Consider the following 227,002-nt stretch of genomic DNA (forward strand, 5'->3'; position numbering starts at 1 on the left):
CCGCAATTTTTTATTTTCCCAAGGGTAACAGGAGAAATTTGACCCCAAAAGTTGTTGTCCAGTTTCTCCTGAGTACGCTGATACCCAATATGTGGGGGTAAACCACTGTTTAGGCACATGCTGGGGCTCGGAAGTGAAGTAGTGACGTTTTGAAATGCAGACTTTGATGGAATGCTCTGCGGGCATCACGTTGCGTTTGCAGAGCCCCTGATGTGGCTAAACAGTAGAAACCCCCCACAAGTGACCCCATTTTGGAAACTAGACCCCGAAAGGAACTTATCTAGATGTGAGGTGAGCACTTTGAACCCCCAAGTGCTTCACAGAAGTTCATAACACAGAGCAGTGAAAATAATAAATACGTTTTCTTTCCTGAAAAATAATTTTTTAGCCCAGAATTTTTTATTTTCCCAAGGGTTACAGGAGAAATTGGACCCCAAAAGTTGTTGTTCAGTTTCTCCTGAGTACGCTGATACCCCATGTGTGGGGGTAAACCACTGTTTGGGCACACGTGGGGGCTCAGAAGGGAAGTAGTGACTTTTGAAATGCAGACTTTGATGGAATGGTCTGCGGGCGTCACGTTGCGTTTGCAGAGCCCCTGGTGTGCCTAAACAGTAGAAACCCCACACAAGTGACCCCATTTTGGAAACTAGACCCCCAAAGGAACTTATCTAGATATGTGGTGAGCACTTTCAACCCCCAAGTGCTTTACAGAAGTTTATAACACAGAGCCGTGAAAATAATAAATACGTTTTCTTTCCTCAAAAATAATTTTTTAGCCCAGAATTTTTTATTTTACCAAGGGTTACAGGAGAAATTGGACCCCAAAAGTTGTTGTCCAGTTTCTCCTGAGTACGCTGATACCCCATGTGTGGGGGTAAACCACTGTTTGGGCACACGTCGGGGCTCAGAAGGGAAGTAGTGACTTTTGAAATGCAGACTTTGATGGAATGGTCTGCGGGCGTCACGTTGCGTTTGCAGAGCCCCTGGTGTGCCTAAACAGTAGAAACCCCACACAAGTGACCCCATTTTGGAAACTAGACACCCAAAGGAACTTATCTAGATATGTGGTGAGCACTTTCAACCCCCAAGTGCTTTACAGAAGTTTATAATACAGAGCCGTGAAAATAATAAATACGTTTTCTTTCCTCAAAAATAATTTTTAGCCCAGAATTTTTTATTTTCCCAAGGGTTACAGGAGAAATTGGACCCCAATAGTTGTTGTCCAGTTTCTCCTGAGTACGCTGATACCCCATGTGTGGAGGTAAACCACTGTTTGGGCACACGTCGGTGCTCAGAAGGGAAGTAGTGACTTTTGAAATGCAGACTTTGATGGAATGGTCTGCGGACGTCATGTTGCGTTTGCAGAGCCCCTGGTGTGCCTAAACAGTAGAAACCCCCCACAAGTGACCCCATTTTGGAAACTAGACCCCCCAAGGAACTTATCTAGATATGTGGTGAGCACTTTGAACCCCCAAGTGCTTCACAGACGTTTACAACGCAGAGCCATGAAAATAAAAAATCATTTTTCTTTCCTCAAAAATGATGTTTTAGCAAGCAATTTTTTATTTTCTCAAGGGTAACAGGAGAAATTGGACCCCAGTAATTGTTGCGCAGTTTGTCCTGAGTATGCTGGTACCCCATATGTGGGGGTAAACCACTGTTTGGGCACACGTCGGGGCTCGGAAGTGAGGCAGCACCATTTGACTTTTTGAATACAAGATTGGCTGGAATCAATGGTGGCGCCATGTTGCGTTTGGAGACCCCCTGATGTGCCTAAACAGTGGAAACCCCTCAATTCTAACTCCAACACTAACCCCAACACACCCCTAACTCTAATCCCAACTGTAGCCATAACCCTAATCACAACCCTAACCCCAACACACCCGTAACCCCAACACACCCCTAACCCTAACCACAACCCTAATTCCAACCCAACCCTAGCCCTAAGGCTATGTGCCCACGTTGCGGATTCGTATGAGATTTTTCAGCACCATTTTTGAAAAATCCACGGGTAAAAGGCACTGCGTTTTACCTGCGGATTTACCGCAGATTTCCAGTGTTTTTTGTCCGGATTTCACCTGCGGATTCCTATTGAGGAACAGGTGTAAAACGCTGCGGAATCCGCACAAAGAATTGACATGCTGCAGAAAATACAACGCAGCGTTCCCGCGCGGTATTTTCCGCACCATGGGCACAGCGGATTTGGCTTTCCATATGTTTACATGGTACTGTAAACCTGATGGAACTCTGCTGCGGATCCGCAGCGGCCAATCCGCACCGTGTGCACATAGCCTAATTCTAAAGGTATGTGCACACGCTGCGGAAAACGCTGCGGATCCGCAGCAGTTTCCCATGAGTTTACAGTTCAATGCAAACCTATGGGAAACAAAAATCGCTGTACACATGCTGCAGAAAAACTGCACGGAAACGCAGCGGTTTACATTCCGCAGCATGTCACTTCTTTCTGCGGATTCCGCAGCGGTTTTACAACTGCTCAAATAGAAAATCGCTGTTGTAAAACCGCATTGAAATGCGCAGAAAAAACGCGGTAAATCCGCCATAATTCCGCAGCGGTTTAGCACTGCGGATTTATCAAATCCGCAGCGGAAATATCCGCAGAGGATCAGAATACGTGTGCACATACCGAAACCCTAACCCTAACACTACCCCTACCCCTAACCCTACCCCTAACCCTACCCCTACCCCTACCCCTAACCCTACCCCTAACCCTAACCCTACCCCTAACCCTAACCCTACCCCTAACCCTACCCCTAACCCTAACCCTACCCCTAACCCTAACCCTACCCCTAACCCTAACCCTAACCCTAACCCTAGTTCTTACCCCAACCTTAGTGGAAAAAAAAAATTATTTTTTTTATTGTCCCTACCTATGGGGGTGACAAAGGGGGGGGGGTCATTTACTTTTTTTTTTATTTTGATCACTGAGATATAACCTATCTCAGTGATCAAAATTCACTCTGGAACGAATCTGCCGGCCGGCAGATTCGGCGGGCGCACTGCACATGCGCCCGCCATTTTGGAAGATGGCGGCGCCCAGGAAAGAAGACGGACGGTCCCCGGGAGGCCAGGTAAGTATAAGGGGGGGAGATCAGGGCACGGGGGGGGGGCGTCGGAGCACGGGGGGGGGGTGGATCGGAACACGGGGGGGTGGATTGGAGCACGGAGTGGGGGATCGCTGTGCGGGTGGATTGGAGCACGGGGGGGGGATCGCTGTGCGGGGGGGGATCGCTGTGCAGGGGGTGGGATCGGAGTGCGGGGGGGTTTGTTTGGAGCACGGGGGGTGTGATTGGAGCACGGGGGGAGCGGGCAGGAGGACGGGGGAGCGGAGCACAGGACCGAGGGGAGCGGACCACAGATCGGGGGGCTGGGGGGGCGATCGGAGGGGTGGGGTGGGTGCACATTAGTGTGTCCAGCCATGGCCGATGATATTGCAGCATCGGCCATGGCTGGATTGTAATATTTCACCATTTTTTTAGGTGAAATATTACAAATCGCTCTGATTGGCAGTTTCACTTTCAACAGCCAATCAGAGCGATCGTAGCCACGAGGGGGTGAAGCCACCCCCCCTGGGCTAAAGTACAACTCCTCCTGTCCCTGCAGATCAGGTGAAATGGGAGTTAACCCTTTCACCCGATCTGCAGGGACGCGATCTTTCCATGACGCATATGCTGCGTCATGGGTCGGAATGGCACCGACTTTCATGACGCAGCGTATGCGTCAAAGGTCGGGAAGGGGTTAATAATAAATCTCTGACTTTTTTTCCTTAAACCTTCCTAATTATGTATGTGATGTAGTGAAAGTGTATTAAAGGGGCTGTCTACTACTTGGACAACTCTTTTTCAATCTCAATGTTTGCTCCCATTAAAATAAAAACAGCTATAATCACCTTCTGTGCCGTCACCATTCCAGGGGTGTCGGCATTCGCATTCTTGGGGCTCACATAAGGTTGTTACGTCACATGAGCCCCGTGCCCAATCAGTTCTGGTGTCACTATCCCCGCCTTTGGATGTATTGAACATCAACAGGCGCTCGCGCTGATGTCAGAAAGGTGAAGTGAGTTCATTGGCTGTGAACTCCCAGGACCTGTCTGACGGCACCGCGAGCAGGAGAACTTTCTCACGGTTCTTAGTGCTTCCATTGTCTTGAATAGACAAGTCTCAAACAAAAAATGGAAGAGACAAGGACATGCTGCGATATTATTTTCTCACGGACGCTTGGTTTTTGTGAAAAAAGTCATTTGAACAGCATATTCAATGACATTAAACAGTGAGCTAGCTGATTTTAACTTGGACAACACAGATCCATATACAGTAAGACGGTAGTCTGAACAAGCCATAAAACTAAAATAATACATTGCCAAATAGAAGGATTGTAATTTATCAGAGACACTTGTCAAATCCCGCGCTGGCTGAGCCATTGAGCGGTTTCGCGCAAGATTTGAATCCCCCGCCAAAGCCGCACAGCCAGGGACGGCTAAGCCAATGAGCGGTGCCGCGCAGCTTTGTGCGGCGCGGGATTCAAATCCCCCGCCGGTTGAGCCAATGAACGGTGCCGCCCGGGATTTGATTGTCCTGCCAATCCTCAGCCGGCGGGCGGCTCAGCCAATGAGTGGAGCCACGCGGCTTTGGTGGGGGATTTGAATCCTGCGCAGTTCATTGTTGTATGTACTGTATGTTGTATGTACTGTATGTAGTATGTACTGTATGTACAGTACATGTACTGTATGTAAAGTCTTGTCTAAAGTCCACTTAAAGGGAGGATATTAGCGAAGGGAATGAGGATGTCGAGTCCATATGGGTCAATATTCATGGAGGGAAAAATGGTAACAAAATTCTCATTGGGGTCTGTTACAAACCCCCAAATATAACAGAAACCATGGAAAGTCTACTTCTAAAGCAGATAGATGAAGCTGCAACACATAATGAGGTCCTGATTATGGGGAACTTTAACTACCCGGATATTAACTGGGAAACAGAAACCTGTGAAACCCATAAAGGCAACAGGTTTCTGCTAATAACCGAGAAAAATTATCTTTCACAATTGGTGCAGAATCCAACCAGAGGAGCAGCACTTTTAGACCTAATACTATCTAATAGACCTGACAGAATAACAAATCTGCAGGTGGTCGGGCATCTAGGAAATAGCGACCACAATATTGTACAGTTTCACCTGTCTTTCACTAGGGGGACTTGTCAGGGAGTCACAAAAATACTGAACTTTAGGAAGGCAAAGTTTGACCAGCTTAGAGATGCCCTTAATCTGGTAGACTGGGACAATATCCTCAGAAATAAGAATACAGATAACAAATGGAAAATGTTTAAGAACATCCTAAATAGGCACTGTAAGCGGTTTATACCTTGTGGGAATAAAAGGACTAGAAATAGGAAAAACCCAATGTGGCTAAACAAAGAAGTAAGACAGGATATTAACAGTAAAAAAAAAGCATTTGCACTACTAAAGCAGGATGGCACCATTGAAGCTCTAAAAAACTATAGGGAGAAAAATACTTTATCTAAAAAACTAATTAAAGCTGCCAAAAAGGAAACAGAGAAGCACATTGCTAAGGAGAGTAAAACTAATCCCAAACTGTTCTTCAACTATATCAATAGTAAAAGAATAAAAACTGAAAATGTAGGCCCCTTAAAAAATAGTGAGGAAAGAATGGTTGTAGATGACGAGGAAAAAGCTAACATATTAAACACCTTCTTCTCCACGGTATTCACGGTGGAAAATGAAATGCTAGGTGAAATCCCAAGAAACAATGAAAACCCTATATTAAGGGTCACCAATCTAACCCAAGAAGAGGTGCGAAACCGGCTAAATAAGATTAAAATAGATAAATCTCCGGGTCCGGATGGCATACACCCACGAGTACTAAGAGAACTAAGTAATATAATAGATAAACCATTATTTCTTATTTTTAGGGACTCTATAGCAACGGGGTCTGTTCCGCAGGACTGGCGCATAGCAAATGTGGTGCCAATATTAAAAAAGGGCTCTAAAAGTGAACCTGGAAATTATAGGCCAGTAAGTCTAACCTCTATTGTTGGTAAAATATTTGAAGGGTTTCTGAGGGATGTTATTCTGGATTATCTCAATGAGAATAACTGTTTAACTCCATATCAGCATGGGTTTATGAGAAATCGCTCCTGTCAAACCAATCTAATCAGTTTTTATGAAGAGGTAAGCTATAGGCTGGACCACGGTGAGTCATTGGACGTGGTATATCTCGATTTTTCCAAAGCGTTTGATACCGTGCCGCACAAGAGGTTGGTACACAAAATGAGAATGCTTGGTCTGGGGGAAAATGTGTGTAAATGGGTTAGTAACTGGCTTAGTGATAGAAAGCAGAGGGTGGTTATAAATGGTATAGTCTCTAACTGGGTCGCTGTGACCAGTGGGGTACCGCAGGGGTCGGTATTGGGACCTGTTCTCTTCAACATATTCATTAATGATCTGGTAGAGGGTTTACACAGTAAAATATCAATATTTGCAGATGATACAAAACTATGTAAAGCAGTTAATACAAGAGAAGATAGTATTCTGCTACAGATGGATCTGGATAAGTTGGAAACTTGGGCTGAAAGGTGGCAGATGAGGTTTAACAATGATAAATGTAAGGTTATACACATGGGGAGAAGGAATCAATATCACCATTACACACTGAACGGGAAACCACTGGGTAAATCTGACAGGGAGAAGGACTTGGGGATCCTAGTTAATGATAAACTTACCTGGAGCAGCCAGTGCCAGGCAGCAGCTGCCAAGGCAAACAGGATCATGGGGTGCATTAAAAGAGGTCTGGATACACATGATGAGAGCATTATACTGCCTCTGTACAAATCCCTAGTTAGACCGCACATGGAGTACTGTGTCCAGTTTTGGGCACCGGTGCTCAGGAACAGGGCCGCCATCAGGGCATGACGGCCGTGACTGGCGTATGGGGCCCGGTGGGCAGAGGGGGCCCGCATCGGGCCCCGTCTCCTCTGCTCACCGGGCCCCTATTGGCAGCCGCAGGCTAACCGAGCCCTTAGCGCCGACGCTGCAGCTGTTTAAAGCTATTGACGTGCGGCCGCCAGCCAATCTGAGGCTGGCAGCTGACGCAGTAGTGTAGCTACTGGGGGGGCAGAGGGGGCCATTGCCCCAGGCCCAGTCACCTGAAGGGGCCCACCAGGAGATCCACTGCGGAGTCTGAGGTGTCAGGGAGAGAGCAGCACAATGCCGGCTGCAGAGCCTCCCCCGTGCAGAGTGCGATGTGGTCTCACCCAAGGAGTCTCTTCCTGGCTGGCAGCAGCAGATGCAGTTACTTTCTGGCTGTGCAGCTTGGTTTGGCTGAGGCACGCTGGGTCCTAGTGCACTAAAGCAATTATCTGGACACTTCCTGGTTCTCCTCACTGCCTGAAAACTTCATCAGTAAGTGGGGATGGAGTTTATTAGAGTAATTCGGTTTAGGCATATCATGGTCACTGTGGGGGTGAATGTGAGAGGATTGTGGTATTGTAGGGGCTGAAGTGGGAGAGGAGGACAGGGCACTGTGGGGTAAATGTGAAACGATGGGGGTTATTGTGTGTGTGTGCAGGGGGACAGGGCACTGTGGGTGTGAATGAGAGAGGGTGGTGGTATTGTGGGAGGGAGACAGGGCACTGTGGGGGTGAATGGGAGAGTTTGAGGGTATTGTGAGGGCTGACGTGGGTGAGGGGGGACTGGGGGGCTGATTATTATTATACTGTTTAATGTTATGAGATATTCACTCCATCATATGTGAGGGTACGTGTCCTCGAGGTGTATTGGCAGCGCTTTGGATGCAGCAGATACCCCGCTCCGCCCATAGCGCTGCCCCCTGTTGTACGCGCGGTGATTCTGCATATATTCATTGAACACAGGTGGAATCATTGCATCCTATTCATAGACTGTTTTATTTATCTTGTGGAGACGCAGCATCTCCACAAGATAAATAGACATGCTGCTGTTTAGAAAAACGCGCCACATGTCCGGTTACGCAGGTCTGCCACCTGCGTCTATGTACGCATAGTGGAGATGGGATTTCATAAAATCCCCTCCACTATACTGTAACATCTGGAAGCTGCGGTTTCGACGCTGCGGATGTACACAGCGTCCAATCCCCAGCAAAACCCCAAGCAATACGCCCCTTGGCAACATACCCTAATAGTTGCTGTCTTGGGGGCTGGAGATGGGGAGGTCGGGGGTTTTTTATTATTCCGAGCTGGGTCTTTTATAAGTATTAGTAAAACAAGCATCGCAAAGAAGGTTAATATTACTATAACAAGGATAAGTATTAACATAAGGGCGCAGACAGACACTGTATAACTCATGCGATGATCGCATTGCAAGCCTCGGACTGGCCCTGACACCTCTCCTGACATAAGCTTGACAGCGTGATAAATTACTATGCAACTGTCAGCCTCAGGTCAGGAGAGCCGACAGTCAGTCCGAGGATTGCGATGCGATCCTCACATGAGAAATACGTCCATCTGTCTGCCCCCTAACAAGTATAACAATACAGTAACCACGGGCTGCATTCTATGTTATAAGAATAAATTGCTTATAATTAAATTAAGGGAACTTGTCCCCCCCCCCCCCAGGCATATTAAGGTAATACAGCCAGCCCCCTTCAGCAGCACTAAGGCTGCATTCTGTGAAGGTGGCTCTTATGTTTTTGCTCCCTAATAACGCTGAAATATTCACTTTTATAAATTGCGTGCCATACCTGTATTGAATCTGGGGGGTACGTCTTTTGTCCCCGGACACAACCGCCTCCCAGCCGTCCATCATCCCACCGGGCGCCGATTCCTGGGCTCTCATTTTTCGGGCATGCACCGTGTGCGCTGCCCTGGAACTCCCATCAGCTGATGTACTGATATCGCGCCTGCGTGTAGCGGAGGCCTGAGATCCCGCCCCGCAGTGTGTTATGATTTATTCACACTGCAGGGCTGGGAATCTGGTGCTGTGCGCAGGTGCGATCTACTTACATCACTTGATGTAAGTTCCAGGGCAGCACGCATTGCGCATGACCAAGAAATAATTGCAGAGCGCCGGTGACGGCACAAGACAGAAAGGAAGCGGTGCTCAGTGGGATGATGAACGGCTGAGTCAGGGGGAGAAAACGTACCCCCTGGACTCAATACAGGTATGACGCACAATTTATAAAAGTGAATATTTCAGCGTTATTAGGGATCAAAAACATAAGAGCCACCTTCACAGAATGCAGCCTTAGTGCTGAAGAAGGTGGCTCTTTTACCTTAATAGGCCCTGGGGGGGTGACAGGTTCCCTTTAAGTTATTAAAGGCTTGGGATAATTGTCTGCAGTCACTCTACAGACTGCCAAATCATGATGGGGTGCACCTGACGTCATGAGACCCCAAGACCACTGGTGTGATCAGGCAGTCATGTGACCACGTTTGCTATTTGCATGTGTCGACTAGATAAGTTTGACTTCTCTCAATAGAAGAAAATCGTCACATGACCTCCTGCTCTCATCAGCGATGCTGGGGCCATTATTACTGTACATAGGGGGACTCCTAAATATTAAGTAGGCACTTACGAAGCATTGAAGCCTAACTACTGGGTGGCAGATAGTGCTGTACCGGCTGTCAGTCAGTCCCGGGGCATCAGTTACAGCCGCCGCTCTCTATGCACAGAGCGGTGACTGAAAAATGTTGAAGTAATAGTATACACAGTTTGTCAGGGAAAAGTGAATGGCTCCACCGGAAAGAACGTCCTCTGTAAGTCACCATCTACAACTGTACTGTGATCTCTCTATGTCATGCAGGACTGGTCTCTACCACTATATGGTATTACCGTATGGCGGTAATATCAGTACTGGTTATTGTATAGAGATTTATTTTGTCTGTGGACACAGACAGAAAAGGGCCTATGTGCAAGAACAATATATGGGCCCTTTGCAGCCCAAGAACTTCTAAAAATACAAAATTGCACCTTATTTAGAGGTAGAAAAGGCCCCCCTTAACTCTTGGGCCCATGTGCTGCCGCATAGTTTGCACTAATGATATGTCCGCCTGAGATGACGTCAGCCGCAGAGTGCGTGCATGTCGCCGGCGTCTGACATCATTGTCAGTCGCCGGCGAGTGCACGCTGCAGCTGCGTGGAGACAGAGAACTTCACCCACCGCAGGAGCACGGCCAGGTAAGAAGAACTTTTTTTTTTTTTCTCCTTGAGAGCGGCGATCATGGGGGCCCAGGGAAGAACGCTGGACACAGATGGGGCAGAGTGCTGGACACAGATGGGGCAGAGTGCTGGACACAGATGGGGCAGAGTGCTGGACACAGATGAGGCAGAATAAGAAACAGATGGGGCAGAGTGTTGGAAAAAGATGGGGCAGGATTGGACACAGATGGGGCAGAGTGCTGGACAGAGATGGGGCAGGATTGGACACAGATGGGGCAGAGTGCTGGACACAGATGGGGCAGAGTGCTGGACACAGATGGGGCAGGATTGGAAACAGATGGGGCAGAGTGCTGGAAACAGATGGGGCAGAGTGCTGGACACAGATGGGGCAGAGTGCTGGACACAGAAGGGGCAGAGTGCTGGACACAGATGAGGCAGAATTAGAAACAGATGGGGCAGAGTGCTGGAAACAGATGGGGCAGGATTGGACACAGATGGGGCAGAGTGCTGGACAGAGATGGGGCAGGATTGGACACAGATGGGGCAGAGTGCTGGACACAGATGGGGCAGAGTGCTGCACACAGATGGGGCAGGATTGGAAACAGATGGGGCAGAGTGCTGGAAACAGATGGGGCAGAGTGCTGGACACAGATGGGGCAGGATTGGACACAGATGGGGCAGAGTGCTGGACACAGATGGGGCAGGATTGGAAACAGATGTGGCAGAGTGCGGGACACAGTTGGGGCAGAGTGCTGGACACAGATGGGGCAGGATTAGAAACAGAAGGGGCAGAGTGCTGGACACAGATGGGGCAGACTGCTGGACACAGATGGGTGTTATGACCTGGTGGTTAGGACAATAATGGACCTGGTGGTTAAGAGCACACGGAAAGACCTGATAGTTACAAATAATACAGGACGAGCTCTGAGACGTGGGAACTCTGCTGACCGCAATCCCTAATCCTATCACAAACACTAGAAATAGCCGTGGATTGCTCCTAACGCTCCCTATGCAACTCAACACAGCCTAAGGAACTAGCTAGCCCTGAAGATAGAAAAATAAAGCCTACCTTGCCTCAGAGAAATTCCCCAAAGGAAAAGGCAGCCCCCCACATATAATGACTGTGAGTAAAGATGAAAATACAAACACAGAGATGAAGTAGATTTAGCAAAGTGAGGCCCGACTTACTGAACAGACTGAGGATAGGAAAGGTAACTTTGCGGTCAGCACAAAAAACTACAAAAAGACCACGCAGAGGGCGCAAAAGACCCTCCGCACCGACTCACGGTGCGGAGGCGCTCCCTCTGCGTCCCAGAGCTTCCAGCAAGCAAGACAAAAATCAAAATAGCAAGCTGGACAGAAAAATAGCAAACTACAGAAAAACAAGCAGGAACTTAGCTTCTGCTGGGAAGACAGGTCATAAGAACGATCCAGGAGTGAACTAGACCAATACTGGAACATTGACAGGTGGCATGGAGCAATGATCTAAGTGGAGTTAAATAGAGCAGCCAGCTAACGAATTAACCTCGTCACCTGTGGAAGGAAACTCAGAAGCCGCAGCCCCACTCACAACCAATAGAGGAAGCCCATGGACAGAACCAGCCGAAGTACCATTCATGACCACAGGAGGAAGCTTGACAACAGAATTCACAACAGTACCCCCCCCTTGAGGAGGGGTCACCGAACCCTCACCAGAGCCCCCAGGCCGACCAGGACGAGCCAAATGAAAGGCACGAACCAGATCAGCAGCATGAACATCAGAGGCAAAGACCCAGGAATTATCTTCCTGACCATAACCCTTCCACTTGACCAGGTACTGGAGTTTCCGTCTCGAAATATGAGAATCCAAAATCTTCTCCACCACATACTCCAACTCCCCCTCAACCAACACCGGGGCAGGAGGATCAACGGATGGAACCACAGGCGCCACGTATCTCCGCAACAACGACCTATGGAATACATTATGGATGGCAAAAGAAGCTGGAAGGGTCAAACGAAACGACACAGGATTGAGAACCTCAGAAATCTTATACGGACCAATGAAACGAGGCTTAAACTTAGGAGAGGAAACCTTCATAGGAACATAACGAGACGACAACCAAACCAAATCCCCAACACGAAGTCGGGGACCCACACAGTGCCGGCGGTTAGCGAAACGTTGAGCCTTCTCCTGGGACAATGTTAAATTGTCCACCACATGAGTCCAAATCTGCTGCAACCTATCCACCACAGTATCTACACCAGGACAGTCCGAAGACTCAACCTGCCCTGAAGAGTAACGAGGATGGAAACCAGAATTGCAGAAAAACGGCGAAACCAAAGTAGCCGAGCTGGCCCGATTATTAAGGGCGAACTCAGCCAAAGGCAAAAAGGACACCCAATCATCCTGATCAGCAGAAACAAAGCATCTCAGATATGTTTCCAAAGTCTGATTAGTTCGTTCGGTTTGGCCATTAGTCTGAGGATGGAAAGCCGAGGAAAAAGACAAATCAATGCCCATTCTAGCACAAAAGGCTCGCCAAAACCTCGAAACAAACTGGGAACCTCTGTCCGAAACGATGTTCTCCGGAATGCCATGTAAACGAACCACATGCTGGAAAAACAATGGCACCAAATCAGAGGAGGAAGGCAATTTAGACAAGGGTACCAAATGGACCATCTTAGAGAAGCGATCACAAACCACCCAAATGACCGAGATCTTTTGAGAGACAGGGAGATCCGAAATAAAATCCATAGAGATATGCGTCCAGGGCCTCTTCGGGACCGGCAAGGGCAAAAGCAACCCACTGGCACGAGAACAGCAGTGCTTAGCCCGAGCACAAGTCCCACAGGACTGCACAAAAGAACGCACATCCCGCGACAAAGACGGCCACCAAAAGGATCTAGCCACTAAATCTCTGGTACCAAAGATTCCAGGATGACCAGCCAACACCGAACAATGAACCTCAGAGATAACTCTACTAGTCCATTTATCAGGGACAAACAGTTTTTTCGCTGGGCAACGGTCAGGTCTATCAGCCTGAAATTTTTGCAGCACCCGCCGCAAATCAGGGGAGATGGCAGACAAAATTACCCCCTCTTTGAGAATACCCGCCGGCTCAGGAACACCCGGAGAGTCGGGCACAAAACTCCTTGACAGGGCATCAGCCTTCACATTCTTAGAGCCTGGAAGGTACGAAACCACAAAATCAAAGCGGGAGAAAAATAGCGACCAACGAGCCTGTCTAGGATTCAACCGTTTGGCAGACTCGAGATAAGTCAAATTCTTGTGATCCGTCAAGACCACCACGCGATGCTTGGCTCCTTCAAGCCAATGACGCCACTCCTTGAATGCCCACTTCATGGCCAACAGCTCTCGATTTCCAACATCATAATTGCGCTCAGCAGGCGAAAACTTTCTAGAAAAGAAGGCACATGGTTTCATCACCGAGCCATCAGAACTTCTTTGCGACAAAACAGCCCCTGCTCCAATCTCAGAAGCATCAACCTCGACCTGAAACGGGAGCGAAACATCTGGCTGGCACAACACAAGGGCAGAAGAAAAACGACGCTTCAACTCCTGAAAAGCTTCCACAGCCGCAGAAGACCAATTGACCACATCAGCACCCTTCTTGGTCAAATCAGTCAACGATTTAGCAACACTAGAAAAATTACTGATGAAGTGACGATAAAAATTAGCAAAGCCCAGGAACTTTTGCAGACTCTTCACAGATGTCGGCTGAGTCCAATCATAAATGGCCTAAACTTTAACAGGGTCCATCTCGATAGTAGAAGGGGAAAAAATGAAACCCAAAAATGAAACCTTCTGAGCTCCAAAGAGACACTTTGACCCCTTCACAAACAAAGAATTCGCACGAAGGACCTGGAACACCATTCTGACCTGCTTCACATGAGACTCCCAATCATCCGAAAAGACCAAAATGTTATCCAAATATACAATCAGGAATTTATCCAGGTACTCTCGGAAGATGTCATGCATAAAGTATTGAAATACTGATGGAGCATTGGAAAGCCCGAATGGCATAACCAGGTACTCAAAATGGCCCTCGGGCGTATTAAATGCTATTTTCCATTCATCGCCCTGTTTAATACGCACAAGATTATACGCACCACGAAGATCTATCTTGGTGAACCAACAAGCCCCCTTAATCCGAGCAAATAAATCAGACAGCAGCGGCAAAGGATACTGAAATTTGACTGTGATCTTATTAAGAAGGCGGTAATCAATACAAGGTCTCAAAGAACCATCCTTCTTGGCCACAAAAAAAAACCCTGCTCCCAATGGTGACGACGACGGGCGAATATGACCCTTCTCCAAGGATTCCTTTACATAACTCCGCATAGCGGCGTGCTCTGGCACAGATAAATTGAACAGTCGGCCCTTAGGAAACTTACTACCAGGAATCAAATTGATAGCACAATCGCAATCCCTATGAGGAGGTAGGGCACTGGATTTGGGCTCATCAAATACATCCCGGTAATCCGACAAAAACTCCGGGACTTCAGAAGGGGTGGATGATGAAATAGACAAAAATGGAACATCACTATGTACCCCCTGACAACCCCAGCTGGACACAGACATTGATTTCCAATCCAATACTGGATTATGGACCTGTAGCCATGGCAACCCCAAAACGACCACATCATGCAGATTATGCAACACCAAAAAGCGAATATCCTCCTGATGTGCAGGAGCCATGCACATGGTCAATTGGGTCCAGTACTGAGGCTTATTCTTGGCCAAAGGCGTAGCATCAATTCCTCTCAATGGAATAGGATACTGCAAGGGCTCCAAGAAAAAACCACAGCGCCTAGCAAACTCCAAGTCCATCAAATTCAGGGCAGCGCCTGAATCCACAAATGCCATAACAGAATAGGATGACAAAGAGCAAATCAGAGTAACGGACAAAAGAAATTTTGACTGTACTGTACCAATGGTGGCAGACCTAGCGAAACGCTTAGTGCGCTTAGGACAATCGGAGATAGCATGAGTGGAATCACCACAGTAAAAACACAGCCCATTCCGACGTCTGTGTTCTTGCCGTTCAGCTCTGGTCAAAGTCCTATCACATTGCATAGGTTCAGGTCTATGCTCAGATAATACCGCCAAATGGTGCACAGCTTTACGCTCACGCAAGCGTCGATCGATCTGAATGGCCAAAGACATAGACTCATTCAGACCAGCAGGCATGGGAAATCCCACCATGACATCCTTAAGGGCTTCAGAGAGACCCTTTCTGAAAATTGCTGCCAGGGCACATTCATTCCACTGAGTAAGTACAGACCACTTCCTAAACTTCTGACAATATATCTCTACCTCATCCTGACCCTGACACAGAGCCAGCAAGATTTTCTCTGCCTGATCCACTGAATTTGGTTCATCATAAAGCAATCCGAGCGCCAGAAAAAACGCATCAACATCACGCAATGCCGGATCTCCTGGCGCAAGGGAAAATGCCCAGTCTTGAGGGTCGCCACGTAACAAAGAAATAATGATTTTCACTTGTTGAACAGGGTCACCTGAGGAGCGAGGTTTCAAAGCAAGAAACAATTTACAATTATTTTTGAAATTCAGAAACTTAGATCTATCCCCAAAAAACAAATCAGGAATTGGAATCCTAGGCTCTAACATCGGATTCTGAACCACAAAATCTTGAATGTTTTGTACCCTAACAGTGAGATTATTCATACAAGAGGACAGACCTTGAATGTCCATATCTACACCTGTATCCTGAACCACCCAGAGGTAAAGGGGAAAAGAGAGACAAAACAAACTGCAAAGAAAAAAAAATGGTCTCAGAACTTCTCTTATCCCTCTATTGAGATGCATTAATACTTTGGGCCACCTGTACTGTTATGACCTGATGGTTAGGACAATAATGGACCTGGTGGTTAAGAGCACACGGAAAGACCTGATAGTTACAAATAATACAGGACCAGCTCTGAGACGTGGGAACTGTGCTGACCGCAATCCCTAATCCTATCACAAACACTAGAAATAGCCGTGGATTGCTCCTAACGCTCCCTATGCAACTTGACACAGCCTAAGGAACTAGCTAGCCCTGAAGATAGAAAAATAAGGCCTACCTTGCCTCAGAGAAATTCCCCAAAGGAAAAGGCAGCCCCCCACATATAATGACTGTGAGTAAAGATGAAAATACAAACACAGAGATGAAGTAGATTTAGCAAAGTGAGGCCCGACTTACTGAACAGACTGAGGATAGGAAAGGTAACTTTGCGGTCAGCACAAAAAACTACAAAAAGACCACGCAGAGGGCGCAAAAGACCCTCCGCACCGACTCACGGTGCGGAGGCGCTCCCTCTGCGTCCCAGAGCTTCCAGCAAGCAAGACAAAAATCAAAATAGCAAGCTGGACAGAAAAATAGCAAACTACAGAAAAACAAGCAGGAACTTAGCTTCTGCTGGGAAGACAGGTCACAAGAACGATCCAGGAGTGAACTAGACCAATACTGGAACATTGACAGGTGGCATGGAGCAATGATCTAAGTGGAGTTAAATAGAGCAGCCAGCTAACGAATTAACCTCGTCACCTGTGGAAGGAAACTCAGAAGCCGCAGCCCAACTCATAAACAACAGAGGAAGCCCATGGACAGAACCAGCCGAAGTACCATTCATGACCACAGGAGGGAGCTTGACAACAGAATTCACAACAGATGGGGCAGAGTGCTGGACACAGATGGGGCAGGATTGGAAACAGATGGGGCAGAGTGCTGGACACAGATGGGGCAGAGTGCTGGAAACAGATGGGGCAGAGTGCTGGACACAGATGGGGCAGGATTGGAAACAGATGGGGCAGAGTGCTGGACACAGATGGGGCAGGATTGGAAACAGATGGGGCAGAGTGCTGGACACAGATGGGGCAGGATTGGAAACAGATGGGGCAGAGTGCTGGACACAGATGGGGCAGGATTAGAAACAGATGGGGCAGAGTGCTGGACACAGATGGGGCAGGATTGGACACAGATGGGGCAGAGTGCTGGACACAGATGGGGCAGAGTGCTGGACACAGATGGGGCAGGATTGGACACAGATGGGGCAGAGTGCTGGACACAGATGGGGCAGAGTGCTGGACACAGATGGGGCAGGATTGGAAACAGACTGTATGTAGTGTATGTAGTATGTATTGTATGTTGTATGTACTGCATGTTGTATGTACTGTATGTTGTATGTACTGTATGTACTGTTTCTTGTATGCTGAAATGGATGTATTCTGCACTTACTTGAAGGATGACATCAACAATCAGATATGATGGCGGTTTATTGTCAAGACGTTTCAGAGTCACACCAACTCCTTCTTCAGGACAACCATAGATCATCATATGTATGGTTGTCCTGAAGAAGTAGTTGGTGTGACTCTGTCATCCCTCCAGTAAGTGCAGAATGCTTCCATTTCCCTGGCAATCTTATCCATGACACTTTCATATGGAAGCTGCAGCATGCGGTTTTTAGACTTTTCAGCGGTTGCATCTCACTCAATCCCACAAGGTTAAGCGTATTTACTCATTTTCTTTCTCTTGAGTATTAGAATAAGACCCTATTGCACTCTTGTATTTTTTATGCTTTAAATAAAGCTGCTTTGTTTTTGATACGTCCTGGTATTTGGCTTTGACAGTTCACATAGCGTGCATCAGATCTCAATAAATCCCATCCACCTTGCTGGAACGGTAAGACGTTGTGCTTTTGACTCACCAAAAGCACATTGTGGGAATATAGCTTTAGGGGCTAAAAGCAAGACAAAATGGCAAAAAAAAATACAGCTTCTTTCACTTAGGGTGGATTTACACCTCCTTGTGTCACTGTCCTACTACAGTCTGTGATGCATAGATATATAAAAGCACCCTTATGTCAAAGTCAGGCTGCCGTCACACTAGCAGTATTTGGTCAGTATTTTACATCAGTATTTGTAAGCCAAAGCACATGTATAGATCAAAAATAAAGGCCGACAGAGGTCCTGTAAGTCTAGTCAGGTAACTAGTATGTGAAAAAACATTCCATTATATATTACATATTACCAGATCAGATGCAGGGTAACCAGGCGTCCACCACACCCGACGCGCGTTTCGCATTGAAATGCTTCGTCCAGGGGTGGATAGACGCTGGTTTGATCCCTTTTTATATTGCAATAGGCCATTAGAACGAGATACCCGGAAGAAGATTAGGGCGCATGCGCAGATGAAACAAAAGGTCAAATTTATATCGCTAAAAAACATTACAAATTAGCTGCACAATATATATATATACCGCCCGAAGACTCCGGAAACCCCCGCCGCCGCATGATATTCTGAAAAGCGGCGATAAGAAAAAGGCGCCGTATCGTAGCTGGGTCCAGTCGTCATGGATACCAAGACACGCGATACATAACGTGAACATCGCCGCAGGAGCCAGGTGTCACGTGATACAGCCATATGATAAAGTCACATGCCGAGGAAGAAGAATCGTCAGGGGTATCATAGCAACGGAGCCGCAAACCGGAAAAGTGCCGCCGAGGTGAGAAGGGAAAATGAACGGGAACAGGGGAAAAAAAGGAAAGAATGCATATGATTACTACTCCAAAAACACAGATGGCGTAATATTATAATAAATAGACAACAATTAAATATATAAATGTGCAGATAAATACATATAATTAATACAATTAAATAACTTTATAAGCATAATAAATATATACATGTGATTAATAACCAATAATATTATACCCAATATATATGAACAAAATAAACTAGTGCTGAAGACAATACATATAAGTGTATCAGCTGTATAATTAGTAAGATAAAAAATATATAAATATATATACAGTGGGGCAAAAAAGTATTTAGTCAGTCAGCAATAGTGCAAGTTCCACCACTTAAAAAGATGAGAGGCGTCTGTAATTTACATCATAGGTAGACCTCAACTATGGGAGACAAACTGAGAAAAAAAAATCCAGAAAATCACATTGTCTGTTTTTTTATCATTTTTTTTGCATATTATGGTGGAAAATAAGTATTTGGTCAGAAACAAACAATCAAGATTTCTGGCTCTCACAGACCTGTAACTTCTTCTTTAAGAGTCTCCTCTTTCCTCCACTCATTACCTGTAGTAATGGCACCTGTTTAAACTTGTTATCAGTATAAAAAGACACCTGTGCACACCCTCAAACAGTCTGACTCAAAACTCCACTATGGTGAAGACCAAAGAGCTGTCAAAGGACACCAGAAACAAAATTGTAGCCCTGCACCAGGCTGGGAAGACTGAATCTGCAATAGCCAACCAGCTTGGAGTGAAGAAATCAACAGTGGGAGCAATAATTAGAAAATGGAAGACATACAAGACCACTGATAATCTCCCTCGATCTGGGGCTCCACGCAAAATCCCACCCCGTGGGGTCAGAATGATCACAAGAACGGTAAGCAAAAATCCCAGAACCACGTTGGGGGGACCTAGTGAATGAACTGCAGAGAGCTGGGACCAATGTAACAAGGCCTACCATAAGTAACACACTACGCCACCATGGACTCAGATCCTGCAGTGCCAGACGTGTCCCACTGCTTAAGCCAGTACATGTCCGGGCCCGTCTGAAGTTTGCTAGAGAGCATTTGGATGATCCAGAGGAGTTTTGGGAGAATGTCCTATGGTCTGATGAAACCAAACTGGAACTGTTTGGTAGAAACACAACTTGTCGTGTTTGGAGGAAAAAGAATACTGAGTTGCATCCATCAAACACCATACCTACTGTAAAGCATGGTGGTGGAAACATCATGCTTTGGGGCTGTTTCTCTGCAAAGGGGCCAGGACGACTGATCCGGGTATATGAAAGAATGAATGGGGCCATGTATCGTGAGATTTTGAGTGCAAACCTCCTTCCATCAGCAAGGGCATTGAAGATGAAACGTGGCTGGGTCTTTCAACATGACAATGATCCAAAGCACACCGCCAGGGCAACGAAGGAGTGGCTTCGTAAGAAGCATTTCAAGGTCCTGGAGTGGCCTAGCCAGTCTCCAGATCTCAACCCTATAGAAAACCTTTGGAGGGAGTTGAAAGTCCGTGTTGCCAAGCGAAAAGCCAAAAACATCACTGCTCTAGAGGAGATCTGCATGGAGGAATGGGCCAACATACCAACAACAGTGTGTGGCAACCTTGTGAAGACTTACAGAAAACGTTTGACCTCTGTCATTGCCAACAAAGGATATATTACAAAGTATTGAGATGAAATTTTGTTTCTGACCAAATACTTATTTTCCACCATAATATGCAAATAAAATGTTAAAAAAACAGACAATGTGATTTTCTGGATTTTTTTTTCTCAGTTTGTCTCCCATAGTTGAGGTCTACCTATGATGTAAATTACAGACGCCTCTCATCTTTTTAAGTGGTGGAACTTGCACTATTGCTGACTGACTAAATACTTTTTTGCCCCACTGTATACACCTCATATTAAATACATATATATGTATATAAATATAAATATGTGCAGATAAAAAAGTGCCAAGTGCTTGAAAGATGCCATTCTGGATAGAAGATGGAGGGAAAACGCCACCAGAGTTAGTATCTGAATGGAAACGTAGAAGAAAAAAATATGCATTAAGTATATAGAAAGATACAACCAACATCAGAAATACGACAGCTCAAAATTAGTTAAAAACAAGTTTAATTAATTAAAAATAATAAAAAATCTTGATAAAAAACACAGAACATAATGAGGAACCAACAAGCGGATTAATTACAAGAACTGTAGTATGTATTCTTTAGAGGAATGGTTGAAAACTGTTATGATCATTCAATCCGTAAGGTGAGTTTGTATTTAATCTGAAAATCCATTTAGTCTCTTTTTGGGCCAGTAGGCGTTTCCAGTTGCCACCACGTGGCCCAATAAAAACCCTATCGATGCCCCTAAACAAAAGTCCGGTAGGATCACACTGATGTTTGTCTTTAAAGTGTCGTGGAATTGGTTTTAGAATTGACAAATCATCACTGTTCTTGGCGCCTTCAATATCCAATATATGCTCCCGGATTCGTCTCCTAAATTCCCTTGTCGTCATGCCGATGTAAACCAGACCACACGCACAAGTGGCACGATAGATAACTGCTTTCGTAGTACAGTTGATGTTATGAGTGATGGTATATTGTCTAGTTGCATCCGCATTCGTGAAGTCCTTAGCTTTGACCACATTTTTACAAGCAACACATTTCCCACAAGGGGAACAGCCCCAAGTCGGGCCTTTAGATCCAAAAATAAATTTAGTAGTGTCACCCTTGTGGTAGCTATGGACTAAATGGTCACGTAAATTGCGTGCTCTTCTATAGGTCACAGCAGGAGTTTCGCCAATTATGTCAGACAAGGTTTTGTCAAGTGACAAAATTGACCAATGTTTCTGGAGGATCCTATATTCTTCATCGCTACGCGAATTGAAATCCAGAATGCATCTTACCTTGGTGTCAAAGGTCTTGGTCTTCTTGGGTTTATTTCTCAGCAGATAACATCGATTGCTTAAGCGTGCTCTTGTATATGCTTGACATAAATTTTTCTTGCCGTATCCACGTTCTATGAATCTGTGATGGAGGTCACCGGCCTGTCTTTCAAAAGAGGAATCATTAGAGCATATTCTTCTGGCTCTCAGAAACTGTCCAGTAGGAATGTTTCTCAGCAAATGCCTTGGGTGTTGAGAGGTGGCATGTAATAAAGTGTTTGCTGCAGTTCTTTTCCGAAACAAATCAGTCTGGATATTCCCCATATGATCAACTTGGATAGAAACATCTAGGAATTCAATGCGAAACGCGCGTCGGGTGTGGTGGACGCCTGGTTACCCTGCATCTGATCTGGTAATATGTAATATATAATGGAATGTTTTTTCACATACTAGTTACCTGACTAGACTTACAGGACCTCTGTCGGCCTTTATTTTTGATCTATACATGTGCTTTGGCTCAATTTTTCCATGCACTGGCTTACTAGATGAAGGTTTCTTCCTGTTTTTCCATTTATAACATTTTATCCATAGCCTTGTTGCCATTGTTTTGTATGTGAATTAGTTACTTTGCATTACTGATCAGTTGTGGATGGTACATGCTTTTCCAGGCGTTTCCACCTTTTCTTTTCTTGTTCATGTGATCCTCACCTGTATTTTATTACTAAGTCTTTTGTTTTAATCTACCTTAATAAAATTATACCTTTTATGATCTTCTTTTCTGTGTGTTGCCATCATTCATAGGTGTTTATGATTAATACTATGGCTCTTATTTAGGACATATATATAGGTGTTTTGTTTCACAGTTTTGCAGGGGACACAGCTGTTCGTGATGCAAAATCAAATCATTGTTTGACCCCTTTACAATATCAGAAGAGGGTATATGGAGCGGGCTCAAGCAGCGAGCCCGACCCATACCTGGCAGGCGATGGCTGTGTATTACAGCCAGGACCTGTCACTAACAATTACAGGTGGACTGGTGCTCCACCTGTGAATGTTAGCCTGACAGCTGCATTAAACACGCGTCGGCATGCACGCGCGTTATTCTCTCCGCCTATCGGAGTGTCCGAGACGTGATCGTGGGTCGCCAATGGGTTGTCATGACAGCTGGGGGTCAGCTGATGTCCCCCATGCCTGTCAATAAGGAGTTCGTTTGAAACCCTGCCTGTGGCCGGTCTTCAAAGAAGACCATGATCCCTGCATATAGCTATTGGATGATCGCAACTTCAAGTTCCTTAAGGGAGCTAACAATAATAATGGAAAGTAAAATTTTTTAAAAATATATATGAAAAAAAGAACCCTAAAAGTTCAAATCGCACCCTTTCCGCATTGAAAATGAAGACATTAAAAAATAAAAACATTTGTTGTATTTCCGCATTCAGAAAAGTCCAATCTATAAAAATATGAAAACAATTAACCTGATCGGTAAACGCCGCACAAAAAAAATATCAAGAATGCCAAAACTCCTTTTTCTTTTAGTCGCTGAAATTCCACAAAAAATACTATAACAAGCAGTTAAAAAGGCACAACTATACAAAAATAGTGTCAATAAAAGCATAATTTCACCCATTGGCGGAAAAATTTAAATGTTACGTGTCTCCAAAATTAGTGACACAAGTGAAATTTTTTTTTCTGCAAACTTCTGATTTTTTTTCACTACTAAAACAATAATAAAACTGGACATGTTTGGTGGAAACAAAAATTGGCCAAGGTGTGAAAGTTTAATCGGCAACTTAAAAACTACCGCGACACCTGGCCACCAAGGTTCTCAGCCGCATCTTGTAAGTCTGGCCATACACTTAAAGGGGTTATCCACTGACTAGGTTGATAACGTGTTGATTGCGGAGGTCTGTCCGACCACTTGTACCTGCTCTGATAGGCAGAACAGGGCACTTTTATCCCTGTTAGAATGTAGCGGCAGTAATCATGGATGGCCTGCGCTCCATTAATTCCCCATGGGGCTGCTGAGCGCTGCGTTCTGCTTTTTCCCTAGAGAACGCATGGAACTATGGTCGGGTGTTCGACCTGCCGCACCTTTGTGTAATGGGAATAAAAGTTTCCCATCAGTGATAAAATTCCCAAATTCACTAATCGGTGAGGGCCCCAGTGGTGGGACATCCACCGATCATCAAGTTATCACCTAAACAGTGGATAGTTGATAATTTGTTTTAAATGCACAACACCTTTAAGTGTAAATGGTTCGTACACTTTAAGAGCTGAACATGTGTAAGAGGTGTGCGTCTCTGGTCCGAGTACTGTACAATGTATTCCCTTTGGGCAAGTTATAAGCCGAAGATTCCTTTTCTATCACGCTGTCGATAGAAATGTTCTGTGCACTCCGGCTGTCTATGGAGCAGGCTGTCCCTTCCCTGTGATGTGCAGACTCATTGATGTGACTGGTGGAGTTCTTGATGTCACCTTGTCCTTGAAGCATGTGCTGTCACACTGGATGTTACTGTGCAAATGTGAGGACAAGTGGAAAGTAGGACAATAGCATTACAACATCGGCAGAATCATGGGGTGATGACTCTTGAAACTATTCCTTCCCTAGTCTTTTTTTTCTACTGTGATCATAGAATCATATTTAATCTTTCCATCAAAATGGCCATACAAGGGCTTGTTCTTTATGCGTGAGGAGTATCATTATTTTTTTGTTGTTGTTTCTTTGATTATGACATGACATCTTCACTTCATTCCGTGGGTCAGTACAAATATAGCGAGGCCAAAGTTACATAGATTTTTTGTTTTGCTGCTTTTACACAATAAAAACCCTTTAAGGGCTCATATTCATTTGCGTGAAATACGGCCGAGTCTCGCATGGCAACACCCGGCTCTGCCGCCGGCACTTGGGAGCGGAGCGTGCAGCTCCATGTATTGCTATACGGCCCCACGCTCTGCTCTGGAGTGCCGATGCCAGAGCCGGGTTTTAACCTGCGAGACTCGGCCGTATTTCACGCAAGTGAGTATGAGCCCTAAAAGTAATTGTCTTTTTGGCCACGTTCTCAGAAACATAACTTGTATATTTTTCATGAAGCAATGAAGCTGTTTTTTTTAAATTAAAGTTTGCGATACATTTTTATTTTTCTTTTAATACCCTTTTGGGAGGTGGATGAATAAAAACGCCATTTTTATGGTGTACACTGCAGGGGTTAAAGGGAGTCTATCATATAAATAACACTATAAGTGCTCTTTCAGACTTCAGTGTGAGTTTCCACATGTAACGGAGACAATTGCACACGTAGACACATTCAAAAAATTATGTGGGCTTCCCCTGTATTTTTGATAACCAGCCAGGCAAAGCTGACAGCTGCGGGACACAACCCCCAACTGTCTGCTTTAGCATGATTTGGTTATCAAGAAGTGGGGGGTCATCACATCGTATTTTTAAATTACTGTATTTATTTAAGTAATTAAAAAATACAGTGTGGGCACCCCTCTATTCTTGGTAGCCAACCTTGTTAAAGCTGAGAGCTGAGAGTCTAAAGCTGACAGCTAAGGGTTGCAGCCCACAGCTGTCAGTTTTGCCTGGCTGGTTATCACAAATACAGGGGAACCCCACGTCATTTACAAAAAATATATATTTATTTATAGCACAGGTGGCAGCTGATGCATACTCCCATCATCTGCTGCCTTCTCTCGCTGTTATCAGTTGATTACAACTTTCAACATTCTCCCCTGCTTGTGCTGATCGCAGCACAAGCAGGGGTGAATGGTGTGATCCGTCTTCAGCACCTGGCATCGGGGAACAGTGCAAACAGTACAGCTGATTCCAAGGCACCGGTCCGTGTGATACTGATGCAGCACACGGTTGCCACAAGTATTACACACACGGACACTGATATCTTCGGTACTGTTTTTTCCTGTACCAGAAATATCAGGACGTCTGACAGAGCCCTTAACCTGCTGATATGGCAGATCAGTGCACAGCCAGCTGTCAGTCAGTGCTGGGGCGCGGTTACAACGCCGCTCACTATGTACTGAGTGGTGACTAAAACCGTGCCGGCCGCTCATTTATTTATTCAAAGCCCAAGGCTGCCAGGAGAAATAAAGTTCATTTCCTCCCCGTAGCAGGGCTCTCAGTGCGACTTTCAGCAACCTGCAGATTAACCACATATGTCCAGGTTATTAATGTTTGGGGACATAATAGGTTCCCTTTAAATAAAATGATATTTTTATAGACCATCCCACCACGACAAGGTGTACCGATTCGGGACAGACCCTAACTTTTGTAGTTCACCTTACTAGGCATCAGCAGATGTCAAAACAGATGGGGTCGGAGACCTGACTGTTTAGACACCTGCCCGTAGAAAGCTGTATAAACAAGAGGCACAGCCGAAAAAGGGGGATCCTCACCCCTGTTTATACAAAGTACAAAAAAACTAAAGCAAAACCATAGAAATAAGCCAGAATATAGCTTGGTATAAGTGCAATGTGACCATTTAATAGATAAAACAAAATAAATAAGCAAATACTGTGTAGTAAGTAAACAGTAATAGTGCAGCTAAATAACAGAGGGTACTGAGTTAACAGTAGAGAGAGAACAAGAGTTATGTGCCTGTACCATCTCGATTGGGTACACCTTGTTGAGGTTGGATGGCTTTTATGCTTTTTGTACCCTATGTTATCTACATGTACTATTACTATTTACTTACTACAGAGTATTTGCTCATTTTGTTATTATCCTAGGTTTTGTCTGTTAAATGGCCACGGTGTGCATGTGCACTTATACCAACATATATTCCGACTCATTTCTTTTGATTCTCTTTATTTTTTTTTTTAGTTTATACAAACAGGGTGTAAGGATTTCACTCACTCAGCTGCGACGGCTGACACTCAGGAGACGTGTTCCTTTAAAGTTCACTGGGTTTATTGCTTCATAAACCATGTTGCAAACAACAGAAAACAAATAGCCTTTGGTTCAGGTAAAGAAAAAACAAGTATCCAGTTCATCCGGCTCAGTCCTGAAGCCGTAACACACTCAGGAGGGTTTCACCTCCACACATCTCTGCTGTGTAAAGGATTAGCCAGTCTTATAAAGAGCTAACCCCACCCAGTAACCCATCACATGATTAGCCATGTGGTCTGACATTACCACAGGTCCTGAAACACATATACAAGATTATGTGCAAGAAAGGAATACTCCGGGCTACATTACAGCAACCAGGCACTTATGTGGCACATACCTCCCATCGACTACAAACCCTTTAGCCATGCTACATACCTCCCCCCTCTGCCTAAAGCCGTGGGGCTTGGCACTTTCCCCCACTAAACAAGGGATTCTCGATAGGGCATCCGCATTACCGTGCAGCTTTCCGGCCCTATGTTCCACATGGAAACTGAAGTCCTGCAGGGCTAAGAACCAACGGGTGACTCTAGCATTTCTTCCTTTCGTTTCACTCATCCACCTAAGCGGGGCATGGTCAGATACCAGTCTAAATTTACGTCCCAGCAGATAGTACCGCAATGTGTCCACTGCCCATTTTATGGCCAAGCACTCTTTCTCAACGACTGAGTAGTTCTTTTCAGATGAGGACAGCTTCCTACTCAGATAGAGAACAGGATGCTCCTCCCCATGTAGTTCTTGGGAAAGGACTGCTCCCACCCCAACATCTGAGGCATCTGTCTGAAGAATAAACTCTTTCTTGAAGTTTGGGGCCATCAGAACGGGTTGCTTACATAAAGCCTCTTTCATTTCTTGGAAGGCTGAATCTGTTTCTTCGGACCACTTAACCATTACTGATTTTGTCCCTTTTAGCAGGTCAGTCAGAGGCGCCGCCATTGTGGCGAAGTTTGGGATGAACCTCCTGTAATATCCCACGATTCCCAGGAAGGCTTTAACTTGCTTCTTGGAAACTGGTTTTGGCCATGTTTGAATTGCCTCCACTTTACTGATTTGGGGTTTTATTTCTCCATGACCCACTATGTATCCAAGGTACTTAGCTTCTTCTTTACCCAATGCACACTTCTTCGGGTATATTGTAAATCCGGCCTCTCTTATAGCATCAAACACCGCTTGGACTTTCTCCAGATGACTCCCAGTCCGGGCTAAAGATGACGATATCATCTAGGTACGCAGCAGCGTATGCCTTGTGGGGTGCAAGGACTCTATCCATAGCCCTTTGGAAGGTGGCCGGAGCTCCCTGTAGGCCAAATGGCATCCGGACATACTGGAAGCATCCATCTGGTGTAGAAAATGCCGTCTTCTCCTTGGCTTCCTGTGCCATGGGGATCTGCCAATACCCCTTCGTCAAATCCAAGGTGGTTATGTACCTGGCGGGCCCAAGCCTTTCGATGAGCTCATCAACTCGGGGCATGGGATATGCGTCGAACTTGGAGACCTCATTCAACTTCCTATAGTCGTTGCAAAATCTCCACTCCCCATCAGGTTTTGGGACCAGGACAATTGGGCTCGACCAACCGCTCTTGGATTCCTCAATGACTCCAAGCTTCAACATACGCTCCACTTCCTTGGAGACTATTTCTCGACGGGCCTCAGGAATTCTATAGGGCTTCACGTTCACGCGCACATGGGGCTCTGTCAGGACCTCATGCTCTATGACCTTCGTGTACCCAGGCAACTCGGAAAACAGGTCCCTGTTTTTCTGGAGTAACTCCCGGCATTGCTGTTTCTGGGACTCCGATAGCATCTCCGCTATAGTAACCGCTCCAACCTCATCTTCTGGGTTGCTTAACAACGATGGAGTTACTGTCGGCTCTCTATCTTGCCACGGCTTGATAAGGTTGACATGGTATACTTGGAATGGTTTCCGTCTTCCTGGTTGGCGAATTTTATAGTTTACTTCACCAAGTTTCTCGACAACCTCATATGGCCCTTGCCATTTGGCCAAGAACTTGCTTTCCACTGTCGGAACTAACACAAGAACTCGGTCTCCCGGATTGAATTGCCTCACTCTTGCAGACCGGTTGTAGACCCTGGCCTGAGCTTCTTGTGCTTGGAGAAGGTGTTCTTTCACGATAGGCATCACCTTTGCAATCCTCTGCTGCATCAGGGCCACATGCTCAATGACGCTTCTGTGGGGCGTGACTTCGGCTTCCCAGGTTTCCTTGGCTATATCCAGGAGTCCTCGTGGATGTCGGCCATACAGAAGCTCAAACGGTGAGAAACCTGTGGAGGCCTGTGGAACTTCACGAATGGAAAACATCAAATAGGGTAAGAGACAATCCCAGTCTCTACCGTCTTTCTCTATAGCTTTTCTCAGCATGCTCTTCAGTGTCTTGTTAAATCTCTCAACAAGGCCATCTGACTGGGGATGGTACACCGAGGTCCTCAACTGGTAGATTTTCAGGGCTTTGCATAGTTCCCTCATCACCTTGCTCATGAAAGGTGTCCCCTGGTCAGTCAGGATCTCCTTCGGCAGACCTGTCCGGGAAAAGACATGGACCAACTCGCGAGCTATACTCTTTGAAGAAGAATTTCTCAAGGGAATTGCCTCAGGATAGCGTGTGGCGTAGTCCAGGATGACTAATATATACTGATGGCCCCGGGCTGATTTAACTAAGGGACCGACCAAGTCCATGGCAATTCTCTCGAATGGCACCTCAATAATGGGCAGTGGCACAAGGGGGTTCCGGAAATGAGGAGTGGGAGCAGTTAGCTGACATGTAGGGCAGGACCTGCAATAGTTCACTATTTCCCGGTGGCACCCAGGCCAATAGAACCTCTGCACAACCCATTCCTGCGTTTTTTCCACCCCTAGGTGTCCACCCAAGATGTGTGAATGGGCCATGTCCAACACCTTCCGTCTATATGGACCCGGCACTACCAACTGCTCTACCAACTCCTCCCTTATTTTCATGACCCGGTACAACAACTCCCTGCTCATTAGAAAATGGGGAAATCTTGTGTCTGCCCCCGGCTCCTGTACCACCCCGTCAATAACTGTGACATTATTAAAGGCTTCCCTCAGAGTGGGGTCCCTATGTTGGGCAGTCCCAAAATTTTCACCGGATACCTCTAACTCCAGAATGTCAGATGCAGGGGACACTTCCTCCTCATCTCCAGCCAGGACACAAAAAGGAAATCTGTCTGACTCGGGGTGTGGCACCACCCTTCCCGGGTTCACTGGTTCCCTACTCTTGCTAGGGAGCTCAGAACCTTTCCCCCACAAATCCCAAAACAAACAGAAATCCCGGCCAATAATTATAGGGTGCAACAAGTCCTGAACGACGCCGACTATGTGGGACTCCATGCCACATGTCGTTTCAATGTTCACACTGGCCACAGGGTAGTCCTTTGCATCACCATGTATGCACCGCACTCCGACCTTCTTTCCCGGGAGCAGGTGGAGAGGAAAAGTGGCCCTCACCAGGGTCACTAGGCTCCCCGAGTCTAACAGTGCCGTTACTGCTTGACCGTTCACCTTCACGGGACATGCTTGAGGTCCCTCGTTGGGCGGAGAGTTCACACTGCAAGCTGGATACGCATAGTATGAACAACGGCGTCCCATGCTGCAGTCCATCTGCTCAGTGGTTTGGGAACAACGAGCAGCTATATGTCCTGGCTTGTGGCACCTCCAACAAATAATATCACCCGTGGGGACCTTGGGCACCACCTCCCCCGCCCTTTGTGACCTTGGACGCACCACCCCTTTTTGGGACTCAGCTGCCTTCTGGGATCCCCAGTACGGCATGGGCTGCCTCCCGAAGGAGCCTTCCAACCCTTGGTACCTCTCAACCAGTCCGATCAGCTCGTCGGCATTCTGGGGATCACCCTGGGCAACCCAAGACTGTATAGGCCTCGGGAGGGAATGGACAAACCGATCCATCATCACCCGTTCTACCATCTGTGCAGGCGCAGAGGATTCTGGCTGCAGCCATTTCTGGACCAGGTGCAACAGATCAAACATTTGGGAACGAGGTGGTTTGTCCCGGTGATAGCCCCAGGAGTGAACTCGCTGTGCCCTGACAGTCAGTGTCACCCCCAAACGTGCGAGAATTTCGGCTTTCAATTTGTGATACTCTTTGGCATCCTGCAAGGTCAAATCATAGTACGCCTTCTGGGGTTCTCCCGTCAGGTATGGCGCAAGTACCTCTGCCCACTGCTCTGGCGGAAGTTTTTCCCTCTCAGCGACCCTCTCAAACACCGTCAGGAAGGCCTCAACATCATCCCCGGGAGTCATTTTCTGCAACGCGCGTCTTACCGTTTTCCGGACGTGGGTGTCATCAGCCAAACCTGGGGTTGGGGCGCTCGCCTTGCCCTGGATGGCGGTTGCCAGAAGCTGCATCTGCTGCTGATGCTCCTGCTGGCTCTGCTGCATCTGCTGCCGTTGCTCCTGCTGGCTCTGCTGCATCTGCTGCTGGCTCTGTTGTAACTGCTGCCGTTGCTCCTGCTGGCTTTGTTGCATCTGCTGCCGTTGCTCCTGCTGGCTTTGTTGCATCTGCTGCCGTTGCTCCTGCTGGCTCTGTTGTATCTGCTGCATCAACAGCCTGTTGGTCTCTTGCTGCCTTTGCTCCTGCTGGCTCTGCCTTTTCTCCTGCTGTGACTGCATCTGGACCAATTGTTTCAGCAGGTCCTCCATTTTCTCCGGCAATGCTTGCTGGCTTGCAACAGCCTTGACCCAGGACATTCAAAATAAACTCACGTCTCCGCTGGGAACGCTGCTCGCACGTCTCCACCAATTGTAAGGATTTCACTCACTCAGCTGCGACGGCTGACACTCAGGAGACGTGTTCCATTAAAGTTCACTGGGTTTATTGCTTCATAAACCATGTTGCAAACAACAGAAAACAAATAGCCTTTGGTTCAGGTAAAGAAAAAACAAGTATCCAGTTCATCCGGCTCAGTCCTGAAGCCGTAACACACTCAGGAGGGTTTCACCTCCACACATCTCTGCTGTGTAAAGGATTAGCCAGTCTTATAAAGAGCTAACCCCACCCAGTAACCCATCACATGATTAGCCATGTGGTCTGACATTACCACAGGTCCTGAAACACATATACAAGATTATGTGCAAGAAAGGAATACTCCGGGCTACATTACAGCAACCAGGCACTTATGTGGCACATACCTCCCATCGACTACAAACCCTTTAGCCATGCTACAAGGGGTATGGCAGAGCAAAGTACTGTAATGCGCATGAGGCGCCTTTACGTCCATGTCTTCGGCGCTCTTTGGCCTCTCCCGGTGCACACCCCAAGGGAGCACAGCAAAGTACATCTGTGCAGGAGCAGGATTGGGGGACACTGTGTGGATGATGTAGGACGCGTCATCCACATGAAGCAAGCATGAGGATGGCGACTGCAGCGAGGGAGGAGGCGCCAAAGTAAAACCAGAGATGCCCATAGGACAGGACTGCACCGTATGGGGGTATAATAAGATATGTTGTTGAATCTGCAGAGAAGATTGGAGACTTAAATACAGTTTACTAAAATACTGTAAAAGAGGCCTTAAAGGTGGTGGCCGTACTTTATATTGGGAAAACCTGGTGACAGGTTCCGTTTAATGACCTTTAATATTAATGGTCTTTACATCCTGTGATACCTGACCAGTTGCTGTATCTTGGTGGTGACTCCAGATGGCTGCAGATACATTTATTTAACAGGTTTGACAACTTCAGTGATATAATAGTTTAAGATCCAATCTTCATTTCAATAACTCAGCTTACATTTATATTTCAAGATAGAATTATCACTTATTCATTATTTTCTCAAACGGTCACTGTCATTCCAACAAAGTTTGAATGAATCAGTAGTACAAGCAAATATGAGAAACTTTGTAACCTCAATTATTAGACATTTGCTTCTTTCTTTACTTTTGAATCTACTACTGCTTCTTAAACTCATAATTTATTCCGGAAAACGGCTACAGTCCTTGCTCAAGACAGACCGTCAATTAACAGAGCAATCAGATTACAGCTGCCAATTGAAGTCTATGGAGAGGTGAGGAATATGGAGAAGCAGAGTAAGGGAGAGATGCACACACATGTCACTGTTGCTTTCTAGTACGTGTTTTATCTCACCCAGTGCTGGATTCACAGGTACACTCCTCTACTTTTGCTTCTAAGCATGTGCTACAGAGATGCAGAAGAGTAGGAATCCGTCATGTTTGTATGTCCTGCGTATCCCCTTAGTGACCACTAATATGTCTTTTTACTGACCTAAGGATATAGCATCCCTATACTGATGACAATCCAGGAGCTGTCAGCTGTACACTATGGCTTACAACAGCCATTATCAGTGTTGGCACCGACCATAGCTGTTTAACCCCTTAAATGATGCTGTCTATAGTGACTACAGCATATAAGTGGTTACGAGAGCGTGGGGGTTCCCTACTTAACCCCATCGGCACCCTACGATCTTGATTGTGTGGTCCTGATGTGTGCCATGGCAGTTCATGGCCAAATAACGGCCTTACAGTCTGAGAGCTATAGCGGCCTGTTCAGACGTTATCAAAATTTAGGTGATAAAAATACACTTTTTCATTCCTATCATGCCATTTTGCATTAATTCCTGAAAAGCACCTGAAGGGATAATGAAATACCTTAACCCCTTAGTGACAGAGCCAATTTGGTACTTAATGACCGAGCCAATTTTTGCAATTCTGACCACTGTCACTTTATGAGGTTATAACTCTGGAACGCTTCAATGGATCCCGCTGATTCTGAGACTGTTTTTTCGTGACATATTGTACTTCATGTTAGTGGTAACATTTCTTCGATATTACTTGCGATTATTTATGAAAAAAACAAATATGGCGAAAATTTTTAAAATTTTGCAATTTTCAAACTTTGTATTTTTATGCCCTTAAATCAGAGAGATATGTCATGAAAAATAGTTAATAAATAACATTTCCCACATGTCTACTTTACATCAGCACAATTTTGGAAACAAAATTTTTTTTTGTTAGGGAGTTATAAGGGTTAAAAGTTGACCAGCAATTTCTCATTTTTAGGCCGGCGTCACACACAGCGTAAAACAATACGGTCCGTATATTACGGCCGTAATACGCTGAAAAGTCCCGAAAAAAGTGGTCCGTAGCTCCTCCGTAGGCAGGGTGTGTCAGCGTTTTTTGCGCATGGCATCCTCCGTATGTAATCCGTATGGCATCCGTACTGCGTGGTTTTCTCGCAGGCTAGCAAAACCAACATACCGCTATAGAAGTGATCCATGTGTCCCAAAAAGAAAAGAAAATATATATATACTGTCTATACATACATATATATATATATATATATATATATATATATATGTCAGTAGACACATATATTAGAGAGAAAAGCCGGTAATTCAGTGCGGTGTACAGTAAAATCACACTGACAGCTTACAGTAGAATAGGTAGAATAAATGTGTACACATAGAATAGGTATATATATATATATATATATATATATGTCAGTGAGACACATATATGTATATATATTAATATTTATTCCAGCGCTATACAGCTTGAAAGCCGGTAATTCAATTACCGGCTTTTTCTTTCTCCTTCCTAAAACCCGACATGATTTGAGACATGGTTTACATACAGTAAACCATGTCTTCTCTCCATTTTTTTTGCAGATTCCACACTACTAATGTTAGTAGTGTGTATCTGCAAAATTTGGCCGTTCTAGCTCTTAAAATAAAGGGTTAAATGGCGGAAAAAATTGGCGTGGGCTCCCGCGCAATTTTCTCCGCCAGAGTAGTAAAGCCAGTGACTGAGGGCAGATATTAATAGCCTGGAGAGGGTCCACGGTTATTGGCCCCCCCTGGCTAAAAATATCTGCCCCCAGCCACCCCAGAAAAGGCACATCTGGAAGATGCGCCTATTCTGGCACTTGGCCACTCTCTTCCCATTCCCGTGTAGCGGTGGGATATGGGGTAATGAAGGGTTAATGCCACCTTGCTATTGTAAGGTGACATTAAGCCTAATTAATAATGGAGAGGCGTCAATTATGACACCTATCCATTATTAATCCAATTGTAGTGAAGGGTTAAATAAAACACAAACACATTATTTAAAATTATTTTAATGAAATAAAAACAATGGGTGTTGCAGTATTTTATTCAACGCCCAATCCAATCACTGAAGACCCTCGTTCTGTGAGTAAAAAAACATAATAAACCAACAATATACTTACCCTCCGCAGATCTGTAACGTCCAACGATGTAAATCCTTCTGAAGGGGTTAAAACATTTTGTAGCAAGGAGCTGTGCTAATGCAGGCTGCTCCTCGCTGCAAAACCCCAGGGAATGAGGCTAAAAATAGAACAATGATCTATATTTAGCTTCATTTGCGGTGAGGCGCCCTCTGCTGGCTGTTCATAGATCGTGGGAAATTACCTAGAAAGCCAGGGAGCTCAGTCACTGGCTTTACTACTCTGGCGGAGAAAATTGCGCGGGAGCCCACGCCAATTTTTTCCGCCATTTAACCCTTTATTTTAAGAGCTAGAACGGCCAAATTTTGCAGATACACACTACTAACATTAGTAGTGTGGAATCTCCAAAAAAAATGGAGAGAAGACATGGTTTACTGTATGTAAACCATGTCTCAAATCATGTCGGGTTTTAGGAAGGAGAAAGAAAAAGCCGGTAATTGAATTACCGGCTTTCAAGCTGTATAGCGCTGGAATAAATATTAATATATATACATATATGTGTCTCACTGACATATATATATATATATATATATATATATACCTATTCTATGTGTACACATTTATTCTACCTATTGGACTGTAAGCTGTCAGTGTGATTTTACTGTACACCGCACTGAATTACCGGCTTTTCTCTCTAACACCGCTGCGTATTTCTCGCAAGTCACACTGCTTGTCCGTGTGTAATCCGTATTTTTCACGCTTCCATAGACTTTCATTGGCGTATTTCTTGCGCAGTACGGTGACAAACGCAGCATGCTGCGATTTTGTACGGCCGTAGAAAGCCGTATAATACTGATCAGTAAAATACGGCAAATAGGAGCAGGGGCATAGAGAATAATTGTGCCGTATTTTTTGCGAGTTTTACGGACGTAGATTCTGCGCTCTTACGTCCGTAAAACTCGCAAGTGTGACGCCGGCCTGACAACACCATTTTTTTTTAGGGACCACATCACATTTGAAGTCATTTTGAGGGGTCTATATGATAGAAAATAATGAAGTGTGACACCATTCTAAAAACTACACCCCTCAAGGTTCTCAAAACCACATTCAAGAAGTTTATTAACCCTTTACGTGCTTCACAGGAACTGAAACAATGTGGAAGGAAAAAATGAACATTTAACTTTTTTTTGCAAACATCTTAATTCAGAACCATTTTTTTATTTTCACAAGTGTAAAAACAGAAATGTAACCATAAATTTTGTTATGCAATTTCTCCTGAATACGCCAATACCCCATATGTGGGGGTAAACCACTGTTTGGGCGCACCGCAGAGCTTGGAAGTGAAGGAGCGCCGTTTTACTTTTTCAATGTAGAATTGGCTGGAATTGAGATTGGACGCCATGTCGCGTTTGGAGAGCCCCTGATGTGCCTAAACAGTAGAAACCCCCCACAAGTGACCCCATTTTGGAAACTAGACCCCTTAAGGAACTTATCTAGATGTGTGGTGAGCACTTTGAACCCCCATGTGCTGCACAGAAGTTTATAATGTAGAGCCGTGAAAAAAAAAATCGCATTCTTTCTACAAAAATGATCTTTTTGCCCACAAATTTTGATTTTCACAAGGGTAACAGGAGAAATTAGACCACAAAAGTTGTTGTGCAATTTCTCCTGAGTACGTCGATACCCAATGTGTGGGGGTAAACTACTGTTAGGGCGCACCGCAGAGCTTGGAAGAGAAGGAGTGCCGTTTTACTTTTTCAATGTAGAATTGGCTGGAATTGAGATTGGACGCCATGTCGCGTTTGGAGAGCCCCTGATGTGCCTTAACAGTGGAAACCCCCCACAAGTGACACTATTTTGGAAACTAGACCCCTTAAGGAACTTATCTAGATGTGTGGTGAGCACTTTGAACCCCCATGTGCTTCACAGAAGTTTATAACGTAGAGCCGTGAAAAAAAAATTGCATTTTTTCTACAAAAATGATCTTTTTGCCCACAAATTTTTATTTTCACAAGGGTAACAGGAGAAATTAGACCACTAAAGTTGTTGTGCAATTTCTCCTGAGTACGTCGATACCCAATATGTGGGGGTAAACCACTGTTTGGGCGCACCGCAGAGCTTGGAAGAGAAAGAGTGCCGTTTTACTTTTTCAATGTAGAATTGGCTGGAATTGAGATCGGACGCCATGTCGCGTTTGGAGAGCCCCTGATGTGCCTAAACAGTAGAAATCCCCCACAAGTGACCCCATTTTGGAAACTAGACCCCCCATGGAACTTATCTAGATGTGTGGTGAGAACTTTGAATGCCCAAGTGCTTCACAGAAGTTTATAATGCAGAGTCGTGAAAATACAAAATATTTTTTTTTCACAAAAAAGATTTTTTAGCCCCCAAGTTTTTATTTTCACAAGGGTAACAAGAGAAATTGGACACCAAAAGTTGTTTTCCAATTTGTCCTGAGTATGCTGGTACCCCATATGTGGGGGTAAACCACTGTTTGGGCGCACGGCAGAGCTCGGAAGGAAGGAGCGCCGTTTTGGAATGCAGACTTTGATAGAATGGTGTGCGGGCATTATGTTGCGTTTGCAGAGCCCCTGATGTACCTAACCAGTAGAAACCCTCCACAAGTGACCCCATTTTGGAAACTAGACCCCCCAAGGAACTTATCTAGATGTGTGGTGAGAACTTTGAATGCCCAAGTGCTTCACAGAAGTTTAGAATGCAGAGTCGTGAAAATAAAAAATATTTTTTTTTTCCACATAAAAGATATTGTAGCCCCCAAGTTTTTATTTTCACAAGGGTAACAGGAGAAATTGGACTGCAATAGTTGTTGTCCAATTTATCCCGAGTACGCTGATGCGCCATATGTGGGGGTAAACCACTGTTTGGGCGCACGGCAGAGCTCGGAAGGGAAGGAGTGCCTTTTTGGAATGCAGACTTTGATAGAATGGTCTGTGGGCATTATGTTGCGATTGCAGAGCCCCTGATGTACCTAAACTGTAGTAACCCCCCACAAGTGACCCCATTTTGGAAACTAGACCCCCCAATGAACTTATCTAGATGTGTGGTGAGAACTTTGAATGCCCAAGTGCTTCACAGAAGTTTAGAATGCAGAGTCGTGAAAATAAAATTTATTTATTTTTTTCACAAAAAATATATTGTAGCCCCCAAGTTTTTATTTTCACAAGGGTAACAGGAGAAATTGGACCACTAAAGTTGTTGTCCAATTTATCCTGAGTATGCTGATGCCCCATATGTGGGGGTAAACCACTGTTTGGGCGCACGGCAGAGCTCGGAAGGAAGGAGCGCCGTTTTGGAATGCAGACTTAGATAGAATGGTCTGTGGGCGTTATGTTGCGTTTGCAGAGCCCCTGATGTACCTAAACAGTAGTAACCCCCCACAAGTGACCCCGTTTTGGAAACTAGACCCCACAAGGAACTTATCTAGATGTGTGGTGAGAACTTTGAATGCCCAAGTGCTTCACAGAAGTTTATAATGCAGAGTCATAAAAAAATATATATATATTTTTCCACAAAAAGGATTTTGTAGCCCCCAAGTTTTTATTTTCACAAGGGTAACAAGAGAAATTGGACCCCAGAAGTTGTTGTCCAATTTATCCCGAGTATGCTGATGCCCCATATGTGGGGGTAACCCACTGTTTGGGCGCACGGCAGAGCTCAGAAGGGAGGGAGCACCATTTGACTTTTTGAGCGCAAAATTGGCTATCGTGTTTGGAGACCCCCTGATGTACCTAAACAGTGGAAACCCCCCAATTCTAGCTCCAACCCTAACCCCAACACACCCCTAACCCTAATCCCAACCTGATCCATAATCCTAATCACTAACCCTAACCATAATCACAACCCTTACCCCAAAACAACCCTAATGTCAACCCTAATCAAAACCCTAAATCAAACACACCCCTAATCCTAATCTCAACCCTAACCCTAATCCCAATACACCCCTAATCACAACCCTAACCTTAACCCTAATCCCAAACCTAACCCTAATCCCAAGCGTAACCCTAATCCAAACCCTAACCCTAATCCCAACTCTAACCCTAACTTTAGCCCCAACTCTAGCCCTAACTTTAGCCCCAACCCTAACCCTAGCCCTAAGGCTACTTTCACACTTGCGTTGTTTGGCATCCGTCACAATCCGTCGTTTTGGACAAGAAACGGATCCTGCAAATGTGCCCGCAGGATGCGTTTTTTGCCCATAGACTTGTATTGCCGACGGATCGTGACGGATGGCCACACGTCGCGTCCGTCGTGCACTGGATCAGTGTTTTGGCGGACCGTCAGCACAAAAAAAGTTCAATGTAATGTTTTTTTGTACGTTGCATCCGCCATTTCTGACCGCGCATGCGTGGCCGTAACTCCGCCCCCTCCTCCCCAGGACATAGATTGGGCAGCGGATGCGTTGAAAAACTTCATCTGCTGCCCACGTTGTGCACAATTTTCACAACGTGCGTCGGTATGTCGGGCCGATGCATTGCGACGGCCCCGTACCGACGTAAGTGTGAAAGAAGCCTAACCCTAAATTTAGCGCCAACCCTAACTCTAAATTTAGCCCCAACCCTAACCCTAAATTTAGCCCTAACCCTAACCCTAATCCTAGCCCTAACCCTAGCCCTAACCCTACCCCTAGCCCTAACCCTAACCCTAGCCCTAACCCTAGCCCTAACCCTAGCCCTAACCCTACCCCTAACCCTACCCCTAACCCTACCCCTAGCCCTAACCCTACCCCTACCCCTAACCCCAACCCTACCCCTAACCCTAACCCTACCCCTAACCCTACCCCTAACCCTAGCCCTAACCCTACCCCTAACCCTACCCCTAACCCTACCCCTAACCCTAGCCCTAACCCTAACCCTAATTTTAGCCCCAACTGCTCTTCTCCTGCCGGCCAGCAGATGGAGACAGATGGCGGGCGCACTGCGCATGCGCCCGCCATTTTCTTTTGCCGGCGGCCAGGAGGAGCAGCAGGAGGACCCAGGGACACAGGTGAGTATGGCAGGGTCCCCGAATCCCCCTATTTCTCTGTCCTCTGATGTGCGATCACATCAGAGGACAGAGAATTACACTTTGACTTTTTTTTTTTTTGCGGTCGCCGGTAAACAGTTAATTACTGGCGATCGCAAAACAGGGGTCGGTAAAACCGACCCCGATCATGCTCTTTGGGGTCTCGGCTACCCCCGGCAGCCGAGACCCCAAAGATTCTCGCGGGGCCGGCCGGCGGGCGCACTGCGCATGCGCCCGCCATTTTGAAGATGGCGGCGCCCACCGGGAGACACGAGGAGCATCGGGGGAGCTAGGTGAGTATTGGGGGGCCACCTGGGACCCCTTTTCTCTGTCCTCCGATGTGCGATCACATCGGAGGACAGAGAAATTAAAAAGAGATCGCGTTTTTTTTTTTTTTGCGATCGCCGGTAAATGGTTAATTACCGGCGATCGCAAATGCGGGGTGGGTTAAAAAAACCCCGAATCATGTTCTCTGGGGTCTCGGCTACCCTCGGCAGCCGAGACCCCGGAGAAAATCCGACTCTGGGGGGCGCTATTTACTTTTTCCACAGCGCCGTTAATTAACGGCGCTGTGGTTTAAGTACCCTTAGCGGCCGCCGTTAAAAGGCGTATCGGCGGTCGCTAAGGGGTTAAAGCAATTTGGAATATGACGAGGGGCACTGTTTTTCAAATGGTATCACATTTGGGAGATTCCAATATGTAGGAACCCCAAAGTCACTTCAAAACTGAACAGGTTCCTAAAAAATAAACTAAGTTTTGTAAATTTCCTCGAAAAAATTAAAAGTTACTGTTTTAAACCTTCTAAAATGCTAACAAAATAAAATAACATTTTACAAATGGTGCTGATGCAAAGCAGACACGAGGGAAATGTTGTTTATAAATGTTTTTTTGGGTGGTGTGACTATCTGGATTAATGGGATAATCATTCAAAAGTTGAAAATTGATATTTGTTTTTAATTTTTGTCACATTTCTGAAGTTTTTATAAATGAAAGCAAACATATCAACTTAAATTCGCCATTATCATAAAGTATAAGTTGAAGCATTTCAAAGTTATTGCTACACACAGTGACACTGGTCAGATTTAAAAGAAAAAATTAGCCCGGTCACTAAGGGGTTAAAGGAGACATCATAACATCTAGTCTCCAGCCACAAGCTCCGAGACCACTGAAAAGTAAAGTTGGAGCAGGCAGAGGATGAACAATACAAGATGAAAAATGGCCTAAAAGCTAGGAATTGTGTTATTCCTCATGTGCAGGCAGATAAGTGACAGCTCATTCTGAACATTCACCTGAAATGACAGATGCATTTTATCAGTGACTCAACATTCTCAAACACGATCTGTACCGCATTGTTCGATTTATGAAAAAAATGAGATGATGGTATTGTACAGCTTATATTTAGCCTCAAACTATGTTCACTGTTTTTTAAAGAGCTCGTCTCAGCTTCATAAAAGGGCAAAATCGTAAGGTGCTGGTAGACGCAAAAAGGATCAGCGCAGGTTGGTGTCCTAGAGAAGGAGCGCCGTGCTTACAAGCACTTTTCTATACAGCTTGTAAGTGCTGCCTTGCATGTGGTCAGATTGCTGGATTCAACCAGCTACAGTTCCCCCTGCTACTCCCCTGAGGCTGCAGAGGCAGAACTGGTTATATAGCAGTTTGGAGATCGCACAGCTAGGGCCAGCTGCGCAAACATACCGCCGATCTGTCAGTCAGTCAGGAGAGCACCCTGTCGGGAGGATTAAGCAGAGAACTTGGGAACAATCCTTTAATGCATTTAGTAAGCCAATGAAAAGTTAAAGGTATTGTCGCTTTTTCTGGAACAAGGTCGATTTTGTTTTTTCTAACTTATACAACCCTTTTAACACATATTCCTAATAAGATATTGAGCTGGTGTAGACTTCACATTCACCACGCATCCATTATGATGCAGTTTTTATAAGTAAAAACTGGGAATGGATCCAAAAAAAGGAGACGTATATATACAGCTTTTAATTACTTATCCTCCACTATTGATTATGGCTTAAAAATAATAGAAAAATATGTAGTGTGAGCTGTCTCCCATCGTCACTGCTGGAGTCGGGCCATATTTACATGTATGGGCATATTACCTGAGAGATCTGTGCAATACAAGAAGCCACAAGTGCCACATCAGGGGTGAACATACCACCGGAGCAACCTATGCGGCCGCACAGGGGCCCAAGTGGTATGTTTCGCTGGTTCCTCCTCCTCTCACCTTCCCCTTACTGTTGGGGTTCCTCAAGGATCAGTCCTAGGCCCCCTCCTCTTCTCTTTGTATACTGCCCCTATTGGACAAACAATCAGTAGATTTGGCTTCCAGTACCATCTCTATGCTGACGACACCCAACTATACACTTCTTCTCCTGATCTCACGCCTGCCTTATTAGAAAACACCAGTGATTGTCTTACCGCTGTCTCTAGCATCATGTCCTCCCTCTATCTGAAACTAAACCTGTCAAAAACTGAACTCCTCGTGTTTTCTCCCTCTACTAACCTACCTTTGCCTGACATTGCCATCTCCGTTTGCGGTTCCACCATTACTCCAAAGCAACATGCCCGCTGCCTTGGGGTCATCCTTGATTCTGACCTTTCATTCACCCCCCACATCCGATCACTGGCTCGCTCTTCTTACCTGCATCTCAAAAACATTTCTAGAATTCGCCCTTTTCTTACTTTCGACTCTGCAAAAACTCTTACTGTTTCACTTATTCATTCTCGTCTGGACTATTGTAACTCTCTACTAATCGGCCTCCCTCTTACCAAACTCTCCCCGCTCCAATCTGTCCTGAATGCTGCTGCCAGGATCATATTCCTCACCAACCGTTACACCGATGCCTCTACCTTGTGCCAGTCATTACACTGGTTACCCATCCACTCAAGAATCCAGTACAAAACTACTACCCTCATCCACAAAGCACTCCATGGCTCAGCACCACCCTACATCTCCTCTCTGGTCTCAGTCTACCACCCTACCCGTGCCCTCCGCTCCGCTGATGACCTCAGGTTAGCATCCTCAATAATCAGAACCTCCCACTCCCGTCTCCAAGACTTTACACGTGCTGCGCCGATTCTTTGGAATGCACTACCTAGGATAATACGATTAATCCCCAATCCCCACAGTTTTAAGCGTGCCCTAAAAACTCATTTGTTCAGACTGGCCTACCGCCTCAATGCATTAACCTAACGATCCCTGTGTGGCCTATATTAAAAAAAAAAAAAAAATTAATTAACTGGTTCATGCAGCTTTACATGAACACCCAAGCCTTACACTATGGCTGGTCCGAATAACTATAGCAATTGTTACCATCCACCTCTCGTGTCTCCCCTTTTCCTCATAGTTTGTAAGCTTACGAGCAGGGCCCTCACTCCTCTTGGTATCTGTTTTGAACTGTATTTCTGTTATGCTGTAATGTCTATTGTATGTACAAGTCCCCTCTATAATTTGTAAAGCGCTGCGGAATATGTTGGCGCTATATAAATAAAAATTATTATTATTATTATTATTATTATTATAAGGGGGCCCGCTTCTTGTATCTTGTATCTGTCGGCAATACAAATTCAAATTTCTGCCAATTTTTGTGGGTCCAGCAGTTGGACCCCCACCAATCAGCAAGTTATCACCTATCCTATGGAGAGTGCTAAATTGTTTTTTTTCACTGGCCAACCCTTAAACTTTGTCCCAGACACGTCTACCCCCGAACACTGGAGGACATACTCTGGGCAGAAGTGATCTGTAATAGATTACTACTAAAGCAAGAGATAAATGCCAGCTGTGCAGCACACTCAGTTCTGTACGATCTGCACAGGACACACTTATATTCTTCTATATACAATAGAGATTGGAGAGATTTGTATTGCGCGGCCCCACGCGTTCTATGCAGGTGCTGGCGGTTTTGCACAGCAGGCACCTACCTGTTTGTAACTGCTGAGAACGGAGCCTGCTCCGCTTGTGGATGTTTAGTCCTTTAGGTGTCGTCCGGGTCGGATTTACACATTTCTAGGCCAAAGCAAGTAATTCTACGCCCCCTCCCCAACCCTCAAAAAATTGATTTAAAAATGTATTGATTCAAAAGTTGTCACACCCGCTGAAATGAACTTCACCATTACGTGTCTCATCAGAATTAATGATTTTTATCACGCTCACATATTTTCTTTTCAGAAATGTTTAGCACTTTTTCCTTATATAAATCAAACTGAACTTTCCTAGTGATTGGTGAACTTTGGCAACATCCAAAACATCAATGCCCACATTTTGCAACATGTGCCATGAACAGGGCCGCCATCAGGGCATTACTGCCCTTACTGGCGTATAGGGCCCAGTGAGGCATCAGGACCCCCTCTTCTGCTCACCGGGCCCCAGCGGCAAGATTCTGCTGGTGCTGAAACTGAGCCTGTGTCCGAGTTGCAGGTTCAGTTAAAAGCCGCCAGCCAATCGGAGGCTGACATCAGCACACACGTCGCCGGAGTATGACATCATTGTCATTCGCCGGCTACTCTGTGCTTGAAATGGATGGAGGGGACGTCACCGCTGGACCGCGGTTAGGTAAGGAGAAAGTGTTTTTTTATTGAAAGCGGCAAGCCACAATATGTTTTGACAGCAGGATGAAGACACAGTCCCATCTGTCTCCATCCTGCAGGATCATTGGGCAGGATGGAGACAGATGGGACAGGATGGATATAGATGGATAGATGGGGCAGGAACATAGGGCAGGATGATGGGACAGAAGGGGCAGGATGGGACATCACATGGGGGCAGAATGGATGCTCATGAGGGCAGGATGGGAGAACATATGGCTGGAGCCAGGAAGGAGACACATGGGGGTCAGGATTGGGGGATATTATTACTGTAGGGGCTAATTTAAGGATATTATTCCTGCAGTGATGTATTTTATTTTTCGAGGATACTGTTTGCAATGGGGGGGGGGGAATCCTGTTACTGTGCAGAGCGACATTATGTTGCGTTTTTTTCTTCATCTGGTGTAGTGTAGAAGTTGGGAATAAATTAAGTAATGTGCTCTGCAAGCGGTGCTCTAGATAACTGTGTTATTTCCTGCAGAGACAAGCCCTGGCTGGAAGAAGTCATGGTGGTGTACGCTGGATGAAGATGAAAAGCGTAAATGAAGGACTTCACCTAGAGACATCACCGGTGAGTCAGTGTATTGCATGTACACGCACACTTTACACTGTATATTATATACAGAGCTCCTGTGTATAATGTCATTGGCGATCACTGTATTACCTGTATACTATACACTATATACAGAGCTCCTGTGTATAATGTCACCAGTTATCACTGTATATTAACTGTACACTGACACTATATACAGAGCTCCTGTGTACAACATCACCAGTAATCACTGTATTACCTGTACACTGACACTATATGCAGAGCTCCGGTGTATAACGTCACCAGTGATCCCTGTATTATCTGTACACTGACACTATATACAGAGCTCTGTTCTGAACTGGTGATTCAGAAACACAATGGACCTGGTGGTTAAGAGCACACAAGAGACCTGATAGTTACTAATAACATAGGACAAGCTCTGAGACGTGGGAACTCTGCTGACCGCAATCCCTAATCCTATCACACCACACTAGAGGTAGCCGTGGAGCGCTCCTGACCAGACCTAGGCGCCTCGGGCACAGCCTGAGAAACTAGCTAGCCCTGAAGATAGAAAAATAAGCCTACCTTGCCTCAGAGAAATTCCCCAAAGGAAAAGGCAGCCCCCCACATATAATGACTGTGAGTAAAGATGAAAACACAAACACAGAGATTAAATAGGTTTTAGCAAAGTGAGGCCCGACTTACTGAATAGACCGAGGATAGGAAAGATAGCTTTGCGGTCAGCACAAAAACCTACAAACAACCACTCAGAGGGCGCAAAAAGACCCTCCGTACCGACTAACGGCACGGAGGTGCTCCCTCTGCGTCCCAGAGCTTCCAGCAAGCAAGAAAAACCAATATAGCAAGCTGGACAGAAAAAATAGCAAACAAAAGTAACACAAGCAGAACTTAGCTTATGCAGGGCAGACAGGCCACAAGAACGATCCAGGAGAGAGCAAGATCAATACTGGAACATTGACTGGAGGCCACGAACAAAGAACTAGGTGGAGTTAAATAGAGCAGCACCTAACGACTTAACCTCGTTACCTGAGGAAGGAAACTCAGAAGCCGCAGCTCCACTCACATCCACCAGAGGAAGCTCATAGACAGAACCAGCCAATGTACCACTCATGACCGCAGGAGGGAGCTTGACCACAGAATTCACAACAGTACCCCCCCTTGAGAAGGGGTCACCGAACCCTCACCAGAGCCCCCAGGCCGACCAGGATGAGCCAAATGAAAGGCACGAACCAGATCGGCAGCATGAACATCAGAGGCAAAGACCCAGGAATTATCTTCCTGACCATAACCCTTCCACTTGACCAGGTACTGGAGTTTCCGTCTCGAAATACGAGAATCCAAAATCTTCTCCACTATATACTCCAACTCCCCCTCAACCAAAACCGGGGCAGGAGGATCAACGAATGGAACCACAGGTGCCACGTATCTCCGCAACAATGACCTATGGAATACATTATGGATGGAAAAAGAAGCTGGAAGGGTCAAACGAAAAGACACAGGATTAAGAACCTCAGAAATCCTATACGGACCAATGAAACGAGGCTTAAACTTAGGAGAGGAAACTTTCATAGGAATATAACGAGACGACAACCAAACCAAATCCCCAACACGAAGTCGGGGACCACACAGCGTCTGCGGTTAGCGAAACGTTGAGCCTTCTCCTGGGACAATGTCAAATTGTCCACTACATGAGTCCAAATCTGCTGCAACCTATCCACCACAGTATCCACACCAGGACAGTCTGAAGACTCAACCTGCCCTGAAGAGAAACGAGGATGGAAACCAGAATTTGCAGAAAAACCAGAGTAGCCGAGCTGGCCCGATTATTAAGGGCGAACTCAGCCAAAGGCAAAAAGGACACCCAATCATCCTGATCAGCAGAAACAAAACATCTCAGATATGTTTCCAAGGTCTGATTGGTTCGTTCAGTTTGACCATTTGTCTGAGGATGGAAAGCCGAGGAAAAAGACAAATCGATGCCCATCCTAGCACAAAAGGCTCGCCAAAACCTCGAAACAAACTGGGAACCTCTGTCAGAAACAATGTTCTCCGGAATGCCATGTAAACGAATCACATGCTGGAAAAACAATGGCACCAAATCAGAGGAGGAAGGCAATTTAGACAAGGGTACCAAATGGACCATCTTAGAGAAGCGATCACAAACCACCCAAATGACCGACATTTTTTGAGAGACGGGGAGATCCGAAATAAAATCCATAGAGATATGTGTCCAGGGCCTCTTCGGGACCGGCAAGGGCAAAAGCAACCCACTGGCACGAGAACAGCAGGGCTTAGCCCGAGCACAAATCCCACAGGACTGCACAAATGAACGCACATCCCGCGACAGAGACGGCCACCAAAAGGATCTAGCCACCAAATCTCTGGTACCAAAGATTCCAGGATGACCAGCCAACACTGAACAATGAACCTCAGAGATAACTCTACTCGTCCATTTAGAAGGGACAAACAGTTTCTCCGTTGGGCAACGGTCAGGTCTATTAGCCTGAAACTTTTGCAGCACCCGCCGCAAATCAGGGGAGATGGCAGACAAAATTACCCCCTCTTTGAGAATACCCGCCGGCTCAGGCAAACCCGGAGAGTTGGGCACAAAACTCCTAGACAGGGCATCCGCCTTCACATTTTTAGAGCCCGGAAGGTACGAAACCACAAAATCAAAACGGGAGAAAAACAGCGACCAACGAGCCTGTCTAGGATTCAACCGTTTGGCAGACTCGAGATAAGTCAAGTTCTTGTGATCAGTCAAGACCACCACGCGATGCTTAGCTCCTTCAAGCCAATGACGCCACTCCTCGAATGCCCACTTCATGGCCAGCAACTCTCGATTGCCAACATCATAATTACGCTCAGCAGGCGAAAACTTCCTGGAAAAGAAGGCACATGGTTTCATCACCGAGCCATCAGAACTTCTTTGCGACAAAACAGCCCCTGCTCCAATCTCAGAAGAATCAACCTCGACCTGGAACGGGAGCGAAACATCTGGTTGGCACAACACCGGGGCAGAAGAAAAACGACGCTTCAACTCCTGAAAAGCTTCCACAGCAGCAGAAGACCAATTGACCACATCAGCACCCTTCTTGGTTAAATCAGTCAACGGTTTGGCAATACTAGAAAAATTATTTATGAAGCGACGATAAAAATTAGCAAAGCCCAGGAACTTTTGCAGACTCTTCAGAGATGTCGGCTGAGTCCAATCATAAATGGCCTGGACTTTAACAGGGTCCATCTCGATAGTAGAAGGCGAAAAAATTAAACCCAAAAATGAAACCTTCTGAACACCAAAGAGACACTTTGACCCCTTCACACAGGGCTGCCACTAGAAATTTCGGGGCCCCATACTGGCAAAATTTTCGGGGCCCCCTTGAAACTCCGCCCAGGCTCCACCCCAGCCCCGCCTCCAGGCTCCACCCCACGAACTGTCCACAGTCCCACCACTCTCTCTTGGAAAATCTCCACTTCTCACCTATCACACATTGACAGTTCCCATCACCAGATCACACATATAGCTGGCAGCTTTTGTTTTGGCCAAAAGATTTTTTAAGCCGCCACCACAACAAGGTAGACACTTTTGGCCGGGCCCTACTCTACTGTAACCTACTAAATATTTGTTAAAATATGCAATACAATTTAGGTATATTTTTATTTATTTTTCAATTTTTAAAATGACCTATAATACTACATACAAGGAACAAATACCACAACACTATGACCAGATGACATATTACCACCACAGTGATCGAATAATATAAAATACAAGGAACAAATACCGCTACACCATGACCAGACCACATATTACCTCCACATCATGACCAGACCACATATTACCAACAATGACTGAATACTACAATCCTGATCAGTAATACAAAAAAAACCCACAATACTATCACCATCAGTGCCATTATGCACAGGAGATCTGTAATTAGTAAGCAGTGTCTGTGTACAGGTAATACAGTGATCACTGGTGACATTACACACAGGAGCTCTGTATATAATGTATAGATAATACAGTGATCACTGGTGACATTGTACACAGGACCTCTGTATATAGTATACAGTGTATAGTGTAAGTGTATAGGTAACACTGACTCACCAGTGACGTCTCTAGGTGAAGTCCTTCATCTTTCATCCAGCACAGACCGCCATCACTTTATCCAGCCAGGACTCGTCTCTGCAGGAAATAAAACAGTTATCTCGAGTTCCGCTTGTAGAACACATTACTTAATTTTCCCAACTTCTACATTACACCACATGAAGAAGGCGACATAGTATCACTCTACACAGTAACAGGACCGCCCCCCCCATTTAAAACAGTATACTCAAAAAATTAAATAAATACATCACTGCAATAATAATATCCCTTAATTAGCCCCTATGGTAATATTCGCCATCCTGGCCACCGTGTGTCTCATTTCAGGCTCCAGCCATATGTTCTCTCATCCTGCCCTCATGAGTATCCATTCTACCCCATATGATCTCCCCATCCTGCCCCATCTGTCTCCATCGTATCCATCCTTCCCCATCTGTTTCCAATCCTGCACCATCTCTGTCCAGCACTCTGCCCCATCTCTGTCCAGCACTCTGCCCCATCTCTGTCCAGCACTCTGCCCCATCTCTGTCCAGCACTCTGCCCCATCTCTGTCCAGCACTCTGCCCCATCTCTGTCCAGCACTCTGCCCCATCTCTGTCCAGCACTCTGCCCAGCACTCTGCCCCATCTCTGTCCAGCACTCTGCCCCATCTCTGTCCAGCACTCTGCCCCATCTCTGTCCTGCATTCTGCCCCATCTCTGTCCAGCACTCTGCCCCATCTCTGTCCAGCACTCTGCCCCATCTCTGTCCAGCACTCTGCCCCATCTCTGTCCAGCACTCTGCCCCGTGTCCAGCTTTCTGCCCCACATGTGTCCAGCTTTCTGCCCCCCATGTGTCCAGCTTTCTGCCCCCCATGTGTCCAGCTTTCTGCCCCCCATGTGTCCAGCTTTCTACCCCCCCCGTGTCCAGCTTTCTGCCCCGCCCCCCCCTGTCCAGCTTTCTGCCCCCCCCGTGTCCAGCTTTCTGCCCCCCCCTGTGTCCAGCTTTCTGCCCCCCCCCGTGTCCGGCTTTCTGCCCCCCCGTGTCCAGCTTTCTGCCCCCCCCGTGTCCAGCTTTCTGCCCCCCCCCGTGTCCAGCTTTACTGCCCCCTCTGTGTCCAGCTTTACTGCCCCCTGTGTCCAGATTTACTGCCCCGTGTCCAGATTTACTGCCCCCTCTGTGTCCAGATTTACTGCCCCCTCTGTGTCCAGCTTTACTGCCCCCTCTGTGTCCAGCTTTACTGCTCCCTGTGTCCAGCTTTACTGCCCCCTCTGTGTCCAGCCTTCTGCCCCCCCTGTGTCCAGCTTTACTGCCCCCCTGTGTCCAGCCTTCTGCCCCCCGTGTCCAGCCTTCTGCCCCCCGTGTCCAGCTTTACTGCCCTTCTGTGTCCAGCGGCCTTCTGCCCCCCCCCCCCCCCCGTGTCCAGCTTTACTGCCCCCGTGTCCAGCGGCCTTCTGCCCCCTCTGTGTCCAGCTGCCTTCTGCCCCCTCTGTGTCCAGCTGCCTTCTGCCCCCTCTGTGTCCAGCTGCCTTCTGCCCCCCTGTGTCCAGCTGCCTTCTGCCCCCTCTGTGTCCAGCTGCCTTCTGCCCCCCTGTGTCCAGCTTTACTGCCCCCCTGTGTCCAGCTGCCTTCTGCCCCCTCTGTGTCCAGCTGCCTTCTGCCCCCCTGTGTCCAGCTGCCTTCTGCCCCCGTGTCCAGCTGCCTTCTGCCCCCTCTGTGTCCAGCTGCCTTCTGCCCCATCTGTGTCCAGCTGCCTTCTGCCCCCCTGTGTCCAGCTGCCTTCTGCCCCCTCTGTGTCCAGCTGCCTTCTGCCCCCCTGTGTCCAGCTGCCTTCTGCCCCCTCTGTGTCCAGCTGCCTTCTGCCCCCCTGTGTCCAGCTTTACTGCCCCCCTGTGTCCAGCTGCCTTCTGCCCCCTCTGTGTCCAGCTGCCTTCTGCCCCCCTGTGTCCAGCTGCCTTCTGCCCCCGTGTCCAGCTGCCTTCTGCCCCCTCTGTGTCCAGCTGCCTTCTGCCCCCCTGTGTCCAGCTGCCTTCTGCCCCCTCTGTGTCCAGCTGCCTTCTGCCCCCCTGTGTCCAGCTGCCTTCTGCCCCCTCTGTGTCCAGCTGCCTTCTGCCCCCCTGTGTCCAGCTTTACTGCCCCCCTGTGTCCAGCTGCCTTCTGCCCCCTCTGTGTCCAGCTGCCTTCTGCCCCCCTGTGTCCAGCTGCCTTCTGCCCCCGTGTCCAGCTGCCTTCTGCCCCCTCTGTGTCCAGCTGCCTTCTGCCCCCCTGTGTCCAGCTGCCTTCTGCCCCCTCTGTGTCCAGCTGCCTTCTGCCCCCCTGTGTCCAGCTGCCTTCTGCCCCCTCTGTGTCCAGCTGCCTTCTGCCCCCCTGTGTCCAGCTTTACTGCCCCCCTGTGTCCAGCTGCCTTCTGCCCCCGTGTCCAGCTGCCTTCTGCCCCCGTGTCCAGCTGCCTTCTGCCCCCTCTGTGTCCAGCTGCCTTCTGCCCCCCTGTGTCCAGCTGCCTTCTGCCCCCTCTGTGTCCAGCTTTACTGCCCCCCTGTGTCCAGCTGCCTTCTGCCCCCTCTGTGTCCAGCTGCCTTCTGCCCCCCTGTGTCCAGCTGCCTTCTGCCCCCCTGTGTCCAGCTGCCTTCTGCCCCCTCTGTGTCCAGCGGCCTTCTGCCCTCTCTGTGTCCAGCTGCCTTCTGCCCCCCTGTGTCCAGCTGCCTTCAGCCCCCTCTGTGTCCAGCTGCCTTCTGCCCCCCTGTGTCCAGCTGCCTTCTGCCCCCTCTGTGTCCAGCTGCCTTCTGCCCCCCTGTGTCCAGCTGCCTTCTGCCCCCCTGTGTCCAGCTGCCTTCTGCCCCCTCTGTGTCCAGCGGCCTTCTGCCCTCTCTGTGTCCAGCTGCCTTCTGCCCCCCTGTGTCCAGCTGCCTTCTGCCCCCTCTGTGTCCAGCTGCCTTCTGCCCCCCTGTGTCCAGCTGCCTTCTGCCCCCTCTGTGTCCAGCTGCCTTCTGCCCCCCTGTGTCCAGCTGCCTTCTGCCCCCTCTGTGTCCAGCTGCCTTCTGCCCCCCTGTGTCCAGCTTTACTGCCCCCCTGTGTCCAGCTGCCTTCTGCCCCCGTGTCCAGCTGCCTTCTGCCCCCTCTGTGTCCAGCTGCCTTCTGCCCCCCTGTGTCCAGCTGCCTTCTGCCCCCCTGTGTCCAGCGGCCTTCTGCCCCCTCTGTGTCCAGCGGCCTTCTGCCCCCCTGTGTCCAGCTGCCTTCTGCCCCCCTGTGTCCAGCGGCCTTCTGCCCCCCTGTGTCCAGCGGCCTTCTGCCCCCTCTGTGTCCAGCGGCCTTCTGCCCCCTCTGTGTCCAGCCTTCTGCCCAAACCCCCCCCCCCCCGATCGCCGCTCTCCGCTCTTAATAGAAAAAAAAAAAAGTTCTACTTACCTGCCGCGCTCCTCTCTCCACGCAGCTGCACTGTGCACTCGCCGGCGACTGACAATGACGTCAGACGCCGGCGACCTGCACGCTGCGGCTGGCGGCTGTTAACTATTGACGTGCGGGCGCGGGCCCGCATGTCAATAGCGTACAGCTGCAGCGCCGGCCGCCGCTAAGGGCCCGGTTCAGCCTGCGGCTGCCGGTAGGGGCCCGGTGAGCAGGTAAGAGGGGGCCCGATGCGGGCCCCCTCTGCTCACCGGGCCCCTTACGCCAGTCACGGCTGTAATGCCCTGATGGCGGCCCTGCCTTCACAAACAAAGAATTCGCACGCAGGACCTGGAACACCATTCTAACCTGCTTCACGTGAGACTCCCAATCATCCGAGAAGACCAAAATATCATCCAAGTATACAATCAGGAATTTATTCAGGTACTTTCGGAAGATGTCATGCATAAAAGACTGAAATACTGATGGAGCATTGGAAAGCCCGAATGGCATAACCAGGTATTCAAAATGGCCCTCGGGCGTATTAAATGCTGTTTTCCATTCATCGCCCTGTTTAATACGCACAAGATTATACGCACCACGAAGATCTATCTTGGTGAACCAACTAGCCCCCTTAATCCGAGCAAACAAATCAGACAGCAGCGGCAAGGGGTACTGAAATTTGATTGTGATTTTATTTAGAAGGCGGTAATCAATACAAGGTCTCAACGAACCATCCTTCTTGGCCACAAAAAAGAACCCTGCTCCCAATGGCGACGACGACGGGCGAATATGACCCTTCTCCAAGGATTCCTTTATATAACTCCGCATAGCGGCGTGCTCAGGCACAGACAAATTAAACAGTCGACCTTTAGGAAACTTACTACCAGGAATCAAATCGATAGCACAATCGCAATCCCTATGCGGAGGTAGGGCACTGGACTTGGGCTCATCAAATACATCCCGGTAATCCGACAAGAACTCTGGAACCTCAGAAGGGGTGGATGATGAAATAGACAGAAATGGAACATCACCATGTACCCCCTGACAACCCCAGCTGGACACAGACATAGACTTCCAATCCAATACTGGGTTATGGACTTGTAGCCATGGCAACCCCAACACGACCACATCATGCAGATTCTGCAACACCAGAAAGCGAATATCCTCCTGATGCGCAGGAGCCATGCACATGGTCAGTTGGGTCCAATACTGAGGCTTATTCTTGGCCAAAGGCGTAGCATCAATTCCTCTCAATGGAATAGGATACTGCAAGGGCTCCAAGAAAAACCCACAGCGCCTAGCAAACTCCAAGTCCATCAAATTCAGGGCAGCGCCTGAATCCACAAATGCCATGACAGAATAGGATGACAAAGAGAAGATCAAAGTAACGGACAAAAGAAATTTCGACTGTACCGTACCAATGATGGCAGACCTAGCGAACCGCTTAGTGCGCTTAGGACAATCGGAAATAGCATGAGAGGAATCACCACAGTAAAAACACAGCTCATTCCGAAGTCTGTGTTCTTGCCGTTCAGCTCTGGTCAAAGTCCTATCACATTGCATAGGTTCAGGTTTATCCTCAGATAATACCGCCAAATGGTGCACAGTCTTACGCTCACGTAAGCGTCGATCGATCTGAATGGCCAAAGACATAGACTCATTCAGACCAGCAGGCATAGGAAATCCCACCATGACATCCTTAAGGGCTTCAGAGAGACCCTTTCTGAAAATTGCTGCCAGTGCACATTCATTCCATTGAGTGAGCACAGACGACTTCCTAAACTTCTGACAATATATCTCTACCTCATCCTGACCCTGACACAGAGCCAGCAAATTTTTCTCTGCCTGATCGACTGAATTAGGTTCATCATAAAGCAATCCGAGCGCCAGAAAAAACGCATCAATATTACATAATGCAGGATCTCCTGGCGCAAGGGAAAATGCCCAGTCTTGAGGGTAGCCACGTAATAAAGAAATAATGATCTTAACTTGTTGTACTGGGTCACCAGAGGAGCGGGGTTTCAAAGCCAGAAACAGTTTGCAATTATTTTTGAAATTCAAAATCTTAGCTCTATCTCCAGAAAATAACTCAGGAATAGGAATTCTAGTTTCTAACATAGATTTCTGAACCATAATGTCTTGAATTTTTTGTACTCTTGCAGTGAGATTATCCACACAAGAAGACAGACCTTTAATGTCCATCACTACACCTGTGTCCTGAACCACCCAAATGTCTAGGGGAAAAGAAAGACAAAACACAGTGCAGAGAAAAAAAAATGGTCTCAGAACTTCTCTTTTCCCTCTATTGAGAAGCATTAGTACTTTGGGCCTCCAGTACTGTTCTGAACTGGTGATTCAGAAACACAATGGACCTGGTGGTTAAGAGCACACAAGTGACCTGATAGTTACTAATAACATAGGACAAGCTCTGAGACGTGGGAACTCTGCTGACCGCAATCCCTAATCCTATCACACCACACTAGAGGTAGCCGTGGAGCGCTCCTGACCAGACCTAGGCGCCTCGGGCACAGCCTGAGAAACTAGCTAGCCCTGAAGATAGAAAAATAAGCCTACCTTGCCTCAGAGAAATTCCCCAAAGGAAAAGGCAGCCCCCCACATATAATGACTGTGAGTAAAGACGAAAACACAAACACAGAGATTAAATAGGTTTTAGCAAAGTGAGGCCCGACTTACTGAATAGACCGAGGATAGGAAAGATAGCTTTGCGGTCAGCACAAAAACCTACAAACAACCACACAGAGGGCGCAAAAAGACCCTCCGTACCGACTAACGGCACGGAGGTGCTCCCTCTGCGTCCCAGAGCTTCCAGCAAGCAAGAAAAACCAATATAGCAAGCTGGACAGAAAAAATAGCAAACAAAAGTAACACAAGCAGAACTTAGCTTATGCAGGGCAGACAGGCCACAAGAACGATCCAGGAGAGAGCAAGATCAATACTGGAACATTGACTGGAGGCCAGGAACAAAGAACTAGGTGGAGTTAAATAGAGCAGCACCTAATGACTTAACCTCGTCACCTGAGGAAGGAAACTCAGAAGCCGCAGCTCCACTCACATCCACCAGAGGAAGCTCATAGACAGAACCAGCCAAAGTACCACTCATGACCACAGGAGGGAGCTTGACCACAGGATTCACAACAGAGCTCCTGTGTATAATGTCACCAGTGATCACTGTATTACCTGTACACTGACACTATATACAGAGCTCCTGTGTATATTGTCACTGGTGATCCCTGTATTACCTGTACACTGACACTATATACAGAGCTCCTGTGTATAATGTCACTCGTGATCACTGTATTACCTGTACACTGACGCTATATACAGAGCTCCTATGTATAATGTCACTGGTGATCACTGTATTACCTGTACACTGACACTATATACAGAGCTCCTGTGTATAATGTCACTGGTGATCACTGTATTACCTGTACACTGACACTATATACAGAGCTCCTGTGTATAATGTCACTGGTGATCACTGTATTACCTGTACACTGACACTATATACAGAGCTCCTGTGTATAATGTCACTGGTGATCACTGTATTACCTGTACACTGACACTATATGCAGAGCTCCTGTGTATAATGTTACTGGTGATCACTGTATTACCTGTACACTGACACTATATACAGAGCTCCTGTGTATAATTCACCAGTGATCACTGTATTACCTGTACACTGACACTATATACAGAGCTCCTGTGTATAATTTCACTGGTGATCACTGTATTACCTGTACACTGACACTATATACAGAGCTCCTGTGTATAATTCACCAGTGATCACTGTATTACCTGTACACTGACACTATATACAGAGCTCCTGTATATAATTTCACTGGTGATCACTGTATTACCTGTACACTGACACTATATACAAAGCTCCTATGTATAATGTCACTGGTGATCACTGTATTACCTGTACACTGACACTATACACAGAGCTCCTGTGTATAATGTCACTGGTGATCACTGTATTACCTGTACACTGATACTATATACAGAGCTCCTGTGTATAATGTCACTGGTGATCACTGTATTACCTGTACACTGACACTATATGCAGAGATCCTGTGTATAACGTCACTTAGGCCGGGATCACACTACAGCGTAATAATGATGAGTGCTAAGCAATAACAAATCGCATAGCACTCGGACCAATGTTAATCTATGGGGCAGCTCCCATCATCTGTTTTTTATTGTCCGTATTATACTTGCAAGTGAAATTGCAGCATGCTGCGATTGTCCGCGTATCTCAGCTGAGAAACGCCAATGCAAGTCTATGGGTGGGAGAAAAAAATCGCACAGCACACGGACCATGTGTGTGACTTGCGGGAAATTCTCAGGCATTGGGCAGGTGACAGGAAAGGCTCAGCCATTATTTGCTTAATTTGCAAGTGTGTGAGAAAATCTCACCATACGGATGACACACGGATACTTTTTTGAGAAAAAACGCATCCTGGCATTGCACGCAGATGAGATGCGGATCACCATATGGAGAACATTTGTGCGAATCTCAACAGATAAAATTGGACAGATTTTTTATACATTGTGTGTGACCCCAGCCTTATGGTGATATCAGTGTTGTGTGTTTTTATTAACCATCAGTATTGTAGTATTCGGTCACTATGTGGTGGTAATATGTGGCCCGGCCATGGTGTGGTCGTATTTGTCCCCTGTATGTGATATTATTGGTCATTTTAAAAATTGCAAAATAAATAATAATGTACCTAAAATTGTATTGGATATGTTAACAAATATTTTATAAGTTACAGTATTGTAGGGCCCTACCAAAAGAGTCTAACTTGTCGTGGTGGTGGATTAAAAAATCTTTTGGCCAAAACAAAAGCTGCTGGCTATGCATGTGATCTTGTGATGGGAGTTGGCAATGTGTGATTGGTGAGGATGTGGTGCAGAAGTGGAGTGAGGCTAGGGTGGAGCCTGGGCAGAGTCTTAAGGGGGCCCCGAAAATGTTGTCAGTACGGGGCCCCAAAATTCCTAGTGGCAGCCCTGGCCATGAACACTGCTTCTTGTCTTGCCAGCTTGGTGCTTATACTTCTAGCCGCTGCTCGAGCTCCTGCTTTTGGATTTCGTCACTTTGGAGGTATTTTAGAGCATCTATTATGGCAGTAGATATGTAGAACGGAACCTATATGAGCGCAATCAATCACTGGCAATCACTATTGTAACGCCAAGTCTGGAATTTTCCATTAACATGTGGTTTTCGCTGAGTGTGTGAAACAGATACAGCCCATGCTTTTTGCCTGTGGCTGAGCAAGACAGCGCCGCTGTACAGATGGGCGACGTAAATGTACCGCTCAGTTTATTTAATGTGCATGGATGTAAATATGAAAAAAATCATTTTACTTGGACTTTTCAAAATAATACTGAAAAATGTGTAAATATTTGGTTGTTGTTTTGTCTGTACAGTACATACGTCCCCCTGACTGCTGCGCCCTAGGCCGTGGCCTAGTTTGGCTTTGTAGGAAATCCCACCCTGGGTGCTGTGGGGCCTCAGGCCAGTGAGCCGATTCCCGGGGACCGCAGTGCCGGCCCATTAGTATCTTCTAGCTCTGTGAGCACGTGCACGCAGTGTCCGCTCCTGAGCGCAGAGGCGCGTGCAATGGAATATTACGTCTTGACACCAGTGCCGATGTCGGGACGTACTCTGTGGGCGGAGTTAGTGAGCAATTTATACGGCCCCCGAAGGATGGTGTAAATGTCCAAATGGCCCTTGGCAGAAAAAAGGTCCGCCCCCCAGGTTAGATGGTCGCCCCCACTGGGAGCCTACGATGTGTGTACCCCATGGGCTGATGGCCGTCGGATCGTGTGGGCTACGGTGCCCCTGGTCTCCATGTCCTCCCCTACCTCAGGGATGACTTATACAGGGGGACACGTTTCCCTCCACCCCTGCTTTTTGCCATCCCCCCAGTTTGGGGATGGGGGGGGGGCACCATTTAAAGCTGTGAAGGCGTGGGGCAGCATGGCAATAGGGCTGCCTTGGTGGAGGTCTCAATGCCAAAACGCAGACCCACATACATAGCGTTTTACTGTGTAGCTGCAAACACAATGAGACGTGAGGTAACACGGGTGACTCCTGGTGTACAGACTGAACACGATGCCTGGCCCGGCCTGGCCGCGCACCGCGCTCCACCAGCGGCTCCATCAGTGTCACCGTCCTCTCTGGGTACCAGCAATTATTGTAGTGATGATGGGGATGCTGCGACACGCCCCCTGACCGCCCCCTTCACCAATTAGCGGAGAGTGCTTCTTTCTTAGGAGATTCTCTACTCCTATTGGCTACTTAGCCATCATTCACTTAGTCTGCGGTTATGATTGGTTGGCCAAATTATAGGGGGCGGGCTGTGTCTGCAGCACAGCCCGGCGGGCGCACTGTGACCCGGAGCGGGTGTGTGCCCGTTGTGTGCCCGGTTTCGGGATGATGTTAAGTCGCTTAATGAGCGGAAGCAACCGCAGTCTGGATCTCCCGTGTGTGTGCACCGTGAGGCTGCTGGACGACTCGGAGTATACGTGTAACGTGCAGGTGACAGGAGGGAGCAGGGGGACTGGATGGTGGCGAGGGGGACACGAAGGACAGGCAGGGCACGGGTGGGCCTGTGTGTGGCCGGCAGATGGCATGTCCGGGCACACGGTGCTGTGGGGCACACATGTGCCTGTGCTCCCCATAATGTATTCCTGTCTGTTACACTCCATTGCCTGTAATGCTGTATCTGTGCACTTACTAGCAGGGGGCGCCCTCCAGAACTTCACAGTGCAGTACCCAGCCCTGACTGCAGGGGGCAGAGTAACACCTAGCACCAGGTCATGAGGAGGTGGGGGGCCGCACTTGTCTCACCTCATGTTTCAAAATGTCTTTTAAGTGTCGCTGCTGCTTTGTAATGATGTAAACCTTGGGCGCAACTCCTGTCTGCAGCCGTCAGGGTGGTGGTGCGCAACACTGTACTTAGGGGCTCTAACCCCCGCAGCTCGTGTACCCTCTGTACCCCCGCAGCTCGTGTACGCTCTGTACCCCCGCAGCTCGTGTACGCTCTGTACCCCCACAGCTCTTGTACGCTCTGTACCCCCACAGCTCTTGTACGCTCTGTACCCCCACAGCTCTTGTACGCTCTGTACCCCCGCAGCTCGTGTACGCTCTGTACCCCCACAGCTCTTGTACGCTCTGTACCCCCACAGCTCTTGTACGCTCTGTACCCCCGCAGCTCGTGTACGCTCTGTACCCCCACAGCTTGTGTACGCTCTGTACCCCCGCAGCTTGTGTACGCTCTGTACCCCCGCAGCTCGTGTACGCTCTGTACCCCCGCAGCTTGTGTACGCTCTGTACCCCCGCAGCTTGTGTACGCTCTGTACCCCCGCAGCTTGTGTACCCTCTGTACCCCCGCAGCTCGTGTACGCTCTGTATCCCAGCAGCTCGTGTACCCTCTGTACCCCCGCAGCTCTTGTACGCTCTGTACCCCCGCAGCTCGTGTACGCTCTGTACCCCCGCAGCTCGTGTACCCTCTGTACCCCCGCAGCTCGTGTACGCTCTGTACCCCCGCAGCTTGTGTACCCTCTGTACCCCCGCAGCTCGTGTACGCTCTGTACCCCCGCAGCTCGTGTACGCTCTGTTCCCCCGCAGCTCGTGTACGCTCTGTACCCCCGCAGCTCGTGTACACTCTGTATCCCAGCAGCTTGTGTACGCTCTGTACCCCCGCATCTCGTGTACGCTCTGTACCCCCTCAGCTCGTGTACGCTCTGTACCCCCGCAGCTCGTGTACGCTCTGTACCCCCGCAGCTTGTGTACGCTCTGTACCCCCGCAGCTTGTGTACGCTCTGTACCCCCGCAGCTTGTGTACCCTCTGTACCCCCGCAGCTCGTGTACGCTCTGTATCCCAGCAGCTCGTGTACCCTCTGTACCCCCGCAGCTCTTGTACGCTCTATACCCCCGCAGCTCGTGTACGCTCTGTACCCCCGCAGCTTGTGTACCCTCTGTACCCCCGCAGCTCGTGTACGCTCTGTACCCCCGCAGCTCGTGTACGCTCTGTTCCCCCGCAGCTCGTGTACGCTCTGTACCCCCGCAGCTCGTGTACACTCTGTATCCCAGCAGCTTGTGTACGCTCTGTACCCCCGCAGCTTGTGTACGCTCTGTACCCCCGCAGCTCTTGTACGCTCTATACCCCCTCAGCTCGTGTGCCCTCTGTACCCCCGCAGCTTGTGTACGCTCTGTACCCCCGCGGCTTGTGTACCCTCTGTATCCCCGCAGCTCGTGTACCCTCTGTACCCCCGCAGCTCGTGTACCCTCTGTACCCCCTCAGCTCATGTACCCTCTGTACCCCCGCAGCTCGTGTACGCTCTGTACCCCCGCAGCTCGTGTACGCTCTGTACCCCCGCAGCTTGTGTACCCTCTGTACCCCCGCAGCTTGTGTACGCTCTGTACCCCCGCAGCTCGTGTACGCTCTGTACCCCCGCAGCTCGTGTACCCTCTGTACCCCCGCAGCTCGTGTACGCTCTGTACCCCCACAGCTCGTGTACGCTCTGTATCCCCGCAGCTCGTGTACGCTCTGTATCCCCGCAGCTTGGGCTCAGGGAGCCATCTGCCCAAGACTCAGACTTGCCTGCACTCTCACTGCAGACAGTGATGGACACTCTGGACAAGTCATCACTGACAGACGCCAGTCAGGTAGGCGGTGCATGCAGAATCAGGGGACAGAGTGATAAACTGAGTCTCTTGGCCACTCCAGTTCGCACCCTAATTAGCATGTTTGATTAAACTTCAATTTCTGCTGAACGGTGGCAGCGATGAGAACACTAAGGGATCACACTGGGGCATAACTCGACAAGCACTAGCCCATGTTTTATTGGGTCAGTGTTGTGCTATGGGACAGTGCAGATCAGCGGTTATTTGCTCATGTCGGTTCGTCATGCTGCGAGTGTCTCTCCTATTCGGCTCATGCACCCCTTACAAGTCTGTGGGTGTGTGTGGAACATCGGACTGCACTCGGATGTCATTAGAGTGCAGTCCCAATGGAGAAGATGGGGAAATCAAGTTCTCCATCTTCTCCGCACCTGTGCTGCGATCCTCTCTTGTGAGAGAACTGGATCATACTCAGATGAGACTCAGTACAAACTCTGACCGAGTGTCATTAGCATAATCGTCCCCATTGTCTCTCATGAGAGAACATACTCCAGTGTGACCGAGCCCTAGAGATGTGCTTTGTGTACCTGCTGTGTCCCTACTGACAGATTCCCTTTACAAGTTGGATAATCCGCTTTACTCGCCCTCCTCTGCTCCAGTGCTGGCTTTCTGCCGCTGCTCAGACTGCAGCCATGACATCATAACTACAGCGCACGGGAGCGCTGCAGCCAATCATTTGGCTTAGCAGCTTGTTGCATCTACATCAGTCTAGCTGAGTAACACGGTCACACGCGCTTTGGTCGGGATGTCGCCAGTGCAGTCTGTAGACAGTCACCGGGACCAATGGCGTTGAGCCAGCGCTTGGGCTTGGGAGGGTAAGTAACATTGATTTTATTATTTTTAGCTACCGCAAGCCAAGGGGTTAAAGAAATTTATAGATGAAAAACCTCTTTAGCGGGTTATTCCAAAAATATTCATTGGATAGGGGTTAAACTTTTTATTGCTTGGTATCTGTCCACAGGAACCCCCAGCAATATTGAGATCAGGGCTCCTGCCTTGTATGAAGCAGAGGTACGCATGCATGATCTTCCCTCCATTCATTGTCTATGAGACTGCTGGAAATAGACGAGCGATGTAATCAGCTTTATCTGGCAGTCCCATAGACAATGAATGGAGGGAAAATTATGCATGCGCACGGCACCTCTGCTTCCTTCAATACAGGGCTCTGCAGAGCCCTGATATCAGTATTGCTGGGGGTCCTAGCAGTCAGACCTACAGCAATCAGTAAGTTCTCCCCTATCTGCTGAAGTGAGGATAATTCAAAGGGAATCTGTCAGTAGGATCAACCCTCCTAAGCCATCTATATTACTATGTAGGTCCTAGAAAACTGAATAACAGTATTCCTTGATATCTGCAATCGGATTCTTATTCCAGACAAACCCACATTTTTCTTAATATGTAAATTTGCTGTTCAGGACTATGGGCCGGACCTAGGTCTGTCTCTCTGAGACTCTGCCTGCAGAGATGATTTAAAATGAAAGGAGAGTTACCAGTGTGAGTCATGTAATGACTGACAGTCTGCTCTCATGATCTACGTGTCTCATACTGGTAATGCCCCCAAATCTCTGGCAGCAGATTCTCTTGGAGATCTATGTCCGGCCCATAGATCTTAACAGCTTATTTACATATTCAGAAAAATGTGGATTTTTCTGGCATTAGACATCGGATTACAGATATCAAGGTATCAGCTACGTATGACCTACATCCCATATTGATAGTCTAGGCGGGGGTAGATTCCCTTTAGGGCTCACTGGTACGAGAGAATCGGATGCAATATGCAAATGACCCTCAGCTCCAGCTCTGCTGAGAGTGTAATCCAGTGTCATTTTGCTGTGATCCCATTGTTTTGCACGCACCTATAGACGTGTACGGGTGCGCACCGTCCGATATATGCTGCCAATCACAGCATGGAGTGATTTTTTTTTTTTTTTTTCTCATGCCGACTCGACATGGAAAAATAAACGCCAGTTGTCACTGCTCCATAGTGTAACACTGAAGCGAGGGCTATCCGAGGAAACATCCGATAGCACTCAACTGACTTATACGCTGCCTACTCGCCAGTGTGAGCGAGCCCTGAAAGAAAACTCTGCTGTCACTCTATTTGCCTGCAATCTGCTGAATCGTGACAGTGTGCGGTCAGTGCACATAGTATCAAGATTCCCCTTGTATTAGGTGACAATATGGATGCGATTTGCATTCTTGCAGTCACCTGCCGACAGTCTCATCTAGTGTCTCTCATTTTGGAAATAACCCTTTATTCATTTTATCAGTTTACACCTATAATAAAGACAACGCTGATTTACCCAATTGTATTTGTCAGTGGCGGTCCCTCACTGCATTCATAGTGGTGCCCCCATTGTCTGTGAATGGGCTTTAGATCAGGGGGCGGCGGATGTGAGCTCCGTGCTCAGTCGCTCCGTAGACTCTACATGAGAACAGTCGTGGGGCTCATATGGTGCATGCTCCACAGTTATATGAGACCCCTCTGCTTCGGTCACAGGTAGGGACCCCAGACTGTCAGGAGAGTTGAACTCTGCTGCATATAGAGAATGTTATTTTGCTTGTATTGGAGCAGTGCATATGCAATGATTGCCACAAGTGAGTGTTAGAAAAACTAGTATTTTTGTTATTCTCTCTTTTTTTCCTTTCCTATTGCTTCAGTGCACATGACTTGTGTAGCCCGCCAGAGTGATAAAGCCATAGCCTGCTCCTTGTTCCAGGATCAGCTGGGTCTTCTCCTTATACACTGTACTTGTGGTTAGTTATCAGACAAAGGGCCTCTATTCCTGCGATCTGTAAGGTCACGCACAGCCGAGTCCGTGATGCTCATGGTACATGAGCTGCGGCGCTTATTTAGCCCCCCGTCCCCTTTAGTCTTCCCGTGCACAGCAGCCCCCGGGCACCAGCTGTACAGGGGTCTCCAGCACCTTTCTATTCCAGTGAATGAGGCAGCGTGGCAGCTTCTTCCTGTACCACATGCTAATTTGATCTCCTCAGTAAGGAAGAAAGCTCATATCTATCAAATCCGAGACCCCTCTATAAGGAAAAGAAGAGCATTATCTACAGACAACTGTCTCAGGCGTCTTGTCCCTCTTTGGAATTTGAAGCCTGAGATGTCTCAGGGGAGTCACTTCCTTCATTAGTTATTCCCAGAATTGTTATCCTCTATTTATAGGAGATATATATATATATATATATATATATATATATATATATATATATATATATATATATATATATATATATACAGTTAGGTCCATATATATTTGGACAGAGACAACATTTTTCTAATTTTGGTTATAGACATTACCACAATGAATTTTAAACAAAACAATTCAGATACAGTTGAAGTTCAGACTTTTAGCTTTCATTTGTGGGTATCCACATTAAAATTGGATGAAGGGTTTAGGAGTTTCAGCTCCTTAACATGTGCCACCCTGTTTTTAAAGGGACCAAAAGTAATTGGACAATTGACTCCAAGGCTATTTCATGGACAGGTGTGGGCAATCCCTTCGTTATGTCATTCTCAATTAAGCAGATAAAAGGCCTGGAGTTGATTTGAGGTGTGGTGATTGCATTTGGAAGGTTTTGCTGTGAAGTAAACATGCAGTCAGAGGAGCTCTCCATGCAGGTGAAACAAGCCATCCTTAAGCTGCGAAAACAGAAAAAACCCATCCGAGAAATTGCTACAATATTAGGAGTGGCAAAATCTACAGTTTGGTACATCCTGAGAAAGAAAGAAAGCACTGGTGAACTCATCAATGCAAAAAGACCTGGGCACCCACGGAAGACAACAGTGGTGGATGATCGCAAAATAATCTCCATGGTGAAGAGAAATCCCTTCACAACAGCCAACCAAGTGATCAACACTCTCCAGGAGGTCGGCGTATCAATATCCAAATCTACCATAAAGAGAAGACTGCATGAAAGTAAATACAGAGGGTTCACTGCACGGTGCAAGCCACTCATAAGCATCAAGATTAGAAAGGCTAGACTGGACTTTGCTAAAAAAACATCTAAAAATGCCAGCACAGTTCTGGAAGAACATTCTTTGGACAGATGAAACCAAGATCAACCTCTACCAGAATGATGGAAAGAGAAAAGTATGGCGAAGGCGTGGTACAGCTCAGTCATGATCCAAAGCATACCACATCATCTGTAAAACACGGCGGAGGCAGTGTGATGGCTTGGGCATGCATGGCTGCCAGTGGCACTGGGTCACTAGTGTTTATTGATGATGTGACACAGGACAGAAGCAGCCAAATGAATTCTGAGGTATTCAGAGCCATACTGTGTGCTCAGATCCAGCCAAATGCAGCCAAACTGATTGGTCGCCGTTTCATACTACAGATGGACCATGACCCAAAACATAAAGCCAAAGCAACCCAGGAGTTTATTAAAGCAAAGAAGTGGAATATTCTTGAATGGCCAAGTCAGTCACCTGATCTCAACCCAATTGAGCATGCATTTCACTTGTTAAAGACTAAACTTCAGACAGAAAGGCCCACAAACAAACAGCAACTGAAAACCATGGCAGTGAAGGCCTGGCAGAACATCAAAAAGGAGGAAACACAGCGTCTGGTGATGTCCATGAGTTCAAGACTTCAGGCAGTCATTGCCAACAAAGGGTTTTCAACCAAGTACTAAAAATGAATATTTTATTTAACCCCTTCCCGACCCATGACGCCACGTAGGCGTCATGAAAGTCGGTACCAATCCGACCCATGACGCCTATGCGGCGTCATGGAAAGATCGCGTCCCTGCAGGCCGGGTGAAAGGGTTAACTCCCATTTCACCCGATCTGCAGGGACAGGGGGAGTGGTAGTTTAGCCCAGGGGGGGTGGCTTCACCCCCTCGTGGCTACGATCGCTCTGATTGGCTGTTGAAAGTGAAACTGCCAATCAGAGCGATTTGTAATATTTCACCTATTATAACTGGTGAAATATTACAATCCAGCCATGGCCGATGCTGAAATATCATCGGCCATAGCTGGAAATACTAATGTGCCCCCACCCCACCCCACCGATCGCCCCCCCAGCCCCCCGATCTGGCCGGTACACTGCTCCGGCTCCCCTCCGTCCAGTGCTCCGCTCCCCCCGTGCTCTTGTCCGCTCCCCCCGTGCTCCAATCACCCCCCCGTGCTCCAATCACCCCCCCTGCACTCCGATCCACCCCCCCCCGGTGCTCCGTTCCACCCCCCCGTGCTCCATTCCAGCCACCCGTGCTCCGTTCCACCCCTCCCGCGCTCCGATTCCCCCCCCCCGTGGTCCCCCCCCACCCCATCATACTTACCGATCCAGCCGGGGTCCCGTCCGTCTTCTCCCTGGGCGCCACCATCTTCCAAAATGGCGGGCGCATGCGCAGTGCGCCCGCCGAATCTGCCGGCCGGCAGATTCGTTCCAAAGTGCATTTTGATCACTGAGATATAATCTATCTCAGTGATCAAAATAAAAAAAATAATAAATGACCCCCCCCCTTTGTCACCCCCATTAGGTAGGGACAATAAAAAAATAAAGAAATTTTTTTTTTCCACTAATGTTAGAATAGGGTTAGGGTTAGGGGTAGGGTTAGGGTTAGGGGTAGGGTTAGGGTTAGGGTTAGGGTTAGGGCTAGGGTTAGGGCTAGGGGTAGGGTTAGGGTTAGGGCTAGGGTTAGGGTTTCGGTATGTGCACACGTATTCTGGTCCTCTGCGGATTTTTCCGCTGCGGATTTGATAAATCCGCAGTGCTAAACCTCTGCGGGTTTATGGCGGATTTACCGCGTTTTTTTCTGCGCATTTCACTGCAGTTTTACAACTGCGATTTTCTATTGGAGCAGTTGTAAAACCGCTGCGGAATCCGCACAAAGAAGTGACATGCTGCGGAATGTAAACCGCTGCGTTTCCGTGCAGTTTTTCCGCAGCATGTGTACAGCGATTTTTGTTTCCCATAGGTTTACATTGAACTGTAAACTCATGGGAAACTGCTGCGGATCCGCAGCGTTTTCCGCAGCGTGTGCACATACCTTTAGAATTAGGCTATGTGCACACGGTGCGGATTTGGCTGCGGATTCGCAGCAGTGTTCCATCAGGTTTACAGTACCATGTAAACATATGAAAAACCAAATCCGCTGTGCCCATGGTGCGGAAAATACCGCGCGGAAACGCTGCGTTGTATTTTCCGCAGCATGTCAATTCTTTGTGCGGATTCCGCAGCGTTTTACACCTGTTCCTCAATAGGAATCCGCAGGTGAAATCCGCACAAAAAACACTGGAAATCCGCGGAAAATCCGCAGGTAAAACGCAGTGCCTTTTACCCGCGGATTTTTCAAAAATGGTGCGGAAATATCTCACACGAATCCGCAACGTGGGCACATAGCCTTAGGGTTAGGGTTGGAATTAGGGTTGCGGTTAGGGTTAGGGGTGTGTTGGGGTTAGGGTTGTGGTTAGGGGTGTGTTGCGGTTAGGGTTGTGATTAGGGTTATGGCTACAGTTGGGATTAGAGTTAGGGGTGTGTTGGGGTTAGTGTTGGAGGTAGAATTGAGGGGTTACCACTGTTTAGGCACATCAGGGGTCTCCAAACGCAACATGGCGCCACCATTGATTCCAGCCAATCTCGTATTCAAAAAGTCAAATGGTGCTCCCTCACTTCCGAGCCCTGAAGTGTGCCCAAACAGTGGTTTACCCCCACATATGGGGTACCAGCATACTCAGGACAAACTGCGCAACAATTACTGGGGTCCAATTTCTCCTGTTACCCTTGTGAATCTAAAAAAATGCTTGCTAAAACATAATTTTTGAGGAAAGAAAAATGATTTTTTATTTTCACGGCTCTGCGTTGTAAACGTCTGTGAAGCACTTGGGGGTTCAAAGTGCTCACCACATATCTAGATAAGTTCCTTGGGGGGTCTAGTTTCTAAAATGGGGTCACTTGTGGGGGTTTCTACTGTTTAGGCACACCAGGGGCTCTGCAAACGCAACGTGACACCCGTAGACCATTCCATCAAAGTCTGCATTTCAAAAGTCACTACTTCCCTTCTGAGCCCCGACGTGTGCCCAAACAGTGGTTTACCCCCACTCATGGGGTATCAGCGTATTCAGGAGAAAAAGGACAACAACTTTTGGGGTCCAATTTCTCCTGTAACCCTTGGGAAAATAAAAAATTCTGGGCTAAATAATTATTTTTGAGGAAAGAAAACGTATTTATTATTTTCACGGCTCTGCATTATAAACTTCTATGAAGCGCTTGGGGGTTCAAAGTGCTCACCACACATCTAGATAAGTTCCTTTCGGGGTCTAGTTTCCAAAATGGGGTCACTTGTGGGGGGTTTCTACTGTTTAGGCACATCAGGGGCTCTGCAAACGCAACGTGACGCCCGCAGAGCATTCCATCAAAGTCTGCATTTCAAAACGTCACTACTTCAATTCCAAGCCCCGGCATGTGCCCAAACAGTAGTTTACCTCCACATATGGGGTATCACCGTACTCAGGAGAAACTGGACAACAAATATTGGGGTCAAATTTCTCCTGTTACCCTTGGGAAAATTAAAAAATTCTGGGCTAAATAATTATTTTTGAGGAAAGAAAACGTATTTATTATTTTCACGGCTCTGCATTATAAACTTCTATGAAGAGCTTGGGGGTCCAAAGTGCTCACCACACATCTAGATAAGTTCCTTTCGGGGTCTAGTTTCCAAAATGGGGTCACTTGTGGGGGGTTTCTACTGTTAAGCCACATCAGGGGCTCTGCAAACGCAACGTGACGCCCACAGAGCATTCCATCAAAGTCTGCATTTCAAAACGTCACTACTTCACTTCCGAGCCTCGGCATGTGCCCAAACAGTGGTTTACTCCCACATATGGGGTATCAGCGTACTCAGGAGAAACTGGACAACAACTTTTGGGGTCCAATTTCTTCTGTAACCCTTGGGAAAATAAAAAATTCTGGGCTAAATAATTATTTTTGAGGAAAGAAAACGTATTTATTATTTTCACGGCTCTGCATTATAAACTTCTATGAAGCACTTGGGGGTTCAAAGTGCTCACCACACATCTAGATAAGTTCCTTTGGGGGTCTAGTTTCCAAAATGGGGTCACTTGTGGGGGGTTTCTACTGTTAAGCGACATCAGGGGCTCTGCAAACGCAACGTGACGACCACAGAGCATTCCATCAAAGTCTGCATTTCAAAATGTCACTACTTCACTTCCGAGCCCCGGCATGTGCCCAAACAGTGATTTACCCCCACATATGGGGTATCAGCGTACTCAGGAGAAACTGGACAACAACTTTTGGGGTCAAATTTCTCCTGTTACCCTTGGGAAAATAAAAAATTGCAGGCTAAAAGATCATTTTTGAGAAAATATTTTTATTTTTTTATTTTCATGGCTCTGCGTTATAAACTTCTGTGAAGCACTTGGGGGTTCAAAGTCCTCACCACACATCTAGATTAGTTCCTTTGGGGGTCTAGTTTCCAAAATGGTGTCATTTCTGGGGGATCTCCAATGTTTAGGCACACAGGGGCTCTCCAAACGTGACATGGTGTCCACTAATGACTGGAGCTAATTTTCCATTTAAAATGCCAAATGGCGTGCCATCCCTTCCGAGCCCTGCCGTGTGCCCAAACAGTGGTTTACCCCCACATATGGGGTATCAGCATACTCAGGACAAACTGGACAACAATATTTGGGGTCCAATTTCTCCTATTATCCTTGGCAAAATAGGAAATTCCAGGCTAAAAAATCATTTTTGAGGAAAGAAAAATTATTTTTTATTTTCATGGCTCTGCGTTATAAACTTCTGTGAAGCACCTGGGGGTTTAAAGTGCTCAATATGCATCTAGATAAGTTCCTTGGGGGGTCTAGTTTCCAAAATGGGGTCACTTGTGGGGGAGCTCCAATGTTTAGGCACACAGGGGCTCTCCAAACGCGACATGGTGTCCGCTAACAATTGGAGCTAATTTTCCATTCAAAAAGTCAAATGGCGCGCCTTCCCTTCCGAGCCCTGCCGAGTGCCCAAACAGTGGTTTACCCCCACATATGAGGTATCGGCGTACTCGGGAGAAATTGCCCAACAAATTTTATGATCCATTTTATCCTACTGCCCATGTGAAAATGAAAAAATTGAGGCGAAAATAATTTTTTTGTGAAAAAAAAGTACTTTTTCATTTTTACAGATCAATTTGTGAAGCACCTGAGGGTTTAAAGTGCTCACTAGGCATCTAAATAAGTTCCTTGGGGGGTCTAGTTTCCAAAATGGGGTCACTTGTGGGGGAGCGCCAATGTTTAGGCACACAGGAGCTATCCAAACGCGACATTGTGTCCGCTAACGATGGAAATAATTTTTCATTCAAAAAGTCAAATGGCGCTCCTTCCCTTCCGAGCCTTACCATGTGCCCAAACAGTGGTTTACCCCCACATGTGAGGTATTGGTGTACTCAGGAGAAATTGCCCAACACATTTTAGGATCCATTTTATCCTGTTGCCCATGTGAAAATGAAAAAAATTGAGGCTAAAAGAATTTTTTTGTGAAAAAAAAGTACTTTTTCATTTTTACGGATCAATTTGTGAAGCACCTGGGGGTTCAAAGTGCTCACTATGCATCTAGATAAGTTCCTTGGGATGTCTAGTTTCCAAAATGGGGTCACTTGTGGGGGAGCTCCAATTTTTAGGCACACGGGGGCTTTCCAAACGTGACATGGTGTCTGCTAAAGAGTGGAGCCAATTTTTGATTCAAAAAGTCAAATGGCGCTCCTTCCCTTCCAAGCCCTGCCGTGCGCCCAAACAGTGGTTTACCCCCACATATGAGGTATCAGCGTACTCAGGACAAATTGGACAACAACTTTCGTGGTTCAGTTTCTCCTTTTACCATTGGGAAAATAAAAAAATTGTTGCTAAAAGATAATTTTTGTGACTAAAAAGTTAAATGTTCATTTTTTCCTTCCATGTTGCTTCTGCTGCTGTGAAGCACCTGAAGGGTTAATAAACTTCTTGAATGTGGTTTTGAGTACCTTGAGGGGTGCAGTTTTTAGAATGGTGTCACTTTTGGGGATTTTCAGCCATATAGACCCCTCAAACTGACTTCAAATGTGAGGTGGTCCCTAAAAAAAATGGTTTTGTAAATTTCGTTGTAAAAATGACAAATCGCTGGTCAAATTTTAACCCTTATAACTTCCTAACAAAAAAAAATGTTGTTTCCAAAATTGTGCTGATGTAAAGTAAACATGTGGGAAATGTTATTTATTAACTATTTTGTGTCACATATCTCTCTGGTTTAACAGAATAAAAATTCAAAATGTGAAAATTGCAAAATTTTCAAAATTTTCGCCAAATTTCCGTTTTTATCACAAATAAACGCAGAATTTATTGACCTAAATTTACCACTAACATGAAGCCCAATATGTCACGAAAAAACAATCTCAGAACCGCTAGGATCCGTTGAAGCGTTCCTGAGTTATTACCTCATAAAGGGACACTGGTCAGAATTGCAAAAAACGGCAAGGTCTTTAAGGTCAAAATAGGCTGGGTCATGAAGGGGTTAAAATTATTGAATCTGTCCAATTACTTTTGGTCCCTTTTAAAACAGGGTGGCACATGTTAAGGAGCTGAAATTCCTAAACCCTTCATCCAATTTTAATGTGGATACCCTCAAAAGAAAGCTGAAAGTCTGAACTTCAACTGCACCAGAATTGTTTTGTTTAAAATTCATTGTGGTAATGTCTATAACCAAAATTAGAAAAATGTTGTCTCTGTCCAAAAATATATGGACCTAACTGTATATATACATATATATATATATATATATATAACCGCGCTTCGTCTTAATGGAGATACACATACTCGCCCTCTGCTCCATTCATTGTCTACTTGACTGCCAGAAAAGTACAGCACTCAGCTTTTTCTGACAGTCCCATAGACAATGAAGCTGGGGTCAAGCATGTGCATCTCCATTCTATAGGGCCTCAAATAGTGCAATGCCTTGGTCAAGGGATGAAATCATTAGATATCAAAGTACTGCAGTGCGCAGGCGCCGAAAAGGTCAGAGAGGCCCGGCGCCTGCGCACTGCAGTACTTTGCTCTGCCCTCAACAGGGCAGACAAAGTACGCCTGCGCCGGAGCCGTGGCTGAAGATCAGAAGAGGATGTCTTGGAATGAAGATGGGAGGTGCCGCAGCGGACCGGAGACACCCATCCAACCGGACAGCAGCGGGACCGCCCCAGGGTGAGTATAATCTAACGTCTTTTTCTCCTCTTTCAGGTAACATCGGGGGCTTATCTACAGCATTACAGAATGCTGTAGATAAGCCCCTGATGCCGGTGGGCTTACCTCACCCGCGATTTTCAGGGTGACAGGTTCCCTTTAAATAGCTTTTTTGTTCAGTGAATGTGGCCTCATGCAGCAAATTCAGCAAATGAGCATTTTCAGTTCTTTAAGGGTATGTGCACACAATGCGGAAAACGCTGCAGATCTACAGCGTTTCCGCAGCTGCGGGTCCGCAGCAGTTTCCCATGAGTTTACATTACAATGTAAACCTATGGGAAACAATAAACGCTGTGCACATGCTGCGGAAAAAAACGCGCGGAAACGCAGCGGATTACATTCCGCAGCATGTCACTTCTTTCTGTGGATTCCGCAGCGGTTTTACAGCTGCTCCTATGGAAAACCGCAGTTGTAAAACCGCGGTAAATCCGCGATAAATCTGCAGCAAAAGCGCAGCATTTTTGCCCTGCAGATTTATCAAATCCGCTGCGGAAAAATCCGCAGTGGACCAGAATACGTGTGCACATAGCCTAAGGCTTTGTGCCCACGTTGCAGAAATGCTGCGGAAATGTACGCAGCATTTCTGCAATTCCCTGACACGGGTAAAATGCATGCGGAATTCACATTCGTTTTTCCGCAAAACACAAGAGTTTTTAGCTTGCAGAATGCTTGCGTTTTACAAGCGATTTGAAGCATCGCTTGGAAAAGTGATTGACAGGTTGGTCAGACTTGTCAAGCATAATGCTTGACAAGTGTTACCAACTTATTACTATTGATGCTGCCTATGCAGCATCAATACTAAAATGTAGAATTTTAATAATAAAAAAAAAAAATATGGTTATTCTCACCTTCCAACGGCCCCTGATCTCCTCAGCGGCCCTCCCGGTACGTTCCGTTCCCAGAGATGCTTTGCATGAAGGACCTTTGTGACATCACAGTCGCGTGACCGCGACGTCATCCCAGGTCCTCGCAATGCATCCATGGGAACAGAAGCCGCCGTGTGCACCGCTGAGAGTCGTGAGGACTCCGGGGGCCATCAGAAGGTAAGTATATCCCTATTTTGTATTTGAATTATTTTTTTTTTTACAAAAATATGGTTCCCAAGGGCCTGGAGGAGAGTCTCCTCTCCTCCAGACCCGGGTACCATCCGCACATGAAGCGCTCACTTTATGCATGGTGGGCATAGCCACATGCAAAAAGTGAGCGTTTCAATGCAATCCTATGGCTGCGGAATTGCCGCGATTCCGCAGAAATAATGAACATGCTGTGGATTTTACCGCTATGAGATTCCGCAGCGGGAAAATCCGCAGCATTGGCACAGCAATTTCGGAATCCCATAGGATTGCATGGGAATGCAGATTTTAAGCGTTTTTATGCGTTTCCGCTGCGGCAGAAATGCATAAAAAACGCAACATGGGCACACAGCCTAACACATATCAAATGTTTAGAAATTGTACTGGGCCTAATAATTTGGAACACTGCATTTTGATTTTTTATTCATTTTGGAGATTATACTGTTATCATTGGGAGGTTTCTTCAATAAAATTCGATGTATACTCTAACGGGTGATGACTTTTATTAGACTGACTGTCATTTGCACCGACCATTTAGGAAAATCCAAGAAAAATATCATTTGCATAATAATTTGGAACATGGTGTAATCCTTAGGGTGGTGTAAGGGCTCCTATGCACTTGCTCAAGACTCGGATGAGTCTCGCACGGCAATACCCGTCACTGCACCTGGCACAGAGGAGCGGAGTGTGCGGCTGCATGTATTCCTATGCGGCTGCACGCTCCGATCTGAGTACCGGGTGCAGAGCTGGGTTTTAAACAAGCGAGACTCATCCGAGTTGCTCGCAAGTGAGTAGGAGCCATTATGAATAAAGGCATCCTTAGTATAAGGCTGCCGTCACACTAGCAGTATTTGGTCGGTATTTTACCTCAGTATGTGTAAGCCAAAACCAGGAGTGGGACAAATAGAGGAAAAGTATAATAGAAACATATGCACCACTTCTGCATTTATCATCCACTCCTGGTTTTGGCTTACAAATACTGAGGTAAAATACTGACCAAATACTGCTAGTGTGATGGCAGCCTAGAGGTGATGTGACGCAACACAGACTTCTTCTTAGGGTACCGTCACACAGTGGCACTTTGGTCGCTACGACGGCACGATCCGTGACGTTCCAGCGATATACTTACGATCTCGCTGAGTCTGACACGCTACTGCGATCAGGGACCCCGCTGAGAAACATATGTGACGCAACACAGACTTCTTCTTAGTTAATCTTTCTTAGGCCACATTCACATGTTCAGTATTTGGTGAGTTTTTTACATCAGTATTTGTAAGCCACAACCAGTAGTGGGACAATCAGAGTAAAAGTATAATAGAAACACATCACCACTTCTGTATTTATCACCCACTCCTGGTTTTGGCTTACAAATACTGAGGTAGAAAACCCACCAAATACTGAATTTGTGACGATGTCCTTAGTCTAGGATCGCGAGACCATGTTTTCTCTCATCCGAAAAAATCGGTCAGATTATGTTAATCATACTTTGATTAGAGTATGATAACAGTGTGATCTGATTTTCTTCGATGTGGAGAAGATGTAAAATCAAAATTTCTCCATATTCTCCAGACTGTGAAGCCCTGGGTGTCGTAACCAGTGACTTCTCCTCCCTCCTAAGACTCTTGTAATGAAACACAAACAGTCCTAGGTGGGTTGAACAGGGCGGTCACAGTTTATTAATTAAATAAGCAGAGAAAGGCAATTACATATCGTAACGGGCGGCTCGCGCCGAGCTCCTGTCCGTGATCGACAGGGGAATTGGCCCAACGAGCGGTTACGACCTTTGCCCTCCTCCGCTTCTTCCGCTGTGACTTAATAAAGATTACTAAGGTTAGTTATATCAATATACGTATATACATTTTTTTTTTGTATATTGCAATAGAATTTACAAATTTACATTATCACGCCGCTTAGTATCGCCATTAGCTCTTAAAAGGGAGGGAGGGTGGGACAAAAGCTTTCAGGTGTCCGCCGGGAGGAAAAGAGGAAGTTCCCGGCCGGACACCTGGATTTAACCCCTGTAGGAGTGGCTGTAGGACCCCTCCCCTCTAGTGACCACTGGCCGGCTGGGGGGTCTCCTAATTAGTGCATCACTAAGGGGGGTGAGTGATGCTAGGGGGGAACTGGCACTGACACCATTTTACTGATGCTCTCTCTGTGTGCTCCCCAGTCAGAGGTGCGCACCTTATTCAGTACCTCGCCTGCCAGACTGTGGAGACCTCGGTGTCGTAACCAGTGCCTTCCCCCCTCCCAACACTCCCGTAATGAAACACACACAGTCCTAGGTGGGTTGAACAGGTCGGTCACAGTTTATTAATTAAATAAGCAGAGAAAGGCAATTACATATCGTAACGGGCGGCTCGCGCCGAGCTCCTGTCCATGATCGACAGGGGAATTGGCCCAAAGAGCGGTTACGACCTTTGCCCTCCTCCGCTTCTTCCGCCACGGAGGATCCCGTGTATTACCTACGCGGGACTCCAACCCCACCCATCAATGTTAGGGCCTGTTCAACCCCATCCTGTAAACCAGACAGAAAAATATCGAGGCCAATGTCCGTTAGGTGAACTCCGTCCGGTCTTAATTGTGGCGTGTTATCCCCTTGTAGCTGGTGGTGACGAATCACGATACCGCCTCTTCCTCTCACATGTTTTCCAATCCGAGCATTGCATTTACTCCTTGTCCGCTCTATGGCTTTTTTATCTGTTGCTCCTCGCCAAACGGCCCGTGGTGTTATATCCGACCACACCAGTACTATGTTTCTGAATAGACAGCTGAACCGTTACATGTCCGTTGTCATCCATTTGTACAATTCGGCCACCTTTTGTTTGCCTAGGTCATTGCCACCCGCGTGTAACACCATTATCACCGGGTGTTCCGCCATCCTTGCTATGCCAGCCATCTCCCTGAACACCTGTTTCCACTGGAGGCCTCTGATACCCCTCCAGTTAACTTTTATGTCCGGGAGGTAAAGATTTGTTCCTCCTGGCCGCAGTTTGGCCCTCTTTTTGGCTCAGTATACATAGGAATCTCCTACAACCCAAACTTCAACCCCTGTAAAGGTACCGTCACACTAAGCGACGCTGCAGCGATACCGACAACGATGTCGATCGCTGCAGCGTCGCTGTTTGGCCGCTGGAGAGCTGTCACACAGACAGCTCTCCAGCGACCAACGATGCCGAGGTCCCCGGTAACCAGGGTAAACATCGGGTTACTAAGCGCAGGGCCGCGCTTAGTAACCCGATGTTTACCCTGGTTACGAGCGTAAACGTTAAAAAAACAAACACTACATACTTACCTTCAGCTGTCTGTCCTCCGGCGCTCTGCTTTCCTCTGCACTGTCAGCGCCGGTCAGCCGGAAAGCAGAGCGGTGACGTCACCGCTGTGCTTTCCGGCTGGCCGGTGCTGACACAGGATGCAGGAGGAGTGCAGAGAAGCAGAGCGCCGGGGACAGACAGCTGAAGGTAAGTATGTAGTGTTTGTTTTTTTAACGTTTACGCTCGTAACCAGGGTAAACATCGGGTTACTAAGCGTGGCCCTGCGCTTAGTAACCCGATGTTTACCCTGGTTACCAGTGAAGACATCGCTGAATCGGCGTCACACACGCCGATTCAGCGATGTCAGCGGGAAGTCCAGCGACGAAATAAAGTTCTGGACTTTCCTCAGCGACCAACGATCTCCCAGCAGGGGCCTGATCGTTGGTCGCTGTCACACATAACGATTTCCTTAACGATATCGTTGCTACGTCACAAAAAGCAACGATATCGTTAACGATATCGTTATGTGTGACGGTACCTTAAGAGACAACATATGTTAATTAAGCAAGTCAGGTCTTATGTATCTGGCGAAGCATGCGGACTTCCAACGACCCATTCTCTGCACTTCGGCCTCTGGCACTCCTGCCCTAGCTGCTTCTGTGGCCGCCCCTATCCGGAACGAATGTGTTCCGTACTCCTTTGGATTTGCGTCGTTTTTTTCCAAGCATAGCTTGAACATTGCCTGGAATTGGCACTTGGTCAGAGGAGAGGGACCCGTCTGTATGAGTGAAGAAAAATCTATCTGCGTGTCTTATTACGGCGTATCTTTTAACAATTTTTAGCGGGCAAGCTGGGCCATCTGTAGAGTTAACCAGGACCCATGCGCCCCTACCGGTGGGATCACATTTGGATTTTCTAACCCTGATGCGCAGGGCGTCACTGCATATAACTATGTCCTCGTTAATTAGGCCTCCTTCCGACACGTTTTTGACCGCAGTAGTAATTCACTAATAAGCAGTGCTCCGAAAAAGGCGGTCGCAAAAGCTGCCGATATGAGGGCCGCCTCATATTGCGATGAGCAGACTGACAAGGATATCGAAATCAGGTCATGCAATAGTCTCATTGAAATGGGGCGGCGACATTCTTGGCTTGGCTGAAGCCTTTTCCAACCTTTAATGGCTTGTTTTATGCAGAAGGACTTAGTTACGTCTACCCATCCCATTAATTGAAAGAAAAATGCTAGCCCCGATAATTTCCGTTGTGCCGAGGTGCCCGACACCCCGCCTTCCCTCATCCGTAATAGAAATTCAGTCGTCACCGCGCTTCGTGCTCGGTCACATTTATCAACTGGCCTACCCTGAATTATTGAGCACCACTCCTCCCAAGCCTTACCATACACCTGCCAGGTAGCTGGCGAAACGGAGGCCCGGATTATGGGCATCAATGAGTGTCCACTGTGTCCCACAGGGACAGTGGACACAAAATACCCCGGGGTTGCGCGTTGGGCTGCTGGATTCTGAAAGCCTGCCAATTGGAAAATAACAGTGGGTTAATGATATTATCGTCTACTTCCGCCACCACGGTGGCTCTACACCAAATATTGTTCTCTAGGCATATCAGCGCTAGCCGGTGCAAGAGAGCGAGTATGGGCAAGGATGAAGAAGACATGTGATTTAGACTCCTCGCTGTTTAAGTATTTTTTGTTTGGAAGCGAATGTTCATGTTTCTCAACTGATTGGCCCATATCTCCAGCGCTGCTACTACCGCAAACAATTCGCATAGGGCTGGGTCTTGCCCCCACTTTGCTGTCGTCCATTGCTCCGGCCAATCAGATTTGCACCATTGGTTTTTATAAATTGCTGCAAAACCCACTTTTTTGTTCCACCCTATTGTCAGCCCTAATTCCTTGCTTGCGATCTCTCTAGCCATGACGCACGTGTGACCGTTGTACGATTGTAGGAACGGCTGCCATACTAGCAGGTCTGCTTTTAGCGAACGAGTGAGCCTAATTGTATGGCCGGGCAGAGAAGCGCCTTTTGTTGCCAGAGATAGTCTGCTCGAGAATGCTCTTCCGAACGGCATTACGCGGCAGGCGAACGTCAGTAGGCCCAATAATGCCTGCATTTGCTGTAGGGTTACCTTGTTAACTTTGCGAAAGCCTTCCAACATTTGCTGGGTTTTTAGTATTTTATCCTTTGGTAAGCGGAAAACCATCGAATTGGTATCTATTTCGATGCCCAAGAAAGGCAATACATTACATGGTCCCTCCGTTTTCTCCGGTGACAATGGTACGCTGAATTTGTGTGAGATAGATTTGAATTTTTCTAGTAGATCGGAGCAGAGTTTAGAATTTCTGGGACCGACGAACAGGAAATCGTCGAGGTAGTGAATTAGGGATTTGCTGCCCGTCTCGTACCGAACTACCCAATCTAGGAAGGTGCTGAATAGCTCGAAATAGTGACATGAGATGGAACATCCCATCGGAAGGCACATATCGAAGTAATAGAGCTGGTCCACTTTGCAGCCCAGAAGGTGGAAACATTCGGGGTGCACGGGTAGTAAACGGAATGCCGATTCTATGTCAGATTTGGCTAGCAGGGCGCCGGGTCCCGGGTGCCCGGACTAATTCTACCGCCTTATCGAAAGAAGCGTATGTGACGGACGGAAGCTTCTTCTGGGGAAATTGCGTCGTTAACTGAATCGCCCCTTGGGTGAGATAAGTGATGGATCAGACGGTATTTACCGGATTCCTTTTTTGGTATAATTCCTAACGGTGATACTTTGATGTTTTTGAAGGGAAGCGAATGAAAGGGGCCTGCTACTCTACCCAATTCCACCTCCTTTTCTATTTTTTATTTAAGTATTTCAGGGAATTCGCGAGCAGATTTTAGGTTATCCGATAGGGTTGGCGTTCTTGTAAAAGCTTCCAGGTTTCCGCCGGGAGGAAAAGAGGAAGTTCCCGGCCGGACACATGGATTTAACCCCTGTAGGAGTGGCCGTAGGACCCCTCCCCTCAAGTGACCACTGGCCGGCTGGGGGTCTTCTAATTAGTGCATCACTAAGGGGGGGAGTGATGCTAGGGGGGAACTGGCACTGACATCATTTTACTGATGCTCTCTCTGTGTGCTCCCCAGTCAGAGGCGCGCACCTTATTCAGTACCGCGCCTGCCATTCTGTCAGTCCGTGAAAATTGGACTGCAATCAGATGTCATCCGAGTGCCATGTGATTTTTTTTTGATGGGCTCATTGACTTGCATGGTCGAGTGCAACCTGATCTACAGATGCAAATCGAGCTTGCTGCATTTTTTTTTCCACGGAGAGACTCGGTTCCAGGAAAAAAAATCAGACATGTGCATGGCGTCATAAAATAACATTGGTTTGAGTGCGATCTTGTTTTTGTCGTCTGCACAAACTAAGACTAAACACTTCAGGTCTAAGAACCTGCCTTTTATGAAGTTCTCGGAGACTTTACACCTGTTTTCCAGCACTTCTCACTTCGGCATCTGACCCCATTGTGTCCTTCGGCTGTTTGCCTACTCTTGTGCACAGCCAGCAAGTATTGTGCACCTGTCCTATATATAAGCATAGACGCCTGCTGTGTATCGCTTGTTAAGCACAGTGATGTTGGTCGTGGCTGCTGAAAATCACAGCACAAAATGATCCGTTTATAGCATTTCTGTTTCCCCTTTGTTTTTCAAAGTGCCTGCATACGCCACGGTGCTGTACATGGATTGTCGTTAGGTAATAAAAACAACCCAAAAAACTGTAGCAATAATGTTTTAGATGCGTTGATTCCCTAACTTCTGTGATTTCTCACTCCTTGAATCGCTTACATCAGTTCGTATCCCCCATAGAGCTCACAATCTAATTTCACTGCTGTATGTTATGCTCATGTACACACTCAGGTTTTTTTGAGTGTTCATGCCTCGCATGAAATAAAATTATGCATGAAAGAAATTTGACGATACTGTACGTCTGTCCCGCTGCTGGAAGAAACTGAAATACTCCTCTAAATTGACTTCCTAAATGCGTCTACTAGGGGAGTTGACTACATATGAGCGGCCACGTGGAAGTTCGGGTTCATCGAGTTTGACCAAACTTTAGTTCAAAATTTGGTTTGGGTACTAGAATTGTACCCAAACTTGAACCTGAACCCCATCCCTGAAATTTAGAGCTGGAAAATTCTCTCTCCTGACTGTAAAATGGACTTCCAGGAAAAGTCCGTTCTCAGAGTGTCCGGTACGAACCCCGAACGTTGACCCATGATCAGTGGAATTAGTCAGTAATTTCCTCCGCTCTACAGTCTGGATGCTGCCAGATAGTGACATGAGACCATCTAAGGCCGGTTTCACACGTCTGTGGCTCCGGTACGTGAGGTGACAGTTTCCTCACGTACCAGAGACACTGACTCACGTAGACACATTGAAATCAATGTGTCTCTGCACATGTTAGCATGTTTTCATGGACCGTGTGTCCGTGTGCAAAACACGGAGACATGTCAGTGTTCGTGGGAGCGCATGGATTACACGGACCCATTAAAGTCAATGGGTCACGTAAAACACGTATCGCACACGGTACAATAGCAAGGTGGCATTAACCCTTCATTACCCCATATCCCACCGCTACACGGGAATGGGAAGAGAGTGGCCAAGTGCCAGAATAGGCGCATCTTCCAGATGTGCCTTTTCTGGGGTGGCTGGGGGCAGATGTTTTTAGCCGGGGGGGGGGCCAATAACCGTGGACCCTCTCCAGGCTATTAATATCTGCCCTCAGTCACTGGCTTTACTACTCTGGCGGAGAAAATTGCGCGGGAGCACACGCCAATTTTTTCCGCCATTTAACCCTTTAATTTAATAGCTAGAACGGCCAAATTTTGCATATACACACTACTAATATTAGTAGTGTGGAATATGCAAAAAAAATGGTGATATGAGATGGTTTACTGTATGTAAACCATGTCTCATATCATGTCGGGTTTAGGAAGGAGATAGCAAAAGCCGGCAATTGAATTACCGGCTTTAAAGCTATCTAGCGCTGTATGAAATATTAATATATATACATATATGTGTCTACTGACATATATATATATATATATCTATTCTATGTGTCCACATTTATTCCACCTATTCTACTGTAAGCTGTCAGTGTGATTTTACTGTACACCGCACTGAATTGCCGGCTTTTCTCTCTAACACCGCTGCGTATTTCTCGCAAGTCACACTGCTGGTCCGTGTGTAATCCGTATTTTTGGGGCTTCCATAGACTTTCATTGGCGTTTTTTTTGCGCAATACGGTGACAAACGCAGCATGCTGCGATTTTCTACGGCCGTAGAAAGCCGTATAATACTGATCAGTAAAATACGGCAGATAGGAGCAGGGGCATAGAGAATAATTGGGACGTTTGTTAGGCGAGTTTTACGGACGTATTTTATGCGCTCATACGTCCGTAAAACTTGCTAGTGTGACGCCGGCCTAAGCCAAAACCAGGAGTATGTGATATATACAGAAGTGGTGCATATGTTTCTATTATACTTTTCCTCTAATTGTTCCACTCCTGGTTTTGGCTTACAAATACTGATGTAAAATACTGACAAAATACTGCTAGTGTGATGGCAGCCTTATGGTTGCCAACTCTTAGTTAGTTTTGGTCTTAACAAAATTTCCCACGTGTACGTGACTTTTTATTTGGTTTTATATATTTTTTTTAGATTATTTTAACCCCCAGCTTGCCTAGATGTTAGGCAAAGTTTTCACCATCAGATGCGTCTTTTCTAGAGGTAGGGAAAAAGTGAAAGGCCACCTAAATTCTGCTCTAAGACCCCTTACAACACGGAGGACCAGAAAAGAAGGATCTTCACTCTTAATTATTGTCTTTTAGCCTTATTTTGGATTTGCTTTCTTTACCTTTTAGTGAGTTCCTTATCTTTGTCCATGTCTATAATTCTATCAGAACTATCGCCATCTCTCGGCATTGACGGCTCGCGACTATGATCACTTTGTCTTCCGCACAAAACCCTTTTCTCCTTGTGGCGTCTCCAGTGACTGAATGGCGCTTTGTGACTGGTGAATGCTCGGTATTATATCCGCTATGACATGATAACGAGGACAATGAGCTCTATGAGAGGGTTTTTTTAGCAAAATTTGGCTCAACTTCAAAAATATATAATGTCTTGAGTGACTAGTCTGTGTGATCCACAGTTCATTCCACATATGTATCCTTGATCTTCCTGAGCAGTAGGGTGGAAGTCCTGAGCCTGAAGGATACTCTTCCAGCAATGATTTTTCCAAAAATGCTGGAACATTGCTGTGTGATAGACAACAATTCACCACAAGAGCATTACTGGGGTTGGCGCTGGGATGGTGGCGGATGTGTTGCGCCTCACAACCAATTTCAAAGGTACTTAATGTGTTGAGGAGAATGCTGTTTTGTAGGACACTTTATTGTTCTTTCATACCAATCTAGATTTTTTTGCTTCAAGCTGTATATCAATAGTGAACTATCAATTATCTCCATCCAGTGGATCTACCTCAACAACAAATACAAGGGAAAGGAAGGATTAGGCCGGCGTCACACACAGCGTATGAAAATACGGTCCGTATATCACGGCCGTAATACGCTGAAAAGTCCCCAAAATAGTGGTCCGTAGCTCCTCCGTAGGCAGGGTGTGTCACCGTTTTTTGCGCATGGCATCCTCCGTATGTAATCCGTATGGCAGCCGTACTGCGTGTTTTTATCGCAGGCTTGCAAAACCGACATACGGCTATACAAGGGATCCATGTGTAAAAAAAAAACAAAAAACATATATACTGTCTATATATATATATATATATATATATATATCAGTAGACACATATATGTATATATATTATTACTTCATACAGCCGCGATATAGCAGAAAGCTGGTAATTCAATTACCGGCTTTTGCTTTCTCCTTCCTAAACCCGACATGATATGAGACCTGGTTTACATACAGTAAACCATCTCATATCACCATTTTTTTTGCATAATCCACACTACTAATGTTAGTAGTGTGTCTATGCAAAATTTGGCCGTTCTAGCTCTTAAAATAAAGGGTTAAATGGCGGAAAAAATTGGCGTGGGCTCCCGCGCAATTTTCTCCGCCAGAGTAGTAAAGCCAGTGACTGAGGGCAGATATTAATAGCTTGGAGAGGGTCCATGGTTATTGGCCCCCCCCTGGCTAAAAACACCTGCCCCCAGCCACCCCAGAAAAGGCACATCTGGAAGATGCGCCTATTCTGGCACTTGGCCACTCTCTTCCCATTCCCGTGTAGCGGTGGGATATGGGGTAATGAAGGGTTAATGCCACCTTGCTATTGTAAGGTGACATTAAGCCTAATTAATAATGGAGAGGCGTCAATTATGACACCTATCCATTATTAATCCAATTGAATGAAAGGGTTAAAAAATCACACACATTATTAAAAATTATTTTAATGAAATAAAAACAAAGGTTGTTGTAATATTTTATTTAACACCCAATCCAATCACTGAAGACCCTCGTTCTGTAACAAAAAAACATAATAAACCAACAATATACATACCTTCCGCAGATCTGTAAAGTCCAACGATGTAAATCCTTCTGAAGGGGTTAAAACATTTTGCAGCCAGGAGTTCTGCTAATGCAACGCTACTCCTCGCTGCAAAACCTGTTATGGCTGGCAATCAGGCAACACAGCGTGCAGTAATCAGCGCACATACAGAGATCTGGCAATAACCCAAAACAATAGGACGAGCTCTGAGACGTGGAATCTCTGTAGACTGCAGTACCTGATCTATCCTCACACAACTGGAAGCAGCAGTGGATTGCGCCTATCAACTACCTATGCAACTCGGCACTGCCTGAGGAGCTGACTAGCCTGAAGATAGAAATACAAGCCTGACTTACCTCAGAGAAATACCCCAAAGGAATAGGCAGCCCCCACATATAATGACTGTTAGCAAGATGAAAAGACAAACGTAGGAATGAAATAGATTCAGCAAAGTGAGGCCCGATATTCTAGACAGAGCGAGGATAGCAAAGAGAACTATGCAGTCTACAAAAAACCCTAAAACGAAAACCACGCAAAGGGGCAAAAAGACCCAAAGTGCCGAACTAACAGCACGGCGGTGCACCCCTTTGCTTCTCAGAGCTTCCAGCAAAAGATAATAACAAGCTGGACAGAAAAAAACAGAAAACAAACTAGAAGCACTTATCTAGCAGAGCAGCAGGCCCAAGGAAAGATGCAGTAGCTCAGATCCAACACTGGAACATTGACAAGGAGCAAGGAAGACAGACTCAGGTGGAGCTAAATAGCAAGGCAGCCAACGAGCTCACCAAAACACCTGAGGGAGGAAGCCCAGAGACTGCAATACCACTTGTGACCACAGAAGTGAACTCAGCCACAGAATTCACAACAGTACCCCCCCCTTGAGGAGGGGTCACCGAACCCTCACCAGAACCCCCAGGCCGACCAGGATGAGCCACATGAAAGGCACGAACAAGATCTGGGGCATGGACATCAGAGGCAAAAACCCAGGAATTATCTTCCTGAGCATAACCCTTCCATTTGACCAGATACTGGAGTTTCCGTCTAGAGACACGAGAATCCAAAATCTTCTCCACAATATACTCCAATTCCCCCTCCACCAAAACAGGGGCAGGAGGCTCCACAGATGGAACCATAGGTGCCACGTATCTCCTCAACAACGACCTATGGAATACATTATGTATGGAAAAGGAGTCTGGGAGGGTCAGACGAAAAGACACCGGATTGAGAATCTCAGAAATCCTATACGGACCAATAAAACGAGGTTTAAATTTAGGAGAGGAAACCTTCATAGGTATATGACGAGAAGATAACCAAACCAGATCCCCAACACGAAGTCGGGGTCCCACACGGCGTCTGCGATTAGCGAAAAGCTGAGCCTTCTCCTGGGACAAGGTCAAATTGTCCACTACCTGAGTCCAGATCTGCTGCAACCTGTCCACCACATAATCCACACCAGGACAGTCCGAAGACTCAACCTGTCCTGAAGAGAAACGAGGATGGAACCCAGAATTGCAGAAAAATGGAGAGACCAAGGTAGCCGAGCTGGCCCGATTATTAAGGGCGAACTCAGCCAACGGCAAAAATGACACCCAATCATCCTGGTCAGCGGAAACAAAACATCTCAGATATGTTTCCAAGGTCTGATTGGTTCGTTCGGTCTGGCCATTAGTCTGAGGATGGAAGGCCGAGGAAAAAGATAGGTCAATGCCCATCCTACCACAAAAGGCTCGCCAGAACCTCGAGACAAACTGGGAACCTCTGTCAGAAACAATATTCTCAGGAATGCCATGTAAACGAAGCACATGCTGGAAGAACAAAGGCACCAAATCAGAGGAGGAAGGCAATTTAACCAAGGGCACCAGATGGACCATTTTAGAAAAGCGATCACAGACCACCCAAATGACAGACATCTTTTGAGAAACGGGAAGGTCAGAAATGAAATCCATCGAAATATGTGTCCAAGGCCTCTTCGGGACCGGCAAGGGCAAAAGCAACCCACTGGCACGTGAACAGCAGGGCTTAGCCCTAGCACAAATTCCACAGGACTGCACAAAAGCACGCACATCCCGTGACAGAGATGGCCACCAGAAGGATCTAGCAACCAACTCCCTGGTACCAAAGATTCCTGGATGACCGGCCAGCACCGAACAATGAAGTTCAGAGATAACTTTACTAGTCCACCTATCAGGGACGAACAGTTTCTCGGCCGGACAACGATCAGGTTTATTAGCCTGAAATTTCTGCAACACTCTCCGCAAATCAGGGGAGATGGCAGACACAATGACTCCTTCCTTGAGGATACTCGCCGGCTCAGATAACCCCGGAGAGTCGGGCACAAAACTCCTAGACAGAGCATCCGCCTTCACATTTTTAGAGCCCGGAAGGTATGAAATCACAAAATCAAAACGAGCAAAAAATAACGACCAACGGGCCTGTCTAGGATTCAAGCGCTTGGCAGACTCAAGATAAGTAAGGTTCTTATGATCAGTCAAAACCACCACGCGATGCTTAGCACCCTCAAGCCAATGACGCCACTCCTCGAATGCCCACTTCATGGCCAGCAACTCTCGGTTGCCCACATCATAATTACGCTCAGCAGCAGAAAATTTCCTGGAAAAGAAAGCACATGGTTTGAACACTGAGCAACCAGAACCTCTCTGTGACAAAACCGCCCCTGCACCAATCTCAGAAGCATCAACCTCGACCTGGAACGGAAGAGAAACATCAGGTTGACACAACACAGGGGCACAGCAAAAACGACGCTTCAACTCCTGAAAAGCTTCCACGGCAGCAGAAGACCAATTAACCAAATCAGCACCCTTCTTGGTCAAATCGGTCAATGGTCTGGCAATGCTAGAAAAATTACAGATGAAGCGACGATAAAAATTAGCAAAGCCCAGGAATTTCTGCAAACTTTTTAGAGATGTCGGCTGAGTCCAATCCTGGATGGCCTGAACCTTAACCGGATCCATCTCGATAGTAGAAGGGGAAAAGATGAACCCCAAAAATGAAACTTTCTGCACACCGAAGAGACACTTTGATCCCTTCACGAACAAGGAATTAGCACGTAGTACCTGGAAAACCATTCTGACTTGCTTCACATGAGACTCCCAATCATCTGAGAAGATCAAAATGTCATCCAAGTAAACAATCAAGAATTTATCCAGATACTCACGGAAAATGTCATGCATAAAAGACTGAAAAACAGATGGAGCATTGGCAAGTCCGAACGGCATCACCAGATACTCAAAATGACCCTCGGGCGTATTAAATGCCGTTTTCCATTCATCTCCCTGCCTGATTCTCACCAGATTATACGCACCACGAAGATCAATCTTAGTAAACCAACTAGCCCCCTTAATCCGAGCAAACAAGTCAGAAATCAATGGCAAGGGATACTGAAACTTAACAGTGATCTTATTAAGAAGGCGGTAATCAATACACGGTCTTAGCGAACCATCCTTCTTGGCTACAAAAAAGAACCCTGCTCCCAATGGTGACGACGATGGGCGAATATGTCCCTTCTCCAGGGACTCCTTCACATAACTGCGCATAGCGGTGTGTTCAGGTACGGACAAATTAAATAAACGACCCTTAGGGAATTTACTACCAGGAATCAAATCGATAGCACAATCACAATTCCTATGCGGAGGAAGGGCATCAGACTTGGACTCTTCAAATACATCCTGAAAGTCCGACAAGAACTCTGGGATGTCAGAAGGAATGGATGACGAAATAGACAAAAATGGAACATCACCATGTACTCCCTGACAACCCCAGCTGGTTACCGACATAGAGTTCCAATCTAATACTGGATTATGGGTTTGTAGCCATGGCAACCCCAACACGACCACATCATGCAAATTATGCAGTACCAAAAAGCGAATAACTTCCTGATGTGCAGGAGCCATGCACATGGTCAGCTGGGCCCAGTACTGAGGCTTATTCTTGGCCAGAGGTGTAGCATCAATTCCTCTCAACGGAATAGGACACCGCAAAGGCTCCAAGAAAAATCCACAACGTTTAGCATAATCCAAATCCATCAGATTCAGGGCAGCGCCTGAATCCACAAACGCCATGACAGAATATGATGACAAAGAGCACATTAAGGTAATGGACAAAAGGAATTTGGACTGTACAGTACCAATAACGGCAGAGCTATCGAACCGCCTAGTGCGTTTAGGACAATTAGAAATAGCATGAGTAGAATCACCACAATAGAAACACAGTCTGTTCAGACGTCTGTGTTCGTGCCGTTCTACTTTAGTCATAGTCCTGTCGCACTGCATAGGCTCAGGCTTACTCTCAGACAATACCGCCAGATGGTGCACAGATTTACGCTCGCGCAAGCGACGACCGATCTGAATGGCCAAGGACATAGACTCATTCAAACCAGCAGGCATAGGAAATCCCACCATTACATCCTTAAGAGCTTCAGAGAGACCCTTTCTGAACAAAGCCGCTAGTGCAGATTCATTCCACAGAGTGAGTACTGACCATTTTCTAAATTTCTGACAATATACTTCTACATCATCCTGACCCTGGCATAAAGCCAGCAGATTTTTCTCAGCTTGATCCACTGAATTAGGCTCATCGTAAAGCAATCCCAGCGCCTGGAAAAATGCATCAACATTACTCAATGCAGAATCTCCTGGTGCAAGAGAAAACGCCCAGTCCTGTGGGTCGCCGCGCAAAAAAGAAATAATAATCAAAACCTGTTGAATAGGATTACCAGAAGAATGAGGTTTCAAGGCCAAAAATAGCTTACAATTATTTCTGAAGCTCAGGAACTTAGTTCTGTCACCAAAAAACAAATCAGGAATCGGAATTCTTGGTTCTAGCATCGATTTCTGATCAATAGTATCTTGAATCTTTTGTACATTTACAACGAGATTATCCATTGAGGAGCACAGAGCCTGAATATCCATGTCCACAGCTGTGTCCTGAAGCACTCTAATGTCTAGGGGAAAAAAAAGACTGAAGACAGAGCTAAGAAAAAAAAATGATGTCAGGATTTCTTTTTTCCCTCTATTGGAAATCATTGAAAGGCTCCTTGTACTGTTATGGCTGGCAATCAGGCAACACAGCGTGCAGTAATCAGCGCACATACAGAGATCTGGCAATAACCCAAAACAATAGGACGAGCTCTGAGACGTGGAATCTCTGTAGACTGCAGTACCTGATCTATCCTCACACAACTGGAAGCAGCAGTGGATTGCGCCTATCAACTACCTATGCAACTCGGCACTGCCTGAGGAGCTGACTAGCCTGAAGATAGAAATACAAGCCTGACTTACCTCAGAGAAATACCCCAAAGGAATAGGCAGCCCCCACATATAATGACTGTTAGCAAGATGAAAAGACAAACGTAGGAATGAAATAGATTCAGCAAAGTGAGGCCCGATATTCTAGACAGAGCGAGGATAGCAAAGAGAACTATGCAGTCTACAAAAAACCCTAAAACGAAAACCACGCAAAGGGGCAAAAAGACCCACCGTGCCGAACTAACAGCACGGCGGTGCACCCCTTTGCTTCTCAGAGCTTCCAGCAAAAGATAATAACAAGCTGGACAGAAAAAACAGAAAACAAACTAGAAGCACTTATCTAGCAGAGCAGCAGGCCCAAGGAAAGATGCAGTAGCTCAGATCCAACACTGGAACATTGACAAGGAGCAAGGAAGACAGACTCAGGTGGAGCTAAATAGCAAGGCAGCCAACGAGCTCACCAAAACACCTGAGGGAGGAAGCCCAGAGACTGCAATACCACTTGTGACCACAGAAGTGAACTCAGCCACAGAATTCACAACAAAAACCCCAGGGAATGAAGGTAAAGTAGGTCAATGACCTATATTTACCTGCATTTGCGGTGAGGCGCCCTCTGCTGGCTGTTCATAGATCGTGGGAACTTTCCTAGAAAGCCTGGGAGCATACAAACAGGACAGCAAGGGATTACAGCTGATTCTTTCTGTGAGGTAAAACATTGCTTAAAAACAGGCAGTGAAATGTTTTACCTCACAAAAAGGATCAGCAGTGATCATATGCTGTAATGTCTGCATACAATTTTGTTTTCTCCTGTGCCCAGGAGCTGTGGTACTTTGTGGGAAAACCCCTTTAAGGCTATCCAAAAGAAGAAAAGTAGAAGTGGCACTCACCCTGATGTTGCTGTAAAAAAAATGTCCTTTATTCAGAAAACGAATGAACAGACATAATGTGGAGAGGCGGCTGGTAGGAGTTTAAGGTGCGGAAAGGAGGAAAAGGACGACGGCCGTTTCGCGCTGGTGCGCTTCTACGGGTCCTGGATCCACAGTGATATCCACAGTCATATTTACTGCTGTCAATATTATTGCTAAGATGTGGGGGAGCTGCGGCCTGTGCAATGCAAAGAGTGAAAGTCGCACTTGGTCGCTGCAGATCACAAACCTGCTGCTCTTGTCATTTTAGAATGCTCCATACAGTATAATTGGCACCACATAGTCCTCTATACAGAATAATGAGCCCCATATATTGCTCCAAACAGAATAATGAGCCCAATATTATGTTCCATACAGAATAATGAGCCTCATATAATGCTCCATACAGTATAATGGGCACCACAGAGTGCTCAATACAGAATGAGCCGCATATATTGGCCCTGGTCTCACCTCAATACCCGGCACTGCCGCCAGCACTCAGGACCGGAGCGTTCAGCTGCATAGAAATACATGCAGCCGCACGCTCCGGTCCCGAATGCCGGCGGCAGTGCCGGGTATTGAGGCGCATTGCACTTGCTAGTTTGACCCCAGCCTAAGTTTGTGTATGAGGTTACTAAGGCTATGTTTACCTGTGTTTTGGCTACTTTTATTTGCTGCTTATTTTATGCAAATTTTAAGCTGTTACAGTACCAGCAAAGTTTATGAGATTTCAGATATCTCAGGCACACACATTGCTTTATTTTCCTGACTGATTTGGAAAACTGCTGCATTTTTGCAAACTGTAGTATGTCACTACTTTCAGCCTTTTTTCAACCATAGGAAACAATGGGTAATGGCAAAAACACAGCAAAAAATACAGATATCAGTTTTTGTTGCGCTTTTGGTGCAAAAACCTAAGGAAGTTAAATCATGCCTTTTTGGGGGGTGGGGTACTAAACTTTATCAACATGCACAAGAGGCAGCAAAAACGCAGCAAAAACTCAGCAAAACCTGCTTTTTGTAAGCAGCTTCTACCAAGAGAGCAGGTTTTGTCTGTAGAAAAAAAATGCAGCAAAAATGCAACTTGTGAAAATAGCCTTAAAATTTCATGTAGTACCCTGGTAAAAATGTAGCAGATTTTCTGCAAGTGAATACCCAGCGGGAAGTCTGCTGGATCTTCAATATATAGGAATATAACCTATGACATAAGCCTCTTCCTATTGAGAACACAAGGAGTGGAAGGAGTAGCCTTTTACAAATGAGTGTTTGACCAATGGCTATTTAAACTGTGTTGCCAGTCTTAAGCTGGCCATGCACATTAGATGGTTGTTGGCCGAACAGTACTTCGTTTGGTTGACAGTCATCTTTTTCGGCCGAGTGCTCCTGTCTTGTGCATGAGAGCCACTAGTTGACACGTCAGCCTGCAGCTTATCTCCCGGAGAACAATGCCATTTTCCATGATCCCCAATACACATTAGACCAGAGGCCTCCTATATACAGCATGAGCCTCAACGTAGCCTTCCATATACAGCTTGAGCCCCCACATAGCCTTCCATATACAGCTTGAGCCCCCACATAGGACGTAGATCTGGGTATTTATTATGATGGAATATAGGCTGAACTGGATGGACAAATGTCTTTTTTCGGCCTTACTAACTATGTTACTATGTTACTATGTTACATAGCCTTCCATATACAGCTTGAGCCCCCTCGTAGCCCCCCATAAACAGTTTGAACCCCTACAGCCTCCCATATGCAGCATGAGCTCCACATAGCCTCCATATACTGCTTGAGCACCCACATAGCCTCCCATATACAGCTTGAGCCCCCTCGTAGCCCCCATAAACAGTTTGAACCCCTACAGCCTCCCATATGCAGCATGAGCTCCACATAGCCTCCCTTGTACTGCTTGAGCACCCACATAGCCTCCCATATACAGCTTGAGCACCCACATAGCCTCCCATATACAGCTTGAGCATCCACATAGCTTTCCATATACAGTTTGAACCCCCACAGCCTCTCATATACAGCATGATCTCCACAGCCTCCCATATATACACTGTGATCCCCACATAGCCTCCAGATATACAGGGTGAGCCCCATATAGCGTCCCATATATACAGTGTGAGTTACACATAGCCTTCCGTATATACAGTATGAGCCCATATAGCCTCCCATACAGTGTGAGTCACACATAGCCTTCCATATATACAGTGTGAGCCCCATATAGCCTCCCATATATACAGTGTGAGTCACACATAGTCTCCCATTCCATATACACAGTGTGAGCCCCACATAACCTCCCATATATACAGTATGAGCACCACATAGCCTCCTTATATAGATTACTAGATGTTGGCCCGATTCTAACGCATCGGGTATTCTAGAATATGCATGTCCACATAGTATATTGCCCAGCCACGTAGTATATTGCCCAGCCACGTAGTATATTGCCCAGTCACGTACTATATTGCCCAGCTACGTAGTATATTGCCCAGCCACGTAGTATATTGCCCAGCCACGTAGTATATTGCCCAGCCACATAGTATATTGCCCAGCCACATAGTATATTGCCCAGCCACGTAGTATATTGCCCAGCCACGTAGTATATTGCACAGCGACGTAGTATACAGCATAGACACGTAGTATACTGCACAGTCACGTAGTATATTGGCCAGTCACGTAGTATATTGCCCAGCCATGTATTATATTGCCCAGCCACGTATGTAACAGGTTAAAAAGACTTAAAATAAAAAATAAACATACTCACCTTCTGAAGGGCTCTTGTAGTCTTGGCGCCAGTGTGTGGTGAACGTGGCAGCTTCCGGTCCCAGGGTTGGTATGAGCGCAGGACCTGTAGTGACGTCATGGTCACGTGACCGTGACGTCATGGCAGGTCCTTCTCGCATAGCATCCTTACCATCGGAACCTGCTGCTTGCACTGCCGAGGACAGCGTCATGTCGGAGGGTGAGAATAACGTGTTTTTTTTATTATTATTATTTGTAACAGATCTTTTTACTATTGATGCTGCATAAGCAGCATCAATAGTAAAAAGTTGGTCACACAGGGTTAATAGCTGCGTTAATGGAGTGCGTTACACCGCGGTCCATTAACGCTGGCATTAACCCTGTGTGAGGGCTGACTGGAGGGGAGTAAGGAACGGGAACTGACTGCGGGAAGGAAAGAACGTCCATTTTGCCCGCCGGACTGTGCCCGTCGCTGATTGGTCATGGCAATGGTCGTGGGCTTTTTGCCACGACCAATCAGTGACTTGGATTTCCATGACAGACAGGCCACGATCAATGAATATCTGCGACAGAAAGAAGGACAGACGGAAGTGACCCTTAGACAATTATATAGTAGATGAGCCCCACATAGCCTCCCATATATACAGCATGAGACCCACTCAGCCTTCCATATATAGAGTGTGAGCCCCACATAGCCTCCATATACACAGTATGAGCCCCACATAGCCTCCATATATATAGTGTGAGCCCCACATAGCCTCCATATACACAGTATGAGCCCCACATAGCCTCCATATATATAGTGTGAGCCCCACATAGCCTCCATATACACAGTATGAGCCCCACCTAGATTCCATATATATAGTGTGAGCCCTACATAGCCTCCATATACACAGTATGAGCCCCACATAGCCTCCATATATATAGTGTGAGCCCCACATAGCCTCCATATACACAGTATGAGCCCCACATAGCCTCCATATATATAGTGTGAGCCCCACATAGCCTCCATATACACAGTATGAGCCCCACATAGCCTCCATATATATAGTGTGAGCCCCACATAGCCTCCATATACACAGTATGAGCCCCACCTAGATTCCATATATATAGTGTGAGCCCTACATAGCCTCCATATACACAGTATGAGCCCCACATAGCCTCCATATATATAGTGTGAGCCCCACATAGCCTCCATATACACAGTATGAGCCTCACCTAGATTCCATATATATAGTGTGAGCCCTACATAGCCTCCATATACACAGTATGAGCCCCACATAGCCTCCATATATATAGTGTGAGCCCCACATAGCCTCCATATACACAGTATGAGCCCCACATAGCCTCCATATACACAGTATGAGCCCCACATAGCCTCCATATATATAGTGTGAGCCCCACATAGCCTCCATATACACAGTATGAGCCCCACCTAGATTCCATATATATAGTGTGAGCCCTGCATAGCCTCCATATACACAGTATGAGCCCCACATAGCCTCCATATATATAGTGTGAGCCCCACATAGCCTCCATATACACAGTATGAGCCCCACATAGCCTCCATATATATAGTGTGAGCCCCACATAGCCTCCATATATACAGTGTCAGCCCCACATTGCCTCTGTATATACAATGTAAGCCCACATAGCCTCCCATGCGCAGCATGAGCCCCCTATATACAGTGTGAGCCCCAAAAAGCCCCCTATATACATAAAAACATCCCATATACATGAAAAAACACATACCGTACCTCGCTCCCGTTCCTCAGGCGCTCTGCCTGTGCTCCTGTCTCTATTGGCCCATATAAGAAGACCAATACTGTAAGAAAGCCATGATAATTGGGGGATTCTGTTGGAGATGTTGCATTGGGGTACGCAAACTTCAAATGACGCCACGACATAGGCAGTGCATGTACAGTAGAAGCAATCAGTAGATGCTTTCATCCTCGTCTATTGGAGCACACGGAGGCAAAACTTGGTGAATTTGTACCACCCTCCGCTCTTAAAGCAATGACTCCTTTTCACTTCAGTGGGGGCTCTTGTAAGGTGTGGGGCTGCCTGATCCAGTAATACAACCAGACATAGTGGGATCTATTAGAGGCCAGGGATTCACTGCTGATCCTCAATTTTTCAGCCAATCAGAACTGTACATAGAGCTTACAAAGATCCTGATTGGATGAGAGTTGGAGGACACGCAGGGATTCCCTCCCAGGGTGCTGTATAAAATGTGATTGTTAATGAGATCCAGTGTATAGTTATAGTCTTGGCGAAGTGGGTCACAATGAGCTAACAATGCCGCACACAGCCCCGGGGATATCCTGAGCTTGTTTCTGGTACCTCTGATCAAAACAAGTCCATGTAGTAAATCTGAGGATCCGTTCACCTGGGACTGGTAAGACATCAAATACTTGTGAGCGACCGGTTACCTGAGCGAAGATAATACATTCTGAATGAGGAACCGATGAATTTCTTATGACTTGCATCGCATAGCTCCTGCTTAAGGGGCTCTTGTATCTAGTCATCATATTTAACATTTCAGGCTCACTTTTTCATAGATTCGGCCCCATGTGCAGTTGTGATTCCCATCACTCAGATCCTGGCAGCTATAGAGGCACCATACGGAAATGCAATGTTAAAGGACTTTTTCAATTCTTAAAAATGGATGGCTTTTCCTAAGGATAAGACCGTCTATTAAATTGGGGTCCCACTCTTGGCACCTGCTACATTGAAGAGGCTGCAGCTGCTAAGGCCACCGTTCCATTTTCATTGTGTACATCGGTCAGTACAGCACACTGCCATCATTTTATTAGAACTATGCTTAGTTTTGCAGTTTTTTTCTATGCACTTAATGTAATATTGATGTCCCATGTTGAGGATAGGCTAGCATTTTTTAAGAACTGGGTGACTCTTTTATGAGTCTATTTATACTCAGAAGCTTCTGTGAATCCCATGCCACTGAATTTAGCTTGCAGAAAACCATCTCCGGTACTTTTTGCCAAAACAGCCCCATTCAGATGCAGAAATTTCTGCATTTCATGCAAGTAAATAAAAAAAAAAAGCTGTTATAAACCACAAAAAATGGCACCAAAAACTTGCATTCGTCTGATGTTGTTAGGTTGGGCCATAGTACAGGCACAGAAATTCCTCTACCTTACACATGTGTAAGGTGTGCAGGGAGGTACTCATGGATGAGTGTTCCCACGCCCTGGCCCCCCACAGGTAAACAGGGTCCCTGCCCACCAATGTTGTGATGGGTACAGGGACAGCGGCACAAAAATCGGGACACTCACTTCTTAGGCTGCCGTCACACTAGCAGTATTTGGTCAGTATTTTACATCAGTATTTGTAAGCCAAAACCAGGAGAGGAACAATTAGAGGAAAAGTATAATAGAAACATATGCACCACTTCTGCATTTATCACCCACTCCTGGATTTGGCTTACAAATACTGATGTACAATACTGACCAAATACTGCTAGTGTGACGGCAGCCTCACACGTCCAGATATTTCCAGTACCGGAGAACACGGTACCAGAGTTATCCGTGTCCTTGTGCTCACGTAGTACATCCGTGTGGGATCCGTGTGATGTCCGTGTGTCCGTGTTTAGCGTCCGTGTGCTGTCCGTGTCCATGTATTGAAACAATTTGTTTCCATTTTAACCCTATAACTTAAAAAAAGCACATGGACAGCACACGGACGGCATCGGTGTGCAGTACGAGTTTACACGCACCCATTGACTTTAATGTGTCAGTGTGATCCGTGCGCTCCCACGAACAATGACATGTCTCCGTGTTTTGCATGCGGACACACAGTCCATGAAAACATGCTGACATGTGCAGAGACACATTCATTTTAATGTGTCTACGTGAGTCAGTGTCTCCGGTACGTGAGGAAACTGTCACCACACGTACCGGAGCCACTGACGTCTGGAACCGGCCTTAAAGAGAGTATCCGAAACTTTACACAAAAAAAAAAAGTTTAGGTACACGCCCTAAAAGGCAGGTAATTTCAACTTACCTGCCTGTTGTGCCTGGTGCTGTTGTTCCCCGGTATAGAGCGGTCACATATTCAGCTGTTTGTGCTGACGCAATGGAGCAGGACGTCCTAGGTCATTTTGATTGACAGACGGCTTCCCCAGTTAGGCAGCAGGGATCTGACTGTCAATCAGAATGACCTTGGAAGTCCCGCCCTATCGAAAGAACAGAGCAGAAAAGAAGCTTCCTCTATGTAGACGTGACGTCAGCATAATCTTCTGAATCCCTGGCAGGAAGGTCTGTGACTGCTCTGTGCCGGGGAAGAACAACACCGTGCACAACAGGCAGTTAGGTTGCAATGACCTGCCTGTTAGTCAGTGGACATCACACAGCTGACATCAACTCCAAAACCATTACGCCAATTACCACTGCACCAGGGCACTCGGGAAGAGCCGAGGCTAAGCGCCAATATTGGTGCATCTGATTCACCATTTCTGGGGGGCTGAGGTCTGGTCTTATTAGGCTAAGAAGGTGCCAATATCCTTGGCCATTTCCAGCCTATTAATATCAGCCCCAAGCTGTCTACTTTCCCTTAGCTGATTATTAAAAATAGGAGGGACCTAGCATCATTTTTTTGGGGTTCCCCCTTCTAATAACCAGTAAAGGCTAAGCAGACAGCTGTGAGCTGATATTAATAGGCTGTGAAGCGCCATGTTTATTGGCCCCTTCTCAGACTAATAAGACCAGCTGTCTGCTTTCCCTTAGCTGGTTATTAAAAATAAGGGGAACCATCCTGTTTCTTCTTATTTTTTTTTGTATTTTTGTAATTGAAAATAACATAATCTTTCAATAAAAATTTTAATTTTGCAAAAAATAAGGGGAGCCCCATGCCATTTTTTTCTTTTCTTTATTTATTAGCTAAAAACAAGTACACTAAACAGGACATGCAAAGCACTGATGAAATATTTCACTGACATCTTTCTATCTATTCAATTATGACTGTTTTGTCTGTGAATTTACTGCACTGGGCTGATATAATGTCTGGTTTCCTTTCAGATGTGTGCTTAAAAATCGGACGGCATACGCATGGTCCGTGTGCCATGCGATATTTTTCTTGCACTCGTTGACGAGTCTTGTCCGATTTACGCTGCCACTCAAAGCATGCTGTGATTTTTTTTTTCTCATCCAGGTTCCAGCTGAGAAATAAAATCGCAGATGAACACTGCATCATTGAATAACATTGGTACAAGTGCGATCCGATTTTTTTATCGGATTGCACTCTTTCGATTTATACGCAGATGAGAGTGAGCTCTTATACATAAAATTCTCTTGGGCCGGAGGCCATAGCCTTTTCTCTTGTGAACTTAGGTGTTGGCGGGTGTAAAGATAGAGAAGTTATTCTGTGATATTAGGAGCGCGGCTGGCATGTGCTTGTGCGTTATCACAGGAATTAGTCAGGGTGAATTCTATTACGGGCTGTGCGAGGCAAGGAGGGGAATCTGGAGCTGGAACAGGCCGAGAGAGACTCCAGTAAACCAGAGCTCAGGGAATACAGAAATTAAATGGCTTGATGAGAAATCTGCGTTCTTTCATCAGACACTTTCTTTTTGTGCAACGTCTCTGGGGGTATGTGCTAAAGCAAATGCTATTTTAAAGGGTAAATATGCTAGAAAAAGGAAGATATAGCCGGCTTACTTCTGCCGAGGCTCAGAGTCGCTGCAATCGCTATCATCTCATTACATGTGTTAGCTAATATTATGCTGCGCATAATACAGCACAGAGATCTAGCACATAAGGAAATTAGTTACAGAGTTTAGACATTGTCCTATATCTGGGATGATGGTACTATGTGGATTTCTTCTATGTATAGTGCTAGATACAGTATGGTAGATTGAGGGCTGACCCATATAGCCTTATAGCCTAGTTAAAATCTGTGTTGTGCTGATCCATACGGTGCCCATAGTGTTGTGCTGATCCATACGGTGCCCATAGTGTTGTGCTGATCCATACGGTGCCCATAGTGTTGTGATGATCCATATAGTGCCCGTAGTGTTGTGCTGATCCATACTACACCCGTAGTGTTGTGCTGATCCATACGGTGCCCTTAGTGTTGTGATGATCCATATAGTGCCCGTAGTGTTGTGCTGATCCATACTGCACCCGTAGTGTTGTGATGATCCATACGATGCACGTAGTGTTGTGCTGATCCATACGGCGCCCGTAGTGTTGTGCTGATTCATATGGTGCCCGTAGTGTTGTGCTGATCCATGCGGTGCCCGTAGTGTTGTGCTGATCCATACTGCACCCGTAGTGTTGTGCTGATCCATACTGCACCCGTAGTGTTGTACTGATCCATACGGCGCCCGTAGTGCTGTGATGACCCATATGGCGCTCGTAGTGTTGTGCTGATCCATTCGGTGCCCGTAGTGTTGTGATGATCCATAAGGTGCCTGTAGTGTTGTGATGATCCATACCGTGCCTGTAGTGTTGTGATGATCGATATGGTGCCCGTAGTGTTGTGATGATCCATACGGTGCCCGTAGTGTTGTGCTGATCCATACGGTGCCCGTAGTGTTGTGCTTATCCATACGGTGCCCGTAGTGTTGTGCTGATCCATACGGTGTCCATAGTGTTGTGATAATCCATATGGTGCCCGTAGTGTTGTGCTGATCCATACGGTGCCCGCAGTGTTGTGCTGATCCATACGGTGCCCGCAGTGTTGTGCTGATCCATACGGTGCCCATAGTGTTGTGCTGATCCATACGGTGCCCATAGTGTTGTGATGATCCATATGGTGCCCGTAGTGTTGTGCTGATCCATACGGTGCCCATAGTGTTGTGCTGATCCATACGGTGCCCATAGTGTTGTGATGATCCATATGGTGCCCGTAGTGTTGTGCTGATCCATACGGTGCCCGCAGTGTTTTGATGATCCATATTGTGTCCGTAGTGTTGTGCTGGTCCATACGGTGCACGTAGTGTTGTGCTGATCCATACGGCGCCCGTAGTGTTGTGCTGATTCATATGGTGCCCGTAGTGTTGTGCTGATCCATGCGGTGCCCGTAGTGTTCTGCTGAACCATTCGGCGCCCGTAGTGTTGTGATGATCCATAAGGTGCCTGTAGTGTTGTGATGATCGATATGGTGACTGTAGTGTTGTGATGATCCATACGGTGCCCGTAGTGTTGTGCTTATCCATACGGTGCCCGTAGTGTTGTGATGATCGATATGGTGCCCGTAGTGTTGTGATGATCCATACGGTGCCCGTAGTGTTGTGCTTATCCATACGGTGCCCGTAGTGTTGTGCTGATCCATACGGTGCCCGCAGTGTTGTGCTGATCCATACGGTGCCCGCAGTGTTGTGCTGATCCATACGGTGCCCACAGTGTTGTGCTGATTCATATGGTGTGCGTAGTGTTGTGCTGATCCATGCGGTGCCCGTAGTGTTGTGCTGATCCATACGGTGCCCGCAGTGTTGTGCTGATCCATACGGTGCCCGCAGTGTTGTGCTGATTCATATGGTGTGCGTAGTGTTGTGCTGATCCATGCGGTGCCCGTAGTGTTGTGCTGATCCATACGGCGCCCGTAGTGTTGTGCTGATTCATATGGTGTGCGTAGTGTTGTGCTGATCCATACGGTGCCCGTAGTGTTGTGCTGATCCATGCGGTGCCCGTAGTGTTCTGCTGAACCATTCGGCGCCCGTAGTGTTGTGATGATCCATAAGGTGCCTGTAGTGTTGTGATGATCGATATGGTGCCCGTAGTGTTGTGATGATCCATACGGTGCCCGTAGTGTTGTGCTTATCCATACGGTGCCCGTAGTGTTGTGCTGATCCATACGGTGCCCGCAGTGTTGTGCTGATCCATACGGTGCCCGCAGTGTTGTGCTGATCCATACGGTGCCCGCAGTGTTGTGCTGATTCATATGGTGTGCGTAGTGTTGTGCTGATCCATGCGGTGCCCGTAGTGTTGTGCTGATCCATACGGCGCCCGTAGTGTTGTGCTGATCCATACGGTGCCCGCAGTGTTGTGATGATCCATATAGTGCCCGTAGTGTTGTGCTGGTCCATACGGTGCACGTAGTGTTGAGCTGATCCATACTGCGCCCGTAGTGTTGTGCTGATTCATATGGTGCCCGTAGTGTTGTGCTGATCCATGCGGTGCCCGTAGTGTTGTGCTGATCCATACTGCGCCCGTAGTGTTGTGCTGAACCATTCGGCGCCCGTAGTGTTGTGATGATCCATACGGTGCCCGCAGTGTTGTGATGATCCATATAGTGCCCGTAGTGTTGTGCTGGTCCATACGGTGCACGTAGTGTTGTGCTGATCCATACGGCGCCCGTAGTGTTGTGCTGATTCATATGGTGCCCGTAGTGTTGTGCTGATCCATACTGCGCCCGTAGTGTTGTGCTGAACCATTCGGCGCCCGTAGTGTTGTGATGATCCATACCGTGCCTGTAGTGTTGTGATGATCGATATGGTCCCGGAGTGTTTTGATGATCCATACGGTGCCCGTAGTGTTGTGCTGATCCATGTGATGCCCGTAGTGATGTGCTTATCCATATAGTGCCCTTAGTGTTGTGCTGATCCATACGGTGCCCGCAGTGTTGTGCTGATCCATACGGTGCCCGCAGTGTTGTGCTGATCCATACGGTGCCCGCAGTGTTGTGCTGATCCATACGGCGCCAGTAGTGTTGTGCTGATTCATATGGTGCCCGTAGTGTTGTGCTGATCCATGCGGTGCCCGTAGTGTTGTGCTGATCCATACTGCGCCCGTAGTGTTGTGCTGTACCATTCGGCGCCCGTAGTGTTGTGATGATCCATATGGTGCCCATAGTGTTGTGATGATCCATATGGTGCCCGTAGTGTTGTGCTGATCCATACGGTGCCCGCAGTGTTGGGATGATCCATATAGTGCCTGTAGTGTTGTGCTGGTCCATACGGTGCCCATAGTGTTGTGATGATCCATATGGTGCCCGTAGTGTTGTGCTGATCCATACGGTGCCCGCAGTGTTGGGATGATCCATATAGTGCCTGTAGTGTTGTGCTGGTCCATACGGTGCACGTAGTGTTGTGATGATCCATATGGTGCCCGTAGTGTTGGGATGATCCATATAGTGCCTGTAGTGTTGTGCTGATCCATACGGTGCCCGCAGTGTTGGGATGATCCATATAGTGCCTGTAGTGTTGTGCTGGTCCATACGGTGCCCATAGTGTTGTGATGATCCATATGGTGCCCGTAGTGTTGTGCTGATCCATACGGTGCCCGCAGTGTTGGGATGATCCATATAGTGCCTGTAGTGTTGTGCTGATCCATACGGTGCCCATAGTGTTGTGATGATCCATATGGTGCCCGTAGTGTTGTGCTGATCCATACGGTGCCCGCAGTGTTGGGATGATCCATATAGTGCCTGTAGTGTTGTGCTGGTCCATACGGTGCACGTAGTGTTGTGCTGATCCATACGGCGCCCGTAGTGTTGTGATGATCCATACGGTGCCCGTAGTGTTGTGCTGATCCATGTGATGCCCGTAGTGTTGTGCTTATCCATATAGTGCCCTTAGTGTTGTGCTGATCCATACTGCGCCCGTAGTGTTGTGATGATCCATACGGTGCCCGTAGTGTTGTGCTGATCCATACGGTGCCCGTAGTGTTGTGCTTATCCATACGGTGCCCGTAGTGTTGTGCTGATCCATACGGTGCCCGTAGTGTTATGATGATCCATATGGTGCCCGTAGTGTTGTGCTGATCCATACGGTGCCCGTAGTGTTGTGATGATCCATATGGTGCCCGTAGTGTTGTGCTTATCCATACGGTGCCCGTAGTGTTGTGCTGATCCATACGGTGCCCGTAGTGTTGTGCTTATCCATATAGTGCCCTTAGTGTTGTGATGATCCATTCGGTGCCCGTAGTGTTGTGCAGATCCATACGGTGCCCGTAGTGTTGTGCTTATCCATATAGTGCCCTTAGTGTTGTGATGATCCATACGGTGCCCATAGTCTTGTGCTGATCCATACGGTGCCCTTAGTGTTGTGCTGATCTATACTGCACCCATAGTGTTGTGATCCATACGGTGCCCTTAGTGTTGTGCTGATCCATACTGCACCCGTAGTGTTGTGATCCATACGGTGCCCTTAGTGTTGTGCTGATCCATAGTCTGCTCTGGCCGCCACAGATTGTACCGCCATGAATGATTTTATATGTAAAAAACTTTAAAAAAACAACCATGTAAGTTCCCACGATGAGTTTTTGATACTGTGTAGTTTCGCTGTTTAATAAACTCAATGTATTACAGTTCCAGCCAATGGATGGGATTTATAGAGATCTTATGCCCACTCTGCTCTTTTTTTTTACTCAGCATAAACTGACCTGCGGTGCGTGTTTCGAATTCACAACATGTGAATTTCTCTTGCAAGTATGCTGAGTATTATGTGCAGATTTTCCCAATAGAAATGCATAAGATGTGGAAAGTCCCCAGGCAAAAAATACAGAAACACAGTAAAAACACATAAAGTCACAAACAGATTATACTGTATCAATAAAGTTTTTTAAAAACCAAATACCAGGAAGTATCGAAAACAATGCAACTTTATTTAAAACATGGCATACCAAAAAGAGACAAATACAGCAGTTTCACAAATGTGATAAAACTGCATGTAAAAAAAAAAACGCAGTCAAAAATCAATGAACAAATCCAAGTTACCTAACAGATGCAGAAATGGTGCAGGAAATCTGCATCATCAAAAACTCTTCAAATACTCATCATGGGAAATAGAAATTAATTGAATTTTCTGATATTCCATAACTTTGGAACTGAAATCAGTATTCAAATTAATCACCCCCTGTTAGGCTACAGTTGCACCACTGTATTTTCTCTTATCCGAGAGAATTGGGCCAGGTATGCTAATCACACTCTGATTAGAGTTTGATCACAATGTCATCCGATTTTCTTAGATTGGGACATGATGGAAAAAAATGTTTCCATCTTCTCCATTCTGTCAGTCGGTGGAAATTGGCCCTATATAATAACATTGGTCGTACTACAATCCGACGTTTTGTCGGATCACACTCAGAGCGAAAATGCTGTTCGAGTGCTTTCTGTTAAAATTCCCCCTCAGATTGCACTGGGACCAATGTTATTGAATGGGGCAGTGCAGATGAACAATTTTTTTCACTGACTGAATCTGTATGTAAAAAAATCGCAACATGCACAACTTTCCTCTGAAAATCAAATGAGACCTCTGCAAATTTATGGGATGCTATACAGAGCCATAGTATAACATCCACTTTTTACGGATTCAGTGCAGTTCTGAAAAATAGGGAACCTTGACTGGTCCTGTAATCGATTAATAGCTGATGGGTTAAAAATTGGATTGCATATGGACTGCACACGACCCATGGGGTCTCGACACCTTCACTATCACCTTTGCCTCTGACACATTCAGAGAACACCCCCTTTGCCTTTGCTGTTGGTGACAAGCATGAAGGAGGCTGTCTGTGAGGCTGAGTTCATTTGCTAAGCCAGCATCCTTCTTTACAGTAAGTAACAGCCATAAAGGAGAAGGAGCATGGCTTAGTTAATGAACTGAGCCAGCCAGCCATTATCTTCTTCAGATGGTGACACACTGGGGGTTGGGAGAAGGGCCGGGACAAGGTATTTTGGTGCCCTAGGCAGATGAAGATGACAGCACCTTCCCCAATGAACCCTCAGCACCTAAGTAAAGGAATGGGTTAGACACTAAAGTAAAAGGACCCCTAAAGTGCCCCCCGTTTCTATCAAAGAATACCAGCAAAAGTAAAAAAAGTGGTGGACTTTAGGGGTGAGGCTCAACAGGGAGTGGGGCCGGTTGGTTTCAATTAAAGTGTCCATCATTTGGCAGATGCCCTAATGGAAACTAAACAAATAAATTGATACGGATAAGTATGACTTTTTAAATGACCAATCATCCTCCTCCCATCAAAATTTTTACTCTCTCTATATTGCAATCATCATTATATCATCATCATTATATAGCACTGTGTACTTACATTGCTAATTTTGCCTTTCTACACCTCTATTTCTTCCCTTTTCCATTAGGTCTATGACATCACAGGATTAATAAGTGACAAGCAGAATCCTTCTACGTCAGGCCCATATACATTTGTATCTCGTGAATCTATAACTCCCAGTATGTCCTTAACAATGGTAAGGAGATGCTGGGAGTTGTTGTTATCAGTCTTCATCAGACTGCGGAGCATACAGGAACCACAGTACTGATGAGACTAGTCGGTGTCAACAAGTAAACATTTACATACAGGTACCTGGATTACGGTACATCTTCTCTGATGGAGTCTTTTCTTTCTTTTCGTCTCCATCTTGTCCAGACCCCGTGATGACTTTTCACATCCACAGTTCATCTCTCAAGATTTCCTTCTTCTCTGTTCTTTTGCAGCACATCCTGACATTTTGCCCTTTAAAAATAAGATTGTTATTTAAATTCCCTCTGCATTAAAATATCTGTCCATATCATGACCTAAATGACCCATCTGCCCTATGAACCACGGCCTATACCATGGCTGCCCCTCTCTAGTTTTCCCTTACACTCTCTATATCTCCACACTGTCCCCTCGTCATGCTAACCTCTCTCCATACTGTGCGCCCATTTCCCTCTGTCCCCTCTCCATATCCATTCTTTATCCCTTTTCACACTATGCCCTCATACTGTCCACCATGTTGTCCTCTCCAAACTATATGCCCTCTCACACTGTTCTCCTACATGAACGGATGGTCACCACGGCAATCCATATAGTGTAATATCCACAACATCCCCCTAATATAACTATGATGCCCACCACAGCCCCCCTATATACAATATGATGTCCCCCACAACCCCTAATACAGTATGATTCCCCCCACAGCCCCCTATACACCACATATTCTATATAGTATGATGTCCTCACAGCCCAGGTATAACGTCCCCCCCTGTTCCCAGTATAATGTTCCCCACAGTCTCTGCTATAATATGATGTCCCCCACTGCTCCTCTTGTGATAGCTCCCACAGCCAGATCCTGTATGTCTCTGCAGCCAGACCGACATATGTGCCCCCACAGCCAGCCCCTGATGTCCCACGCAGCCAGCCCCTCATATGTCACCCACAGCCAGCCCCTTATGTGCCCCACAGCCAGCCCCTTATGTGCCCCACAACCAGCCACTCATGTTCCCCACAGCCAGCCCCTCATATGTCCCCAACCGCCATCCCCTTATGTGCCCCACGGCCAGCTCCTCATATGTCCCCCACAGCCAGCCCCACATGTCCCCCAAAGCCAGCCCCTCATATATCCCCCACAACCGGCCCCCTATACCCCCCCCCACAGACAGCCCCTTATGGTGCCCATAGCCGCCCCACATATGTTCCCCATGGCCCACCCTCTTATGTGGGGCTGGCTATGGGGGACATAAGAGGGGCTGGTAATGGGCAACATAAGAAGGGGATATATTATTATTATTTATTATTATTATAGCGCCATTTATTTCATGGCGCTTTACATGTGAGGAGGGGTATACATAATAAAACAGTACAATAATCTTGAACAATACAAGTCACAACTGGTACAGGAGGAGAGAGGACCCTGCCCGCGAGGGCTCACAATCTACAAGGGATGGGTGAGGATACAGTAGGTGAGGGTAGAGCTGGCCGTGCAGCGGTTTGGTCAATCGGTGGTTACTGCAGGTTGTAGGCTTGTCGGAAGAGGTGGGTCTTCAGGTTCTTTTTGAAGGTTTCGATGGTAGGCGAGAGTCTGATGTGTTGTGGTAGAGAATTTCAGAGTAGGGGGGATGCACGAGAGAAATCTTGTATGCGATTGGGGGAAGAGGAGATAATAGGGGAGTAGAGAAGGAGATCTTGTGAGGATCGGAGGTTGCGTGCAGGAAAGTACCGGGAAACGAGGTCACAGATGTATGGAGGAGACAGGTTGTGGATGGCTTTGTATGTCATGGTTAGGCTTTTGTACTGGAGTCTCTGGGTCATGGGGAGCCAGTGCAAGGATTGACAGAGGGGAGAGGCCGGGGAATAGCGGGGGGACAGGTGGATTAGTCGGGCAGCAGAGTTTAGAATAGATTGGAGGGGTGCAAGAGTGTTAGAGGGGAGGCCACAGAGCAGGAGGTTACAGTAGTCAAGGCGGGAGATGATGAGGGCATGGACTAGGGTCTTTGCAGATTCTTGGTTTAGGAATGTGCGGATCCGTGAAATATTTTTGAGTTGGAGGCAGCAGGAAGTGGAAAGGGCTTGGATATGTGATTTAAAGGAGAGATCAGTGTCAAGGATTACCCCAAGACAGCGGGCTTGTGGGACTGGGGAGAGTGGGCAGCCGTTTACTGTAATGGATAGGTTCTTTGGGGAGGTCGTGTGAGATGGGGGAAAGATGATGAATTCTGTTTTGTCCATGTTAAGTTTTAGAAATCTAGTGGAGAAGAAGGATGAAATAGCAGACAGACATTGAGGGATTCTGGTTAGTAGGGAGGTGATATCTGGTCCAGAGATGTAGATCTGTGTGTCGTCAGCATAGAGATGATACTGAAAGCCGTGAGATTCTATGAGCTGTCCCAGGCCAAAGGTGTAAATGGAGAAGAGCAGGGGTCCTAGAACTGAACCTTGCGGAACTCCGACAGATAGGGGGCGAGGTGAGGAGGTGGTGTGTGAGTGGGAGACGCTGAATGTACGGTCAGTTAGGTATGACGAGATCCAGGATAGGGCCAATTCTGTGATTCCAAGGGATGAGAGGGTCTGCAGCAGCAGGGAATGGTCCACTGTGTCAAAGGCAGAGGACAGGTCCAGGAGGAGGAGGACAGAGTAGTGTCTCTTGCTCTTGGCGGTTAATAGGTCATTGGTGACCTTAGTTAGGGCAGTTTCAGTGGAGTGGTGTGACCGGAAGCCTGATTGAAAGCGGTCGAAGAAGGAGCAGGAAAATAGATGGGAGGACAGTTCAAGATGGACATGTTGTTCCAGTAGTTTTGAGGCAAAGGGGAGAAGTGATATAGGGCGATAGCTAGATACAGAGGATGGGTCAAGAGAGGGCTTTTTGAGGATAGGTGTGATTGAGGCATGTTTAAAGCTTGAGGGGAAAATGCCAGTTGTTAGTGATAGGTTGAAGAGATGGGTTAGGGTTGGGATGAAGACTGTGGTGAGGTTTGGGATGAAGTGGGATGGAAGTGGGTCAAGTGCACAGGTGGTGAGATGCGATCTTGAGAGTAGAGTGGAGAGTCCGTCTTCTGTAATGGTGGAGAAGTTGGTTTTGGAGGTGGAGGGCTGGGTAGTTGGGAGGAAGGGTTCTGGGGGTTGTTTACTAAAACTGTCTCTGATGTTCTCAATTTTCTGCTTGAAAAATGATGCAAAGTCTACAGCTGAGATGAGTGGGGAGGGAGGAGGTGCTGGGGGACGGAGGAGAGAGTTGAAGGTGTTGAATAACTGTTTGGGGTTGTGAGACAGGGAGGATATGAGAGATGAGAAGTAGGTTTGTTTTGCTGTGGCGAGCGTGGTTTTGAAAGTAGTGAGGGACTGTTTGAATGCGATGAAGTGCTCGATGGAGTGGGATCTTTTCCATCTGCGCTCAGCAGCTCTGGAAGCTCGCCTCAGTTCTTTGGTCATGCTGGTGTGCCAGGGTTGTCTGTTGATTTTGCGAGCTTTGGTATGTGTGAGAGGGGCAAGAGATTCCAAAGCTGCAGCTATTGTGGTGTTATATAGAGCGGCAGCATCATCCGCATTGTGTAGGGAGCTTATGTCTGTGAGAGGGAGGAGGGATTCAGAGAGTGAGTGAAGATCAAGGTGTTTAAGATTTCTGCGAGGGTGTGAGAGTTTGTGGGGTGGGGGCTGTAGACAAGGAGTGGAAAGGGAAGAGAATGTAAGTAGGTTGTGGTCAGAAAGAGGAAGAGGTGAGTTTGAGAGGTTAGATAGGGAGCAGAGGCGGGTGAAAATGAGGTCCAGTGTGTGACCATCTTTGTGGGTGGCTGTAGAAGACCATTGAGTGAGGCCAAAGGAGGAAGTGAGGGATAGAAGTTTAGTGGCAGCTGAGAGGGAAGTGTCAATGGGGATGTTGAAGTCGCCCATGATGATAGTGGGGATGTCAGCAGCGAGGAAAGTAGCCAGGTGGTGAAGTGGTCAAAGAAGGTGGTGGCTGGCCCTGGGGGACGGTAGATGACAGCCAGTTGGAGGTTGGAGGGGGAGTAGATGCGCACAGAGTGCACCTCAAAGGAAGGGAGGGTAACAGAGCGTGGCAGTGGGATTGGGGTGAAGGAGCAGTTATCTGACAGGAGAAAACCAACTCCTCCGCCATGCTTGCTGCTGGGGCGGGGTCTGTGAGAAAGGTGGAAGCCACCGTAAGAGAGTGCCGCAGGGGAGGCTGTGTCAGAAGGGGTGAGCCAGGTTTCAGTGATGCCGAGGAAGGAGAGTTTGTTATTGATAAAGAGGTCATGGATAAATGAAAGTTTATTGCAGACAGAGCGTGCGTTCCATAGTGCTCCAGATAGGGAAATTGGGGGAGTGTGGGCTGGATGAATGGGTATGAGGTTACTGTGGTTGCGAGGACGTGTAGAGGATCGTGGCAGGGGATTAGAAATGAGTGTGGGGATGTGATGAGGAGGGCCAGGATTTTGGGATATGTCGCCAGCAATGAGGAGCAGCAGACTGAGCGTTAGAAGGTGTGAGCTGGATAGGTCATGATGTGGCCGTGTGTGCCTGGCGAGAAAGGATTGTATGTGGAGGAATAGTTCTGTGGAGGAGGTGAGATGACTGGGGAGGATGGAGGGAGAAATGACTAGTTCCTTACTGGGTGGAGGGACTACAGGAGATAGGAAGATAAAGTAATAAAGTAGTATGGGGGTGAATGTTAAAAGAAACCGAAACATTATAGTGGTTTTCTATTCCTTTACCTTCCAGTCAATTCCAGTCGAATTCTAGTCTAATTCATAGCAATTTAAAAATGCAATTTCTAAGATGGTCAGACACGTCTGGTCAGACTCATGGCTATGAATTTATGTGCACCTAAGGGCTCACAGCTGAGAGGGAGGATGTGGGCGTGTGTGTCCAGAGCACATGTTCACAGTTAAGCCAGGTCATAAAGGGGGGGTGGGGTAGATGGCCACTCAGGTATGCAAGCAAGAGGCAAGAGAAGTGAAGTACGAATGGATAGAAAATAATGGGTAAGCAAAGAATGCCATGTGGCAATTACATGCACTTCATATAGACAGACAGAGCAGGAAAGCTGAGTGAATCATACCAGGTGGGAATTATATGCACTTCATATAGACGGACAGAGCAGGAAAGCTGAGTGAATCATACCAGGTGGGAATTATATGCACTTCATATAGACAGACAGAGCAGGAAAGCTGAGTGAATCATACCAGGAGGGAATTATATGCACTTCATATAGACAGACAGAGCAGGAAAGCTGAGTGAATCATACCAGGTGGGAATTATATGCACTTCATATAGACAGACAGAGCAGGAAAGCTGAGTGAATCATACCAGGTGGGAATTATATGCACTTCATATAGACAGAGCAGGAAAGCTGAGTGAATCATACCAGGAGGGAATTATATGCACTTCATATAGACAGACAGAGCAGGAAAGCTGAGTGAATCATACCAGGTGGGAATTATATGCACTTCATATAGACAGACAGAGCAGGAAAGCTGAGTGAATCATACCAGGTGGGAATTATATGCACTTCATATAGACAGACAGAGCAGGAAAGCTGAGTGAATCATACCTGTGGGTAGACAAAACAAATGGATTAGATGATACAGGTGGTGATGAGGATGATGAAAGTACAGCAGTGATGAATGGTCAAATGCCCCATGGAATTCTAGTCTAATTCATAGTAATTAAAAAACTGCAATTTAAAAATGCAATTTCTAAGATGGTCAGACACGTCTGGTCAGACTCATGGCTATGAATTTATGTGCACAAGAAATATCCGCAGGAAGGGTGAACTGTCTGTTAGGTGTACATTGACTCTGTGCCACTTTCACATTATTATACCATGGCTGAAAAGCTTGTATCTCCCGCGGTTCTTCTGAGCCGAATTCAGATCATCAAAGGACTCTATATTGATCTAAGTCAGGAGGTCCTTTAACTACGGCCATAAACCGACACTAAAATGCTTTTTACACTTGTGAAAAAGGAAAACGTTAATGTAAGAATTACATTAAATCAAACACAAAAGTCTCTAATGGCCATTGTGTAAAGAAAAAAAATTAAAATAAAACTCATAAAATTTAAAACAATAATAAAAAATGTTTAAAATTAACAAAAGAGATGACCATACATCAAAGTGACCACAGCTGAAAGGGGAATCCCTATAAAGCTTTACTTTAGTAAATATTTTTTTAACCTTTTTATCCCTTAAAACACAAAGGAGAGAAAGACATGCATAAGAAAGTACAATAATAAAGCTTTTGGCTTCATGGGAAAGACATAACATCTAGGTGGTTTTCCGAACAAAAGTTAAATGTCAATTTATTCTCAGAGGATTCATGTCACTAACAAGGGAAGATGTTCTCTTACTGAAGTGGTTAGTCTAAATATATAACTTAGATTTTTATCTTCTTAAATGGTGAAAAATCCTCCAAATGTCATGTTGAGAGCTTGATGGTATTATGACGAGTGTTCTAAAGTCACCGCGAAAAGAGCAATGAATGTCAATGCCTTACCTTGTATATTTATCAGTGGCAGTAAATGACCTCAGAAGTGGGATCAGTACACACCCCTAGTGTGTGGCCCCTATGGAGAGCCGGCCCCTGACCTAGGAGCCCTGGTAGGGAACGCTGTAGGTGAGGTGAATACTGTCAAGCCACCGACGGCACATCAGCTCTCTCCACGCTCCCATTTCCCCGCTAAGAGATTATAGTCCACTCAAGCACACAATAAGATCAGAGCCGCTCAATTAACCCGGGGCCTGCGAGCCCCATGCCTGGAAATGATAGGGAGAGCGAGGCAATGCCGAGAAAGAAAGCAGTTTTTTCACCATTTTCCACAATCAGGGATTTTGTTTCTTAAAATTGACTCACCAGCATGTTGTGCAATCGGCTGTGAACAACCATTGCTTTATCGAGATGCTACATAGTAATGCTGCCTTACCGCCATCTGCTTTGAGATTGCAGTCTATGGGGGGGATACACCAGTCTAGAACAAACCTTGCTTTATTGAAATGTTCCACACTTTTAACCGATGCCTGCCTTTTAAAGAAGTGTCGACAAACAGAAAAAAAGTCTCAAATTATCGTACAAAAATACCGTGCCCCAAAAGATATGAATATACAGGGTGGGCCATTATATGGATATACCTGGGTGAGCCATTTTTATGGATACACATAAATAAAATGGGAATGGTTGGCGATATCAAATTCCTGTTTGTGGCACATTAGTATATGGGAGGGGGGAAAACTTTCCAAGATCGGTGGTGACCATGGCGGCCATTTTGAAGTTGGCCATTTTTGAATGCAACTTTATAAATGGCCTACCCAGGTGTATCCATATAAATGGCCCACCCTGTACAGTAAGTACAGATCCTATTAAATGTTCTTTTATAGGCTGGCTACACACATTAGCTTGAAGTTAGACAAACCTGTGCATCAGCAAAATCATTTCTCCATTCCCTCCATGTCTGAAATTGGGGGAAGCAATGACATGTTGGGTTTCACCATGCCTGCTCCCGCGACCACAACCAAGGTTGTCCGGCAGCAACTTATTCCCCTCTTCTCAATAAAATATACATCGATCAGTGATAACTTTATGACTACATGGCTAATATTCTGTATATTTACATAATCAAAGACAAGAGTCCAAAAGACCACCCTATGTGGCCCCAAGACATTACCAGCAGGTCCTTTACTAACAATTGCGACGTGCAGCCTCCATGGATCCCACTTGTTCCAGTACATCCCTAGATGCTCCATCCATTTGAGATTTGGGAAATGTGAAGGTCAGGTCATCACTGTGAACTTTGTCATGTCCCTCAAACCATTTCTGATTGTGACGGGGCATCACTTGCTGATAAAGCCACTGCCATATTATTACAATGAAGAGAGGATGCACATGGTATGCGTCAATCTTTAGGTAACTGGTATGTGTAAAAGTACCATGCACATGTCAGGAGTCAGGGTTTCCCAGCAGAACATTGCCCAAAGCGTTACACTACCTCCGCTGGATGATCTTCTTCTTTCCATCGTGCATCCTTCATCATGCAAGAAATGCAGACACTCACATATACGGCCATCCACATGATGAAAAAGAAAACTCAAGACCATGGCCAGCTTCTGTGGCTCCATGGTCCATTTCTAATGTTCAGGTGCCCATTGTAGGTGCTGTCTGCGGTGGACAGGGTTCAGTCTACAGCTACGTAGCCCCATCATTTTCATTCATCTGTGCTACAATAGTTGTCATAAATTCACGGAATGATTATAAAGTAAATATCACCAAGAAATATAACCAGTAATTTTATCCATTTTAAAATTAAATATTAAAAGTTAGGTTTTATAATTCTATATTTTACATGAATGAGACTGGGCTTGATGGGGATAGTAATACATGCCTTACCGCATCAATGAAAAGCTTACTGGTAATCCTTATAGGACTGTAAGGTCGCCTATTAGTGGCATCTGGTGGCTCATTTAGGAGATCGCTATGTATGTATGTATATATATATATATATATATATATATATATATATATATATATCAGAGAGAAATGCTATTTAAGGATTATTTTAATGCTCAGTTATGGCCTTTGTAGCTGATAGGGGGCTCCACCGATGATTCTGGGGTCCCAGTTTTGTAATCCCGCTATTAGCCTTGTTGGTCCCGGGTTGTGTTTGCAGAGATACTTAGCTTTCTTGTATTTCTGGAAGCAATTCATTAGCTGCGGCTCCTGAGTATATATAAAGGCCACAAGATGAATCACAAGTCACAGTTTACACATAACAAGCAATAAATGAGGAGCTCCCCGGATGTGAGTGATCTCCAGTAATGGAGTCCTCTCCTGGGGTGAGATACTTGTGTCCTGCCTCATATTTTCCTCTTGCATTATTTTTCATTACTGGCATAATCCTCCAGTGCTTTAGAAGATGTGTTTTAGCAGGAGCGTACTTAGTATTAGCCACAGTAGGGCTTTTCCTGGGGGAGATAAAGGCTTCCCCTGCACAGAACATTTGTCAGGGTGGATTTATCTTTTTTTTTTCCCCGCAGAAACAAAAATATAAAGCGTGATAAAAATCAGCTAATGTGTACGGGATGTAGCCTATCCTGATATAAAAGACAGAAATGCATATATCTGTAGTATATACACATGCATACAAGTGACGGCGGTATACTCATAGACACACATACATACATACTGTGAGGCAGTGACTGGTGTTACATGTGAGGGTCACTGTATGTTCCCCCCAGGTTTGTGCACGGAGGTGTATTGAGGCGATGAGAGTGCATTGCAGTCACAAGCGTAGCTGTGGTTGCAATGCAGACTAAAATGAGTATAGGTCTTGGACATGCTGGTTGTTCAAAGCAGTTTAAGAAAACCTTCTCTGGGCTTTTGTGTTTTGAAACCGACTATAGGATGGTAATATTGCAGTCCCTTTAATTCCGGGCTGGGTTTTCCATGTGGCTGAAGGCCACAGATTCAAGTTAAAAACCCTGCAGTATAGGGTTTGGGTGTGTCAGGGTCAGAGTCAGTGGCAGTCTGGTGTATGCTAGAGGGCAGAGCAGTCAGCTTTGCAGAGCTCCTGTGTGAGGCAACACAGATAAGCGGAGCCAAGCAGACAGTGGAGCTGAGACGCCTGGCACCCACAGCATGCACAGTGGTGCAGTCACCCACGGTAATTGGTCAGAGGAGGACTGGCGTGTTTAGTGACTGTAAACTGGAGGATATGGTGCCCGGGTACGATCTGGAGGATATCGTGTACTGTGTAATGTTGTGAGTAGAACATTAACACGGTGGTGCAGTTGCTCATCAAAACTGGTCTCAAGAGGAGGAATGGTGTGTTTAGTGAATGTAAACTGAAAGATATTGTGTACTGTATAAAGCTGTGAGTAGCACACGGCAACAAGTCAGAGGTGGACTGGCATGTTTAGTGACTGTAATCCAGAGGATATGTGCCCGGCTGCGATCTGGAGGATATCGTGTGCTGTGTTTTGCGGAGTTGAACATTAAAGAGATGTTTTGCTTTGAACTTTGCTGGGTCACTGCCTCATCACTGCATAAGTGTGCTACCACTGCACTATAATACATACATTCCCACATACTGTACATACACATAGTAGCAGTATAGACGTACACACATAACAGTATATACATGCACTCACATCACATAAATAGAAGCATCCACACAAATACATATACATACAAATACATATATGTAGCAATGTGCATCCACATATACATGTAGCAGCATTATTTTCGTACACATAAGTATGCATTATAAACAGGAGAACCAGGAGTATAATAGGTATATAAATTTATTACAAATACAGGGTATAAATATACATACAGTAAGTGACGTAAGATGATAATATATAAGCAGAGAACACAATATAAAGTGCAAGAAAGGATGGAAACACGGGAAACCAGTATCCACCCAGTGTGCGGGAGCACACAAAAAAAAATCCAAAACAGTCTGATACAACAGACTGAAAATACATAGCGCTGCAGGAAGCCAGTAGTACATATAATAAAGTGACAAATCGTCACTAATAGTGAAATATTGGGGCTTACCGCAGATAAGAAGGGCTACACCGCACACCGGACCGGAACTGGCATAAAAAGACCCCCGATGTACGTTTCGCTTATTCCATATAACCGCTTTATCAAGGGAATAAGGGTATATGGAATAAGCAAAACGTACGTCGGGGGTCTTTTTATCCTGGTTCCGGTCCGGTGTGCGGAGTAGCCCTTCTTATCTGCGGTGTAGCCCTTCTTATCTGCGGTAAGCCCCAACATTTCACTATTAGTGACGATTTGTCACTTTATTATATGTACTACTGGCTTCCTGCAGCGCTGTGTATTTTCAGTCTGTTGTATCAGACTGTTTTGGATTTTATTTTTTTTTTGTGCTCCCGCACACTGGGTGGATACTGGTTTCCCGTGTTTCCATCCTTTCTTGCACTTTATATTGTGTTCTCTGCTTATATACTATCATCTTACGTCACTTACTGTATGCATATTTATACCCTGTATTTGTAATAAATTTATATACCTATTATACTCCTGGTTCTCCTGTTTATAGTGTTAATATGGAGTGGATTGCCTCTTGTGTAGGCGTTGTGGCTTTTTTCTACTATTTAGTGTAAAATTGTCCTTTTTTCTTTGTTTAAGTATGTGCTCTGGAGTCGTTATAAAGTATGCATTTATATGCGGCGCCCCAGGGTCCTGGTTGTCGCAGTAGTGTCGCTTTCCTCCCGGGGAGAGTGATATTACGTTTGGAGGCAAAGAAGGCTTAACTGCATCCAGGTACCACAAACATGCAACACATTTCACACTCCAGACCACCAGGGGGAGCTTCTGCTCCTATTAATTAGGTCACTCCCCATATATATATAACTGGTAGTCTGCAGGGAATGGTAGAAAGTTCCAGACCAGAGTCTGAGGAGGACGGAAGGTTAAAGGAACTGTGCATGCCCTCAGAGCTGCAGCTCCCAGAATGAGACACACAGAAGGCAGAACTGCATTGCAGCGAGCGTGAAGGAAGTCTGAGCAAAGGTGAGGATACCAGAAGGGGATCATCCCTGCACAGGCTGCCTCCTTCTGAGGCGCAGAATCCCGGTAGCTGGAACACCGAGGGAGTAAGTATCTTTATGCTTTGCTCCAGAGACCGGCAGGACAGCTAATTGCAAGTTACCTGTCCGCCCCTACACCCAGGTGGCATGGTGGCAACCTTTGGAGGCTGGGGCGTGCTAGAGTCCCTATAAACAGCCTCAAGTCACCAGTCATATGGGTATTGTCCTATCCGACTACGGGGGACAGAGAGAGAAACACCACATCTGTGAGGACCTTATGTGAAGCCTTAGGCAGTAAGGAACTACACCACTGCAGCGCAAGGGAAGGCTACTGATTTCCACCTGGATAAGGGGACTCTGGACTTGCCTCCAAAGCGGCCGGACTCTGCCTGCCCTGTGATCTGGTGCCCTGGAATGTGGATGCTGAAGTCTTCAGTAAAGGTAAAGAGACTGCAACCTTGTGTCCTCGTTATTCCCTGCGCCATTCACCATATCACCATCTACACATCGGGAAGCCCTGGGGAAATACTTCACCTGTGGGAAGGTATACCAACTAGCTGCCATAACATCACCCCAGCGGACCCCTTAAAGCAGCGTCGGTCACCCTGACCGAATACACAGGTGGCGTCACGAACACAAACTTTATCCCTTTACGGACCTTTCCCTTTTACATGGACGTCCCAGGGCCACGGACCGGGTCAGCCACCGTAACATCCCCTGTGAACCGCAGGACCCGGTACCGAGTACCCCATGGGGGCGCTCCATATACATAACAGCAATATGTGCAAGTACAGCATACATGTAGCAGGAGTACTGTATGTACATACAAATACCAGAAGGATATAGATAGACAGATATATACAGATATAACCAATATATACATGCACATATGTGTAGAGCTATATAAATATACACCTAGCTGCAATTTATACATACACACAGTAACAGTTTATATACCATGAATACGGTGTGTGTGTGTGTATATATATATATATATATATATATATATATTGTAGGGGTTCCACTCACTCAGCTGCGACGGCTGACACTCAGGAGGCAGGTTCCTTTAAAGTTCACTGGGTTTATTACTCCATAAACCATATGACAAAACAACAGAAAGCAAATAGCCTTTGGTTCAGGCAAAGAAAAAACAAGTGTCCAGTTCATCCGGCTCAGTCCTGAAGCCGTAACACACTCAGGAGGGTTTCACCTCCACACATATCTACCTGTGTTAAGCATTAGACTTTCTTTTATATGTCTAACCACACCCAGAACCCATCACATGACCAGACATGTGGTTGTGACATCACCACAGGTCCTGAAACACATATAGGTAGCTATGGTTACATCACAGTAGCAAGCCATCTATAAGGGACATATCTCCCATCGATTAGACATCCTTTAGCCACGCTACATACCTCCCCCCTCTGCCTAAAGCCGTGGGGCTTGGCACTTTCTCCCACTAGACAAGGGATTCTTGACAGGGCATCAGCATTACCGTGCAGCTTTCCGGCCCTATGTTCCACATGGAAACAGAAGTCCTGCAGGGCTAAGAACCAACGGGTGACCCTAGCATTTCTACCCTTCGTTTCCCTCATCCACCTAAGTGGGGCATGGTCGGATATCAGTCTAAATTTACGTCCCAGCAAATAGTACCGTAATGTGTCGACTGCCCATTTTATGGCCATGCACTCCTTTTCAACGACTGAGTAGTTCTTTTCAGACGAGGACAGCTTCCTACTCAGATAGAGAACAGGATGCTCCTCTCCATGTAGTTCTTGGGAAAGGACTGCTCCCACCCCAACATCTGAGGCATCTGTTTGAAGAATAAACTCTTTCTTGAAGTTTGGGGCCATCAGAACGGGTTGCTTACATAAAGCCCCTTTCATTTCTTGGAAGGCTGAATCTGTTTCTTCGGACCACTTAACCATTACTGATTTTGTCCCTTTTAGCAGGTCAGTCAGAGGCGCCGCCATTGTGGCGAAGTTTGGGATGAACCTCCTGTAATATCCCACGATTCCCAGGAAGGCTTTAACTTGCTTCTTGGAAACTGGTTTTGGCCATGTTTGAATTGCCTCCACTTTACTGATTTGGGGTTTTATTTCTCCATGACCCACTATGTATCCAAGGTACTTAGCTTCTTCTTTACCCAATGCACACTTCTTCGGGTTTATTGTAAATCCGGCCTCTCTTATAGCATCAAACACCGCTTGGACTTTCTCCAGATGACTCTCCCAGTCCGGGCTAAAGATGACGATATCATCTAGGTACGCAGCAGCGTATGCCTTGTGGGGTGCAAGGACTCTATCCATAGCCCTTTGGAAGGTGGCCGGAGCTCCCTGTAGGCCAAATGGCATCCGGACATACTGGAAGCACCCATCTGGTGTAGAAAACGCCGTCTTCTCCTTGGCTTCCTGTGCCATGGGGATCTGCCAATACCCCTTCGTCAAATCCAAGGTGGTTATGTACCTGGCGGGCCCAAGCCTTTCGATGAGCTCATCAACGCGGGGCATGGGATATGCGTCGAACTTAGAGACCTCATTCAACTTCCTATAGTCGTTGCAAAATCTCCACTCCCCATCAGGTTTTGGGACCAGGACAATTGGGCTCGACCAACCGCTCTTGGATTCCTCAATGACTCCAAGCTTCAACATACGCTCCACTTCCTTGGAGACTATTTCTCGACGGGCCTCAGGAATTCTATAGGGCTTCACGTTCACGCGCACATGGGGCTCTGTCAGGACCTCATGCTCTATGACCTTCGTGTACCCAGGCAACTCGGAAAACAGGTCCCTGTTTTTCTGGAGTAACTCCCGGCATTGCTGTTTCTGGGACTCCGATAGCGTCTCCGCTATAGTAACCGCTCCAACCTCATCTTCTGGGTTGCTTAACAACGATGGAGTTACTGTCGGCTCTCTATCTTGCCACGGCTTGATAAGGTTGACATGGTATATTTGGAATGGTTTCCGTCTTCCTGGTTGGTGAATTTTATAGTTTACTTCACCAAGTTTCTCGACAACCTCATATGGCCCTTGCCATTTGGCCAAGAACTTGCTTTCCACTGTCGGAACTAACACAAGAACTCGGTCTCCCGGATTGAATTGCCTCACTCTTGCAGACCGGTTGTAGACCCTGGCCTGAGCTTCTTGTGCTTGGAGAAGGTGTTCTTTCACGATAGGCATCACCTTTGCAATCCTCTGCTGCATCAGGGCCACATGCTCAATGACGCTTCTGTGGGGCGTGACTTCGGCTTCCCAGGTTTCCTTGGCTATATCCAGGAGTCCTCGTGGATGTCGGCCATACAGAAGCTCAAACGGTGAGAAACCTGTGGAGGCCTGTGGAACTTCACGAATGGAAAACATCAAATAGGGTAAGAGACAATCCCAGTCTCTACCGTCTTTTTCTATAGCTTTTCTCAGCATGCTCTTCAGTGTCTTGTTAAATCTCTCAACAAGGCCATCTGACTGGGGATGGTACACCGAGGTCCTCAACTGGGAGATTTTCAGGGCTTTGCATAGTTCCCTCATCACCTTGCTCATGAAAGGTGTCCCCTGGTCAGTCAGGATCTCCTTCGGCAGACCTGTCCGGGAAAAGACATGGACCAACTCACGAGCTATACTCTTTGAAGAAGAATTTCTCAAGGGAATTGCCTCAGGATAGCGTGTGGCATAGTCCAGGATGACTAATATATACTGATGGCCCCGGGCTGATTTAACTAAGGGACCGACCAAGTCCATGGCAATTCTCTCGAATGGCACCTCAATAATGGGCAGTGACACAAGGGGGTTTCGGAAATGAGGAGTGGGAGCAGTTAGCTGACATGTAGGGCAGGACCTGCAATAGTTCACTATTTCCCGGTGGCACCCAGGCCAATAGAACCTCTGCACAACCCGTTCCTGCGTTTTTTCCACCCCTAGGTGTCCACCCAAGATGTGTGAATGGGCCATGTCCAACACCTTCCGTCTATATGGACCCGGCACTACCAACTGCTCTACCAACTCCTCCCTTATTTTCGTGACCCGGTACAACAACTCCCTGCTCATTAGAAAATGGGGAAATCTTGTGTCTGCCCCCGGCTCCTGTACCACCCCGTCAATAACTGTGACATTATTAAAGGCTTCCCTCAGAGTGGGGTCCCTATGTTGGGCGGTCCTAAAATTTTCACCGGATACCTCTAACTCCAGAATGTCAGATGCAGGGGACACTTCCTCCTCATCTCCAGCCAGGACACAAAAAGGAAACCTGTCTGACTCTGGGTGTGGCACCACCCTTCCAGGGTTCACTGGTTCCCTACTCTTGCTAGGGAGCTCAGAACCTTTCCCCCACAAATCCCAAAACAAACAGAAATCCCGGCCAATAATTATAGGGTGCAACAAGTCCTGAACGACGCCGACTATGTGGGACTCCGTGCCACATGTCGTTTCAATGTTCACACTGGCCACAGGGTAGTCCTTTGCATCACCATGTATGCACCGCACACCGACCTTCTTTCCCGGGAGCAGGTGGAGAGGAAAAGTGGCCCTCACCAGGGTCACTAGGCTCCCCGAGTCTAACAGTGCCGTTACTGCTCGACCGTTCACCTTTACGGGACACGCTTGAGGTCCCTCGTTGGGCGGAGAGTTCACACTGCAGGCTGGATACGCATAGTATGAACAACGGCGTCCCATGCTACAGTCCATCTGCTCAGTGGTCTGGGAACATCGGGCAGCTATATGTCCTGGCTTGTGGCACCTCCAACAAACAATATCACCCGTAGGGACCTTGGGCACCACCTCCCCCGCCCTTGGTGACCTTGGACGCGCCACCCCTTTTTGGGGCTCAGCTTCCTTCTGGGACCCCCAGTATGGCATGGGCTGCCTCCTGAAGGAGCCTTCCAACCCTTGGTATCTCTCAACCAGTCCGATCAGCTCGTCGGCATTCTGGGGATCACCCTGGGCAACCCAAGTCTGTATAGGCCTCGGGAGGGAATGGACAAACCGATCCATCATCACCCGTTCTACCATTTGAGCAGGCGTAGATGACTCTGGCTGCAGCCATTTCTGGACCAGGTGCAACAGATCAAACATTTGGGAACGAGGTGGTTTGTCCCGGTGATAGCCCCAGGAGTGAACTCGCTGTGCCCTGACAGTCAGTGTCACCCCCAAACGTGCGAGAATCTCGGCTTTCAATTTGTGATACTCTTTGGCATCCTGCAAGGTCAAATCATAGTACGCCTTCTGGGGTACTCCTGTCAGGTATGGCGCAAGTACCTCTGCCCACTGCTCTGGTGGAAGTTTTTCCCTCTCAGCGACCCTCTCAAACACCGTCAGGAAGGCCTCAACATCATCCCCGGGAGTCATTTTCTGCAATGCGCGTCTTACCGTCTTTCGGACGTGGGTGTCATCAGCCAAACCTGGGGTTGGGGCGCTCGCCTTGCCCTGGATGGCGGTTGCCAGAAGCTGCATCTGCTGCTGGCTCTGTTGTAACTGCTGCCGTTGCTCCTGCTGGCTCTGTTGTATCTGCTGCATCAACAGCCTGTTGGTCTCTTGCTGCCTTTGCTCCTGCTGGACCAAGTGTTTCAGCAAGTCCTCCATTTTCTCCGGCAATGCTTGCTGGCTTGAAACAGCCTTGACCCAGGACATTCAAAAATAAACTCACTTCTCCGCTGGGAACGCTGCTCGCACGTCTACCACCAATTGTAGGGGTTCCACTCACTCAGCTGCGACGGCTGACACTCAGGAGGCAGGTTCCTTTAAAGTTCACTGGGTTTATTACTCCATAAACCATATGACAAAACAACAGAAAGCAAATAGCCTTTGGTTCAGGCAAAGAAAAAACAAGTGTCCAGTTCATCCGGCTCAGTCCTGAAGCCGTAACACACTCAGGAGGGTTTCACCTCCACACATATCTACCTGTGTTAAGCATTAGACTTTCTTTTATATGTCTAACCACACCCAGAACCCATCACATGACCAGACATGTGGTTGTGACATCACCACAGGTCCTGAAACACATATAGGTAGCTATGGTTACATCACAGTAGCAAGCCATCTATAAGGGACATATCTCCCATCGATTAGACATCCTTTAGCCACGCTACAATATATATATATATAAATATATATTTATATATATACATATACACACAGTACTGACAAAAAGTTTGGACACACCTTCTCATCTAAAGATTTTTCTTTATTTTCATGACTATGAAAATTGTACATTCACACTGAAGGCATCAAAACTATGAATTAACACATGTGGAATTATATACGTAACAAAAAAGTGTGAAACAACTGAAATTATGTCTTATATTCTAGGTTCTTCAAAGTAGCCACCTTTTGCTTTCATGACTGCTTTGCACACCCTTGGCATTCTCAAGAGATAATATATGAATTACAGCAGTATATACATACACACAGTAACAGTATGTGTATATATATATATATACATATATATATTATATGAATTATAGCTGTATATACATACACACAGTAACAGTATGTGTATATATATATATATATATATATATATTATATGAATTATAGCTGTATATACATACACACAGTAGCACAATATTTAGGATATATGTATCACAGCAGGATATCCATACACTATGTAAATTATCTATAGAAAATGACGTATTCTGAAAACGGCTATGCAATGATCCATGCACCTGGCAGAGCATGGTGACTGTGATGAATTCACGTCCCCCTTTCTCAGCTGTCCTTTTAGCACCGTCAGCAAAATACAGGCGCCCAGTGGCTGTCACTATTTGCAATAGCCGAGGCTGTAAATGCTACCAGAATGTAAAATAGTGGAATGATAACTACTGACAATGTGAATTCTCTACTGCTGCAAGAATCTAAATCCCCCTTGACCATATCAGGGTTTAGCTCTGCGGGACGTCTTGCTGCTGAGACCCCCAAGAGAGAAGCTACAGTTTCTAGGGGATCTCAGTAACCAGTGCATTGTACAGCTCACATTGGATTAAAAAAACATGCTTTTTTGTAACCCTGTCTGGATGTATTGAATTTGTGACCCCCCCACAATTTGAATCCAAATTGCAGTATAAGGGTGTCTGTAAATATATACAGTACAGACCAAAAGTTTGGACACACCTTCTCATTTAAAGATTTTTCTGTATTTTCATAACTATGAAAATTGTACATTCACACTGAAGGCATCAAAACTATGAACTGATACATGTGGAATTATATACTTAACAAAAAAGTGTGAAACAACTGAAATTATGTCTTATATTCTAGGTTCTTCAAAGTAGCCACCTTTTGCTTTGATGACTGCTTTGCACACTCTTGGCATTCTCTTGATGAGCTTCAAGTGGTAGTCACCGGGAATGGTTTTCACTTCACAGGTGTGCCCTGTCAGGTTTAATAAGTGGGATTTCTTGCCTTATAAATGGGGTTGGGACCATGAGTTGTGTTGTGCAGAAGTCTGGTGGATACACAGCTGATAGTCCTACTGAATAGACTTAGAATTTGAATTATGGCAAGAAAAAAGCAGCCAAGTAAAGAAAAATAAGTAGCCATCATTACTTTAAGAAATGAAGGTCAGTCAGTCCGAAAAATTGGGCAAACTTTGAAAGTGTCCCCAAGTGCAGTTGTAAAAACCATCAAGCGCTACAAAGAAACTGGCTCACATGAGGACCACCCCAGGAAAGGAAGACCAAGAGTCACCCCTGCTTCTGAGGATAAGTTTATCCGAGTCACCAGCCTCAGAAATCGCAGGTTATCAGCAGCTCAGATTAGAGACCAGGTCAATGCCACACAGAGTTCTAGCAGCAGACACATCTCTACAACAACTGTTAAGAACGATTAACAGATTGCGAAGGAGGCTCACGATAAAATATAGCAATAGAGACTCACGTATAAAGAGATAAAAATCCAAGTATTATAAGTGATCAGTACCCGTGAGATTGGACAGTAATAAAATAAAATGGACAATCGGAAAACGAATCCATCAAACACCAAAAAAAAAAAAAGATCATAAAATATGCTTTTATTATGTAAAAAATGTTACTTAAAGTACCGCAGTACAGGGAAAAAATGTACAGTATAAAAACAATATAGGACGCATGTACAGGAATTTAAGCGTATATATTCCAATGAAGGCGCAGCAAGTCATGTAAAAAGCCTGTCGTGCTGAAAAACAGAAAGGACGGCTGTGTGCAACATGTAATAAAACTGTGCACAAATATGTGAAAAAAGTCAATAAGCAATTAGGTAAATGAGTGTGCCCAAAAAAATAATGTGGCATATAAGGGTAATGTACCGCTAAAAAAGTGAAAAAATTCAAACTGCAAAGAGATTAAAGTGGCACATGCGCGTAACACTTGCAGAGATATACGAGAATAGTAGCAATCAAAGGGTCAAAAGAGAATAATAACAAATAGGTATTAGTAGTACAAAGCTACTTACAAAGTGTATAAGGGACCCCCTGACGAAGGCAATAGTGCCGAAACGCGCGTTGGGGAGGACGCTACCCAGGAGCCAGGGTCCCTTATACACTTTGTAAGTAGCTTTGTACATTTGCCACATTATTTTTTTGGGGCACACTCATTTACCTAATTGTTTATTGACTTTTTCACATATTTGCGCACAGTTTTGTTACATGTTGCACACAGCCGTCCTTTCTGTTTTTTTCAGCACATGACAGGCTTTTTACATGACTTGCTGGCTCCTTCATTGGGATATATACGTTTAAATTCCTGTACATGCGTCCTATATTGTTTTTTTCCTGTACGTTTTTTCCCTGTACTGCGGTACTTTAAGTAACATTTTTACATAATAAAAGCATATTTTAGTGGACTTTATGATCGTTTTTTTCCTTTGGTGTTTGATGAACAACTGTTAAGAGGAGACTTTGTGCAGCAGGCCTTCATGGTAAAATAGCTGCTAGGAAACCACTGCTAAGGACAGGCAACAAGCAGAAGAGACTTGTTTGAGCTAAAGAACACAAGGAATGGACATTAGACCAGTGGAAATCTGTGCTTTGGTCTGATGAGTCCAAATTTTAGATCTTTGGTTCCAACCACCGTGTCTTTGTGCGACGCAGAAAAGGTGAACGGATGGACTCTACATGCCTGGTTCCCACCGTGAAGCATGGAGGAGGAGGTGTAATGGTGTGGGGGTGCTTTGCTGGTGACACTGTTGGGGATTTATTAAAAATTAAAGGCATACTGAACCAGCATGGCTACCACAGCATCTTGCAGCGGATTTCCATCCGATTTGCGTTTAGTTGGACCATCCAGAGGCGTAGCTAGAGCTTTTGCCGCCCGGGGCTGTTCCCGAGTTTGGCGCCCCCCCCCCCCGGCTCAATACACACAAAGGTTACCAAAAACGGTTTTCCTGTTTTGTAGAACTTAAACTGGGCCTAATGGTGTCACCCCCACATGCCACACCTGTGACTTAATACCACCACACCATGACCAGACCACATAGTGACCGAATAATACTACATACAAGGGACAAATACCACAACACCATTTCCAGACCACATATTACCACCACATAGTGACTGAATACTACAATACTGATCAGTAATAAAAAAAAACCGCAATACTATCACCATAAGTGCCAGTATTCACAGGAGATCTGTACTTAGTATGCAGTATCTGTGTAGAGGTAATACAGAGATCACTGGTGACATTATACACAGGACCTCTATATAGTATACAGTGTATAGTGTCAGTGTATAGGTAACACTGACTCACCAGTGACGTCTCTAGGTGAAGTCCTTCATCTTTCATCCAGCACAGACCGCCATCATTCCTTCCAGCCAGGACTCGTTTCTGCAGGAAATAACACAGTTATCTCGAGCTCCGCTTGCAGAACACATTACTTAATTTTTCACAACTTCTACATTACATCACATGAAGAAAAAAAGGTGATATAGTGTCACTCTGCACAGTAACAGGACCGCCGCCCCATTTAAAACAGTATACTCAAAAAATAAAATAAATACATCACTGCAGTAATAATATCCCTTAATTAGCCCCTATGGTAATAATATTCCCCACCCTGGCCCCGTTTCTCATTCCTGGCTCCAGCCATATGTTCTCGCATCCTGCCCTCATGAGTATCCATTCTACCCCATATGATCTCCACATCCTGCCCCACCAGCCTCCATCGTATCCGTCCTGCCCCATGATCCAATCCTGCCCCGTGTCTCCAATCATGCCCCGTATCTACATTCTGCCCATGCCTCAAGTCCTGCCCCCAGTGTGTCCAGCATATTACCCCCATGTTGTCCAGCAATCTGCCCCAGTGTGTCCAGCATATTACCCCCATGTTGTCCAGCAATCTGCCCCAGTGTGTCCAGCATATTACCCCCAGTGTGTCCAGCAATCTGCCCCAGTATGTCCAGCACTGCCCCCAGTGTGTCCAGCAATCTGCCCCAGTGTCCAGCCTTTCCCCAGTGTGTCCAGCAGTCTGCCCCAGTGTGTCCAGCATATTACCCCCAGTGTCCAGCATTGCCCCAGTGTGTCCAGCATATTACCCCCAGTGTGTCCAGCAATCTGCCCCAGTGTCCAGCATTGCCCCAGTGTGTCCAGAAGTCTGCCCCAGGGTCTCCAGCATTGCCTCAATGTGTCCAGAAATCTGCCCCAGGGTCTCCAGTATTGCCCCAGTGTGTCCAGCAATCTGCCCCATGGTCTCCTGTATTGCCCCAGTGTGTCCAGCATTCTGCCCCATGGTCTCCAGTATTGCCCCGGTGTATCCAGCAATCTGCCCCATGGTCTCCTGTATTGCCCCAGTGTGTCCAGCATTCTGCCCCATGGTCTCCAGTATTGCCCAAGTGTGTCCAGCAATCTGCCCCATGGTCTCCTGTATTGCCCCAGTGTGTCCAGCATTCTGCCACATGGTCTCCTGTATTGCCCCAGTGTGTCCAGCATTCTGCCCCATGGTCTCCAGTATTGCCCCAGTGTGTCCAGCAATCTGCCCCATGGTCTCCTGTATTGCCCCAGTGTGTCCAGCAATCTGCCCCATGGTCTCCTGTATTGCCCCAGTGTGTCCAGCATTCTGCCACATGGTCTCCTGTATTGCCCCAGTGTGTCCAGCAATCTGCCCCATGGTCTCCTGTATTGCCCCAGTGTGTCCAGCATTCTGCCACATGGTCTCCTGTATTGCCCCAGTGTGTCCAGCATTCTGCCCCATGGTCTCCAGTATTGCCCCAGTGTGTCCAGCAATCTGCCCCATGGTCTCCTGTATTGCCCCAGTGTGTCCAGCAATCTGCCCCATGGTCTCCTGTATTGCCCCAGTGTGTCCAGCATTCTGCCACATGGTCTCCTGTATTGCCCCAGTGTGTCCAGCAATCTGCCCCATGGTCTCCAGTATTGCCCCAGTGTGTCCAGCAATCTGCCCCATAGTCTCCCGTATTGCCCCAGTGTGTCCAGCAATCTGCCCCATGGTCTCATGTATTGCCCCAGTGTGTCCAGCAATCTGCCCCATGGTCTCATGTATTGCCCCAGTGTGTCCAGCAATCTGCCCCATGGTCTCATGTATTGCCCCAGTGTGTCCAGCAATCTGCCCCATGGTCTCCAGTATTGCCCCAGTGTGTCCAGCATTGCCCCAGCCCCAGACAGTCAGACATAAAGAAAAAAAAAAAAAAGTAAAATCCTCACCTCTCCCGTTCCTAGCGCAGGTCCAGTGCAGTCAGCGTCTCTCCGGCTCTGCGACGCTCAGGACAGAGAGGCAGAGCGGCGCGCACAGTAGTGACGTCATCGCGCCCTCTGCTCTGAGACGTCGCAGAGTCAGAGGACGCTGCAGCTGCCGGCGCCGCAGGAACCAGGAGAGGTGAGTATAGAGCGGGGGGCGGGGTCCGGTGGTGGGGGGAGCTGGCCCTGGTCGTGGCGGCGGACGGCGCCGCCCGAAGATTTAAAGGGGCGTCTTTTTTTTTTTTTTTCTTCTCCTGCAGCGCCGGCCGCCCCCCGCATTGTGCCGCCCGGGGCGGACCGCCCCCCCCCACACCCCCCTTCCTACGCCACTGGGACCATCATTTATTTTTCAACAGGACAATGACTCCAAACACACCTCCAGGCTGTGTAAGAGCTGTTTGACCAAGAAAGAGAGTGATGGGGTGCTACGCCAGATGACCTGGCCTCCACAGTCACCAGACCTGAACCCAATGGAGATGGTTTGGGGTGAGCTGGACCGCAGAGTGAAGGCAAAAGGGCCAACACGTGCTAAGCATCTCTGGGAACTCTTTCAAGATTGTTGGAAGACCATTCCCGGTGACTACCTCTTGAAGATCATCAAGAGAATGCCAAGAGTGCAAAGCAGTCATCAAAGCAAAATGTGGCTACTTTGAAGAACCTAGAATATAAGACATATTTTCAGTTGTTTCACACTTTTTTGTTAAGTATATAATTCCACATGTTTTAATTCATGGTTTTGATGCGTTCAGTGTGAATGTACAATTTTCAGTCATGAAAATACCGAAAAATCTTTAAATGAGAAGGTGTGTCCAAACTTTTGGTCTGTACTGTATGTATGTGTATATATATATATATATATATATATATAGATATATATATATCTATATATATATATATATATATATATATATATATATATATATATATATATATATATATATATAATTATTATATATATATATATATATAATTATTTTATTTTTTTCACCCAGACTCCCATTTCTAGACAGATGTTGCGGTCTCTTGCCCCTCATGAGTGCAGACCAGGATACTGGTTTGCAGGAGATGACACAGCTCTGGTGGGGGACCTGTTCTCATTGAAGACATTTTTATCTCGTACTTAGTATTTTATCTTGTTTTACAGAGAGATGCAAAGGGCCAGCAGCTTTTCGATCTCCTCTGTCACCACCTGAATCTGCTGGAGAAAGACTACTTTGGAATCCGATATGTAGATCCCGACAAGCAGAGAGTAAGTGAAAGAACAGCTGAAAATAGTGAAAAAGAAACATTTATTATCAATAATCCAATTATGACTCTTATCAATTGTCCAATTATTTCCAGATAAATACTGTAGTGATTAGGCATAATTACAGAATATACCATTCACCTGACCTGTAGCTGATATCTTCTCTGACTGTAGTCTTCCATATCAACCACAATGCTCACCATGACAGCGACAGTTCCCCCCGTCACAGCTTGGTTACCCTTCTCTGTCATTAGTGCTCCCCATGATGGCCACAGTGCCCCCCATAGCAGCCACTATGCCCTTTATGCCAGCACAATGCCACTCTGGCTTGCCATAGTGTCCGCATGCCAGCCTTAGTCCCCTTTTTTTCCCATTAGCCCAGTCCGTGCTTGCCTCTGTCAGGGGGAATTCTTTCAAGTGGACGACGCGCACACCTGCTCTGTTCTCAGGGAAACATTTGTTTCCTAGCTAGTTTTTAATTATAGTCACATTTCAAGGACAAACTGAAAAGGTGAAAATCATCATCCCAGAACATGGCACCGGGCAAAAGACCGTACTCACATGCCCCTAGTGCTAAGGCCTAGCGATGCTATAAATCCAGAAAGAGGGGACACAACTATTGAAGAGAACCTGTCAGTCGATTCATGCTGCCCAAACCGCGAGCAGCATAAAGCAGAGCCTGGCTGCACGATTGCCCCAAGGTATGTTTTTTCTGAAATGGGGACACAACATTATTTAGAGATCAGCATCGGTCCAGTTGATTGACAGGTCTCTCCTGTGTGTGTACATTGAGAGAGAAACATGTCAATCAAATAGAGCAGTGCGAGGAATAGCTGGATGGGAAGGCAGTGTGCTAGTGTCGTCTATTTCGATAGACCCAGGATGGATCTTCAAACTATGTTTCCTGTAAAAGGCCAGAGCGCGTCAGAAATATACATACTTGGTTGCAATTGCGCAGCCAGGCTCTGATTCATGCTGCCATGGCTTGGACAACATGAATCGACTGGTAGATTCCCTTTAAGCAAACAATCACTGGTTCCATAAGACTACGTTCCCACAATGAGTATTTGGTGAGCTTTCGATGTTACAGAGTTTCTGCTGCATTTCTAAGCTAAGTTCCTTGGGTTTTTTTAGTGCCTTTTTTTTAACCTTTAATTCCATTTTTGACGCTGCGGTTCCTGTTGACATGTCATGCTTTAAATAAAGCTGCCTTGTTTTTGATACTTCCTGGTCTTTGGCTTTGACCAAACTTTATTAATACAGTCATATTTGTATTACACGCATTTAGTGCGTTTCCGCAGTCGAAATGGACTAAAAATTTGCACGCCAAAAACAATTTTTTGGACAGAAAATGCTGTGCGTGTCACAGTAGCAGCTTTCTGCTTAAGATCTGTTGGCATTTTAAGCTCGGGTTTTGCTCTTTGCAATGCAGAGGATAAAATATGCGGTTTTCCTCTACAAAATAGTCAGCGGTTAAATTCACAGCTCTGCGTGAAAATCTTATCTTCCCATGGTCTTACTGCCCATACACTACAGAAAACTCTGCTGAAGCTTCTTTCTTACACGTAGGTGATGCCGCCTTGTTGTAGTTACAGTCCGGGATATTAAAGGATCATTAGACAGAGCTCTCTGTTGACCTTTGGTATAGTTATACTGGTAATCAGGTCACCCCTAATCCACCCTGTCTAAATCATTACAATTGCGCTAATCTTTCCTGCTGCTGACATCCGCACATTCCTTTAATTACTGCAGTCGTCTGCCTGTAAACCCTCTCTAGCTCTGCCATGTCCTCCTTACGTAATAAAGACCAAAACTATGTGTAATATTCCATGTGTGGCCAGACGAGTGAAATCATAAGACGCTGTTCACATGTACATCCCGACCTCAGCCGTTGCATGGCATGATCTGACTTCTTTCACGCTATGACTAGGCGGATGTGGCATAGCCGCGTGCCGCTCTGGGCATGAGCTGCCTGCAATTACACCTAGCATTACGTATCTCTTCAACAAAACAGAAAAAGGCAAGTGCCTGCTGCCATTCTTCCCATATAGATGGTGCTCTCAGTGACATTTTTGCCATTTTTTTTTTTTTTTACAAAAACATTGTGGCCAGATATTTTCTGATAGTAGAGGTATATTCTAAAATGTGAGGCAGAATCACAATGGCTGGGTGTTGTCACCAGCAGTGGTCCTTGGGGCAGATCAAAGCTTGTGCTTTTGGCATTGAGACGTCTGTGTTTCACCGATAGAGCATGTGCCCATTATAGCCTAACGGGCTGGTCTCATGTCCTTGGACTTTTACGTACCTGTTAGGCTAGGTTCACACTTGCGTTGTGCAGTCCGTTCAACAAATCCGTTAAACGGACTGCACTAACGCAAGTGCCAACTTTGGCACTGCGCTAGCGCAGATGGAGCATCTGCTAGCTCCATCTGCACTAGCAGTGCGCTAGCAGTGACGGACCCGGAAACGCTGCAGCCCGCATCTCGGGTCCGTCACTCAATGACGGCACATCGCTAGCGCACGCCCATTGTGGGCGTGCGCTAGCGATGCGTTCGCCTTTGCCAGTAATGGCGGCGTTAACGGACTACGTTACACGCGTTATGCCGCGGTGTAACGTAGTCCGTTAAAGGGGTTCACACAACGCAGTGTGAACCCAGCCTTAACAAAAAACATGTACTGTATGTTTGAGATCTGAGTCGGGGATCAAACTCGCCAATTCAGGTCAGTGAAAAAAAAAACAGCACACAGATTAAATAGGATGGGTCATTTATGTGGAAGAAAAAAATGGTTGTCTGAATAAGGCCCTATTCATGGCCTGGTCCTAGGTATTTGCAAGCAGGTAAACTTCCTCAACATGTTTGTATTTGTCGACCAGGCCTCCTACTGATGTCTCCCAGTAGGTCAAAGGATTGATCACTACTAGTGATGAATGAGTGTGCTTGTTACTCGAGTTTTCCGAGCATGCTCGGGTGTTCTCCGAGTATTTTGGGCGTGTTCGTAGATTATGTTTGTGCATGATTTGCGGCTGCTAGACAGCCTGAATACATGTGGGGATTCCCTAACAAACAGGCAATCCCTGCAAGTGTTCAGGTTGTCTAGTAGCCGCAAATCATTCAGCTGCAGTGACACAGACATAATCTCCGAGCAAGCCCAAAATACTCGGAGAACACCTGAGCATGCTCGGAAATCTTGAGCAACTAATACACTCGCTGATCACTAATCACTATCCCCAAAATGTGCCTTAATTGACAATCAAGCTGCCCTCACACTTTAGACCATTGTTACAAATCTGGAGGTTTTGGACAGTTTTTTGTGCTGCAATGAGATCAGGCTGTGACTGGCCCACAGGAGAGCAGGAGAATCCTCTGGTGGGACGCACCCTCTTATAGGAGCAGGACTTGGCACTATATACATGAATCACTGTGTACAGACAAACAATGGTGGCATCTTACTCATTTACCAATCTACCAAGTTTACTTTGTGATTGAGGATAATGTCACTTTTGCATGTAGCTGAAAAGTGTGGCCCTGGAGCTGGTTACTGGAGGGCACTTGGCCCCACAGTCCGACACTGAGTGAGACCCATGCTGTGCGTTATCCTGTGCGGACACCAGGCTCCAAATGTGGTCACTATGGTGGTGTCTAGACAGCCAGGGATATTATCATTAATCTCTGTCTTCCCTAGACGGCCATGGATACTATTTTTACCCATCAACCAACCTAAATCACCAGTGATATTAAAAGCAAACACTAAAAACCACTCTTCACCAGCAGGACTATTATTTATCATACCCCTAAATGACCCATCAGGGATATTATGTGCTGACCTATTGATCGCCAGGAATACCACTGATATTAAAGTTGCCTCCACACATCACCACACTTATTATAGTGACTGTTCAGTATTGTAGCCCCTGGCTGCAGAGCCACAGTAAGCATTGAGCCCCCCAGGGATGCAGAAAGCCGCTGTTACACAGGGTCATATTTTCTTAAAAATGTTCATGAGATTGTATGACGAATATCTTCACATTCGCTTCAGCTAAAAGGGAGAAATGAAATAATGCTTTGTGTAATGGTGAATTTCATTTTATTAGGTAGTCAGGCAATTTGTTGAGAATGCCATGCTTTGGCCACTAGGGGGCATTGCAGCATTTGAGGTCATTCTGGATGCTGTGTGCAGCAGGGGGGCATTTGCAGTGGCCGCGGCCATTCCTGGCCATCTTTGCTTACATTCCAGTGATTTCTGCGGTGCTTCTCCCATGTTACTGACAACAGCACACAATAAATGGAATCACAGTGCCCTCATCCTCTCAATGAGAAGAATTTCTTAATTTTACAGGATATTAAAAAATATTTCTTTTTGGAAAGACTGGGTTAGATCTCTACATTAAATATACTTTGTGCGAACCTAAATTTTCACCTTGTCATAAGTTATCTTTAAAGGCTTAAAGGAGTTATTCAGGATTTTGATATTGATGATCTACCCTAAGGGTAAGTTCCCATCATCAGTGTTTGCTGAGTTTTTAGCGTACAGAAACGTCTGCAACTATTTCTCACCTTAGCTTACTTGCATTTTTTCCTTGTATTTTTCATGCGTTTTTGTCTCAATAAACTTGGTTGAAACATGGGCAGCAGATCAAACAGGATGTTGCCCAAAACAAAGAGTTCAGCACTTAAATACATATACAGACATAAAACAGTATAAAGATATAGCAAGATAGATGATAGAAATATATCAGATAGGATAGAAAGATATCCTGCCGCTATCTAATTTCCCAACCTCCCTACATATTATAAACGTACCCCTTTTAGTGCCTTTTATATGGCACCAAAGGGTTTTTAGCTTTGTTTAACCTTCTAAGTAAATAAATAAAACACTGGTTCCCGCTTATTTTTGATAACCAGCCAAGGTAAAGCAGACAACTGCCGGCTTATATTAACAGCCTGGGAAGGTCCATAGGTAGTGGGCCCTTCCCAGCCTAAAAATACAAGCCCGCAGCCAGTTCTGGCACTTGGCCTCTGCTCTTCTTGATCGCCCTTGTACGGTAGCAAATGGAGGAATGGATTTTGGGGTTGATGTTACCTGTGAATTGTCCAAAAAAACGAGTAGCCATCATTCTTGGTGTTAGTAATGAAGAAGTGTCTATCAGAAATCCAAATGACTAACCCAGTAAGTATAAAGATATAAAAAAAAACCACAAAAAATATTTTATAAAAAAAAAATAAATTCCCTGACTTTTTTCCCCTGGTTCACCAAGAAAAAAGCCGTGCAGGTCCGCCGTAGTCCAAATATGCTGTGTCCAGAACACTAGTAACACTGATTGTGGGAATGTACCCTAAGGGTAGGGCTACACGACACTATAAAAAAAAAAAAAAAAAAAAAAATCCGATTTTCATCCAGAAAATTGGGACGATTTTTCATCACTTGTCACCCGTCTGCTGTCCATATACAATTTTTTTTTTACAGCAGCTATTAATCATTTACGGTTTCCTTTGTTACAGAATTGCAGTGTATCTGTAAAAATCGGATGCTGTAATGTGGCCCCGTGTGGAGTCCTATTTTGTTTTATCACTATGGACTTGAATAGGCGAGTCTAATTCAATTTTCAGAGGAAAGTCGTGCATGCTGTGGTTTTTTTCACATGCAGATTTAGTGAGTGAGAAAAATTGCTCATCTGCATTCTCCTATTGAATTACATTGGTCCGAGTGCAATCTGTTTTTTTTTAACGGATAGCAGTCAGACCGAAAATACGATCTTGTTCACGAGCCCCTAGGATAAGGCTGGGTTCACATTGCGTTCAGTGTCTCCGTTTAACGGACTACGTTACACCGCGGCATAACGCGGTGTAACGTAGTCCGTTAACGGCGCCATTGATTGCAATGTCGGACGCATCGCTAGCGCACGCCCACTATGGGCGTGCACTAGCGATGTGTCCGACATTGAGTGACTGACCCGAGACGCGGGCTGCAGCATTTCCGGGTCCGTCACCGCTAGCGCAGATGGAGCTAGCAGATGCTCCGTCTGCGCTAGCGCTGTGCAAGGTCGGCACTTGCGTCAGCGCAGTCCATTTAACGTATGCGTTGAACGGACTGCACTAATGCAATGTGAACCTAGCCTAAGTCATCAATATAAGGTCTGATCCCTGTTTGCAGCTCAGGTAACAGCCAGCATGGAGCTGGAACACTGTAGACATGGTTGATTCTGTTTTTGGGTACGGCCAGTACTGTGGTGCGGCAGCGACTGAATGTTTGCACTTGCAATCATTTAGTAGCATTCAAAATAATAGCAGTCCAATATGACTGACCAGATTAATCAGTGGTTTTGGTATAAACTTTATTACCACATGTCAAACAATTTACCAGTTGGTGCCATAGATTCTAAGAAACCACCAGACTCCACATTTATGATCTGCAAGTTTTTGAGTCTGTGTATTGGGGCTTGTTTCCATTTGCGAGAAACACGTCCGTGTCTCGCATGTGAAAACCAAGCTTTGGCGCCGGCACTTGGGAGCGGAGCGTGCGGCTCCATGTGTTGCTGTGCGGCTGCACGCTCCGCTCTGGAGTGACGGCGCCACAGCTTGGTTTTCACATGCGAGACACGGAAGTGTTTCTCGCAAATGGAAACGAGCCCTTAGAATACCGTAATTAATTGAAAGGAGGTGTGCTCAATATAATAGCAGTGTGGAGTTCAGTTAGTGAGTAGTGATGAGCGAGTATACTCGTTGCTCAGGTTTTCCCCAGCATGCTCGGGTGGTCTCTGAGTATTTGTAACTGCTTGGAGATTTAGTTTTCATCGCGGCAGCTGAATGATTTACAGCTACTAGCCAGGCTGAGTACATGTGGGGGTTGCCTGGTTGCTAGGGAATCCCCACATGTAATCAAGACTGCTACTAGCTGTAAATCATGCTGCTGAGGCGATGAAAACGTAATCTCCGAGCAGTCATAAATACTTGGAGACCACCCGAGCGTGCTCGAGAAAACCTGAGCAACGAGTACACTCGCTCATCAATATTAGTGAGGTCAATCATTCTGTGAAGAAACAGGCGTGAATCAGGTGGCCCCTAAGGGTGAAACCAGGACATGTTGTGCATGCATTTCTCCTTGAAAGCCTGAGAAATATGGGCCGTTTGAGACATTGTTCAGAAGAACAGCGTACTTTGATTAAAAAAGTTGATTGGGGGGGGTAAAACTTATAAAGAACTGCAGACAATGATCGGCTGTTCAGCTAAAATGATCTCCAATGCTTTAAAAAGGCAAACCAGAGAGACATGGAAGAAAATGGAAGACTACCATTCCAATGGATGGAAGAAGAGCCAGAATGGCGAAGGCTCAGCCAATGATCAGCTCCAGGATGATCAAAGACAGTCTGAAGTTACCTGTGAGGACAGTGACAGCTAGAAGACGCCTGTGTGACGCTAATCTATGCTGAAGAGGATATGCCCTTGAAATGGGTGTTTGAACAAGACATTGACCCTAAGCGCACGAGTAAATGAGCAAAATCTTGGCTCCAGTCCAACAAAATTGAGGTTATGGAGTGGCCAGCCCAATCCCTGGACCTTAATCCGACAAAACACTTGTGGGGGGGAAATCAAAAATTCAGTTTCTGGAAGGGGGCGTGTCCTAGCTGGCCATGTGAGCGGACACAGGGAAGAGCGCTCCCGCTGCCAGAAGGACAAAGAATTCTGTTTTAACCCCGATTTTCGGGGATACTTACTAGCCTCTGGCTGGCTGAAGGTCCGGAGAGTGCAGCGGTGTGGAGCGGCGGGTCCGGAGTCGGCAGCGATGACCAGGAGGCAGCAGAAAGACGCTGGTACCGGCGATGCAGGAGCCAGCCAAGATGGCGCCGATGCCAGAGAGGACACTGAGAAGGAGAACGCCGCATGTCAGCGGCGCATGGAGGTGGCCGCAAAGCTGCAGCAGTATGCCAGAGTGGAGGCTGCTGAGGAGGCAGAACCAGGATCCGGAGCTGACCAGGAGGTGGAGGAAGCAGGCACAGCTGAGCAGCACGAGGTACAGAAGGGGACAGAAGGAGGCAGTATGGCGGGGGCTAGTGGGGGACCTGGAGGCATACCGCAGGGAGAGGAGCCGACTCTTAGGGATGTTATTACCCTGATCTCCTCGTGCCAGCAATCCCTGAATTCCCTAGCCCAGCAGATGCAGGAAGTCAAAGGGGACACGGCACAGATTAATGCGGCCCTGCAGAAAATGGACAAACGTATAGGAGTGGTGGAGGAGAGGGTGAGCACGGCAGAAGATCACATAGTTAAACTACAAAAAGCTGAAAAGAAATTCACCCAAGCAATAGCCGAGCTCGCTGCCAAAAATGAGGATCTGGAAAATAGATCCAGAAGGAATAATATACGTACAGTGGGGCTGCCTGAAAAGACTGAGGGGAGAAATCCCACTGAGTTTGTTGAGAACTGGCTGCTGGAGAAGATTGGGAGCACAGTGTTGACAAAAGTCTTTGCTGTTGAACGGGCTCATAGGGTCCCGCCGCAGCCCCCTGCCCCAGGAGCGAATCCCCGTACCATGCTTGCTAAAATACTCAATTACAGGGACAGAGACATTATCCTCAGGAAGGCTAGGGAGATGGAGGATCTGACGGCTGGAGGTCAAAAAATCGCCATTTATCCGGATTATTCCGCTGCGTTTCAGAAGCAGCGGATGAAGTTTACTGGAGTCAAGCGGCGACTGAGGGACCTGGGAGTGCAGTATTCAGTGATGTTTCCCGCCAAGCTGAGACTGGTGGCTTTTAATAAGACCCACTTTTTCCTGACACCGGAGGACGCTACAAGTGGCTTGGCACCAATGAGAAAAAGCTGAAAGGAGTGGGCGACTGACATGTCGACGAGATCTGGCTGGAAATTGTTTTCTCTGTTGTTGGCGGAGAGTTTTGCGCTTGTTAGCGTCGGTTAAAAAGTTAAGCAACTGCTGAGGGTTTTGCTGGGCCATGTTGAGGACTGGCCGGGAAGGGACAGTACCGTCTACTAAATGTGGGGGAGGAGGGCTATGGCGGGTACTGTAAATTGGTTTGGTACTTTTCTTATATGTACATATAAGTGCAATGTTAAGATATAATAAAGTGAAAAGTTGGGGGAAATTATGTCTGTTATGGCAGCGGGACGCGAATGGAGAGGGTTAAGTAAGGGAGAGTGTTCGCAGTGGGCAGTGGAGCCCCACTCTTGCTGAGAGGAAGAATGCGTTATACTGGGGAGCAAGTTGGGAGGGGGTAGGGGGTGCGGGAGGGGTGGGGCAGCTCATACTCGGGAAATTGGATACTATGAGAAATGATGAGCCACATGAGGGGAGAGTATATTAAAATATTGTGTTGGAATGTGAGAGGACTGGCGGATAAAACACGGCGGGCGGCAAGTCTACAGTATGTTCGAGAGCAGAAGGTCTCAATGATATGTCTGTTGGAGACACATTTAGTGCGGGAGAGGGTGAACGTATTGAATAGGCGCTGGATACAGAGGGCGTGTCATTCTACTTTCTCGACGTACTCTAGGGGTGTGTCTGTGTTGATTCCTGCGGGGGTGCAGTATGAGGAGGTAGCGGTAAAGGAAGATGTGGATGGTCAGTATGTGGTGGTGAAATGTAAAATGAATGGAGTATTGATGTGTATAGCGGCAATGCATATTCCGCCCCCATACTCAAGCAAGAAGATAAGAGAGGTGCTGGAGAGGGTAGAGCGTTGGGGACCGTTACCATTACTAATTATTGGCAACCTAAATAATATATGTGATGACTTTTGGGATAAGAACAAAAACCCCCAGAATAGGACAGTGGGACATATCACTACGTTTGGGACCTATGTCGGGGAAGTGGGCATGATTGATTTATGGAGAGTTAGGCATATCGGGGAGAGGGGTTACTCATGCTACACGCCAGCTCATGGTACTTTGTCTAGGCTTGATCTGGCACTGGGTAACCATTTACTGGATACGATGGTAAGGGACGTGAGATATTTGCCTAGGGCTCTCTCAGACCATAGTCCAGTTGAAGTGGAATTTCGGCCGGTGGGGACACAGACCGGGAGCAGGAGGGAGTGGAAAATTCACCCTAATTGGCTACACAGTATAGACTTGGAGAAGATTAAGAAGGAGTTGGTGGAATTTTTTGAGATAAATGAGGGAAGTGTAGACATGCTTACTGTGTGGGAAGCCATGAAAGCGTACTTGAGAGGGCTGTTGTTCAGGGATATTAGTAGGTGTAAGCGGAAATCGAGAGAGGCAGAGAGGTTGGCGATTGATGGGCTGAGGGTGGCGGAGGATGAGATGGTAAAAACGGGTACTCTGGAGGCTGGGAGGAGGTTAAAGGCAGCTCAGAGTCAGTTAGAGGTGGTTTTGCTGAGTAAGGCTGAAAGGAAGAGGGAATTCATGAATCTGGCCTATTACCAGGAGGGTGAATCGGTGGGTCATTTGCTATCGCTTGTGGCGTCTGCCCAGAGAAATACTTCCTTTGTTCATTCTCTGGTGTCTGGGAGCGGTATTGCTGTCTCTGAGACTTCAGAGATTTTGGAGATTTTTGCAGATTTTTATGCAGACTTATACTCCTCTCGGGTAGATGGGTCGATGGAGGACACGGTGGCGTTCCTTGAGGAGTTGGAGCTCCCAAGGCTGAGTGACATGGATAGGGAGGATTTGGAGGCTCCCATTACAGAGGAGGAATTGGGACGGGCATTGCAGTCGATGGCTAATGGGAAGGTGCCTGGCGTGGACGGATTTCCTGCCGAGATTTATAAATACTTGGGGGAAGTGTTGATCCCTAAATTGAAGGCGGTCCTGGAGGAGGCTAGGAATGGTGGAAGGCTACCGGCATCTATGCGGGAGGCCACAATAGTGGTGATTCCTAAGGAGGGGAAAGACCCCACACAGCCGGACTCATATCGGCCAATTTCTTTGCTTACTATAGACGTTAAACTCCTGGCTAAGGTGTTGGCGATGAGGTTGACAAGTGTTATTTCCGGCCTGGTACACTCAGATCAATCTGGCTTTATGCCTGATAGATCAACTGCGATCAACTTACGAAGGCTGTATATGAACTTGCAACTCAGATCTTATAACTGTGGCCAGAGAGTTATTGCATCTTTAGATGCTCACAAGGCGTTCAATAGTGTGGAGTGGGGGTATCTCTGGCAGGTGTTGCGAAGAATGGGGTTTGGACCGCAGTTCATATCCTGGATTCAACTAATGTACTCGATGCCGATGGCCAGGGTTAGGGTGAATGGGGAGTTGTCACGGACCATACAATTGGCTAGAGGGACGAGACAGGGGTGTCCGCTCTCCCCCCTTTTGTTTGCTCTGGCTGTGGAACCACTGGCTGCTACGCTTCGACGGTCTGATGAGATAACGGGGTTTAAATATGGGATGATTGAAGAAAGGGTGGCGCTGTATGTGGATGACATTTTGTTATTTCTGGCTGATCCAGTTGCATCCTTGGAGGGAGCCATTGGGATTATTGAACGATTCGGATCAGTGTCGGGACTTAGGATAAATTGGAGTAAGTCTTATCAAAATGATTCTGATGCCGAAAATACTGTATATTCTCCACAATGCGCCAGTTTGGATACCACGCGGGAAATTTAGACAGATCAACTCTCTGTTTAGGAATTTGATATGGGGGAGACAGCATCCGCGTATCAGACTGGAGACACTTCAGCGACCCAAGGATGATGGGGGTCTGGCATTGCCTTACCCTGAATTGTATTTTCTTGCAGCCCAGAGTCAACATTTAAAGAGCTGGGCGCATGAAGGGTCATCTGGAGCGGTACAGCGGTTGATGGAAGTGGTGACAAAAAGAAGGCCAGTGGTACAATGTTTGGAGGATGGATCCCTGGAGATTCTGGAGAAGTTACATCCGACTGTCCTGTTGATGCGCAAGCTGTGGAGTAGATTGAGGCATATACGTGGGATCACGGACTTGACTAGATACTCGCCGCTATGGCATAACAACAATCTCTAGGAATTTGAGGCACTGGGGGTACTGATAGAGTGGCTGGGCAAAGGGATTCAGTATGTGTATCAAATAATTGAGCAAGGTGAACTGAAATCATTTTCCCAATTGCAGGCGGAATTTGGTCTTGGGACTGCACGGGAGTATCAGTATTTGCGGATGAGGCATGCCTTTGGAGCTCAGAGTAGGGACGGAGGTATTAGGATTCAAAGGGATATAGTACTGGAATATGTGTGTAATGATGGGACGACTGAAGGGGTCATATCCACTCTGTATAAAGATTTGTTGCACACTTTCCTATTGGGGTTTCCAATAATGGCGAGAGCTAAATGGGAAAGGGATCTGGGTCCATTGGATAACGAGACTTGAGAGTCGGTGTTAGAATGGGTCCCAAGACTGTCGCTGAGTGAACCGTATAGAATGTCACAGCTTTATGTGATACACAGAGTTTATAAGTCTCCGATGGTGCTATATAAGGCAGAATTGCGTAATGACTCTGAATGTCCGAGGTGTAAATCTACGGATGCTGATATTTTCCATATGATGTGGACATGTCCGAGGTTGGTTGCCTTCTGGGTGGTAGTTTTGAGTCGTATGGAAGGTGCGTGTGGATGCACGGTGCCAAGGGATCCAGTTGTCTGTTTGTTGGGATGCGTGGATGAGATTGGAGTAGATAAACACCTAAAGATAGCTATTGCCAGATTGTTATACATGGCTAGGAAGGTAATAGCTCGAAATTGGATTAGGGAAGAGCCGCCGTCAAGAGGAGAGTTCCTCCAGTATGTGAAACAGGGCCTGACACTGGAAAAGGGGATTTATAAGAAGAGAGGGAAAATTGAAACGTTCAATAAATTATGGTCTTCATGGATTGCTATGGGATAGTAATGTAAAGTGTGGCTTATATGATCGGTTGAGGGATTGGATATTCTATTGTTTAATGATGGAAGTAACTAGCAAGGTGAGCTGCTTTGTTAGGTGGGGGCGGGGGGTCTTGGGATTGAAGGGGGTTGTTTGAAGGGGGAGGGGGGGAAACTTTGTATTGAAAATGTGAATGTAACATGTTAATTGCCTTGTTATTCTTAATAAAAATCTATTTGAACAAAAAAAAAAATTCAGTTTCTGAGGCAAAGCCGACAAATGGTAAAAAATTGTGGGATGTAGTCCAAGCATCCTGGGCTGGAATAACAGGTGACGGGGCCAGAAGTTGGTGACTCTATGGCTATGTGCACACGATGTGGATTTAGTGCGGATCCGCAGCGGATTTTTCTGTGCAGAAACGCTGCTGATCCGCACTGTGATTTACAGTACAATGTAAATCAATAGTGAAAAAAAAAGCTGTGCTAATGGTGCGGAAAAATCGGCGCGGAAACGCTGTGGATTTAAAAGAAGTGCATGTCACTTCTTTTGTGCGGATCTGCAGCGTTTCTGCACCCCTCCATTAATAGAAATCCGCAGTGGTAAAAACTGCAGAAAATCCCCACAAAATCCGCATCAATTCCGCATAAAAAATTCTGCACCTCATTCCACAACGTGTGCACATAGCCTATGCAACATAGATGTGAAGCAGTTCTAAAAAAAACTGTAACCACTAAATATTAGGTTAGTGACTCACAGGAATGCTAAATCCTCATAAAAAATAGTACAAATTGTGAGTTTGTAAAGACAAATGCAGACACTGCTATTATTTTGAACACTACTGTACATGTTGGATCACATTGAAAATTCTTTGTTATAGTCACGATTAGGGCTGGACTGTCCGTCGGGCTTTTCTGGCAAATGCCAGAAGAGCCGATGGCAGTCGTGGGCCGCTCGCCAGCGCCGACTCCCCCCTCCCCCCCCCCGCTGCCGACTCACCCCCCCGGCCAGCGCCGCCGCATTCAACTATACGCCGCTACAGTTGAATGCAATGATGGAGGAGAGCGCTGTCTGCTGTCGCTCATTCTCCCATCATTCCCCGCTTTGCCTCTGACACTGTGGGTGCGTGATGACGTCATATCATCGCGCACTTGCTGTGTGTCAGGCAGACTGCAGCTGCTGAGACCGGAGCCAGGAGCAGCGCGGGCACGAGGAGAGGTGAGGAGAGTGTTTTTTTTTTTTTTTTTTAAATATATCAATGAGTAATAACTGGATTGTGCGGCTATTAGGGGGGCTGTATTACATTCTATGGGGGCTGTGCTGCTATTACATTCTATGAGGGCTGGCTGCATTACATTCTATGGGGGCTGGCTGTATTACATTCTATGGGGGCTGTGCTGCATTACATTTTATGGGGGCTGTGCTGCATTACATTTTATGGGGGCTGTGCTGTATTACATTCTATGGGAGCTGTGCTGCATTACATTCTATGGGGGCTGGCTGCATTACATTCTATGGGGGCTGGCTGCATTACATTCTATGGGGGCTGGCTGCATTACATTCTATGGGGGCTGGCTGCGTTACATTCTATGGGGGCTGGCTGCGTTACATTCTATGTGGGCTGTGCTGCATTACATTTTATGGGGGCTGTGCTGTATTACATTCTATGGGACTCGTGCTGCATTACATTCTATGGGGGCTGTGCTGCATTACATTCTATGGGGGCTGGCTGCATTACATTCTATGGGGGCTGTGCTGCATTACATTTTATGGGGGCTGTGCTGAATTACATTCTATGGGAGCTGTGCTGCATTACATTCTATGGGGGCTGGCTGAATTACATTCTATGGGGGCTGTGCTGCATTACATTTTATGGGGGCTGTGCTGCATTAAATTCTATGGGGGCTGTGCTGCATTACATTCTGGGGGGGGGGGTGGCTGCATTACATTCTATGGGGGGGCTGGCTGCATTACATTCTATGGGGGTCTGGCTGCATTTCATTCTATGGGGGCTGGCTGCATTACATTCTATGGGGGCTGGATGCAATACATTCTATGGGGGCTGGCTGCATTACATTCTATGGGGGCTGGCTGCATTACATTCTATGGGGGCTGTGCTGCATTACATTCTATGGGGGCTGTGCTGCATTACATTCTATGGGGGCTGTGCTGCATTACAGTCTATGGGGGCTGTGCTGTATTACATTCTATGGGGGCTGTGCTGCATTACATTCTATGGGGGCTGTGCTGCATTACATTCTATGAGGGCTGTGCTGCATTACATTCTATGGGGGCTGTGCTGCATTACATTCTATGGGGGCTGTGCTGCATTACATTCTATGGGGGCTGTGCTGCATTACATTCTATGGGGGAGGGCTGTATTACATTCTATGGGGGGGCTGTATTACATTCTGTGGGGGCTACATTATATTCTATGGGGGCTGTATTATATTCTATGGGAAGGTGGGCTGTATTACATTCTGTGGGGGACTGTATTACATTCTGTGGGGTGCTGTATTATCTATGGAGGGGCTACATTATATTCTATGGGGGGCTGTATTATGCTCTATGAGGGGGCTACCATATATTATGTATGCAGGGGCTGCATTATACTATATGAGGGGGCTGCATTATATTCTCTGGGGGGTTACATTATACTCAGGGGGCTACAATATATTCTGTGGGGTGGCTGCATTATACTCTGGGGTGGCATTATTATACTATATGTGGGCTGCATTATACTGTATCAAGGACTATGGGGAATACATTATACTATATGAAGAACTATGGGGTGCATTATACTATGGGAAGTGAATTGTACTACATGGATGACAATGGCGGGGCATTATACTATATGGAGCACTATGAGGAATGTATTATACTATTTGGAGGACTGAGGAGTGTATTATACTATATGGAGGACTGAGCAGTGTATTTTAATATATGGAGGACTATGAGGAGTGTATTATACTATATGGAGGACTGAGGAGTGTATTATACTATATGGAGGACTGATGAGTGTATTATACTTTATGGAGAACTGAGGAGTGTATTATACTATATGGAGGACTGAGGAGTGTATTATACTATATGGAGGACTGAGGTGCACATTATAATATATGGAGGACTATGGGGTGTATTATACTAAACAAGCAAAACTCTGCCTATTCATCGAGTGATTGGATTGTTTATGTGGGAACAGAAATTCTTGTTCTCAGCAGCAGCACTTCGCCGGTGTAAACTGTAGTTGTGCTGCTGATAACATGATACTGTATGGGGACAGATTCATCTAATTGTGATTGTTCTGTTCCCTTCATTCTTTCTCAGTTGGTGTAAAGAGGCCGGGAAACAAGCGAACGACTTCAGTATTGTCGATCACACTCGTTTAGCGGCCTGAGATTAGTGCATGTAGATACAACAGAAATTCTTCGCAGGGAGACCAGGCAAGGATGATGACAGTTGTAGTTAGTACCCGACGCCTGGGAATAGCGCTAACTCTACTGCTTTTCCCAGCCACCAGAGCATTTAATTCTGGTATGTGTAATGATTTTTAGGGTTGATGTCAACTGTGGAATGTCAGCTGCTATCAATCCCTGGTGTAAGTAATGGAGAGGTGTCTATCAGACACCCCCACTACTAGCCCAGACCTGGCGAGACCCAGCGACTCTGAAGAGCGGTGACGGTAGTCAGGGCTGCCACTAGAAATTTTGGGGCCCCATACTGGCAAAATTTTCGGGGCCCCCTTGAAACTCCGCCCAGGCTCCACCCCAGCCCCGCCTCCAGGCTCCACCCCACGAACTGCCCACAGTCCCACCACTCTCTCTTGGAAAATCTCCACTTCTCACCAATCACACATTGACAGTTCCCATCACCAGATCACACATATAGCTGCAGCTTTTGTTTTGGCCAAAAGATTTTTTAAGTCGCCACCATAACACGGTAGACACTTTTGCCGGGCCCTACTCTACTGTAACCTATTAAATATTTGTTAAAATATGCAATACAATTTAGGTATATTTTATTTATCTTTCAATTTTTAAAATGACCTATAATACTACATACAAGGAACAAATACCACAGCACTATGACCAGATGACATATTACCACCACAGTGATCGAATAATATCACATACAAAGAACAAATACCGCTACACCATGACCAGACCGCATATTACCACCACAGTGATCGAATAATATCAAATACAAGGAACAAATACCACCACATCATGACCAGACCGCATATTACCATCAATGACTGAATACTACAATACTGATCAGTAATAAAAAAAAAAAAACACAATACTATCACCATCAGTGCCATTATGCACAGGAGATCTGTATTTAGTATGCAGTGTCTGTGTACAGGTAATACAGTGATCACCGGTGACATTACACACAGGAGCTCTGTATATAATGTATAGGTAATACAGTGATCACTGGTGACATTGTACACAGGACCTCTGTATATAGTATACAGTGTATAGTGTCAGTGTATAGGTAACACTGACTCACCAGTGACGTCTCTAGGTGAAGTCCTTCATCTTTCATCCAGCACAGACCGCCATCACTTCATCCAGCCAGGACTCGTCTCTGCAGGAAATAAAACAGTTATCTCGAGTTCCGCTTGTAGAACACATTACTTAATTTTCCCAACTTCTACATTACACCACATGAAGAAGGCGACATAGTATCACTCTACACAGTAACAGGACCGCCCCCCCCATTTAAAACAGTATACTCAAAAAATTAAATAAATACATCACTGCAATAATAATATCCCTTAATTAGCCCCTATGGTAATATTCGCCATCCTAGCCCCTGTGTGTCTCATTCCAGGCTCCAGCCATATGTTCTCCCATCCTGCCCTCATGAGTATCCATTCTGCCCCATATGATCTCCCCATCCTGCCCCATCTGTCTCCATCGTATCCATCTTGCCCCATCTGTCTCCAATCTTGCCCCATCTGTCTCCATTCTGCCCCATCTGTTTCCAATCCTGCCCCATCTGTGTCCAGCACTCTGCCCCATCTCTGTCCAGCACTCTGCCCCATCTCTGTCCAGCACTCTGCCCCATCTCCGTCCAGCACTCTGCCCCATCTCCGTCCAGCACTCTGCCCCATCTCTGTCCAGCACTCTGCCCCATCTCCGTCCAGCACTCTGCCCCATCTCCGTCCAGCACTCTGCCCCATCTCTGTCCAGCACTCTGCCCCATCTCTGTCCAGCACTCTGCCCCATCTCTGTCCAGCACTCTGCCCCATCTCTGTCCAGCACTCTGCCCCATCTCTGCCCCATCTCTGTCCAGCACTCTGCCCCATCTCTGTCCAGCACTCTGCCCCATCTGTGTCCAGCACTCTGCCCCATCTCTGTCCAGCACTCTGCCCCATCTCTGTCCAGCACTCTGCCCCATCTCTTTCCAGCACTCTGCCCCATCTCTGTCCAGCACTTTGCCCCATCTCTGTCCAGCACTCTGCCCCATCTGTGTCCAGCACTCTGCCCCATCTGTGTCCAGCACTCTGCCTCATCTGTGTCCAGCACTCTGCCCCATCTGTGTCCAATCCTGCCCCATCTGTGTCCAGCACTCTGCCCCATCTGTTTCCAATCCTGCCCCATCTGTGTCCAGCACTCTGCCCCATCTGTGTCCAGCACTCTGCCCCATCTGTGTCCAGCACTCTGCCCCATCTGTGTCCAGCACTCTGCCCCATCTGTGTCCAGCACTCTGCCCCATCTGTATCCAGCACTCTGCCTCATCTGTGTCCAGCACTCTGCCCCATCTGTGTCCAATCCTGCCCCATCTGTGTCCAGCACTCTGCCCCATCTGTTTCCAATCCTGCCCATCTGTGTCCAGCACTCTGCCCCATCTGTGTCCAGCACTCTGCCCCATCTGTGTCCAGCACTCTGCCCCATCTGTGTCCAGCACTCTGCCCCATCTGTGTCCAGCACTCTGCCCCATCTGTGTCCAGCACTCTGCCCCATCTGTGTCCAGCACTCTGCCCCATCTGTTTCCAATCCTGCCCCATCTGTGTCCAGCACTCTGCACCATCTCTGTCCAGCACTCTGCCCCATCTCTGTCCAGCACTCTGCCCCATCTCTGTCCAGCACTCTGCTCCATCTCTGTCCAGCACTCTGCCCCATCTCTGTCCAGCACTCTGCCCCATCTCTGTCCAGCACTCTGCCCCATCTCTGTCCAGCACTCTGCCCCATCTCTGTCCAGCACTCTGCCCCATCTCTGTCCAGCACTCTGCCCCATCTCTGTCCAGCACTCTGCCCCATCTCTGTCCAGCACTCTGCCCCATCTGTGTCCAGCACTCTGCGCCATCTGTGTCCAATCCTGCCCCATCTGTGTCCAGCACTCTGCCCCATCTGTGTCCAATCCTGCCCCATCTGTGTCCAGCACTCTGCCCCATCTGTGTCCAATCCTGCCCCATCTGTGTCCAGCACTCTGCCCCATCTGTGTCCAGCACTCTGCCCCATCTGTGTCCAGCACTCTGCCCCGTCTGTGTCCAGCACTCTGCCCCATCTGTGTCCAGCACTCTGCCCCATCTGTGTCCAGCACTCTGCCTCATCTGTGTCCAGCACTCTGCCCCATCTGTGTCCAGCACTCTGCCCCATCTGTGTCCAATCCTGACCCATCTGTGTCCAGCACTCTGCCCCATCTGTGTCCAATCCTGCCCCATCTGTGTCCAGCACTCTGCCCCGTCTGTGTCCAGCACTCTGCCCCGTCTGTTTCCAAACCTGCCTCTTCTGTGTCCAGCACTCTGCCCCATCGCTGTCCAGCACTCTGCCCCATCTCTGTCCAGCACTCTGCCCCATCTCTGTCCAGCACTCTGCCCCATCTCTGTCCAGCACTCTGCCCCATCTCTGTCCAGCACTCTGCCCCATCTCTGTCCAGCACTCTGCCCCATCTCTGTCCAGCACTCTGCCCCATCTCTGTCCAGCACTCTGCCTCATCTGTGTCCAGCACTCTGCCCCATCTGTGTCCAGCTTTCTGGCCTCCTTCTGTCCAGCTTTCCGCCCCCCCTGTGTCCACATGTGTCCAGCTTTCTGCCCTCCCTGTGTCCAGCTTTCTGCCCCCCCCCTGTGTCCAGCTTTCTGCCCCCCCCTGTGTCCAGCTTTCTGCCCCCCCCGTGTCCAGCTTTCTGCCCCCCTGTGTCCAGCTTTGTGCCCCCCCCGTGTCCAGCTTTCTGCCCCCCCCCTGTGTCCAGCTTTCGGCCCCCTCCTGTGTCCAGCTTTCTGCCCCCCCCCTGTGTCCAGCTTTCTGCCCTTCCCCTGTGTCCAGCTTTCTGCCCCCCCCTGTGTCCAGCTTTCTGCCCCCCCCGTGTCCAGCTTCCTGCCCCCCCCTGTGTCCAGCCTTCTGCCCCCCCCCTGTGTCCAGCTTTCTGCCCCCCCCCTGTGTCCAGATTCCTGGCCCCCCCCCCGTGTCCAGCTTTACTGCCCTGGGCCCCCCCCCCCTGTCCAGTTTCCTGCTCCCCCCCCCCGTGTCCAGCTTCCTGCCCCCCCCTATGTCCAGCTTTCTGCCCCCCCCCCCCCCCCCCTGTGTCCAGCTTTACTGCCCTGGGCCCCCCCGGATCGCCGCTCTCAATAATAAAAAAAAAAAAAAGTTCTGCTTACCTGCCGCGCTCAGCCGCTCCTGCTCTCTCCATGCAGCTGCAGCGTGCACTCGCCGGCGACTGACAATGACGTCAGACGCCGGCGACCTGCACGCTGCGGCTGGCGGCTGTTAACTATTGACGTGCGGGCGCGGGCCCGCACGTCAATAGTGTTAAACAGCTGTAGCGCCGGCCGCCGCTAAGGGCCCGGTTGAGCCTGCAGCTGCCGGTAGGGGCCCGGTGAGCAGGTAAGAGGGTCCCCTCTGCTCACCAGGCCCCATACGCCAGTCACGGCTGTAATGCCCTGATGGCGGCCCTGATGGTAGTTACAATACCGCTCTTCACAGTCGCTGAGCTCAGCGCAAGACCAGGAATATCTGATGAGTGGTGACGTTACCGATGTCACCGCTCTTCAGAGTCACCGGGTCTCGTGCTGCGCAGCGGAACTAAAAGTGGCTGTAGGCAAAGTTTATGGAGCATCAGAATGAAGTTACATAGCCTTTGGTCGTCTCATCCCTTCATTATCTACGAGATCCAGTTATGTAGGTAAAGTAGCGGCTTTTCTTGGTACTGCAACTAAAAGCAATAAATAGGACCGAGCTCTAATGCTGGATACAGCAGTAATTATATGTTCTATAGTCGTGTTACACTCCCTTCACTTCTTGTAACCTACAAGTGTACAAAGATATTATACAGTCACCATGTGACAAGTGGGCCTGTGTACCTTCATATGCCAGGGCTGAATTTTAGTCCCAGTCAAGCCCTGGTCACGATCTAATCTTGGCCTGAATGTTGGCGAGTTGTTTCTGTTGCATCATTGTGACCCTGGATGTTATGATGGAATAGTTAAGCTGAAATCAATACATGACTGTGTTCTCTCTTCTTTTTTAGCATTGGTTGGAGTTTTCTAAAGGGCTTGCCAAACAAATGAGAGGTAAAGTAGTACGTGCTCAACAGTTCACATGAGTCTGTGTCCGGTGTATAAGGTGAGAATACAATATATTCAGTGTCATCCAGGGGCCCGGAGGAAGGAGGCTACATAGGATGAATTGCCTTCCCCAGGTAGACTATCATGGAAACAGCACCGTATATACATGAATATATTACACGAGTGGTGTATGGACCGCTGTGCCCAACCCGACTACATGTCTCCTGACTCTAACAGCCACGTAGATATAGAATAGGTATGTATGATGCTGTTAGTGTGAGTCCGGAGACCATCGGTCTTTCTGGTCACTGCAGTCCACAGTCGGAGCATATAATACACTCATATGGACGTAGCCTAACACTGAATTCCTGCCTAACTATAAAGAGCAGAGAAGCTCCATTAGCCAGTTTTGTATTTTTTTTAGCTGCCAAACAATAAGACCCCAGGCAGACATCAATTGAACTGGAAAAAATAAAGTGCTGGAGGCATTGGCTTGCTGAGATTTATCTTTCCTGAGGGCTTGGAAGGTTAAGGGAACACTTACACATCACAGTATAACCTTAAGTCAAAGTAACCTTCATGGCCATCAACCTGTCCCGGTAAGACGCCTAAGACTACATCCTCATGTGAATGCAGTCTGAGCAATTGTGAATCTGAGTCACCTAATTTTCTGCAAATGACAATGATAACAAATGCAGAAAGCGAGACAATCCCCAAAAAAGGAATGATCCTGAGGGTGGTGGCCACAGACAATTGTTCTGACCTCGTCCTTCTTGCCTGATTCTTCTCTACTTTTGCTTTATGCTAGTGTCCTTGCAGAATGGCATCAGCCCAGAGCCGGTATCTCCTCCTTTTTGGGAGGCGGAACAGGAGTAGCACTGCTAAACGACCTCCAGTGGGCTACTGGTGTGCACGCTTCTGCCAAACTGTCAGAAAGAGACTCCAGAGGGCACCACTGCAGATGGACCTGTGCTCAAAGCCGAGCATTGCGCACCTCAACACCAGAATTATCAGGTCCTCCATTAGCAACCCGGATTCTTCACAGATGAGAGCAGGTTCCACTTGAGCACATGCAACAGAAATGAAAGAGTCTGAAGACGCAATGGGGATCATTATGCTGCCGCAGCATCATTTAATGTGACTGGTTTGGTGGAAGCTCCATCATGGTCTGGGGAAACAAATCCTTGGAGAATGCATGATAGTCTATGGTCCCCAGACTACTGTTAGGTGCCAGGATGAAATCCTCTGAGCCATGACAACACAAGAGCCATCCATACTTAATATTGAAAACACCAAACAATAATTGGAGGAAATGGCCGTGATGTTTATTCAGGGTTACTTTAAAATAATTACATATGATAAATAATTAAGTAAATTCGCAGAATATCTAAAAACTAACCACCAACAAACCAATCCTCCTATAGACTGGGCGATTTTCCCACAAATAACACTGGTCAACAAAAAAAAACAAAAAAATTTTCTGGCATGGACTTTAAGAACAGTTTTAGACTAACTTGAGGGTGCTGAATTCAAATCTGATCTTATAATTTCTCTATCACATCACGTTTTTGCGCTATAGGTATATAGCCCATTTTCATGAATTCCATGATAAATATAAGTAGTGTATGAAAAGTGCCGGTTTATACTGTTCACTAAGGTAAATTTAGTTTTCATTTAGTCTCCCAATAAATGTGAGAATATCTTTGTTTTCTTTGAACATGCATAATTCCCATTTGTTATAACACCCTTGTTTTCTGCGCTACTGGGACAGTAGAGCTACAGCAGAGCATTGGGTGAAAACTGAATGACCTCCGCGACAGAATTTGGCATCTGGCGATAAGAATGTCATCCATGATCCTCTAGTGGATAGGAAGGACATTGTCTTTCCTCCCTTACACATAAAACTTGGATTGATGAAGCAGTTCATCAAAGCTCTCAATCACAGTGGAGAATGCTTTAACTATATATGTTCAACTTTTCCTGGTCTTAGTGAAGAGAAGAAAAAGGCTGGAATATTTGATGGACCACAAATAAGAACACTTATGAGAGTCCCAAATTTTATCACATCAATGAATGAGACAGAAGAAAGAGCTTGGAATGCGTATTGGAATGTGGTGCAGAATTTTCTAGGGAATAAGAAAGCAGACAACTATGAAGAGATTATGTAAGAGCTACTAATGAGTCTGCGAAATCTTGGATGTAGAATGAGTATCAAGATTCACTATTTACACATCCATTTGGACTTTTTTCCAGAGAACCTTGGGAATGTGTCACGGGGAGCCTAGGTAGGCTAAAGCTAATAACCCGGGCCCCTGTGATATCCCTCAGACTAGGGAAATCCTGTCTGTCCCTCTCCCAGAGATTACACTGAAGGTGTGCTTGTCTGGGCCGCCAGACCTGACCCTGACTCCTGTTTCAGTACTAATCTGAAACCTCCACCCTCCACCCAGTGATAATTCCTCACACCAACCCCTACAGAAAGCACAGATAGGGAAAACCAAAAACGCACCACGCCGCAAACACACTCAGGAAAACACTATAATGTGCACAGGGCAAAACAAACACAAATATAGGAAGGAGAAATATGACAAAGGATCATACACCACCAGATATGATATTTCCACTCCAAGACCACCACTCCGAACTGAGATCACCAGGCACAAGACACAAGCTATAATCGGCGACGCCCAAAGTTCAGAAGAACTATTTAAAGGCCGTGGGCGTGACCCAGCCTCCAATCCGAGTACCAGCTAGATTAACCCCGGACAACCTAGATAAAATCTAGCCGGCGCCACTGAGCGCATAGTGGGCAAATACAGAATTGTCTGTCGGACGCGAGGAACAAGGGGAGCGTTTTCATCAGGACATTAAAACAATGGAAGAACGGTATCAAGGCCGGTGGGACTCACATATGATGGCTGACTATTGCTGGAGCTTGATGAGAGAAACCCAGAAGCTGTACATCACAGATCAGCCAAGAAAAGAAAGTATGACAAGATAAGTCCGAAGTTAGCTTTATATATAATAAAATTGCCGGCCAATTTACAAAACTGGCCAGTAGGAAACCTTTAAAAAGAGCACCAAGAAACCACTCTAGACCAGTTTGATCCGCTCGTGGACACTACCACAGCTTACATATTTGACCTTTTTTTGACCTCTTGCCTGACGGCCATTACTAAGTGGAAAAAACAACACAAAATACAAGTGAATTATTACGGGTCTGTGTTACCATGAGACCCCCCCCCCCATTATTATTTTATTTCTTGTGGGGGAGGGCTACCATTATCACACTGGTGCAGGACAATGCCCATACCCATGCCTAAACTGTGTAGACAGTTTCTGGATGATGAAGGCATTGATGCCATTGACTGGACCTCATATTTCACAGGCCTGAATCCAGACAAGAACCTCGGAGACATTGTATATCAGTACATCCGGCACTACCAAGTACCGCCACAGACTGTTCAGGACCTCACTGATGTCCTGCTCCAAGTCTGAGAAGATCCCCCAGGATCACCTCCGTCTCCTCCTCAGGAGCATGGCCAGATGTTGTCAAGAGAGCATTCCGGGACGTGGCGCCCACCACAAGACACATTATGAATTAAATCTTGAATTCGCCTGTGATTCTAATTTTTTTTTTTGGGTGGAGGAGTGGGAGTAATTTGGATTCCAGCTCTAAGTTGGTTAATAACTTTGCTCTCCTTTCACTGTTGATACGTCATTTTGTTTTGCAATGGATAGCTGAGGTCAGATGTGTGATTTAAGTGTTCCCTTAATTTTTTACATTTTTTACCAATATCTTATGTTCTTGGAGAGATCTGAACCATGTGCTGCATCACTGGCAATGAATCACGGTAAATTCACATGTGGCAGATTCACCAGTAGACATCGTCATTTTTATTTCATAAATCTATAGCACACATAAGCAGCTTTGTAATATATCTTACCAGAGAAATCTGCTTCTGTCTCCTTTTGGTCCAATCTTTCACTCTCAATTTATAGGTAAAATCTGTATTCATTGAAGACAGATTTCACCATTCCTGATATGAGATGACGGTTAGTCTTTATAAGCTTCTATGGCGAGGGGAGCTAGAGGCCGACATGGACATTTTGCTGAAAATTCTCCTGAATTTGAAAATGTTCCGGTCATTTCCTGTGAACTTCCAGCTGAACGTCTGTCTGCCTTCCTCCATCCCCTCTCCGTAGAAGTTTATAAACACCAAGCGGCATCTCCTATCCTGGAAAAAAGGTGTCTTCACTAAATACAGATTGTACCAGTAAAATAAGAGTGAGCGATCAATGTACTGGGAGAAAGTAGCAGATTCCTCTGACAAGATATATTACAAAATTGATTATTTTCATGGGTACCATTGATTTATGAAATAAAAATTAAACAGCGGTTACTTTTTCCCTACATACGTTACCTGAGGATTTGTGAAGGTAAAATGCGTGGCCAATTCAAGTGCCAGGAATATGGATGGGAATTTACTAATCTCCTCCACATGCTGCAGACATTTTCTGTTCAGGGTAACGCTGATGTTTGGATTTTCATCTCCACGCCGTGCTTGTCCTGTTGCAGTAAGGTCGGGGGACTCTGCCCTAGGGGATACTGATTTTTTTTCTATTTACATTTGAGGCCCCTAGACACATTAGATAATTGGCTGGACCATCCATCTATCCGATATGTATGGGGGCCTGACAGGTGATTTCGGGGAGGAGAAGTATCCGGTCTGTTAAATCTCGAAGCCCGATCTTTTTGTTAGGTGTAGAGATGTCTCCTCTGTCAGCGGATCTCATAGAGAGCACAGGAGCACCCGGCGAGCTAAGCGTTCCTGTGTGTGGGGGAGAGATAGAGTAAAACACCCAAAATATTGTTTGTCTAATGTGCATGAGGGCCTTAAAAGAAATGTGTTAGAAAATATCCTATTAGATTTTTGTGTTACATGTATTTATTTTCGGCAATCTTTTTTAGTATCACAATCTATTAAAAATAAAAACAAAATTTTTAATCTTGTAATTCCCACACTTGCCACTAAGACTATTTTAGACTCAAAATTCCTGTTCTTTCAGGAAGAGTTTTCAGCAGTCTCTTTGTCATCAGAGACAGGATAACACCTCTATACAAAGCTGATAACACAAAATCCACCAATCACATTAGATGATGTCACTGCTCCCCCCTCCCTTCACAATGACCTCTGCACCTGCTATTAGATGCTTCAGTATAAAAGATAGGGTCAGAGTCTGTTCATTGCAGCTAATGTACATGTAGATTTCCTCAAACTACAAGAAGTATGAGTCTAAAAAAGCCCCAATGCCCAATGGGAAAATCACAAGATATCTATTTTTGTTTTTAATACAGATTGTGATATGGAAAAAAAAAACCTTTGCCATTTTTTTTAATACATGTAGAACAAAAATCTGATTTAAACAATAGGTCATTTTCTGATTAGACATTCCTTTAAGAAGAATTTCCTTGTCTTCATGGATCTGTATACATACAGTGGGGCAAAAAAGTATTTAGTCAGTCAGCAATAGTGCAAGTTCCACCACTTAAAAAGATGAGAGGCGTCTGTAATTTACATCATAGGTAGACCTCAACTATGGGAGACAAACTGAGAAAAAAAAAATCCAGAAAATCACATTGTCTGTTTTTTTTAACATTATATTTGCATATTATGGTGGAAAATAAGTATTTGGTCAGAAACAAACAATCAAGATTTCTGGCTCTCACAGACCTGTAACTTCTTCTTTAAGAGTCTCCTCTTTCCTCCACTCATTACCTGTAGTAATGGTACTTGTTTAAACTTGTTATCAGTATAAAAAGACACCTGTGCACACCCTCAAACAGTCTGACTCCAAACTCCACTATGGTGAAGACCAAAGAGCTGTCAAAGGACACCAGAAACAAAATTGTAGCCCTGCACCAGGCTGGGAAGACTGAATCTGCAATAGCCAACCAGCTTGGAGTGAAGAAATCAACAGCGGGAGCAATAATTAGAAAATGGAAGACATACAAGACCACTGATAATCTCCCTCGATCTGGGGCTCCACGCAAAATCCCACCCCGTGGGGTCAGAATGATCACAAGAACGGTGAGCAAAAATCCCAGAACCACGCGGGGGGACCTAGTGAATGAACTGCAGAGAGCTGGGACCAATGTAACAAGGCCTACCATAAGTAACACACTATGCCACCATGGACTCAGATCCTGCAGTGCCAGACGTGTCCCACTGCTTAAGCCAGTACATGTCCGGGCCCGTCTGAAGTTTGCTAGAGAGCATTTGGATGATCCAGAGGAGTTTTGGGAGAATGTCCTATGGTCTGATGAAACCAAACTGGAACTGTTTGGTAGAAACACAACTTGTCGTGTTTGGAGGAAAAAGAATACTGAGTTGCATCCATCAAACACCATACCTACTGTAAAGCATGGTGGTGGAAACATCATGCTTTGGGGCTGTTTCTCTGCAAAGGGGCCAGGACGACTGATCCGGGTACATGAAAGAATGAATGGGGCCATGTATCGTGAGATTTTGAGTGCAAACCTCCTTCCATCAGCAAGGGCATTGAAGATGAAACGTGGCTGGGTCTTTCAACATGACAATGATCCAAAGCACACCGCCAGGGCAACGAAGGAGTGGCTTCGTAAGAAGCATTTCAAGGTCCTGGAGTGGCCTAGCCAGTCTCCAGATCTCAACCCTATAGAAAACCTTTGGAGGGAGCTGAAAGTCTGTGTTGCCAAGCGAAAAGCCAAAAACATCACTGCTCTAGAGGAGATCTGCATGGAGGAATGGGCCAACATACCAACAACAGTGTGTGGCAACCTTGTGAAGACTTACAGAAAACGTTTGACCTCTGTCATTGCCAACAAAGGATATATTACAAAGTATTGAGATGAAATTTTGTTTCTGACCAAATACTTATTTTCCACCATAATATGCAAATAAAATGTTAAAAAAAACAGACAATGTGATTTTCTGGATTTTTTTTTCTAAGTTTGTCTCCCATAGTTGAGGTCTACCTATGGTGTAAATTACAGACGCCTCTCATCTTTTTAAGTGGTGGAACTTGCACTATTGCTGACTGACTAAATACTTTTTTGCCCCACTGTATGTCTATGCACGTGTTGATGTTTTATCGTATGTATTGCTGCAGATAGTAAATCTATTTGATGGAAGAGGCAGTCAGATTGCAATATTTACCTCCTTATGTTTCCCCTCCAGCTCGTCCTCCCTTTATTCTCTGCTTTCGGGTGAAGTTCTATCCTCCAGATCCAGCAGCTCTGAAGGAAGAAATTACCAGGTGAGTGACATGTGTCTGTCTATCACACAGTTTGATGTTAGTGCAAATGTTTAAAGGGAATCTGTTTCCAGGTTTTTGCAACTTAATCTAAGAGCAGCATGATGTAAAGATAGAGACTGATTCCAGCGATGTGTCACTTACTGGGCTGCTTGCTGTAGTTTTGATAAAATCACGCTTATCAGTAGGAGATTATCACTAGAGGACTAGTAAACCTGCTGCCAGGTAGTCCACATACTTATGAGCTCTGTTTAATCCCGCCCCCACCACTGATTGGCAACTTTCTGCCTATGCGCAGTTCACAGAAAGCTGCCAATCAGTGGTGTGGGCTCGGCATTCAGAGAATTGCTTGATCTGCAGGAGATAAACTAGTTACCAGAGGGGTGCTGGTGGGGAAAAAGGTTGCACACTTAGCGTGACACAGCGGTGCCATCAGCGCAGTCGCCACTAGGTGGCGCAGGAGTAATCAGTCAAACTGGGTCGGCAGCAAACGGAGAACGCTGTACCAGAGGGAGAAGCAATACACGTGGTCAGACACAAGCCAAAGAAGTCAGAGCCAGTCGGGAGCAAGAACACCAGAGACGGAAGACAGTCAGACAGGTCAGAAGACAAGCCGGGTTAAATACCAAGGGGTCAAAGCACAAGGAGCAAACACTAAGATGAGCAGGCAAATACGGGAGCAAGGCAATGGTTAGAGGAAAATCAGGGTGTAAAGTGGTCAGCTGCTCAAGCCGGAGGCAGGAGCTGTAACTGACAAAGCCTGCCGATGGCGGCCTCAGAAATAGCCAAACAGATCTCAAAGAGACGTAGAAAAAGTTAACCACCGCATTATCAGGCCGAGAAGAGGATGACAAGAAGCAATCCCCGACCCAGATCATGACAGTTACTTTATCAATACAGTACCAGCAGCCCAGTAAATGACACATAGCTGGAATAAGGATCTCTGCCTCTACATTATGCTGCTCTCAGATGGAACAGCAAAAACCTGCTGACAGATTCTCTTCAAGACTTTCCAGCCTATGATTGTCCTGTCTTACCAAACTGTTCTTTCTGAATAGACGCTGTATGCAGTGATGACTTCTAATTCCAGGAAAGAAATAGTGATATCTGATTAAGTTTATTAAAATGATTCCTTGTCATTCACACCGCTGCATTAATAAAATTGTGCAGATTTTGAGGCTCAGCTCCACCTATGAGGATAATGTGTTTTCCTTGTGTACTTGTATCAGGAGATTGGCTCCTTCCAGTCTTGGCTTGCAGCTGCCAGAGTACAATATTCCTGCCTCTGTCAGCACTGATTTATGGCCACCACTGTAGTGTCCTAAAGAGACTCCTACTACTGTCCCAAAGTTTACTGGAAAGGGTAGCTGGACTTTAAATGACCTTTCTCCTTTACACAGGCCACTATAACTAAAGTAGCCAGCTTATAATAGACAAGCACTGATACCGGTCACACACATTTATAGAAATGTTCCTGGATGGTGTCACAACTGAACATACGTGAGATGTGCTAGTGATTATGGGTCAATTTCCAGTTAGACATTCAATTAAAGAAGGATCTAAAAAACCCAAAATGAGCCGGAATATATGTTGGTATAAGTGTAATGTGTAGGTGCACGTTCACACTGTGGCCATTTAACAAGCAGAACCTGAGATAAAAGCAAACTGAGCAAATCCCCTGCAGTAAGTAAATAGATAGTAATAGTATATGTAAATAACATGGGGTACTTAGCACTATTTGGATGAAAAAAAGCATAAGTCATCCCACCACGACAAGGTGTACCCAATCGGGACAGTACCCGACTCTTGTAGTTCACCTCATTATGTGTCAGCAGTCGTGTCGGGGTCCTGCTCTGCCCTTATCTGTTTGGACGTCTGCTGTGGAGCGCCCCCAGACACAGGGCCACGGGGTACTCGATCCGGGGTTATCACGGTGGCTGGACCCGGTCCGTGACCCTGCTAAGGGGTGTCCAATGAAAGGTGATGGTGGGTGGTGTAAGGTGTGAGGAATAACGAGGACACAGGGTTGCAGTCTCTTTACCTTTTACTGAAGGTTTCAGGATCCTCAATCCAGAGCACTGTCAACAGGGCAGTCTGAGACCGGCCGGTCCGAAGGCACATCCAGAGTTCCCTTTGCAGGTGGCAATCAGTGCCTACCAACTAGCGACTGTGTGTTGTAGTTCTTCCCTGCTGGGCATTCGGGATAGTCCTCACAACTTCTGTTCTCGTTCTTTCTAGATCTTTCTCTCTCCGTCCCCCAGGTTTGTTATGGCTAGGACGCACCTTTATGACAGGTAGGCCTGGAGTTATTCTGGGACCCTAAAGACGCCCCTCTCCCACAATTGCCTCCTATGTCCTTCTTAGGTGATGTATGGTAGACAGCCAACCTGTAATTAACTGTCCTGCCGCTGTTTGAAGTAATGCGTGGAGACTGTCACTTCCTCGGTGCTCCGGCCACCGGCTACGCGCCTCAGTAGGATGTTGCATTTCTCGGGGCACGACTCCTACTGGCTCTCCTTTTGTACTTGATCTCTTTTCTCACTGTCCACAATATCCTTCGCTTCGTGTCCTTTCTTTAGATACCGCCGCAAGGTAGTGCAGGCGCGGTTCCGTAGCAATCTGTCCTTTCGGCTAGGTACCTGCCAGATTCCCAGTTCTGACAGGTCCTCCCTGGAGCTCTCCCAGGCTGCGTTCTGTCTAACTTCCTATCCAACCCCTAGTTTTACCAGTGTGAGGAGTGGCCTAATAAATAAAACCTTTTGCTCCCCCTAGTGGCCGGAGTGTGAAGTGTAATGTGTGCTGTGATACCTGGTCAGATGAACTCCTTTAGTGCAATCAGACATAACATCACCCTCCTTAGCGGCAGAGCGACATTACTGCAACGACCAGGTCTCTGGGGCGCTGCACTCCCCGCCCTGGCACCACATTTAGCTCTGGCGGTCTCGGTTGACGAAACGTTAAGACAGGTACCACAATGGCCTGATTTATTTGAGTCCAGGACTGGGGAAAATCGCGAAGAACAGTGTGTATCATCTTCTCCTCTTCCACGGGCGGAGAAGTCCTGGGATCTGTTTCCCCATCTTTCAGCTTATCAGGGCATATTTTCAGGTGGTCTCTGGATATGGCCTTTAAGGTCTCCCCTCCGTCTTTACTGATGAGACAGACCTTCGTATTGTCGAAATCGGAGGAGAGAATGGTATACGGTTCCGCTACCCATTGATCATCAAGCTTGTGTAGTCTCCTCTTTCGTTTGAGTACCTGCTCACCAGGTGCCAATGGAGCCACGGGAGCATACTGGTTGTAGTCCCTCTCTTGCTTCTGTCTGGCTTGAGCGAGACTCCTTTCTACACATTCCTGTACTTTGCGGTACCTCTGCTGCCTCTCGGTATCCCAATCCGCATTTGGCGATATATCTTCGGGGGTCAGGACCCCCATGTCCAGATCGACGGGTAACTTGCTAGACCTCCCTCGCATCAGGTACGCTGGGGTGCAGTTGGTGGAATTCACCGGGATGTGGTTGTACATATCTACCAAGTCTGGTAACTTTGTAGGCCAAAAGTTCCACTCCTCTACAAGTAAGGTCTTCAGTAAGTCGATCACCACTTGGTTCATCTTCTCACACATCCCGTTGGTCTGTGGATGGTACAGCGTGGTTCTGATCTTCTTACACCCGTACAAATTGCAGAACTCCTGGAACACCTCCGCTTCAAATGCTGGCCCCTGATCGGTCAACACCTTCTCTGGGTACCCATGGGGTCGACAGAAGTACTGCTGGAAGGTTTTGGCAGCCGTCCTAGCCGTTAGATCTTTGACTGGTACGACTACCAGGAATCTGGAATAGTGGTCCACAATGGTGAGAGCGTAGATATACCCTGACCGGCTAGGTGTTGGCTTTACGTGATCCAGCGCGACCAACTCGAGCGCCCGTTTGGTGATGATGGGCTGCAAGGGAGCCTGTTAGCTGTCACGATCCTTCCGGCGTAGGCTACAGGGGCCACACTCTCGACACCACTTCTCGATGGCTTTCTTCATGCCGATCCAGTAGAATCTCCCACGGAGTAGCCTCTCCAGCTTCTTCCATCCGAAGAAGTGTCCTGCCCCATCGTGGTACGCTCCCAGGACCATTGGCACATCTTGTCTGGGGACCACAATCTGCCACACAAATTCGTGAGTGCGGGGGTCGATGCTCCTTCGGCACAGCTTGCCATCATGAATAAACAGTTTGCCCCTCTCCTTCCACAACTGTAATGCCTCCGGTGGATCATCCGGGCCGGGATGCAAACCTGCCTGCGTCAGGAGCTCTTTCATCCGACGGACCGCAGGGTCACCATCCTGGTTCTCTGTCCACCCGTGGTGGGGCAGGGGATTCAACGGGGCGCCCTGTTTGTTTCTGCGCCTGTTCTTCACCTGATGGGAACATTGAGTTGCCTTGGGACAATGGAAAGCGGGCAGCTCCACTTCTTCAAATGCTTCTGGATCTTCCTCCGTTTCGGGTAGGTGAGGCATTCGGGACAATGCATCGGCATTCGCATTCTTGTGCCCTGCCCGGTACTTGATGGTGAAGTCGTAATTGGACAACCGGGCCATCCACCGCTGCTCCAAGGCGCTGAGTTTCGCTGTGTCCAAGTGCATAAGTGGATTATTATCCGTGAAGACGGTGAATTTTGCTGAGGCCAGATAGTGCTTGAACCTCTCCGTCACGGCCCAAACGACGGCGAGGAACTCCAGCTTAAAGGAACTGTAGTTGTCCGGGCTCCTTTCAGTGGGGCGAAGCTTCCTGCTGGCGTAAGCGATTACTCGTTCCTTGCCCTTCTGGACCTGGGACAGCACAGCTCCCAGCCCCACGTTGCTGGGATCCGTATACAATACAAACGGTTGGTCGTATTCAGGGTAGGCTAGTACTTCTTCTCCCGTCAGTGCCGATTTCAAGCAAGTGAAAGAGCCTTCCAGTCCGTCTTTCCAATCCAACGGGGTATTCTTACCCTTGGGTTTCTTGGGCTGGCCCACCAACAGGTCTTGCAACGGTGCGGCCTTCTTGGTGAAGTCCTTGATAAACCTCCGGTAGTAGCCCACCAACCCGAGGAACTGCCGGACTTCATGAAGATTCCTGGGCTGCGGCCAGTCCTTGATCACCGTGACTTTGTCGGGGTCTGGGGCCACTCCTTCGGCACTCACCACATGGCCCAGGTACTGTACTTTGGGTTTGAGCAGATGGCATTTGGACGGTTTCACCTTTAAGCCAAAGTTGGACAACGCTTCAAATACCTCGGCCAGGTGCTTCAAATGGTCTTCATAGGTCTTAGAGAAGACAATGACATCGTCCAGATACAGCAGCACGGTCTCAATTTCTTGTGTCCCAAACAGCACTCCATCATCCTCTGGAACGTCCCCGGGGTGTTACACAATCTGAAGGGCATGTAGTTGAACTCGCAGAGACCCATCGGCATCGTGAAGGCTGTCTTTTCCTTGTCCGCCTCTGCCACGGGAACCTGCCAATACCAACTGGTGAGATCTAAGGTAGAGAAGTAATTAGCAGACTTTAACGCAGCCAAGGACTCCTCTATCCTAGGCAGGGGGTATGCGTCCTTATGTGTAATGCGGTTTAATTGCCTATAATCCACACACATCCTCATGGTGCCATCTTTCTTCCTAACGAGGACTAACGGAGCCGCCCAGGGGCTACAGCTGTCTCTCACTACCCCAGCCTCCTTCATCTCTCGCAACATGTCCTTGGCACACTGATAATGAGCTGGGGGTACAGGGCGGTATCTTTCTTTTACGGGTGGGTGATTTCCTGTGGGGATGTGATGTTGAATCCCTTTTACCCGCCCAAAATCAAGGGGGTGTTTGCTGAATACCCGCTCATACTCGTGAACCACCCTGTAGGCCCCCTGTATCTGGCGAGATGGAGTAGCATCAGTGCCCACATGTAATTCTTGACACCAATCTTTTGATTGCTCTGCAGAGCCGTTGTCCTCCGCTGACTTGGACGGAGCCAAGGGCCCGGGTGCCTGTATCACACTATTATTAACAGTAAACCGCTTGGCAAGTGTGACATATTTGGTTAGGTGGACTTCCTCCTCCCCGCAGTTAAGAACACGTACCGGCACCCTCCCATTGCGGACGTCAACCACCCCTCTGGCTGTCAGGAGGGTAGGCCTATTCTCCGAATACACAGGTTCTACCAGGGCCTGATAGTCTTTACCCCCAAGGCCTATGGCTGCCCGACACCATATTAACATTTCACTCCTGGGCGGTATTGCAATGGGGTTCGAATCACTCACTGTGACCCGGCCAATTTCACCACCAGTCAGCTCCACCTGCTGTCTCCGCATTAGGGCTCTGATTTCTTTCTGCAAGGCACGTTGTTCACTGTAACCAGCTGTCTCTGCTACTTGCTGCAACAAGACAATAACTTCGGCAAGACAATTTTCTATGACATTAGTACTGATGGTCATCATGGGGTTACATTCGTGTCGGTCAATATCAACAATGACAATTCCTTGGGCCTCCAATTCTACCCGCCCCACCTTAATAGTGACCTCTTTATACCCCACTTGCGGCAGCGGCTGGCCATTACCAGCTATTATGGTGAAATCATCGGAGGCACGGGTAATGTCGGTGTCCTCCCAATAACGTCTATAAAGAATGTAGGGCATAGTTGTCACCTGGGAACCGGTGTCCAGCAAAGCGTTCATGGGGATACCGTCGATCACGATGGGGAGAACTGGATGCCCCCCGATGTATTTGGCTCTCCAATTTTGCGGGCCTGGGCGTTCTACTCCTGGGGGTCGGCCCTTGGCCCCAGGGGTTGCTCGTTTAACTGACAGTATCTTGCAAGATGGCCCACCTGGTGGCAGCGGTGGCAGATAGGTCGTCCATCCCGATGAAAACGATCGTCGTCTCTGCCTCTGGTCGATGGAACTCTCCTTGGTCGCTGCCAGGGGACATCTTCTGGTCTGGAAGCCAACTGGATCTTCTCCTTGGGGGCCTCCTGTAGGGACTCGACGGTCCGGGCTAGGGCAGCAACGCTCCTGGTCAGTTCCTGTACCTGGAGGCGCAGTCCTGCAGGGGAGTCGTCTTCCAGGATCTGGACATCGGCCTCGGCGGAGACGGGTGCGTACGACGCCACCTCCTGGTGGTACGTGAGGGCTTGACACCTGGGAAGTGTGGCGCGGCTGGGCTGTCGCTCTGGTAGTGCCTGGATAGCTTTATCTTTGAATTGTGCAAAAGTTAGGTCTGGGTTCTGCATTGCCAGGAAGTGTAGCTGGGCTCTTTGATTACTGCATAGGAGCCCTTCGACGAACAGCTCTTTCAGGAGTTTATCTTCACTTGCATGCTGTTTGGGTCACTTTGCTTGATGGCCCGCAGCGCCTCCTAAAGATTAAAGGCATAGTCCCGTAAGCTATCCTGCGGCCTCTGCTTGCACCCATAGAACGTCAATTTAATTTCCGTAGCGGTGCGGGTGTCAAAGGTGGTTTTAAGCTTTGCAAATACCTGTTGCGCAGTTTTCTTGTCTGCAGCGGGCCAGGACTTCACTTCCCTCAATGCTGCTCCAAAGAGTTGGCCGGTTATCATATGAACTTTCTGAGGCTCCGTCAAGGGATAAAACTCAAGCAGGCTACAAATCCCCTCTGTAAAGTCAGTTAACGTATGAGCTTCTCCGGAGTATCGCGGGAGCCAGGCGGCCCCTGGTAGGTATGGCATAGAGAAGGGCATTATGGCTGTTGTAGCGGCGGCAGTATCCGGCTGGTTGATGGGAGCGGCAAGCCCCGCGGCATCCGGTGGTGAGATCAGACCCGTGGCTGCGTCTACCACGGAATCTGGAAGTGCTCCCGAGTCTGCAGCTGTGGCCGCCGCCTCCGCTCCTCCGGGATCCGACATGGCCATTCTTCCCCCCTTGCTAACCTGTCGGGGTCGGGGTTCTCCTCCCGGGATGGGCGCCGGGGTCGGGGCTCTTCTTCCGGGATCGGCACCTTACCGCGTCTTCCGCTCCGCGCTCTTTTCCAGCCGGCTCCACCCACGAAGCTATGGCTCCTCCCCTCGTGCTCCACACGGCGCGGCAATGGCGGATTTTTGGCGGCAAATAGCAATACACAGTCTTTGCAATAAGTCACAGTTCCAAGGCACACATGACCTGATTCTTCAGGCTTAAGTACATCCTGTTCGTGACGCCAAGTTGGAGCGCCCCCAGACACAAGGCCATGGGGTACTCGATCCGGGGTTATCACGGTGGCTGGACCCGGTCCGTGACCCTGCTAAGGGGTGTCCAATGAAAGGTGATGGTGCGTGGTGTAAGGTGTGAGGAATAACGAGGACACAGGGTTGCAGTCTCTTTACCTTTTACTGAAGGTTTAAGGATCCTCAATCCAGAGCACTGGTAAACAGGGCTGTCTGAGACCAGCCGGTCCGAAGGCACATCCAGAGTTCCCTTTGCAGGTGGAAATCAGTGCCTACCAACTAGCGCCTGTGTGTTGTAGTTCTTCCCTGCTGGGCATTCGGGATAGTCCTCACAACTTCTGTTCTCGTTCTTTCTAGATCTTTCTCTCTCCGTCCCCCAGGTTTGTTATGGCTAGGACGCACCTTTATGACAGGTAGGCCTGGAGTTATTCTGGGACCCTAGAGACGCCCCTCTCCCACAATTGCCTCCTATGTCCTTCTTAGGTGATGTATGGTAGACAGCCAACCTGTAATTAACTGTCCTGCCGCTGTTTGAAGTAATGCGTGGAGACTGTTACTTCCTCGGTGCTCCGGCCACCGGCTACGCGCCTCAGTAGGATGTTGCATTTCTCGGGGCACGACTCCTACTGGCTCTCCTTTGTACTTGATCTCTTTTCTCACTGTCCACAATATCCTTCGCTTCGTGTCCTTTCTTTAGATACCGCCGCAAGGTAGTGCAGGCGCGGTTCCGTAGCAATCTGTCCTTTCGGCTAGGTACCTGCCAGATTCCCAGTTCTGACAGGTCCTCCCTGGAGCTCTCCCAGGCTGCGTTCTGTCTAACTTCCTATCCAACCCCTAGTTTTACCAGTGTGAGGAGTGACCTAATAAATAGAACCTTTTGCTCCCCCTAGTGGCCGGAGTGTGAAGTGTAATGTGTGCTGTGATACCTGGTCAGATGAACTCTTTTAGTGCAATCAGACATAACATCACCCTCCTTAGCGGCAGAGCGACATTACTGCAACGACCAGGTCTCTGGGGCGCTGCACTGACACATAGCGAGGTGAGATACAGGAGTTAGGTACTGTCCCACCTGGGTACATCTTGTCGCGGTGGAATGGCTTTTACACTTTTTTATCAACATGTTAACTAAGTACCCCATGTTATTTGCAGGTACTATTACTATTCACTTAATTATTACAGGGTGTGTGTCTAATCAGTAAAATGCAAAAAGCTTATGTACTTGAAATAGGATACGAAATATACCTATGAATAGGGGCGAGTCACTCTATCTTCAAATAATCCCAATATACATATACGGGGATCTGTTAATAGTTTCACTCCATACACCCTTTCTATCAAGGAGATAACCTCATTAGAAAATGGGCTTATCTGTCTACATTCCCTACATCAAATACATCAGATGCACATCATCAATCCCACATATAGAGCATTTTGCATCATGGCGATATCCTATCTTGTGAAGAAGGCTTGGAGTTTTGTACGTACTCTCTATGAATTAAATATATTTTAGACAGCCTTTGATCCTCACAGGGTGATAGTTTGGGAACTGTTTCTAAAATCTTTCTCCACTGGTTAACCTCTATAGGACCAACATCTACTTCCCATGTAGAATGAGCTGTCATGGAATGATTATCCAGTTATGATGACAATAGACATCTCCTCCCTCTCCTTTCAGCTCAGCTGAAGACTTTGCCTCATTCTTCAGGCAGAAGATTGACAACATCAGTCAAAGCCTGTGCCTAAAATCCCCACAGCCCCTCCTCATAACTACTCAATCTTCCTCCTCCAAAACCAGCCTCTCCGCCGTTACAGAAAATCATCTTTTCTCTTTACTCTCCAAATCACATATCACCATCTGTGAACTTGACCCAATCTTGTCCCACTTTATTCCAAATCTCACCACAGTCTTCGTCCTAACCCATTTCTTCAACCTGTCACTAACAACTGGTGTCTTCCACTCATGCTTCAAACATGCCTCTATCACACCTCCCTTAACCAATCCTCTCTGTCCAGCTATCGCTCCATATCACTCCTTCCCTTTGTCTCATAACTTCTGGATTAACACGTCCATTTTAAACTGTCCTACCATCTCTTCCTTCTCCTTCTTTGACTACTTACAATCTGCTTTCCAACTGAAACTGCCCTGACTAAAGTCACCAATGACCTAACTGTCCAATCCAAGTAACGTTACTATGTCCTCCTCCTAGACCTGTCATCTGCCTTCGACACAGTGGACCATTCCCTCTTAGTACAGATTCTCTCATCTCTTGGCATCACAGACTTGGCCCCATCCTGGATCTCTTCATACCTAACAGGCCTGACATTCAGCGTCTCGCACTCACACACACCACCTCCTCATTTCACCCCCTATCTGTTGGTGCCTCCCAATGTTCAATTCTGGGACCCCTGCTCTTCTCCATCTACACCTTCGACCTGGGAGAGCTCATAGTCTCACAGCTTTTAGTATCACCTCTATGCTGATGACACACAGATTTACCTCTCTGGACCCGATATCACCTAGCTACTAACCAGAGTCCTTTAATGTCTGTCCACAATTTCATCTTTCTTCTCTGCTAGATTTCGAAAACTTTGCATGGATAAAACAGAATTCTTCATCATTTCCCCATGTCATTCAACCCCCTCAACAGACCTATCTATCAAAGTCAATGGCTGCCCACTCTCCCCAGTCCCACAAGCTCGCTGCCTCAGGGTAGCCCTTGACTCTGATCTCTCCTTCGAACCACATACAGTACAGACCAAAAGTTTGGACACACCTTCTCATTTTAAAGATTTTTCTGTACTTTCATGACTATGAAAATTGTAAATTCATACTGAAGGCATCAAAACTATGAATTAACACATGTGGAATTATATACTTAGCAAAAAAGTGTGAAACAACTGAAAATTTGTCTTATTTTCTAGGTTCTTCAAAGTAGCCACCTTTTGCTTTGATGACTGCTTTGCACACTCTTGGCATTCTCTTGATGAGCTTCAATATGTAGTCACCGGGAATGGTTTTCACTTCACAGGTGTGCCCTGTCAGGTTTAATAAGTGGGATTTCTTGCCTTATAAATGGGGTTGGGCCCATCAGTTGTGTTGAGCAGAAGTCTGGTGGATACACAGCTGATAGTCCTACTGAATAGACTGATAGAATTTGTATTATGGCAAGAAAAAAGCAGCTAAGTAAAGAAAAACGAGTGGCCATCATTACTTTAAGAAATGAAGGTCAGTCAGTCCAAAAAATTGGGAAAACTTTGAAAATGTCACAAAGTGCAGTGGCAAAAACCGTCAAACGCTACAAAGAAACTGGCTCACATGAGGACCGCCCCAGGAAAGGAAGACCAAGAGTCACCTCTGCTTCTGAGGATAAGTTTATCCGAGTCACCAGCCTCAGAAATCGCAGGTTAACAGCAGCTCAGATTAGAGACCAGATCAATGCCACACAGAGTTCTAGCAGCAGACACATCTCTACAACAACTGTTAAGAGGAGACTCTGTGCAGCAGGCCTTCATGGTAAAATAGCTGCTAGGAAACCACTGCTAAGGACAGGCAACAAGCAGAAGAGACTTGTTTCGGCTAAAGAACACAAGGAATGGACATTAGACCAGTGGAAATCTGTGCTTTGGTCTGATGAGTCCAAATTTGAGATCTTTGGTTCCAACCACCGTGTCTTTGTGCGACGCAGAGAAGGTGAATGGATGGACTCTACATGCCTGGTTCCCACCGTGAAGCATTGAGGAGGAGGTGCGATGGTGTGGGGGTGCTTTGCTGGTGACACTGTTGGGGATTTATTCAAAATTGAAGACATACTGAACCAGCATGGCTACCACAGCATCTTGCAGCAGCATGCTATTCCATCCGGTTTGTGTTTAGTTGGACCATCATTTATTTTTCAACAGGACAATGACCCCAAACACTCCTCCAGGCTGTGTAAGGGCTATTTGACCAAGAAGGAGAGTGATGGGGTGCTACGCTAGATGACCTGGCCTCCACAGTCACCTGACCTGAACCCAATCGAGATGGTTTGGGGTGAGCTGGACCGCAGAGTGAAGGCAAAAGGGCCAACAAGTGCTAAGCATCTCTGGGAACTCCTTCAAGATTGTTGGAAGATCATTCCCGGTGACTGCCTCTTTAAGCTCATCAAGAGAATGCCAAGAGTGTGCAAAGCAGTCATCAAAGCAAAAGGTGGCTACTTTGAAGAACTTAGAATATAAGACATATTTTCAGTTGTTTCACACTTTTTTGTTAAGTGTATAACTCCACATGTGTTAATTCATAGTTTTGATGCCTTCAGTGTGAATGTACAATTTTCATAGTCCTGAAAATACAGAAAAATCTTTAAATGGGAAGGTGTGTCCAAACTTTTGGTCTGTACTGTATATCTCCCGGATCTGCACATTCCTAATCCAAGAATCTGCGAAAACACTAGTGCATGCCCTCATCATTTCCCACCTCAACTTTTGCAACCTCCTACTCTGTGGCCTCCCTGCTAACACTCTCGCACCCCTGCAATCTATCGCCAACTCTGAATCCCTTCACTGGCTCACCATTGCCCAGAGAATCCAGTCAAAACCCTAAGTTTGGCATACAAAGCCATCCAAAGCCATCCACAACCTGTCTCCTCCATACATCTGTGACCTCGTCTCCCGGTACTTACCTGCATGCAACCTCTGATCCTCACAAGATCTCCTTTTCTACTCCCCTCTTATCTCCTCTTCCAACAATCGCATACAAGATGTGCATCCCCTCTATTCCTACTCTGGAACTTTCTGCCCCAACATATCAGACTCTTGACTACCGTGGAAACCTTCAAAAGGAACCCGAAGACCTACCTTTTCTGAAAAGCCTATAACCTATAGTAACCATTGCTTCACTATACCCCTGCATGACCACCTCTGCCCTCACCAACTGTATCCTCACCCATCCTTTGTAGAGTGTGAGCCCTCACAGGCAGGGTCCTCTCTCCTCTTGTTCCAGTCGGTGATTCATTTTGTTCAAGATTATTGTACTTGTTTTTTGTTATGGGGTATCCCTTTTCACATGTTAGAGCCATGGCATAAATGGCGCTATAATAATAAATAATAATAATATATGATAGAAATTTAGCCCTTTGTATGGCTTGTAGAAGCAATAGGATGATGTTGTATGCTGAGGTCCATCAGACCTGATCTACCGTAATTCCAGCAGCGTCACTGCATCTCTGAAGCCAGGTGTATGCTTCCCGGCTTTAAAGGCATGTACTGCACATGATCGGAAGCCACCTGAATCAGAATTCAGGTGTAAAGTGACGCTGCTGGAATGAGTTACATGCCTGCACTGATTTTCGTGAGTGTCGATGACCCCGCTTGTGCAAATTATGTTATCACGCCCACAGGGGTTTGATAACATGAAAAGAGGACTGGCTAGTCTGGGGAACTAACGCCGCATCGACTAGTCAAAGCCCTCATTAGCATAGGGAAAGCCGAGGTTGTAAATGCTTTTCTAAAGCATTTATTTAATTGAATTGTGTTATACAGGGCTGGTTACGGAAGCAATTTTAATCACACATAGCTGATTGCTGCTGGATTGGAGGGCATGGGAGCCTGACAGGTTACCTTTAATACTTCATACAAAAGCCTTTGTTGGTGATGACAGCTTCAAGACCTTCCTATATGGAGAAACTAGTCACATGCTCAGGTGTGATTTTTAGATCATTCTTCCACACAAACACTCTACAGATCTTGAAGGTTCTGTGGGCTCCTTCTATGAACTCTGAGCTTTATTTCATTACATAATTTTCTATTTGATTCAGGTCAGGTGATTGGTTGGGCCATTCTACAGATTTTCTTTCTCTGAAACCAATTGAGAGTTTCCTTGGCTGTGTGTTTGGGATCATTGTCTTGCTGAAATATCCACCCTCGTTTGATTTTCATCATCCTGGTAGATGACAGCAGATTTTGTTCGAGAACATTTCAGTACATTTGTCCATTCATCCTTCCTTCAATGATATGAAGTTTGCCAGTGCCATATGCGAAAAAAACAGCCCCACACCATGATGTTCCCTCCTCCAAACTTCACTGTTTGTATGGAGTTTTTGGATGATATGCAGTGTTTTTTGGCCTCCAAACATGGTGTGTATTTTGTCATCCAAAGAGTTCAATTTTGGTCTAATCTGACCAGACTGTATTCTCCCACTATTTCACACGCTTGTCTAAATGTTGTTGAGCAAACTTTACACGCTCTTAAATATACTTTTTGTTCAACAATGGAGTCTGGCATGGTGCCGGCGGCAGTGCTGGGTATTGAGGTACGAGAATCGTGCGAGTTTCTCGCAAGTGTGATCCCGGCCTAAAGAGCACACTACTGTTTTTTTTAAAAATGGGAATATGTTTTATATTATTATTAGTACGGGGCACTACTTACATTGGTTTAATGATCAATGGAAAATACAAATGGCTGAACTTTTCTAGTGCAGTGGCCACATCCTGTTGATTCTACATAGGTATGAGGCGACCAGTCTGTAAAAGCTGAAAAACAGTTTTTGTTGATGAATTATTTCATAGAATCATAGAATATTGGAGTTGGAAGGGACCTTCAGGTTCATTGTGTCCAACCCCCTTCTCAATGCAGCACAAGATTCACTAAACCATCTCAGACAGATGTCTGTCCAGCGTCTGTTTGAAGACTTCCATTGAAGGAGAACTTACTACCTTTCATGCCAGCCTATTCCACTCATTGATCACCCTCAATGTCAAAAAGTTTTTTCTCACGTCTAATCTGTATCTTCTCCCTTTCAGTCTCATCCCATTGCTTCTTGTGTTTCCATGATGTGCAAATGATAATAAGGATGATCCCTCTACACTGTGACAACCCTTCAGATATTTGTAGACCGCTATTAAGTCTCCTCTTTTCCTTCTTTTTTGCAAGCTAAATATTCCCAGATCCTTTACCCGTTCCTCGTCTTACATACTTTGCAGTCCGCTTAACATCCTGGTAGCTCTTCTCTGAACTTGCTCCAGTTTTTCACTCTCTTTTTTTTAAAATATGGCGCCTAGAACTGGACACAGTATTCCAGATGAGGCCTGACCAAGGAGGGGGATAATTACTTTATGGGATCTAGACTCTATGCTTCTCATAATACATTCTAGAGCTGTGTTTGCCTTTTTTGCTGCTGCATCACACTGTTAACTCATGTGCAGTTTGTGATCTATTAGTATACCCAAGTCTTTTTCACATGTGCTGTTGCTTAGTTATATTCCTCCTATTATGTAGATGTCATTTTCGTTTTTCTTGCCCAGATGTAGAATCATTCTATTAGTAACTGCCCATTGTTCAAGCTTATGTGCTGTAGATCCTTTTGAATCCTTTCTCTGTCTTCTCTAGTGTTGGCTATCCCTCCTAGCTTTGCATCGGCTGCAAATTTGATTAGTTTACCTTCAGTTCCCTTATCTAGATTATTTATAAAAAAAAGTTGAACAACACTGAGGCCAGGACCCTTTGGGGCTCAAAATCTACATTCCTTATCAGTATGCCTTTGGAGTGTGGGAAGAAACCTGAGAACACATGCAAACTCCTTGCACATGTTGTCTTTGGTGGGTTTTGAACCCGTGACCCCAGTACTGCAGAGCATTAGTGCTAACCATTAAGCCGCTAAGCTGCCCACAGATAGCTCAGTGATTCATAATGGATAGTAAAGAAAATGGAGGTACATAGGAAAAATAATAGGTCTCTCTATTCGTAATCCAGTCCGGCTTTTGATTTAAAAGACTGCATGAAAACAGCACATGTGTACGCATCCCAACACTGCGGTACTGTGCGGTATTGTACCCCTCTCCTACTAAGCTGCACAACAGGATCCTTCTCCTTTTCTGTGACTTCCTCGGGTCGCTGCCATGTATCAGTTCACTTGTGTCTTAATCTTTCCATCTTGTATCTCACTACCCAACAAATCCTTTCCTCATTATACCGGTGTCTCATTACCCTCTGGGATGATTGTAGCTGGCTGCCAAACATGCGAAAGTGATGTAATCTCTAAAAGGTGTTCACTGCGCGTAGTCCGTGCCGCCGCCTGGAATTGTTCTACAACTGTTACGTTATCCGCTGACTTCTGACAAGTGCCAGGAATCGCTCAGTGATGTAGAAGTTATAAATTAAGAATGAATCTGCACTTTATGGATATGTTAGGAAACCGTATTACTGGCCAATCCCTAATATAATCTTATCGTTGGATCATGCCCTTTGCAAGTGGGAACATCCCAATAATAATCCAGCAGGACTGCAGGGAAATCACTGGCCACATGAGCAAATCTCAGCAGCAGTAATGCACTGACTGGATACAGGCGACCACAATGTGAAGAGCATTGATGCAGAATTGAAAGTCCAGTAGCCCGCCAGCCTTAGTATAAAACCCTCCATACACATTAGAAAATATCTGATATCAATGGGATGGCCAAAACTAATGTATATGGGTGCACCAACCCACTGATTGTTGGGAGAGATGTCAGTCGGTTTTGTCCAGTTTCAGACTTCCGTTCACATTTTTCTCTTTGAGATAAGCCACTGACAGACATGTTAGTTGGCGGTTTTCTCTTAAGGAACACAGGTCCGCTAATCTGAATGAGGGCTCCTGTGTATGGGAGACCCGGCCAAGGTGGCTATCTGCCAAACAATCTCCTGACAGCCATCTAATGTGTATAGTGGGCTTTATGCCGGTTTCAGATGGCCGTATTAAATATGCCTGTCACATCTACAAATCGTGGACTTCATGGGCTCCTTGTGCTCACCACAGTGTGGACAGGTGTCCCATGTGTGCCGTGCTGATCCCTGTGTGGATTATCACACAATTTCACCCTATGCACTGCATTGTTATCACCATATATCGTAATCTGCATTTCACTCATGTGGATTATGTTGCAGATTTTCTTCTCCATGTAAACATTTCCAAATATTCACAAAACTACAGTAGTGAATATTTCCTGAGCTCTCCTCTTGGTCAACCTGACAACCCGTGTCAATAGGTATCATATATCAGGAATCTCTCACAGTAAATATAAGGCTTACAAAATAGAAGAGAGTATGTGAATGTGATGGCTCAGGATAGTATGTTGAGGATTGAGAATAGATTTTAGTCATGTATAGGTCGCCTTGTTCGATTGTGATGGGATGGACACAACACGATTTAGTCGCATATTGACAGGTAGATGGATGATCATTGCCGGTATTCTTCTTCTCCTTCTGTGAGGATGGAGTGGAGGATATATAAGTAGATGGTCAGCAGTGCTGGATACCGATGAATACCAGTAGACTGGTGCATTTATGCCGTAGAGTCCATGTTGGTTAGGGTTACTTCTTTGTATTATTACTAGGCATCACCAATAGAAACAATGCGCTTCAGAGATCCACAACTCCTTCTTCAAGTTCTCCGAAGCAGAGCTTCCCAGCACTAGTCGCCATCTTCTGTATCATAGTAAATATAGTGAGTATGCCCGGCAGGATATTATTTCTGTCAGGAAGGAGGTGGAACTCCCAGATTGATCTAAATGGAGGAGTACATGTGGTTAATGAAGCAACTGATGGGTTCACAACTCCTCAGAATTGGGAAGCACCAATTTTGGCGTTTGATCACTGGTAATCAGAGACTTTCATGGTCTCAGAAGTATCAACATCTCCTTTAAGGCCACGTTCACACATTTGGTGAGTTTTTTACCTCAGTATTTGTGAGCCAAAACTAGAAGTGGAACAGTCTGAGGAAAAGTATAATAGAAACATATGCACCACTTCTGTATTTATCACCCACTCCTGGTTTTGACTTACAACAACTGAAGTAAAAACCTCCCCAAATGCCCAAATACACGTGGCTTAAACCAGCTACAAACTAGGACTGGAAACTAGTTGTACGCCTGTTATCTGTTAATGGGGGTGTTTACCTTTGTGGACATGTTTTCTTCCCTTAGGTAAATGAATGTTTTTTGGGTGAATAATTCTATGTTGTACTGTTTATTGCTGACTGCAGAAACTATTAACTGGGAATCCATCAGTGAGCTCATTCTGTCGGTCTAAGGCCACGTTCACACATTCAGTATTTGGCCAGAATTTTACATCAGTATTTGTAAGCCAAAACCAGGAGTGGAACAATCAGAGGTTTGTGTAATAGAAACATATTCACCACTTCTGCATTTATCACCCACTCCTGGTTTTGGCTACAAATACTGAGGTAAAAAAACCTCACCAAATACTCAACCTGTGCACGTGGCCTAATGGGAGAGTTTCTCATGCCGTTATCTGTCTTTTATGAGCTCCTCTCAGCTGATTTATTAACATTGACCACTTCAAAGTTTCATTCTGGAGGGAAACAAAAAGCCTGTACAAGCTAAACAGAGCAATATTATTAATGAGGCCAAATACAAAAAAATAAGAATAAAATGTCCCCAGAAGATATTTGTACCATCTTTGTGATGTGACTTTTGTGCACGCTAATGATGTAGGTGATTGATTCTTACAGGTATCTGGTTTTCCTACAAGTAAAGAGGGATTTGTACCATGGCCGACTCCTCTGTAAGACGTCGGATGCTGCTCTGCTGGCAGCGTACATACTACAGGGTATGTTCTGTGTGCTGTTTCTAATATTGTTTTGGTGTTTGTATGGCTTTGATCCTAGAAGTATTGTTTCTCCTTGAGGACAGTGACATGTTAAGTATGTCGAGATGAGGAGACTTAAAGCCGCAATGCTCCTCTGGGAAATATGCAAATTTTCTCTTCAGAGAGGAAGAGGACTAGAAGTCTAGAGTTCTAGTCCTCCTCCTCTCTCAAGAGACAATTTGTATGGCTTTGTTCACCCTGACTCCTTGATTTTCAGTTTTACTGGAACCATAACAGATATGATCGATTCATCATTATCTCCAAACCTGATAGACCCATTATGATTTGTGGGATGGATCTGTGTTTTTCTCCTGGATACATTATTGGAGTTAACTACATACTGTATTACTACAGCCTGATGCTCTGCTTATGCAACTTGTTAAGGCTGTGTTCACACTGCTATCATGTTTATAGTTTTTGACTGACATCAACAACTCCCAGCAAAACCCGCTGACTTATAATTGCGGTCTGTCATATTCGGCTGTTGTGTCGGACGCTATTATGTTTCCCGTCATATATGATCTCCTGACAGGAGTATGTGCACACGTTGCAGATTTCCTGCAGAACTGCAGCTTTTTTTTCCATGCAGAAACTCTGCAGATCTGCAAGTGATTTACAGTACAATGTAAATCAATGGCAAAAAAATAAATAAAAAAAATGCTGTGCTAATGGTGCGGAAAAATCTGCACGGAAAACGCAGCAGATTAAAAAAAGGACCATGTCAATTCTTTGTGCAGATCTGCTGCGTTTCTGCACCCATTCCATAACAGAAATCTGCAGGGGGAAAAAAAGGAAGAAATTTTCCCAAAAATCTACAACGTGTGCGCATACCAAAAAAAGGCGCAGATTCTGACCTGCGTTTTCTGCCAAGAAATGCAGAATCTGCACAGAAAATTCCACAGTCAAATCTGCAGTGTGTGCACATAGCCTTACAAACATCATTGTCTTAGATTGTGACCTTTGGAAAGTGATTTTTCTTTCATTAATGTTCTGTCCCTCCACCAGCTGAAATTGGGGATTATGACCCTGGGAAGCATCCAGAGGGTTATAGCTCCAAGTTCCAATTCCTCCCCAAACACTCAGAAAAGCTGGAGAGACGGATCGCTGAGATTCACCGGCATGAACTCAGGTGAGGTTATAGAGCACAATGGTCTTGTTCACACAAAGCAGCTTTGTGAAATTTGAATGTTAATTACTCCCAGTAGAAGGAATCTCTATAGCAGGTTTCCTACAGAGGATATGGAAACCGTCATAACATTTTTTTTCCTTAACCCGTTTCTGACATATGACGTACTATCCCGTCGAGGTGGGGTGGGCCCGTAGACCACCGACGGGATAGTACGTCATAGCGATCGGCCGCGCTCATGGGGGGACTATCGCAGCTGACATTCGGCACTCACGGACCGCCCCCGGCACATTAACGCCCGGCACACTGCGATCAAACATGATCGCAGTGTTCTGGCGGTATGGGGAAGCATCGCGCAGGGAGGTGGCTACCTGCGTGCTTCCCTGAGACCCGATCACATTGCGTTGCTCCGAGGGTCTCCTACCTTCTTCTCCCTGCAGGCCCTGGATCCAAAATGGCTGTGGGGCTGCATCCGGGTCCTGCAGGGAGTTGGCTTCACAGCGCCTGCTCAGAGCAGGTGTCGGGAAGCCTCCCTGCTGTGCACGTCAGATCGCTGATCTGACACAGTGCACAGCAAAGTGTCAGATCAGCGATCTGTCACTTTACTGTAATGTCCCCCCCTGGGGCAAAGTTAAAAAGTAAAAAAAAAATATTTCCATGTGTTAAAAAAAAATAAAATAAATATTGCTCCAATAAATACATTCCTTTATCTAAATAAATAAAAAAAAAAACAATAAAAGTACACATATTTAGTATTGCCGCGTCCGTAACGACCCCACCTATAAAACTGTCCCACTAGTTAACCCCTTCAGTGAACACCGTAAAAAAAAAAAAAAAAAAAACTAGGCAAAAAAACAACTCTTTATTATCATACCGCCGGACAAAAAGTGGAATAGCACGCGATCAAAAAGTCAGATATAAATAACCATGGTACTGCTGAAAACGCCATCTTGTCCCGCAAAAGACGAGCCACCATACAGCATCATCAGTGAAAAAACCAAAAAGTTATAGTCCTCGGAATAAAGCGATGCAAAAAGAATTATTTTTTCTATAAAATAGTTTTCATCGTATAAAAGCGCCAAAACATAAAAAAATGATATAAATGAGGTATCGCTGTAATCATACTGACCCGAAGAATAAAACTGCTTTATCAATTTTACCAAACGCGGAACGGTATAAACGCCCCCCCCCCAAAAAAAAAGAAATGAATAGCTGGTTTTTGGTCATACTGCCTCACAAAAATCAGAATAAAAAGCGATCAAAAAATGTCACGAGCCCGAAAATGTTACCAATAAAAACGTCAACTTGTCACACAAAAAACAAGACCTCACATGACTCTGTGGACCAAAATATGGAAAAATTATAGCTCTCAAAATGTGGTAACGCAAAAAATACTTTTTGCAATAAAAAGCGTCTTTTAGTGTGTGACAGCTGCCAATCATAAAAATCCGCTAAAAAAAACGCTATAAAAGTAAATCAAACCCTCCTTCATCACCCCCTTAGTTAGGGAAAAATAATAAAATTAAAAAAATGTATTTATTTCCATTTTCCCATTAGGGTTATGGCCAGGGTTATGGTTAGGGCTAGAGTTGGGGCTAGGGTTGGGATTACATTTTCGGATGGGAATAGGGTTAGGGGTGTGTCAGGGATAGGGGTGTGGTTAGGGTTATGGTTTTGATTAGGGTTAGGGGTGTGTTAGAGTTAGGGGTGTGCTTAGGGTTGAGGTTAGGGGTGTGGTTGGGATTATGGGTGTGTTTGGTTTAGGGTTTCAGTTAGAATTTGGGGTTTCCACTGTTTAGGCACATCAGGGCTCTCCAAATGCGACATGGCGTCCGATCTCAATTCCAGCCAATTCTGCGTTGAAAAAGTAAAACAGTGCTCCTTCCCTTCCGAGCTCTCCTTCCGGCTGCCCAAACAGGTGTTTACCCCAACATATGGGGTATCAGTGTACTCAGGACAAATTGGACAACAACATGTGGGGTCCAATTTCTCTTGTTACCCTTGGGAAAATAAAAATTTGGGGTTCTAAAAAAACATTTTTGTGGGACGAAAATGATTTTTTATTTTCACGGCTCTGGGTTAACTGTAGTGAAACACTTGGGGGTTCAAAGTTCTCATAACACATCTAGATAAGTTCCTTGGGGGGTCTAGTTTCTAATATGGGGTTACTTGTGGGGGGTTTCTATTGTTTAGGTACATCAGGGGCCAGGGGCTGACTGGCAAATTTTGGCCTGGGGGGCAAGCACACAGCAGTGGCCCATGAGTAGCGGCTCATCCTTAAAGGGGTTGTCGGATCTTATGCTACATGTCTACAGACACTATGTGGGAATCCTCATATCGTGCGCTGTGAAGATTCTCTGGTGCCGGCAACAGGTGGTCTTGTGACTGCAAGCATGCGATATATATATTCCCAGCCACATTTCGACTAGACTGTTTTGGGCCTTGATCAATACAGTTGCATTAGGCCATGCAAGTCTAGTCGGCATGTGACCGCATGTATGCAAATCACAAACTTACAGCCACACACCTGCCAAATGACCACAGCACTGCCAGCAATGTGAGAAGCACAAGTCTGCAGTCCAAAGAATGACAGAGTGAATGCACCAATGACACACACACACACGCACAGCCCCACTGTATAATGACACACACACAGCCCCACTGTATAATGACAGACACACAGCCCCACTGTATAATGACAGACACACGCACAGCCCCACTGTATAATGACAAACACACAGCCCCACTGTATAATGACAGGCACACGCACAAGCCCACTGTATAATGACACACACATGCCGCTCACAGACACACGCACGCAGCTCTCACACACACACGCACGCAGCTCTCACACACACACGCACGCAGCTCTCACACACACACGCAGCTCTCACACACACACGCAGCTCTCACACACACACGCACGCAGCTCTCACACACACACGCATGCAGCTCTCACACACACACGCACGCAGCTCTCACACACACACGCACGCAGCTTACACACACACGCACGCAGCTCACACACACACATGCATGCAGCTCTCAGACACACACGCACGCAGCACACACACGCACGCAGCTCACACACACACGCACAGCCCCAATGTATAATGACAGGCACACGCACAACCCCACTGTATAATGACACACACATGCAGCTCACACACACATGCACGCAGCTCACACACGCACGCAGCTCACACACACATGCACGCAGCTCACACACACGCACGCAGCTCACACACACACCTCACACACACATGCACGCAGCTCACACACGCACGCAGCTCACACACACACGCACGCAGCTCACACACACACATGCACAGCCCCACTGTATAATGACATACCCACACAGCCCCACTGTATAATGACAGGCACACGCACAAGCCCACTGTATAATGACACACACATGCAGCTCACACACACATGCACGCAGCTCTCACACACACACACACACAGCTCTCTCACACACACGCAGCTCTCACACACACGCACGCAGCTCTCACACACACACGCACGCAGCTCTCACACACACATGCACGCACGCACACAGCTCACACACACACACGCACGCAGCTCACACACACATGCATGCAGCTCACACACACACCAGTTACCTCATACACACACCAGTTACCTCAAACACACACGCACGCAAGCAGCTCACACACACATCACACACACCAGTTACCTCATACAGACATCACACACACCAGTTACCTCATACACACATCACACACTCTCCTCTGTGGTGCAGAGGCGGCTGATGTCCATGTGCAGCTCTTCAGTTTCTCCTGCTCACAGCTCTGCACTGTCCCGGGCCCTGGCACCTCCCCCGTCTCTCCTTCTCTGCTGGGATAGCAGATAAGAGCAGGAGAAGCCAGAGCTCCGTGCACACACAGGCCGGTATGCCGGTATGCTGACCTTTCATCTTGGCTGCTGGCTCTCTCCCTCAGAGTGGCAGAGGCGCATAAGAGCCTGCTCATCGCATACCCCTGCAGCCTGCATGTCAGGGCTGCTGGCGGGATGACACCACCGCGCACTACAAGTGCGCTATGTATTAGTCACTGCCAGTCCTCCAGCGGCCCTGTGCAGCTGCTTAGACACCGGCCCGGGGGGCATATGCATTTCTGCCACCCAGCCCAGCCCGCCCCTGTCAGGGGCTCTGCAAATACAACGTGACGCCTGCAGACCAATCCATCTAAGACTGCATTCCAAATGGTGCTCCTTCCCTTCCGAGCTCTGCCATGCGCCCAAACGGTGGTTACCCCCCACATATGGGGTATCAGCGTACTTAGGACAAATTGCACAACAACTTTTGGGGTCCAATTTCTCCTGTTACCCTTGGAAAATACAAAACTTGGGGCTAAAAAATAATTTTTGTGGGAAAAAAAAGAATTTTTATTTTCACGGCTCTGCGTTGTAAACTGTAGTGAAACACTTGGGGGTTCAAAGCTCTCACAACACGTCTAGATAAGATCCTTAGGGGGTCTACTTTCAAAAATGGTGTCACTTGTGGGGGGTTTCAATGTTTAGGCACATCAGGGCTCTCCAAACGCAACATAGCCAATTTTGCATTGAAAAGTCAAACGGCGCTCCTTCCCTTCTGAGCTTTGCCATGCACCCAAACAGTGGTTTACCCCCACATATGGGATATCAGCGTACTCAGAACAAATTGCACAACAACTTTTGGGGTACAATTTCTTCTGGTACCCTTGGGAAAATAAAAAATATTATTTTTCATTTTTACGGCTTTACATTATAAACTTCTGTGAAGCACTTGGTGGGTCAAAGTGCTCACCACACATCTAAATAAGTTCCTTGGGGGGTCTTCTTTCCAAAATGGTGTCACTTGTGGGGGGTTTCAATGTTTAGGCACATCAGGGCTCTCCAAACGCACCATGGTATCCCATCTCAATTCCAGCCAATTTTGCATTGAAAAGTCAAACGGCGCTCCTTCCCTTCCGAGCTTTGCCATGCACCCAAACAGTGGTTTACCCCCACATATGGGACAAATTGTACAACAACTTTTGGGGTCCATTTTCTCCTGTTACCCTTGGTAAAATAAAACAAATTGGAGCTGAAGTAAATTTTTTGTGAAAAAAAATTAAATGTTCATTTTTTTTATTCATTCCAAAAATTCCTGTGAAACACCTGAAGGGTTAATAAACTTCTTGAATGTGGTTTTGAGCACCTTGAGGGGTGCAGTTTTTATAGTGGTATCACACTTGGGTATTTTATATCATATAGACCCCTCAAAATGACTTCAAATGTGACGTGGTCCCTAAAAAAATAAAAGGTGTTGTAAAAATGAAAAATTGCTGGTCAACTTTTAACCCTTATAACTCCTTAACAAAAAAATTTTGTCTCCAAAATTGTGCTGATGTAAAGTAGACATGTGGGAAATGTTACTTATTAAGTATTTTGTGTGAGATATCTCTGTGATTTAGGGGCATAAAAATTCAAAGTTGGAAAATTGCGAAATTTGTAAAATTTTCGCCACATTTCCGTTTTTTTCACAAATAAACGCAGGTAACATCAAATAAATTTTACCACTATCATGAAGTACAATATGTCACGAGAAAACAATGTCAGAATCACTGAGATCCGTTGAAGCGTTCCAGAGTTATAACCTCATAAAGGGACAGTGGTCAGAATTGTAAAAATTGGCCCGGTCATTAACGTGCAAACCACCCTTGGGGGTAAAGGGGTTAAATACATATATTTTGAGCTAAAAATAATTTTTGCATTTGGATTTAATTAAAGGGACACTGTCACCTGAATTTGGAGGGAACAATCTTCAGCCATGGAGGCGGGGTTTTTGGGTGTTTGATTCACCCTTTCCTTACCCGCTGGCTGCATGCTGGCTGCAATATTGGATTGAAGTTCATTCTCTGTCCTCTGTAGTACACGCCTGCACAAGGCAATCTTGCCTTGCACAGGCGTGTACTATGGAGGACAGAGAATGAACTTCAATCCAATATTGCAGCCAGCGGGTAAGGAAAGGGTGAATCAAACACCCAAAAACCCCGCCTCCATGGCTGAAGATTGTTCCCTCCAAATTCAGGTGACAGTGTCCCTTTAAACATTTTGCACCAATTGACTTTTATAGCCTCTTTGTTTCTGGCACATTGCTGGTAGTAGGATGAGTTAACTGTGAATCCATCAGTGTGCTAGTTCTTTCAGGAGAGTTTGTAACTCATTTATCTGTCTTTGGCTAGTGTCACACATGCAACTGCAATGCGAGAAACTCTGGCATCAATACCCGGCACTGCCGCCGGCACTCGGGACTGGAGCGTGCGGCTGCATGTATTTCAATGCAGCTGAATTCTCTGGTCCGAACCACTGGCGAGAGACTCGCGCAAGTTTCTCGCATTGCACTCGCAAGCGTGACCCCGGCCTTTTTCTGAGTTCTTGTCACCTAATTTTAAGACCGTGTCACAGTTCACCTCTCCTTTGATGTGGTCTGTGGTCAGAATTAGCTTACTGACAGATTCTCTGTTAACTGATTCTTCAGCCAGCAATGTGCCGGGAAACAAACAACCTTAAAAGCCAAACGTTGCAAACACTGATAGTGATTTCCAATAGCAAGATTCATTTTTAGCTCTAAATACATGCATTTAACTAAAAAAAATGACCTCAGATGTTTGCTTATTTGTTAAAGGGGTTGACTGGTTTAAAGAAATTAAAAAAAAAAAAATAAGAAAATTCAAATACCCATTAAGTGAATACTGGGCATGAACTATTATCCCTAGCAGACAGCGACCTTGCAGGATCTGACGTCTGTGAGTTACATGGACTGTTGAGATATTTAAATTACCACCTTGTAATGCCTCATGTTGCCTGTGGTGGCGCTGCAGGGAAATTGTGCTATTGATTCTTGGTTCCTTCAAATTATAGCTGATCGTTTTACTTGGGACTGGCAATTGTAAAGAACTTGATGGCGATGCATATAATGCAGAGACTTTGTGGAGCGCTCACTGTGTCATCACTGTCTCTGCTCTCCCTTGTAGTGGCCTGTTACCTCCTCAAGCAGAGCTGTGTTTTCTGAGCAAAGCTCAGACTCTGGAGACATATGGCGTGGATCCTCATCCGTGTAAGGTACCTCATACCCCAGTTGTTGTCTTTGTGCCGCCTCCGCCTCCTTCTCTTTCTTCCACTTTTTCTTTCCCTGTCCTTTCTATTCTCTGTCTCCCTATCTTTCAGGATGTCTCTGGGAACTCTGCATTTTTGGCCTTTACTCCTTTCGGCTTTATCGTGTTGCAGGGAAATAAGAGGGTTCACTTTATAAAATGGTGAGTCTAGAGCTATATCGCCAGATGTAGTTTTGCATTGCGGGACAAGTCGTACTTTTAAATGACACCACTCATTTTATCATGTGATGCACCGAAAACCGGGAACAAAAATCCAAGTGTGTTGAAATTGCAAAAAGAATGCAATTTCCCAATTGTTTTTTGTTTTGTTTTTTTTTATTTACCATATTAACTAGATGGTAAAACTGAACCTGGCAATATAATTCTCCAAGTCACTACGAGGACGCAGATACCAAACTTGTATCGTTTTTTTGTTATTTAAGTGGTGAAAAACATTCAGAAATTTGTAAAAAAAAAAAAAATTCTTTTGTCGCCATTTTTTGAGACACAAAACGCTTTCATTTTAGGGGATATGGGGCTGGGTGAGGACTTATTTTTTGTGTCCTAAGCTGACGTTTTACTGCAATGTTGCAGCTTCCCAAAAAAAGCATAATTCTGACGTTTTGATATTTTTTGTCGTTACTGCAATCGGATAAATTATTTAATATTTTGATAGATTGGACTTTTATGAATATAGCGATACCAAAAATGTATATTCTTTTATTTTTATTGTTTTATTTTTAATGGAGCAAAAGGGGGATGATTTGACATAACAAGCATAGAAATCTTTAGCAGGCCACCGGCTGTCATGGCAGCCCATCGGTGCCCCACGATCTTGTCTCAAACGTGCTGATGGGCAGGTGGAATGACGCGCTCCCTGTCAGCACGTATTAAATGTCGTTGTCAGGTCAGCTCCACGCGTAGCTGTTAGGCTGCTGTCACACTATCAGTGTTTGGTCAGTATTTTACATCAGTATTTATAAGCCAAAACCAGGAGTGGAACAAATAGAGGAAAAGTATAATAGAAACATATGCTCCACTTCTGTATTTATCACCCACTCCTGGTTTTGGCTACAAATACTGATGTAAAATACTGACCAAATACTGCTAGTGTGACGGCAGCCTTAAAGGCACATGATGGCTGATTAAATCAGCCATTATCTGCTAGGAAAGATGCAGGCTCGCATCTATGGCCGAGACACGACTTTTGCTGTTCTTGTATGTCAAAGTTTGTGAAGTTGTTAATGTATGATATGTGTGTGTGTGTGTGTATATATATATATATATATATATATATATATATATAATATTTATGTGTGTGTGTGTGGATATATAGGTATATATACAGCAAGAGACCACCACATCAAAACCCATGCCAAGTCGCATGAAAGCTGTGATAAAAAATCATGGTTATTTCACAAAATATTGATTTCTGAACTCTTCTTTAGTTAAAACATTATTATTTTTGTTTCTAAATGATTATGAACTTGTTTTCTTTGCATTTTTTGAGGTCTGAAAGCACTGGGGTTTTCTTTTAATTTTGACCATTTTTCTTTGTCAGAAAAAAATACAAAATTTTTTGCTTGGAAATGTTGTCAGAAGTTTATAGACTAAAAGAACAATTTACACTTTACTCAAAAATATACCTATAAAGAGAAAAATCAGACAAACTGAACATTTTGTAGTCTCTTAATTTTTGCCAGAGCTGTATATACACTGCTCAAAAAAATAAAGGGAACACTAAAATACAACATCTGAGATATCTCTATATTCCAGTTGCAATTTGTTATTAATTACATAGTGGAATGTGTTCAGAACAATAATAAAATATCCCATGCAGGTCTGGATTTGGAATGATACTCAAAATCAAAGTGGAAAATCAAATTACAGGCTGATCCAACTTCAGTGGAAATGCCTCATGACAAGGAAAAGATGCTCAGTATTGTGTGTGGCCTCCATGTGCCTGTATGACCTCCCTACAACGCCTGGACATGCTCCTGATGAGGTGACGGATGTTCTCCTGTGGGATCTCCTCCCAGACCTGGACTAAAGCATCCACCAACTCCTGGACAGTCTGTGGTGCAGCGTGACATTGGTGGATGGAGCGAGACATGATGTCCCAGATGTTCTCAATCGGATTCAGGTCTGGGGAACAGGCCGGCCAGTCCATAGCTTCAATGCCTTCATCTTGCAGAAACTGCTGACACACTCCAGCCACATGAGGTCTGGCATCGTCCTGCATTAGGAGAAACCCAGGGCCAACCGCACCAGCATATGGTCTCACAAGGGGTCTGAAGATCTCATCTCGGTACCTAATGGCACTCAGGCTACCTCTGGTGAGCACATGGAGGGCTGTGCGGCCCTCCAAAGAAATGCCACCCCACACCATTACTAACCCACTGCCAAAGCGGTCATGCTGAAGGATGTTGCAGGCAGCAGATCACTCTCCATGGCATCTCCAGACTCTGTCACATGTGCTCAGTGTGAACCTGCTTTCATCTGTGAAGAGCACAGGGCGCCAGTGGCAAATTTGCCAATCTTAGTGTTCTATGGCAAATGCCAATCGTCTTCCATGGTGTAATGATGTTGGGCTGTGAGCACAACCCTCATCTGTGGACGTCGGGCACTCAGACCATCCTCATGGAGTCGGTTTCTAACTGTTTGTGCAGACACATGCGCATTTGTGGCCTGCTGGAGGTCATTTTGCAGTGCTCTAGCAGTGCTCCTCCTGTTCCTCCTCGCACAAAGGCGGTCCTGCTGCTGGGTTATTGCCCTCCTACGGCCCCCTCCACGTCTCCTGGTGTACTAGCCTGTCTCCCGGTAGCGCCTCCAGCCTCTGAACACTACGCTGACAAACACAGTAAACCTTCTTGCCACAGCTCGCATTGATGTGCCATCCTGGATGAACTGAACTACCTGAGCCACTTGTGTTGGTTTTAGAGTCCGTCTCATGCTACCACGAGTGTGAAAGCACAACCAACATTCAAAAGTGACCAAAACATCAGCCAGAAAGCATTGGCACTGAGATGTGGTCTGTGGTCCCCATCTGCAGAACCACTCCTTTATTGAGGATGTCTTGATAATTGCCAATAATTTTCATCTGTTGTCTATTCCATTTGCACAACAGCATGTGAAATTGATTGTCAAACAGTGCTGCTTCCTAAGTGGACAGTTTGATCTCACAGAGGTTTTACTTACTTGGAGTTATATTCTGTTGTGTAAGTGTTCCCTTTATTTTTTGAGCAGTGTGTGTGTGTGTGTGTGTGTGTGTGTGTATATATATATATATATATATATATATATATATATATATATATATATATATATATATATATACAGTTAGGGCCAGAAATATTTGGACAGTGACATAAGTTTTGTTATTTTAGCTGTTTACAAAAACATGTTCAGAAATACAATTATATATATAATATGGGCTGAAAGTGCACACTCCCAGCTGCAATATGATAGTTTCCACATCCAAATCGGAGAAAGGGTTTAGGAATCATAGCTCTGTAATGCATAGCGTCCTCTTTTTCAAGGGACCAAAAGTAATTGGACAGTGGACTCTAAGGGCTGCAATTAACTCTGAAGGCGTCTCCCTCGTTAACCTGTAATCAATTAAGTAGTTAAAAGGTCAGGGGTGGATTCCAGGTGTGTGGTTTTGCATTTGGAAGCTGTTGCTGTGAGCAGACAACATGCGGTCAAAGGAACTCTCAATTGAGGTGAAGCAGAACATCCTGAGGCTGAAAAAAAAGAAAAAATCCATCAGAGAGATAGCAGACATGCTTGGAGTAGCAAAATCAACAGTTGGGTACATTCTGAGAAAAAAGGAATTGACTGGTGAGCTTGGGAACTCAAAAAGGCCTGGGCGTCCACGGATGACAACAGTGGTGGATGATCGCCGCATACTTAATTTGGTGAAGAAGAACCCGTTCACAACTTCAACTGAAGTCCAGAACACTCTCAGTGAAGTAGGTGTATCTGTCTCTAAGTCAACAGTAAAGAGAAGACTCCATGACAGTAAATACAAAGGGTTCACATCTAGATGCAAACCATTCATCAATACCAAAAATAGACAGGCCAGAGTTAAATTTGCAGAAAAACACCTCAAGAAGCCAGCTCAGTTCTGGAAAAGTATTCTATGGACAGATGAGACAAAGATCAACCTGTACCAGAATGATGGGAAGAAAAAAGTTTGGAGAAGAAAGGGAACGGCACATGATCCAAGGCACACCACATCCTCTGTAAAACATGGTGGAGGCAACGTGATGGCATGGGCATGCATGGCTTTCAATGGCACTGGGTCACTTGTGTTTATTGATGACATAAGAGCAGACAAGAGTAGCCGGATGAATTCTGAAGTGTACCGGGATATACTTTCAGCCCAGATTCAGCCAAATGCTGCAAAGTTGATTGGACGGCGCTTCATAGTACAGATGGACAATGACCCCAAGCATACATCCAAAGCTACCCAGGAGTTCATGAGTGCCAAAAAGTGGAACATTCTGCAATGGCCAAGTCAATCTCCAGATCTAAACCCAATTGAGCATGCATTTCACTTGCTCAAATCCAGACTTAAGACGGAAAGACCCACAAACAAGCAAGACCTGAAGGCTGCGGCTGTAAAGGCCTGGCAAAGCATTAAGGAGGAAACCCAGCGTTTGGTGATGTCCATGGGTTCCAGACTTAAGGCAGTGATTGCCTCCAAAGGATTTGCAACAAAATATTGAAAATAAAAATATTTTGTTTGGGTTATGTTTATTTGTCCAATTACTTTTGACCTCCTAAAATGTGGAGTGTTTGTAAAGAAATGTACAATTCCTACATTTTCTATCAGATATTTTTGTTCAACCCTTCAAATTAAACGTTACAATCTGCACTTGAATTCTGTTGTAGAGGTTTCATTTCAAATCCAATGTGGTGGCATGCAGAGCCCAACTCGCGAAAATTGTGTCACTGTCCAAATATTTCTGGCCCTAACTGTATATCACTCCTCAACTTAGAAATTGCAACACAAAGGGGGGTGGTATTATGGACAAGAGAAACATTTTCACAACATCTTAATTTAGTCAGCATCAAGTATGAGCGCACTGTGCAAAATTTCCTAAGGGCTCATACTCGTCTACGAAAAAAAACGGGCGAGTGAAATCAGATAAAAAAATCAGATTGCACTCGGACTAATGTTAATCTATGAGTCCCTGCTCGTCTGCAATTTTTTTTTTCTCAGCTGAAGTCGGACTGAGAAAAAACCGTAGCATGCTGCGATTGTCCTTGTATATTGGATGAGACCCGCAAGTCAATGGGTGTGATAAAAAAATCACATGGCATTCGGACCATGCACATGCCGTCTGATTTTTACACACCCATGTCTTTGAAAACCCGACATTTCATCGGCCACGTACAGCAAAATCACAGCGTGACCCGACAGGATAGAATAGATATATACACATACAATAGATGGATATTAAGATGTCAGTGACATACATAACTAGTACAATGCTTGTGTAGCTTACTATACAAGTATTTTATTACTGAATTAATTATTTTCTGAAAAAAATGACGTTGGTTCCCACAAAACTTTATTAACCAGCAGAGGGAAAGCAGAAAACGGACAACTGGTTATTGTAGATTGTAAGCTCTCACGAGCAGTGTCGTCTGATTTTGCTTTAATTATTGTATTGTTAACGTTGTTACTTATGACTTTTGTGTTTGAAACTGTTAAACTGTAAAGCGCTGCGGAATATGTTGGCGCTATATAAATAAAGATTATTATTTAAATGGGGGCTCCCAAAAAAATTATGTAGGGTCCCCCTATAATTAATAACGAGCAAAGGCTAGGCAGACAGCTGCGGGCTGATATTAATAGGCTAGGAAGTAACCATGGATATTGGCCCCCTCCCAGTCTAAAAACATCAGCTCTCAGTCACCTCAGAAATGGCCCATCCATAAGATGTGCCAAATCTGGAACTTAGTCTTTCTCTTCCAACTTGCTCTGGTGCGTTGGTAAGTGGGGTGATAGTATTGAGGTTGATGTCACCTTTGTATTGTCAGGTGAAATCAAGCCCAGGGGTTTGTAATGGAGAGGTGTCTATAAGACACTTCCATTACTAACCCCATAGTCAAATTGTGAAAAAAAACACCCAGAATAAAGTCCTTCATTTGAACAAATGACACAAACTCCTTTATTGATTTTAAATAGGCTAAAATCAGTTATAATCACCTTACGCCCAATCCACTGAAGCCAATGTTCCCTGTAAAATAATTAAAATAATAAACAACCATATTCCTCATCTGTCCACTGAGAAGATAATAATCCAGTAGTCCTGCGATGCGTCTAGCTCCGCTACATCTAATGACAAGCTGCATTGTTGCATGGTGCGACTATACAGCCTACCGTCCAGCAGAGACACTGAGCTGTGCATGCTTGTTAAGCTCAGTGCCTCGCGGTGACATTCATATCTAACAAACTCACTTCACCTCACTGACGTCACCACAAGCTTGAAACAATTCTCACACTCGCAGTGCCATCAGAAAGGTCAACGGAGTTCAACTCAATGACGTCAACGAGAGCGTCGAACTGAGTTCATTGGCTCTCAGCGCCAATGACCTTTCTGACAGCACCGCGACTGTGAGAACTTTCTCATGCTCACGGTGACGTTAGTGAGGTGAAACGAGTTCATTGGATATGAACTCCGCTCAAATGTACCACATCACCGTGAGGCACCGAGCCTAGCAATCATGCGTGTTATTTTTTTTTTTACAATTTCACTATGGGGTTAGTAATGTGGGATGTCTTATAGACGCCTCTCCATTACAAACCCCTGGCCTTGATGTCACCTGACAATACAAAGGTGACATCAACCTTAATACTAACACCACACTTGCCACCGCAAGTTCAAATAAAGGACTTTATTCTGGGTGTTATTTTTTTCACAAGTTGACTATGGGGTTAGTAATGGGGGATGTCTTATAGATGCATCTCCATTACAAACCCCTGGGCTTGATGTCACCTGACTATACAAAGGTGACATCAACCTCAATACTATCACCCCACTTGCCACAGCACCAGAGCAAGTGGGAAGAGCAAGCCTAAGTGCCAGATTTAGCATATCTTTTGGATGCACCATTTCTGGGTGGCTGAGAGCTGATGTTTTTAGTCTGGGGCGGGGCCAATATCCATGGATCTTTCCTAAGCTATTAATATCAGCCCACATCTGTCTGCCTAGCCTTGGCTGGTTATTAATTATAGGGGGATTCTACATAATTTTTTGTGGGGTCACCCATTTTAATAACCAGGGAAGGCGTAGTATACAGCTGAGAGCTCATATTAATAGCCTGGGAAGCTACATGGGTATTATCCCCCTTCCAGGCTATAAACACCTGCTCCCAGCTGTCCACTTTTTCTCTGCTGGTTAATAACATTTCAGGGGTCCCCCACATCATTTTTTCAGAAAACAATTGATTCATTAATAAAATACATGTACAGTAAGCTACATTGGCAAAACACTGATTATATATCCCAATCACATATTTCTATATACCTATCGATCTAATTTATCTTTATATATACTTACCATGTAATGTCTTCACATCCAGTTCCGTTCAGCGGTGTCTGAATCCCAGAATTCCAAGCGGCGGAAGTTCACTAACCTCCATATTGGTACACCCAAGTGATGGGTGTCTCAATTATGGAATTTCCTGGTGGTACCAGCCTCTTGCGTGGTACCACCAGCGGAACACCGTCGCACCACACACACACACACTGTATATGCCGTACGCACCACACAACTCCTGGGCAGGGGAGGAAGCAAAAGACAATACTGACATTACAGCAGGAGATTGTAGAGGATACATTTTGTGAGGTAAAATATTGTTTAAAAACAGTCAGTGACATTTTTTACTTGACAAAAGAAATCCACTGTGATCCCCTGCTGTAATGTCAATATATATTTGTATGATTGCATGCTGAAAAATGACAAAAATTTGAAGTGTATCCACAATTTTGGCCACTAGTGCGTGTGCGTGTGTGTGTGTGTATATATATATATATATATATATATATATACACTAGATGGTGGCCCGATTCTAACGCATCGGGTATTCTAGAATATGCATGTCCACGTAGTATATTGCCCAGTCAAGTAGTATACAGCACAGAGCCACATAGTATATTGCCCAGTCACGTAGTATATTGCCCAGCCATGTAGTATATTGCCCAGCCACGTAGTATACAGCACAGAGAAACATAGTATATTGCCCAGTCACGTAGTATATTGCCCAGCGACGTAGTATACAGCACACAGCCCACATAGTATATAACACTGCCTATGTAGTATATAGCAGCCACGCGGTATCTAACACAGCCCATATAGTATACAGCAGTGTGGGCACCATATCCCTGTTAAAAAAAAAAATTAAAATAAAAAATAGTTATATACTCACCCCCTGGGATCCACCGAAGCTCCAGCGATACGCGCAGCTGCCGCCATCTTCCGTTCCCAGGATGCATTGTGAAATTACCCAGATGATAAGTCTTCTGGGTAATTTCGCAATGCATCGCCGGGAACGGAAGATGGCTGCCGGCGCGAGTGGCTCGTCGGACAATGGAGGGTGAGTATAGCAGGTTTTTTTTTTAATTTTTATTTTTAATTATTATTTTTAACATTACATTTTTTTACTATTGATGCCGCATAGGCAGCATCAATAGTAAAAAGTTTGGGACACACAGGGTTAATAGCAGCGGTAATGGAGTGCGTTACCCGCGGCATAACGCGGTCCGTTACCGCCGGCATTAACCCTGTGTGAACAGTGACCGGAGGGGAGTATGCAGGCGCCGGGCACTGACTGCGGGGAGTAAGGAGCGGCCATTTTCTTCCGGACTGTGCCCGTCGCTGATTGGTCGTGGCTGTTTTGCCGCGACCAATCAGCGACTTGGATTTCCATGACAGACAGAGGCCGCGACCAATGAATATCTGTGACAGAAAGACAGGCGGAAGTGACCCTTAGACAATTGTATAGTAGATATATATATATATATATATATATATATGTTACAGTATATGGCAATATTGTAATATATACCCATTATCTCGTTTTTGTTTTTTTTCTTGCCCCTGCTGTGAATAGGACTCCTTTATAAGATCACAACAGCTTCCACCTCTTTCCAGAGCAGAATGTAGGGCACTTAATAATCTTTATTTTTATATAGCGCTAACATATTCCGCAGCGCTTTACAGATTGCACACATTATCATCGCTGTCCCCGATGGGGCTCACAATCTAGAATCCCTATCAGTATGTCTTTGAAGTGTGGGAGGAAATCGGAGAACCCGAGGGAACCCACGCAAACACGAGGAGAACATACAAACTCCTTGCAGATGTCGTCCTTGGTGGGATTTGAACCCAGAACTCCAGCGCTGCAAGGTTGTAGTTCTAACCACTGAGCCACCGTGCTGCATCACTTACAGTGATGGCGCTGTGTCCCTCAGAGGATGTTACTTGCCGTCTCAGCAGACTCGCATACGGTCATCCTAGGAGTGATTTTTACTAAATGCTGCCACCTAATACACAAGTGCAGAATAAACAAAGGTCGGGAATTTTGTTTTGTTACTGATGAAAGACGACCGCATCCTTCTATGTAGTAGGATCTGTATGTCGTTTCCAGTTCAGCAGCGTGTTTTCCCCATAGTACAGGCGCCGTGATGTAAGTAGGCCAGATTCCCTTGTTGTGCCTGATATGGCTGAACGCGGGGACTAGTGACTTTATCCAGAGGGCTCCCAGTCTGCGTCTTGTCCTGTGACCTGTTCTGCAGTGTCTCGTCATCATCCGTGTCTGTGTTCTCTGCTCGCTCTTAGTCCGGCTACAGGTTGTTCTGTTTCCAACTCAACCCAAGAGAGCAGAGTCTGTGCTCATTACATTCCTAGATTTTTTTTTTTATATCTTATTACCAGCAATCACTACTGTAATTATGCTGATTTTTACATGTGATGTGTTATACTAGAATATACATTGATGTCATCTACTCAATCATCCATCACCACCAGCATTTCTAGCTGCACTCGGTGAAATAGAAATGAGTAAGTTGTTAATATGGGGAGCAGTTTGCTGCTATTAGACTTCCAGTGAGAGAGTTTTCTACAAAGTAAAGTCCCCCATACACAATAGATGAAAGTTGGCCGAATCTGCCGATTTTGATGGGAATAGCCAATGATCTGATATGCGCAAGAGTTCCTGACTCGCCTCCCTTGTTTCCTTCAACTGATGATGTTATGAATAAAGGGTCAGTATACAGGTCCTTCTCAAAAAATTAGCATATAGTGTTAAATTTCATTATTTACCATAATGTAATGATTACAATTAAACTTTCATATATTATAGATTCATTATCCACCAACTGAAATTTGTCAGGTCTTTTATTGTTTTAATACTGATGATTTTGGCATACAACTCCTGATAACCCAAAAAACCTGTCTCAATAAATTAGCATATTTCACCCATCCAATCTAATAAAAGTGTTTTTTAATAACAAACAAAAAAACCAACAAATAATAATGTTCAGTTATGCACTCAATACTTGGTCGGGAATCCTTTGGCAGAAATGACTGCTTCAATGCGGCGTGGCATGGAGGCAATCAGCCTGTGACACTGTTGAGATGTTATGGAGGCCCAGGATGCTTCAATAGCGGCCTTAAGCTCATCCAGAGTGTTGGGTCTTGCGTCTCTCAACTTTCTCTTCACAATATCCCACAGATTCTCTATGGGGTTCAGGTCAGGAGAGTTGGCAGGCCAATTGAGCACAGTAATACCATGGTCAGTAAACCATTTACCAGTGGTTTTGGCACTGTGAGCAGGTGCCAGGTCGTGCTGAAAAATGAAATCTTCATCTCCATAAAGCATTTCAGCCGATGGAAGCATGAAGTGCTCCAAAATCTCCTGATAGCTAGCTGCATTGACCCTGCCCTTGATGAAACACAGTGGACCAACACCAGCAGCTGACATGGCACCCCACACCATCACTGACTGTGGGTACTTGACACTGGACTTCAGGCATTTTGGCATTTCCTTCTCCCCAGTCTTCCTCCAGACTCTGGCACCTTGATTTCCGAATGACATGCAAAATTTGCTTTCATCAGAAAAAAGTACTTGGGACCACTTAGCAACAGTCCAGTGCTGCTTCTCTGTAGCTCAAAAGTGGCTTTACCTGGGGAATGCGGCACCTGTAGCCCATTTCCTGCACACGCCTGTGCACGGTGGCTCTGGATGTTTCCACACCAGACTCAGTCCACTGCTTCCTCAGGTTCCCCAAGGTCTGGAATCGGTCCTTCTCCACAATCTTCCTCAGGGTCCGGTCTCCTCTTCTCGTTGTACAGCGTTTTCTGCCACATTGTTTCCTTCCAACAGACTTACCATTGAGGTGCCTTGATACAGCACTCTGGGAACAGCCTATTTGTTGAGAAATTTCTTTCTGGGTCTTACCCTCTTGCTTGAGGGTGTCAATGATGGCCTTCTTGACATCTGTCAGGTCGCTAGTCTTACCCATGATGGGGGTTTTGAGTAATGAACCAGGCAGGGAGTTTATAAAAGCCTCAGGTATCTTTTGCATGTGTTTAGAGTTAATTAGTTGATTCAGAAGATTAGGGTAATAGGTCGTTTAGAGAACCTTTTCTTGATATGCTAATTTATTGAGACAGGTTTTTTGGGTTATCAGGAGTTGTATGCCAAAATCATCAGTATTAAAACAATAAAAGACCTGACAAATTTCAGTTGGTGGATAATGAATCTATAATATATGAAAGTTTAATTGTAATCATTACATTATGGTAAATAATGAAATTTAACACTATATGCTAATTTTTTGAGAAGGACCTGTATTAGAATTTCGGTTTGGTGGGTGGAGAGGGGGTTAGACCACGGCCAGGGAAAATCTATCTTCATCTTTCTCTTTTCTCTCCATTGAACATGCATGCTCATCAGAGTTGAGTGCTCATGTGTATGGGAATGTTAGGAGAGACAGCTGTCTGGCAAACATTCGGCTAACGGCTATGTAATGTTTATAGCCAGCTTTATGTTCTGCGTGCCAGTGCATGTCAGCAATCACAGTGCACTTTATATTGCCACTCTTCTGCAGACATCTTGTTTTCTTGACATCTCTACTTTATTTTTAGATTTCCATCAGTTGTGTTAGTGATAATAATCTTTATTTTCATATATTTTCATATAGCGCTAACATTTTCCGCAGCGCTTTACAGTTTGCAGACTGTCCCCGATGGGGCTCACAATCTATATTCTCTATCAGTATGTCTTTGGAATGTGGGAGGAAACCGGAGAACCCGGAGGAAACACACGGAGAACATACAAACTCCTTGCAGATGTCCTTGGTGGGATTTGAACCCAGGACTCCAGCGCTGCAAGGCTGCAGTGCTAACCACTGAGCCACCATGCTGCCCATAGTATTATAGAACATCTTTTGGCATCTACTCATCAGTGATATTGTATCCCCTCAGAATACTAATGTAAACCGTGAGTTAGGAAGGGCTCATTCAGACGTCCGTACAAATCGGTCCAAGATTTTACCACAATGCATGAACTGGCTACTGGTCCCCCAGCCCGAGTGTGACAGCCTCATAGACATAAATGAAGCTGTCATGCTGGAGTCAGGGAAAGCCGCGGCCAGTCCGTGTGTTGCGGTCCAGTTTTGGACCGATTTGTGAATGCGCCCTAAGGCTAGGTTCCCATTGCATTAGGGCAATCCGTTAAGCACATAGCGCTAGCGGATTGCGGTAACGCAATGTTTATTTTGTGGCCGCGTTCGCCGTCCCCGCTAGTGCAGATCCCCGATCTGCGGTAGCGAGGGACGGACCTCGGACGCGCCAGAAATAACATTGCTGTCAATGGGTGCACTAACGGACCCGTTGCACGGCGTTAATATGCGACATTTTCGCCATGCAACGCTGTCCGTTAGCGCTAACCCATTAACGCAATGGGAACCTAGCCTTATTGTGAGATGCACCCTTTAGGCTACTTTCACACTAGCATCGGCCCGTCGCAGTGCGTCAGGCCGACGTACCGACGCATCCTGTGTCAACGCAGCACAACGGGGGCAGCGGATGCATTATTACAACGCATCCGCTGCCCCATTGTGCGTTGCGAGGAGGAGGGGGCGGAGTTCCGGCCGCGCATGCCCGGTCAGAAATGGCGGACACAACGCACCAAAAAACGTTACAAGCAACATTTTTTGGTGCCGACGGTCCGTCACAACACGACGCAACCGTCGCACGACGGTTGCGACGTGTGGCAATGCGTCGCTAATACAAGCCTATGGAGAAAAAACGCATCCTGCAAACAACTTTGCAGGATGCGTTTTTTCTGCAACATGACCCATTGCGACGTGCGTCGTACGACGCTAGTGTGAAAGTAGCCTTAGAGAGATCTAATAGATGCAACTACTTAGAGCACACATCTCTGCATTTTCACAATTTTGAATGATCAAGATTTTATATCAAGGTCTTATGTCTATGATAATCGGGAGATTGGAATAAACAAAGGAGTGTTCTTTGGGTATGAGAAAAAAACAAAACAAAAACATCTGCAGTCAGCAGGCCCAAACTTGTGAGATGTTGTGCTGATTCTATCAATATGGAAGGGTTTTTTCTTCTGCATGGCCAGTTAGGGGCCCCATAAACAATAGCTAGCTGTCGGACAAACAATGGCTTGGCAGATGATCTCTCCTGACTCCTCCATACACACGGGCACTTGCTCTGCCCTAAACGCCTATGATCCTTATGAGAGAGCCACAGCTATACTTTTCTTGCCGAGAACAATAAAGATGGGCAGTCCGATATTAATCTTGTCAGGTCCTTATCTCCCCGACATTATCTGTTGGGGAAGAGTCAGTAGGTGCTCATACAGATTAGGCAGCCACTGAACCCACTGATATTGGCAGCCTTAGCTGACATTAGTCTAAAGGTACCTTCACACTGAGCAACTTAACAATGATAATGATAGCGATCCGTGACGTTGCAGCGTCCTGGATAGCGATATCGTTGTGTTTGAGACGCAGCAGCGATCAGGATCCTGCTGTGACATCGTTGGTCGGAGCTAGAAGGCCAGAACTTTATTTTGTCGCTGGATCACCCGCTGACATCGCTGGATCGGCGTGTGTGACGCCGATCCAGCGATGTGTTCACTTGTAACCAGGGTAAACATCGGGTTACTAAGCGCAGGGCCACGCTTAGCAACCCGTTATTTACCCTGGTTACCATTGTAAATATAAATAAAAAAAACACTACATACTTACATTCCGGTGTCTGTCGCGTCCCCCGGCGTCAGCTTCCCTGCACTGTGTCAGCGCCGGCCGGCCGTAAAGCAGAGCACAGCTGTGACGTCACCGCTCTGCTTTACGGCCGGTGCTTACACAGTTCAGGGAAGCTGACGCCGGGGGACGCGACAGACACCGGAATGTAAGTATGTAGTGGGTTTTTTTTTTACATTTACAATGGTAACCAGGGTAAACATCGGGTTACTAAGCGTGGCCCTGCGCTTAGTAACCCGATGTTTACCCTGGTTACCCGGGGACTTCGGCATCGTTGGTCGCTGGAGAGCTGTCTGTGTGACAGCTCTCCAGTGACCACACAACGACTAAACAGTGACGCTGCAGCGATCGGCATCGTCTATATCGCTGCAGCGTCGCTTAATGTGACAGTACCTTAAGGTGTATGGCAGCCTTTACTCTACAGAATCTCTTTGTAAACTTCATTACTTAATTTCTTTAATAGCAGATAGCTGTCGGACGATTCTCATTCAGTCCACAGCTATCTCTCCTGACTTCTCCATACACACGGACCTTGGGATCAGCCGAGCATTCGTGTTTTCAATAGGGAGAAAGCCAATATCAGACTCTGATGGTCTCTTACCTGATGGGTTAGCAAAAGGATCAGGTGTTTAAATTCACCACGTGTCTGGGGGTCTCTACATCAGATGGTCGGACAGTGTATCAGGGTCTTAGGCCAAAATGGGAACACATTTGGTTTAGGGCAGCAGAGGAGATGCAGAAATGAATTTCTCTGTCTCCTCCGCAGCTGTTCCGTGATTCTCTGACAAAGCAGAGCTGGAGCCGAGGGTCATTAGCATCTCGCATCTGATGCAATATGCTAGTGTGACTCTGGCCTTAGCGTAATGATTTCAGGGATTATTGTGGGGACCACAAGCGATATTTGCTTTTATATTAATAGGGCCCATATAAAGTGAATACAGATTTACCATCACCGATGAGGACACTGACATTATATAATGCCTAGACGTGCTGGTGTATTTTCATTGTGTAATCGTATTTATTGAGTATTTGGAAAAGTCTTTCTACCATCACAGCCCATCGACCTGATCATCTTACGCGTGGTCTCGCATCATAAGCCCACCATCCTCCGCTGTCACGTAATGTCTTCCTCTTCGCAGCCTCATGCTAGCTTTTTGCACTTGTTCTTGTCTTATGTCCTGTCGTTCCATTTTTCCTTGTGGAAGTCTTTGTGATTTTTATTTCTTTTTGTTTGTTTCAGGAGTGATGCCACAAAAATGAAATTTGAAGGAAAAACTTTTCATTTATATGTGAGAGAGAAGGAGGTAAAATGTTAATATATACCCTGACAGACTGGTATATACATATGGACTGGTATATATACTGGGTGACTAGATGATGTGAAAATCTACATATATATCTATATATACACTAACTGACTGGAATGTTTATTACGCCTGATTATCACAAATTAGGGGCTGTGAGCGATATACGATATATACCTTTACTGAATGACTGATGTGTATACATACAGAATGGGACAGGTATACACACCAACTCAAAATCTGGTATTGCATATCTCCGAAAATTTGGCCATATATTATTTTTGGACTTATTCCAGTTAAGAATTGGATCTTTTCGTATGGGGTTTTTGATTGTTTCTTGCCTTTCCAAGCGTTCAAGATTGCACAAGGAAATTATCTTTTATGTTGAAAATTTCCCATTTGATGGCGTCACCCTTTCATTTTTTCGCGAAAAACATACTTTTACCAACTCTGGATGGAAAGTATGAAAGGTTTGGGAGTCCCAATATATGCTGATCTTTATTAAAGGAAACCTGTCACCCCCTCAGGCGTTTGTAACTAAAAGAGCCACCTTGTGCAGCACTAATGCTGCATTCTGACAAGGTGGCTCTTTTAGTTATGATGCCTGCACACGCTGAAATAAACGCTTTTAAAATGTGCCCCCTCATACCGTGAAATCGTCCTGGGGGCGGGTCTTTCCCCCCTAATCAGACGCAACACAGCCGTCACTCTGGGCCTGTGCGCGCCGCCTCCTCTTGCCTCAGTAGCTTCCCTGGCGCCTGCGCTGTAAGTATTTTTTTCTGGGCATGCGCAGTTGCACTGCCCTTCGAACTTACAGCGCAGGCGCCAGGGATGCTACTGAAGCAAGAGGAGCCGGCGTGCACAGGCCCGGAGTGACGGCTGTGTTGCGTCTGATTAGGGGGCAAAGACCCGCCCCCGGGACGATTTCACGGTATGAGGGGGCACATTTTGAAAGCGTTTATTTCACCGTGAGCAGGCATCATAACTAAAAGAGCCACCTTGTCAGAATGCAGCATTAGTGCTGCACAAGGTCGCTCTTTTAGTTACAAACGCCTGAGGGGGGGGGGGGGCCAGGTTCCCTTTAAATGTTATTGCCATAACTTATACAAATGACTGAATGGGATCGGTTTCAGAATGTTGTCATTTTTCTGGTATTGTTTTTTCTACACTTTCACTTATTATTGCCTTTTATTTATAAACTACCAGCATTTTACTCATCTCTGTACTTTATGGAAGGGAGAGGATAAGCACCAAACCATACATGTGAAAATAAAGACGAGCCCCTATGACATTCAGTTCTCTGGGCTCCAGCCTTCATGTGTGCATTAATATTCATTTCTGAGTGTATGTATTCATCAGTCATATAAGCCCTATATATACCAGTCAGTCAGGATATATATAATGTACATGGGCAACCAACCATCAGATAGCGAGGCTGTCAAATTTTAGGCCCTTCCCTTGTCAGGAGTGACACGATTTGACAGCACTTTATTTGTTCTTTTTGGATCTATTTCATTTAGCGTTAGATCTACATTTCCATGTCTGTCTCTGTAGGAAAAGCGCTTGGTGCTGACGTTCCTGGCCCCCACTCCAGAGGCCTGCAAACACCTGTGGAAATGTGGCGTGGAGAATCAGTCGTTCTACAAGTCAGTCTTCTGCTTTTTAATCTATGCATTGTCCTGTACAATATGTGACAAGGATCCTCCTGTTTCCATATCTTATCACCACTTTTTCTTTCTCTGCAGACTTGAAAACTCCAACCAGGTCCGCACGGTTTCTAGTAGTAACTTGTTCTTTAAAGGGAGCCGCTTTCGATACAGGTAAATAAAAGTTGAAAAATGATTTCTGATTTTTGTTCTAAAACTTTTTTTGCAAGAATTAGGCTAGGCCATGATACACATCACATGACCAAAGTTCATGCTACATAGCAGATCAAAACAAGTTAATGGAGTCGCATTGCAACCCCGAGGGTACTGCGACGACAATAAGCAAGTTGCAAAAAATCCAAAATAGTTGGACTTTTGGTGACAGGTTGCATATGCAGTACCATTGGGGTCGAAGTATAAAAAACAAAGCAGCTTTATTTACAACATGACACACTAAAAAGAGGCAAAAACGTCAATATCAAAACCACGATTAAAATATAATGATAAAAAATGCAGGTAAACTAATTTATGGTAGGTGATAGGTGCAGAAAAGCTGCAGAAAATGTGCAACATCAAAAACTCAAAGTAACTCTAACTCTACAATATTTTTCTCCCCCTCCCTTTATTTCGTACTTCCAAATTTTTATATATTTCCCTAGTGGTCGAGTTGCAAAAGAAGTAATGGAATCAAGTGCCAAAATCAAGAGGGAGCCTCCTGAAATTCACAGGTACATACTGTCTACCAAAACTCTATTATTCCTCCTAATTACTTAGTGTTCCTTAGAGGGGATGTCCAATATTAAAAAAAGAAAATCGGTGTCGTATCAAAAACAGCGACACGCCTGTCCTTGGGCTGTGCCTGTATTACTGCCCCACAAGGATGGGGCTAAACTGCCGTAAACTGTATACACTGTGTTCCAAATTATTATGCAAATTGGATTTAAGTGTCTTAAAGATTTAATTGTTTTGTTTTTCAAATAAACTCATGGATGGTATCGTGTCTCAGGACTCAATGGATCACTGAAATCAATCTTAAACACGTGATAATTTGTTTTCCTGGTGATTCAAAATAAATGAAAACTACTTAAAAATGGTGTTCCACATTATTAAGCAGGCCACAGTTTTCAAGTAACATGGGAAAGAAAAAGGATCTCTGCTCCCTAAAAGCATCAAATAGTGCAATGCCTTGGTCAAGGGATGAAAACATTAGATATTTCCCTAAAACTTAAGCGTGATCATTGTACTGTTAAGAGATTTGTGGCTTAATCTGAGCACAGACGTGTTCGTGCTGATAAAGGCATAATGAGGAAGGTTTCTGCCAGACAAATTCATGGGATTAAGAGAGCAGCTGCCAAAATATCATTACAAAGCAGCAAACAGTTATTTGAAGCTGCTGGTGCCTCTGGAGTCCCTCGAACCTCAAGGTGTAGGATCCTTCAAAGGCTTGCTGTGGTGCATAAACCTAATGTTCAGCCACCCTTAAACAGTGTTCACAAGCAGAAATGGTTAAAGTGAGCCCAGACATACATTAACACTAATTTCCAAATAGTCTTGTTTACTGACCATGTCCCAACAAGGCTGCGACGTCAGCAAGGAGGTGGAGGAGTCACATTTTTGGCCAGAATCACGGGGAAACAGCTGGTAGGACGCTTTAAGGTTCCTGAAGGTGTGAAAATGACCTCTGCAAAGTATTTAGAGTTTCTGACTGACAACTTTCTTCCATGGTCTAAAAAGCAGAAACGTGCCTTCAGGAGCAAAATCATCTTCATGCATGACAATGCACCATCTCATGCTGCAAAGAATACCTCTGAGTCTTTGGCTGCTATGGGCATAAAAGGAGATAAACTCATGGTGTGGCCACCATCTTCACCTGACTTCAACCCTATAGAGAACCTTTGGGTATCATCCGGCACAAGATCTATGAGGGTGGAAGGCAGTTCACATCAAAACAGCAGCTCTGGGAGGGAAGAAATACAAGCAGAAACTCTCCAAAAACTCACAAGTACAATGGATGCAAGAATTGTGAAGGTGATATCAAAGAAGGGGTCCTATGTTAACATGTAACTTGGCCTGTTAGGAGGTTTTGGAGTTAAATAGCTGTTTTGTTCAGTGAATGTGACCTCCTAATGCTGCAAATTCCACAAATGAGCATTTTCAGTTCTTTAAAACATATCAAATGTATATGCAAATTGCCTCTTCTGAGAAAAAGAGGACTTAAACTCTATAGCGCCACCTGTTGGAAGTAGCGATCCTACAAGTCACAATCAATTCTTTAACGAGTCGTGCAATATGACTTAGGATTAAAGCCAAATCAGTATCTCAATTCGCAGAAACGGTGTTTCGGGCTGTTGGCCCTCGTCAGTGCGAAGCATGAGAACTGATTTGGCTAGGTGAGAGGCTCTGGACTGGGGTCTAAGGGGTATCGTTTCTCCTTGTGGAGAGTGACATACCATCTCTGGCTTGTCAAGGTAAGGAGGCTTATTCACCATGCAATGCTCCTCTGGGAAATTAAATATGCAAATTTCCTCTTCTGAGAAAAAGTTTAAGTCCTCTTTTTCTCAGAAGAGGCAATTTGCATGGCGAATAAGCCTCCTTACCTTGACAAGCCAGAGATGGTATGTCACTCTCCACAAGGAGAAACGATACCCCTTAGACCCCAGTCCAGAGCCTCTCACCTAGCCAAATCAGTTCTCATGCTTTGCACTGACGAGGGCCAACAGCCCGAAACACCGTGTCTGCGAATTGAGATACTGATTTGGCTTTAATCCTAAGTCATATTGCACGACTCGTTAAAGAGTTGATTGTGACTTGTAGGATCGCTACTTCCAACAGGTGGCGCTATAGAGTTTAAGTCCTCTTTTTCTCAGAAGAGGCAATTTGCATATTTAATTTCCCAGAGGAGCATTGCATGGCGAATAAGCCTCCTTACCTTGACAAGCCAGAGATGGTATGTCACTCTCCATCAAATGTATAGAAATTCTACTGTGCCTAATAATTTGGAACAGTGCATTTTGAGTTTTTATTTTTTTTGGAGATTATACTGTTATCATTGGGAGGTTTCTTCAATAAAATTCGATGTATAATCTAACGGGTGATGACTTTTATTAGACTGAGACTGACTGTCATTTGCACCGACCATTTAGGAAAATCTGAGAAAAATATAATTTGCATAATAATGTTACATGCCTTTAGTTAAGTCCTGCTTACTAAAAAAACCCCTATTGATACATTATGTCTTGTTTGTGCTGCAGAGCGGGAATGGTGCCAAGCCGTAGTTGTCCCTCAATTAGCCATGGACTGAGGTTAAGTAGTGTTCCCCGGACACGGAGACGCGCTGTTCATATATCCATCATGGAGGGTAGGTATTGCTTTAAATGGTTGTCAGGCACAACTCTACCCATAATGCTTATTTTTTGTCATTTAGGTTAAAAGGTATCACTAAAAGGAGTTTCCAAAAAGTTACGGTAGAGCAGGAATTTACTTACAGTTCTGTGCCCCTCTAATCCAATACTGCCACTTACCCCTTCTGTGCCCCTCTCCTCTGATAATGCCACTTACTTATTCTGTGCCCCTGTGCTCTGATAATGCCACCTGTTCTGTGCCCCTCTGTTCTGATAAGCCACTTACTAGTTCTGTGCCCCTGTACTCTGATAATGCCACTTACCGGTTCTGTGCCCCTCTGCTCCGATAATGCCACTTACCGGTGCTGTGGCCCTGTGCTCTGATAATACCACTTACCTGTTCTGTGCCCCTGTGCTCTGATAATGCCACTTACCTGTTCTGTGCCACTTTGTTCTGATAATGCCACTTACCGGTTCTGTATCCTTTTGCTCTGATAATGCCACTTACCGGTTTTGTGCCCCTGTGCTCTGATAATGCCACTTGCCGGTTCTGTGCCACTCTGCTCTGATAATGCCACTTACTTATTCTGTGCCCCTCTGTTCCGATAATGCCACTTACCGGTTCTGAGCCCCTCTGCTCTGATAATGCTACTTACTGGTTTGTGCCCCTGTACTCTGATAATGCCACTTACCTATTCTGTGCTCCTCTGCTCCAATAATGCCACTTACCGGTTCTGTGCCCCTGTACTCTGATAATGCCACTTACCAGTTATGTGCCCCTGTGCTTTAATAATGCCACTTACTGGTTCTGTGCCCCTGTACTCTGATAATGCCACTCACCGGTTATGTGCTCCTCTGCTCTGATAATGCCACTGACTGGTTCTGTGCCCCTCTTTTCTGATAATACCACTTACTAGTTCTGTACCCCTCTGCTCTGATAATGCCACTTACCGGTTCTGTACCCCTCTGCTCTGATAATGCCACTTACCGGTTCTGTACCCCTCTGCACTGATAATGCCACTTACCGGTTCTGTGCCCCTCTGTTCTGATAATGCCACTTAACGGTTCAGTACCCCTGTGCTCTGGTCAGAGCACAGGGGTACAGAACCGGTAAGTGGCATTATCAGAGTATTTTATAATGCCACCAGTTGTGTGCCCCTCTGTTCTGATAATGCCCCTTATCTATTCTGTGCCCCTCTTTTCCGATAATGCCACTTACCTATTCTGTGCCCCTCTGTTCCGATAATGCCACTTACCGGTTCTGTGCCCCTCTGCTCTGATAATGCTACTTAATGGTTTGTGCCCCCGTACTATGATAATGCCACTTAGCGATTCTTTGCTCCTCTGCTCCAATAATGCCACTTACCGGTTCTGTGTCCCTCTGTTCTGAATATGCCCTGACATTATAATGCCACTTACCGGTTCTGTGCCCCTGTGCTCTGATAATGCCACTTACCGGTTCTGTGCCCCTGTGCTCTGATAATGCCACTTACCGGTTCTGTACCCCTCTGCTCTGATAATGCCACTTACCGGTTCTGTACCCCTCTGCTCTGATAATGCCACTTACCGGTTCTGTGCCCCTCTGCTCTGATAATGCCACTTACCGGTTCTGTGCCCCTGTGCTCTGATAATGCCACTTACCGGTTCTGTGCCCCTGTGCTCTGATAATGCCACTTACCGGTTCTGTGCCCCTGTGCTCTGATAATGCCACTTACCGGTTCTGTGCCCCTGTGCTCTGGTAATGCTACTTACTGATTCTGTGCCCCTCTGGTCTGATAATGCCACTTACCGGTTCTGTGCCCCTGTGCTCTGGTAATGCTACTTACTGGTTCTGTGCCCATCTGGTCTGATAATGCCTGTCAGTTCTGTAGTGATGCCCTTTGGTCATATGACTCGGCAGTTACACTTTCATGTGCGGCACGTGACTACCGAGACAAGTGCTTGGCTGCAGCCATCATGTGGCTGCTCGATGTACCGCCATTGCTCCAGTGCTTGCAGGACCCCTGCAGCCGAGGGTAATTGAACAGGTAAATAATGGTTTTTCTTTTACTTTAGATCAATTCTTTTTATTGGGTAAATTTTTGAAAATCCCAGACATTTTGCTGGACATCCGCTGATATTCCACAACAAGAGGCTTTATGTTTGAGATTTTAATTTTCACACAGAAAACCCACAGTAAACACAAGTGAGCTTACCCTAAGGATATGTTCACACTGTGAGCTTTTGGGGAGTTTTTTATGCTGCATATTTTCGGAAAAATGCAAGTAACGGGTGCAGAAAATCTGCGACATCAAAAGCTCATGGTGGGAACGTAGCCTAAGGGTATGTGTCCACGTTCAGGATTGCATCAGGATTTGGTCAGGATTTTATGTCAGTATTTGTAAGCCAAAACCAGGAGTGGGTGATAAATACAGAAGTGGTGATGTGTTTCTATTATACTTTTCCTCTAATTGTTCCACTCCTGGTTTTGGCTTACAAATACTGATGAAAAATCCTGACCAAATCCTGATGCAATCCTGAACGTGGACACATACCCTAAGAGTTTGTGCACACAACTTTTTCGGACAGATTCTGCTTGGAAACTGCCACAAAAAAACGAAAATAATGCTTTGCGATGTCACAGCGACATTACGGTGCACTTGTTTAGTCTTTTTTTACTTCTTCTAATCGCTTGAGGGTTTGGAAACGGTGAAACAGATAAAAGGTGCAGTGCTCGTCCTTCAGTCTCCTGCTAGTTATAATTTACATTCAGCTGCAAAAACGACATGGAAACTGCCTTCGACTGCCGGCTTTTTCCGGAAACATCACCATCTAGGAAATCCTCAACGTCTTAAAGACGCCATGTACACATACCCTACCACTGCATAAAATAAAAGCAATTCACATGGTGAATGAGGCAGATCCACACTAGCACCTGCACCCATCCTCCTTCCATCACTGGGGAGCAGGGGCACCTACACTGCAAAAAGCGCATCTGTCACTCATAATGCACGGTGTGCACCTAAGCAAGTTCTTTATTAGTGATTGATCTTCTGTTACCCTTGCATGAATGTCTTTGCACTTGGCGCTAGTTCTTCAGTATATTCCACAATACTACTCAGTAGACCATTGGTTGCTATGTACGAGGACGCCCTGTTTGCATCCATTCCGTATTCTGCTTGGTGAGTTTCCACGTCGGTGTACAGACATATCATCAGCATAATAGGAACAGCAGCTTGCTAATGTTCATACACTGCACTTCGGGAACCCTGTGCAGAATAACCATGCGAGTACAGAAGGGTTAACTCACATAGAAATCCTCTCCATGTGGATGAGGACATGAGTCTGGGAAGTGGGACAGTGTCTGTAAGCAGCAGCCCGCCATGGGGGAGTGGTAAATGACAGCTGTGGTAAGGGTTCTCCTGATTCTGCTCAGTAGAAAATATACTGGTTCCCAAAATAGCATCCAGGAGCCAGAAGCTTCACCTTGTATGTCAGAGCATAGGGAGAGGGGAGGTGGGGAGACACAGTCCGGAGATGAGGAGAGCCAGACGCCCAGGAGGAAGAGAAGTGGAAGGTTATAGAAAGTGGCTAGAGAGAGGGGCAGGCAAGTGTGGGTGATCAGGGCGAGACGTGTGGGTAGGAACATAGGTAAAAGTACTACACAGAAAGTGTGACTAGAAATAAGGGCCGTCCTCCATTCATCATGGTGAAGTGTCTCATCCGTATCAAAACCAAAGTGAACGTTCACCTGCGTATGATCAATCACTGCTACCGAGATGTGAAGATTCGGGTGCTGAGTCTGGGGCCTCGGCTTTTGGGTAGAGCATTGGGGGCATTGCCCCTCTTCCCAGCTCTTACTGCAGCGATCCCTGTGTTTACTACACCACCTGCACCATTGAGAGAAATGGGAATGTCAAAGGAAGCAGGAGGACTCCCTGCACCACGTGTACCAAAAGCAGGAGGACTCCCTGCACCATGTGTACCAGAGGAAGCAGGAGGACTCCCTGCCCCACGTGTACCAGAGGAAGCAGGAGGACTCCCTGCCCCACGTGTGCCAGCTACGAATGTGAGGGAAACTGGAATAAAAGGTAAATATCCCAGTATGGAGCATAGCTGTATGGCGATCCTTTATTGTGCCTGTTCATGTTTGATCTGTTGTGCGTGTCTACATTACTTTCCTTCTCTAAGTGTCGCTGTTCCCCCAGGTCTGGAGTCTCTACGTGACAGTGCCCACTCTACTCCGGCTCGTTCTTCTGACAGCCTTGATGCTTTATCTCCTTGCTCCTCCCGGGAGACGGTGATTAGCGATGAGGCATACACTCCGTGTTCCAGCATCCTTCCTACTCCCGTGTCGGATTCCAACCTGGAGTTATCGATTGGGCAGCAGGTGAATGGTACAACCTGTACAACCCAGGACGAAGAGAATGACCTGGCTGCTACCAGCATTCCTGACCTGGAGATACCCCCGCCGGCTCTGCCTGGCCCAGAGCAAGCAAGTCAAAGGGAACCAGAACAGGCAAATAAGTTTCTGCAAAGTGTTCTGCGGCTGCTTGCAGTCACTCTGTGTCTTCTGTTGGCATTACTTTTGTTGCTGGTTATATTGGCAGAGTCTGACCTGGAATTAGCATTTTTGAGGGACATCAGGTTGACCCCTGAATTCCAGCAGTTTCATTATCAGTACTTCTGTCCTCTGCGCCGATGGATATCATGCAAACTACATCCTCTCATCCGCCTCATTGACTCCTGATGTTACATGCAGTGGCCCTCATTGACTGTGTGATGTCTTCCAGTGTCCTCCCCTTCTCACCCTTGTCTTGTCTCACAGACCCTTCATAATACAAAGGTTGTTAGAATAAACCTTTGCTTAGGGGTTGTCCAGTGTGAATGGATGGATAACGATGAGAGAGGTGGAGGGTATCCCAAGACTTTGCATGGGGCTTCTGTAGCCACTTTCAGCTGTGTAATCTCACACCCATGGACCCTATATATGGGTCAGGCAGGATTAAATTTCCTCTACTCGATAAGACAGACTAGGGTTTCCAGCCACATGCAGCCCCCCGGACAGCGGCCAGGAATGGACACTTGATAGCAGATGTGTTGCAGGCTGGCAATATCTCACTTCTGAATTACAATTTCCAGCGTGACCCAAGCGGTTACTGTAAAGTGGTCAAGAGTAGGAAGATTGGGGGATAATTTATTAACAAAGCACCCAAATCTGTCTAACATATCTTCAAGGTGAGCCACATTTATCACACATGATGTGCCATGGTGATACATTGGGTCCAGTCATTGTTTGTCTCATCTTTTTATTTAAAGATGAGCATCTCCATTGAAGCTGCCCCATTTCACGGTCTGGTCCTCCATGCCAGCTGGTCTTCACTTCTGTGCCCAACATCGTGGGTGTCTCCTACAGCGGGATGCACATCATGAGGTTGTGTGAGGCAACATCATGATGAAGCTGGGTCTGGCAAGCGCCAGAGGTGCCCTGGATGCCACGTTGATCACATTAGTGAAGTCCAGCTGCCACTGAACGCCGGACCGGAGCAGGCTGAATCAAATTGCTCATCTTTATCTAGTTTCATGCTGTGACAATATTAATGTATCAGCCCCACAGGTATTTGGGTCTCAGTAAAAATAGGACCCTACCTAAGGCCAGTGGAACAGTAAGGCCGGGGTCACACTTGCAAGTGCAATGCGAGAAACTCACACGAGTCTCGCACATCAATACCCGGCACTGCCGCCAGCACTCGGACCGGAGTATGCGGATGCATGCATTTCTATGCAGCTGAACGCTCGAGGTGGCAGTGCCGGGGATTGATGTGCGGGACTCGTGCGAGTTTCTTGCATCACACTTGCAAGTGTGACCCGGCCTAAAGGTTATTTAGGGTTAGATTGGCTACATGACATTGTCATGACCGATGGGGACAGGGAAAACTTTCAGCGTCCAGCAGCTTCCCACAACGGATGCACCTGTCAAGCACTGGTTTGCTATGCTTTTCTGGAAATCATTTCCCCTTAGCCTTGATTCCAGCTCACACAGTATCAGCCTGCATTGTGCGGACCCAGGTACAATTAATGGTAGGATAAACCTAACTAAATATGCTGAACTGGCACTGTCTAGTGTAAGAGCAGGTGCCTGGTTCGTGGTAGGTCGCAGCACTTATTTACACAAAGTCTTACATGATCATGAGCTGCAGAGCTTCGTCAGCATTGTTTAAATCGAGGGTCCAATAAATGGCCATGAAATAGCACGCAGCTGTCACTGTTTCCATCACCTACTGCACATAGAATGTTCCCACTGGGATCAGGCTTCTTATGTTTGTTCTAATGGTGACATCTGGAGGATAAATTTGGGTACTGCACCCAAAAATCAGACAAATTATGAACTGAGGTTCTATAAAATAGGTAACATTAGTTTTGATAATACCTTTACTGTAAGAAAACCTTTGTTGCATTAGAATTAAACCCAGGAAATCACTTTTTTTCATACTAGATTGCTCTACAATGATTGATAGTCATGTGTAAACTTAGGTTTTGCTTTAACGTGTCCGATTTCTCCTAGGGTTTACTCACCCATCATGGTCCCGTTTAATTTTTTGCAGTGATTTTAGCAAAATCATTTTTCCCCAGTTTAAGGAAAAATTGCAGCCAAACCACATGACCTCAGAATATCCCAAGGATCAGTTTATAAAGCAATATATGTTCACGTGCTATAAGAATCGATCGCAGGATCCCTCAATAATAAAAACACACATCCATGTAGGTTTTGCCCCAGATTCCACCAAATTTAATACAGTGAGCAAAATATCCTGCGATAGGCCTATGAAATTGGTCATAGACAATGCACGCTGCAAATTTGTATTGGCCAGGTGTGAATGGGGCTTAGAAACACTTGGTCACTACCATTTTATCCTGCAGTGTGTGATTATAACCTGAGGGTATGTGCACACAGTGGTTTTTTTTATTTAAAAAAAACAAAACAAAAAACTATTTATAGTTTTACATGCTGTTAAGTAGTCTTTGAGAAATATTTTGGAGGATCTGATTTCAAAACCTGCTCCTTTGTGACAGTTCTCAACAAAAATAGGAACATTTCACAAAATAGATCATATAGTGGGAAAGGCGGTGTTATATTCGAATATACAGATCACCCCAACAGGAATAGAAACCTTAACGTGCTCTCCCCCAGTGTTGTTGGCCATTATCCCACTACAGGAGATGTGATCCATCTCCACCACATTAATGTGACCCATCTGTAGAGCAGAGCCGCCATCACAGGCTGTGCCGTGTGTGCCTAGGACTTTCGGCATTGATAGGACTATAATATGCAGCCTCACTTTCCTGCTGATTACAGACTACACACTATACTGGCTTGCCCAGATGGCTTTGTAATAAAAACAAAAAAGAGACATGTCCCATATCGCTATCGCCCAGAATCCCGGTAGGAATACAGCCCCCTCTATTTTGTAAGTCTTACCTGCAGCTGAAGAATGGCCCCGCAGTACTGAGCTATATGACATCTGTACTAGTAGGCACATCGCAAAACAGCAGAAAGTCCTGGCAGAGAAGACTGCGAGTCCTCCACAATGATTGTGTTACCCTCTGCTAATACCCAATAACACTGGTTCAGAGATCTGTATTATATCTAGGAATTAGGAAACGAGAATTCTTTGACATCTGGATATGAGATTGATCTCTGCCTCCATGTCTGGTAGTAAAGCTCTGTACCCGCATACATAATAGAGGTTAGACGCTTATGTTCTGATCTGTGTATTAGAGGGAGGCGAGAGCCAAATGTTCTGAGCTCTATGTCTTAATGTACAAGGAGGCGAGAGCTCTATGTCCTGATGTCTGTGTATTAGGAGGAGGCGAGAGCTCTATGTCCTGATGTCGGTGTATTAGGAGGAGGCGAGAGCTCTATGTTCTGATGCCTGTGTATTAGGAGGAGGCGAGAGCTCTATGTCCTGATGCCTGTGTATTAGGAGGAGGCGAGAGCTCTATGTTCTGATGTCTGTGTATTAGGAGGAGGCGAGAGCTCTATGTCCTGATGCCTGTGTATTAGGAGGAGGCGAGAGCTCTATGTTCTGATGTCTGTGTATTAGGAGGAGGCGAGAGCTCTATGTCCTGATGTCTGTGTATTAGGAGGAGGCGAGAGCTCTATGTCCTGATGCCTGTGTATTAGGAGGAGGCGAGAGCTCTATGTCCTGATGCCTGTGTATTAGGAGGAGGCGAGAGCTCTATGTCCTGATGCCTGTGTATTAGGAGGAGGCGAGAGCTCTATGTCCTGATGCCTGTGTATTAGGAGGAGGCGAGAGCTCTATGTCCTGATGCCTGTGTATTAGGAGGAGGCGAGAGCTCTATGTCCTGATGTCTGTGTATTAGGAGGAGGCGAGAGCTCTATGTCCTGATGCCTGTGTATTAGGAGGAGGCGAGAGCTCTATGTCCTGATGCCTGTGTATTAGGAGGAGGCGAGAGCTCTATGTCCTGATGCCTGTGTATTAGGAGGAGGCGAGAGCTCTATGTCCTGATGTCTGTGTATTAGGAGGAGGCGAGAGCTCTATGTCCTGATGTCTGTGTATTAGGAGGAGGCGAGAGCTCTATGTCCTGATGCCTGTGTATTAGGAGGAGGCGAGAGCTCTATTTTATGTCTATGCATTAGGAGGTGAGAGCTTTATATCCGGAGTTCGATGTAGTATAGACGCCTCGTCTGTGTGGGAGAGAACAGCTCAGTTACCCAGTTTTAGGATATTAGAAGTTAAAAACTCTCCATATTGAACTGTTCTGAATATGATTGAGCTTATATATTGGTTAGTTATGTGGGAACGGACAGAGCCATTAGTTCGGATTTTGCAGTATGGTTTATTTTTTCTATTTTGGCAGTGAAGCAGACATATGCACTTGTGGAGTGATCGCTTCATATCAGAAGATTGACGTATATCCTAGTCATGTGTCTTATTTCCTTTCCAATATAAGCTGAAATATAGGGCACCACGGACTATAGAAGGGTTTTGATTTTTTCAGCACAATGGCCATGCATACTGGTGGAGCGGAAGAACTACTCTGTATAGATGCCTATTATTACCCATTGAGTGGCTGTTGAACAGGCGCAGAAGCCTGGGAGCTGTCCATAGTAGAATGACTGTGGTGTTGTTTTCTCCCCATAACCCTAGTTGTTATACGTTGTGCTTTGTAGCTAAATGCCTGTGTCATCATTAATGGACCTTCTACCCATTCCCTGCAAGTGTGGGGAACTATTTGCCTCCAAACATATTATTGTACCTTACTTTTGTATCGCAGAGACTGTTTCAAGGTTATATTTTAAGAAAATAGTATTTTGTTATCAAAATTATCTTTACTTTTTTAAATTGCTTTTTAGAATTTGTTTTGTTGGCGTGCTATGTGTAAAAATAAAAAGTATTGAAAGATAGGAGACAAAAAAGCGCAAATAGGGTCTTATCCCCAGGATTGTTCTTAATCAATTGTGAGAGAACTGCTCACCTGCTGGTACACAGTACAAGCGTGTAGTTTGTCAGCTGCTGCAGATCCACAGGTCGGCGTTGCGACCTCTCAGAACCGTTATAATAAATGAAATGTGGATTACATCCGCGCTGCTGCGACAAATACTAGATCCAGATATACTGTTAGGGTGTTCGGGTGGTTTATTCAACGCGTTTCGAAGCTCAAAGGCTTCTTCTTCAGGAAGTTTCCACACAAAGATATCTTTGTGTGGAAACTTCCTGAAGAAGAAGCCTTTGAGCTTCGAAGCGCGTTGAATAAACCACCCAAACACCCTAACAGTATATCTGGATCTAGTATTTGTCGCAGCAGCGCGGATGTAATCCACATTTCATTTATTATAAAAATAAAAAGTAGAATTATAGTTAAGTTATATTCACAGAGCAACCTCATGGCAAAAATTAAAAAAAAATAAGTCAGCGCGGAGAGGAAAGTGCTTACAAATGCACAAGGCAGGACGCAGCTTGTAGGATGGGTCGGGGGGAACATTAGGGGGGGTCCTTAAATTCATGCACAAAGGAGAAGTAGAGATCGTATCTCCTGAGAGTGTGTGAAAATTAAAGAAAATCTCCAGTTCATCACATAAGGAAAACTTATGTATAAGGTAAAATATGTGCCTAGATCTTTACAGGCAATAGCTGGTGGGTGGAGGCCCCTGCTCAGCACCGCTAATTGTATGATTTTGTTGCCCCAGTATCACTGACTATTTATTAAGTCGTTATCAGTGGAAACATATTTGATGACTGGAGCTCTTCTTTTAGGTCACATTGCAGAACAAGACTCCCAATAATGTCTCTGTGGTAATAGTGTTCATACAAATACACATGTAGTGAACCAGACAATGTAAAGGCAGCGGCACACCTTCGATAGCTGGCAGCCAAAAGTTACCTCTACTTATATCAGTGGTCCCCAACTCCAGGCCTCGAGGGCCGCCAACAGTGCAAGTTTTCAGGATTTCTTTAGTATTGCATCGGTGGTAATGTGATCATCTGCACAGGTGATGATTCCAACCCCTGTGCAATACTAAGGAAATCCTGAAAACCTGCACTGTTGGCGGCCCTCGAGGCCTGGAGTTGGGGACCACTGACTTATATGGACGCTTTGCTGAGCATCGATGAGTCTGTAAAATAAACTGCGGCCAGAGTTGTCCGCTTATCTCCCCTGAGAACAGAAGATGGGGTGTCAAGAAATCAGACATGCCCGCCTGTTCCCCAATATCAGCCACTTGGGGCTCGGACGCTCCAATACATTACATAGTTGGATGGTTCTGCAAGAATCGGTGGCTTTGCTTTACATGCATCTAAGGTGTAGATACTATCCTGAGCCATTTCCTCTAGCAGCCGGCATCTCTGCATGCTTTGCTTAGTAATGAATGCAGGCGCATGCAAAGCTGTGAAGGCTTCTGCCATCCACACTGAAGTGGCCAAGCTTGGACTATGCAAAACAAGTCAGGAGTTCAGGCAAAGTGCTCATGTCTTACCATTGTACAGAATTGTTTGCATATTAATGTGCCAATGTCTGATAAAATTGTGACGTCGAGTGTTGTGTATATTGTGGTTTGGCATTGTTCAGTCAATGGAATCTGTCACGAAGACAAGCACCTTTTTAAAATGGCTTCACTCAGCACCTGCCCCTGCTCAAATAATGAAACTCAGCCGACTTTGGGACGTATGGTGCTTTGTGTAACTCTATTCCTGGATATTCTCCTGTCGAATCAATGGTTTTAGGGGACAGCATCAGATAGAACGTGACCAATGTTATTGTTAGTCTTACAGCAGAACCACTGCTCTGACATCTGAGGCATATGAAGTACAGCAGGGCGCCAGGAGGTGGTTTACAGTTCTGTAGATCTGGGAAGTTGCAGCACAGCTATCGGCGTGAGGCCTAAGGCTGGTTACACATGGCTACAATATGGCCACATTTTAGGCTGCAGCACGCAGACCCCCGAAGTTTTAATAAACCAGATTAGATCAGGGTAGAGGCCTGTGGCTCTGGCGCTGCAGACATTAGTGTGCGGCTAGGATACAACTCTGTGAAACCAGACCAAGCCGTCTAGTCCCTCACTGGCATTTTCGGCTGATATTTATTATCGTGCATAGTAGTACCTATAATAGGTAGATATGCTCCCTAACACATTTTGGGTTACTGTTACTCGAAAGAAGCCTTTAAGTGACTTAGGAAGTAAAGCCACAGATAAGAGGAGCCATTTTATATTCCACGTGCTTAGTGATCATTCCAGTTCGTTGTCTTTGTCTTCTTGCATAGCTGGTATCTATGCAGCAAACCGAGCAATCTCATCTGTGCCAATACAACACTGACGGATAGGCATGTAGTGGTAGAAAAGTCAGATCCATGGTCTGTTGAAATCCTTCTATACAGTTTACTTTCTAGAAGATGATCTAGAAACATTTGATTTGTATTCTGGTGCTGGGTTGCTTTGTGACTGTAGCAAGCATATTAAAAAGCTGCCATACAGAGCACTGCCCATGGCTGTCATTTTGGCATAGAGAAGTCATTCTGTGTTTTACTCATATTTTCCCGTTTCCTGTTCTGCGCACATATAGGGTGGTCGAGCATGAGACTGTAGACCGCATGATGTATTTGCCGGGGAAACATACTGCAACTGTGAATCTTAAGGCTTCATAGACAAAAATGGACATCCTTGTGCCAATTCTAAGTCATGTTCTCCACAGCACCCTCCCACATAGTACGGAGGAGACGCGCATAATAGTCCTGGTGGTGGACAGTATTTTTAAATAATAAAAACAACATTGTAAACTGCTCGGCCTTTGTGGTTTCTTAGTTCTCCCTGTTGGGCATCACCAGACAGCAGAGATAATGTGGTGACAAGTTGTGCAGAGAAGACAATGGACTCCCACTGTGCATTCAGCGCCCCGGAGAAGTGACAGGTTGGTGATCACTTTATATCATTTTCTGGGATGTGTAAAGGTACCGTCACACATAGCGACGCTGCAGCGATACCGACAACGATCCGGATCGCTGCAGCGTCGCTGTTTGGTCGCTGGAGAGCTGTCACACAGACAGCTCTCCAGCGACCAACGATCCCGAGGTCCCCGGTAACCAGGGTAAACATCGGGTAACTAAGCGCAGGGCCGCGCTTAGTAACCCGATGTTTACCCTGGTTACCATCCTAAAAAGTAAAAAAACAAACGCTACATACTTACCTACCGCTGTCTGTCCTCGGCGCTCTGCTTCTCTGGTCTGGCTGTGAGCTCCGGGCAGGCAGAAAGCAGAGCGGTGACGTCACCACTCTGCTTTCCGGCTGACCGACGCTCACAGCCAGTACAGGAGGAGTGCAGAGCACAGCGCTGGAGGACAGACAGCTGTAGGTAAGTATGTAGCATTTGTTTTTTTTACTTTTAGGATGGTAACCAGGGTAAACATCGGGTTACTAAGCGCGGCCCTGCGCATAGTTACCCGATGTTTACCCTGGTTACCAGCAAAGACATCGCTGAATCGGTGTCACACACGCCGATTCAGCGATGTCTACGGGGAGTCCAGCGACGAAATAAAGTTCTGGACTTTCTTCCCCGACCAACGATCTCCCAGCAGGGGCCTGATCGCTGCTGCTTGTCACACTGGACGATATCGCTAGCGAGGACGCTGCAACGTCACGGATCGCTAGCGATATCGTCTAGTGTGAGAGTACCTTAACATTTAGCTGCATATGTGTAATATTTTAGGCGACTGCTCTGTTCAGCTCATCCTGCAGTGTAACCCCAATATTGCTTAGACAATATTGTCAGGTAGTATGCTTTGATCTTATTAGGACACGATCCCTGGTGGTTGTGCCTGCACCCTGGCAGGTAGCTGCTCATGCAATGTCACCAGCGCTGCACCCCCTGATGCAGAAGTGAGGGGCGCTGTACACACCATACAGACCAATATGTGAAGACTATTTGGATCGAAAAGGTAATTCCCATCTTTCTGGCTCACACACAAGAGCATACAGTTGTGGCCAAAAGTATAGACACCCCTGCAATTCTGTCAGATAATACTCAGTTTCTTCCTGAAAATGATTGCAAACACAAATTCTTTGTTATCTTCACTTAATTTGTCTTAAATGAAAAAACACAAAAAGAATTGTCCTAAAGCCAAATTGGATATAATTCCACACCAAACATAAAAAAAGAGGGTGGACAAAAGTATTGGCACTGTTCGAAAAATCATGTGATGCTTCTCTAATTTGTGTAATTAACAGCACCTGTAACTTACCTGTGGCACCTAACAGGTGTTGGCAATAACTAAACCACACTTGCAGCCAGTTGACATGGATTAAAGTTGACTCAACCTCTGTCCTGTGTCCTTGTGTGTACCACATTGAGCATGGAGAAAAGAAAGAAGACCAAACAACGGTCTGAGGACTTGAGAAACCAAATTGTGAGGAAGCATGAGCAATCTCAAGGCTACAAGTCCATCTCCAAAGACCTGAATGTTCTTGCCCATGACACTGTGGCTAACCTCCCTAGATGTGGACGGAAAAGAAAAATTGACAAGAGATTTCAACGCAATATTGTGCGGATGTTGGATGGATAAAGAACCTCGACGAACATCCAAATAAGTTCAAGCTGCCCTGCAGTCCGAGGGCACAACAGTGTCAACCCATAGTATCCGTCGACGTCTGAATGAAAAGGGACTGTATGGTAGGAGACCAAGGAAGACCCCACTTCTTACCCTGAGACATAAAAAAGCCAGGCTGGAGTTTGCCAAAATTTACCTGAAAGCGCCTAAAACGTTTTGGAAGAATGTGCTCTGGTCAAATGAGACAAAAGTAGAGCTTTTTGGGCAAAGGCATCAACATAGAGTTTACAGGAGAAAAAAAGAGGAACTCAAAGAAAAGAACGCGGTCCCTACAGTCAAAGATGGTGGAGGTTCCCTGATGTTTTGGGGTTGCTTTGCTGCCTCTGGCACTGGACTGCTTGACCGTGTGCATGGCATTATGAAGTCTGAAGACTACCAACAAATTTTGCAGCATAATGTAGGGCCCAGTGTGAGAAAGCTGGGTCTCCCTCAGAGGTCATGGGTCTTCCAGCAGGACAATGACCCAAAATACTTCAAAAAGCACTAGAAAATGGTTTGAGAGAAAGCACTGGAGACTTCTAAGGTGGCCATCAATGAGTCCAGACCTGAATCCCATAGAACACCTGTGGAAAGATCTAAAAATGGCAGTTTGGAGAAGGCACCCTTCAAATATCAGGGACCTGGAGCAGTTTGCCAAACAAGAATGGTCTAAAATTCCAGCAGATCATTGTAAGAAACTCATTGATGGTTACCGGAAGCGGTTGGTCGCAGTTATTTTGGCTAAAGGTTGTGCAACCAAGTATTAGGCTGAGGGTGCCAATACTTTTGTCTGGTCCATTTTTGGAGTTTTGTGTGAAATGATCAATGTTTTGCTTTTTGCTTCATTATCTTTTGTGTTTTTTCATTTAAGACAAATTAAATGCAGATAATACCAAAGAATTTGTGATTGCAATCATTTTCAGGAAGAAGCGGAGTATTATCTGACAGAATTGCAGGGGTGTCAATACTTTTGGCCACAACTGTATATATCGGACGAATAGTCTGAGTGCTATCTAATAAAGCACCAGATTTTAATGTTCTACTATGGCACAGTGCAGATCTGCGATTTTTTTCTCACACCGACCCGTACGAGAGAGGAAAAAAAAATTAAAAACTGCAGCATGCTGCGAGTGGCTAAGCATATTGGACAACGCGCACTCATTTTAGTTTATAGATGCATGTAAAACATTGGACTGCACTCAGATGCCATCTACCACTCTTGTCTTCCCTGGACGTCCAGACCTTGTTGACTTCCCAAGCTCACTAAGAATGTATCCAAATGTTGATTTGGCCACTCATAACATTTATGGTATCTCTCTGATGGATTTTTCCCTTTTCAGCCCAATTATGGTCTGTGTCTCTCCCATTGAAAGCTCCTTTGACCGCATGTTGTGAGTACACATCAACCGCAGCCCAACGCAAATGCCACACCTGGAATCAGCTCCAGACCTTTTACCTGCTAGACTAAAGAGGGAAAAGCCTATTCAGCCCATCAAAGAGCTTTTGAGATAATTGTCCAATTACTTTAAGTCCCTTGAAAAAGAGGCAGCTACATATTAAAGAACTGTAATTACTAAACTGTTACTCCAATTAGGATGTCAATACGCTCAAATTAAATCTGAGAGGCTGCACTTTAACTCTTTTTCGGCATGTGGCGTAATAGTACGCCAATGTCAGACACCCAGTTTGGTGCGGGTGGGATCGCGGTCCAACCGCGGCTGTTAACTCGTTAAATGCCGCTGTCAATCTCTGACAACGGCAATTAACATGCGTCAAAAGCTCTGCCCATCAGCGCCACCGTCACATCGAGGCGTCGATGGGTTGGCAGGAAGCTCACCGCTAATACCGCCCATCGGTGACCCAGTCACATGATTGTGGGTCACCGATGGATTGTTACATAACCTGAGCTATGCAGCAGACCTCCATGGTTGTCATCGCCAGAATGCTATGAGTGCTGCCCCGGCGTCAGACGGGGAAGTGGAACAGTGACGAGGATGCCGACCTGCGCATGCGCTGGGACTCGGCCCAGAGATGCGAGCGCCATTACCACGCCTCACCCACCAATGAAGGTATGACTATAAAAACCCCACACTTTACACCTACACTCGCAAACCCCGGACGAAGCTAACGCGAAACGCGCGTTGGGGCTCTTCACAGCACGTACAGGTCACGTATCACCTTTACTTACCCTTATCTGTATACAACATGGAGTTGGGCTTAGATATGTACTGTGTATGCGGCAGCACTTTCTGATTACTAGCATTTGGCTATTACCTGATGGACTGTCTGATGGGGCGTTATGAGGACTTTACCTGCGTGCACTAGCATTTGGTATAAGAACGCGCAGCATTGTTCTGGTCTCACTGGTAGCTGCTTATGTGGCCTGTATATTTCATTTAGTTCAGCTGTCCATAATTACTTAGATGGTGTGTGCAATAGCTCTAAATATACTCTCTGTGTACGCAAAGACTAGAGATTTACTTATAGATGTGATGCTGTACCTGTACCTGCTGTGGTGTTGCATGTGCATCTTCATTTTTTATATACTGTTTTTTACTACTTGTGGATAAACTTATCTTTAATAAAGCATTTTTTGGATTATATTTGTGACTAGTGCTTCCGTATTTGCATATGTTGGATTCCTGTAGTTCGTTTTGGAAGCGTCATACAGATAGGCCGTTGTTCTATTTTTTGGGTTTGATGGATAGTACAGGTTGACACTGTTGTTCCCTCGGACTACAGGGCAGCTTGAACTTGTTTGGATGTTAGTCGAGGTTCTTTATTCAACATCCGCACAATCTTGCATTTAAATCTCTTGTCAATTTTTCTTTTCCGTCTACATCTAGGGAGGTTAGCCACAGTGCCGTGGGCTTTAAACTTCTTGATGACACTGCGCACGGTAGACATAGGAACATTCAGGTCTTTGGAGATGGACTTGTAGCCTTGAGATTGCTCATGCTTCCTCACAATTTGGTTTCTCAAGTCCTCAGACAGTTCTTTGGTCTTCTTTCTTTTCTCCATGCTCAATGTGGTACACACAAGGACACAGGACAGATGTTGAGTCAACTTTAATCCATGTCAACTGGCTGCAAGTGTGATTTAGTTATTGCCAACACCTGTTAGGTGCCACAGGTAAGTTGCAGGTGCTGTTAATTACACAAATTAGAGAAGCATCACATGATTTTTCGAACAGTGCCAATACTTTTGTCCACCCCCTTTTTTATGTTTGGTGTGGAATTATATCCAATTTGGCTTTAGGACAATACTTTTTGTGTTTTTTCATTTAAGACAAATTAATTGAAGATAATACCAAATAATTTGTGTTTGCAGTCATTTTCAGGAAGAAACTGAGTATTATCTGACAGAATTGCAGGGGTGTCAATACTTTTGGCCATGACTGTAGGAGTGAAGCATAGATCGCTCCTATGTAGCTGAATTGCTGCATTGCTATGAGTGCCAACCACAGGGTGGCGTTCACAGCAATCCGACATCAACAACCATAGAGGTCTCAAGGGGACCTCTGGTTGTCATGCCGACGCATCGCTGACCCCCGATCATGTGACGGGCTCAGCGATGCGCGCATTTCCGGCCCGATGGGTGGAAGCGCTAGTTAAATGCCGCTGTCAGCGTTTGACAACAGCATCTAACTAGTTAATAGGTGCGGGTGGATTGCAATTCCACTCGCGTCTATTGCGGACACATGTCAGCTGTTCAAAACAGCTGACACGTCCCGGCTTTGATGCGGGCTCACCGCCAGAGCCAACGTCAAAGCCGGGGTTCTGACCTCGGACGTACTATCCCGTCTGAGGTCAGAAAGGGGTTAAATGGCGTAACGAGAAAAAAATTAAAGCCTCCAGAATTATGTTTTTTTCGCTCGCCACTACACTGCAATAAAATGCAGTAATGGGCAATCAAAAATATTTTATCTACACTAAAATTATATCAATAAAAACATCTGCTCGGCATGCAAAAAATAAGCCCCAGATCACAAAAAAATGGGAGATGCTACAGGTCTAGACATGTTTGGTGTCTGAACTTGGGAGTACACAAAAATCCCTATTTCTCTTTCGCCACATTGGAGGACACAGAACCATGAAACGTCTTAAAGCAGTCCCTGGGTTGGGAACAATATAACCCAATAACTCCGTGTACCAACTGACTATAAATGCACAACAGCCACTTGCAGAACACGTCTGCCAAGGGCTGCATCCGCAGAAGATTGAGTGTGGACATTGTAGTGCTTCGTGAAGGTATGCAGGCTGGACCATGGTCACCTGGTACCGAATGCCCCAGGAAGCACCCACCGACCGAGTTGAGTGAGCCCTAATCCCCACTGAGATAGCTCTGCCCCTGACCTGATAAGATTCTTGAAAAGCTGATCGGATCCACCTGGCTATCGTGGCTTTGGAAGCGGCTAAACCCTTTCTGTGACCCTCTGGGAGCACAAAAAGGGAGTCTGACTTGCGGAAGGGGGCAGTCCGAGAAACGTACCAACTGAGGGCCCGTACCACGCCCAAGGTGTGAAGGGCCTTTTCAACCCTATGTCTTGGCTGTGGGCAAAAGGAGGGAAGAACGATATCTTCATTAAGGTGGAAGGATGAAACCACCTTGGGAAGAAAAGACGTAGATGGACGTAGAACTACTTTATCTTGGTGGAAGGGTGCCAGGTAAGGGAGGGCGTCCAACTCTGAGACTCGCCTGATAGAGGTTACTGCCACAAGGAAGGCGACCTTCCAGGACAGGACAATCAGCGAGACATCCTGCAGAGGTTCAAAAGGGGACTCCTGAAGAACACTCAGAACCAAATTGCGATCCCAAGTCTCTAACGGCATTCTATAGGGGGTACCACGTGAGAGACCTCTGAACGAAAGTCCTGACCTGCAGGTTAGCAGCAATCCTACGTTGGAACAACACTGATAATGCCAAGATCTGACCCTTGAGAGAACTGAGCGCCAGACCGGAATCCAAGCCGGACTGGAGGAATTCCAGAATGGAGGGAATAGAAAAGGCGAGAGGAGGACATCCACGGAGCCTGCACTATGAGAATAATAATAATCTTTATTTATATAGCGCCAACATATTCCGCAGCGCTTTACAGTTTAACAGTTTCAAACACAACAGAAGAAGGCTTTCCAGGTGCGGTGATAAATGCGAGCGGAAGACGTCTTGTGAGTGCTAATCATGGTGGCAATTACTTGCTGGTAGAAACCAGCTTGAGTTAGGATCCAGGTTTCAACAGCCATGCCATTAAACATAGGGCCCCAGAGTTCTGGTGGTAGATCGGCCCTTGGCGAAGCAGATCTGGGCGATCTGGTAGCCGCCAGGAAACGTCGGATACGAGATGAACGAACTCTGCCTACCACGCGCGACGTGACCAATCCGGAGCGAATAGGATCAAAGAAACCCCCTCCATCTTGATTTTCCGGATTACCTTCGGCAGTAAAGGAAGCGGAGGAAACATGTACGGGAGATGGAACTGATGCCATGAGAATATCAGTGCGTCTACCCCGATGGCTTGAGGATCCCGAGAACGCGCTATGAAGTTGGGAACCTTTGCGTTCAGTCTGGACACCATCAGATCCACGTCCGGAGTCCCCCAGCAAAGACAAATCTGCTGGAAGACCTCCGGATGGAGTTCCCACTCCCCCAAGGTGAGACCCTGACGGCTGAGTAAGTCCGCCGCCCAGTTCTCGACGCCTGGAATGTGCACTGCAGAAATGGTGGAGCGGTTGTGCTCGGCCCAGCGGAGAATGAGAGAGACTTCCCGCATCGCCGCCCTGCTGCGGGTACCCCCCTGATGGCTTATGTACGCCACACAGCTGTGACGTTGTCTGATCGAATTCGAATTGGGTGAGCCGCAAGGAGGAAGTGGAAATGTCTCAGGGCAAATCTGATCGCTCGAATCTCCAAGATGTTTATCGGAAATCTCGACTCTCGAATCGTCCAACGTCACTGGGCAGTGTGGTGGCGAAATACCGCTCCCCAACCGAGGAGACTGGCGTCGGTAATTACCACCAACCAGTGAATTGGGAGAAAAGACCTTCCCTGGATGAGAAATGACTCTAAAGTCCACCATTTGAGCGCATGCCTGATCCGCAGGGGCAGAGGACATGGCCGATCGAGGGATAAGGGACTCCTGTAGAGCCTGTTGTAAGGGACAGAGATGCAGTTGGGTGAAGGGAACCGCTTCCATTGCGGTCACCATTTTCCCCAGGATCCTCATGGCAAAACGAATGGAATGAGGAAAGGGACAACAAATCGTCGGGGCTCCCTTCCCTGCTGAAGCGCTTGAGCCTTGGACCGAGGAAGCAGAGCCAGCCCCTTGGACGTGTCCAGGATCATGCGTAGGAAGGAGATCTGTCAGGCTGGAACGGGGGAGGACTTGTCCAAGTTGATCAGCCAGCCCAGGCGTGAAAGGGTATCCAAGGTAATGCGGACACTTGCTTCGCAGGCGTGATAGACGACCTCCTGATCAAAGGTCCGTCCTAAGTATGGCAACACGACCACTCCTCGGGAGTAAAGAATGGCCCTGACCTTTGTGAATACCCTGGGTGCGGTGGCAAGGCCGAAGGGTAAGGCCGTGAATTGAAAATGGTCCTCATGGATGGCAAAACGCAGGAACCTTTGATGTGGCAGGAAGATTGGGATATGGAGATAAGCATCTTTGAGGTCTATTGATGCTAAAAATTCTCCTCTCTCCATTGAGGAGATTACTGACTGGAGGGATTCCATCCTGAAATGCCGGACCTTTACATATTTGTTTATGAGCTTTAGTTCCAAAATAGGGCGCACCGTCCCATCCTTTTTTAGAACGACGAAGAGTTTTGAGTAAAAAACCTCTGAACTTCTCGTGTTCTGGAACCGGAACAATTACCTCCTTTTGGTGGAGAGACTCGATGGCACGGTGAAGCGCGCAAGACTGAGCTCCTGAACTTGGACGACGTGAGGGAAAAAACCGAGCTGGAGGGGAGGCGATGA

General features: G+C 46.2%; 1 protein-coding gene across 1 annotated transcript; it reads left to right on the forward strand.

Moving 5' to 3' along the window:
• Positions 1–58,703: 58,703 nt before the first annotated feature.
• Positions 58,704–215,360, forward strand: FRMD5 (FERM domain containing 5). The gene is made up of 14 exons (XM_069766470.1): positions 58,704–58,870; positions 129,559–129,663; positions 150,947–150,989; positions 158,204–158,282; positions 176,942–177,039; positions 178,084–178,207; positions 185,224–185,311; positions 185,417–185,505; positions 200,895–200,958; positions 202,513–202,604; positions 202,704–202,778; positions 203,264–203,332; positions 205,856–205,962; positions 210,133–215,360. The coding sequence occupies exons 1-14, from the start codon at positions 58,766–58,768 to the stop codon at positions 210,672–210,674; spliced, it is 1,680 nt and encodes a 559-aa protein (XP_069622571.1). The 5' UTR covers positions 58,704–58,765; the 3' UTR covers positions 210,675–215,360.
• The last annotated feature ends 11,642 nt before the right edge of the window (positions 215,361–227,002 follow it).

This window comes from Ranitomeya imitator, chromosome 4 (assembly GCF_032444005.1).
Source record: "Ranitomeya imitator isolate aRanImi1 chromosome 4, aRanImi1.pri, whole genome shotgun sequence".
NCBI lineage: Eukaryota > Metazoa > Chordata > Amphibia > Anura > Dendrobatidae > Ranitomeya > Ranitomeya imitator.

Excerpts from the sequence above, each read along its gene's own strand:
- FRMD5 (XM_069766470.1), top strand. The coding sequence starts at position 58,766 with ATGATGTTAAGTCGCTTAATGAGCGGAAGCAACCGCAGTCTGGATCTC. Across the intron at positions 58,871-129,558 it reads AGTATACGTGTAACGTGCAG|AGAGATGCAAAGGGCCAGCA; the intron begins GTGACAGGAGGG and ends CTTGTTTTACAG. Across the intron at positions 185,506-200,894 it reads AGGGTTCACTTTATAAAATG|GAGTGATGCCACAAAAATGA; the intron begins GTGAGTCTAGAG and ends TGTTTGTTTCAG.